The sequence below is a fragment of the Phacochoerus africanus genome, chromosome 9, assembly GCF_016906955.1.
Source record: "Phacochoerus africanus isolate WHEZ1 chromosome 9, ROS_Pafr_v1, whole genome shotgun sequence".
NCBI lineage: Eukaryota > Metazoa > Chordata > Mammalia > Artiodactyla > Suidae > Phacochoerus > Phacochoerus africanus.
This window is the reverse complement of record NC_062552.1, coordinates 36,354,040-36,641,744: the sequence shown is the minus strand read 5'-3', so window position 1 is coordinate 36,641,744 and position 287,705 is coordinate 36,354,040. Positions and strand designations below refer to the sequence as shown.

The 287,705-nt window shown below is 48.2% G+C and overlaps 2 protein-coding genes, 1 long non-coding RNA gene and 1 pseudogene across 8 annotated transcripts; 2 read left to right on the top strand and 2 right to left on the bottom strand.

Annotated features, from left to right (window-relative positions):
- Positions 1 to 54,967: 54,967 nt before the first annotated feature.
- LOC125136600 (60S ribosomal protein L36a-like) lies at positions 54,968 to 56,019 on the bottom strand (annotated as a pseudogene).
- A 33,660-nt stretch (positions 56,020 to 89,679) lies between these two features.
- MOCS1 (molybdenum cofactor synthesis 1) lies at positions 89,680 to 125,492 on the top strand. Of its 2 annotated transcripts, none has more exons than XM_047797066.1 (11): positions 89,680 to 89,885; positions 97,180 to 97,306; positions 98,684 to 98,851; positions 114,841 to 115,005; positions 117,124 to 117,185; positions 117,478 to 117,589; positions 118,029 to 118,141; positions 118,641 to 118,751; positions 121,413 to 121,533; positions 121,997 to 122,044; positions 123,949 to 125,492. In XM_047797066.1, the coding sequence occupies exons 1-11, from the start codon at positions 89,763 to 89,765 to the stop codon at positions 124,710 to 124,712; spliced, it is 1,914 nt and encodes a 637-aa protein (XP_047653022.1). In that variant the 5' UTR covers positions 89,680 to 89,762; the 3' UTR covers positions 124,713 to 125,492. The 2 variants fall into 2 exon arrangements, with proteins under 2 accessions (XP_047653022.1, XP_047653023.1); XM_047797067.1 differs by having other exon boundaries at positions 121,997 to 122,059; positions 123,949 to 124,088.
- Positions 125,493 to 126,124: 632 nt separating this feature from the next.
- DAAM2 (dishevelled associated activator of morphogenesis 2) lies at positions 126,125 to 253,291 on the bottom strand. Of its 5 annotated transcripts, none has more exons than XM_047797061.1 (26): positions 252,998 to 253,291; positions 177,561 to 177,786; positions 170,493 to 170,582; positions 166,173 to 166,247; positions 165,676 to 165,770; positions 162,232 to 162,565; positions 160,843 to 160,953; positions 159,026 to 159,129; positions 157,859 to 157,925; positions 155,902 to 156,019; positions 153,816 to 153,954; positions 149,854 to 149,912; positions 149,519 to 149,703; positions 148,486 to 148,785; positions 143,776 to 143,883; positions 141,286 to 141,312; positions 140,180 to 140,286; positions 138,934 to 139,018; positions 137,667 to 137,773; positions 137,460 to 137,548; positions 132,666 to 132,834; positions 132,379 to 132,486; positions 131,401 to 131,461; positions 130,179 to 130,310; positions 129,090 to 129,260; positions 126,125 to 128,954 (listed from the first exon to the last, which is right to left on the bottom strand). In XM_047797061.1, exons 2-26 carry the CDS (start codon positions 177,726 to 177,728, stop codon positions 128,733 to 128,735), a joined length of 3,231 nt encoding a protein of 1,076 aa, XP_047653017.1. In that variant the 5' UTR covers positions 177,729 to 177,786; positions 252,998 to 253,291; the 3' UTR covers positions 126,125 to 128,732. The 5 variants fall into 5 exon arrangements, with proteins under 5 accessions (XP_047653017.1, XP_047653018.1, XP_047653019.1 ...); XM_047797062.1 differs by lacking the exon at positions 252,998 to 253,291 and adding an exon at positions 252,309 to 252,586; XM_047797063.1 differs by lacking the exon at positions 252,998 to 253,291 and adding an exon at positions 193,986 to 194,169.
- Positions 253,292 to 280,426: 27,135 nt separating this feature from the next.
- LOC125135070 (uncharacterized) lies at positions 280,427 to 284,303 on the top strand. Its single transcript, XR_007136897.1, has 3 exons — positions 280,427 to 280,645; positions 281,093 to 281,223; positions 284,236 to 284,303. It is a non-coding gene; the product is annotated as an uncharacterized LOC125135070 (long non-coding RNA).
- The last annotated feature ends 3,402 nt before the right edge of the window (positions 284,304 to 287,705 follow it).

The window sequence follows — 287,705 nt, the reverse complement described above, 5'->3', positions numbered from 1 at the left end:
TCTGATCTTGCCACTTAGCCATTGTGACTTTGGTTAGAAAGCAGAATGAGTTTGCCTGGTTTTCATCTATAGAATAGGAATACTCCATCCTGAAATCCTGACTGACTGAGACTAATTAGACTAGTTAGAAAACCCGCCCCCGACCACCACCACCAAGTTCTTTTGCTATGACTCCCCCGACTCTGGACTCCTGCCTGGAGTCCTCTGCCTTTGCTCCTGCTCTGCACACAATAACTGCCACCACTTTGCCTCCTGCTGTCGGTGCTGCAGGTCAAGATCACTGACCTGCAGGTGATGAGTGGGTCTATCAAGAACAAGGATGCGAAAATAGCCTCTGACATTTGCTCCATCTGGAAGATCCTGAGACTTGTGCTTTCCTACCTCTATGGGGCAAGTAGCTGTAACTGGCAAGCATACAGTTCTCCTCTGGGATTCAAGATACCAAACTGGGGTGGGGGGGGCGTTCCTGTCGTGGCTCAGTGGTAACGAACCCGATTAGTATCCATGAGGATGCAGGATCGATCCCTGGCCTCGCTCAGGGGATTAAAGGATCCTGTATTGTTGTGTGCTGTGTTGTAGGCAGACATGGTGTGGATATGGAGTAGGCCAGCAGCTGCAGCTCTGGTTCAACCCCTAGCCTGGGAACTTCCATGTGCCGAGGGTGTGGCCCTAAAAAGCAACCCCAAAAAAGATAGGAGTGAGCTTAAGAGAGGTTCTTTGGCTGCCTGAGCCTGAGGGCAAGTCAATCTGCCAAATTTATCACCACGTTTCCAGGTCTGATGATGTCAAGTCTACTGGTGTTCTTCCTCAGAAGCAGCAGTGGGAGGGGCATTCCAGGGAGTTTCAGAACCCAGTAGAGAGATACCTGCAAGCCAGGGGCCTAGCTGGTATGTCTAGAATATAATATGCCTTAACTGAATTCTTGAATTGTGGGGATCTTACTCATTTTATTCTGGTGGATGCTGACCTAACATCGCTCCATGGCTTGAACTCCGATGGGTAGAACTGCAAAATGTCATCTTGGCACTAAGGGTGACATTCCATCCCTGGGGCTAGGGTGAGGGCTACAGAGAAAGGGGGGTGGGTGATAATGGTCTCTCCTAGTAGGAAATATTAGAACAACTAACTAAGGATGCAGGATAGGACCTTCAAAGGTGGATGGATAAAGTAAGAGACCAGATGAGAACTCTAGGTAGGATATAGTCCAGGAAGGATTTCTGTAGGTGAAGAATGTCAAGCAAGACTGAGAGAGAAGGATGGAACCAGGGAGAAAGGCATGCTGGCAGGAAGAGGATGGCAAAAGGTTTTATGAAGAAGCATTTCAGAACCTCAGGAAGACTTTGGAGAATGATTGGATGGTCAAATAAGGCATGTGGCTTTCAAATCAGTCTTGGGTTTGAATTTGACCCAACCACTCATGAGCAGAGAGAGCTAGGGCAATGTTCATGATTTCCACTCTAGTCATCAGTTTTTAAAAAAATATATAAAGTGGGAATTCGTAACTACCCCCCAAAGGGGTTTTGAAAGGATTATAGCGGCCAACATGGGTTGACTGTCCAGCATGGTGCCTGGTGCATTACAGATGATCAGGAAGTGGTGATCACTGCCATTATTGGTCTAAGTGTGACCTGAGGAAGATGGGTGAGTGTTTCTGCACAGCCCTGACAGTAGAAATTATAGGAAGGCAGACTAGTTTGGCTTTAGAAGGAATTCTCTGGCTTTCAGGGCTGTGTGAATAAAGAATGGGGGTTGGTGGTCCTCCTCCATTATTGGAGCAGCTGCAGGCTCACTCTTTGGCAGGCCTGCTGTCAGGGGTTTTGAGACTGCCTTGGATGGGTGGTCTGATGAGAAAACTGTGGTGACTCCAAACTGTGCATGAATCTTGATTTTTGGAGATGCTGAGGGGATCCTGTTCTAACCAAAAGCTCTGAAAACAATTTTGTTTCTAAATCTCTTCCTTTTTAAGCCTTGTATCTTACTGCCTGATCAAGGATTTTCATTAGAAGAAGTGAGGTAGATAATAGGTATGAAAAATGTTTTGACCTCCTTTAAGATAGTTGCTGGAATGTAATTTCATTTTATTACAAATTGAGATTCTGTGAGGTAGTCATGCCCAACCTAGACATGTTCTTGAACCTGAGCAAATTTAATCATTTAAATGCACTGGGAGAGAGCTTGCTGTTTAATTCACACTGGAGGATGATTCTTGTGGAAAAGGATTCATAGTAACATGGCTGGATTTGTATATACTGGACTTAAAGTGACTCGTGAACACCGTTTTCCAAATACGTATTGTAAAATGAAAGTTGTGTTCTTGTGAGGGTGAGGGGATCATTAGGAAAGGACATATAGCATGCCATGTAGATCCTGACATCTCCCTAAAAGGTCTTGCCTGTGCCTTCACTAGCTCATCCTCTGGGTTGTGCAAATCTAATGTGATACCAACTGAGGCAGAACCTGGGATTCCTCCCACTTCCCTTGGACCTTTAGAGTATCAGGACTGACTTCCAACTGTCCTATCAACATCTCTGTGCCTAAGAGCTTTTGCTGAAATTACAGGGCAATTGACATCCCTCAAGGAGTTCCTGTTGTGGCTCAGTGGTGATGAACCTGACTAGTATCCATGAGGACTCGGGTTTGATCCCCAGCCTCGCTCAGTGGGTTAAGGATACAGTGTTGCCATGGGCTGTGGGGTAGGTCACAGGCAAGGCTTGGACCCCTCATAGCTGTGGCTGTGGCTGTGGTTGGTGGCTGCAGCTCTGATTGGACCCTTAGCCTTAGAACTTCCATATGCTGCAGGAGCACAATCCTAAAAAGACAAAAAAAAAAATTACCTTAAGAGCTGCCCTCCAGCAGTGACTGAGAGGAGTGTAAATACCCCACCTCTCTCACAGACCACACTGAGTGGGATAATTCAGAGGCATTTATTTTGCATCATCACCCAGGGTCTCCAAGTGGAGTTAAATTCCAGTTTCCCTCTATGACTTCATTGGCTTCCTTCTTTTCCCTGTGTTACTTCCCCAGTCCCCTCTCCATTGCTATGCACCACTTAAATGACTCACACTGAATCCTTGCTTTGCTTTGGGCTGGTTTCTGGGAGAATGTAAACTAAGACATGGGCTTTATACATTTCTTACCACACATATATTAGACTACTATATATCAGGTCTCCATGTGTGTACACACCTGAGCACACAGTTTCTCCATCTCCAGAGTTCACGAGGAGGAGTGATGCCACAAGGCTGTTCTCCCATCCCAGCCTTCCAGTTGCCCATGCAGAGGTCACAAGAGCTGGATCAGACTGGAGTGTCTGGGGAGCTGCACTCAGAAAACAATCAGGGGTCTATTTGGCTGCTTGCAGGAGACATGATCTTAACTCTTTGTCACCCCACCCTGAAAAATACCGGTTAATCAGTCCCAGAAAGGTGTTAGGATTATTCTAGGTTCCTAAACTGAGTCTTTAGCATCTTGTGCCCTTGTGTAATCTGTTTGAGCAGGACTGCCCCTGCATCCTCCAGGAGAACTTTCTTCTGGTTTCCAGACATTCCTGCCTCTCCCTATGCCCAAAAATGCAGGGGTCAGGTGGGGGTGGGGAGGGGGCTTATTTTTGGTGGCTGAAATGTTGACTAAGTTATGCCTTGCCTTAAATATGTTGTTTCTCCCAAGGGAGCTCACAGACTATTGGGAAAAATTGAGGGAAAGTGAGGGAGCTGCATCTTTGCATGGAAATTCTTATCAAAATACTTCATTTTTACTGAGCTTTTCATATATAAGGCTCCCCACTTCTTGAGTCTACTCCCTTCTGCCATTCATAGTGATTCTACTCATGGCGGCCCTCTCTGTCAACGCAGTGAGTACTTAAACCTCTTGGTACGAAGTCAGGAAGCACATGCACTGACCCATCACAATGGAAGCCACCTCAGCCTGTAGCAAAGTCAGTTTCTTCTGCACAGGGGGTAAGGTGGCATTCAGGTAGAAGAGTCTGGGATACCTCACGGCACTTGGGCTGGGATTTCAATGTGTCAGTGGATTCTCCCTGCTTCCCCTGTCCCTCACACACCTGTCCACAGAGATGCTGCAGGTCACTTGGGGAATGTAGAATTCCTTTTTTTTTTTTTTTTTTTTTTTAGGAGGAGAAGCTGGTGGTCTCCTAGATGGTGTGTCTGGCTTCTCTTGCAAGCTCCTTCTCTCTGTGTGTATAACTGCTGGCATGGGGTTCAGTGACACAGCAATGACTGAGCCGATGAGGCGGAGTGGAGGAGAATCAAGTGACCTTCACGAGGGAAACTCAATTGTCCCCTTAACAATGGTGTCCAGTCCTTTACAAGCCATCATCACTTACAAATGATTTGGTGCCAGTGTATTAAGTGATATCTGATGACACCAGGTATATCAATCAATTCCTTGCTTTTCTGTTTTCTTCCTTTCACAGGTACTGGGACGTGCCCCTCTACCTTCCATACTTGGCATCTGGGGACCTCTGATAGGAAATGGCACTTCAGGTGGCAGTGTGGAAAGGAAGGGGACACAGTGAAGGAACATGGAGGATGCTGGGTGTCATAAGATCCCATAAGCTTAGAGTCCTTCAAGACCTCTGATTTCCCCACCTGGATAATCAGGATCCTGTGACTTTGGTTTTTGTAGGTTTGGGGGGAGCTTTTTAAATTCCTCTCAGGGAGTTTCCACTGTGGCTGACTAGTATCCATGGGGATGCGGGTTCGATCCCTGGCCTTACTCAGTGGGTTAAGGATCCGGTGTTGCCGTGAGCTGTGGTATAGGTCACAGACGTAGCTCAGATCCTGTGTTGCTGTGGCTGTATGTAGGCTGGCAGCTGCAGCTCCGATTGGACCCCAAGCCTGGGAACTTCCATGTGCCACAGGTGCAGCCCTAAAAAACAATAAACAAAAAAAAAAAGAAAAAAAAGACAAAGAAAAAAAGAAAAATTTTAAAATTAAATAAAAAAAGAAAAATTAAAAAGAAAAAAACTTCAGAGCAAGACTTTCTGTGCAGAGGGAGGGGAAAGTTCAGCTTTGCTAAGGGTATACCTCTCGGGACCTGAGGACAGATTGTGCAGAATGACAAGGACTTTACCATTTGCCCCTAGAAAGGCATATGGAGCAGATATATGTGATCAGGGTCACACGGTGAGTCTTTAGCAGCATTCCATGCCCTCGTGCAGTCCATGGGGTGGGGACCAGTAAAGCTGTGTGGACTTAGCCAGGGGTGACCAAATCATCCAGGACCAGGAAGCTGGACCACGTTGCAGACTTCAGTGTAAGACTATAAGCTTCCTCAAGGAAGGCAGGGCATCCTTATTCCCTGGTGACAAGCGAGATGTTTTGATAAATGTGATACATGTTTGTGCTCAGAAGATGCACATTTGAACAAGTAAAGGAACTCCTGGGGGCTGTCTGGGCTATTGGAGGTAAGCTCGGGGAGCTGGTCTCTGTAAATGTCAGGGTTCTTGGAGGAGAGAAGTAATTACAGCCTTGACATTTGGAGCATCCGGCAGGGCTCATGGACGTGCCTGGCTCAGTGAATTACTCTGGAAGCTTCTTGAGCAGCCAAGTTCAATGGTGAGGTGGGATGGGCTGCATCTTCTAGTTTATGCTCCTTTTTCTCCCCGTCTTCCCAGCCCTGGGTGTCCAACTCTTTGGTTTTCACAAGCCCAGAGCTGCCTCATCTGTCAAAGGAGCTTTCAGCTTAGAATGGCTTTGCAGGAGAGTTCCCATTGTGGCTCAGTGGTAATGAACCCAACTAGCATCCTTGAGGACTCAGGTTCGATCCCTGGCCTTACTCAGTGGGTTAAGGATCTAGTGTTGCCATGAGCTGTGGTGTAGATCACAGGCGCAGCTCGGATTTGACGTGGCTGTGGCTGTGGTGTAGACCAGCAGCTGCAGCTCTGACTCCACCCCTAGCCTGGGAACTTCCATATGTTGTGGCGGGTGTGGCCCTAAAGAGCCAAAAAAAAAAATGGCTTTGGGGTTCTCAGGGTCCCCCAGTTAGATCAGTGTGCTGGCATGTCCCTGCTCCCCATCCTTTTACATATCAAGGAACTCACAGAAATTATCATTGTACTGAGGCCACTGGCCAGGGCATTTTAGAGGCTCAGGCCCGTCAGGCCCCATCCAAGGGCTGAGGGAAGCCTGATCTGGCCCCCTGGTCACCCATTCCAGCCTCCATCAGAAAGCTGTAAACAGGCTTCATCTGCAGTGGCTCACCCAACGTCCCTGTTTCCTTGGAAAAAATCCAGGGAAGGCAACTGCTTCCCTAGGCCAGACCTTGATGAGATAACTTCAAAGCTCAGTCATTCAACAAATGTATTAGGCATCTTTGATAAGCAAGGTGCTGGGAAAGGCCTGGAGATTAACCAAAGAAGCAGCTGAAATATTCCTGGCCCTCACAACCAGTAAACCAGAAATCCCACTACACTGTGAAAGACCATGAAAAGGGAGCCTGTTTTTTCGGGGGGGGGGCACAGAGGGGGAGGGGTGTGGACAGTTTCAAGAGAAAGTCAGATATACACAGAAGAAAACCTCCTTCCTTGTGTTGGTTCTAACCCAGAGGTCAATGCATTTTTTTTTAAAGGGCCATACAACTGGTCTCTAACAAATATTCTCCATTGCCATTGTAGCTCAAATGCAGCTATAAATAATACACAGAAGAATGATTATGGCCATGTTCTCATAAAACTTTACAAAAACAGGTGGCAGCAGGGACGACATTCAGGCTGACAGCCATAGTTTGTCAGCTCCTGCTCCAAGCAAAGGAAACGTAAGTGCTCTGTCGATCCCTTTTGACTTAGAAACCGTGAGAGGGAACTTGGCTGGACAATTTTATCTAATCCAAGTTTGGAAAAATGAATTTTCCAGCTTCTGAAGATCACTGATCTAAGGGTGAAGACTGGCTGGCAGATGGTTCTGCTTAGGCAAGAGCATGAGTTCATCTCTTCTTTGAAATGACAGACTTGATGTCCGGAGTCTAGCCTTGGATGGAGAGTAATCATCCATTGACCTTCATCTAGAAGGAGAAGGAGAGGAGGATTCTTATGAGAGATGGTAGCAGATGGGGTCCAGGGAAAGTGAAGAAATTCCTGGGATGGAGCTGGCTGAGCATCGCAAGAAAGATTTTAACATTCATTTTGTTTCCAGCTTTGTAGGGGGTCATCCCTCATCCTGCACCCCCAGCTTTCCAGCCAAGGATAGATAATAGGTGACCTAGAGACAGCTGGTTTCCACCAGATAGCCCACGTGCTCCTCAGCACTCCCAGCCTTCCTTGCATGTATGTCGGGACTATTTCTGGCCAGTGGGATGGGTGGACATAATGTGTAAATTCCTGGAGTGAGGCAGTTAAGATGCTTTTCCTCCAACATTCTCTTCTTCCAGTGTCATCTTGAAGGTCAAGAGTTACAGGTGGTACAGCTGCAAGATTTAGAGTGATGATCCAAAGTACACCGCGCGTTGTATGAGCAACAGATAAGGTGTTCATGTATTGAGTGAGTGAACTCTCATTTGTCAGGTGTGACTGATACAAAAGGTTTGTGGTGCTCTAGGAAATGAAAGAATAGGCATGGAAAATTCCAGGTAGAGACAAAGGTAGCCATAGGAAGTAAGACATTGAGTCACTGATACCTAACTAGACTATTTGGAGTCTAATACTGTGTAGTAGTAGGCAGGATATGCTATGCTATGTTATGCTATGGTAACAAACATCTCTAAAAGCTCAGGGTCTTGAAACAAGAAAACTTTGGTTTTTTTGTTTATCTTTTTAGAACCCATGGCACATGGAAGTTCCCAGGCTAGGGGCTGAATTGGAGCTACAGCTGCTGGCCCACACCACAGCCACAGCAATGCGGGATCCAAGCCAAGTCTGCGACCTACACCACAGCTCACGGCAACGCCATATCCTTAATCCACTGAATGAGGCCAGGGATTGAACCCCTGTCCTCATGGATACTAGTCGGGCTCATTACAGCTGAGCCACACAGGAACGCCTCAAAAGTTTATTTTTCATCATGTAAAATCTACTCTGGGATGATCTTCCAGAGTAGCTCTCTTTTATGTGACATTATGTCTCCACATCAACACATGTTTCCACTAATACTGAGGTTGTAGGGGAACCAGAGAGGTGGTAAGTCAGCTGTGGGTACTTAACTGCTTCTACCCAGAAGTGATACACCACATTTCATTGGGCAAATTGTGTCCTGTGGGGTAGGAAAGTAGATGTGCCCTTAAGTCTGTCAGTGGTAATACCTGCTACACATTCCCTGCTGTGGAAGTTATTATACTTCCCAGAACTCTGAAAGACTTAAGTAAGACTTAAAAGATAGGGGGAAAAAAAAGATGGGAGGAAGAGGGAAAAGAGTTCTGTTTAAAAAAAAAATTTAGGGGTTCCAGTTGTGGCTCAATGGAAACAAACCCGACTAGTATCCAGGAGGACATGGGTTAGATCCCTGACCTCTCTCAGTGGGTTAAGAATCCTACATTCCTGTGGCTGTGGTGTAGGCCAGTAGCTGTAGCTCGGATTCGACACCTAGCCTGGGAACCTCCATATCCACAGGTGTGGCCCTAAAAAGCAAAAAAAAAAAAAAATTTAAAAAAATTGAAAAGTCTGCATGGAGTCAAGGAATAAAATACTCAGTGTGTGTGTGGGGGGGGGGGGGAAAGCAGCCTAGGACAGAGTAGGAATAGTCACTATACATTTACACGTGTGCAGGATATTTTAAGGCAAAACTCTCTTCTGGTGGAACTTATACTCACAGTGAGGGTTGGGATTGAAGGGTACTTTTGGTCATTTGTTCCACACTTTTTGAGTCCAGCTTGTCATGTGTGTCCATGTTGGCGCCTGCCACAGAAAAGATGGAGAGCCTAGCTTTAAAGTTCAGGGCACTCAAACCCCTAATTGCTGGCAAGGGTGATAATTGCCCAGCATTTTCCTCCAAGGTAGTATTAGATAAGGCACTAGGTCTCTGAGCTGACTGGACCCCTCTAAGGAGAGATCTAGAACCCTCAACACCCCTTCAGCAAGGGGCAGCTAGGGAGAGGTCTCTACTGTGACCTTATCACCACAGGGTAGGCAGGTCTTCTCATTGCCTGACCAGTTTTACCATAGGAAGGACTGGACCGAAGTTGTAGCAGCAGGAAACACATAACTGTAGACCTTCGTCTGATCTGGGCTCAGAAAATACAGGCTGCTTTTAAAATGAGGTAAAGTCTGACACCTTGAATTCCAATCCCATTATCAACCCAATCTCCTGATAATCTGATTATACTCAGAGGAGCCCTGAAATAATTTGTAGATAGGCTTCCATCTGAAATTAACGCAATCGAATATTCTAGATTTTGTAAGATCATCCTTCAGACTAAAGCAATGCTGACTTGGGAGCTTTTAACCAGAGCACCCCTTGTTTATGTATTTCCTCCCCACAATGCTGGTAGAACAAGTCATGCCATAGGACTTGTGAAAATTCACAAGAATTGACCTCTCTTGTGGGATGGTGCATTAAGGATCCGGCCTTGTCACTGCAGCGGCATGGGTTCAGTCCCTGGCCAGGAACTTCCACTTCCTGCAGGTCTGGAAAAAAAAAAAAAAAAGAAGAATAGAGTGAACACTTAGGACATGTCCACTGTAGTAGTTTATTAACCAGAACATTCTGGATATAAAACTTTAGTTCACAGGAACAACTGATAAGTCAGGCAATGGGGCACGGTCTGGGGTGTGAATGTGTGTACATGGGGGCAGGAAGGTGTTGGGGGGTCTTTTTCCCTCTGGACTCCCAGGTCCTGGAGGGTATGCACAGTCCTATTTATCATCCCCAGGGTCTGCCATTAGAAGAACTCCAATGATTGAGCAAACTCTTACAGCATCACTGATTTCGGGTTCTGCATAGAGTTGATCTGAACTGAACGAGCCACTGAAAGGGCTTTTCCTAACTGAACTTCCCTCTCCTTCACCTTTGCTGCTTTGGCCCACCTCATGCCAGTGACCCAAATCCCCTGGCTCTCACCTTGCCCACCTCGCTGAGGAGAAGACAGAGTTAGAGCTGTGACTAAGTCCACCAAAATACCATAGTCTATTAAAAGCATCGCTTCATCAAAGTCCATGATGTTAATTTGCCAGGAAAGAGTCCCACTGGATTAAATTTTTAATTGGTATGAAGTGCAGCTCAGAAAATGGGGGTCTTGGGGAAATTTTATTCTGCAGCCTGGCAGTAATTAAACAACCTCCTCCAGAGTTACTGCCCCCCAGGAGTATTGAAGTTGTTAAATTACCTGGAAGGGAGAAATTCTATTATCCAGAAGCCCAACCCTTACGTATTCTCAGGTCTCTCCTCCACCCCCACCCCTTGTCTTTCTCTGAAGGAAGTTGTAAAGGGGAGATTCAATGATCTGATCCAGAGCTTCAAAAGGCTCTCAGAGACCCTATAGAACTGTGCCACGCCAATCACCACCATCTTGGGCATTAAATCATCTGCAGCTTATTTTTAGGGGCAGAGACATGGGCATCTTTTAGACCTGGACATTCTAGGACTTCAACACTTTCCTGTGCCCTCTCTGTAAGTCAGGATGATGGAGCAGTGGTACAGTTATCCCTTAGTACCTGTGGGGAGATTAGTTCCAGGACCCCCTTGGATACCAACATCCAAGGATGCTCAGGTCTTTTAGATAAAGCAGATGAGGGAGTTCCCATCATGGCTCGTGATAACGAATCTGACTAGTATCCATGAGGACTTGGATTGGATCCTTGGCCTCGCTCACTGGTTTAAGAATATAGCATTGCCATGAGCTGCAGGGTAGGTCATAGACCCGGCTCAGATCTGGCATGGCTGTGGCTGTGGAACTAGGCTAGCAGCTGCAGATCCAATTGGACCCCTGGCCTGGGAACTTCCATAGGCCACAGGTGCAGCCCTAAAAAGACAATAAATAAATAAATTAATTAAATGGCATGGGGCGTTCCTGCTGTGATGCAGTGGGTTAAGGATCCAGCTTATCTCTGTGGAGGCACGGGTCAGATTAGGGATCTGGCTTTGCTGCAGGTATGGTGTAGGTCGCAGCTCCAGCTCAGATTCAATCCCTGGCCCAGGAATTTCCATATATCTTAGGTATGGCCAATAAAAACAAAAAAAAAACATGGCATGGTATTCGCATATAACCTAAGCACACCTTCCACTTTAAATCATCTCTAGATTACTTATAATACCTACCACAAGGCAAAGGCTATGCAAATGGTTGTAAATATTGTGTAAGTCTATGTAAGTGGTTGCCAGGACACAGCAAATGCAAGTTTCACTTTTTAGAACTTTCAGGGATTTTTTTTTTTTTCAAAAATTTTCATTCCAAAATTGGTTGAATCTGTGGATGCAAAACCCCACCTATGGAGGGCTGACTGGATAGTCACAGTCACGATAAAAATAATATAAATCAACAGGAGAAGGCAAACAGCAGCATTTTTCTCCATGATGAAATAAAAATGTACAAATTAACAAATATAAAAGTAAATATGAAATGGTCTGTGGACACATGAGACAATATGGGTGAATCTGAAAAGTATTAGGTTCAGTAGAAGAAGCCAGATACAAAAGAGAAAATTCATAATTCCATACTATGCAGTTCAAGGACAGGCAAAAACTAATGTGAAAGAAATTAGAGTGTGCCTATGAAAGGTGGGGATACAGGTTGACTACTAAAAGGGCGTGTGAGGGAACTTTCTTAGGTGATGGAAATGATTTATATTTTGAGTAGGTGTATACCGTTGTTAGAATTCACTGGGTTGTACACTTAAGATTTCATCTGATCAATAAAACAAAATAAGGCTTGAAGGGAAAAAATACACATACCCCTTTAACTTAGCAAATTCTACTCTTGTTTTTTTCTCTTACCCTCTTCTGATTTATTGGGAATTGATTTTTTTTTTTTTTTAGTGACCCAGTTATACATATATATACACATTCTTTTTCTCACATTATTCTCCATCACATTCCATCACAGGTGATTAGAAATAGTCCTGCAAATTCTACTCCTGAGAACTTATGTCATTAGGCGAGTGTACAAAGGCAGTCATTGTAATGCTTATAATAGGAAAAAAATGTTCAGAAATACAATTTAAATCCTTGGCAATGTGATTAAATTATGGTCGCTCTGTACAATAGAATGTTCTACTACCATGAAAAAATAATGTTGAGATGTGTTTTGACATATGAAAATACAAAATGTAATAAATTAAAAACAGTGCAACCTCAGTTTTGCAAATGTTAAACAGAACAGTGGCTTTAGGGCGTTGGTTTTATTACAGGCAACATTCATGCCTGAGTTCTATAGAGAATATGGCAGAGGATGTGTCTCAAATCCGTGTTCATTATTTTAAAAATATCTCTTTGTTGTGCATTTTTAATTAGACTTGGATGTCACCACTCCAATGCCTAGCATCTAGACAGCCAATGCTCAGAGACTATTTCTTTTTTTTTTTTTGTCTTTTTGTTATTTTAGGGCCATACCTGTGGCATGTGGAAGTTCCAAGGCTAGGGGTTCAATCGGAGCTGTAGCTGCCGGCCTACGCCACAGCCACAGCAACACCAGATTGGAGCTGTGTCTGTGACCTACACCACAGCTCATGACAACGCCAGATCCTTACCCCACCGAGTGAGGCCAGGGACCAAACCCATACTAGTCGGGTTCATTAACCACTGAGCCATGACGGGAACTCCTGTTTCTTTTTTTTAATTACACTTTTTATTAAAGTATAGTTGATCCACAATGTTGTGCCAATTTCTGCTGTACAGCACAGTGACTCAGTCATACATATATATACCCATTCCTTTGCTCATATCACCCTGTATCGTGGTCTATCCCAAGAGACTGGACACAGTTCCCTGTGTTGTACAGTAGGACCTCCTTGCTCATCCACTCTAAGTGGAATAGTTTGCATCTACCAACCCCCATCTCCCAGTCCATCCCTCTCCCTCCCCTCCTGCCAACCCCTACCCGCCCCCCCACCGCAGCCCCCAAAACCACAAGTCTGTTCTCTCTGTCTGTGAGTCTGTTTCTGTTTTGTATATTTCTTTTCCTTCCATCCAAGCTCTCAATCTTGTACTCTTCTGACTAGACCAACCCAGAGGTCTTGTATCCCCTTCTCACTAATACATGGCCCCAATTTTTCGTCCAGAAGCGAATGCCTTTGTACTTTCTTTAACGGAGTCTCTTCACAGATCTAGTCTGGGGCTATGCTCCCCGACCTATACATTCCATTTTTTTGTGAAGGTGAAAAGTTACCTGGTTGAGGTCTGTTTACCTTTGAGATGTGTTTTAAGGGCCATCTTGTTGGGGCCTGGCACCTGCTTGTAGGACCTTGCCAGGCAGGTTGCATGTGTGGTGCCCACCTGTTGGTTACACCCGGCTTCTTTTCCCTCCAACACTTTCTCTGGGGGTCACACCTTCTCTCTGCCTGCCTTCTATTGTAGGTTTTGTAGGGAGGCATTGTAGATCCTGAGCTTCTCAACTCAAGGTGCCTGTGTAGCTCCATGCGTTCTGCGAAGGGGCTCTGCCATAGATTGAATGATGCTCCCCAGGTAAATATGTAAAAGTCCCAACCCCCAGAGCCCATGGAGACCTTATTGGAAAATAGGGCCTTTGCAAAAGTGATTAAGAATCTTTAGATGAGATTATCCTGGATTTGGGGTGGGCCTAAAATCCCGTGACTGGTGTCAATATAAGAGAAACCAAGGCACATATGACACACAGACGATCATGTGAAGACAGAGGCAGAGAAGGGAGTGATGTGGCCACAAGTCAAGGAACACCTGGAGTCACCAGAAGCCAGAAGAAGCCAAAAAAAGACCCTCCCCTAGAGCCTTCAGAGGGAGTGTGGCCTGGCTGGCACCTTGGTTTTAGACCTCTGGCATCTAGAACTCTGAGAATAAAGGAATTTGTTATTTTAAGCCACCAGGTTGACAGTAACTTGTTACGATGGCCCCAGGAAACGCATGCACGTGGTCATTAGGAAACCTCCTGAATCAGTCCTCCTACCCCTCCCCCTGTGCTGCGGGAAGAAGGAATCCTGATGTCTTAGCTTCAAAGACACATGTCAGAGCCTAAAGCAAGGGCTTATGTATCAGCAATTCGGTTTGAGAAGTAAGTCCCAGAAATTGAGTGAAGAGTTCCCACTGTGGCTCTGCAGGTTAAGAACCCAACAGAGTGTCCTTGAGGATGTAGGTTTGATCCCTGGCCTCGCTCAGTGGGTTCAGGATCGGGCATTGCCACAAACTGTGGCATAGGTTGTAGACACAGCTTGGATCCCACGTTGCTGTGGCACAGGCTGGGAATTTCCATATGCTACAGGTGCTGCCAGAAAGAAAGAAGGAAGGAAGGAAGGAAGGAAGGAAGGAAGGAAGGAAGGAAGGAAGGAAGGAAGACAAGACGAAAGAAAGAAAGAAGAAAGAAAGTAAAGAAAAGCAAACGAAAGAAAGACAAGAACGAAGAAAGACAAGAAGAAAGAAAAGAAAGAAAGAAAAGGAAAAGAAGGAAGGAAAGAAAGGAAGGAGGAAGGAAAGAAGGAAAGGAAGAAAGGAAGGAAGGAGCAAGAAAGAAAGAAAGAAATTAACTGAGTGTAGAAACAGATTAAGTGAAGCAGGAAACAAAGGGATGCCCAGACAAGCACGTGCTACCCGTCAGGCTGGTCACAGCCACAGTGAAGGTGTGCTCTCCCCAAGACTCTAGGAAGCCATAGGAGGGCCCCCAGAATCTTCCATCCAAGGGACAGACTTGAGGAGCATGTACTTCCTGGATCCTTTCTTCCACTGCTCAACAGCTGTCCCTTTGGCCATGAACTGCTCAGTGGCCCTCCTTCCAGCTGTGCATGTGAGAGTTGGGAGTGAAAGGGACTTTGGAATATGACAGCAGTGGCTGGAGTGAGGGGTGGGCTGACCAGGTATGATGCAGGGGGTCTCATACATGGCAGGGAAAGGAGTGTCACAGACTTGGCTTGGAGGACCTACCAGCTCTAAGACTCTGGTGAAATGCCCCCAAACTCTCAGCCCATTTGATTTCTAACTGATGATCTGAACTTCCAGGTCTATGGAAGATTCATTTCAAAGTGAAAGTGAAAATTTTTGTTTTTTGAACTTTTTTTTTGTTGTTATTTTAAATTAGAGTGCAGTTGGTTTACAGGGTTGTGTCAATTTCTGCTGTACAGAAAAGTGACCCAGCCACACACACACACACACACACACACACACACACACACACCTTCCTTTTCTCTTATTATCTTCCATCATGTTCTATCCCAAGAGACTGGACATAGTTCCCTGTGCTGTACAGCAGGACCTCATTGCTTATCCATTCCAAATGGAATAGTTTGCATCTACCAACCCCAAACTCCGACCTGAACTTTAAAACACAAATATCAGCTAGTATTTCCCCAATCGTATGGTATCAACATGCAAGAACTTATCTTCCCATATCTTGTCCTCGGTCCTGCACCTGCCACACTCTTTCTCTGCTCCCTTCGTCTCTAGCACAGCCCTCTCCCTTCTCCAGCCCCTTTTCCTCACCATCACGACTCCCAGCATCTCCTGCAGTCAGTCTCGCACCCCAAGGCAGCTGTCGGCCTAGCTTGGGTGGGAGATTAAAGACTCTTGGAGGAGGCTGCCCTGTGGAAGGGAGTGGAAGGCAGAGTACCGGGTCCCCAGACACAGAATGAACGAGCTCTCAGAAGCAACTTTTTCTTTAAAATCTAATTGCATGTACCCTGCTGCTCCAGCAAATGAAGTTTAAATATTTAACAAGGATGTCAGTACCGTTTGGGTGGCTGTGGGTCTCCCACAGATGAGACCTCAGAGGGAAGGAAACTGCCTGTGGTCTGCACAGCCCTGGAATTGGTGAGAGCAGGCCTGGCCCTCACCCTTGCACGCTTCAGGGGACCATCTGGCCTGGGTGGGGCTGGGCGGCCGCTGGGGCTACCTCACCACACAGAGCCTGGGTGGGCTGGCTGCCCTCAGCTAGCCAGGCCTTGGGTGTCCGGCTTCTCCATCAAACCAGAGCCTGCACACCGTTCAGCCCTGAGCTTAGTGGGTTCTGGCGCAAGATGCTAACAGGTCTGCCTGTGCCCTGGGGTGGGAGTTTGCATCCCCGAAAGGGCCAAGCCTTTCCTCCTCTGTCTCTACTTTCTCGAACATGCCCTGTCTGATTGCCAGCCCCCTGATACGTTATTTTTCAGAAGAAATATTATATCAATGTAGTCATAAAATATTTAACTATGAAACTTAAGGAGTATATTTCTAATGACATTATATAAACTGTATTTATCAACATATTTTATAAAGTTATAAATATCAGTCAAGAGTCCAACTGAAACAAATGGCTCACATTAGGAGAACTTGCTTTAGGAGGAAGGTTGGTTTGTAAGGGGGCTCTTTGCAGGGAGAAGGCAAGCTAGAAGGGACCCGTAGAGGATAACGTGCTGCCCTGGTAATAACCACGGCACTGTTGGCACCCACCCCTTGGCCTGAAGGAATGAGGCCAGGAACCCTGAAAGGAGAGACCTGTCCTGCTGGCAGCCTAGGGAATGTCCTATGAGCAGACTTACAGAATGCTACCATGCCAGTTAGTGGCTCTAGGTTACTGTTGCCTCCTCTCCAGCCCTCCCCCCACTTCCTTCCTGGGGTGAGGGTGCTGGTGTCTCAAGCTAGGAAGATAGTCAGACGTGAAAAGACAGGTCTGTGCAAGATAAGTGTGAGCAGCCTTTGAGGGTCTAGAGATGGGAGATCACAGCCTCTCTCTAGTTCTTGGTTGTGCTCAGATGCATGAGTTCCCATCCCCGGTCCCCGCAGGGGTGATAACAGCCTCAAATGCCCTTCCTACTGATCCCTGCTCTGAGGCCTTCTCTCCCACATAGCATCTAGGAATCAGCCCCAGGGAAGGAAAAAATACCAATCCCTAATACTTCTCCAAAGTACCGGGTTACCTAATTACCTGTACATTTTTTTTTTACCACTCATATGGAATTATGAGCATCTTTTAACAAGGCAACATCTGATCGAATATCTATATTAAAGGGGAAGGTCATGAATCTATAGTGTCTGTTCTTCCTAGCGGTCCAGATGATTCTTTAAATTATTAAGAGGGAACCAGAGACTGACAAGCTTCGAAAGGGGGAGGGAGAAGAAAGGGGGGGAAAAAGTCTGGCTGTGGGATGCTGAAGTAGGTTTGTAGCTTGCGGGTTCTGGAGAGATAGGAAGCCTCGCGCAGTGGAAACTCATAGGCTTGAATTCCTTATCTAGTTACCTGCTTGGTTGTGTCTTGGTTTCATTCTTCTCAGGGTCGGGGTGGGGGCGGTAGTACAAGTACTCACTGGAAACCTGCCTGGGGCAGAGCCGATGGTCATTATTCTGTACTCCATTTAGCCTGCCTGGGAAATTTAATTGAAGATGACTAAGAAGAGGCATGATTTTGACAGCGGTTGGACATGGAAGGAGTGACGAATATGGTTCCCTGACAAGGCATGTGGTTCTTTACCTTGATGGTGAGCGAGAGCAAAGTTGAACAAGGGACGGGCAAGTGGACCAACCCAGACCTCGAGTGGGATGGCTTGACTGTGGAGATACCGCTGACCTTTGGGCTGGTCACTGAACCCTGTGAGCCTAAATTTCCCCATCTGAAGCTGTGTGGGGAATATCTGATCCCCCTCTCCCTGCTCCCCCCGACCCCAACACACACACACAAAATTTGGTAGGTACCGAGAGCCTTTGCAGCCAGGCTGAAGGCTAAGCCACCAGAGCTACCAAGGTGCTGAACCTGGCCAACTCTTTCCTCCAAGATTAATAAGATTAATACTGGAAATGCTAAAAAAGGAAAAACCAAAGGAAGAAGCTGAGAAAACCCTATGGTATAAGGATTTCCCAAGGATCAGTTGTCCGAATCCATTACATGAGGTGTTGGGTTGGATTTGGCTGGATGTAGCAGTTGTTGGACCTTCGGAAATCAAAGGAGGAGTTCCTGTTGTGGCTCAGCCAATTAAGAACCTGACTAGTATCATGAGGATGTTGGTTCAATTCCTGGCCTTGCTCAGTGGGTTAAGGACCTGGTGTTGCTGCAAGCTGCAGTGTAGGTCAGTGGTGCGGCTTGGATCTGGCATTGCTGTGGGTGTGGTGTAGGCCAGCAGCTGCAGCTCCGATTTGACCCCTAGCCTGGGAACTTCCATATGCTGCAGGTGTGGCCCTAAAAAGGAAAAAAAAAAAAGATCAAAGGACTTCTCACAAGTATTTTCCAAAAGCAAATGCTAGAATCCTATTCAAATGCATGTGTACATTATCACAGAGTAAAATAAACTGAAATTGGTTGCTGTATTTTATGCAATGCTTTCTGCAAAGGCTCATTTTTGGATATTAGTATTTGACATGGTTAATTCTTATTAATTTGTTGGAATTGCTTATTGTTATAAGGCAAATAGATAATTTTTAATTATCCATAAGGAGCACGTCACTGTTAATGGTTTGAAATGGGCTTATAAGCAAACCAATTTGAAATAAACTATGAACCTATGCCATTGTGTTATAACATTAAAACACTTTCTTGACAATTAAATAAAAAAATTTTTTGGTAGCATGTATTATATATGCTTATAGTATAGAAAGTAGCTGCTTTGGAGGGATAGAGAGTGGGGAGTGTGTGTGTGTGTGTGTGTTGTGAGTAAGCAGGAAAGCACAAGTAGGAAAAAAACTATTACCATCCTGATCGTGCATCTCTTGCCATTGTCTTGAAGCAAAGAATATGTGCTCCATGCTGAAGGTGCAGTGTCCTTATGACTAACACTGGGTTAGAGCCGAAGCCCTGTGCTTGTAAAAAGCTGCAGAAAAATAAGAGATTAACCAACCTCAGGCATTTGCTTCTGGCAGAATTCACTGTCCTAACTACCAGGGTTGGGGAATTAGAACCTCTTCATTCTGATGCTTTTCTCTGAGAATCAAAGGTTGACTGAGGTTTTCTGGTGCCTGGAGCCCTCCATATGCAAGCTTTTGGGGTCATCAAGGACACACCCACACCCCCCCACACACACCCCCCCACACACACACGGGTTACAAGTTTTATCAAAAGCATAAATGCTAGAAAAATAAACTGAAAAGATAGAGCTAGCATCTCAAATTAACCTAATAAATGTACTCAAAGAGATTAAGAGATTTCCCAGTTTGAAACAAGAGCAAAGTCCTAAATCTAATCAATTCCGTGATGGCTGAGAGAAGGGAGGAAGCTGCCGAAGCCTGAAGCTGGCAGAGGCTGGTTCGTGAAGTTTAAGGAAAGAAGTCAACTCCATGACAAAAGTGCAGGAGCAAGCAGCAAGTTATCTAGAAGATCTAGCTAAGAAAATAAATGAAGTGGCTACACTAAACCTGTTTTCAATGTAAAGGAAACAGGCTTCTGTTGGAAGATGATGCCATCTAGGACTTTCATAGCTAGGGAGGAGAGGTCAGGGCTTAGATTCAAAGGATAGACTGGCTTTCTTGTTAAGAGCGAATACAGACTTAAAGTTGAAGCTAATGCTCAGGTACCATTTCAAAAAATCCTAGGGCCCCTAAGAATGATGCTAAATCTATTCTACTTGTGCTCTGTAAATTGAACAACAAAGCCTAGATGGCAGCACATCTGTTTACAACACAGTTGACTGAATATTTTAAGCCCAGTATTGAGAACTACTGCTTGGAAAAAAATTCCTTTCAAAATATTACTCTTCATTGACAATGCACCGGATTACCTAAAAGTTCTGATGAGGATGTACAAAGAGATTAATGTTTTCATGCCCATTAACACAACATCTATCCTGTAGCCCATGGATCAAGGAATCATTTTGAGGAATTCCCATTGTGGCCCAGAGGAAAGAAATCCAACTAGTATCCATGAAGATGCAGGTTCAATTCCTGGGTCCACTCAGAAGGTTAAAGATCTGGCATTGTTGTAAGCTGTGGTGTAGGTTACAGATAAGGCTTGGATCTGGCATTGCTGGGGCCGTGGCATAGGCCGGCAGCTGTAGCTCCAATCCGACCCGTAGCCTGGGAACTTCCATATGCCACAGGTGTGACCCTAAAAACCAAAAAAAAAAAAAAAAAAAAAAAGATGATTTTGATTTTCAAGTCTTATTAGTTAAATAATTTTCATTAGGTGATAGCTGCCATAGATTGTGAGTCCTCTGATGGATATTGGCAAAATAAATGAAAATCTTCTAGAAAAGATTCACCATTCTAGATCCCATGAAGATTACTCATGGGGGAGTTCCCATCGTGGCGCAGTGGAAAAAATCCAACTAGGAACCATGAGGTTTCAGGTTCGATCTCCAGCCTTGCCCAGTGGGTTAAGGATCCGGCGTTGTCATGAACTGTGGTGTGGGTCAAAGATGCGGCTTGGATCTGGCATTGCTGTCGCTGTGGCGTAGGCCGGCGGCTGTAGCTCCGATTAGACTCCTAGCCTGGGAACCTCCATGTGCTGTGGGTGCGGCCCTAAAAAAAAAAAAAAAAAAAATTATGATTCATGGAGAGAGGAGGTCAAAGCATCAATATTAACAGAAGTTTGCAAGAAGTTGATTCCAACCCTCACAGATGACTTTGAGAAGTTCAAGACTTCAGTGGAGGATTGTAAGTGCAAATGTGGTGGATATAGGAAGAGAATAAAATTAAGTGGAGCCTGAAGAAGTGACTGAGTTGCTGCAATCTCACAAAAAATTTTAACAGTTGAGAAGTTGTTTCTTATGGAGGAGCAAAGAAAGTGGCTTCTTGAGATGAAATCCACTCCTGGTAAGGATGCTGTGAAATTGTTGAAATGACAGCAAAGAATTTAGAATATTACATAAACTTAGTTGCTGAAGCAGCAGCAGGTTTAGCAAGGATTGACTCCAATTTTGAAACAAGGTCTACTATGGGTAAAATGCTATCAAAAGGCACTGTATGCTACAGAGAAATTGTTCATGAAAGGAAGAGTAAATTGATGCAGCAGCAGACTTCATTGTGTCTTATTTTAAGAAATTGCCACAGCCATCCCCCTCTTCAGCAGCCAGCACCCTGATTAGTTAGCAACCACTGACATACAGGCAAGACCCTCCCCCTGTAAAAAGATCATGATTTGCTGAAGGCTCAGAGTATTTCATTAAGATGTGTACATTGTTTTTTAAGACAATGCTCTTGCACACTTAATATTCTATAGTATAGTGTAAACATAAATTTTATATACCCTGGGAAACCATAAATTTTGCATAACTCACTTTATTGCAATATTTGGTTTATTGCAGTGGTCTGCAATACAACCCTCAATATCTCCTTTCTCAGTTATGGAGTCAAGCCAAACAGAAAAAAAAAAAAATCAAGGCTATAAGTGAACAATGCCATTAACAAGGTTAAGCTAGTGGTCAATAATTAGACCAACTTCCAATAAAGATAATACTCATTTGTTTAACCATACAGGAAAATATTCAAAAGTCATCATATATACAAGTACATGAAATTTAGCATTTAATTAACATGATTTATAAAGATCATGGTCTCCGATCATACCTTTTCAAATGAGGAATGGTCAAAAAAATCAACAAGTAGACAAACCCAAAGAAATTAAAAACATGACTTAAATAACAGAAATGAATAAGATAGAAAACAAATCTTCAATAAGAGATGGAAACACAAAGTGAAATTGTTGAAATGAGTAACACATACACCTTACATGAGGATAGAGAGGAGGCGATAAAATGGGGACACAGCTACAGATAATGTTTTCTTTTTGTTTTTCTTTTGTAGTTTTATTTTCTTGTGTATTCTTGTGTTGTCTTCTTTTTGGTTTTTGTGAATCTATTGTGTAGTTTTGATGCGTGGTTACTCTGTTTTTCAAGTATGTTAAGCCCTTCCTATATCTACTCGATAGTCATATAGGCTCAAACACAGTCTTTTAAAAAAATCCCCTTGATGGAGTTTCCATCGTGGCGCAATGGTTAACGAATCCGACTAGGAACCATGAGGTTGCGGGTTCAATCCCTGCCCTTGCTCAGTGGGTTGAGGATCTGATGTTGCCATGAGCTGTGGTGTAGGTTGCAGACGTGGTTCTGATCCTGAGTTGCTGTGGCTCTGGTGTAGGACGGCAGCTACAGCTCCGGTTTAACCCCTAGCCTGGGAACCTCCATATGCCGCGGGAGCGGCCCAAGAAATGGCAAAAAGACAAAAAAAAATCCCCTTGAGGAGTTCCTGTCATAGCTCAGTGAAAATGAATCTGACTAATAACTACGAGGATGCAGTTTCAATCCCTGCTCAGTGGGGTTAAGGATCCAGTCTTGCCGTGAGCTGTGGTGTGGGTCTGGTGTGGGTCGCAGACATGGCTAGGAGCTGGCATTGCTGCAGCTGTGGCCTCGGCCATCAGCTACAGCTCCAATTTGACCCCTAGCCTGGGAACCTCCATATGTTGCAGGTGCAGCCCTGAAAAGACAAAAAAAAAAATCCTGTTGTGGTTTAGTGGGTTAAGAACCCGACTAGTATCTATGAGTATGTGTTTTCAATCCCTGGCCTCACTCAGTGGGTTAAGGACCCGGCATTTCCACAAGCTGCAGTGTAGGTCACAGATGTGCCTCAGATCTGGCATTGCTGTGGCTGTGATGTAGGCTGCCAGCTGCAGCTCTGATTCAGCCTCTGGTCTGGGAACTTCCATAAACTGTAGGTGCGGCCCTAAAAAGAAAAAAAAAATGTGCATTTTCTTACTCTCCTCCCCCACATTTATGATTTTGATGTCCTCTTTTACATTTTTATGTTCACCCTTTTTCTGTTCATTGTTATCATTGCTTTCACAATTTTTTTTTGAATTAAAAAAAAATATGTATCCTGGCTTATTTAGGTGATTTACTTTCCAATTGTGATTTTCTCTTTTCTATTGATTCTTGCTTCCTTTATGTTTAGAGAAGAGCTTTCAATATTTTAGGATAGGTTTAATATCGTTGTATTTTTTTAGTTTCTGCTTATCTGAGGAATTCTTTCTGTCTCTTTGTATTCTAAATGATAATCTTGCTGAGTAGAGTTTTCTAGGTTGCTGATGTTTCCCTTTTAGGACTTTGAATATATCTTGCCATTCCCTTCTGACCTGCAACATTTTTGTAGGGAAATCAACTGATAGCATTATGGGGAGCTCCCTTGTAATTAACTCTTTTTCTTTTGCTGCCTTTCAGATAGAGCTTTATTGTTATCTTTTGAGACTATCAATTATATGGCAACAATTTTGAAGACTTAGACAAAAATGGATAAATTTCTAGAAATATGACTGACGAGAATTGACTCAAGAAGAAATAAAAAGCTCAAATGGTCCTATTAAAGCAATTGAAACAATGGTGGACCGTATTTTTCCAAAGATCAAGCCTAGATGGTTTACAGATAAATTCTAGCTAATATTCAAGGCCCAGATCATTCTATTTTCTGTTAAAGCCAATATAAAATGAGTGAGTATCTCCCCAACTCATAAGAGGCCAGACTTTATGCCAAACCTAGTGACAGCATTATGGAATTAAAAAAAAAAAAAAAAGAATTACAAGCATATTACTCTTATAAACACAGATGTAAAAATACTAAATAAAATATTAATATAATAAATCCAAGAGTTCCCTGGTAGTGCATTGGGTTAAGGATCTGGCATTGTCACTGCTGTGGCTTGGGTTTGATCCCTGGCCTGGGGACTTCCACATGCCACAGGTGTGGCCAAAAATAAAAATAATTTTAAAAATCCAACAGCATATAAAGATAGTATGACATGTTCAAGTTGGATATATATGAAGACAGTTTAGTATTAGAAAATTATTAAGTATAATCTGCCACATCAGCAGGTTAACATAAAATATGGAGGCACAGTTCTCCATAGAGCTTATATTTATGCACATTTTGTGAGCAGAAGCTCCCATGATCTTTATTCGAGACTGATCTCTTCAAGACCATTGTGTAGAAAAATAGCCTTGAAAGATGCTGTCTTTCTGAAGCAGATGACAGGATTTTTACAGTTCAGTATAATAAAGAGAATGTCAGAGTTCCCATGGTGGCTCAAGCAGGTTCAATCCGTGGCCTCACTCTGAGTTAAGGATCCGGCATTGCCTTGAGCTGTGGTGTAGGTCACAGATGCAGCTCGGATCCCGTGTTGCTGTGGGTGTGGCATAGGTCAGCAGCTACAGCTCTGATTTGACCCCTAGCCTGGGAACCTCCATATGTCACAGGTGCAGCCCTGAAAAGAGAAAGAAAGGAAGGAAGGGAAGGGAGGGAAGGGAAGAAAGGGAGGAAAGAAAGAAAGTAAAGAAAGAAAAAGAAAGAAAGAAAAAGAAAGAAAGAAAGAAAGAAAGAAAGAAAGAAAGAAAGAAAGAAAGAAAGAAAGAAAGAGAGAAAGAGAGAAAAAGAAAGAAAGAAAGAGAGAAGAAAGAAAGAAAGAAAGAGGAAGGAAGGAAGAAAGAAAGAAAAAGGAAGGAAGGAAGGAAGGAAGTCTCATTCCAGGCCTAATGTTGAACAGATGTGCTTCTAGCCTATTTTAAAGGATTCAGGTTTTCTCAGCTGTGATGCAAATTCACTGCATGTGCAGAATCACCTGGGCTGCCCTGTGTTGTTCCCATAGGGCTTGAGGGGCAAGGGGAGCTGATGCGTGCATGAAGATGAAGCTTCCTGCTGCACCATCAGTAATAGTCCCTTATCTCTCACTCGAGAGTGAGTCATGTCTTTTGCCAGAGTCTATAAAACTACAGCAGGCTAATCTAGTAGCTTTGCATGGAGGACAAATTCCAGATCCTTCACAGTTCATGACAATTGTGAAAAGCTCATGATAAAATATGTAATAATGTTCTATAGCCACTTGTGATAGAAATTCTTAAATAGGGAATTATAAAAGCATTTGTTTTAAAGGTGGAAATGAATAAAGAATTTTCATTAATTTATTCAACATCGTATTGGCTGTTCTAGCCAGTATAACAAAACAAGAAAATTATAGACCTAAGGACTGGAAAAGAAGGTATAATACTGTCATTAGCTATAGAAGGTAAACTTGTAAATGGTTTCCTTTAAATTGAATTATCCTGGTGTATAGCACGGAACTATATCCAATTGCTTGTGATAGAACATGATGAGAGATAAATGAGAAAAAGAATAGGTATATGAGAAAAATGAGAAATTATTTTCTCATATTCTCATATAATACTAGAAAAAGAATATATATATAAATATATATATATATATATACACACACATACACACATACATACATGGCTGGGTCACTATGCTATACAGCAGAAATTGACACAACATTGTAAATCAACTATACTTTAATAAAAATTTTAAAAATTTAATTGAAACAACATGTGTTAAGAAGTCTAGTTATAAGAATAGTACATGTATTCAAATTTGGTTGCATTTCTAGATACCAGCAGCAAACAACTGGAAAATATTGTTGAAGAGAAGACATCATTTACAACACTGTCAAAGAATATTAAGGATTTAAGAATAAATCCAACAAAAAATATGTAACACCTCTGTAGGGAAAATAAACTTTAAAGTTTAAATGAATAAAAAAATTATAGCATGTATTCAGGTTGAAAAGTTAATGCTGAGCCTTTATAAAACTCAATAAGATGATTGCAAATTTTATATATGGAATGGTAAATGGCCAAGAATAATCTCTCCCCACCAAAAAAGAAGGAAGAGCTAATCTCTCTATATCAGATGTAATCACTAAATATGATGCTACATTAATTTTAAACTGGATGGTATTGAAAAAAATAAACAGATTGATAAATAAAATAGAATATGGAGCCCCAGAAACATACAATGACAGTGAGATGCCATATCAGACATGAGAGAACAATTTTTCAATAAGTATCCCTGCAGAGTTTTAGCCATTCTGGAGTAAAATCAAATTGGACTTTACCTAATAACAACTCTCAGACATATACACATCCAATAACTTTACATGAATTATAGAATTCACTTATTTCCTACTGAGAGTTTTAAAGGGTTTTTGTTTGTTTTGAAACTTGGAGTTTGGGGAGTTCCTGTTGTGGCTCAGCGGTAATGTACCTGACTAGCATCCACGAGGACACGGGATCAATTCCTTGCTCACTCAGTGGGTAAAGGATCCAGCGTTGCCATGAGCTGTGGTGTAGGTCGAAGATGAGTCTCAGAATTCTGCATTGCTGTGGTTGTGGTGTAAGCCGGCAGCTGCAGCTCTGATTCAATTCCTCGCCTTGGAACTTCCATATGCCACAGGTGAGGCCCTAAAAAGACCAAAACCAACCAAACAAACAAAACAAAAACTTGGAGTTTGAAAAGTTTTAAGACATGACAAGTATTAACTATGACAGAAAACTGATAAAACTGACCGTTAAAATTAAGAATTTTTCATCCATAAAGTTAAAAGACAGGTTACAAACTGAGATCACTGCAATCCACACTAATTACAAAAGACTAGTATTCAGAATATGGAAAATTCTACAAGTATATAAGGAGAAAATAAGCGAAGACATAAATGAGCATTTCACAGCAGACGAGACCTATATAACCAATAAAACAGGACAGTCATCAGAGATTAAAATGAAAATTAGGATCTTAGTGAGATATCATTTTATACCTCTTCAATTGGCAAAAATGTTCTTGAAGTGTGACAATACCCAGAATTGGAAAACCTGTGCATCTACAAAGTTTTTTTTCTTTTTCTTGCTTGCTTGCTTTTTTAGGGCTACATCTGTGGCATATGGAAGTTCCTAGGCTAGGGATCAAATCAGAGCTACAGCTGCAAGCCTATGCCACAGCCACAGCAATGACAGATCTGAGTCGTGTCTGTGACCTACACCACAGCTCATGGCAATGAAGGATCATTAACCCACTGTGCAAGGCCAGGGATCAAACCCGTATCCTCTTGGATCCTAGTCGGATTCATTTCTGCTGAGCCACAAAGGGAACTCCCCACAAATTTTCTTATCATGCAAGTGGAAGTGTAATTTAGTACAATCGCTTTGGAAGATAGCATTAATAAATAATGCAATATAGAAGTTCCTGTTGTGGCTCAGCAGTAACGAGCCCAACTAGTATCCATGAGGATTCAGGTTCAATCCTGAGTTCTCAGGATCCTGCGTTGCTGTGGCTGTGGTGTAGGCCGGCAGCTGAAGCTCCGATTTGATTACTAGCCTGGAAACTTCCATATGCTGCAGGTGTGGCCCTAAAAACTAAATAATAAATAAATAAACACATAAATAAATACCACAATGTGCAACGTTTGCAGTTGCTGGGTTGTAAAGTATTTGACAATTCTTTCTTTCTTTTTTTTTGTCTTTTGTCTTTTTTTGTTGTGGTTGTTGCTATTTCTTGGGCCGCTCCTGCGGCATATGGAGGTTCCCAGGCTAGGGGTTGAATCGGAGCTGTAGCCACCGGCCTACGCCAGAGCCACAGCAACGTGGGATCCGAGCCACGTCTGCAACCTCCACCACAGCTCACGGTAACGCCGGATCCTTAACCCACTGAGCAAGGGCAGGGACCGAACCCGCAACCTCATGGTTCCTAGTCGGATTCGTTAACCACTGCGCCACGACGGGAACTCCTGACAATTATTTCTTAAAGCTGACTATTCAAACTATTTTTGAATATATCTGGTTCTTCTCCTCTTCTGTGCAAATGAATATCCTGGCTCCTTGTGATTGGGTGGGTCCATAGCGAGTCTAGTTTTGGCCGGTGAGTGCTAAGTGGAAGTGAAATGTCACGTCCCTGCCCAAACACTGAAACTCTGATGATGGATTCTTCAGAGCTCCCCTTTTCTCTCCAGCACACCTACTGTCAACACTTGAAGAGGTGACTATTTTGTCAGCCTAGGTGACTGTAATAAGCAGAGCCTTCCTTCTTGACGGCAAAAGACATATAGCATGATTGATAAATAAACCTTTATAGTTTTAAGCCTGAGATTTTAAGGTTGGTCGTTACTGTAGCACATTATAGCTTATTCTGACTAATACATATACAACAGGAGACGTATAAAAGACTGTACATAGCTCCATTATTCTCAGTGGCCTTGGAAACCATCCAAGTGCCTGTCCCCTGAAGGAGAATGAATAAGTTATGGTGTATTTACTGTGGGAGATTTTTCAGCTGTAAGAACAAAATAACTGCAGTGACAATAAAACAATCGCCATGAACTTGAACGGAGCAAATAAAGTGAAAAAATAGATCCAAAGGATTATTTTTGTATATAGTACAGATAGTTATAGCAAGACACCTTTTTCATAAAATTAAAAACACTAAAATGCAAACAAATACTCTATACCTATAGCTATAATAAAATTATCTAAAGAGAAAAGCAGAAAAGTAATAAATACAGGGTTCGGGATGGTAGTTTCCTGAGACAGGAAGAGCAGGGGTGTGGGAAGGATGAAATTGCATCATTAGATCTTAATTGCGTCAAGATCTTAATTGCAGGGGCTGGGCAGTGGCGCATATAAGTATTCTTAAAAATAGCTAAATGTCAGGTTATTTGTGGATTCATGATGAATGCTTTATAAACCAGGATTATAGCTAATCCCTAACCTAATGCTATGTATATGAGATTTTAAAAAACATGATGATGGTGGATTTCCCACTGTGGCACAGTGGGTTAAGAATCCAACTGCAGCAGCTCAGTTTACTGCAGAGGCGTGGGTTCGATCCCCAGTCGGGAGCAGTGGGTTAAAGGATCTGGTGTAGGTTGCAACTGTGGCTCAGATTCAATCCCTGGCCCAGGAACTTCCATATGCCATGGGTGTGGCCATAAAATATATATAAATAAATAAATAAACATGAGGATGGGGGAGGGAGTGGGATGGACTGCGAGTTTGGGGTTAGTAGATGCAAACTGTTACATAAATGATATGGACAATGAGGTCCTACTATACAGCACAGGGACGTGTGTCCAATCTCTTGAGATAGAACATGATAGGGGATGATAAGAGAAAAAGAATGTATGTATATTATGACTGAGTCCCTTTGCTGTATGGCAGAAAATGACACGACATTATAAACCAACTATAATTTAAAAAAAAAAAAACCGAACAAACATTTTTTAAAAACATGATGGTGGAACTGGTTCTGTTGTAATTATCTTTGTGAAAATAGGGCCAGATATGTTGATAGCTTCTCAGCCATCCAGAGGTTGGGTTAAAATATGGATGTGCACAATCTACCAGCATTAAGCCCTGAGAGGAGGGTAACCTAAAGCCAGAGAATCATTCTAATAGAATGTCAATCAGCCTGAGGGTTCAGGTATCCTATTCTTTTCCCTGTAAGGTTCTTAATTGTCTACCACAGTTAGGGACTGAGCAGGAGATAATTTCTGCATGAAACAAACCAGTGAACAAACGTCACAGTTCCTCACCTGTTGACCATCCTGTTCCTTTGTCAGGTGTTGTTCCTGAGACTGCAAATAAGTTGGTACAAAAGAGTGCTGGAAGGTTGGGGAGTCTTAGTTTGCTGGCATATGTGGGCAAATAAACGGGTTCTATGAAATCTCAGGTCCCCAATCCAGGCTGTTGATGGATGAGAAGGTGCCATACAAGCTGGGACCTAAGGTACAAGCAGGATCTGTCCTGATAGAGGGCTGGGACTGTGTGGATTGGGGGTAGAAGATAAAGGAGAAAGAGTGCATGTTTCAGGCAGAAAGCAGTGCAGTGGCTCCTCTTTATCCACAGAGCTATGTTCCAAAACCCCAGTGGATGCCTAAAGCCACAGAGAGGGTATCAAACCTTATGTATACGCTGTTTTTTTTTTTTTTTTTCCTATAGAGACACACCTATGATAAAGGTTAATTTATAATTAGGCACAGTAAGAGATTAACAACAATAATAAAATAGGGCAGTGACACTACTGTACCGTAATAAAATTTATATGAATGAACATAGAGCACAGACTGTGGTGGCCAAGGGAGTGGGGGTGGGATGGACAGGGAGACTGGGGCTAGTAAATGAAAACTATTACATTTAGAATGGATAAGCAATGAGGTCCTACTGCATAGCACAGAGAACTATAGCCAGACTCTTGGGATAGACCATGATGGAAGATACTATAAGAAAGGGAATGTGCATATATGTATGCCTGGGTCACTTTGTTGTACAGAAAAAATCATGGAGTTCCTGTAGTGGCTCAGTGGTTGACAAATCCAACTAGGAACCATGAGGTTTCGGGTTCCATCCCTGGCCTTGCTCAGTGGGTTGGGGACCTGGCGTTGCTGTGAGCTGTGGTGTAGGCTGCAGACACGACTCGGATCCCGCGTTGCTGGCTCTGGCATAGGCCAGCAGCTACAGCTCCGATTAGACCCCTAGCCTGAGAACCTCCATATGCCGAGGGAGTAGCCCACGAAATGGCAAACAGCTCCCCCCCCAAAAAAAAGAAAGAAAAAAAAAGAAAAAATCAGCACAACATTGTAAATCAACTATATTTTTTTCAAAAGTTATATGAATACAGTTGTTCCCATAACTTAGATGGCTGCTAAGTGACTCACAGTTACGTTGTATAAACAGCATGAAGATGCTAGACAAGGAGATGATTCATGTGCCAAGCAGGACAGAGCAGGAAGATGGGAGCTTTCATCGCATGACTCAGAAGCGTTGCCATTTAAAACCTATGGATTCACTTTGTATGCGAATCTCTAGCTGCATCCATGTTGCTACCAGTAGTACTATTTCATTCTTTTTAATGGCTGAGTAGTATTCCATTGTGTATATGTACCGTATCTTCTTAATCCAGTCATCTATTGATGGACATTTAGGTTGTTTCCATGTCTTGGCTTTCATGGATAGTGCTGCTATGAACATAGTGCCTTATCTTTTTGTTTTTTGTTTGTTTGTTTTTGGTCTTTTTAGGGCCACACCCATGGCATATGGAAGTTCCCAGGCTAGGGGTCGAATGGAAGCTGTAGCTGCCATCCTATACCACAGCCACAGCAAGGCTGGATCCAAGCCGCTTCTGGTACCTACACCACAGTTCACAGCAACGCTGGATCCTTAACCCACTGAGTGAGGCCAAGGACCAAACCTGAGTCCTCACGGATGCTAGTCAGGTTCATTATTGCTGAGCCACAACAGGACCTCACATGTATCTTTTTGAATTTTTTTTTTCCCTGGATAGATGCCCAGGAGTGGGATTACTGGATCATATGGTAGTTCTATATTTAGTTTTCTCAGGAACTTCCATACTGTTTTCCATAGTGGTTGTACCAATCTCCTGGGATAGATCATGATGGAAAGTCATGTAAAAATATATATATGTATGTATGACTAAGTCACTGCTGTACAGCAGAAATTGGCACAACGTTGTAAATCAACTATAATTAAAAAAAACCTTACAGATTGTTTATAACCAGAACTTTTCACTTAATATATTTTTGGCCCACAGTTGACTACAGGTAACTGAAACCGTGGAAAGCAAAACCGTGGATGGGGGGTGGTGGCTGTTATGTGTAAACATTTAAAGGAAGCAGATTTTGGTCTGGTGGGAGTGAAAAGAGCAAGAGGGAAGATGACAAGAGGAAACATGAGAACAGATCACTGCAGGGTTTTGGAGGAGTTTGGACTTGAACCTGAGGCCAGCTAATCACAGTGGAGTGTGCCCACTGGGGGAGCAAGGCAGATTTGCATTTTAGAAAAGTGTCTCTGTGCTGCTGTGTGCAGAATGGACCATAGGGGCTGTCGCTGGGAGATCACTTAGAGGGTGTACCAGGCTTCCCACAGGAAACGTGACACACTTACAGAGTTTTATTGAGGAAGGGGTAGTGAAGGGCTGTTTGCAGAGGTGTGGCAGATTAAGACAGCCCAGAAAGGATGTACAGCACTGCAGCACTAGCTCCGGTGAGCCTTCACCGCATCAACAGCACAAGGTCAAGGGCCAGGGGGAGTTGGAGGCTTGGGAGAGGGGCCTTTTAATAGAAGCCACAACCACTGCCAAGATCATGACCTGCAGAGGGAAGGAAGAGGAAGGATCTTTGGGGTTCAGATCCAAGCCAGTTCTCCAATTAGCCACTACCAGCAATAAGGATTCTAACTCGATCTCTAATGGGCTGTCCCTGGTGATTACCCGGAAGTTGGTTCTGAGAACTTGGAAAAGGAGTTCCCCATTGCTGTAGGGTGTCCACGCAGGCTGTTGGGGTACCAGACACACAGGCTTCTGAATGACCCTGTCAGAAGTTCTCCACACAACCGGCAAATGTCCACTCCTGTCCTGCCAGGCAGGGAGACGTTTAGACTCCAGTCAGGCAGGAAATTTTTGCCCCCAAAGAGTCACAGTATTGAGACACCATCACTCGTGGTTGTCAATCATTTCATAAAGTACATTAAAGGGAAGTAAATTGTGTTCCAAATCATAGGGGTTTGTGGGAGCAAATTATGGATAGCTAAAACTGAGAACACAGCTGATGAAAACTCAGCCATTATATATTTTCTATGTGTAGGTGTATAAATAATCACTTATGTGTGCAAAGTTTACTTCTTGCCTGTATTCTGTGCTGTAACAGGGGCTCTAACACAGACCTGTATGGGATCTGGAATAGCATGGGCTCAGAGGAGGATCAGAAAATACAGCAACCCAGGTGGGAAACGGGAGGACCGACGGGATTCATGGATTTCCTAGTGCAAGGGATCAGCAGTGCTAGGTTCACGTCATGCATCTGTAGCTGGAAATAATGTTTGTAAACTCAGCTTAATCTAACAGCCTACCAGCCACTTTAAATTTATTCACGCCCACGTGTTCCCAACATGATTGAGTGACTGTGCGAATTATGAAATATTTGCAATTTGTCAAGCCATTCTCGTGTCTTTACATAAAGTCTAAAGTTCAAGAACCCCTTTGAGTATTAGAGACAATTAAAGGTGTTTTGTTCAGATATCTGAGCACTGAAACGTTCTCTGGAACTGAAGATAATGCTTATTTCTATCTGAGAGCATCACATTTAAATATTGCCAATGTAGCTGAGCTATAAACAGAGGGGATGAGTGACAAGAAGCAGGCGATGTTCAGTGTCTTTGTCTCAGCACCTGTTTGTGGAGGAACTCACACCACGGAGATTCCAGGGCACGTCGTTGATTTTGGATGTGGTCCCAGGAAACTCAGGCTGGGCATGGGGCAGTGAGACAAGGAAGGGGAGCAGCAGTAAAGGGTGTGGGCTCTGAGGCTTAATCGCATTGAGGGATTCTGGGAACCATTGCAGGGGACATGCCTCAGAGCTGACCCACCCAACAGGCAAGAACGTGCACATCCCCCCATCAGTCATTAGTTGAAGGCTTCCTGGATGTATTATTGTGTTTGACCACAGAACAAAAGGGCTTCGGGCAGGGAAGGGGGTGCTGGGAGGTGGAAGTCAGACCAGCATGCACTGAAACGGGGTGAGGAGGGGGCGAAGGAGTCTGGGCAGGGTACCAGCAACTTCTGCCCCACCCACCTTTTGTCCTCTCTACCATTATTATTACTTTTTCTGGCCGTGCCCATGGCATGTGGAATGGAACCCAAGCCACAGCAGTGACAATGCCAGATCCTTAACCCTAGGCCACCAGGCTACCATTGTTTAGAAAGCCTGAAAGGAATAGGTGTCCCAAATGACAGAGGTGGGCACTGGTGACGGTACCAGTGGGACCAGACCATCAGGGAAGTACTGCCCGTTGAGTTTCCTGATAGGATGGGTCCACCCTAGGGCCGTGACCAGAGCCGTTTACTGTAGAAAGCCACTGAGTGCTTCACTCATGTCCATCATGAGGACCCAGGATCGGATGCATCTTTCATTATAAAGAAGAAACAGGTTGCTTGTCTCCAGACACTCTGGTGTATGGTGTGGTCTTGTGGAAATAGAGTTCAGATCTGGCCTGTGTTTTCACAGGGGATTGCATGTGGTTGGAGGGACCTCCCCACTCTCTTGACAGCACCCCTATTTTTTTCCTAAGTAAATCTCTATAATAATTGCAAGGCATGGCCATTTGCCCCAATATTCTTCACCATCTCCCAATTTTCCAAAGAGAGAATCCAATTTGGAGGAGCTGTTCCTTCAGCTGGTCCCACTTTCCTAAATCCTAAGTGAGTACTGTTAGGTGCACAGCCAAGTTAGTAAAGCAAAAGAGATTTATTAAGGCATCAGAGGGGCACAGGCTGAGCTCAGGATGGTGCCAGCTCTGACTGTGAGGAGGTGTTAGGCTCTGTGGCAGGAATCTGTGCCTGCAGTTCATGGCGGGAACTTGTGGCAGGAATGATGAAGAAGGAGGGGAAGGTCAAGGGAGGGGTAGGGGGTTGAGTCCCATGACATAGGGCAGTTAATCCCTGTAGGGGGTTCATCTATGCAGGCAGTTTTTTTCTGCAGGCCATCTTTGTTTCTTGCTGTCCAACTTGAGCATCCACATTCGAGGAGAGGGGGTCCACAGCAGGCCTCAGGTCAACGGCCACGTTTGGGGATTGAGGGTCTGTCTCTGTCCTCCTGGGAACCTATCAGGTACCCAAGAATTACTATCTAAAGCAGTGCTTCTCCATCCTGGCTCTGAGAACCACAGCACCAACCACTGGAGGAGGTTGTTGGCTCCATCCTATACCCACTGAATCTGAGTCTGAGGGCAGGGTATCTGTACCTTTAAGAAGAAGCCCAGCTGATTCTAATGACCTAGATCTGTGGGTCTCAAATTTTGCTGCACACAAGAATCCCCTGGAGAGCATCTAACCCCGGCTACCACTATTCCCCGCCCACCTCCCACACTCCCAGTGCTCAGGCCACACCCAAGACCATTCAGCCAGAAATTCAGGAGTGCTATCCGGGCCTCATGATGGTTTAAAACCCCGCAGGTGATTCCCATGTGTGGCCAAGTTTGAGAACCAGTACCCTGACCTGAGGCTGATAGAGATGATACTATGAAGCAGTTGACTGAGAAACTAGAAGCTCCAGGAGTTCCCATAGTTGTAGCTCAGCAGTAACAAACCTGACATGGTGTCCATGAGGATGCGGGTTGGATCCCTGGCCTTGCTCAGTGGTTAAGGATCTGGCGTTGCTGCAAGCTGCAACATAGCTTGAAGATGCAGCTCGGATCCCTGAGTTGCTATGGCTGTGTAGGCTGGTAGATGCAGCTCTGATTCGACCCCTAGCCTGGGAACTTCTATATGCCACAGGTGCAGCCCTAAAAAGCAAAAATAATAATAATAATAAAAGAATTACATACAAAACTTTGCAGATACCCAAATAGTACAAGATTGAAGTACTTCTGACTTTTCACACACTTGCAAATGTTGAGATAAAACATTACAGACTGCCGTACTTGTGAATATGTCTATTACCGGAGCTTTCTACGTTTTCCGGCATATGGAAATAAAGTAACTTGTTTATGGTGCATTTAATTTTTGAGAGGCTCACCTGCAGTGGAGAAGCATAAGGCAAGTCCTCAAGAACTATTTTGTTTGCTTCCAAGATATTTTGCTTTGCAGGAAATTGCTAAAGTGAAATAACTTCAGTTCTTTCCTTTAACATCGGTGCGCCCCGCCCCCACCCCTTATTTGTAAATCAAAGCAGTCCCACTTCCCGGAAAGGATGAGACCAGCTCCTCCCAGGAACTCACACAGCCATCTAGTTCTCTAGATGTGCAAGATGACTGCATGAGAAACCTAACGAAATCAGTTTCATCCAGTCAAATGTGCCAAGGAACCATAAATGGCTTTTGGTCAGCCATAAAAAAGAGGGAAATAATGCTATTAACACCAACATGGATGCAACTAGAGCTCCTCATACTAACTGAAGTCAGAAAGAAAGACAAATACTGTATAATATTACTATATGCATCACTTATACAACACAAATGAACTTACCTATGAAACGGAAATAGACTCACAGGCTTACAGAACAGACTTTTGGTTGCCAAGTGGGAGAGGGAGAGGTGGGATAGGTGGGGAGTTTGGGGTTAGCAGATGCAAACTATTACATTTAGAATGGGTAAGCAATGAGGTCCTACTATACGGCATAGGGAATTGTACCCAATCTCTTGATATAGACCATGTTGGAAGATGAAAGGAATATATATATATACATGTATATATGTATATATATTTATATGTATATATATATATATATATAACTGGGTCTGCAGCAGCAGAAATTGGCACAACATTGTAAAGCAACTATAATAAAAAAAAATTTTAGGGGGGAGGGATGGGCTGGGGGTTTGGGATAGAAATGGTTTAAAATTGGGTTGTGATGATGGTTGTATAACTACAAATATAATCAAATTCATTGAGTCTTAAAAAAATCCCAAAAATTAAAAAAAATGAAATTAATAAGAAGGGGGAAATAATAAAACCATTTTTTAAAAGGAAAATTATAGTTTTCCTATAGGAGTATTAGCTATATTATAAAGGTAATTCAACTGCCTCTATAATAGTGAAATCAAAGTATGTTTAGTCTGATTTTACCTGGAGCCAAGAATCGTTTGCTTCATATCTTTCACATTCTCATTTTTTCTTCATGCTCCAAGACTCCCAGTGAAAAATATTAAATATTCAAGGTAATAGAGTCTGTATTCTTTCCATAGCTTAGATTTGGCCCAGCACGCAGAGCCAAGTGTCAACTGGGACTTGAAGTAACCCCTGAGCAGGCAGTGCTAAGGCATTTCTGAGAGTTCAGTTCTGCCCGAAGCGACTCCTTTCTGAAAACATGCCCCATTTCTGGCTCCCTCCCTCTCCCATGGGAGAGGGGTTCACCCCTACAACCTGGAGCAGCCCATCTTGGAGACTCAGGACTGGGAGTTCCAGCTCTGTGGCTTCTGTGTACCCCTGGTGACATCCAAAAGTTGCCCCAACTCTGTCATTTCATTCTAAAGTCTTAAGCTGCTGCGGTATTCTAAGAAATACTTTTGTCCCAGGTTCCCAGCACAGAATTCCTAAAACGCTTGGAATGTACTCACTTTTGTGTGCTAATAAGAGGATCACTAGGGATCACTAGGCGGCTTCCAGATAGGACTGGTTGTCACAAAAGCCAACCCTGTGATTAGAAAGTTAAAGATTTCAGAGTTCCCATTGTGGCTCAGCATGTTAAGAACCCAGATAGTTTCCATGAGGATGCAGGTTCGAGCCCTGCCCTCGCTCAGTGGGTTAAGGATCCAGCATTGCTGTGAGCTGCTGTGTAGGTTGAAGACACAGTTTGGATACTGCATGGCTGTGGCCATGGCTTTGGCTGTGGCTGGCAGCTACAGCTCCGATTCGACCCTTAGACTGGGAACTTCCATATGCCACAGATGCAGCCCTAAAAAGACCGGAAGAAAGAAAGGGAGGGAGGGAGGGAGGGAGGGAGGGAGGGAAGGAAGGAAGGAAGGAAGGAAGGAAGGAAGGAAGGAAGGAAGGAAGGAAGGAAGGAAGGAAAAAGTTAAAGATTTCAACCTCCAGGGAAGAGGAAGGAAGAAGGAGTGGAGACTGGCTTCCATCACCAATGGCCAAGGAATTAATAAATCACACCTACATAATGGAACGTTCAGAAAAGCCCCTAAGTGATGAGGTTCAACGATCTTCCCCAGCCAGTGAATACACTGAGGTGACCAGAGGAAGGCTGGAGAAAGCTACCCCCACCTGGAGGTGGACGCCCACCTCCATCCCTCGCCTTATGCGTCTCATCCATTCAGCTATTGGCGTTAGAATAGAATTAAGTGGGCGTTCCCGCTGTCGCACAACAGGATCATCAGCATCTTGGGAGCGCTGGAACATGGGTTTGATCCTCTGCCAGGAAAGTGGGTTAAGGATCTGGCGTGGTTTAAGTCTTAACTGCGGCTCAGATCTGATCCCTGGCCTGGGAACTCCATATGCTGCACGATGGCCAAAAAATGAGAGGAAAAAAAGGATGGAATTAAATTTTTAGGTGTTTTTCTTTTTGTTTTTTTAGGGCTGAACCCTTGGCATATGGAGGTTCCCAGGCTAGGGGTTGAGTCAGAGCTGTAGATGCCGGCCTCCACCACAGTCTCAGCAACGCCAGATCCAAGCACGTCTGTGACCTACCCCACAGCTCATGTCAACGCCGGATCCTTAGCCCAGTGATCGAGGGCAGGGATTGAACCTGCATCCTCACGGACACTAGTTGGGTTCGTTAACCACTAAGCCACGACGGGAACTCCATAATTAAATTTTTAGACACCAGACTGATGTCAGAATTGATCTGGAAAAATTAAAAAATCCCTATTCATTCTATTTTCCTCCTCTTCTGATTTTCTAGGTGATGGGCCTGTATTAATAAAAGCCAGTTAGGAAAACTGAAACTCCTCTAAGCATTTCAAAAGGAAGCATTTAACTCAGGGTGAGTGTCAGCTCTCTGCTTCTGGTGATTTAATCTAATTTGTCTCTGTCCATGAGGGACAGGGACCCACCACTGCCTGGGGCTGTGCAGCCTGGATTTTCTCATGCTATTAAACTCCTCCCCCTCAACGATCACACTCAGACAATCATGGCACATCAAGTGAGTAGTTCAGAGAATCTGAGAAAACAATCATCAGATTCGAGGGGTGCGGTGTCTGGCATACGTCTGGTTCAGGATCCTAAATGAGCTCAGATCGTTTCCTGGCCTCTATTGGAAATGTCTTTTCTCGGATCAGGGGAGACTCGTTCTGGGCATTAAATTGTGGAAGTGGCCGCACAGGTAATGAGTCTCCGCTGGGGAAGCCCGCTCCAAACGGAGAGGACCGGGCTCTTGCCTGGGCCAGAGCGAATGCAATTCAAAACAAGCCCTGGAGTTCCCGTCGTGGCTCAGTGGTTAACGAATCCAACTAGGAAGCATGATGTTGCAGGTTTGATCCCTGGCCTTGCTCAGTGGGTTAAGGATCTGGCATTGCTGTGAGCTGTGGTGTAGGTCACAGACGTGGCTTGGATCCCGAGTTGCTGTGGCTCTGGCGTAGACCAGCAGCTATAGCTCCGATTGGATCCCTAGCCTGGGAACCTCCATATGCCAAGGGAGCGGCCCTAGAAAAGACCAAAAAACCCAAAAAACAAAAAAAAACAAGCTCTTTAATCTTGGGCTGGGGGGGGGGGGGTTAGAATGGCTTTTGCTTTTTTCAACTCCTCCTCCCTCATGTCAAAAAATTCATTCTCAGCACTTCTTGGGAAGTTTTTTGCGTCTCTGGGGAAACTGATGCTATAGAAGAGAGGGATATCTGGTGCCACCTGTGGGGTAGTAAACTCAGCCAAGACCTGAGGACCAAAGGCTAAAGAAAGACTAGCATTAGCGAGTGTGGGACAGAGGGCTTGATGTATTTCTTTGGGTCTTTGAAGCGTAAGCTGGGGCCAGGTTCTGTAGTTCTTCAAGTGGGGCTTCTGCAAGGCTTGGTAAGAGGCAAGTGGTCAAGGTCATTGAGTTCACTAGGCGTCTCATGTTAAAAAGTCATTTGAGGAGTTCCCGTGTAGCCCAACAGAAAGGAACCCGACTGGTATCCATGAGGATGCCTGTTCAATCCCTGGCCTCACTCAGTGGGTTAAGGATCAGCCTTGCCTCAGGCTGTGGTGTAGGTCGCAGACATGGCTCAGATCCTGTGTTGCTGTGGCTGTGGCTGTGGTGTAGGCCAGCAGCTGTAGCTCCAGTTCAACCCCCAGCCTGGGAACTTCCACATGTGATGGGCGCAGCGCTAAAAAAAAAAAAAAAAAAAAAAAAAAAAAAAAAAAAAAGGTTGAACTTGGCAGGTTGCAACAGCAGAAGGAAAGAACCCTACAGAGAGTCTTACACCAGAGAGTAAATGCTCCTCCCCAGACAGACATGTGTCGTTTCCAGTCATTTCTATTCATGACTCAATGGCTAACACCCCCCTCTACCACAAGGAACCAGGAAATTAGTCCTTCCCCGTGCCTGGAATGGGGAAGACGGGTGAGTTTTTGGTGAACAGCGTTATTGACGACCGCACGGGCATCCAGTGAAGCTGAAACTCCATTTTCTCTTCTCGTTTCGCTTTCTTGTCTACCTTAATTCCCCCAGACAGCATTTCGTCTGTGTTAGCGTCGACAGCTGGCAGCAGCAATGTGGGCCTAGAGACTGCAATAAGCAGTGTGCTCTGGAAACGTCACTCTGGTTTAGGAAACGCTATTGTAACTAAATGGTATGGGTCTAGGGTTGGTGCTATGACATCCGTATGTCTTATTACCTTTTGGAACTTGGGGAAAGTGCAACAGATGAAACTTGAAGTTGGAATTAACGACAATGCAGGTGCTGAAATGATGCCATCCACGCTAGTGCAAGACATCCCAGAATCCTGCTGTTGGGAGACCCTGGCTGCCTGGTGCCAGGTATGTAAGTGTAAAGACAAGGGCACAGCAGGAAACAGGATGTCAGTGGCTCAGAGGAAGAGAACCTTATTAAAGGACAATCAGGAGTTCCTGTCGTGGCTCAGTGGTTAATGAATCCGACTAGGAGCCATGAGGCTTCGAGTTCAATCCCTGGACTTGCTCAGTGGGTTAAGGATCCGGCATTGCCGTGAGCTGTGGTGTAGGTTGCAGACACGGCTCAGATTCCACGTTGCTATGGCTCTGGCGTAGGCTGGTGGCTACAGCTCCGATTAGACCCCTAGTCTGGGAACCTCCATATGCCGCAGGAGCAGCCCTAGAAATGGCAAAAAGCCAAAAAGCCAAAAAAAAAAAAAAAAAAGGACAGTCAGAGGTCTGGACAGAATTAAGGGAATCAACAAGGTAGTTGAGTCCCCCAAGGTTGGCAACAGCAGAAACCTGGTCATACCCTTAAATAGAAAGGAAAGAGAGGAGTTCCCATTGTGACTCAGTAGTAATGAACCTGACTAGTATCCATGAGGATGCAGGTTCGATCCCTGGCCTTGCTCAGTGAGTTAAGGATCCAGCTTTGCCACGAGCTGTGGTGTGGGTCACAGATGCAGCTCCGATCTGCTGTTTCTGTGGCAAATGCCAGCAGCTGCAGCTCTGATTCGACCCCTAGCCTGGGAACCTCTGTATGCCTCGGGTGCAGCCAAGAAAGAAAGAAAGGAAAGAAAGAAGAAGAAAGGAGAGAGAAAAGTTAGCCCAGTGACAGCTAGAATTGGGGAGAAGGGGCTTCTGGACAGAATCTGTAGTTGTTCAAGTACACAGCCACTGCCAGAAATGTATCCCAAAGTCAGAAGAAAGCTGGAAGAAATACCCAACTTCTCTTTCCACCTACTGATCTCCTATTAATGGCTCTCATTTGCTGAACCTGCTAAGAAGCCAGAAAGCAAGGGTGCTCCAAAGATGCAGTGCCCAGGGACCAGCCTCCCAGGGCAGAGAGAAGGGCAGAAAAAGATCTGAGAAAGGTGAGGGGTGGGCGGAGGGAGGGCGTGCAGTAAAGTGAGAATTAACACAGTGAGGCTGTCTGTAGCTGGGACTGGATAAATTGGAAAATTACAGTGAGACTCTGGCCTCTAATTTCTCTGGGACTTTAATTTCCCCCAGGGAAGAGAGATTCTCCTTTCTCCATGGCAACAACAAAAGGGAAAGTTTGTTGCAGAACTTAAGCATCCCCAAGGGAATTTCATAAAGGGTGGGGCTTCATAGGGTTTCAATTTGGGGCAGTTTTTATATTGTGGCCATCGTAAGTGTGCTCCTTAGGTGGTTACTGCTGGAGTGAACCAGATTTTTCTTTAAGGCTCAGAATTATTTGGTTGGGAGATACAATAAGGGGGCCAACATTTGGTGGGTCTATGATCTAGGGCTAAATTTCAGTCTATTCATTTGAGAAGTTTCTGGAGTCAGCCACACAACTGCCCATTTCTCTGGTCCCAAGAGTGTATAAAAAATTTGCAATCAACTTTGGAGGGGGGAGTTCAGAGGTTTCCCTTGAAGACTCCTGGTCTCCCCCTAAAGGGGGTTGTCTCTTTCCTGGTTGACCATGGTCGGGAGTGAGGTCCATAACCTTGACCTTACTGGGCCAGCAGAACACAAAGTGGGTAAATGCAGAGGAAACACTTCCACCCATCAAGCCACTCCTTGCTAATCCTGCTCACCACCCAGGGAGGACTTGTAATCTACCCCGATTCCTGAGATGTTGACTGGATCTCATTTACTAGTTGGGATGGGATGGAGCTGGGCCTCCTAGGGAGTTCCTGGCTCAGTGCACTGATTCCATCCGTTGGAATGAGTGAGACCTTGAGGAAGCTTTAGAATCTTCCAAATCCTTCCTTCTTGCAGTCTGAAGCTCTGCTCTCCTTTCCTAAGCACGTGGATTACTGATCTGTGACTTTGGGTTGACAGGGGAGATACCAGGACCTGCTTAAACCTCAAACCCAAGCCTTGGGCGTAATTCAGGGCTCTGTTGGTGGGTTACATACATGTCCTTGCTCTGGGTAATAGTAGAAGCATTTTAGGTTTGATTTTTCTACTTTTGGTAAATGTGTTCTTTGGGTACCTGGGAACCTGAGGAATAGGCATCCCTTATTGCTTGCTTAGCATCCGTCCCTGCTCCCCCGATATCATTATCCCTTAGGGCGCTTTCCTTTTGAAGAATTCTCCTCCTCTCCTCCAATTATGCTGTTTTAGCAAGAGGTTGTCAATCTTAGGCTCTGTGGGCACATGACCCGGGACAGACCAATCAGAGCACCTGGTGCCCAGACAACAGGAATGATTGGCCCTGCTTTTGATCACATGCTCCTCTTCTGCAAATGTCATTCCGTCTTCTTATTGTTCAGCTAAGTCTTGGCTGAGAAGAGCCTTTTCCTTTCTGGTAGTGAAGTTGGCAAGAGATGAGTGGAGAAAGTCAGTCTCACATAGGAGAGAATGAATTTAACATTTAAGGCAACAGAGAAGAGCCCTGGGAATGCTCCAGAAGGATCATATGATTCCTACCTCCAGTCTTCCCCAGCTGCCCCTGCACCCTTCCTAAAGTCAGTAACATTTCCTTGTTTGGAGTTCCCCTTGTGGCTCAGCGGGTTAGGAACCTGACCTAGTGTCCCTGAGGATGCAAGTTCGATCCCTGGCCTCACTCAGAGGGTTAAGGAACCAGTGTTTCCATGAGCTGTAGTATAGATCACAGACATAGCTCAGATTAGACCCCTAGCCTGGGAACTTCCATATGCTGCAGGTGTGGCTATTAAAAAAAAAAAAGTAATATTTCCTTTTTGTCTAGGGTAGACTTCATCGGATTTCTGACACAACTAAGGGAGTCCTTACTGATCTAGTAGAGGGTTGTCAGGGGAGGATGTGTGAGCATTTCTGGGTCCCTGGCTGTCATACCACTTCCAATTTACATCCCCAACAGCATGGAGCAGGTAAAATAATGACACAGAGTCAGCAGTAATCAAATCCCCTAAATGGGTCAGGGGATGCTTCCGGAAAAGCACTTCAGGCACCGTTAATGCACAGATTTCTGAGGACGAAGCTCCTTCAACTCTGCCAGGTGCTGTTTAAGTAACATAGAGATGTAGTAAAAGAAAGGAAATCCTGCGACATTGAGAATATCTTACAAGCCAGGCTGCAGATAATGATCTTTCTCCCACAGGCCACGGGAAGCCTCAGTGTAGCTGCCTGTCTAAGGCCCCCGACCTTTCTACTCAAATCAAAGCAATTGTTCTGCTCACATTGGCCCTGCTTGTTTGGAGGGAGATTCGAGGTTAAAAATAACTTCTACAGGACTGGAAGCAGAACGTGCGGTCATTGCATTGTCCCTAGAAGTCTGAGACAAGGAGAATGGGACAGGGCTAGGCCTTGGTGTTCTTGGACCAAGTTGTCCTGCCTCCCTGATCCTTCATCTTCTCATCTGTAAAATGACATTTTCTACGGAGGCCATGCTGTTTCAAGAAACCTTTGCAGACTCAAGAGCTGACCGACACCGCCATCTAGTGGGAACCTTTGGAAATCCTCTTGCAGGATCACCCCCACCAACACCACCACCACCTCCCCCAGCTGCTTCTGAGCCTCATCAGCCTAAGAGACAGGGAGGCACACCCCATCCTCTCTGCCTGGTCCTTCAGTGATTGTTTATCTTTAAATTCTGTTTTTTTCCCCTAGTCTTCCTACATCCATGTGCATGAATACAATTCCATGTGCATGAATACTTGTGAATAGGACTCTATAACTTGCAAGCTATAGCTCCTTTACCAGCCTCTGGGGCCCTCATCATTAACAACATCCATAGACGTAGGATGGCAGTGACACTCCTCTGGGTCCCTCACTGGCTCTTTTGAATGCTCTCCAGCCCCATTCTATCCCTTCTCAACAATTCTGGGAATTGTCAGCTCCACTTGACAATTCCAGTCTTCTGGGTAACAGCAATGTCTGCCATATTTCCTTCCAAAAATAACCCAACAACTCTACTTAACTCACTGGGCTTCCAGGGTTGGGGCCACAACTGGCCTGGGAGGAGGGGGCTTTCATTTTTTGTTTTTTGGGGCCATACCTGTGGCAAATAGAAGTTCCCAGGCTAGGGGTTGAATTGCAGTTGCAGCTGCCGGCCACAGACACAGCAACATGGAATCTGAGCCATGTCTGCACCCTATACCACAGCTCATAGCAATGCCAGATCCTTAACCCATTGAGCGAGGCCAGCAACCTCATGGTTCCCATTCTGATTTGTTTCCGCTGAGCCACAGTGGGAACTCCCCAGAGGGCCTGCCTGTCAGCACGTCTCCTGCATGGCTGCGTATATGTTGAACACGGTTCAGCTCCATTCAGCAGGCTCTCATTGCGTGCCTGCTGTGTGCCAGGGCCTGTGTTGGGTGTAAAGAATCTACAACTTAGTGGCGAGTGTCATGGTTAAGAAAGGCCCAGGAGCAGTGTTTTTAGGGTTACTTGAGATGCTGCCTCCTAGGCCTGAAGTTCTAAGAATGTCCACAAAATAAAACATAACTCTCAACTTAAAAAAAAAAAATGTTTTAATTTTAATAAAAATTAAAGAGGTTCATATTGTGGATCAGTGGATTAAGAACCCGACTAGTATCCATGAGGATGCGGGTTTGATCCCTGGCCTCGCTCAGGAGCTTAAGGATCCTGCATTGTCATGATCTGTGCTGTAAGTTGCAGATGCAGCTCAGATCCAGGGTCGCTATGGCTGTGGTGTGGACAGGCAGCTGTAGCTCCAATTTGACCCCTAGCCTGGGAACTTCAGATGCAGCTCAGATTCAGGGTCGCTATGGCTGTGGTGTGGACAGGCAGCTGTAGCTCCATTTTGACCCCTAGCCTGGGAACTTCCATATGCCATAGGTGCGGCCCTAAAAATAAAGAAAAAGAAAAAAGAAAAAAATTTTAAATTTTTTAAAAAAGAAGAAATGCCTAGAAGATTAATCAGGATGCAAGATGCAAAACTCTAGGAGCAATGAAGGAAGAAGCTATTTAGTAGTGAGGGGCCAGTAGCCTGAAACAGCAGAACTTGGAAGGGCCGTTTCAGAAAGTCCCGTAGAGGCATTTAGAACTAGTGCATATCTGGAGTTCCCATCGTGGCACAGTGGTTAACGAATCTGACTAGGAACCATGAGGTTGTGGGTTCAGTCCCTGGCCTTGCTCAGGGGGGTTAAGGATCCAGCGTTGCTGTGAGCTGTGGTGTAGGTTGCAGATATGGCTTGGATCCCATGTTGCTGTGGCTGTGGTGTAGGCTGGTGGCTATAGTTCCGATTAGACCCCTGGCCTGGGAACCTCCATATGCCATGGGTGCAGCCCTGGAAAAGTCAAAAAGACAGAAAAAAAAAAAAAACCCAACTAGTACGTGTCTGACACGTTACAGTGTCAGAAACAGAGGAGAATTGGGGACACATCTGGCGGGATCTACTCACTGTGCCAGTGAGGTGGTGGAGTCTTGAATCTGCCACCGGGTTCTGGGCCAGAGCAGGCAAGTTTTTCTACCTCCAGCTCACAGGACCTGACTTGCAGTGTCCCAAGTTCCTGTAAGAAGGGAGGAACCCCTGTGACAGTGAACAGAAGGGATCATCCACCCTAAGATGTGAACAAGGCGTACGCGTGTGGTGTTCTCGTTGTGGCATCTCATGTGGCATTTGGAAGTCCGCACTGATTACAGGGCATTCAGGTCAGGCCTCCCTGCAGCCTGACTCCCCAGTCCTGCATCCCAGCCCCATCTCCTGCTGTACGCAAACTCCCACTTCCATAAGAGGAAGGTAAGCCTTCGAATACCAGTCCAAACATCACCACCTGGGATATTTGCCAGACCATCTCCTCCCAGAAAAAGCTCAGGCTCACTGGGTCCCAGAAAATGGTGGTCACGGCAGCTTTCAATACAGCAAATTTCCCCCCGTGACACGACTGTATATTCTTATCTCCATAAACTTAGAAAAGACAATTTGTACTGAAACAGATCCCCCCTGACCACAGAGGGCTTTCTCAGGTTTCCAAGTGCACAGCCTTACCTGGTGAGAATCCAAAGCCACATGCACCTGGCCTGGTGTCAGCTTTCCTGTGCTTCTCTCAGGGCTTCTCTCCCAGCAAATCCTGTTTTGGTTCTACAACCTGCCCTGGGCTTTTCATATTCCAAAACCAGTGACCACAAAACATGAACAAAACCCAGCTCTTTTGCCAAAATGCATAGTTCTCAGGAGTGTCAAACAGAGGACTTCTAATAGAAGTCTCAGAAGAACATGGAAAAACTGAAAATGAGACAAGAGGAAAGAAAATGAATAACACCCAAGAATATGCCTTTCAATTGAAAGATCCTGTCAAGCGTTAAGCAGAAAAAAACTCTAAAATACACACACCTAGGTGTATACCGGTGACATTTCTGTATCTCAAGGATAATGAGAAGATTTCAAAATATTTTTGTTTACAAAGAAGAGTAAGCGTTCCCTGGTGGCCTAGTGGTTAAGGATCTGGCATTATCACTGCTGTGGCACGGGGTCTAATCCCTGGCCTGGGAACTTCCGTATGCCATGGGCGTGGCCAAAAATGTAATCATGACTCTTAAACATGTGCCTACTCGGGAGTTTCCACTGTGGCTTAGCAGATTAAGGACCCAGCATTGTCTCTGTGAGGATGCGGGTTCAATGCCTGGCCTTACTCAGTGGGTTAAGGATCTGGCATTGCCTCAAGCTGTGCTGTAGATTGCAGATGCAGCTCAGATCTGGTGTTGCCATGACTACGGCATAGCCCTCAGCTGCAGCTCTGGGCACTTCCATATGTCATGGGTGTGGCCATGAAAAGAAAAAGAAAAAGATTATACCTCATCAGCAACTCTGGGTTCTAAGGGATAGCTGGTGCCAGAATATTTTTGGCTGGTGCCAAAAAATCAAACGTGAGGAGAAACAAAGATGTTGTCCAAGTTCCAGTCCTGAAATCAACATGCTAAGACAGAATTGTGTGTGAAAAGAAAGGTATTAGGGCAAACGTCTAAAGAGGCAAGAGGGTGGGTGAGCCCCCATCAGATCACAGTGCTGATCCAACTCCAGGTAAAGGGGAGGGGGAAGGAAGGAGGCGTGGGAGTGTCTTAGACGGCAACACAGTTTTAGGAACCTAGAGTTCAAAAAGAAATTTTGGGGGAGTTCCCATTGTGACTCAGCAGTAATGAACCTGACTAGTAGTCATGAGGACGTGGGATGCAGGTTCCATCCCTGGCCTCATTCAGTGGGTTAAGGATCTGGCATTGCCATGAGCTGGGGTGGAGGTCACAGTTGCAGCTCAGATCCCACGTTGCTGTGGCTGTGGTGTAGGCCGGCTGCTGTGGCTCTGATTGGACCCCTAGCCTGGGAACTTCAATATGCCGCGGGTACAGCCCTAAAAAGACAAAAACAAAAAACAACAACAAAAGAAGGCTTTCTGGAAGTCCTCCATCCCAGGTGGAGACCCCAATCTTCCTGCTCTTCATGGGCTGGAGGAACCCAGGGGAAGCCTCAGCGTGAGCTAATGGATCTTGGGGCAGCAGCGGGGACCTTGGGTCCATGACACTCTCTGCAGCCAGAGATCCGAGGGCCACACGCTCATGGCACCATGGGTATGTTCCAGAAAGTTGGCCACCCACTAATAAACATGTTAAAAGTGAAAGATACACTTCACAGAAAAGAATCCAAAAAAGATGTAGTGAAGTATGAGAAATGGTGGGAGCTGAGCACATCCCAGAATCAGCAGAAGAAGCTGAATAATGATGGCAAGAAAGTACCGGTAAACTCCAGTGCCTCGCCCAGTCCCCTTCCAGTGCCACCAATTATGTGTTGCACTTTCTTCTACAAGGATTCCATCATATCACTTGGGACGAAATAGTCACAGTCGTATACATAAGTTGACTGCGTTTCAGTTTTCAGAATCTATAGGATGAGTACCAGAGAAATCATTTTGTTATAAGAACAAAAATGTGGATCTTGACAAAGTGATAATCAAGTCAGAAGGACAAAGTGAAAGGGGAGGCCGAAAGAAGTGTAAGCTTGTTAATTTTCTCACCTTTTATAACACAAGTCTAAATGTGAGTAGTCAAGAATATCCTATTACTGGAGTTCCCGTGTGGCTCAGTGGTTAATGGAATCGACTAGGAACCATGAGGTTGCAGTTCAGTCCCTGGCCTTGCTCAGGGGGTTAAGGATCCAGGGTTGCTGTGAGGTGTGGTATAGGTTGTAGACGCGGCTCGGATCCCACCTTGCTGTGGCTACAGTTCCGATTAGACCCCTAGCCTGGGAACCTCCATGTGCTGTGGGAACAGCCCAAGAAAAGGCAAAAAGACAAAAAAAAATCCTATTACTTAAAATGGTATGTAGATAACTACCCGCAGTAAAGTCAGCAATGTAAGTGTTGGTTCTTGGAAAATAAGGCTGAAGGGAGTTCCGCGGTGGCTCAATGGTAATGAACCTGACTAGTATCGATGAGGACACGGGTTCAGTCAGTCCCTGGCCTTGCTCATGGGTTAAGGATCTGGTGTTGCCGCGAGCTCTGGCATAGGTTGCACACGCAGCTTGGATCTGGCATTGCTGTGGCTGTGTTGTAAGCCTGCAGCTGCAGCTCTGATTCAACCCCTAACCTGGGAACTTCCATATGCCATGCGTGCAGCCCTAAACAAACAGACAAACAAACAAACTACATCCCCCCCCCCAAAGAAAATAAGGCTGAGGAAGAGACTGTAATTTGTTTGGTGCTGCAGATCTTCAGTTTGAAACGGGGTTATGTCTTGATAAACCCATCGTAAATTGAAAATATCATCAAGTCAAAAATGCCTGTAATACATCTAACCTACCTTAAAGGGCTCAGAATGCTCCCATGAACCTAGGGTTAGGCAAAAAGCATTGGACACACAGCCTATTTTATAATACAGTGTTGAATAGGTCATACAGGTTATCGAATAATGTGCTGAAAGTGAGAAACAAAGGTTGTATGTTACAGAATGATTAAGTATATCAGTTGTTCACTCTGAAGGCAGCATGGGTGACTGGGAGCTGCAGCATCACGAGAGGGTATCATACCACAACTCCAGCCTCCCAAAAATGTCAAAATTCAAAATTTAAAGTTCAGTTTCTACAGAGTGCATGTCACTTTCATGCCATCATAAATTGTCACACCATCCTAACTCAGAAGGCCTATACTCTGCATTACTTGGGCTATGTCCATAGATTAATTTTTACAATTTGAAAATGTTAACCATATAAAAGACCTGCTAGGAATTTTTTAAAAATGTATTTAAGAGAAAGTGTAAAAATAGAACTTTAATCACTGAAAAATGAAACAATTCATCTATCCTTCTTAGGAAAAAAAAATGAAGTCACTCTTAACCTGGGTGCAGACATTATAGGCTAAGATAGAGATGGTCTCGTTAGTATCGCTAAGAATGGCATCGAAGAAACTTTTTTTTAATTTAATTTAATTTTTAAAATTTTATTTGTGTATTATTTCCCCAATACATTATTTTTTTTTCTACTGTACAGCATGGAGAAACATTTTTTTTTTGTCTGTACCTGTTAGCTTTTTGGGTTTGAAACTGAGCAGGGCCCTATGAGGCTTCTGGATATGGAAGCCTTTCTGTGTCCCCCATTTCTTATTTTTAGGAAATAGACCTCATTCAGTCTCCAGAACCTTCCCTGAGTTCCAAAGGGCCCGTTCAAACAGCTCATCAGGGAGGAGAGGGGATACAGAGACAAGGGAGGAGCAGTCAAGAAACAATAGTGTCGGCAGTGTCGTGTTGCCTGGGGGGCCAGGGTCCTGGTTCCCCCCTCGAGGAATATACCTAACGACATCTTTGAGTTCTTCTGCAGAACTAAACCCCCCAACAAATGAAGGATGTTATGAAGCATTCTTCATTCCAGGACCACCAGAACCAGTCTCTAAACTGAAGAAAAACACAAGCTCACATCTAATACCCTGATCCTTATCCGTGGCCTTATCCTTTTCCACTCCCAAACTATGAAACTTCCTCCTCATCTCTCCCCAAAGAGGGCATAGTCTGCAGGGGATTAGCCTGCTGTGGTCTCCTTTGTCTGGCAAAGCAATAAAGCTAAAACTCCTTCACCTAAAACTCTATCTCCACATCTCTATTCAGCACCGGTGGACAGAGGCTGAGTTTTGGCCACAGTTTCTGGGAATATTCAGCTTCAAATCTGGGATTTATGAAGCAAAAAGAAAACCCAGGAAACTCACTACTTTGTGGTCCCTAGCTATTCTGCCATCTTCTCTCTACCTTGCAGAGTTTGTCTGATACTGATCTTATATTTAATGTTTAGGGTTTTTAATTGTACTTTGAGTATAGAATAGGGAAAAAGCATATTTACTTCATCATCTACTCCATCAGAAGTCTAAATAATTAATTTAAAAGATGAAATTTAATTTAAAAGATATTTACATGCTTCTTTATATTTTTAACTTTTTCTTTCGGTTGATTTCATAAGTAGGTTTTTCTAGGACATTATCTACTTTAAGTCTCCAATTTTAATGGCATAAAATTGTTGACAGCGTTCTTTCAAGTTCATTTGTTTCTCTCTTTTTCTCCCCTCCTTCTCTTCCCTTCCCTTAACCCTCCATTAATGTCTGGCAAAGGTTTGTGATGGATGCCTTTTCAGAAGATCATATTTTAGGTTTGGCAATGCTTTATTATATATTTTCTGTTTCATGAATGAGTTAGCCCTTGCTGTAATTCTGCATAACAAACCAAAACTCAGCAATTAAGCAACAAGCATTTATTTCTTACCAAAGGCTGTGTGAGTCAGCTACATTAGCTGGGTTAGGCTGAAATCCAGGCTCTAGACTCCAAGCTGCAGGCTGTATTCAGATTTTATCCTCCTTGAATCAGCAGGCGTCTGAGACATGTTCTTCTCATTGGGCATGGCAAGCATGCAAGAAATAAACTAGAAGTTCCTGCTGTAGCGGTTAGGACCTTGAGCCTCTGCAGGGATGTGGGTTGATTCCCATGCAACACAATGCAGTTGGTTAAAGGATTTGGAATTACCACCCCAGTCGAGGCACAGCTGCCTCGGGAACTTCCATGTGCCTCGGTGCCCTGTGGCCCTAAAAAGAAAAAAAAGAAAGGAAAAAAAGAAATCAAAGTAAATTGCACAAATACATTTAAATCCCCTGTTCTGATCACATTTACTAACTTTCCATTAGGCAGACCCCTTTTCAATGAAGCAAAGGAAGTACATTCTGTCTGATAACTTGGCAGTATCCTCCCATTGTGGATAAAGGGTGTGGATGTATAATCCTATTGCAGGAGAATGAAGAATTGAAACCAATAATCCAATCTACCGAAATTAATTGCTGATGGTATCTTTATTATCCTCTATTTTATTACTTTGAACTCTGTTCTTTCTAGTTTCTTGAGTTGGATGATTAATTCATAAATGTTCAGACTTCGAGCATCTGAGGATGTAAATTTCTCTGAAGGTGATACTTTAGCTATATCCCGTGAGTTCTGATGTATAGAATTTCATTACTGCTCAGCTGAAATATTTTTTAATGTCCCTTACAATATTGTCTTTGACCCGAAAATTACTTACCAGCATGGTTTTTAAATTTCCAAATATATTTTTATGTTATCTTTGTTATTGCTTTGTTGCTTAATTGTATTAGAGTCAAATAATGTAATCTGTATGGTATTGATTCTTTTAGTAGAGATTTCATGTGTGGACTAATATGTAACTAATTTTCCTAAATGTTCCATTTACGTTTGAGTGAATTTTGCATTTCTTAACTTGAGGTATAAGGTTCAATATATGCACATTATATCACAACTGTTATGTCATTAATAGCTCCTAAACATTCATTCATTTTTCATTTGCTTGCTCTGTCAAAACTAAGATATATTTTTAAAAATCCCCTTCTATTGATTTGACATTTTTCCTTGTAGGTCTCTCAGTTTTTTGTATTATGTATTTTGAGGCTATTTTTTAGGTGTATAATATTTAGAAATGTCACGTCTTCCTTATGAATTGAAACTTTATCATTATGTCTTGTAGTTGATGAAATTCAGCAGCACAAAGTAAGATTTTAGAAATAAATGTGGATTGACCCTCCTTAAAGCAAACTAGAGAGAAACGTCTGTCCCGTTCTGAGTTAGCTATACCAGCTTTGTTTGGTCACTATCTGCCTACAGTTATCTTTTTCACTTCTTTTACATAGAACCTTTCTATTCTTTTATGTTTGAAGTATGTCTCTTACGAACAGCCTACAACTAATTTTTTTTTAAAAATATAAACTAATTAGATAGCCTGATCTTCTAAATGACTTTAGCCTCTTCATATTGTGATTATTAAATATTTACATTTATTTCTAAAATCTTACTTTGTACTGCTAAATTTCATCAACTACAAGACACACATTTCCCCCCACATTTTAACATCTTCGAAATTAGAATACTTCTATAATTGACGTTGTACTTAGCAGCCTTTTTCTTCCTGAAGTAGCAAAAGTGCAAAATGTAAGTGTATTTTACAAAGTGATGTCATCTTACATTCTATGAAATATGACATTTACCCTTTGTCTTAAATTCCCCTCTCCCTCATCCCTTTCCTATCTTTATTGACTTGATTAAGGTTTTCTTAATTTCCCCTTTTCACTTATATTTGTTTGGAAGTCACACATTCTATCTCTACCATTTTAGTAATTACTCTGAAAATCGTAACAAGCAATTTTAGTTTGTAATTAAACTAAAATTAAGATAATTTTATTCTCTTAATTAAAATTGTAATCTGTGAACTAAATTCCTTTTTTTTTTCCTTCAACCTACACCTACACCACAGCTCATGGCAACACCAGGATCCCCAATCCATTGATCGAGGCCAGGAATCGAACCCAAATCCTCATGGGTACTAGTTGGATTCATTTCTGCTGTGCCACAACGGGAACTCCTGTGAATTAAATTCCAAAACTAATCAGTGTCTTAGGTTGGATTCTCCCAAAAGCTGCCCTTAGGACCAGAACTTGGGTTTAGGTATTTGAGAAGTGACACCAGGGGGGAGCAAGGCAGGGCAAAGGGGAACGCCAATAAGAAGCTGCTCCTGGCAGATCATTGTTGTGCATAATGGGGCTCAAATCCTCTGAACAACCAAGGGGAACTTGTTCCAGGGTTGTCCCAAGGGCGATAAGGAGGTTAGGGCATTTATCTACTGAGTCCCCCATTGGTTGAAAGTTATCCATGGAAAGGTTAACTCCCCCTCATTTCTCCATTACACTCGCGAAAGTCAGAAAAAGGTCTGTGGTGCAGGAGAAGGACGTCGGGCATAGACAACAGACACCGGTGCTTGAGCAATAGCAGGCAGCCTGTTAGACTGTCTACCCCATTTATAAGTGTGCTTCTATGCAAAGAGAAAATATGGGTTAGGTATCATCTATAGGAGCTTCCTGGTGGCCTAGCAGTTGAGGATTCAGTGTTGTCACTGCTGTGATTCAGATTCCATCCCTGGCACGGGGAATTTCTTCATGCTGGGAGTGGGCGGGAAAAAAAAAAGTGTCCGCTACAATCAATATTCCTAAACTCCTCCTGCTCTTTGCCAAACCTTGAACTTATTCATTCCCATCACCTATCTGACTTTACATGTTCATCAGTATATATTTGATTTATATATTTTATTCCTCTAAAAATAGTTATTATTATTATTATCATCTTGCCATTTTAGGGCCTCACCTGCAGCATGTGGAAGCTCCCAGACAAGGGGCTCGATTGGAGTGGTAGCCACCAGCTTACGCCAAGACCTATGCTGCAGCTTGTGGCAAGAGCAACACTGGACTCTTAACCTACTGAACAAGGCCAGGGATCGAACCCACATCCTCATGGTAACTAGTCAGGTTCTTAACCCGCTGAGCCACAACAGGAACTCCTATGTTTTATTATTTTAAACAATGAATGATCACTTAGATTTATCTATATCTTTCTTTCCTTGCTCATCATTCCTTCTTGAGCCTCACTTCTTTCTTTTTGAATCAATTTCTTTCTTCCTTTAATATGTTTTTTTTCACCATCTGAAATTTTTTGTTTCCTAGATTCAGACAATCAATTTGGATATTGAGATTGAAAAGCACCATGTTATAAAAATCTAATTTGTTCCTGAATTTCAGACAGCAAATAGTAAGCATTTTCGCACAGAAGGATCTTTGTAGTTCAGCAAGGTTTTTTTTTTTTTTTCTTCAGTGTTTATTAATGAGTTTAGTCTTTGCCTTTCGGAAAGTGACTTTTATTTCCCCACTCCTGAATGATAGCTTGACTGGTTATAAAATTGTAGATTTATTATTTTCTCTCAGCACTTCAAAAATATCATTCAAGTGTTGTTGATTAAAAGGCTGCTATCTGTCTACTTATTGCTCCACTTTGGTGATATGTCATTTTTTCTGTCTTTCTTTTTATTTTAACCTCAAGATTTTGTTATCTTCAGGAGTTCCCATTGTGGCTCAATGGTAAAGAACCCAACTAGTATTGGATTCAATCCCTGACCCCACTCATTGGGTTAAGGATCCCCCATTGCCATGAGCTGTGTTGTAGGTTGAAGATGCAGTTCAGATCCAGCATTACTGTGGCTGTGATGTAGGCCGGCAGCTGTAGCTCCAATTCAACCCCTAGCCTGGGAACTTCCATGTGCATGTCTACGGCAACCCTCCCCCCAAAAAAATATTTGTTATGTTCATAACAGAGCAAAAGATGATGCTTAGAACTGGATTACTTGGACCATTCTCTTCTTAAATTCTCCCAGTTCAAAATGTTTGCATCACTTAATAGCCAGAATTCTTAGATCTGCAGCCTCAGCACAATCTTTTTTGTAGTTTTAGCTTTCCCCCAGAAAATCGGTTTAGTCTGCCTACTGTAGCCACTCAGCTTCCTATCATAATGCCACTTTCTCTGGGCATGTGGATAATCCTTTTCCCTCTTGTACTGTGCCATTTTGTGGGGTTGGTGCTTGCCACTCTCTTACAGAAAGTTCTGCAGGTTTTTGGAGCATTCCCCTTGTTTGCAGGAGCACTATGGGCACAAAAACTCTTTAAGATGTTCTCTCTTTGTCGTTCTTCTGTACTTCGCTGTGTCTCAGTCTGCATCTATTTTTATTTATGCCATTCAGGATTGTTGTAATCATAAAGCCAGTCCAAGAAAATAGATAAGCAAATTCTGCCTGCATTTCCCAGAAAACCTTGTGGCCCAAAGACATGGCGCAGGGAATGAAAATAGAGTTCAGCCAAACCGTAATGAGATGAGTGAAGCAAATCAGCTGCAATCTGGTTGGAGGTTGAAAAATTCAGATGATTGAATTAGGTCATCAAAATAGAAAGAGGTTACTGAAATTGTTGTGTGATTAATATAATTGGAAGAGGAGTTATCAACCCCACCTGAAGGCTATGCACTTGGGGGGCTCCTGTGATTTCGAGATTTTATTAAAACTGGACTCAGTATGTCAATCAGTGAGGCAGGAAGAACCACACCAGACGTAGGCAGTGTTAGGCTTGCCAAGGGAGGAACACACAAGGCCAAGTCAGAAAAGTGAGAGACATTTATTTATCTGAAATGGATGGGCTGAGCCTGAGATGGCATCAGCCATGACTGTGAGGAGTCATTCTCTTTATAAAGGGCTGGTGGTGGAAGGAACGTGATCAAACGATGTGCAGGGGAGGGATGTGACAGAGGAGTACGTGTCTCCTCTCCACATCTCATATCAGGATAAGTGTCGCACCTGCCCTTCCAAGGGCAGGGACTGGCATAAGCAGGCATGGTAGTCAATCTTTGGTCAGTCATGTCCCACAAGCAACCTTCCATATGTCCTTGTCAATGTGGCTCAACCTAAACAGCCACATCCACCATCCCCTAGGAACCTGTCAGGCAGCTACAGATCTAGCATCCCTGTACCAAATGCATCTGTTCAATAAGCAACTCCAGCTTGCCTCAGGGGACAATCATATTGTCATCATGAATTATCGGCTCAGGAATCTGAAGACACGGTAAAGCCCAGTGGGTCATGTCTCTTAACCCCAGAAAAACAAAATTATGAAGGATATCAAACCCATTACATTAATCGTTTTGTGATACAATCAAGATCATCACTGTGTTTGGTGCTTAACATACTTGTAAAATATAACTGAATTTGGCATATTCAAGTGTATGACAAATTGCCTGTGATTCCAAATTAAATGCTTGGTTCGAAGTTGAATGGTATAAGTGATTTAGTTTATAATCAGTGGTTTATAAGGAGTTGCAAAAAGAACCTGCATTAAAGAGTTGTTTAACAACACGGGAAGGATTAGTTTATTGGGTCATAAGTTTGGAGAGTTTAGACATTCCAAGGTCTTAAAGAAAATTAAATTATATTAAATGTATAAATATTATTTTAAGTATTTAGAGGTAATTTGTCTGTTCAATTCAAGTTTACTTAATGTTAATCAAAATTAAATTCCCTTCAGCAACCAGTCCAATTGATGATAAAATTTCTCTGAAATTGGCTTCTATTTTATACAAAATGTACTGGATTTAAAATAGTATAATAAAATTTATAAGATGAATTTAGGAGTTTAAGAAAAACTAGGTTTTTTGGTTTTTTCTTTTGTCTTTTTGCCTTTTTCTAGGGCCACTCCCGGGGCATATGGAGGTTCCCAGGCCAGGGGTCTAATCAGAGCTGTAGCCACCGGCCTACGCCAGAGCCACAGCAATGCGGGATCCGAGCCTCATCTGTAACCTATACCGCAGCTCACAGCAATGCCGGATCCTTAAGCCACTGAGCAAGGCCAGGGATCAAACCCGCAAGCTCATGGTTCCTAGTCGGTTCACGATGGGAACTCCAATAAAAACTAGGTTTTTAAATTTATAATTCCAGTAAGTAAATTTTTAAAAACCAAACCCAAATAAGTGAAAATAACCTCTGTGTACAAAAGCTTTCCTTGGACATTAAAAATATCAAAAATGCTTAGAAACTGAATCTAAGCATTCTTTTTTTTTTTTTTTTTTTTAATCAGTGTAACCTCTTATTCTCTGATCTCATCTTCTGAAAGTCCTATTGAGTATAAACTGGACCTTTTTACTTTCATGCCTCTCTCTTCTTTTGGTCTTTTTAGGGCTGCACCTGTGGCATATGGAAGTTCCCAGGCTAGGGGTCAAATCAGAGCTACAGCTGCCAGCCTACACCACAGCCAGAGTAACACCAGATCCAAGCCATGTCTGCAACCTACACCACAGCTCACGCAATGCTGGATCCTTAACCTGCTGAGTGAGGCCAGGGATCAAACCTGTGTCCTCATGGATACTAAGTCAGGTTTGTTGTCACTGAGCCACAACAGGAACTCCTCTTGCCTCTCTTTGTTTGTTTGTCTATCCAGAATGCAACACAGAGGTACCATTATATATTTTTTATTTTATTTTATTTTTTTCAGGCTGCACCAGCAGCATATGGAAGTTCCCAGGCTAAGGGTGGAATCAGAGCTGTAGCGAAGCTATGTCTGTGACCTATACCACAGCTCACGGCAATGCTGGATCCTTAACCCACTGAGTTGAGGCCAAGGACTGAACCTGCATCCTCATGGATACTAGTCGGATTCATTGCCACTGAGCCACAGCAGGAACTTCTAGAGGTATAATTTAAGTTATCCAATCCTCAGTTTTGTCTTCATCTGGATACAATATACTGTTTATGCACTGGGTACTTCTTAATTTCAATGACTCTACTTCTAATTTCACATCAGAATCTAACCTTGTTCACCTCCTCAGAGTCAAACTGCCTCCCTATTCTCCAAGTTCTTCCAGCTCAAGTGTGCAAGAACTCTGCTGCCTCTGCTGAGCTTCCAGGCTGGCTGGAGGCCTGGGATTGCCTTTCTTCACCTTCCACAGGCCAGGGTGTCTGCATCAAATTGCTCTTTTACTTCTAGACAGAGGATCTGGTTTCCTGGTGGCATCAAAGAATGAACAGTGCACCAAAGAACAATGCACTCTCTGGAGTAGAATGTGAGCAATGGGAAATGGGAAAGGGAGGAAGCTGGGCAGATAAATTCTTCCAATTAGAGGTGGCGTTTCTTTGCAAAAACTTTCCAGAAAAGCCCTGGATGCTAGGCAAAATACCTGTTAAGTGACCAGGTGTCCCTTCGTGGCTTCTCAAACAGTGGCCAGCACTGTAATGCATCTATCACCTTGCTTTACGTCTTTCTTTGCCCCACTTCCCCTTTTCTTCCTTCCCTTCATCTCAACGGGCTTGTCTCCAAATAAAGAATCAGCATCCTAATCCTTGCCTCAGGCTCTGCTTTCTAGAGCTTCTCAGATAGGAGAGTCTTTAAAACTTTTATTTGGTTCTTTGTGAGAATCTCAATCTTTCCTTGTGTTTTTAAAAATTCCATTATTTGTCATTATTAGTATATCTACCAGCCAGAGCATATAAACATGTTTACAATAACAGCCTTAAATTGTTGGAAAGCTAATTCTGCTCCTCATATTGCTAACGCTCACTCGTGGGGGGTTATTTCCTTGTTCTGGAATTTTGGATTGTGAGTTCATCTTCAGCAGGGCTATGTCGACGAGAACCCTGACTGAGCATCCTTAGCTGAGAGTGTGTCCCTCCAGAGAGGACTTGTATTCACTTTGTCACAGATATTATAAGCTTGGGACTCAGCCACAAAAGTGGTAGGAATGCCAAACTCTGCCTTCAGTGAGGGCAGGTGTCTTGGGGGACCTTTTCCCTTTATCCAGATATAAATGACAATGGACAAGCTTCCTTGATATTTCTCATTGCTATGGCTTGACTTGCAGTCCCCACCCTTTTTCTAAAATTCTTTGAAAATCCTCAGCTTTATGTTCAAAGGCTTCCTCCAGTTTCCTGGGGCCAGCTGCAAAGTGGACTCAATACTACTGCTCTGGTTTTTAGGTCCCTTTCTATTTTGCCCATAGGGTTTATATTTTTTATAAGCTCAGCTAGGTAGGTAGAAGATTATTTTCTATATTTCATCATATCTTATGGTATTTAATAATGGAAGGTTTGGGGATTATTTAACCTGCTATGACACTAGAAATGTAAGATCTGGTCTGTCTTTAATAGCTGAACTGGATTGAATTATCAGTATTTGTCAAGCTTGATTATAAGCACAGTCAACAAATTAACTCATTTATCCTTTCAATGACTCAGTGAGACAGAGGTACTATTATGATCCTCACTGTGTTAGTCCAGGCCCTCCACGAAGCAGATGCCAAGACCAGAATGAATGGAAGATGCCTGTGGGAGAGGAAATGCAGGGGAGCTGGTAAAGGCTGGGAGAGTCACTAGACCACAGCCCATGTCTAACCCCGAGTGAGGAAGAAAGGGAAGGAAGGGTAGTAGACATGTCTTGGATGGCAGGGCAGTCTAGGTGAAATTCAGCAAAGCTGGAGGAGGGGAGTGGGCCAAGGCTTTGAGCCAACGTCAGTTGGCAGAGTCTCATACCTTCCAGGAATGGTCTGCCGTAGTCTCCCTGCCGTATTCCATCATTGGTAGGGAGAAGCCCATGGGAGATGTGGCCCTCTCACAAATGCTGTGATGGGAGTTCCTGTTGTGCTTCAGAAACAAATCTGACTACAGAGTTCCCGTTATGGCTCAGTGGTTAACGAATCCGTCCAGAAACCATGAAGTTGCGGGTTTGATCCCTGGCCTTGCTCAGTGGGTTAAGGATTCGGTGTTGCTGTGAGCTGTGGTGTAGGTTGCAGACTCGGCTTGGATCCCGTGTTGCTGTGGCTCTGGCGCAAGTCAGTGGCTACAGTTCTGATTAGACCCCTGGCCTGGGAACCTCCACATGCCGAGGGAGCGGCCCTAGAAAAGGAAAAAAAAAAAAAAAAAAGAAAGAAACAAACAAACCTGACTAGTATCCATGTGGTTTGGTCCCTTGCCTCCCTCAGTGGGTTAAGGATCCAGCATTGCCATGAGCTGTGGTGTAGGTTGCAGATGCTGTTCGGATCCCACATTGCTGTGGCTGTGGTGTAGGCCAGCAGCTGCAGCTCTGATTCAACCCCTAGCCTGGGAACTTCCATATGCCAAGGATGCAGCCCTAAAAAGTAAAACAAAAACAAAAAATAACAAATGCTGTGATGGGTTCTGGAGTGCAGCATCTGGGGCCCTCAGCCAATCTGCTCCCTGAACTAGGAGGTCTGCCAAGGGCATTCTCATGGCCACCCCACCTGCTTTCCCAATGAGGAAACAAACACAACTTGTAACCTGCTCAAGGACATCCTACTGGTACATGTGGCACCAGATTCGAACTTAGGTAGTTTAGCAACAGGACACAGCTTCTTAACAAATACACTATGCTTTTTTTCTTAAAGTAAGATTTTATCGCATTGGTTCTTTGGGTAGAGAATATTGCTAAACAATTGTGCATATTCTTTCAGAGTTAAAAAATTCAATTTTTTTCTATTTATGTCCACGCCCGTGGCATATAGAAGTTCCCGGGATAGGGCTCAAATTAGAGCTGTAACTGCAGGCCTATGCCACAGCCACATTGATGTTGGATCCAAGCTGCAACTGCAGCCTATACTGCAGCTTTCAGCAATGCTGGATCCTTAACCCACTGAGCAGGGCCAGGGATCGAAAATTGCATCCTCATGGACCCTATGTTGGGTTCTTAACCCACTGAGCCACAATGGGAATTCAAAAAAAAAAAAAAAAAGAGTTCTACTTTTAACCCAATCTACAAGGGGTTCTGAAAGAGGGAGAAAAAACACACTTAAAAAGACCTTCAAAGTTTGGGACCCTCAAGGGCAGCAGCTTATGAAAGTGACCTTTAAAATATTACTGCTTTGGAGTTCCCATTGTGACTCAGTGGAAAGGAATCTGACCAGCATCCATGAGGACGCAGGTTCGGTCCCTAGCCTTGCTCAGTGGTTTAAGGATCTGGTATTGCTGTGAGCTGTGGTGTAGATTGCAGACCTGGCTTGGATCTTGCATTGCTGTTGCTGTGGCTGTGGTGTAGGCTGGCAACTACAGCTCTGATTCAACCTCTAGCCTGGGAACCTCCATATGCCTCAGGAACAACCCTAAAAAATAAAAAATAAATAAAATATGACTGTGTTACTATAAATTCAACGATGAATGAGGCATTGCGCCTCTCTCCTCAGTCTGGTTATTTACAAATTAATATTGTTTCTCACTGGACATCTTTATTTTTCCCCCTATTCCCTCCTATGACAGAAACATCTAGCTGCTTATTCAGCCTCCAGTCTTCCTTTATTACTAATGACCAGTTCCCCCGAACCAATACCAACAATAAGCCACCTATATATCCCTACCTTCCTTCATCAGGATGGCCATCTAACTTCTAACTATAAGTAAAAATAGTTGAGTGAACCTTTTAGGAAGTCTCAAAAGGGGCTGACTCAGCTAGCCTGAGACTTGCACCATACAGAGTCCTAGCAAGGAAACAAACAGATGCAACATTGAAGTTAGGATAACTTGGGGATGTTTTATATATAATATGACTATTGATAAAGGTGTGGGCAGAATGTATAGAAGTCATGAGGACTAGAAAAGGAGAACAGGATCAGGATCAGCAAGCTGTTATCACCACTATTTCTGAACGGTAAGGAGGAGCTCAGAGCAGGCTGCCTTGAGAACAGTGGGCTTCAGGTAGAGAGAGGCAGCCAGTCAGCTGTGACTTTGTAAAAAAGGATTCTGGGGGAAAAAACCCTAAGCTCTTTCTCTTCTCACATGCTAATCTCCTGCCATGGATACTACTGGCTGAACCCATCAGAATGCCAAGGGCAAGAAAGCCACTGATGTAACCCACACACTCCAGCCCACTAAAACAGAGCCCAGATGGAAAAGGAGAAGAGCAGAGAGTTGATACCAACCATTAGGATAAGAAAGAGATAGTAAGCACATGCACTATTGCTCTTCCCTCTGTTTTTTTTTCCTTCTGCTTTGATACATGGATGTGATGGCTGGAGCAGCACTGGCCATTTTGCTACCTTGAGGCAACCTTGTAAGGATGGCAGAGCAGACACATAGAAGAGGCCTGAGCATTAATGACATCATTGAACGGATACATCAGCCATTAAAAAATGCTTACTCAGACTTCTTTTATGTGAGAATTATATAAATGTTTCTCAGATTGCTTGTATTTTTAACTAAATGCAGTTCTCAATGATATAAATCCCCACTATCTGGATTTACGTCTTTATTTCCTGAACCCCCCACCCCAGACTATTGTCATTTCTTCTTAGTTCTCAAATGGCCTTTTGCTCCTCCCATTTCTTGAGCCTCTGCCTTGTTGCCAGAGTGATCTTTCTCAAGCAGTTCAAACATAGGGGGCCTTCAGCAGTGGTTCTCTTCCAGAGAGGAAACTTGGTGTCTGAAGCTCGGGGGGTTTGAGAGAGACTTATTTTTCACAGTATTCTCTGTTTGGATTTTGTATTGTGTATACATGTAACCTAGAGGAATTGAAAATGTAGTTCTCTGGGAAAAAAAAATTAAAAGACTAAGCAAAAATATTCCACTATGTTACTGTCTTTCCCAGGATTTTCAAAAGGGCATTTGGAGTCCAGCTTCTTCATGGAGATGTCTCCCAGTATAATATCTTATCAATTTGAAGGTGAGCATTTTTCACATTCTAATACCTTTGAAGTTGAAGTCCACAGATTCTTATAATTGCTATTATCCAGGTGGCAGCTGGGAAGTAATTTTTGCTGCCTGCCCATGTACAACTTTAGATGTTAGACTGTGTTCAGATTATCTTTCAATAGTCTGCTGACCAAATTGTAGAGGATTTAGAGCTGACCAATATGCCACTAGAAATATGAGTCCTGGTTGTGGTCTGCAAACATTCATTTGACATATTTTAGTAAGATCAATAAAGTGCCAGCATCAAAACTTATAGGATGAGCATCAGCAGCTTGGAAGAAAATCCCAGAGACAATATTGGAGCCCTCTCAAGAATATTACCAAAGCTGCAGATTCCCCAGAGGATAATAGAGCACAGAAAAATTCTGGCATCAACTCTCATTGAAAATAATTCAGAGGACTTGGATTCTATGGGGGGAAAAATAGGGATTCCTTAATCGATTTTTAAAATTTTAACTCAAATTAGGAGTTCTCGTTGCGGCTCTGTGAGTTGAGGACTCGGCATAGTGTCCATGAGGATGTGTGATCTTTGGCCTTGCTCAGTGGGTTAAGGATCTGGCATTGCCGTGACCTGTGATGTAGATTGCAGATGCAGCCCGGATCTGGTATTGCTGTGGCTGTGGCATAGGCCAACAACAGCAGCTCTGATTCAATCCCTAACCTGGGAACTTCCATATGCCATAGATGTGTCCCTAAAAAGAAAAAAAAAATTAAATTTATTGAGGTATAATTTACATATCATGCAATGCATTTTTTTTTGGTATACAGTTCTATCAATTGGTAAAAATGCCAATGTCATGTATGCACCCCTGATATCAAGAAATAGGATATTGGGAGTTCCCATCATGGCTCAGTGGTTGACGAATCCAACTAGGTACCAGGAGGTTTTGGGTTTGATCCCTGGCCTTGCTCAGTGGGTTGAGGATCTGGTGTTGCCATGAGCTATGGTGTAGGTCGCAGTCGTGGCTCGGATCCCATGTTGCTGTGTCTCTGGCCTAGGCCAGCGGCTACAGCTCCGATTTGACCCCTAGCCTGGGAAACTCCATATGCTATGGGAGCGGCCCTAAAAGGACAAAAGACCAAAAAAAAAAAAAAAAAAGTAGACTATTGGGAGTTCCCGTCCTGGCTCAGGGGAAACAAATCTGACTAGTATCCATGAGGATGTAGGTTCAATCCCTGGCCTCGATTCGTGGGTTAAGGATCCTGCATTGCCATGAGCTGTGGTGTAGGTCACAGATGCAGCTAGGATCTTGTGTTGCTGTGGCTGTCGTGTAGGCTGGTGACTACAGCTCTGATTCAGCCCCTAGCCTGGGAACTTCCATATGCCTTGGGTGTGGCCCTAAAAAGCAAAAAAAAAAAAAAAAAACAGACTATTCTGAAATTTCCTCATGGCCCTTTACATCCAGTCCTCAACCCACCCTTCCAGCCCTTGGCAACCACTGATCTGTTTTCTCTCTCCGTTGTTTAATTTTTTCTGTGATGTCGTGCAGCATTTTGTGTCTGGCTTCTTTCACTTAGCATTATGTTTTTGGCTTTAGCAGCAGTTCATTTCTTCTTATTGTGGACTAGTGTACCTTTGTGTGATTATACCATGGTTGGTTTATCTGTTCACAATAGAAGAACATGTGGGCTCTTTCTCGTTTTGAGCCATTATGATCAAAGCTATAAAGGTTTAGGTATAGGTTTTTGTAAGGATATACAGTTTTATATCTCAGGGGTAAAGACTTAAGAGTAGGACTGCTGGGTCATATGGAAAGTCTCTAACTTTATAGCAAATGGCTGAAATGTTTTCCACAGTTTCTGTACCATTTTACATTCCCACCGGCCCAGCCCACCGCAAGGCATGAACATTCTAGTGACTCGGCAGCCTCACCAGAGCTTGGCATGATCAGCTTTTTAAAAGTGTGGTCATTCTATTAGTTTGTAGTGGTCTCTCATTATGGTTTTCACTTGCCTCTTCCTAAAGACATTGGGTATCCCTTTGTGGCCCTATTTGCTCTCTATAGGTTACCTTTGAAGAAATGCTTGTTCAAATCAATTTTTTTCTTTTTTTGGATTATATTCTTACTGAGTTCTGAGGGTGCTTTATATACTCTGGGCATCCTTTTTCAAATGTGTTTTGCAAATATTGTCTCAGTCTGTGGCCTGTCTTTTCATTTTCTTGACAGTGTCTTTCCAAGATCAAAATATTTTGTTTTTATGAAGTCCAATTTGTTTGTTTTTCTCTTATGGCTCAGGCGTTTCGGCTCCTATTTAAGAAATCTTAGCCAAACTCAAGGCCACAAAAATTTTCTTCTGGGAGTTTTAGTGGCCGAATGGTTAAGGACTTGGTGTTGGCACGGCTGTGGCTCAGGTTTGATCCCTGGGCTGGGAACTTCCATATGCTGTGCGTGTGGGTAAAATAAAATAAAATAAATAAAATAGAAGCATATGGAATAATACTACCTGTTCTTCGAAAGTCCCTCCTGAACCTTTAAAATTTTTTTTTGTTCTGTTTTCTTGTAGAAGATACGGGTTTTAGGTTTTTCCCTAAGGGAGACATGAACTTTTTTTTATCCTGGACATCCAAGAAATGTGCCCTCAGCTCTGGAGGGAGACACTGTTTTTATTTTCCAGGGGCATCTGTGAAACTTCCATGAAAAGAGAGCCCATGGTTCTGTCAGTGCCTCTGCTTAAAAGACGAGACACAGAAAACGGTGTCTCATCAGGAACACAGTCTCAGTGGTCAACAGGGAGAGTAATTCTGACTAGAGAGCAATTTCTGTCACTCAGGTTGTCCCCAGCTGTCATTGTTTTCCTGTATGTTCAACAAAGTCATTTCTATTTAGTCTGGACCCACAGTTTAACTGTATGTCCCGCCCTCCTCTGCAGTTAAGTTTGGCCATATGCATTAATCAGCTGGCCAGGAGTTCCTGTTGTGGCTCAATGGGTTAAAAATGCAACTTGTATCCATGAGGATGTAGGTTCCATCCCCAGCCTCATTCAGTGGGTTAAGTATCTGGCATTGCCTCAAGTTGCAGCATGGGTCACAGTTGCTGCTGGGATTTGGCGTTGCTGTGGCTGTGGTGTAGGCTGGCAGCCGCAGCTGCGACTCAACTCCTAGCCTGGAGAACTCCCACATGCTGCAGGTATGGCTGTAAAAAGAAAAAAAAAAATACAAAAATACATGAACTAGTTGAACAATGAAATAAAGATGGAAGTGAAGTTGCCATCCTTAGGCATGAACCCCAAACCTGCCTACACAACCTCTATGCTCTCTCTTTCCCCTCCCTCCCCATTATATCTGGCCTGAGGCACGCCAGTTTCTTTTACTAAAGTAGCCCTCTATTAGATGGTGACAACAACGTAAGCATTCAACCCTGTTTGCTAAGAGCATAGTGTAATTTGTGTAATTTGGGGCCACCTATGATGACACCCTCCAGGAGTGCAGGGTTGTACTAGGCCCAGGGCAGGGGTGGGGGCTTGGCATCTGCAGGGCTGAGGGTCTTTCACATGGCAGAGCAGGCCTTAGTTATTAACAAAGCTAAGGTGGTTCCAGGGAGATGACCAAGGGAAAAATAGTGACTGTTGTATTTACTAGCATCTTTGAGACGTCCCCTGGGCCTCCCAGAAATATCTAGGTGAGAGTCTGGTTTAGACCACAATATCTCCATTCATGGCCAAACCTCCATCAAAGGGACCCAAGAAACAGGTTAATGTTCCTCTCATCACGCATTTTATACTCCGAGGAGTCAAATCCTGCCTGCTACCTGTTTTGTCTTATTCTATTTTTTATTCTATTTTATTCTTTTTGCGACTGTACCCACCACATATGGAGGTTCCCAGGCTAGGGCTCAAATTGCAGCTGCTGGCCTATGCCACAGCCACAGCCACAGCAACGCCAGATCCGAGCCTCGCCTGCAACCTATGTCCCAGCGTGCGGCAACACTGGATCCTTAACCCACTGAGCGAGGCCAGGGATCAGAACGCACATCCTCACTGACCCTATGTCAGTTGTTAACCCGCTGAGCCCCAACAGGAACTTGGTTTATTAAGGCTTTAATTTTCCAGAGCAGTTTTATGTTCATAGCAAACTTGAGGAGAAGGTACAGAGCTTCCCCATATACCTCCTGTGCCCACATGTGCCCAGCCTCCCCCACGATCGCCGGCTCTCATCAGAGCACTGCATGATACATTATAATTACTCAGAGTCCGTAGTTTACATCAGGGTGCACTCTCGGTGTACATTTTACGGGTTTGGACAGATGTATAATGACACGTACCCATCACTGTGGTATCACAGTATTTTCACTGCCCTAAAGATGTGCTGAGCTCTGTCTATTCATCCTTCCCCAACCCCTGGCAATGATCTTTTTACTGTCTCCATGGCTTTGCCTTTTCCATATACTTAGAATCATACAGTATAGTATGAGTTTGTTCTTCTTCTTTTACTTAGTAGCATGTATTTAGGGTTCTTCCGTGTCTTTCATGATTTGATACCTCATCTCTTTTTAGCGTTAAATAATATCCCATTGTATGATATGGATATACCACAGTTTATTTATTCCTTCACCTCGTGAAGGACATCTGGGTTGCTTCCAAGTTTTAATGATTATGAATACAACTGCTAGAGACATCTGTGTGCAGGTTTTGGTGGGGATCTAAGGTTTTGACTCCTCTGGGTAAATGCCAAGGAGCACGATTTCTAGATCGCATTTAGTTTTGTAAGAACCTGCCAAACTGTCTTCCAGAGTGGCTGTACCATTTTGTATTCCCACCATCAATGAATGAGAATTCCTGTTGCTCCACATTCTTGGCAGCATTTGGCGTTGTCAGTGTTTTGGACTTTGGCCATTCAAATATTTTCTCCCAACATGTGGCTTATCTTCTCATTCTCTTGCTGTTTTTCACGGGTCAGAATCTTTAATCTTAATGAAGTCTATTTCTTTTCATGGACTGTGTCTTTAGGCCTGTATCTGAGAAGTCATCACCATACCCAAGGCCATCTAGGCTTTCTCCTACACTATCTTCTGGAGTTTTACAGTTTTGTATTTTACAATTAGGTTTGTGACTGCCTGATTTTGTTTAAAAAAATGTCATATTGGGACACAGCCACATTTATTGGTTGACATATTGTCTGCGGCTGCTTTCATGCTACAGCAGCAGAGGTAGTCGATGTAACAGAGACTGGGCAGCCCACCCAACTTAAAATATTTACTCTCTGGCCCTTTGCAGAAGAAGTTTACTAACTCCTGGTAGAAAGCCATAATTAAGCTCATTGAGTATATATAGAAACTGAGGCTCTGTATATTTAAATAATTGGATTTAATTCACAGAGCACGTCAGTGGTCAAGCCAGTCAACTAGAACTTCAGTTTCCTTCTAAGTTTCCCTCTGCCTTCTCATTCTGTAGAAATTCTGTGCACATCTCCTTGGCCCAAAGTAAGTGATGAAAACATTTTAAAGTTTAGGAGTTCCCTGGTGGCTCAGTGGGTTAAGGATTTGCTGTCATAACTGGTGGCTCTGGTTACTGCCATGGTGCAGGTTTGATCCCTGGCCAGGAACTTCTGCATGCCATGGGTGCAGTCAAGAAAAAAAAAATTTTAGGTCAAAACATACAGTGTATCCTATTCCTAGCATCCTTCCTTTCCATTCTTTTCTGTCCTGAGAACCAAGGTGGCCTGTGCCACCTTGACAAAATAACAATAATCAGGATAACAAAATAACAATTCATAGGATACAATTAAAATAAAAATAAGATTAAAACAAGCTAACAAAATAATAATAAGACAAAAAATAACAAGAATAAGAGCCAAACAAAACAAAACCTTTTCAGGGCTCTGGCAAAAGGAAAATGGGGTGGTCTCAGAGTTCTATGGACTCAGTTTCAAAGACAAGGGAATGACCAGTAGCTCCAGTGGCCCTTCTGCGTGAAGAGCCCAGCTGGACTAGCATTTGGGGGACAACACCCCCAGGCAGATGAAACCTTGGTGACATGTCTCAGATTTCTGAGGCTGGTGGGAGTTTTCAGGTGTTACTGTGTTGCTCTTAAGCCCAGGATAATCCTGTGAATGTCTTCATTTAGAAGATAGAAACCAGGGAGCTCTCATTGTGGCTCAGTGGTAACGAACCCAACTAGTATCCATGAGGACGCAGGTTCAATCCCTGGCCTCATTCAGTGGGTTAAAGATCCTGATGTTGCCATGTATAGGTGGCAACCACGGCTCAGATCATGAGTGTCTGTGGCTGTGGCATAGGTGGGCAACTGTAGCCCAGATTCCACCCCTAGCCTGGGAACCTCCATATGCCATGGGTGCTGCCCTAAAAAGACAAAAAAAGAAAAAAAAAATAGAACCCAGGAAACCCCTTGCCATTGCTGACTCCCTCCGAATTTTAATTAATTAATTAATTAATTGGGGGGGAGGCTGCTCCTGTGGCATACGGAAGTTCCCAGGCCAGGAATCAAATCTGAGCCACAGCTGTGACTCCCCTACACCACGGAGGGGGCAGTGCTGGATCTTTAACCCATGGCGGGGCTGGGCATTGAACCTGGTGCCTCCGCAGCTACCCAAGCTGCTGCAGTCTGAGTCTTAACCCACCGCAGGACAGCAGGAACACCCATCACCTTTTTTTCCTCCCTCTGAATTTTAAATGCCAATATCTCACCCTCATCCTTTCTCACCAGCTTTCTCTCCAGCTACACTGCATCTCTCACGTGATCTCCTGTGGGCCCTGTCTCCTTTTCCTCCCAACCCAGACTTCTCTGAGTTCATCTAAGTGTTGAGTCCCGGAACCACTCCATTTTATCTTCGTCTCCCGGCTCCTTTCCAAATTCCCCGCTCCCCACCATCCATCACCTCAGGCACTCTATTACCCTCAGCTCACACTTTGCCCAGCTGTCCTCAAGGTACCTGGCAGACCTCCAAGTCTGGGTCAGTCTCCTTCACTTTCTCCCCTCCTACCACCAGCCTGCTGGGGACAATCATAAAGCCAAGAAGTACGAAGTCACGACAGATTTCTCCACTCCACACACCTCAGAACCCCACCACAGCACACCTGGAGGAATGTTTCAACAGTTGTTTCTCACATTTTCCTCAGAAATAAACTATGGTGGATACTTCTTGGTTGACATAGCATCGGTTCTGTTTCCTCCCACGTGAATCTAGATTTTCCTTTGAGGAAATGCCCCTCCCGCATTCTCCAGGCTGCTCTTTGGATGGGTTTGCCCTCATTCTCATTTCCAGGGGTGGATCCCGAAGGGCTTCAGCCAATCAGCTCTCCCATTTCTCTGGCCGCTGTGATTGGTTCCTCATAGATGAGCCCGTCATCCAATCTGGGCCAATCACACACCAGGAAACAGTTGCAGGGGCTTCTGGGAAATAAGCTTTCCCCTCTCTTCTGCCAGAGCAAAAGGGGGGGACCACATTTCTCTGGATGTTTCGGTGACGATAAGTTGTCTATAACTGTTGGAACTTGAGGCGCAGGCACTGGGCATGGGGAGGGGTGGGGTGGATGAACAAGAGAATGGAGGGCGTCCACCTGCAGTCAGGACAGTCTTTATACCGTCAAGCTGAGGAGTTCCCTGGTGATCTAGCGGTTAAGGATCCAGCATTGCCACTGCTATGGCTCAGGTCAGGCCGTGGCTGGGGTTTGATCCCTGGCCCTGGAACTTCCGCGTGCTGTAGGCGTGACCAAAAATAAATAAATAAAATAGACTGTCAGGCTGTTATCAGTCACTTCATCTCCTCCTTGTTTTCCTAAAGCAGGTTTGTGTTGTGCTGTCCACTGCTGCACCCTAACTCGTGCCTCATTCTCAAACTTTGCCTCTAGGCGCCAATGCACCATTTCACCCCGCCCCCAGCGAATGATCTCGCCTCCCGGTTCAAGGAGGAAACAGGCCAACTGGCAGAAATGCCGGCTGCAGATTTCCTCAGCACCTGCCGGTATTTCTGAATTGGAACCTTTCTTCCTCCTTTCTTCTTGTCTTCTGCCTCTTCCTGCCCAGAAACTTAGCTTTTCCCATATTTTTGCCCCCCCCCCTTTTTTTTTTAAACTAATTCTATTCATTCATCTTTCTTTTTGGCTAGAGGGCTTCCCAATATGGAGACAGCCATAACTTTTTCCAAGCCCACCTCCTCACATTCTTGCTTCTCTTCTGTCCTTCTCTGCCAAATTTCTTAAGGGGAAAATGCACCACCACAAAGTTGGGGGCCTGCTTAAATGAGGACCCGTGGAACTTTCAAGAGGTTCCATCCAGTATGCAGATGTGCATAGGAGGGTCTCAGCACAGAGGCCTGGGTGGGATGTGTAGATGGGGCTTCACTGGCATTTGTTGGAATGGAAGCCAGTGAAGTTGCCCCCAGCAAGTGTGAGGAGTGAGAACAGAAGAGGTTTAATTTGGAGTTCCCGTCATGGTGCAGTGGTTAACGAATCCGACTAGGAACCATGAGGTTGAGGGTTCGGTTCCTGCCCTTGCTCAGTGGGTTGACGATCTGGTGTTGCCATGAGCTGTGGTGTAGGTCACAGATGCGGCTCAGACCCCGCGTTGCTGTGGTTCTGGCGTAGGCCAGAGGCTACAGCTCCGATTTGACCCCTAGCCTGGGAACCTCCATATGCCTCAGGAGCGGCCCAAAGAAATGACAAAAAAAAAAAAAGAAGTGGGTTAATTTAATGTGGTGCTTTGGGGAATGTGGGAGATGGGGGAAAAGGGCAGCATCTTTGCAGGGTTTTTTTTTTTGTTTTTTGTTCTGTCTTTTTAGGGCCGCACCCACGGCATATGGAAGTTCCCAGGCTAGGGGTCAAATCAGAGCTGCAGCTGCAGCTGCAGGCCTATGCCACAGCCACAGCAATGTGGGATCTAAGCCATGTCTGCAACCTACCGCACAGCTCAGGGTAACATAGGGATCCTTAACCCACTGAGCGAGACTAGAGATGGAACCTGAGTCCTCATGGATACTCACCAGGTTCGTTACCACTGAGCCACGACAGGAACACCATATTTTTTGTTGTTGTTTTTCTTTCTGCTTTTTTGGCTGTGCCTAGGGCAGGTGGAAGTTTTCAGCCTGGGGATTGAACCCAAGCCACAGCAGTGACAATGCCAAATCCCTAACAGCTAGGCCACCAGGGAACTCCAAAAAAGGGCATTTTTGTTTTTTGGTCTTTTTGCCTTTTCTAGGGCCACTCCCACAACATGTGGAGACTCCCAGACTAGAGGGCTAATCAGAGCTGTAGCCGCCAACCTACACCAGAGCCACAGCAACTCAGGATCTGAGCCGCATCTGCGACCTACACCACAGTTCACAGCAACGCTGGATCCTTAACCCACAGGGCAAGGCCAGAGATCGAACCCACAACCTCATGGTTCCTAGTCAGATTTGTTAACCACTGAGCCACAATGGGAACTCCATAAAAGGGCATTTTTGAATGAGACCAGGACAGAAAGCTTGATGGCAAGAGGAAAATAGGAGAGAGAGCTGCCATGGGAGCCAAGAGGAGAGCGAGGTCCAAAGAGGAAATTGTTGGCGGGCAGCTGCTACCTGGCGGTCACATGTAATAGGTTGGAATCAGTGGGTTTGGCAAGATCTGGAGTTTTGAAGTGGCAGGGGCAGAGCCAGCTCTCAGTGGGGAGGGAGAGGAGATAAGAGGTAAGGAAGAGGAGGAGAGAACAACTGTAAGTGATACAGTTGTCCAGCTGTTTTAGTTTAGGCTTCTCCAAAAACAGACCCTGGACGAGGACTTGGGTACAGGTAGTCTGTTTGGGAGGTGAACCCTGAAAGCGCAGTGAAGTAGAGTAAAGGAAGCAGGAAGGGAGGAAAGGCAGAGCAAGAGGCACTACTGGGCAAGACAGCCCCTGCACAAGCAGGTTGCAGTCCTTCTGGGTCTCCCCTGGGGAACTGGGGAACAGGCCCGGAAATGGTTCCCCTGGCCCTGGGTCCACCACATCGCAGGCCTCGTGGGGTGAGGGGCACCTCTGGAGGCATCTTCCCCACCAACTCTCACCCTCACACTTGCCACGTGAGTTCCTCTGTCATAGGAGAAAACCCTCAGGCTCCAGGTGGGAAGAAATTGAAAACCACAACTGCCATGAACACTGGGGGGTCCAGGGGGTGTGCCCTGGGGCATCAGCCTGGTGTTTGCCACACCAACCCACCCACGACCTCCTTACCAGGTGCCATGGCTAAGGTGATAGAAGGGGGCCTTTGACTATTCGCAATAGCCAGGACATGGAAACAACCCAAATGTCCATTGACAGATGATTGGATTCGGAAGATGTGGTATATATGCACAATGGAATACTACTCAGCCATAAAAAAGAATGACATAATGCCATTTGCAGCAACTAGATGGAACTAGAGAATCTCATACTGAGTGAAATGAGCCAGAAAGACAAAGACAAATACCATATGATATCACTTATAACTGGAATCTAATATCCAGCACAAATGAACATCTCCTCAGAAAAGAAAATCATGGACTTGGAGAAGAGACTTGTGGCTGCCTGATGGGAAGGGGAGGGAGTGGGAGGGATCGGGAGCTTGGGCTTATCAGACACAATTTAGAATAGATTTACAAGGAGATCCTGCTGAATAGCATTGAGAACTTTGTCTAGATACTCATGTTGCAACAGAAGAAAGGGTGGGGGAAAAAATGTAATTGTAATGTATACATGTAAGGATAACCTGACCCCCTTGCTGTACAGTGGGAAAATAAAAAAAAATATAAAAAAAATAAATAAATAAATAAAAAGAAGGGGGGCTTTGGAAGTATAATTAAAGGCAGGCGTGAGATAGAGATTTTAGCATAATCAAGCAGATGAGAACTGCTGTGTGCCAGCAGGAGAGGAATCGTTTTGCAGAGGTAGGAGAGGGCCGATCTGAGTGGCACATAAGAACTTTTCTCAGCCTCACGTTCTCTTCTTGATATTGGGGCAGGATTAGGGAGAGGTGTGGATGCCATTGCAATGCTCTGCCCTTTGACCCTTTGCTACAGAAGCATGGGGGCGGGGCATGATCACCCCCATGCTCATTAGGTCATCTGCCTGCATTTTCCCTCTCCGACCAAGCTCTATATACTCTATTAAAATAGAGCCCAGTGGAGCTCCCCTCGTGGCTCAGTGGTTAACGAATCTGACTAGGAACCATGAGGTTGTGGGTTTGATCCCTTGCCTTGCTCAGTGGGTTGAGGATCTGGCATTGCTGTGAGCTGTGGTGTAGGTCACAGACCCAGCTCAGATCCCTCGTTGCTATGGCTATGGTGTAGATTGGCAGCAACAGCTCCGATTAGACCCCTAGCCTGGGAAACTCCATATGCCGCGGGAGTGGCCCTAGAAAAGGCAAAAAGACTAAAATAAAATAGAGCCCAATGGGAGTTCCCATTGTGGCTCATCAGGTTAAGAACCCGGCTAGTATTCATAAGGATGCAGGTTTGATCCCTGGACTCACTCAGTGAGTTAAGGACCCAGTGTGGCCATGAGCTGTGGTGTAGGCGGCAGACATGGCTTGGATCCTGTGTTGGTGGCTGTGGTGTAGGCTGGCAGCTGCAGTTCTGATTTGACCTCTAGCCTGGGAGCTTCCCTATGCCAAGGGTGTGGCCCTCAAAAAAAGCAAAATAAAAAAAAAATAGAGCCCGATAACTTGACCTTTCTTTTCTTGCCTGTGCCTGCATCATCATGGCTCATGCACCATGTGCTGGGAGTTGGGGAAAAAGTTTGCTGTAAAGGTGAACAGTGAACCAAGGAATGGCTGTGACAACACGGCATTGCAGCAGGCACGAATGTAAGATGAACCAGTAGGCAACGGCTCCTCTTCCCTCTCCACCCTCATCCTTTTCCCCAAAAATCAAGAGTAGAAGAAAAACAAGGTGTGATTGGGAAAGAGTGAAACTGGGAAGGCTGGAAGAGGATCTGACCCCAAGCAATGCTAAGAACTGAACTAAAGCTTGGTAGCCTTGAGTCCTGGGAACAGTCTTCAGTTGCCCAGAGTCAGGTCTCCCTTCTAGCGTGTTGTAGAGACAGAACTGTGAAGGCACATTCCATGCCTGCTGAATACACCTGCTCTAGGGGAGGGGAAACAGCCAAAGGATGAAAAGGCAGGCCACCAAGGGAAGAGTGATTCTTGTGATGGCCATTGGAATTGGATTGAACGACTGGACGCCTGCCGTCTTGGGTCTGCCCTGGATGACCTCACACTTGACGTCTTGACATTTGATCATCAGGCCCCACACACATTTCTGGGGGCCTTTTTGCTTCTCAAAAAATGGACCCAGGAGTTCCTGTCATGGTGCAGTGGAAACAAATCTGACTAGGAACCATGAGGTTTCAGGTTCAATCCCTGGCCTTGCTTAGTGGGTTAAGGATGCAGTTGTGAGCTGTGATGTAGGTCGCAGATGTGGCTTAGATCTGGCGTTGTTGTGGCTGTGGTGTAGGCTGGCAGCTGTGGCTCTGATTAGACCCCTAGCCTGGGAACCTCCATATGCTGTGGGTGCAGCCCTAAAAAAGCAAAGAAAAAAAAAAATGAACCTAGGGGTAAAAGCTTATTGGGGGAGGAGAAATGTACATATTTATAGTTTCAAGGGCCGAGAATCATCAACATTTAGGAGGAGTTAGCTGTGGACTTGTTTTAGAAGTGGAGTACAAGATTGGGCCAGGCCTAAAGGTGTGTGGTTAGATGATGTAGAGATAAACATTTTTCTCATTGTCAAACTCTCATCACGACTGCGATGGCACCTCTCACTGCTCAGGGGCTGGCTCCTTTCCTGTTCACCTTTCTTTCTCCAGGGAGCAGACAAGCCCCATTTGCCCAAGTGTCTCCTTTGCAGCTTTACTAGCCTCACTCTAGGCCTGCAATGTCTGTCCCCGCTGCTTCCCAAGCTCTCTGCTCACCTTCATGTAGAAACTCAAAGCACACTGGGGTTCCTGTCGTGGCACAGTAGAATTGAATCCAACTAGGAACCACGAGGTTGGAGATTTGATCCCTGGCCTTGATCAGTGGGTTAAGGATCCGGCATTGCCATGAGCTGTGCTGTAGGTCATAGACGCAGCTCAGATCTGGCATTGCTGTGGCTGTGGCATAGGCAGGCAGCTGTAGCTCCGATTGTACCCCAGCCTGGGAACCTACATATGCCTTGGGAGCGGCCCTAAAAAGCAAAAAGAAAAAAAGAAACTCAAAGCACAGCTCTGTGAACTTGCCCTTGATCAGCTGGCAAAATGAGCTAGCAATGTGAAAAGGTGTTGGGAAAAGAGCAAATTCATTGGCCTTTCTCTGCATTCATGACTCCTCAGAACTTAGAGGAGAGTTTTAGCTTCTCTGAGTTCATTTGAGGTCTCTGTATTATTTTTTATGCTTTCTCTGGTTTGTGCATTCTACATGGGAGATACCTGCTTTTATAACCATCAGGGATTGCAAGGCTCCTCACCTAGAGGCTGACTTGTCCTGCCTAGGTGCCCACTGGTGTTTCAGGATGTCGTAAGGGGTCTGGTGGTTCCTAAGAGGGATTGGATGGGTCCTATGGTTCCTAAGAGGGATGTGATGAAAGCCCAAAAGATAGGCAGCAGACAGGCAGAAGGATATCAGGGATAGATTGGAGTGACCGAGAGGTCACATTCAGATGCTCTTGGAGCAGAGAGAGAAGACAGTAGCTAGCACCATTCTAGATAGGTGGCAGTCCTGAGTGCTCCAAAGTGCTAGGCATGGCTCTAAGCCCAGCACTCCATACTGAGTCATCTGACCTTCACACACTCCAGGAAAGTTCATACTGTTGTCCCCTTGGATACTGTGGAGGCCCAGAGAGACTCCTAACATGTTCACACAGCTGCAAGTCGATTGGAACAGGATCTGACCCCAAGCATCTCTGTTCTGGGGCCCAAGTCCATAACCGTTGTATACACTGCCTTCCACCTTGGAAGGGTGGCAGTCTTTCTTGCCCGGAGTTAGGGGCCTCTCAGAACTTCCGGAAGAATAAATTGTTGCCTTCCAATGCCCAGCCTTGTAAAACACCTAGCCAGGTTAGCCCTTACACCCATGTAATCTGTGCACCTGCTGGAGACCTCCACCCCCCGCCAGGTGTGCCTGTCTTTCTGGGGATGATAACGTGTACAATGTGATAGCTGGGGACATGGCACAGATAGGCCACCATCCTTAGGCTCTGTGGCACCATGCAAGCTGGTTCGAGGACTGCTTTCATGCCTGCAGAGCTGTTGGAGCAGGATAAGGCGTGGTTTTCTCCCAGATGTCTCCAGACATCGTGGAGCTTTACCAACAAGCCTTTGAACCTTGGGCACTGTCAGGCCACTGCGCACCAGCCTCCAGTCCTTCCCCATTACAGAAAGGAATCGGATACATACCCTGCATGAGTCAGTTTATTCTCACTGAGAAAATTGCATTTATAATGAGTTTTCTGTAAAATTATTATTTCTTAATAAATGTTTTAAAAACATGAACTATCCAATTACCATTACATAAGTTTAACGGTGAGGCACGGATTGCTTCCATTGTTATCACTTTTTAATTAATCTTGGCTTTTGTCCCAATCAATGTCTTATCAGAACCAAGGAGGTACAAGTACATCGGGAGAGTTTAACAAAGTGACTTTTATTTTCTTTTCTGGCCACCCTGCGGCATATGGAGTTCCCACGCCAGGGATCAGATTCAAGACACAGTTTTGACAAATGTCGCAATTGTAGCGGTGCCAGATCCTTTAACCCACTGTGCGGGGCCGCGGATGGAACAGCGCTACAGAGATGCCGCTGTGATCCTGTTGGGCCAGAGGGGGAACTCCCAAAGTGACAGTTATCAAGGTGTGGACCAGGTGTAGGGAACCCCCAAGGGGAAGTGCAGTAGCCTGGAGCTGGTGGCTGTGTGTGTGTGTGTGTGTGTGTGTGTGTGTGTGTTCGCGCGCGGGCGCGTGCGTGCGTGTGAAGGAACAAGGAGCGGGAAGGAGACAACCAGCCCCAGGAAAGACAGAACTATAGAGGGAGGACACCTTGACAGAGGCTGTGACTGCAGTTGAAGGACACGGCTGTCCCCAGGGCGGCCACTCAGGGAAGGAGCTGAGGGACCAGCACTCAGGACCCCCTTTCCGCCCTCAATCTCCTGCCAGGATGCCCTGCTGGACAAGAACAGTCAGAAGGCAGAGGGCACAGGTCGCCCCTACCTTCCAAGGCCCAGAGCAAGGTGGAAAAGATGAGGAGGAGGTCTGCTGGGGTAACCAGAGCTATCTCCACCTGCTAAGAGCAAAAGCTGTTCTCTTCGTTGGAGTCAGTGTTTCGTAGCATCTAGACTGCCCTAGTCTACGGGAGCGCCAAGGGTAAAAAACCAATCTCTCTGTTCTTGATCTGGGAAGAGAACCATCTGCGTTCCTGAGGAAGTGACTACAACTGGAAATGGGAAGTGTGTACTCTTCTCTGATGAAAGTTTATTTATTTATTTATTTATTTATTTATTTATTTATTTATTTATTTATTTTTAGGGCCATACTTGCGGCATATGAAAGTTCCCAGGCTATGGGTTGAATCAGAGCTGCTGCTCCCAGCCCACGCCTTAGCCACAGCAACACTAGAGCCAAGCCGCATCTGTGACCTATGCTCCAGCTTGTGGCCATGCCAGATCTGTAACCCACTGAGCAAGGCCAGGGGTTGAACCCTCATCCTCATGGATACTAGTTGGGTTCTTAATCCACTGGGCCACAGTGGGAACTCCCAGACCAGGGTTTGAACCCGGGCCACAACCATGAAAGCTCTGAATCCTGACCACTAGACCACCAGGGAACTCCCACTGATGAAAGTTTATGAAGCTGTTACTCTTGGCCCGATTCTTTATTACCTCACATCCATGGTCCTTTATCTCTAATTCCAAAATCCAAACTACTTCTGAAAACTAAAGGTTTTCCATCCTTTATTCATTAACCAAAACGTGACCTACTGACATGAACTGATAACCATTATCTAGCCTATCATCTTGCAGAGAAGTTGATGACTGAAAGTTTCCTTAGACCCTGTGTTATGTAATATATTTATATACTTTTGTATACATTACAGTGTGTACAATATACTATATATGACTTTTACGACTTTTAAAAACTCTGGACCATTTCTAAATTCCAAAATCCCTCTGGCCCCTAGACCTTCAGATAAGAGATTTTGGACTTGTGTTTTCATTCACGTTAGCTTCATAATATGGAAAAGAGCTTGGGAAGCGTATGTTTTTCATTTATAATTATTAGAACTTTTTTACCTAGAATTTGGCTTTGATATTCAATATAATTTTTGTGTGTGTCTTTTTAAGGCCCCACCCGCAGCATACGGAAGTTCCCAGGCTAGGGGTCGAATCGGAGCTACAGCTGCTGGCCTGCACCACAGCCACAGCAATGCCAGATCTGAGCCTTGTCTGCAGACTACACCATAGCTCCTGGCTAAACCAGATCCTTAACCAGCTGAGCGTAGCCAGGGATCGAACCATGTCCTCATGGTTACTAGTTGGGTTCTTAACCTGCTGAGCCACAAGGGGAACTCATAAATATAAAACTCTTTTAACTCAAAATCAGTACCTCCCTGTCCCTTTTGAATCCTTTGTAAGTTTGTGAAAGACAGTAGGCCATAGTATAGAATTACAGCAGGAAAGTGATGAGAGGCGTTTCCGTTGTGGCTCAGCAGTAACGAACCTGACTAGTATGACTAGTATCCATGAGGATGCAGGTTCAATCCTTGGCCTCACTTGGTGGGTTAAGGATCCGGCGTTGCTGTAAGCTGTAGTATAGACCACAGACGAGGCTGGGATCTGGCATTGCTGTGGCTGTGGCGTAGGCCAGCGGCTACAGCTCAGATTCGACCCCTAGACTGAAACTTTCATATGCCATGTGTACGGCCTGTAAAGCAAAAGAAAAAAGAAAAAAAAATGAAGAAAAAAGGAAAGTGATGAGAGCTTTAGGGGGATACTCAAAATTAACTGAAGGGACTGTTTGAGGGGTGTGGTCAGGGTCAAGGCCATCAAGAGGACACAATGCTTAAGAGCATGGATTCTAGAAACTGACTTCAAATGCCAGCTTCACTGCTCACTATCCATGTGTTCCTGAACTTGTCCCGTAACCTCTTTGTGCCTCATCTTATATTTCCTCATGCAGCCAAATCCTACTTAATTTATTTTTTTACAACCACCATCCTGTAAAGTAAATAAGACAGGAAAGTTTCCTTTGGATACATGAGAAAACTTGAGGTTTTATGTGCCTAAGGTTAGGCAGTGACCTTGCAGCAAGTGAGGACTGGCAGCCAGATCTTCCTGCTGCCAAGCCAGGGCTCTTCCCGTTCTAACACCTGCCCTATCCTCAGAGGCCAGCCCCTCCCTGACTGCTCAAGGAAGGGAACATGTCACGCAGTGTTCTCTGCCCAGCCAAGCTCAGCCTTGTTCCAAAAGAGCAAGAAGACCATTTGAGCTGTTTCCAGAAATGTCAGCCTTTGATATTTCTTGTTTCATTTCTCCACCCCGATAATTACCCCAACTTAATAAACAATCACATAATTCAGAGAGTGGCACTTGATTTCACTGGCAGAGGAATCGGGCCTGATGAAGTGGATTTGATTGTCTTGGGGGGACCTAAAGGCTGTTTTCCTTTTCAAAGGAAGAACAAAGAGGGAGTTGCTTTTCTTTTAAATGCATGGACCTTACCGCGATGAACTCTCAACGTTGCAGGTAGGAGTAAAATAAAGTCACTGTGTAACACCTTCTCTTGCTCCCCTAGGCCGGTGGGAAGGAAATGAGAGTCCAGGGGTAGATGTCCACACCTCTCTCTCATCCTGCTCACTGCCCCCCTACCAGGGTTTTCAGTGGACAGAAACCAAACCGAAGCCTGAGGACAAGGGAGTCCATGGGACCAACCTCTTAGAGTGGAGAACAGGGAGGTGGAGCAAGAGAGGTGGGAAATGATCCTAGGTCAGGGTGGGACAGGTGGAGAACAAACAAGCCAGAATTCCACTACTAGAGATATCAAAGGGCATCCCTTTCCTGTGATGGGTCCAGGCTATATCTTTAAAGAAATAGTAACTCACAGGAGGAATTCACATACCTTATGCATTGCCATGTAACAAGTTATCCCAAATGTAGTGGCTTGAAACAAACATTTTCTCTTACAAGTTCTGAGGATCAGGAATCTGGTAGTGGCCAGAGGGGTGGTTCTGGCTTGAGTGTCCCATAAGATTGCAGTCAAGATATCCACAGGGGCTGCCGTCATTTGAAGCTTCAGCTGGGGGTGTGGAGGGTCCACATCCAAGATGCTCAGCCCCATGCTGTTGGCTGGAGACCCCAGTTCCTCACTGTGGGATGTTTCCATTCCTAGTCAGTGGGCCTCTCCCAGGAGCTGCTTGCAACATGGTAGCAAGGTTCACCCAGAGCCAGTGATTCAAGACAGAGCAAGGAGAAAGGCACTTGTCTTTTCTGAATTACTCTCCGAAGCCAAATACCATCACACTGGCCACATCCCATTTGTTAGCGTTCCTAAATTCAGCCCACATTGAAGGGGAGGGGAATGAGGTTCTTTTTGTTTGTTTGTTTGTTTTTTCTTTTTAGGGCCATATCTGCAGTTCCCAGGCTAGGGGCTGAATCGGAGTTGCAGCTACCAGCCCACACCACAGCCACAGCAACATAAGGTCCAAGCCTCATCTGCAACCTACGCCACAGCTTGTAGCAATGCCAGATCTTTAACCCACTGAGCGAGGCCAGAGATCGAACCGCATGGATACTAGTCAGGTTCTTAACCCACTGAGCCACAATGGGAACTCTGATTTTATTTTATTTTATATTATATATATATATATTTTTGATTTAGGGAAATGATGTGATCAGAGAGCAATTATAGAGCACTATTAAGTTACCCCTGGGGTCTGTAGAAGATGAAGGGATATATATAGTAAAGCAGCTCTCAAACTTTTTGTCAGGAAAACTTTACTCTCTTTAAGTATCAAAGATCCCATAGAATTTTTGCTTATGTGGTTTATGTCTATTAATACCTATTTACTATATCAATTTGTTTACTTTATCCTTATCAGATATTCAAACTGAGAAAGTTTAAAAAATATGTAACATTTAAAAATCACAAAGTCAATAACTATTATATATTAAGACTTTTAAACATTCTTATTTTTTTTTGTTTAAGTATAGCTGATTTACAGTGCAGTGCCAGTTTCTGCTGCACAGCAAAGTGACCCAGTCGTACATATAGATCTATTCCCCTTCCCATATTATATGAACACTTTTAAAATAACTGTATTTTCCAAGATAATGAGGGAGAAAAAGGTGGCACTGGGTTGCGTTTTTGCAAATCTCTTGGACAGGGGACTCAGCAAAAGGCAGCTAGATTCTCACATCTGCTTTTGCATTCAGTCTGTTTTGAAATCACCGTCAGATAGCCTGTGTAAAATTCTCTCATCCAGTCATAAGAGTGTGAGAGTAGAAAGGGCAGATAACCTCTTAGCAGTATTCTGAAAACAGCTGAATTAAAGACTTATTGCAAACTCTCTTCCTCCGGATTTTGCTGATGACAGGCAAGTGCACGCTGGAGTCAGCACTTTGTGGCTCTGGGACTCTGGTGACATGTGCAGACACGTAACGCCACCATGGCTGATTTCAGTCTGCAATGCAAGTGACAGGGATGAATAAAGGGAAGTGTTGTTCAGGGGAACAGGAAAGCCTGGATGATCCATTAAAGCACAAGGGCAAGTTTGTTCCCTTGTAAGATTTTTACTCTTCACTAATATCTGCTTCCCCTCTCTGCCAGAGGGCAAAGCTTCTCTTCCCTTTGAAGTTAGATGTGGCCACATGGCTTGCTTGGAGCAGAGTGGTGTGTGGCATTCCCAGGAAGATGCTCTGAGGGCCAGTTTTCTCTTTTGCACATCCCTCCCACTGATGTTCTGTGTGGATAGTAGCTGCCCCATCAGCCTGGGGCTCAGGATGTAATTGATGACAATTCCCAGCTAACTCTTGCTTGAACATGTAACATGAGTAAGAAACATTTGTGACTTTCAGCCATTGAGATGCTGGGATTATTTGTTATAGCAGCATAATCCAGCTCATGCTGAATGATAGAGCTGCCTCACTGGAAAGGCAAGACAAAGATACAGAATGCATAGAGTTCCCATCGTGGTGCAGCAGAAACGACTCTGACCAGGAACCGTGAGGTTGTGGGGTTCCATCCCTGGCCTCGCTCAGTGGGTTAAGGATCCAGTATTGCCATGAGCTGTGGTGTAGGTCACAGAAGCGGCTCGGATCTGGCATTGCTGTGGCTGTGGCAGGCAGCTACAGCTCTGATTAGACCCCTAGACTGGGAACCTCCATATGGTGCGGGTGCAGCCCTGAAAAGCAAAAAAAAAAATAAATAAAAAGATAGAGAATGCACCATTTAATGCACTTTTATTGGGAACTTAATGTGCATTCAATGCCATGCTAGGGACTGTGATTATAGGCAACCTAGATTTGGCACAAGGCCTCAAAAGGCTTATATTGTAGAAAAATAATTCAGCTATGTCACTCAGTTGTAATTACCACCATCAACAAGGGTGAATCTAGGGTTCTGTGGGAGGGAAAAGTCCTTGAATCCTTTATAAGTCATGGAACCAGCAAGAGACAGACCACACACTTAGGTGGCTTTTTTTGGGGGGTGGGGGGGCTGCACCCGTGGCATATAGAAGTTCCCAGTCCAGGGATTGAATCCAAGCTGCAGCTTTGACCTATGCCACAGCTGCAGCAATGCCCAATCCTTAACCCACTGTGCCACAGTGGGAACTCCCATATGTGGGATTTTTGAAGCAACCATTTTTGAGGTGTGGGCGGAGTTGGAGTGGCCAACAGAGATGTTGAGGAATCTGTGGCCATCAACCAAGGAAAGCCAACCACAGCCGGGCCTGAAGAGACATGGTTGGAAATGGTTCCTGGACTTGGTGCAAGCTGGACTGATGATAGTAGAGCCTTGTTACACCAGCTATGATAGAAACGCACAGTGCCAGACCACAGCAGAATAGGCAAGGGGAATAAATATTCTGATTTCTCTCTCCTTCTACTCTCTGATCTGCTGCCCCTGCCTCCTCCTGGCCAGCTCTACCTGGAAACCAGAGACAGGGGTGCTTGGGTGATGCCATCCAAGCCGTTGGTAGATATCACTGTCCTAGTCCTCAGAGCAGGTTAAGGAGGGTCAAGGCCCAAAAAAGGAGTTACTATAGGAATCATTGAAATAACATTTTCTAAAGCCTTTTTTTTTTTTTTTTTTTTTTTTAGGGCTGCACTACCTACAGCATATGGAAGTTCCCAGGCCAGGGTTCAAATTGGAGCTGCAGCTGCCAGCCTACACCACAGCCATAGGAACTTGGGGTCTGAGCTACATCTGAGACCTACACCACAACTCACCACAATGCCGGATCCCTAACCCGCTGAGAGAGGCCAGGGATCGAACCCACATCCTTATGGGTGCTTAAGCTGCTGAGCCATGATGGGAACTCCAATATTTTCTAAAACTTTTTAATTTCAAGGCTTAATTAAAATGTCTAAATCTGCAAGGAGCATCCTCAGCTACTGATGGGATGGGGAAGGATTTGAATGCATATAGAGGGCTAGATACTTGAGGCTTCTATTCTGAGAGGGAGGCCATGGGCATATGGCCAGAAATTCCCTCCTGGATTTTTTTTTTAAAATAAAGATCTTATTTTTTAGATAAATTCTGGGTTCACAGAAAAATGAAGGTACAGAGATTTCTCATATACTCTCTGTCCCCCATGATGCACCCCCCCCCCCGCCCTATGTGTAGCCTTTTCTACTATCAACATCCCCCACCCAGAGTGGCCCATTTGTTACAACTTATGAACCTGTTGACATGTCATAATCACCCAAAGTCCATAGTTTACAGTTGGGTTAATTCTTGGTGTGGTAGATTCTATGGGTTTGGACAAATATGTGACATGTACCATCATTATGGTATCAAAAATAGTTTCACTGCCCTAAAAATCCTCTGGGCTCTAACTGCTCATCCCAGCCCCCAAGTCCTGGCAAAAACTGATCTTTTTAGTGCCATAGTTTTGCCTTTTCCGAGATGTCATACAGTTGGAATTGTACAGAATGTAGCTTGTTCAGACTGGCTTCTTTCACTTAATATGCATTGAAGATTCCTCCATCTTTTCATGGCTCAATAGCTCATTTCTTTTTCAAACTGAAATAATATTTCATTGTCCGGAGGTACCATGGTTTATTAACCCATCTACCTACTGAAGGATATGTTGGTTGCTTCCATATTTTGCCCTAGATTCTTTTTGGGAGCTGGGAGGATGGAAGCCAAGTGGAGAGAGAATGGCTGGGAAGATAAGGAGAGCAGCATCTTCCAGCCAGTGAGAGACCAGACCATTAGAGGTAAATTATAAGGTGAAAGTTGCATCATAATTTTCTAACATGGCCTCAGAAGTCATGCAGCATCCCTTCTGCCATATTCTGTTAGTCATTCTTTTGATGGGTTACAAGCCAGTTACAAACCTACTCAGATGCAAGTGGAGGAGAATTCATTCCACTTCCTGATGGGGAAAGTAAGGATCTAGAGCAATGCTGAGCAAAACAGAAGCCACTAGCCAACGTGGCTGGTTACATTTAACTTAACTAAAGTGAGAGCTCTCGCTGTGGTTCAGTAGTTTAGGTATGGGTTTGATTCCCAGCCTGGCAAAGTGGGTTAAAGGATCTGGCACTGCCATGGCTATGGTGTAGGTTGAAGCTGTTGTTCTGATTCAGTCCCTGGCCTGGGAACTTCCATACACTGTGGGTGCAGCCATAAAATCAAACAAACAAATACACAAATATTAACTAAAATGAGAAATTCAATTCCTTGGTCACACTAGCCACATGTCAATTTCTCAATAAGCCACGTGAGGGCTTAGACCATTTCCATGAGGGCAGAAGTTTCTATTGGACAACACTGATGAAGAGAACATGAGACACAGGACATTTTGTGGCAACCATCTTTCAGACACACAATCTGCCATTGGGTCTCAGCCAAACCAAATTGTATTGGGCAAGATGGACGAGGCACAGCGAAGCATGTGACGTTGTGTACAAGAGTTGGCGATCCTTGCTGCTGTTAATAATCCCAAAGAGGAGAGGACTTGCCTTGAGACTCTCAACTGAAAGAGGGTAGATGCAGAGGCCCACGGGCTAAAAAATAGGGCCAATGGGAGGATATCACAGGAGGGTGATTTCTAGACCACTATTCACTGTCTTTCTTTAAGTATGCGATGAAAGCTACCTCAGGTTGCAGTTTACATGCTAAACTCAGTAAGTTGTAAGGTCTTGGCCAGTTTCCAGTTTCCATAAAAAGTTCTGCTAAGACCTGAGCATAGGAAAAATCTATGCATTGGACAAAGAGGGTAGAATCTAAAAAGACTTCCTGTAACTGGTAATATTTTATTTTATTGTGTTTTGTTTTGTTTTATTGTTTTATTTTATTTTATCTGCCATACCTGTGGCATGCAGAAGTTCCTGGACCAAGGATCGAACCTGTGCCATGGAATGGACCCAAGTCACTGCAATGACAACACCAGATCCTAAACTGCTAGGACACCAAGGAACTCCCAACTAGTGGTATTTTAGATGGGCTCAAAGAGTGGGGATGCTTTATGAGGGCACAAGATCGTCTTTAGGAGTTTGTGTAAAAGATTTAACATACTACAGTTTAATTACTTGCAGTGATCTGGTTTCTGACCAACTGGTGGATGCTTTTCTTCCTATCCTACCATCTTTCTCTCTCCACCTGTTTTTTGTCCCTCACCCCTTAGAAGGAGCCACAGTGAAACACTCACCTGGATTATGCAGGAGGTCTCTCAGTGCAGTGACAAGGGTCCTTATATGAAGGAGATAGAGGGAGATTTAAGACAGAAGAGACATGGATGGAAGCAGATGGAAGCAGAGTCACAAGAAAAAGACGCTCTGCTGCTGGCTTTGAAGACAGAGAAAAGGACCAGGAGCCAAAGAATGCAGTTCTGGATGCTGGAAAAGGCAAAGGAAACAGATTCTCTTCTAGAGCCTCTGGAGGGAGCGTGCCTGGCAACACCTTGATTTTAGCCCCCAATGACTCATTTCAGACTCTGGCTTCTAGAACTATAAGAGAATACATTTTACTGTTTGTGATCATTTATTATAGCAGTCATAAAGAACTAACAGAGATGGGGACAGAGCTGATTAAGACCAACACATAAAATCAGAGTCTGATTCCTCCAAGGTCAAGGGACTTACTAATGGATCAAGTTTATTATGTCCACATGGCTTCTTTCCTGAGGTTGGTCCTCTCCTGAAAGCTCTTCAGGCCTTATAGCTGCCAAAAAAATGGGTTTTGCTCTTTTCACCCCCACACGCAATTCCCCCTGACAAATTTAGACATCAAATTTAGACATCAAATGTAGCCACGGACAGAGCTTGGACCGTCCTCAGTGGGTCCTTGGGCCCTTTGCAAAAAGACTTCTGTCAGGCCGGTCCCACCATTTCAGATACTCAGACACACCCTAACCCCTGCAGTGTACTTTGAATTGAGGCATAACTAGCTGCCAAATGTATAGTAGGAAATGAGGATACAGCTTCTGGTCTTGAAGAATTGACAGACTCGTAGAAAGGAAAAAATAACTCACCATAACTGATTTATAGAAATGTAATGAGACTGTCAGAAAAGCTCAGGTGATTTTAGCTTTAGCCTCGGACTCAAGGTGAATTTCCAATGATATTGTTCAATGCTTAATTCTTGTGATTCCATGGTGATAGTTTTGGGTACAACAGCTAGGCCTATTTGAGCATAAAGATTCTTTTTTTTTTTTTGAGGGCCAAACCCACAGCATATCTAAGTTCCCAGGCTGGGGTCGAATTGGAGCTGCAGTTGCTGGCCTTTGCCACAGCCCCACAGCAACTCCAGATCTGGGCCACGTCTACGACCTACACCACAGCTCTCAGGAATGCTGGATCCTTACCCCACTGAGCGGGGCTGGTGTTCTCATGGATACTAGTCTAGTTCATTACTGCTGGGCCACCACGGGAGTTCCAGCATAAGGATTCTTAGTACATAGATTCTTTACTGAATGTGCATTCTAGGCAAACTCTTAAAGACTATAACTTTGTTTTTGAGAGAGAGAAAGGGACCCCTCTCATTCTTTTTTTTTAATTACTCAATGAATTTTATTACTTTATAGTTGTACAATGATCATCACAATCCAATTTTATAGCATTTCCATCCCAACCCCCTCATTCTTGATAACATCCCTGAATCTTGACTTTAAGGAATCAGATTGTCCTGGGTGTAAACCCCAGTTTTGCCATCTATCTACCATGTGACTTTTTTACCTAACCTCTCTAAGTCTCAGTTTCCTAAGTTGCAAAACTGGCATTCTATTTTTTTTATTTTTTATTTTGTCTTTTCAGGGCCACACCTGCAGCATATGGAGGTTCCCAGGCTAGGGGTCAAATCAGAGCTACAGCTGCTAGCCTACGCCACAGCCACAGCCATGCCAGATCCCAGCCGCATCTTTGACTTACACCACAGCTCATGGCAATGCTGGATCCTTAACCCACTGAGCAAGGCCAGGGATCAAACCTGCAACCTCATGGTTCCTAGTCGGATTCGTTTCTGCTGTGCCACAATGGGAACTCCAAAACTAACATTCTATTGTAGGATTATTATTATAAGTATTAAGTGATGTTTTGCATGGTGTTTGGTGTGCAGGAAGTATTCCAAAAACAACATTCCCTCATTCTACGACCTCTTGCTATGTAATTCTTTTTAAATTATTATTATTATTTTTTTAAGGCAGCATGTTTGGCATATGGAAATTCCTGGGCTATGGGTTGAATTGGAGCTGCAGCTGCTGGCCTATGCCACAGCCCACAGCCCTGCAGGGTTGCAGCTGCATCTGAGACCTACACCACAGCTTGCAGCAACAAAGCTGCAAAGCCCTGAGGCCAGGGATCAAACCTGTATCCTCATGGATACCAGTCAGGTTCTTAACCTGCTGAGTCACAACGGGAACTCCTAATCCTTTTTTAAATTGAGAGGCCAAGGAGTTCCCATAGTGGCTTAGTGTTTAATGAACCCAACTAGTAACCATGAGGTTTCGGGTTCAACCCCTGGCCTCACTCAGTGGGTTAAGGATCCGGTGTTGCCGTGAGCTGTGGTGTAGGTCGAAGATGGGCTCGGATCCCATGTTGCTGTGGCTGTGGTGTAGGCCGGCAGCTGTAGCTCCGATTGGATCCCTAGAGTGGGAACCTCCATATGCCATGGGTGCAGCCCTAAAAATAACAAAAGATAAATAAATAAATAAATAAATAAATAAATAGGCCAAAATTTTTAATGTCTTCGGGGCACAATTGGAGAAATGTATTTTGAAGAAAGGAAGCTGGTCATCCTATAACCAGGGGCTACACTACCATCAAGGGAGTGAGATATGTTGTAAACATGCAGGCTCAGATCTTGTTTTTATATAAAATACCGATACTTTGTTCATCACGGATTTTTTTTTTTACATTGATTCTAACTTTTTAAAATTGCATTAACATAGTATTTGTCTTCATAACTACTTTTTTGGCACCACCTTAGATTTCCTTCACCTGGCCCTACAGCACGTTACGTCGTGGTATGACTGGGACAAAGTCCAGAGCTGCCAGAGAAGTCAGAGTAAGAAAAGACCCAGGATCTCTGGTTGAGTTTGAATTTGTTCTTCCCAGGCGCTAGCACAATTAGCCCACCTTGGAAAGCAGCAGAGTGAGGGGACTACAACTCCCAGGAGGCTGCGCGGCACGCCACCCTCGTCGATTGGCTGAACGGGCCCCGCCCCCCCGTCCCGCCCCTGCCGTGATGACCCGGGGCGGCGAGTCCCTGGCTAACGTGCTCGGAGCCGGCTACCGAGTGGAGTTTCCCCCTAGCCCACAGGCTTCATGGCGGCACAGCCAATGTCCCGGGTTCTGCGGCGGGTCCTGACGTCCAGCGTCCGGAGCTGCAGCTCTGGGGCTCCGGTGACGCAGCCCCGCCCCGGGGAGCGCTCCCAACCTGCCCTGGAGGTAAGCTCGCCCGCATCCACACTTTCTTGGAGAGCGGGTGGCCTGGCGACTGCACCTTTCGCCCAGAAGCACCCCGGCGCGTTCGCGCCTGCCGAAGTGGGCCGCTTCTGGAGAGACCCCCTCCTCGCTTAATTAGCGCCAGGGAGAGGAGTAGAATAATGTTTTCTATTCTAGACTTCCCAGCCTCACCTGGTATCCCAACGAAGGGTGGCGGGGTGGGGGCTCTCCTCGGGGTCTGGCTTAAAAACCTCGCTGACCACTCAGCCACGCAACCCCCTTCCAGGTCTGAGGAAGCAGGCGGGTGGGACTCTGGGTCCAGTGAAATGTTATTAGCATCCCTCTTAGACCTGCCGCACCAAAAGCTGCTTCTTTAAACATTTTCCTCCCTCTCCCCCAGAGGAAGTTGTCTGTGTGTGACCAGGTGTGTTTGTGACACCCCACTTCATAGTGTGACACTGACAAAAATGTCACCTTGCCGCCAATAGTCAGTTGTCACTTTGTAGTCACAGGGCTGTGTGACCCGTCCTTCACTGACTGTTTCATCTTCATTTCCCTTAGGAGGGTTCAGCCTCATTCTAGAGCAGAATGGAACCAGGATCTGGGCTTTGGCAGGTTTAGGGATTCCACTCTCTCTTTAGGGTTGGGAGAACCCCCCTCAGTCCTTAAAAGCATTGCTCAGAGGGACTCAAGGCATAACAAGTTTTAAGTTTGTTTTGCCCATATGGTCAGGGAATCAACTGGGGAGAAGCATCTCTTGATTTGTTGAAACCTTTTCTAGTTTGATCTGACTGTTCTCTTCCCACCTCCTGGCACGAGGCTTCAAGTCCTGGAGATTCATCCGATGACACCCAGCTGTTGCTCAATCTGGGACAGGGCCCTAGCATAACTTGCTTTCCCCAAATCTGACCCCCCACCCCCACCCCCAGGATTCTCTGATAAGCAGATCCCCGTTGCTGGGAGGTGAAGTTTGTCGGTATCCCTCAACTCTGAACTTCAGGGGGGAAAATGGGAAAGCGGAGATGGTTGAGATCTTTAAATAATTCCAAAGGTAAGTTTCTTCTCCCTCCTGCCTCTAATTGACTTGATTCCTTTCGTCCTGTGCTAAGTGATTTCATTCATGGTCTCCGTCCTCACAACCATGTGAAGCGAGTAGAGTTTGTATTTTCAGCAGAGAAAGTTAACTCCCCACCTGTGAAGTGAGGGAGTGGGAGCTCAGACTCTAGCACCTGTGCTCATGCTTTTTCCCTGCTGGGAGCATGGGGGAAGCGGGTGGAGGGGCTGCTCCCGCCCTTGCCTTTACACTGCCATGGGAGGGTGTGATTAGCAGGTGAGAGCGTGGGCTCCAGCAGACTGCTTGGATTTGAATCCCAGCCCTACCACTTTCAGGTGGGTGAACTTCATGTTCCTTCACCTCTCAATGCTTCAGTCTTCTGTAAAATGGGAATAATAGTGTCTACCTCATAGGGTGATTACCCGGGTTAAAGTAGTTAATGTAGGAGTGCCCACTGTGGCTCAACGGGATTGGTGGTGTCTTGGGAGCCCAGGGACGAAGGTTCGATCTCCGGCCTGGCGCAGTGGGTTATGGTTAAGGATCCAGCGTTGCCACAACTGTGGCTCAGATCTGATCCCTGGCCCAGGAACTCCATATGTTTCACTGTTTGAAACAAAACTAGAGAGGGGTGCTTGTGCCAGAGCACTGGGCAGGGAGCCCCAGGTCCTCGCCCTTGCTCTACATCTAGTTTGACTTGGCTCCTAGGACTGTTGCTTCCCTTCTGTGCGTGTCTTTAAAACCAGAGGCATGTGTACACAGTGGGGGCGGGCACAGATGTCTTTGGGAGGATCTCAGAGGTGACACGAGTGTGGAGATGTGTACCGTCAGCTGGCAGGAGCTGGGGTGGAGGTATCTGGAACCCCTGTCCTCTCTTCCCTTCCTGCAGGGTGCCTTTCGCACACTTCACACGAGGCCCTGGAGATCAGGCTTGGGATGGGAGGTTCGTGGAGAGACTGCGAGGAAAGCCACTGGGTCTTGTCTTTGGGTGTCAGGGTGTGAGAGGTGTTGGGTGGGAGCTGGCGGTGTAGAAAGGGGGCCTTGAGCTCCATCCAGGGACAGATTGAGGAGCTTCTCTGGGTGGAAAGGGGAGGTAGCAGCCTGTGGGTATCTGGGGAGGCGGTGAGGGGAGCCAGTACCTAGGGCTCCCCCAGCCAGAAGCTCTGCAACCTTCTTCCTCTCAGGCTCTGCTGGGGCAGTGAGGGGACTCTCAGGTCCCCAGCCTGCTGCTTTGGGGCAGGGGCTGGGGAGAGGATGACTCTGTGCCAGGCTTCTAGGTGTTCAGGAGGCCAGAAAGGACAGATGTTGATGAGGTTTGTGTGGGAAGGGACTGCCTGGGTGAGGGGGGCGGCAGCCGGGCCTGGGTAGAGCATCACGCATAACAGAAAAGGAGACTTTTTTTTTTGCCCGGGGGGTAGTGGGTTGCTGCTTGACTTCCTACCTGCTCTGCTCCTCAAAATCTTTGCTTCAGTGAGTATGGCTGTCCTTGCGGGAGCCGCAGGTGTAAAGGCTTCACGCTTGGGGTGGAGGTGGAGGGAGAGGGCGGTCATGGGGCGGGCTTGGGGGTGGGCCCTTTGTCAGATCCCCTCATTTAAAAGAGATTCATTTTGGAGTTCCACAATTTTGGAGTCGCAGCAAACACAACTAGTGCCCTTGCATGAATACGTGATGAACGGATATTTGTGAGTCAGAGTTAGATTAAGAAAATGGGAGCAGTCACTTACTGCTATGTGCCAGGATTCTTAAAGTTTGGTAGGGTTATTGTGGAGGAAGCGAAGGCTTAAAGAACAGGTAGCAGGGCCAGGCTTGTAATTCAGGTTTACCTGCCCCCAAAGCCTATGCTCAGAACCACCACCCTGGATTAAAATGGCACTGGATCCTGGGGTTGCTGGGCCAGTAGTTCTCACCCTGGGCTGCAGAGTAGAGCAGGGACACTGCAGATAGGCAAAGCCAGCGCCCCTGCCTTGCCCCCAGCCCCAGGCAGTTGAGTGGGAATCTTTGGGTTGGGACTCTGGCATCAGTACTTTTTAGAAGTTCTTTGGGTGATTTTAATGTGTAACAAGAGTTGAAAATGGCTGTATGAGGCTAAACTTTGTGTTTTGTAATGGTTGCACCCGTGGCATATGGCAGTTCCTGAGCCAGGGATTGGATCTGTGCTGCAGCTGCGACCACACCAGATCCTTTAACCCACTGTGCTGGGCCAAGCATCAGACCCACGCCTCTGCAGCAACTGGAGCTGCTGCAGTTGGATTCTTAACCCACTGTGCCACAGCGGGAACTCCCAGGGCTAAACCATTTTGACAGTAGAGACCAGCTTAAAAGTGAAGGGCTACTCCAGTGTAAATGGGTTTTGCATATACTATCTTTCACTCCGGATTGGGAACCCGCTTGTTTGTTCTTGACACACCAGCTGCAACAGTGGGGCTCCAAATCAGGCAGGATGGCTTCCTGCCTAGGGGGATGCCCCCAGTCCAGGCTGGGGCCCCTGGGAATCTGAGCAGCTAAGAGTTCTGCTCAATCCCTCTGACATGTGCCGGCCCCTCCTGGGCTAGAGGCATCACTGTCTAATCTGCCCAGTAATTCCTTCTGGATTCCAGGCTCCTTTGACGTGGTATTTTTTTCCTTCAGGGGCTTTAAAGGAAAAGAAAAAAAATGGAAGAAGAAAGAAAGTAGGGCATGCAGTGTTGGAGGAGAGAGGAGGCAGGGGCGAGGCAAGTTAATATCCAAGTGATGGGTTTGCAGTCCTAGCAGGAGGAGAGGGCGAATGTGTGCGTGTGTGTGTGTGTGTGTGTGTGTGTTTGGGAGACTGGGTCCGGTACTGGTGGTACAGAGTCTGAATGAATCAAGAAAAGGTCACTTCTGGTCTCAGAGTGAAATCTGGCCTGCCCCTCCCTCGGCCAAAGTGGAGCGCCTCATTCCACCCTGGGTCACCCCATCTCACCACTCCCTCTCTGATTTCTGCTGAGTCATACTCCTTGGTCCTCTCCCTTGCTCCCTATTCCTGGGTTTATGTTGGCTCCTCCCTTACCCAGCCACCTCCCCCAGGACGTTAAGATTGGGGTGAAGAGGAGTTCCTGTCCTGGCTCAACTATAACAAACCCAGCTAGTATCCATGAGGATGTGGGTTCTATCCCTGGCCTTGCTCAGTGAGTTAAAGATCTTTTGTAGGTTGCAGATGCTGCTCGGATGCTGCTCAGATCCTGAGTTGCGGTGGGTGTGGTGTAGGCCGGCAGCTGCAGGTCTGATTCGACCCCTGGCCTGGGAACCTCCATATGCTGCAGGCACAGCCATAAAAAGCAAAAAAAAAAAAAAAAAAAGAGTGGGGTGAGGAGGGTATCTTGGCAAGTGAGGAGGTGGGGCCTGGGGTGACTCAAATCACTGGATTGTGGAGTTCCTGTCATAGCTCAGTGGGTTAAGAACCCGACTAGTATCCATGAGGATGTGAGTTTGATCCCTGGCCTTGTTCAGTGGATTAAGGATCCAGCGCTGCTGTGAGCTGTGCTGTAGGTCACAGATGCAGCTCAGATCCCACTTTGCTGTGGTCGTGATATAGGCAGGCCAACTGTGACTCCAGTTCAACCCCTTGCCTGGAAACGTCCATGTGCTGTGGGTGTGGCCCTAAAAAGAGACAAAAAATGACTGAATTGTGAACAGCTGTCAATCCCAGGTATCTGAGCTCCTGGACTCTGGTGGCCGATGGGGATGGGGCTCTTGGTTCTGAAGCACCCCCGCCCCACCCACCCCTAAGGGTCCCCGAGGCTGAAAGGGTGCGTAGGGAGGGGCGAACACTGTTGGGGTGATGTCAGACGGCGCTTCAGAGAAATGATGGCTGCTCCCTCGTCGAGGGACCGTGAGCGGGCTTTCTTGGAAGACGTGGTCCACAGATCTCGGGGTGGGCAGAGTGAGGTCAGTTTTATGGACCCTGGAAAATCATAAAGCACACCCTCCCTTTGCTCACACGTCCCTTCTACCTCCTGAGTCAAACAGTGGCCCTTGACCTTGACTGTGTATTCGAATCACCTGGAGAGATGAGACACCAAAGTGCCGTGAGATCTGAATGCAGTTGGTCTCCAGAGGAGGTGTTTTCTTCAGTTCCCAGATGGTTCTTACGTGCAGCCAGCGCTGAGGGGGTCACTGAAGTAAGGGTTTTTTCTTCTTGAACCTCAGGAGGCCCGGAGGCCTGCCTTCTTGGGTTACGAGGTCCTGGTAATCCTGTTTACCTGCCAGCTTCTTGACCAGCCCTCTCCTAAGACAACCTTAGCCCATACCTGCATCCTCCAGCTGGGAAAGCAGATCTGGGGGAGCTAGAGAACTTTCCCGGTGTGTCAGGCACACCTGGCCCGGAAGCCAGAGGTTCTTGCCCCCAATCCGGAGCCCTAGCCATAGACCCCACAGGTAACCACCGTGGTCACGGTTTCTTTGTTCTAAAGATTCTAGAGAGGAGTTCCCGTTGTGGCACAGTGGAAATGAATCCGACTAGGAACCATGAGGTTGCGGGTTCCATCCCTGGCCTCGCTCGGTGGGCTAAGGGTCCGGTGTTGCTGTGAGGTGTGGTATAGGTTGCAGATGTGGCTTGGACCCCAAGTTGTTGTGGCTGTGGTGTAGGCCAGCAGCTATAGCTCCGATTCAACCCCTAGCCTAGGAACTTCCATATGCTGTTGGTGTGGCCCTAAAAAGCAAATAAAGATTCTAGATATGATTTCTCCCCGAGGCTGTGTGTCATCTTGCACACGCACCTTAGACACGCCCTGTGCAAAGAGGGGAGAGAATTCAGAACTTGGGAGTCCGGAGTTCCCATCATGGCTCAGCGGTAATGAACCCAGCTAGGATCCAAGAGGATGCAGCTTCAATCCCTGGTCTCTCTCCTGGGTTAAGGATCCAGCGTTGCTGCGAGCTGTGTGCAGGTACTAGATGCAGCTTGGATCTTGCATTGCTGTGGCTATGTGCAGACCGGCAGCTGCAGCTCTGATTCTTCCCTTAGCCTGGGAACCTCCATATGTCATGGATGCGGCCTTAAAAGGCCAAAAACTAAATAAAAAGAACTTGGAGTCAGAAAACCCGGATTTGAATCCTGGTTCTGCCAGGGGTGTTCCTGACCCCACCCAAGCATTGGTTAGGATAATCCCTTACAGGTGTGGGGATGGAGTAGCGAACGTTCTTTGGAAACCTTAGGATGTCTTGCAAACATGACTTCTGTGGAGCAATTCTCTCGTCTGTCAGCACCCGTCAAGATCCAAGGCCGTGCCCTCAAGGGAGGGCCGAGCAGACTAGCCCAGACTTGGGAAGGGGTGAGGTTGGTAGCCTTCTTCTCTCCCCAGAATGAGTTTGGGCCTTGAGGGGAGCCCTCGGGCAGTCTCCTCCTCCTTAACCCCAAACAGTGGGTCCTCATCCTTCCAGCAATGAGTAGGTGAGGGCCAAGGACTGAAGTAGTCTGGGCAAGGATTAGTGGGGTGTCCGTCCTGGCACCTAAGTTCTTTGTTCCTGGGGGCCTCATTCCCTCTGCGGGTCACCCCCCAACCCCCATCCCATGGTGCTGCCCTTGCCCCCAAGGCCCCCTGTAGGAGGGGAGCCCTTCCTGTGGGTATACCCTCCTGGTGGCCTGGCCTGTTGGGTCCTCCTGGGCAGTGGGGAGGCCACAGAGAGCCCCTCCCCCACAGCAAGCGACTTTTGTCTTGAGCTCGGGGTATGGAGTGGGAGGCCTGGGTTGGACAAGCCGCTTCCATGGTCCAGGCCACCGTGCCTCTCAGTTACCTGCTGCCCCTGCCCTTTCTGGACGTGCTTGCCGCATGGCGTGGTTGCCAGGTGCCGAGGGGCGTGTGCCCTCCAGGTACTTGTCAGGTGGCCTGGTTGCCAGGTACTGAGGGGTACGTGCCCTCCAGGTGACCCTTCCAAGAGATGCTGGAGATGTTTGTTCCCGGTTGTGCTTCCTTTGAGGGAGGAGGGGCGGGAGGAGGTGGAGACTGGGTGGGGTAAGGCCCTTCCTTCTGTCTTGCTGTCCAGCTGGCAGAGGTCCTGCACCCCTGGGGGCTGAGTGTGGAGCCAGGGGTCAGGATAGGGGCCGGGGAGCTTCTTTTCAGGCCTGATTCCTATCTTGGGAATGAGAGAATTTCAGACCTGGGACTGTGGAGCCCACCTGGATGGAAAGGCTAGAAGTGTGTGTGTGTGTGTGGGGGGGGGTCACAGATGGGGGGGTGATGGGAGGCATCGTGCCCCCCCCCAAGTGAGCTCCCAACCCTGCCGCTGCAGGAGCCGTCCAGGCGGAGGCAGTTCCTGCGGGAGCACGCGGCCCCCTTCTCTGCCTTCCTCACCGACGGCTTTGGCCGGCAGCACAGTTACCTGCGGATCTCCCTCACTGAGAAGTGCAACCTCAGATGTGAGTCGCCCCCCTGGGCTCCTGTCCCTGTGCTGAAGCACCTCCTGAAATCGCCCCCTGTCCAGGAGCGCCTCCTTAGTCCTCCCCCTTCCTCCCAGGTGGGGTTCAGGGCAAGGTGTGGTCAAGGATGAATTTTATCGCCATGGAAGCTGGGTTCTGCTTGGGTTAGATTGTAGCACAGAATTGCTGTCGGGTGTAGGATGGAGGCTGGCCCGGGGTCTCTCGCTCCTCGAGGCTCTTCCTCCCTCCCTCCCTCCCTCCCTCCCATTTCCCTGCAGTCCCTGCAGATCAGGACAAGGCATGGAGGTGCCGATGCTATAACCGGATGAGATACGCAGCACCGCCAGCCGTAAAGACACCCCAGTCTCATGAAACGTTGTCTGGGGCCAGGCCGGCACAGAGTCCTCACTGTGCGACCCCATGCAGAGCATTCTGGGGTGTAGCCCCCGCTGGAGGGACATCCCAAGTTTGTCCATCCATCTTTCCCTCCTTAGCACGCCCCCCTTCTTCCATCCTCTCCCTGTAACTCACAATAAGAAATACATCTACTTCATGGCCCAATAAATACGTGTGTGTCGTGAATGTTTAACCAAACAAAGGTTTTCTATGTGCGGTGCTGACATTCTGATGTTCTCACCGAATCTCTTCTATCGTGAAAGACCCGTTCTGGCCCCTTCACTGCCTTGACTAAACAACCCTCTTGCAGTCCTGACTGCGGGTACTGATAAAGCGGTACCTCGGGAGCCGATGGGAGGTGGGGGTGCCCCACTCCCAGCTGGGGCTCGCCTCACTTTCCCCTCCCGCCACCTCGCCCCGAACAGGTAGTACCTCAGGCTTCCCACCTAGGAAATGGGACTGATGATGACCAGAAGGAGATAGTGTGGGTGGGAGAACGCTTGCAGTCCCAGAGGAGAGCCGCTTTGACCAGGCCGAGGGGTCCCTCGCAGGCTCCCTTACCTCAGGACACACAGAGAAGGGTCACTCTCAGACCAGATGAAATGAAGGAGGCTGAATGGTGGCAGAAGGAATGGGCCCAGGGCAGGTCTCGCCTCCGGGCAGACCCACCCCGCAGCCCCTGGCTGAGGGCATTGCGTCTGGGCCGGCCCTTACCCCAAGCCAGGGGTGCTGTCAGCCTCGTTTATCATCTCGGACCCACTGAAGGATGGTAAAGCCAGAAGGGGAAGGGGTGTAACATTTTACAGATGAGAAAGGTGAGGCCCAAAGAGAATCTGGCCTAGGTTTTGTGCCACCACAGACTTGGCAGGGTCTCCCCTCATGGCTGGGAGGGGGTTCAGGAGAAACCCAGTGGCCGGGTGGGGGCATCGCTGGCCTGATCACTGTCATTTCCTACCTACCCGTCCCCTCCCTTCCCCTCAGGTCAATACTGCATGCCAGAGGAGGGGGTGCCACTGACCCCCAGGGCTGACCTGCTGACCACAGAGGAGATCCTGACCCTGGCCCGGCTCTTCGTGAAAGAAGGTGTAGACAAGATCCGGCTCACGGGCGGAGAGCCGCTCATCCGGCCGGATGTGGTGGACATCGTGGGTGAGTTTTCCGCCACCTCCCCCAGCTCCTGCTTCATCCAGCTGGACTCCAGTGTTAATATCAGAAGCTAGTGTTCGTGTAGGGTGTTACGCTCACTTAGTCCCACCACCCTCTGAGACAGGTGCCACTATTACTCTCCTTTTGTTAAAAAGAAAGAAGGCACAGAGGAGTTCAGTAACCCGGCCAAGGTCACAAAGCTAGTCAGTGCCAGAGCCCAGTGGCTTGACGTCAGATTTAGACTGAAGTCGTCTCCAGGGCCTGGAGGCCTGTGTGATCTGGCTCCCGTCAACCTCAAAGACCTCTCCCCTGTTGCTTCCCTCCCTCCCTCCTCTCCTTCATTCATGCCACCGCCAGGCCTTTGCACATGCTGTTCCCTTTGCAGGGAGCACGGGGCTCCCTATCAGCCTCATTTAGGGCTCTGCTCCAATGGCCTCTTTTTGAGGAGGCTTCCTTGACCACTCTGCCTCCCAAGAGCTGGCACCCTACAGCCCACGGGCCAAAACTGGGCCACCACCTGTTTGTGGCCTGCAAGCTAAGGATAGTTTTTATATTTCTAATATATATATACCTAATATATTTCTAATATTTTTTGGGGAAAAATCACAGTGACATTTGTGGCACATGAAAATGATAGGAAATTTTAAATTTGCTGTCCCTTGATAAAGTTGTATTGGAACACAGCCACACCTACTCATTTCATATCCAGCAAAAACATTTACTCTGCTCCCCCCCCCTTTTGGTGACACTTGTGGCATGCAGACGTTCCCAGGCAAGGGATCTAACCTTCGCCATAGCTGTGATAATGCTGGATCCTTAAACCACTGAGCCACCAGGGAATTCCTCTTCAGCCTTTTAAAAGCAAAAGTATGGCAACCCTCCTCCCCCCCCCCATCATGCAGTTTGGGTTGTATTTTTTTCATTGTCCTCATTGACTAGCCTGAGAGCTCCCAGGTTGCTGGGGAGGTTTTGTTCACAGCCATCTTGAGCACCTAGGAAAGCGCCTGGCACACAGTTGGTGCCCACTGGTGTCTGCTGTACAAATGAAGATGGAAGTACGATCTCGGATGTATGACATACCCGTGTGTGAATCTCAGCTGCGCCTCATGCAGCAGTATACCTTTGGGCAACTTTTAAAGTCCATCCTAAGCCTTTAGACAGAGATAGTACCTACCTTATAGGGTGGACCTGGGAAGGAAATAGGAGGGAAATGTCTAGCATGTGGCGAGTGCTGTGCCCGGGGTGGCCTTTGCCATATGTTGGTTCTAAGCCCTGAGATCAGGCAGAGAGAGATCATGAGCATGTAAGTTTAGAAGATGAAATCAGAGGAAAATAAGGTTCTATGGTTTTTTGTTGTTGTTGTTGTTGTTTGGTGTTTTGTTTTTTGTTTTTTTAGGCCTGCACCTGCAGCATATGGAAGTTCCCAGGCTAGGGGTTGAATCAGAGCTACAGCTGCCAACCTATGCCACAGCCACAGCAATGCAGGATCTGAGCCACATCTGCATCCTACACCACAGCTTACAGAAACTTTGGATCCTTAACACACTGAGCAAGGCCAGGGATCAAACTCACATCCTCATGGACAGTAGTCAGGTTCATAACCCGTTGAGCCACAGTGGGAACTCCCGGGTCCATGTTCATGATTGTTGAGCAACCACCCCCACCCCCCTGCCCCAAGCCCTCATCTCTCTGCCTCATTTGCTGGTTCAGGAAGTTCTCTGGAGTGTTTTCTTATGTGTTGGTGTCAAAGGGGAGTGAGCCTCAGGCCCTGCTGTTGAGGCTCCTCAGCCTGTTGGCATAAGCAGCCCCTGGAACCAGCCATCTGTTGAGGAGCCCAGGTGCTGTGAGAGCTCTTTCCTCCTTCCTCCCTGTGACCAGCTCCTGCCAACCCCCACTGGTCACTTGGCCTGGAACCCTGCCCTCATTCCTGGGCTGGACGAGCTGGCCCCAGGAGAGCTGAGGCCTTGTTCTGGGCAGCTGCTCAGAGCCCGAAGGGCAGACTGGGTTCCAGGAAGGGCTGGATGCAGCTGGCTGTCCTGGGTCAGGCCACTTCATCTGCCCTCTGTCCGGGCCTGTGGGAGAGCAGAGGAGGCAGGGACCACGGCTGGCCAGAGAGGGGTGGTTCAGCTCAGGCTGAAGGATGCAGAGCTCTCCACGGAAGCCTGGGAGCTAGGAAAGGTGGCTGCTCCATCCCTGCTCTGACCCTGTGAACTTGTGCAGGTGCCTGCCCCACGCTGGGCCTCATCTTCCTGATCTGTGTGCTGGCGACCTCACAGGCTTTCCTGTTCCTGTAGTCCTGGGTTATTGGTCCCGACTGATCGCATGGAGTGGGCAAGGGTTGATCACCATTTAGATGTTAGTTAGGATAAGGACCAGCTGCAGTGACCTGCTTTGGAGGATTTACCTCTTGCTCCTAGGTTGTGGGTGGATGGGGAGTGGGGGAGGCAGGACCAGATCCCTCCCCCATCCCTCCCCCAGCCCTTGGAGACATATGGCAGCTGCTGTGCCTTGGATTCCTGCCATGCTGTGCCTCCTTAGACTTTGACATCTGAGAACAGTGCAGGCATCTGTGAGCCCCTCCACCAGCCCCCAGACTCCTCCATCCTGGCTTGCGTGAAAACAAGTTCTTCCCTTCTCTTTGGCTGATATGGGTTTAAGGCAGTGCTGCCCAACAGAACTTTCTGGGGTGATGTGAATGTTCTCTCTGTTGTCTCTTACGTAGCCTTGGGCTTCACATGCGGCTAGCGTGACCGAGGAACTGACTTTGTAACTTTATTACATTGTCGTTGATTTAAGCAGCCACGTGTGCTTACCAGCTGCCATGTTGGATGGTGAAGCTCGGGGATTTTCCAGAAGATCATACAGAAAAAGGGAAACTGTAGGCACCTCCCTTTATTGTGTTTCCTTTTCCTGTACTTCATAGACAGTGCATTTTTCACGAATTCAAGGTTTGTGGCAGCCTTGCTTCGAACGAGTCTGTTGGGGCCACTTTTTCCAACAGCGTTTGCTCACTTTGTTATCTCTCTCTCATCTTTTGGTAATTCTTGAAATATTTCCAATTCTTTCGTTCTAATTATTTTTGTTTTGGCGATCTGTGATCAGTGATCTTTGCTGTTACTTCTGCAACGTGCCTGGGGCCTCGTGATAGGTATTTTTAGCAATAAAGTAAATTAAGGTACGTACACGTGTATTTAGACTAAGGCTAGTGCACGCTTCATAGACTCTGTATAGTGTAAATATACCTTTTATCTGCACTGGGGAACCAAAAAATTCCTGTGACTTGAATTGTTGGGATCCTCGCTTTATTACAGAGCTCTGGAACCAAACCCACCGTTTCCCTGAGGTGTATTCCTGTAAACACACAAGTGCCACGATCGTGTTGGCAGTGTTTGCGGAGAATTTGCTTGGGATTCTCACTTTACCACTGACTTGTCACTGTCAGATGACAGCTTAGTCTGAGAATCACTGAGGCTAGCCTTTTCCTTTTTTGTTGTTTTGTACTCGGTTCCTCTCTTCCTTTCTTCCAATGTGTTGAAGAAATGAAGAAATATGGAGCATCTTGATCCCACAGCCGAAAGCCCATAAGAGACCTAAGGCAGTGGGGAGCCGGTAAAGTTTTTTGAAGTGGGGTGGTTTATTGGGTTTAATTTTTGATGGACTCAAGTTACATAGAATGAGATGAAATCGTAATCCTGGGTTCAGGAAATAATCTCATTATGGATCCGTGCATGGCCTTTTTTACTTTATTCATACAAATTTGTTTCTGTATTTGTTTGTTTTCCGGCCACACCTGAGGCATGTGAAGGTTCCTAGGCCAGGGGTCGAATGGGCTGCCGCCGCAGCCTTTGCCACAGCTGTGGCAAAGCTGGATCCTTCACCCGCTCGACTGGGGCAGGTGTTGAACCCACACCACTGCAGAGACAATACCAGATCCTTAACCCACAGCTCCACAGCAGGAACACCTGTTTTAATGCTATTTTGAATTCCTGTGGAAACTCACTACCTCATCAATTTGGGGGAAGAATCAGAACCCTGGCAAGAACCTTTAACCACCTCTCTGGACTTACCTACCCTGCACTTCCCCCTCCTAAGGAAACAATCCTAAACGTGTTTGTCATTCTCTTGTTTTTTTTTTTCTTTCTTTCTTTTTTTAATGAGATAGAGTTTTCGAACTTCCTAAGTATCATGCCCCGAGTGCGCAGTCTTTTAGGAATTATCCTTGACGCAGCTGAAATTCACGTACGTCATCCTGAATGGTGCTTCATTCCGTTTCTCTGCCATCACCTCTTCCATTGTGTGACTGTACCACCCTTCCTCCCGTTGGTGAGCATTTGGGTTGTTTGCTGTTTCCTGATCCTGTAAACAGTACTGCGTTCTCATTCACGTGTCTTGGTGTTTCTCTTGGAGTGGAATGGCTGGGTTATGAAATGTGTAAATGTTTAACAATTTGAAAACAATTCGGTGTTGTCTTAAAGTGGTTGTGCTACTTTATACTCTCACCAGCACTTCCTAAAGATCCTTGATCCTCCCCAACAGTCAGTATTATTCTGGACTTTTGCCAGTGGACTGGGCATAAAATGCAATTTTATTGTGGTCTTGATTTGTACTTCCTTGTTTAGAATGAGGTCAGGTCAGGCATATTGTCACATATCTATTATCCATGTATATTTATTGTTCTGTTTAATACCAGATCATTTACCTGTTTTTCTCTTTGCTTATTTATCCTCTCATACTGGTTTGGTCAGAGTACTTGCTGTGCGTCACAAAGGTCTTCTCCCAATTTGAAGAAAACAAGCCACCCTGTGTAATAATCTTTTGATCGACAGCAGTTTTTAAATTTATCTGTTCTGTATTTTCTGGTCAGTGCTTTTTGGACTTATTAACGAAGTACCTCCCCCAAGGTCAGAACAACTTGCCTGTGTTTCTACTAACAAATTTAAAGTTTCGGTTTTTTGCATTTTAAGTCCTTAGTTAATCTGTAGATAATCTCAGGGAATCTCATTTCATTTTTTTCCCATGTGGATAGTCATTTTTTTCTAGTTCCTTTTACTGAATAGTTTCCTCTTCCCCCATAAATTACCATGTGTGCATTAGTCCGTTTGGAGTTCTGTTTAGTTTGACCGTCTCTGTGCTGGTATCACACAGTCTTAATCTCTGAGGCTTCATAATAAGTCAGTTATCTGGTAAGACAAGTCTTTTTTCTTCTTCTTCATCAGTATTTTAGCTATATGATGCTTTGTCCATAGCAATTTAGAATCAGCCTGCCAAGTTCGTTGGAAAATTTTGTTGGGATATGTTTTCCCAACAAAATTTTAAATTGTGTTAAAAATACACATCACATAAAACTTTCTGTCTTAACGTGTGAACTGTGCAGCTCGGTGCTTTTGAGTATGTTCACTCTGTCAGGCAGCCATCACCACCAGCCGTCTCCATTCTCTTACGGGTCTGAAACTCTTCACCTGTTACGCTTCTCTTCCTCAGCCCCTGGCTATCTTTATGATTTTGGCTACTCTTAAGAACCTCAGGTAAGGGGGGTCATGCAGTATTTATCTTTTGTGATTGGCTTATTTCACTTTGCATAGTGTCCTCAAGGTTCATTTATATTGTAGCACATTGAAGAATTTCCTTTCTTTTTAATGGCTGAATTCTGTTTCTATTCTATGAATACGCTACGTTTTGGTAATTCATTCGTTGGTCAGCCCGGGTTGCTTCTGTGTTTTAGCTGTCGTGAGCAATGCTGCTATGACCATGGGTGTACCAATACCTCTTTGAGACCCTGCTGTCAGTTATTTTGGCTACAGACCCAGAAGCGGAATTGCTGCGTCCTATGGTAATTTTGCTTTTAATTTTGGGGGGAACTTGAATAGTGTTTTCCACAGAGGCTGTACCATTTTTACTTTCTTACCAACAGTGCACAAGTGTTCCAGTTTCTCCACATTCTCACCAGCACTTGTTCTCTGTTTCTTTTTTTGTTTTGTTTTTAGTAGTAGTCATCCTCTTAAGGGTGAAGTAGCATCGCCTTATAATTTTGATTGGCGTTTCCCTAGTGATTAGTGATGTTGAGCATCTTTTCATGTGCTTATTGGTCATTCAATATAATATGTCTTCTTTGGGAAAATGTCTATTCAAGTCCTTTGCCCATTTTTGAATTGGGTTGTTTTTATCACTGTTGAATTTTAGGAGTTCTCTTTTATTCTGGATATTAATCCCTTAACAGATGTATGTTTTTAAAATATTTCCCCTGTTCTGTGAATTGCCTTTTTAGTATCTTAATGTATAATTTTAAACATTTTTCATGAAGTCCAGTTTGACTGCTTTGTCTTGCTGTTGCCTGTGCCTTTGGTTTTGTTGGATTTAGCAATGATTTCTTGGATATGTCATGAAGGTTTTGTCCTATGATTTCTTCCAAGAGTTTTGTTTTAGCACTTAGATTTAGGTCCTTGTTCCATTTTTAGTTAATTTTTGTATATGGTATTAGGAAGAGATCCAACTTCATTCTTTTGCATGTGGATATCCAGTTTCCCCAACACCATTTGTTGAAGGCTGTCCATTGCCCATTGCATGGTCGTAGCACCCTTGTCAAAAATCATTTGACTTTATGTGGGAGGATTTATTTCCGGGCTCTCTGTTCTGTCCCATTGGTTTTTGTGTCTATCTTTGTGCACATATTGCACATTTTGATTATTGTAACTTTGGTAATAAATTTTGAAATCAGAAAATGTGAGTCCTCCAGTTTATTTTATGCTTTTTCAAGGTCATTTTTGCTATTTGAAGTCCCTTGAGATTCCATGTGAATTTAAGGATGAGTTTTTCTGTTTCTACAAAAAAAGATCATTGGGATTTTGTTAGGGATTGCATTGAATCTGTAGATTATTTGGGGTAATATTGACATTTTAATAATACTAAATGAACATGGGGTGTTTGCATTTATTTATGTCTTTTAAAATTTCTTTCAGCAATGTGTTGTAGTTTCATTATACAAGTCTTTCACCTCTTTGGTTAAGTTAAATCCTAAGTATTTTGTTCTTTTTTTTTTTTTCAGTATTCTTTTTGATGCGCTTGTCAATGGAATTGCTTTTGTAATCCCCTTTATAGATCATTGGGATTTTAATTGTGTTAAATCTGTGTATCACATTGACATTTTGTTGTTGTTGTTGTTCATACCTCCTCCTTCTTGCAGCTGTCTCCCTCCTTTGCCCTGTTCTCTGCTCTAGGTAGCTGACTCCTAGGGACTACATCACCCAGAGTCCCTCACTTATTGGGTTCCTAATGAGTTTGGCCAGTAAGGTAAGGTTATTATTACTGTTTTTACTGCATCATGCTCTGTTTCTACACTGGGTTGTGACAGTAGGTGAATTTCCTCCAAAGCTAAACCTCCCACAGGGCAGCCTCTCTTCCATGGTGATTTAATTGGACTCCTGCCTTAATTTCCTTTCCCCACGTCCTTTTGGCCCTAGGCGCCTATGGATATCCAGCATTGCTTGACTGGTGCTGTACTACTTGTTTCTGAGGCTATTAATTCTGTCCATGCTTTTGTGAGTAGTCCTTTCATTAAAGTCTTTATTTTAGCCATCTGAGATGAATTCTGTTTTATGCTAGGATCCTGACAGATACAGCATCATTTTAAAAATTATATTTTCTGGAGTTCCCATTGTGGCTCAGTGGAAACAAATCTGACTACTATCCATGAGGTTGCAGGTTCGATCTCTGGCCTTGCTCAGTGGGTTAAGGATCTTCTGTTGTCATGAGCTGTGGTGTAGATAATAGATACAGCTAGGATCTGGTGTTGGTGTTGCTGTGGCATAGGCCAGTGGCTACAGCTTAGATTTGATCCCTAGCTTGGGAACCTCCATATGCCATGGGTGTGGCCCCAAAAAAGAACAAATAAAAAAAATAGTAAAAATTATATTTTCTAATATTGTTGTTGATCTTATATTCTTACAACTCTCCTATTAATGTTGTAATATGACTGTTTAGATTCTTTGGAGTTCTCTCCACCAGCAACCACATCATCTGCAACTAAAGATAATTTTCCCCCTATCTTTATGCCTTTAATTTCTCTTTCTTGTCCTATTACAATATCTAGGGTCTCAAGTACAGTGTTGAATAGTGGTAGTAATAGGATAATACTCCTAATGTTCTCTCATTTAGAATGATGTTTCTTATAAGGTTTTTTTTTTTCACTAATAACTTTTATTAGATAATGAATTTCCCTTCCTAGTTTACTGCTTTTTAAAAAAGTGTATACTTTCTTAATGTATGTTAGGATGATTTGTGATTTTATTTCTTTGCTCTATTACTCTGAATGCCATTTATAGCTTTTCTGATATTGTACCTAAAATACAGCCCAGTCATGGTCTACTATGTTTTTATCGCCTATTAGGTTCAGTTTGTTAATATTTTGTTTAAGTTTTTGCGTTTATATCCATGAATGAAATGAGTGTGTAATTTTTTTTTAATTTTCATGCCTGTTTTAACTTTTTTTGGTATTAACTTTCAGAGAATGAGATAGATGTTGTATGAGTCTGATCAGGCTGCTATAACAAAATACCACAGATTGAGCAGCTTATAAACTGCACATGATTTCTCACAGTGCTGAAGGCTGGAAGTCCAAGGTCAAGGTGCCAGCATGACCAGGTGAAGGCTATCTTCTGGCCCCAGACTTCTCATTGTATCTTCACATGGCAGAAGGAGCTAGGGAGCTCTGTAGGATCTCTTTTATAGGAACACTAACCCCTCTACCCTTATGACCTAATCACCTCCTAAATCCTCCACCTTCTAACACATCACATTAGGCATTAGGATTCAACAAATAAATAGGGGCGGCACATTCAGATTATAGCAGATAATATTCCTTTTATTCTTTTATCTGCAAGAATTTGGGTTTTTTTTCTTGTTTGTTTTGTTTTGTTGTCTTTTGTCCCTTTAGGGCCGCACCAGCAGCATGTGGAGGTTCCCAGGCTAGGGGTCTAATCGGAGCTGTAGCTGCCGGCCTATGCCAGAGCCACAGCAACACCAGATCTGAGCTGCATCTGCAATCTACACCACAGCTCACGGCGACGCCAGATCCTTACCCCACTGAGTGAAGCCAGGGATCAAACCTGCAACCTCATGGTCCCTAGTCAGATTTGTTTCCATTGCACCATGACAGGAACTCCGTATCTGCAAGAATTTGTATTAATCACCCTAACTAACTGACTAGATGTAGATAGAGCTTACTTGTGAAATTGCCTGTGCCTGGGTATTTTTAATTGCTGCTTCAAGTTATTTAATAGTTACTGCACTATTCACATTACTTCTTTTGAAGTCAGTTTTGATAAATGTTTAAGAAATTCATCGTTATTTCAAATTTATTGTATGAAATTGTTGGAAATATTTTTATCTCAGTTTTACTTGCCATTTTGCCCTTTTTATTCTTAATAGTGGTTTATTTATGCCTCTTTTTGTTGTCTTACAAGAGTTTTGTCTATTGTGCTAGTCTTTAACAAACCAACTTTTGAATTTGTTAAACCTCTTCTTATATGTTTGTATTCTTTTCCATCATTTCTGTTTCTGTCCTGAAATAGCCTATTGTTTTCATAACATTTCATTCTAAGTATTAATTTTTATTCTGATTTTTTCTTTGATCTATGAGATATGGTGTTTTTAATTTCCAACTATGTAGTGTTTTTGGTTTCCAACTATGTAGGGTTTTTAATTTCTAACTATGAGGACTTTAATTTATGTTTTTTATTAAATTATAAATTATATGATGGTCAGAGAATCTTATCTGTATGAAACTTATCCTTTCAAATTTATTGAGGGTGGTTTTATGACCTAGTCTATTGGTGGTTTTTATAAATGTATTTATGTTCTTCAGAAGAGTGCTTATTCTTTAATTATTGAATGTAGAAGTCAATATTTGTTCATTGGATCCAGCTGGTTAATTGTATTGTCCAAATCTGGTTATGTCAATCTTTGCTGGCTTTCTCTCTGCTTGCCCTGCAAATGATAAATAAGTGGGTGAATTTGTTAGTTTCTCCCAGGGGTCTTATTGCTTTTTAGTTTATCTCTAGTTGAGGCGATTTCATTAGGTTCATATGTGATTAGAATTGTTATGTCTTCTTCATAAATTGGATCTTTTATCATCCCTATGTAGTAGGTCTCTCTTGGAAAAGATTCTTTTGGTCTTAAGGTCTATGTATTTTTATTTTACTAAAGCTGGATTAGCTTGCTTTTAGCGTTAGTAGGAGTGTTTTACCTGTTTTCATCTATCATTTTCAACTTTTTTGTGTTCTTATACTTTAAATGTATCTCTTACAACAGCACATAGATGTTACTTTGATCAAATTTGACAACCTGACTTTTAACTGGCAGGTTTATTCTCGTTTTCTTTATCATAATTATTGAAATAGTTGGACTTGTTTCCACAATTTTTAAAATCTGTCATACTTATTCTGTGTTCCTTTTTCCTTTTTGGTTTTAAATAAACAACCCCCCGCCTTTTTCTCTCCAACGAGGCAAAAACTTTAGCAACTCTTAAGCCCTTGATTTTTTTCAACCTTTCCCCATGCTTATCATTGATATTTTCTAGAATTTTACTTCCCGGTTATTATGAATAGTCTGCCGCTCTGTATGTCTTGTAAGCACACGCTCTGCCTTTTAATACAGCAACAATCTGTACCGAGATAGTTGATTGTCGGTAATTCCCATAATTCTTGGTGTGCTTCCTGATTTTTTTTCTCATTTATTTCCTCTAAAAGCTTTTCAGTGTGGGTCTAATAAAGACTCTAATTTTGATGGTGAATCTAATTAAATCTGGCACCCCAAGTAGTTTTTATAATGTTTTAAAGTATTAAATTAGTAGGTTTATAATGTTATTTGCATGTAGAACGGTGTGTTCAAGGTTCATTCATTCATTATGTGTGAAGAATTTCAGGACATTGTCTCAATGTGGCTGTTGGGAAACGTTTACTGTCAGTCTGGTTCTGGCTCTTGGCAATAGACTCTTCTCTGGAAATTATAGTAAAGTGTTTTCTTTGTATCTGATTTTCTTTTTCTTTTTTCTTTTTTTTTTGTCTTTTGTCTTTCTAGTGCCACACCCATGACACATGGAGGTTCCCAGGCTAGGGGTCGAATCGGAGCTGTAGCCACCGGTCTACACCACAGCAACGCAGAATCCGAGCCACGTCTGCGACCTACACCACAGCTCACGGCAGCACCGGATCCTTAATCTACTGAGCGAGGCCAGGGATTGAACCGCAACCTCATGGTTCCTAGTCAGATTCGTTTCCACTGCTCCACGATGGGAACTCCAGTATCTGATGTTCTTAAATTTTACTATAAGATGTCTGTCCTGTTGGAAGTCAGTGAAATTGTCCCTTCAGTACTAAGCCATTTTTGTACCTTTGGGGGAAATTTTCTCCATTATTTCTTCAGATACTTCCTTCTCTCCAGTTTAATTTTCTCCTGGGATCTCTGGTATCTGGATGTTGCCCCTTCTACTTAGAGTTGCCACAATTCTTAAATTATATTTTGGTTTCTTATTCTCCTCATTTGCCTGGGAGAGCCCTTTTTTACTCTTGTCTCCCAACTCATCAATTTCTCCTTTCTGCATCGACATGACCATTCATCTTATTTCTTGTTCTTCATTTCACGATAGTATTTTAAACAACTACTACTTCCTGATGTTCTTTTTTTTTTTTTTTTGCAATGAAAACTTTTGTCTCATGTTGTTGATATCTTTGTTTTTCTTTTGCTGTATTTATGTTTATCTTACATTCTTGGCCTGTTTGATCATTTTTCTTCAATTGGTATATAGAGAGGGTTGGTTTGGGTTTGTTTTGTTTTGTTTGGGTGGGGGGAGCACAGGTTGCACTTCTCAAGGGTCTTCTTAGCTTAGCCAGTAAATTTGTTGCCCTGAGGATATTAATACAGAGTACTGTAGGGCACTGCTTAATGGAAAAAGGTTTAAGGCCAGATCTTTGTCTTTGATAGTCTTGGTGAGCTCAGATTCCAGAATATCACAGTTACTCACTCGTGTTTGTAGTCTCCCCACCGGTGACCAGCCTTGCCCTGTAGGGCTGCTCAGGTTGTGTACTGCACAAATCCAATTTAGAGTACGATGAGGAGGGGATGTCCTGGAAGGATGTCACGTGGCGGTCCAGCGGGCCTTTACCTTCACACCCTCGGAGAGAAGCAGATTCGGAAGAAGGCAGTTATCCTCCATTTTTATCCACCAGTCCTGGGGCTTTGGAGGGGGAGATGGGAGGGATGGATGCCTGAGGCTGGATGGACCATACCTGTTGCCTTCAGCTCCCAGCAGGGCTTCAGCAGATTCCCAGAGCTGACCTCCAGTGGGGTCCTGGGCTCATTTTCTGGAGCTCTTATCATCAAATTCTTCAGTAAGGGGACTAGCGATGATTGTTCTGAGGCATCAGTGGATGAGGACAAGAAGTGGGTTTCAACCGCCTTGCTTTCCTAGAACTGTCTCCATTCTCTGCCTGTCCCCTTCAACCCCAGGCTACAAACCCCTCCCCCAGCCCAGCTCAGAAGGACTATCCATCTTTCTAGGAGTTGCTCAAGATTTTCTTAAGTTCCTGGATTCTGTGTTTCTCCAGGGTTGATTTGGTGGAGGGAGCCAACAGCTACTATTAATTAATTTTCCATATTGGCAGGGCCCAGGGTGAAGTTTTTTAATTTTCTTTTTTTCTTTTTAAGTCCACACCTATGGCATATGGAAGTTCCCACACTAGGGGTTGAATCAGGGCTACAGCTGCCAGCCTACCCCACAGCCACAGCAGTGTGGGATCTGTGACCTACACAGCAGCTCACTGCAGCGCCAGATCCTTAACCCACTGAGTGAGGCCAGGGATCGAACCTGCATCCTCCCTGACACTATGTCAGGTTCTTTACCTGCTGAGCTACAATGGGAACTCCCTCTTTGTTTGTAAAGCCACAGCTTTTATTTTTAAATGTTCGTTTTCCTATTACAAAAGTAGCACATGTTTATTTCAGATAAGCAAAAATAATATCACTACTGCCTGCTTGTAATTGCTGTCAACCTCTTGTTTTGGTGAACTTCCTTTTTCTTTGCATCTAGATTTCAACTCCTATTTTTAACCTGCCCTCTGGATTTAATGTAACGTGTATTTCCTGACATCCTAAGGTATTCTTTTACAGAGCCATTTTTAGTTGCATAATACTCCACTATCTAGACAAAGCATAATTTAGCCACTTTTCTTTTGTTGGCCATCTGCATGTTTTCCTATGTTCCTTAATCATGTATCGCCGTCTGATAAATAGCCTTGTAGGTAAATACTGTTCACACCTATGATTGTTATTGGGTTTGGTTTTCTTTTTTGGGTTTTGTTTTGGTTTCTTGGTTTTATTTAGATTCCACATATAAGTGAGATTATATAATATTTGTCTTTCTCTGTCTGACTTATTTAAGTTAGCATAATGCCTTCAAAGGTACCCACGTTGCTGCAGATGGTGAGATTTCCTTCTTTTATGGCTGAATAATATTCCATTGTGTGTGTGTGCTTGTGTGTACCACACTTGCTTTATTCATCCATTAATAGATGAGTCTTGGTTATTATAATTATGCTACAGTGACTTGAGGGGGGTGATACATCTTTTTGAGTTAATGTTTTCACTTTTGGGAGATAAATACCCAGAAATGGAATTGCCGATCATGTTTAGTTCCATTTGTTTTTTTTCTTTTAGGGAATCTGTGCTGTTTTCCATAGTGGCTGCTCCAGTTTACATTCCCCCCAACAATGTGCAAGAGTTCCCTTTTCTCCACATTCTTGCCAAAACTTGTTGTTATTTGTTTTTTTGATCATAGCCATTTTAACTAATGTGAAGTGATCTCATTGTGATTTAAACTTACATTTTAACCATGTCAATTCTACTAATCCATGAACAGAGAATATTTTTCCATGTATTTGCCTCATCTTCAGTTTTTCATCAGAGTGTTAGAGTTTTCAGTGCACAAATCTTTTGACCTCCTTGGGTGAATTGAGTCCTAGGTATTTTATTCTTGTTGATGCAATTGTAAATGGAATTATTTTCTTATTTTCTCTTTCTAATAATTTGTTATTAGCGTATGGAAACGTGATACATTTTGCATATTAATTTTGTATCCTGCAACTGTACTGAATTTGATTGGTTCTAAAGATTTTTTGGTGGCATCTTTGGAGTTTTCTCTGTGTATTATCATCTGCAAATAGTGACAGTTTTACCTCCTCCTTTATGATTTGGATGCCTTTTATGTCTTTTTTCTTTCCCAGTTGTTGTGACTCAGACTTCTGATACTATGTTGAATAATATAGTGGTCATCCTTGTCTTGTTCCTGATCTTAGAGGAAAAGCTCTTAGCTTTTCACTGTTGTGTAAAATATTAGCTGTGGGCTTGTCACATGTGGCCTTTATTATGCTGAGGAACATTCCTTCTGTACCCAATTTATTGAGAGTTTGTTTATTTATTTATTTATTTATTTATTTATTTTTTGTCTTTTTGCCATTTCTTGGGCCGCTCCTGTGGCATATGGAGGTTCCCAGGCTAGGGGTCCAATCGGAGCTGTAGCCGCCAGCCCACGCCAGAGCCACAGCAACGCGGGATCCGAGCCGAGTCTGCGACCTACACCACAGCTCATGGCAATGCCGGAGCCTTAACCTCCTGAGCAAGGCCAGGGGTCGAACCCGCAACCTCATGGTTCCTAGTACGGATTCATTAACCACTGAGCCATGACGGGAACTCCTATTGAGTTTTTTTAAATCACGAGTGGATGTTGAATTTTTTTCAAATGCTTTCTCTAGATCTATTGAGATGATCATATTTTTATTCTTTAACTTGTCAGTGTCGTGTATCACATTGATTTGTGGATATTGGGCCATCCTTGCATTCCTGGAATGGATCCCATGTGATCACGGTGTGTGATCCTTTTCACATGTTGTTGAATTTGGTTTCCGGTTTCCCAACAATATTTAGTTGCGGATTTTTGCATCTACGTCTATCTAACTCTGATTTTTAAAAAGAATCATCTTCTGTTTTCTCTGTGCCTTCTTCCTCTTTCACGCCTCTATTTGCGGAATTTATTCTTTTACACATGTTTCCCGATTCATGGCTGTATACTCGTCTCAGTGCCCAGGACTTCTTTTGGCCTGGCTGTCAGTGCTGTTTCTATTTATGCTGGTTGCCCTGAGTCTGTGGAGAAGGGAAGATCCTCTGTCTCCCGAGTATCTGCAGCCACTTAGAGCTGCCCCACCTCCTTCAGCTATAGCTTAAGGATTCTAGCCTTGGGATCAAAACTGCTGCCTTCCCCATTCACTGGGATGGAAGAGAGACCAATGTACCCCATTCATCTCTCTAGTTCCCCAGGCGGGAAATCTCCTTGGCAGGCCCAGGAACCCCCTTGCTACTTGTCTAGGCAACTGCTAAGCTTGGTGCAGGCTAGTTACCCTCCCACTTTGTACAGAACCTTCTCCTGTGTGCACGTTGGGCTCTGGTCTCCTTGATCCATCTGATCCCATCTACTCTAGCAGAGCGAGCACTTGGTGTTTGATCTTTTGGTTATTTGTTTGTATTTTTGTTTGTTTGTATGCTTTTTAGCCCCACACCCGTGGCATATGGAGGTTCCCAGGCTAGGGGTTGAATTGGAGCTATAGCTGCCGGCCTACGCCACAGCCACAGCAATGCGGGATCCAAGCCAAGTCTGCGACCTACACCGAAGCTCAAGGCCATGCCAGATCCTTAACCCACTGAGTGAGGCCAGAGATCAAACCCTTGTCCTCGCAGATACTAGTTGGATTCATTTCTGCTGCACCACAATGAAACTTCCTTTATCACTGTTTTTATTCTTGTGTTTCTTATTAGGCTAAGCCTGGTTAATAGAGGTCCACGGAGAACTCCCTTTCCATGCATCTAATTTGGCTCAGAGTTTCTGCTTCCAGCCCTTCTGGCTTCACCAGGAGCAGGCAGGCTGATACCCCTCTCTGTTCTCTCTCCAGCCCGGCTCCACCAGCTGGAAGGGCTGAGGACCATCGGCATCACCACCAATGGCATCAACCTAGCCCGGCTGCTGCCGCCGCTTCAGAAAGCAGGTCTCAGTGCCATCAACATCAGCCTGGACACGCTGGTGCCAGCCAAGTTTGAGTTCATTGTCCGCAGGAAAGGTGATCAGATGGTGTCCGTGGTGGAGGGGACCCCTCCCAGGGCCCACCCAGTCAGGCGCCGTGGCTGGTGAGGGTCCTGGTCTCTCCCTCTTGGTGTCTGGGCTGTAGATAAGCCTAGGCACTTACTCCTCACCCCTTGCCCTTGCCAAATGTCTCTGTAGCCACACCCTTGGGGACATTTTGGGATCTGGTGATAACGAGCTGTGGTGACCAGCCTCCCCCTACCCTGCCCCCAGTTTGGCCAGGACCGAGAGGGTTTCTGGAATGTGGGACATTGCATTTTAAAACCAAGACGGTCCCAGGCAAACTGGGATGGGCTGGTTACCCCATAGTGGGCTCTGAGGAAATGTGGGGCAGCCTGGGGTAGAAGTAGCTGCCTTGGGGGCCAGGGACAGGGCCAGCCCTCAGCAGCGGCCCCTTACCTCCGCCTTCTCCCCCTGCAGGAAGCACGCCCAGGACCTCCCCCTGCTGGGTTTCATCAGGGCTGGTGGGAGTGGAGAGGCATAGCGGTCTCCGAGCCCCAGTCTCAGGAGGCCAGCCCCACCCTCGTGGGCCCCAGGCTGGGACGGGAGGTTCTCCACAGGGTCCAGTGCCTTTGATTTGGGGAGGGAGGTTGTTACTGAGAGCTCTCCTCCGCCTTCTCTGGGAACAGCCCCCAGCTCTCAGCCCCACCTCCTCTCCCCACCCGCAGCACGTGACTTCCTGTTTATGCTGTCAGCTGCTGAGGAAGCCTGGCTGAGGGAGTCTTTTGCCTTCTCACATACCTGCCCCAGGCGCCTGGAAGGGGCAGACACACAGGGCGCCTCCCTGCCTTAGGGGCTGCAGAGGGCCCACAGCTGTGATGCCTCTGGACTGCCTTTGCTTGTCTTGTGGTGTCTGTTCAAGTGCTTCAGAGAAGAAGAGAGAACTCACTCCTAGCAGGGGGAGATCCAGGGGGCTTCAAGGAGAAGGCATTTATGCTGGGCCTTGAGGAATGGGGCATTCGGATCAAGGGAGCTTACCCTGAGGGGCATGTCAGTTGAGAACAACCCCCCCCCCCGCCCCGCCACCACAGTGGAAGGTGCACTGTGAGCTTTATCCGCATCCTCACCTGCTCCCCCGCGTCCTTTCCTGGAATGAGGATTGGGGACAGTAGATCCTAAGGTCAGATCAGCCTCCCCTTCATACCCCCATGTGTCCTATGCCTCCTTTTGAAGGGAGAGTGCTTTACAGGGGAGAGAACTTCTAGATTATCCTCACAGCATTTTGTACAAAAGCCACACGGTTCTTCCTTTGCCGTTTCTCACCTGCCGCCATCTAAAGATGCTGCCAAGGAAACCCTGGAGGCCTGCTGGGGTGGGGGAGGGGCCAGCACACAGTAGGCACTCAAACGTTTGGATGCACCAGTGAGCTGGTGGGAGGAGAAGGCAGCCTGGGCTCACATTTACTGCCTTAACCCCAGAGATGGGTGAGAACCACATGCATGGTGCTCACTTACCAGTCCTGGCACAGCACCCGTGCATAGTAGGTGCTCCAGGAGGCGTGAAGAGTCAGTGAACTGACTAGTGAGGAGAAAGCTTGCAGGGGGTCATCGGGAACCTACATTTTGAAGGATGGAGTGCAAGGCCCCCAGCTGGGCACTGCCTCTCTGGGCCTCAGTGTCCTCATCTGGACTATGAGAGGGTTCACGTAGATCAAGGGCCCCACACCATGGCCCACCAGCCAAGTCCAGCCCCTGCCTGTGGGGTTGTTTTTTTAAACAGCCCGCGCAAGCCAAGAATAGATTTTGCAGATAACATTTGCCCTGAATTTAATGATGGGGAATGTTAACAGTGAACCCCAAATAGGCAAAATATTACCGCTGCAAAGAATTCCACTCTTCCATTCTGTTTGCCAGAGCTGTGTTATCAAAGTTACACTCAGTTGTTATCATAGTCTGAATTTAGTCAATAGTCTTTATGTATTCACATAAGAGCCTCAGTTTGGTCTCTTGGCTTGCAAAGTCTAAAATATTTACTGTCTGGTGCCCAGACTCTGGCGGTCCCTGAGGCTCCTAATAACTCGGGCACTTCCCTGTGGGTGTGTGAGGGGCAGGGAGAGGAAGGCGGTGCCTGGACTCTTGTTCTCTGCCCCCCACAGGCTTCCACAAGGTCATGGAGGGCATCCACAAGGCCATCGAGCTGGGCTACAGCCCTGTGAAGGTGAGGTCTTCCTGGCCCCAGGACAGCCCCCAGCCCTGGCTGGCGCACCCACCATGAAACCCCTCGCCCTGTGTCCTTGCCAGCCCTGCCCGCACTCACTGCAAGGGAGGGGAGAAAGCCAGTGACCTCGTGGAATCCTGCAACCCTTGGAGAACTGGGGGGGAGACACCAGAAACGGGCCCTCGGTGGAGAGCCTGGGCAGGTGCTAGACATCCCCCCCCCGCCAAGGGTCACCCCTGGAAAAGAACGCAGCGGGGATAGCCCTTGCCATCCCGCTTTGTGCCCCATCCAGGTGAACTGTGTGGTGATGCGAGGCCTGAATGAGGATGAACTCCTGGACTTTGTGGCCTGGACCGAGGGACTCCCCCTGGACGTGCGCTTCATAGAGTACATGCCTTTCGACGGTCAGTGACTCAGGGCAGTGACACAGGCGAGGTGGGTGGGGGGAGAGGAGGTGGCTCGGCCTGTCGGCAGAGCTGGCCCAGGGCCCCGCTGAGAGCATGGTGGGAGGCAGGTACTGCTGGGGACCCTGGGAAGGGTGGCTGAGTGGGACAGACAAGGTCTGGTTGCCCCCTTGGGTGCTGCTGACCCCAGACCCCACTGTGTGTGTAGGAATTTCTCCAGGAATGGTGGGGTGGGGCCGGGGCAGGCACCCACCAGGACTGGGCCTGCGATGGGGATCAGAGTGCGTGTGGGTGAGACTTGATCCACTCATTTCAGGCGAGGACTTGCGCCCATCAGGCCCAGGGGTAGAGACTGATTTCTGGGCTGTTTGTTGGGGGTGGACTTGAAGCCCCTCGGCTCCCAGAGCATGCGACTCAGCAGCTCCCACCCCCAATCCAGGCAACAAGTGGAACTTCAAGAAGATGGTTAGCTACAAGGAGATGCTGGACACCATCCAGCAGCAGTGGCCAGAGCTGGAGAAGCTGCCCGAGGAGGAATCCAGCACAGCCAAGGTTGGAGGCAGGAGGGCAGGGCTGGGCTGGGTGGACCCCAGGACCACTGGAGGGCTGGGGGAGCTGTGCTGAGGGCAGAGTGCAGTGATGCAGGATGGCGCCACTGAAGCAGAATGACCACAGGGCCATCATAGCAGCCTCCCGGCTTCACTTATGAAGAAGCAGGCCCGGGGTTGAGTACTTTGTTGTAGGATGAGCGGTGGAGGTTGCCTGTCTAGCTCTTCCACGTGGCCTTCCCTGGCCGTGCTGCCCTTGGGTCCCCGTAGCTCTAGTAGCCTTCGTCAGGCAGGCCAGGTGATGACAGGCCAGGTGCAGGCAGAGGGCTGATGGCCATGGCCTTGCTTCATCTAGAGTGTTCTGTGGTCTGGGGGCCTTTGAGGCTGCTTTCTGCAGGGCTCCTGGGGAGAGGGTGGGGGAGTGAGGGCTCAGGGGTCAGGGAGTGAGAGCTGGCTCTCAGCCCAGTGCTCCTGCCCTCACCCCCTCCCCTGCTCCCCTGCAGGCCTTTAAGATCCCTGGCTTCCAAGGCCAGGTCAGCTTCATCACGTCCATGTCTGAGCATTTCTGTGGGACCTGCAACCGGCTGCGAATCACAGCTGATGGGAACCTCAAGGTGCGTCTCCCTTCCCCACGGAGCCCCCCTGCCACTTCTGTGCTCTGTGTGTCTCCCCACCTGCGCCCCCTGATAGGAGGTGATTGGAGGTGGAACTAGCAGGGTCCATGGGGTGATGGTGAAATAGTGTCAGGTTTTGGAGGGAATCATGGGAGCAGCAGATGAAGGTGACCTCATGACTCATGGAACCGTCACTCTGGTTCCTTCCTTCCTGGGGATCCTGAAGTAGCTTCCAGTTGATGGGGAGCTACTTTCCAGGACTCAGTGCTACGAGAGGGGAGGGGGCGGGGAGAAGGAACCATGTGCCCTTTGCCCCCGGCCCCCACCCTGATTGGCCCCTTCCACAGGCCAGGGGCTCATCCGGGAAACAGGCGTCTGTTACTCGCATGTAATCAGCCTGTACTGTGCATTCAGCCCTGTGCCGGGGCGGGGGGGTGGGGGGGATAAGAGCATCACACATGTGCCCACTGGGGGCACAGAGGCTCCTTGTGTGATCAGAGAACTAACGGGTGGTAGCACGTGATTCTTTGTCAATTGAATGGCCGTCTGGGCCTTGGCTGGTGGACCTGGGTGAGCCGTGGAGACTGGGGGTGGGAGAGGAAGCGGGTTCCAGGAAGATGCATACCTGGGGTTCATCCCAGGTCAGCGAGGGCAGATTATTACAGGGAGACCACATTGCAGAGGACTCAAGTGTCCCTGCAAAAGGTGTAGAGCGTGTCCTGCAGACAGTACGGCGCTGGGCAGTCTCTGTACCAGGAGGAGGCAGACCCCCCATTCACGACTTAGGGAGAATAACTCACAGGTGAATTTGGAAATAGGCAGATGGCCTTTCAGTGATGTCTCGAGTATGTAAGAATTAAGGCAAAGGTGGGAAGGAAGAGTGAGAGGACTTGGTGATGCAGGTGGGGGCGGGGAGGGCCCCCCCCGCCCCGGGGTATCCGGCAGGCTCTGGGACCTGTTGGGATTAGGGGTGGGGGTGCTGGTGGGCTGGATTTAGAGAGTCAAAGGACCTGTCTATCATGTTGTTCTAAAGTGGCGGGGGCGGGATTCTGGGCTGGAGAGGCAGGACTACCTCGGATGTAGGTGGTAACTGGGTAACTGTGCCAGCCAACTCCCCCTGCCCCGCCCCGGGCAGGAAGTGGAGTGGATTCTAAAGAGAATGTGAGGAAGAGGCTATTTACAGTGCAGGGTTAGGGGCCAGTAAAGGACGTTGAGGCCCTGGACCAGCAGCAACAAACCACTGTCCCACCCCTGCGGGGAGGTGGTGTCCCAGGGCCCAGTGGGAACTGGAGCCTGGCGGAGGGGCCACCTGGCTGGTGCTGTAGTTGTGGACAGAAGCAGCCACTGCTCGAGAAGAAGCGCCCCTCACCTCCCATCTACCGTTCGCCAAACCCAAGCAGAATCCAGCTGGAGGAGGGTGCTGGTTGCAGAAAAGGGCAAGAGAGTGGAACTGGGGACTGGTGGGGATCGAGGAAGGGGGTCTAAACCCCCACCCCCTGCTGGCAATATGGGTGAGCCTCCTGCTTAGATCTTGTTTGTAACTTCTCTGACGGGTCTCTGCCCTCGGGCTGGTCAGACACACTCTCTCCCTGTGTCCACAGCTCCCTGTACGGAGCTGGCACTTGGTTGGCTTTTTATAGGGTTTGGTGGAGGAAGCAGGTGTCCCACTTTCGGGGACTAGCCCAGAGCCCCAGGGGCTCCCAGCCTCTCGAAGAAGCAGGGAACATCAAGTCCAGTTTGAATGTTCTCAGGATGCCAACCCCCCAGCCTTCTGCTCTTCAGCCCCCAGTCAGGGACCACAGCTGGAGGAGGTGCTGGGGCAGGCAGGCGAGTCCGGGAATGAAGGGGCCTGGAGGGGAAACGGGATGTGCATGTCAGGTGACTGCCAGGGATTGGCTCCCACTGACTAGGTTCCATTCTCCTGGCAATGAAGAGCCCGTTCCATGGAACGTCTCCAAAGGTGTGGGTCCAGAGTTTGATGTGTTATCTCTGTTGGCAGTTATTTAATTTTTTAAAAAATTTTTAAAGTCTGTGGAGTCCTAATCGTGGCTCAGTGGTAACAAACCTGACTAGTATCCATGAGGATGCGGGTTCAATCCCTGGCCTCGTTCAGTGGGTTAAGGATCCAGCATTACCATGAGCTGTGGTATAGGTCACGCAGATGCGGCTTGCATCCGGCATTGCTGTGGTGTAGACCTGCAGCTGTAGCTCCAAATTGACCCCTAGCCTGGGAACGTCCATATGCCACAGGTGCGGCCCTAAAAAACAAAGCAAAAACAAAACTTTTTAAAAATTTTCTTGGCTATGAAAGTTCCCTGGGCCAGGGATCAAACCTGAGCCATAGCAGGGACAACATCGACTCTTTAACTGCCAGACCACCAGGGAACTCCCAGCAATTATTTAGTTTTTAACATTTCCCCTACACATTTCAGGAAGCTTGGCGGGAGGTTGCATGCAGGCCTCGGAATGTCTGGTTTGGCTCCTGTCCTGTCTGCCTTCCCTCTCTTGCACCTTCAGCCTCATTGCAGAAAGTCCTGCTTGAAAAGCGAGACCAGCCCTGGGAGGCCCCCAGGCCCAGCCCAGGGGGAACTCTGAGGATGGGGACCAAGGCTCAGGATGAGGTAGGCGAGTTGTCCTCACCCCAGGTGTGACCCCCTCCAGGTCTGCCTCTTCGGGAATTCAGAGGTGTCGCTACGGGATCACCTGCGGGCGGGGGCCTCCGAGGAGGAGGTGCTGCGCATCATCGGGGCGGCAGTTGGCAGGAAGAAGCGGCAGCACGCAGGTAAGGGGCGGGGAGGGCCAGGCCTTCTGGGAGGGGGCCATTGTCTGCAGGAAGGAGGTCCTTAGCCCCAGAGGGTGAGAGGATGACGGAAAGCCTGGCGGGAGCCAGCGGGACTTGGTGTGGCCCACACTCTCCATTACTCCCATTGGCCCTCTAGACTTGGGGTGCAGGGGTGTCTCTCCATCCCAGGAGAGGTTGGCACAGCAGATCCTGCCCAGGACAAGGGAACCCAGATTCTCTCAGGCTGTCTCACTGGGTGGGAGGGAAAGAGGGGTGTCCTTACCTCCCTTTCATCCCACGAGCTGTCTTCTGCCAGGGAGGCCTGGCATCCCAAACCTGTCCTGGGCGACCTTGCAATGTCCAGGGGGCACTTTTCCTCAGAATCCATGGGGCGATTGTTGCACGGGGTCCACTGTTCATGGCAGTGAACTCTCTTCCCCGCCCTCTTTCCCTCCCCCCCCAGGCATGTTCAATATTTCCCAGATGAAGAACCGGCCCATGATCCTCATCGGTGGGTGACCCATCAGTACGTAACCACGCCCCCTCGTCATGGGGGGGGGGGGGTCCCGGGGGTGGGGCCCCTGCCATAAGGCTCCTCCCCCGATCCTGCACTTCATCTGGATGTTCTCATCCTTCACCTTTTCTTACTCGTTCAAGCCTTTACTGCTGCTTTTCTTCTTTTCCACCCCCCCTAACCCACCCCGCTCCATGGCACAGAAATTGGGCTGGGGTCCTCCAGATTGATGGCCACTAGGCCCTGAAAATGGAGGTTCAGGTTAAGAGAGAGCCCTTGTCCTCAGCTCTAGAATCGCTCAGCTCAGGTGCAGTCACAGTGTCCTGCCCCTTCCGTCCTGTGGGCTAGTCCGTGTATATATCTGGACCATCAACTACCCACTGGTCCATGTGCTGTTGGGCTTCTGTGCCGGATGGTGCTTAGATGATAAGTGCTGCCACTCATCTTTTCAGGGAGAATGCAGCCAGGATCTCAGCTGCCTAATTCCTTAACTCTCGGGAACTTAAAGTGCCCGGTATGTCTCTTACGTGCCTAGGATGCTTCAGACCAAAACACCTGTTCATAGAGCTGTGTGTGTGGTCTCCAGCCCTGGGAAACCAGCTGGTCCATGAGGCGCTTCAGGGCTGCTGTTACCCCTCAGGCGCTGGAGCAGGGGAGGCCTTGCCCCCTTGGCCACAGCCAGATCTGGGTCCCCAAATTGTCCCCTAGGCAAGAGAAAGCAGTGGGAATAATGAGGGGACGGGATTGTGGTCCTTGGAGCAGAGTGAGCCGAGTGCCCTGAGGCAGGCAGGTCAGAGGGGCCAGATTCGGCTCAGGGAGCACAGCAGCCATGCAGGGAAGGAAGGCGGCTCACCAGAGCGTTCCCTCGGGATGAAAACGGTATCAGCCCTCTTCTGCCTTCACCCCTATGTCATCGTCCTCTGTGTTGGCCCTTGATCTGTGCTGACTGCCTCCATGGCAAGGAGAGGGGGTGCCTTTATAAACCTCCCCGGGGGAGCTTGTGCCTCTGACACTGACAAGGTAGGGGGTCAGAGCCTGATGCAAAAGCTGGATGTTGGGAGCCCTCGCTGCTTCCTAGGGAATGATGGTGCTCTCAAGGATGCAGAGTAACTATACCAGTCTGATTTCGGTAAAGCTGGGACGTGCCTAGCACTTTCAGTGCCTGTGAATTCCCCGGGGGGTGCTTGTTGTTTCAGAATCAGATTCAGGATGTCTGGGCTGACCCCCAACCACCCAAGGCTGATGCTGCTGGTCCCGGACCGCCCTTTGAGCAGCAGGACCCTTCTGGGTTCCCGAGGCCCCTGGGACCACTTGAATCAGCCTGTTGCTTCGTGTGTGCACTTCCTGCTGTACCTGAGGCGGGCTTGAGAGTCATTGTTTAAACAGACTAAGTATTTCCCTTGGTATCTTGTCTGTAAACTAACTGCTATTAACTCTTCCTGGAGAATGTGAAGATGAGTCATTAATAGATAATTCAGGCTGAGGCCTCACAGTAGTTTTGAGAGAATGAAGGGACAGGTCATCTGGTCCAGGCTTCAGTCTTCAGACCTTAGGGGTTTCGTAAGAGAACTTGGGCAACAAGAAAGTTGTTGAGGCGGGGAGGCTGGGTTACCCCACCCCTGACACACACCGGCACACCGCCACCTGCAGGACAGGCAGAAACTGGGCCCCTTGCCCTGAGTAACTCCCGCTGCGAAGGGCTGCGAACCTGTTTGCTGAGGATCCCCTCTCTGTGTATCTTCTTTTTCTCTCTCCTCGCTGTGCTTTTTGCTCTTCATTCCACTCTCTCCAGCGTGAAAGGGGGAACTCGGGGTGGGGTGGAGAGAGGGTTGGGGGGAGGGGGAAGAAAACTTCGCTTTTGGACTTAGTCTTTCTCTTCTTTGCTTCTCCCTTCCTTCCAGAGTTCTCCCTGATGCTCCAAGATTCCCCACCAGCCATTCCGAGTGTCTCCTTGAGGGGCTCCCTCCGTGTCCAGGGTCTGAGACACAGAGTGAGTTCCTCCAGCCAGATGGTGACTTTGTGGAAAGGATGCTGGGTCCCCCAGACCCCTCTCCTGGCCCAGCGGTGGCTGGGGTCTGGCTTCCCTCAGAGACATCTCAGTTCTCATCCAGACTCAGATGCCGACCCAAAAAAGTGCCTTAGCCCAGAGCCCCGGGCTCCTGCCACCCCCTCAGGACCTCTGCCGACCTCAGACCAGCTAACCCACGTGGACACGGAAGGCCAGGCTGCCATGGTAGATGTGGGAAGGAAGCCTGACACAGAGCGGGTGGCCATGGCCTCAGCCGTGGTCCTCCTGGGGCCTGTGGCCTTCAAGCTCGTCCAGGAGAACCAGCTGAAGAAGGGAGATGCCCTGGTGGTGGCCCAGCTGGCAGGCATCCAGGCGGCCAAGCTGACCAGCCAGCTGATTCCTCTGTGCCACCACGTGGCCCTGAGCCACGTCCAGGTGCGGCTGGAGCTGGACAGCACACGCCATGCCGTGGTGATCCAGGCATCCTGCCGGGCTCGGGGACCCACTGGGGTGGAGATGGAGGCCTTGACCTCGGCCGCTGTGGCCGCCCTCACCCTGTATGACATGTGCAAGGCTGTCAGCAGGGACATCGTGCTGGGTGAGATAAAACTCGACAGCAAGACCGGGGGTCAGCGGGGGGACTTCCAGCGGACCTAGAGCTCCTGCCCTGCGCACCCCAGGCCCAGCGAGGTCGAGAGATGGGATGCAGTTTCAGCTGAGGGAAAGACGTCAAGTTCCTTGAACCCCATCACCGTTACCCGTCAGCTGGTAGGAACCCCTACCGTCCACCCCTTTCCTGCTGGATGACCTCCTCTGACCTGCGAGGTCTCCTTTATTCGGAGAGGAAACCGGCGGGCCCTCCCCCTCCCAGGACCTAGGGGCTGGGAGGGGGCCGCAGCGAGCTGGGCTGGATCACCGGAAGCCCCCACCATGTGTTCTGTGGCCTCTCAGACACCCTCAGTTCCAGACGGTGGAGCCCGCAGCTTCCACTGTTCGCGTGGGTTTTCTCTTCTCCCACTTCCCCAGGGAGAACAAGGGCTCATGAAGCAGAGGGACTCACTCTACACGGGAAGGCGGCACCCGCACCGAGGATATATGGTGCCTGCCCTTCAGCAGCGGCGCTGCCGTCCTTCCTGTGTGTGTGCAGTCCCTCCCCCAGCTTTCTCTGAAAGAGCCAGGTGTCCCCTCCTGTCATCTGAATCCGTCCCACCCCATCAGATGTGCAGGCAGTTAGCTGCCCATCCTGCCACTTTCCACTCCTCGGGCCCCTCTCCTAAGTGGATCCACGGGGGCCACGCCGGGAAGCCGCCTACCCCAGCACATCTCACACCCACCACCCACACCCCTTCGTCCTGGGACCCATCGGGGAAGGAAGAACGTTGAAGATCACCTTCACCCTCACAGCGCACAAAATAAAGCCACTGTGCCAACCCTGGAGATGCAAGAATGAGGACTGTGTCTGTGCTGGGGTCGCCGAGCTGCTGTGATGGCAGGCCTGCCCCTCCACCCAAAGCCGGTGCCCCAGGGGAAGAGGAGCGGGAGAGACGCTGGAAAGGCCAAGGGACAGGTCCTCCTGTGTCCCAGCTTCCCTGGGAGAGAAGGTAGGCGGTAGGCGTGGAAGGTGTAGACGTGCAGCATCGCAGGACTGTCAGCTGGGGGCATCCGAGGCTCATCCTGTCGCCGGCTGGTAGGGATGGGGGGCCGGGTATGCAGTTAGAGGCTCCTGGTTTTCACATCCCCAGACACTGGGTGTGCTTGCTGGGTTCTCTTAACGTAGGTCTAGCCTCAGTGCCCATCCCTGCCTGCCTTGACCCAGGTGCACTGGCAAATGTTTAACCACCGGCTTTTGGGCAAGCACAGGTCCATGTCCATGGTCTAAGTCCGCCCACCTTGGCCAATTTCAAGCTACTGACTCATGTGATTGGGCTCGTGGAATTCCCAAGACTCTCACGAGGGGTGCTCCCAGAGCTGGTGGCATCAGGCCCCTACACAGTACCAGCCAGGCCAGCTCTCCCGCGCACCTCGAGGCCCCTTGGGGGAAGAAGGCACACATTTCAAGGCAGGCTAGGTGGGGGGTGGTGGTGGTACGGATTTAATATTTTTTAGTATTACAATATATTCTTATAAAAAAGGTGCAGGCAGAAAGGACGCTGCAGACTTTGTACATTAGTCTCACTTGTCATCTGAACCGGTAAGAACAGCCTTGGTGTGGAGGTGGCCGAGGTGGGGGAGATGGTCGTGGCGGCTCCCCCAGGGGGTAGAAGTGGGGTGGGGGTGGGGAGAGCCTGGACTGAACCCTCCCCCATCACGCCTTCCCTTCATCAAAGGGGAGGGGGGAGGGCGAGGGCGTGCTGCTGCTGGGGGACAGGGGGCATTGGGTTAACTGGACTTTACATTGGACACAAAATTAGCTAATTAACCCGAAGGTGGTGGGCGGGGAACGACCAAGGAGCAGATCGAAACAGGCGTAAACGCTGAGCATGTCAAGGGCCAACTCGGCCGTCTCCGAGGCAGCAGCCCTCCTTGCTAAGTCGGCTGTGATGGGCCACAGGCCAAGGCACTGTTGGGGATCTGGCTACAGTGGCACCTGCTGTCAGAGCCACGGGCCAGATCTAGAAAATAATAAATAGAGAAGGGAGAATCTTCAGGGGTGAGAAGCTTGAGCCCTGGAACAATATACGTGGCCTCTGTAAACAGTTAAACCGAACTGTGCTCTCCTGCGGATCCAACGTTGTCTTAAACGGCTTCCATAGTCCTTTCCTGGTGCGCATCCATCTTCCACGGTGGGTGGGAATGTGGGGATGTGGACGTGCCTATCGGGTAGAAGTGGCCCCCTTTCCCGCCCTAGTGGGTGAGGTTGACCTCCGCCTGGCCAGTTTGGGAGAGGACCTTAAGAGGTCCCCCCCCCCAATCGGCCCCACACTGGCTTCTTCCACTGGGGGCTGCTCTTCCTGGAAGCTTACACCTTTGCCCTCACCCACACCCCTGTAGGGGGGCCCCTTCACACCTGCCCTGGCCAGGCTCGCACTTACTCTGATCCCTCCCCCTCGAACCAGCACACATGCTGGGCTCACCGACCCTGTGTTTCTTCCCCCTGCAGCTACTACGGCCCCAATCCCAGGAGTCCGGCGTAGGGAAAAGCTAGGCAGCTGAAGAGTGGGCCCAGCCCATCAGTTTGTCCACTGGCAATAACCCTGAGCTGGAGGAGGAGGTCAGAAGGTGAGAAGCACGAACGGCAGGGAGCCAGCTGATGGGGGGCCAGGCAGGTTTCACAGACACAGCACAAGAGGTCCCCTCTTAGGGGCTGGAAATGTAGTGAACATAAGAAACTTGATAGAGTTGAACTCACCTCCCTCCTTTTACGAGAAAATTTGTCTAGATAACAGCCATCATCCTGCCTTCCAAGGACAGCTCGAGACCGAATGTGTGGAGGGGAAAGGGGACAGGAGAGCCAGAGCGGGCCCCTCGGAAGTCAGGTTGAAGACCCAGATCAGGTGCCAGAAATGGGGGGACCCCCCTCATCCTGTTGGCACCTCTGGGCCTCCCGTCTGAAGGCCTCCGAGGACACTCCCTTTAGAAGTGGCATGTGACTGCAGGGGGCAGCTCGGGCCTTTGGGACTCCCAGGAACCGATGCCCCAGGGCTGGCCTTAGTCAGATCACCACAGTTAGGAGTGGGGTCCCCTGCAAGGCTGGACAGAGCTGGGGGGTCGCTGTGCCTACCTTCCGCTTGGAGGCAGGTGGTGGAGTGTGGGGTCTGAGTACCATTAAGTGGCAGGTGGGGAGCTCGAGGGTGGCATGAGCTATTCACGTGCTGTCCTCTCAAACCCCAGCCAACATGTGAGGTCACCTTCTTGCTTCAACAAGATGGTGGTCTGGTTTACAAAGGGGGCAGGGGCAGAGGAGGGTTTCGTCCCCCGGTCCCTGTGCCCAGCCAACAACGTGGTGATGAACAGGTTTTCTTCCCAGGTTCATCAGGTGCCGGATAGTGAGCCACAACGGGGGGAACCCAAAGGTGAATGTTCCAGGATTCGGGATTAGTAGATAGGATGGAGCTTGCAGCGGGGAAGGGAGCGAGATTTAGGGCTGCAAGAGAGGGGCCTGAGGACTAGTGAGGGAGGAAATGGGCAATGACTTGGTCCTGCATCATCCTCCCAACATTTTTCTTTTCTGGAACACATCGAGCTAGAATTCATGCCTTCTCCACCCAGGAGAAAACTTTGCCCCAGCTGAATATTCCATTAAGCCTTCCCTTGAGAGGTGGGAGCCTCAGTGCCTCTGCCCTGGCCCACCCCCTCCTTCCTCCCCACGCAGGAGAAACCTGGACAAGGTTCATGGATCTCTCCAGCCTAGATGGAACAGCTCCGTGCCAACACGTGGGGGCGGGGAAGCAGGGACCCTTCAGCCCGGGCTGACCAGGGGTGTCCAGGTCAGCCTCAGAGAGTGACCCCTGGGGGCCAGGGTGCAGAAGGAGTAATGGGAGGAGGAGATGAGGGGAGCCCCTTCAGCTGGGGAGACACCTGGTCCTGCCACACACAGTCCTGACCCGGGGACCCAGCCCAGGGCTCTACACTGAGCACCAGATCCTGTAAGTATCGTGGCCCGACCACTCAGCCCCTCTGGGCCCCTCCCTGTCCCGGCCTCCCGCTGTGGCCAGTGCCCCCTGCCCACCTCCCAGGTCAATAATTTAGCCTGTTTATCGCCCGCTCCCGGGTGGCTTCCAGGGCCTGGCTCCCTGATCGTTTGCGGCTGCGTTTGAGTTTGCACAAGTCCTTGTCGAAAACTTCGCCAGAGCGCAGGGCCGACACCAGGTCATCGAACTCGCCGCCCTCCTCCAGCGAGCTGCCCGCCTGCGCCTTCCGCTGCCGCTGCCACCGCTCCCGCTCCCGCTGCTCCTTCAGCTGGGGGGGTGGGGGGGTGCGAGGGGGGAGCGTGAGAGGCCCCTGGGCTCCAGGTGACACACAGGCCCTCGGACCCGGGCTGGCCTACCACCCGCCCCCACTGTGCTCCTTCCCGGGATGCCTGCGCCCCCGCACCATGGCTTCCATGCGCGCCCGCCGCTCCTCCTCCTCCTTCCTCCTCCTCATGGTCTCCAGGTCCTGCCGCGCCTCTGAGAAGGCCTGCAGGAAGGTGTCAAAGATGCCGAAGAATTCGTCTGGCTGCATCTTGCTGTCATGCTCCCCGAAGTGCATCAGGGCCTTGGAGAACTGTTGGGGGGAGGGGGAGGGGCGTCACCCCTGAGCCCACTGGGCAGGTGGCTTCCAGCCAGGGCTGAGCTCATCGGAGGTGGGGTCCGTGGGCTTGGGGGGGCAGGGCTAGCGGTCGGGGAGAGGACAAAGCTGAAGGAAAGGCTTGAGGCTGCCCTCTGGGGAGGTGGCAGGTCCAGCTGGCTGCCAGGTCTGTTAGGTTGTAGGTTTGTGACCAGGAGCCACATATCTCGGGCGCACTTCCTAAGGTCAACAACTGCCTGGTCAGAACTTAAGGGGATGTCAGATCATCTGTCTCCTGGGCTGGTTATTTAACCCCTCTGCTCCTCCATTTCCTCATCTGCAAAATGGGGGTAACAGGACTTAACTTCACATTGCTGTGGGGGTTACATGAGCTGGGGGAGGTAGAGGTGTGCAGGTAAGGCACTTATACTGAGTGCTGCCATCTTTAATCCAATGCACTCCGGGGTCCTCTAAGAGAGCCCCCACCACCCTAAGTGCACGCCATGGACAGGCAGCATGGAGCCTGTTAGAAATGCTACATCTCAGGCCCCAGCTCTCCTGAATGAGGACCCACATCTTAATAAATAAGACTCCCACGGTTGGGGCCCAGAGGCGTGTCAGTGGGAGAGGCAGAGCAACCAGACCACAGCTGGGCTCCTGTATCAGGCTGCTAACCCAGCTGTCTGTCCAGCTGTGCAACCTTGGGCAAGTGACTTACCCTCTCTGATCTCAGTGCACATATCTGTCAAATGGGATAATAACATTTCAACAAGCTCAGGGAGGTGGTCCATGGCCCCAACCATTGCAACAGAGTTGCTTCTCTAGGAGTGAGGAGGGCACACAGCTCTGGGTCTGTCCTTTCTGCGCCATCTGTCACAGGACTGGTGAAGGTGGAGAGGTGTGGGATGCGCTTACCTTGGCCCTGGCTTCATTGAGCTGGTCCTCCAGCTCTGAGAAGCTGAAGCTGGAGACGGTGATAAAGTCACTCATGACCGGGACAAACTTGTCATTTGGCTCCCGCACCTGGCGCTTCTGATACTCCAGCTCCTGAGGAGGCAGAGCCAAGTGCTGGTCAGACGAGTGCCAGGGCGAGAGTCAGGAATTCCGGGTCACCATGTCCCCCGTCCTCTTGCCACTCACAGAACACTTAGCCCTTTTTTTTTTTTTGGAAGAGGGAACACCCCCGAGTCTCAAATTCTAAGGGTGGCAAAGATTGTGAGAGTCACCTGCCAGCCCATCCCGCCTTGATTGTCTTTCTCCAGAGCATGGTCTGGGACCAGCAGCAGCATCACCTGGGGAGTTTTAGGAAATAGACTCTTGGGCTCCCCCCAGAATTAGAATCTGCATTTTAACAAGATCCCTGGCTGATTCCTGTGCAGATTAAAATGTGAGATGCATCTCCGAATCTCCCGGTTGATGTGATGCTGCTGATCCGTGGACCACATTGTGGGTAGTGTGTTAAAGGGTATCAATTAGAAATCAGTAGCGGCAACAGAAGCTTTTTTCTTTAAGTCCATTATCTCCTTAGCCGCCTCCCTACTCCCAAACATACACAGAGAAGGTGAGAAGGATCACTAGTTCCAAGGTGTGGGGGACAATCCCCAGACCGAGCCAGCGATAGCATCATCGGAGAAGCCATTAGAGCAGGAACAGTAGAGACCAGAGGTCTGGGTCTCCAGCAAAAAGTATAGCCCCCAAGGCCTCTACTGGCCCAGAGAGGAGGTAAATAGATGTAAGGAAAGAACTTCTGGGGACAGTGGTCCCCAGTGTCACAGTAGAGGGGCTCCCTGCCCTGAGCCAGCTTCCAAGGCCTGTAGATCCTCTTTCCCATCCATGTGAATCACACTTGGGGTAGATTTATCCTGCATTCCTCTCCACCGTCCAATGACATGGCTACTGTCTCAGATGGGTGTCCCCTCTTCAAGAGGCTGGATTTAAGCCTTGGATACTTCAGCTATCCTTTCCTGAGGCCTCACTCTGCACTCGAGGCTGTAGTCACTGTACTAGCGGTTCTGTCACCCCAGCCACACAGAGATGTAGCAGACAGGGTCTGCAGGGGTGGAGGGGAGGACCCTTCTGGCCTAGTGCCAGGCAGCATGGGCAGCACCCCCACAAACGCAGGCACAGATGTACTCACCACCTCGACTGCTCTGAGGCCCCTCCTTAGGTTGCCCACCTCCTTCTCCAGCTCTGCCAGGCTGCAGGGGGACACAGAGGGAGGGAGTCAGTGGACCTGGGGTCCAGCCCTGAGTTGGCTACTAACCAAATCTTCCCCCCTCCATGTTCCATCTGTGCTTCCGTAAAATGATGAGTGGAGCTTCTGTTCTATAGATCCTTCCAGATCAGAAATGTCATGCTGTGTATTGCAAGGTTTCTAACACTGGCCTCTGGCTTGGATTTATTTTTATTAACTACCAGGTAGTGCTTACAAGCTCTTCACATAGGATCCGGCATGCAGTAAGCATTTGATGTGTATTAGCTATTTACCTCTGCCTTTTGGCCTCTATTGGAGATGCTTCTATCAGCCTCTGTATGTTCTGGTCTGACTTCCTGCCTGGAGCAGAGGCCTTTGCCCCCACCCCTACCCGGTAACCCCTGGACCATCCACCGTTGTGCGCAGCCCTGACTTCCAGCCAGTGAACACTTTTTATGGGGGCCAGACCCCCCTCTGCCTGGTGCCCTGGCCAGAGAGCCATCTTCCCACCCCAGAACTCCTCAGCCAGTGACTGACAGGAGACGGTAGATGATGTCCATCTCCCCCCACCACCACCACCTCTTTGGAGGGGCTAAGTGGAGTGAGCATCCCACACTGTCTCCTGGATGCCTCTGGTGGGATCAGGTTCTGATAGCTCACAGTGGGGATAGGCTAGTAATGCTGCTCCCGTTGGGCTGGCACTCTGCCCATTCCTGGCTCAGGTCCCCACTCCCTACTGTGTTTCCTGGGAGAACCTCTGAAATGAGGAACTGAGAGCAAATAGCGTCTTTTGTTTGGTTTTCCCAGACAAGCCCTGAGACGCAGTTCATTCCTAGTCATTGTGGCCCGAAGGATGAAATTTACATGAGAGTGGGCATTGATGACCGGGAGAAAGAAGGAAGCCCTAGAGGGACCCCTCACTTGACTTTGGCGGCCTCTGGAAGATGCTGCAGCTCGGAGGGCATGTTCAGGATGTCAGGGAAATGCTTCTCCAGGATCATGATCAGATAATGAAGCAGAGAGATGTTTCTGTGGGAAAAGGTCATGGATAAGGGGCCAAGGGAACTGGGAACGAGGGTCAAGTGGAAACCAGAGTGAGGTGCCAGGGGCAGGCTGGGACACACGTTGGGTTGGAAATGGAGGGAGGGGTAGGAGGGGAGAGGCCAGAGGGCAGGGAGGTGGAGGCTACAGAAGCCAGCAGGTCCCACCTGTCAATGCTGGACTTGGTGTCGGCGATCTTGTTGAGGCTGGCCACCCGGAACCCGTAGGCGCCCCCTCGCTGCCCTTTGTTCATGAAGTTGCCGATGGCCAGGATGACCTCTAGCATCCGTGCTAGACGCTTGCTGCGGATCAGCTCCCGGGAGGCCAGCAGGATGGCTGGGGGTGGGGGGTGTGGGGGGGAGAGCGGGGAGGAAGAGGTGAGAGCCCCGCATATGCTGGGTTCCCAGAGCCCTAGGCTGATGCCACCACAGAGTCCAGAAAAAGGGCTGTCAAGTGTCTATCAACTTCAGAAGGGCAGAAGCTCCGCTCCATCCCAGGAGGTGATCTTCCCCACCCCTGCCTGCCTCCAGAGGAACTCCAAAGCCAGTTCACCAAATTAACTTTCTCAAAACGTGCCACCTCTTCCTAAGACTGTATTTTAGAATGTATCTTTTCTTGCATATATTTAAAGAATGGTCATGTATTCTTTCTGTGGATATATGCAAGATTATAATGCTTTTACTTTTCTAAACCTAGTGATTAAACATTGAAACTGCAAGTAGATGCAAACTATTCTATGTCAAATGGATAAACAAGGTCCTACTGTATAGCTCAGGGAACTCTATTTGATATCCTGTGATTAAACCATAGTGGGAAAGAATATGAAAAAGAATATCTATATACGATGTATAATATATACATTATATATATGAATCACCTTTCTATACAGCAGAAATTCAATTTTTAAAAAATTAAAAAAATTAAGTTTTAGCATTTTACATACTATGGTACTGTTTCTGCCTCTTTTGAAGTGCTGAATTTTACTGACGTTTTCGGGGAAAATCCCTGTCAATTAAATTATAACATCATCAATTGCAATATTCTCACATTTTTGTTCTGTACGATAATGGTATGCTTTATGGTTGATGGTGTCTTAGATGTGAATAAATAGGTTACTTGATAGCCTGTTGAATATCGTTTAAAATTTTTCTCCCAAGCTTTAGGCATTTAAAAATTTCCCCCAGTGCTTGAAATAATACGCCTTTGGTGGAAATATAAACTAAGGCTGACAGTAACCAAGACTTCAGTATTTCGTTCTGAGGGGGGTGCTCGTGTTCTTCCTCAGCCAGGAGGTATTTATGGTGCATGGGCAGACTTGGGATACGAACCCTAGACCGAAAAACTGATTACTAGTTAGAGAGTATGATTGTTGATCATGAAATGTGGTGATAAGAAGACCAAACCATCGTATGGCTTCTGCCAAACTGAACATTCCTTAGGATGCTGTTATGAAGATAAAATGAAAACCATCTGACTAAAATTTGCTAAACTCTTCAGAAGCAGTTAAAATAAGTAACAGTAAAAAAAAAAAAAGCTGTAAAAGATGAGTAATAAGTAAGGTTTGTCAGTGGCTTCTAAAGCCAAACATATGCATATTCGCTGACCTAATTGTGGCATTAACTCTTGATGGGTAATTGAATGGTTCCTAGCGCACTTATTTTAAGAAAATTACATCTAGGATTTCCCATCATGGCTCAGTGGTAATGAACCCAGTTATCCATTAGGACATGGGTTCAATCCCTGGCCTCACTCAGTGGGTTAAGAAACTGACATGGGGAGTTCCCATCATGGCTCAGTGGCTAACAAATCTGACAAGGAACTCTGAGGTTGCAGGTTCAATCCCTGGTCTTGCTCAGTGGGTTAAGGATATGGCGTTGCCGTGAGCTGTGGTGTAGGTCACAGATGCGGCTCAGATCTGGCATAGCTGTGACTCTGGCGTAGGCTGGCAGCTGTAGCTCCAATGAGACCCCCTAGCCTGGGAATCTCCATATGCTGTGGGTGCAGCCGTAGAAAAGACAAAAAAAAAAAGAAACTGATGTTGCAGTGAGTGGTGGTGTAGGTTGCAGACTAGACTCTGATCCCGCGTTGCTGTGGCTGTGGTGTAGGCTGGCACCTATAGCTCTGATTCGACCCCTAGCCTGGAATTTCTGTATATCTCAGGTGCAGCCCTAAAAAGACCAAAAAAAAAAAAAATTACATCTAGATTGGTTAAGTACATTATGATACATTTGTACAATGGAATAACATTCCGCACCATGAATAAATACCCCACTGCTCCCATGATAATGGAGATAACGCAATCATGCTGCTGAACAGAAGACCAGTGTGAAATTATTTCTTCTGTTATTTCATATATAGAAAGTTCAAGACGAACAAAACCTTTGGAGCAGAGGGAAGGAGTAATCGTTGGTGGCGGGGGGGGGGGGGGGGGGGCGGGTGATAATCAAGAGGGAGACATAAAGGAGGGCCCGGGGGCCTGGAAATGTTCCATTTCCTGACCTGTGAGCTGACTTTAGGATAACTTATCGAGTAGGACTCTTGGGATTTGTGTTCTTTTTATGTGCACGTTTCAGTAACAATTTTTTTTTAAAGTAAACTATTTATAAAAGTTTCCAGCAACGTATCGTGGGTGGGGTAGTTTCTCTAAGGTCGATAATGCTATTTGAAAAATTTGCCAAGGAATCCTAAAAATGCTAAAATGTCGGCAAAACAGAAAATGACAAGAGTTCAAAGGGAATTTGTGTAAATGGGAAAACTCCCATCGGCATTGCAGCCATTTTTGATATATTTATAAGAAGAATATATTCATGAATATATTCATAGGAATAAGTTTACATGGGAAGTCACATTCATCTTGACTATATTCAGTGAATGTATTCATAGTGAGAGTCAGTAAATTCCGTATATTCAGCAGCGAACATATTCACGAGAATATATTCAAGAACATGTTCATGAATATATTCATAGGAGAATTGGTAAATTTGTCAGATTTGATGAATGACTGGCTTTTGGCAGAGTGACCCAGAGGCCCCACCTGAGGCTGGAGGGACGGGTGTCAACAGCTCATCAATGGCGGGGATGGGACAAAGCTTAAGCTCTGGAACTGCAGGAGGACCAGGTAGCCCGATCCTGCACGATCCTCTCGTCTCCACCCCAAGTCGAGCCCACTGATCCGATTCTGTAAAATACAAGGCAGCCAGCTCTTCCCAGCCCTGGGAGGGATGAGACCCCCAGACCATTCTAGGACAGGAGCCATTGCTGTCGCCAAGCGGCTCGGTGGGACTGACACGCCAGACCCGTCTCACTCTACTTTGCTCCATGTTAAAGGGAGGCTCTTTCCTGAGTGTCCCCAGAGTATCTGGCGGGGGGGGGGGGGTAGGAGTGGGCTCCTGGGATCAGACCCACCCGGTAGCTAAGCTACTCTGGTTTCCAGTTGCAGGCGATGGCAAGCGTTTGCTCCACTGACCCAAGACACACACATAGTTGAGCACACGTCTTGGGCTGAACCCCTTTACCTGTGCCTCAGGCCCCAGAGGCAGGTAGCAGCAAGACAGAAAGGTTGGGTGAAGTAAGGTGCATCCATTACCAGGGCAGGAAGTACCTCCAGACCTTAGACCAGCAGATCCACGGCCATCTCCCCCCGCCCCCACCCCAGACCCGTTATCTAAGACCACAGCCTGCAGTGCCCGTGTTCCCAGCCTGCATGTGTGTGTGTGTATCCAGATTACAGAAAACATCTGCCTCTAACATGTCATGCCCTGCCCTGCTGCCAGAGCCCCCCGGAAGCAGCTCAACCTCCAGGAAGGACCATTCTCTGGACTGGGCATCCCGGGGGGTGCTGGCCAACCTGATGTCCAGCAGAGGGGCCCATGCTCTGCTCTGTCTCCAGCCCGCCCCCCAGCACCCTGGCCACAGGCTCTCCTGTTCCTCTGCTGATCTGTTCTCACCACAAATGAGCCTCGCAGCCCCTCCTGCTTCTCCTTCCTGGGCCTTCATGGCTGCCCACCCTCCTGCCACCTGCCCTTTCCCCAGCTCCCTGTCCCTCCATCCTTGCCCTCTAGGAAGTACTGCCTGGAAGGAGTGAAGGGAGGGATTCTGGAAAACAACGGTCTACATTCCAATCCAGTACGGCCACTGACAGTCAGAAATGACAGAAAAGCCCCCACAGGGTTGTGAGGGACAAAGGAGACCATCCCCGTGGAATGTTCCACACAGCGCTTGGCGCATGGTTCTTGTTTAACGACAAAGTTCTCATCTGTAAAAGGCCACTGTAGAAGGCATTCCCCAACCCAGAAAATCAGATGCCTCTGGGGATCGCCTTGCTCTGTTTCATTCCGTCCTTCCTTCTTTCCTTTTTCTGCTTTTTGATGACCACACCCACGGCATATGGAGGATCCCAGGCCAGGGGTCGAATCGGAGCTATAGCCACTGGCCTACATCACAGCCACAGCCACAGCAGATCTGAGCCTCATCTGCGACCTACGCCACAGCTCACGGTAACGCTGGATCCTTAACCCACTGAGTGAGGCCAGGGACTCAACTGATGTCCTCATGGATACTAGTCGGGTTCTTAAGCGGCTGAGCCATAACAGCTGAGCCAATTTCCTACTTTCTGAGTAGCTCACACTTAAAATAATGCACCCAGAGGTCCTCTCTTAGTTCGGACCTCTCAGGCAGGGAAAGATTAAGGCGATCAATCTTTTTCAGCCTTTCTGTCCCACGCAGGGGCAGTTTCAACAGAGCCCCTGCCTGGGAGAGCCTGCACGCTGAGGCATGGAGAGTAGAAACACAAGCAAGCATCTGCAAAATCATAGACTTACATCTTGTGCTGGACTTTGGTTTTCGGGGGGGGAGAATCGACAACAAAGGAGTTTTCCTCTGCTCCTGACCTTTGACTCCCACCCCCAGACCTCCCCAGATGCTTCTCCACTCTGGGTCTCCTCCCCAGTCCCCAGCCGTACCTTCCACTTTGGGCTTGGCCTCAGCCAGCCGCTCCTGGAACTTCTTCTTGAAGAAGAGAGCCTGCAGCCGCTGCTGGTAGTGGTCGATCCTGTGGACAGGGCGAGCTACATTGTGAGGTAGCCCCCCTCCCCAACACCCCAGGGGCAGCTCCAGCCCCCTCCTTAGCCTGCCCTCCCCTCTCCAGCCACACCCACCCCCGCCCCCACCTGCTCATCTCATAGAGGAAGCGGTCCGCACGGGCCATCCGCTCAATCTCGTGCTTGTGCTCCTCCAGGAGGTCAATGTCACTCTTCTCCGGGACGAACTTGAGGAGCTACAAGGAGCAGGTGAAGATCAGAGAGGAAACTGGTGAAAGGCTGACATGGAGGTACAGCCCATGGAAGCCCAACACCGACCAGGCACCCCTTAAGAGACAGACACATCTTCATGTGGTGGTTTATGTTTCATCTGCCCCAAGGGGACACTGGGCACCCAACTCTACACTTCTTTCTACTTTTTTTTTTTTGGCTGTGCCCATGGCATGCAAAATTTCCCAGGCTAGAGATCAAACCTGAACTAGAGCAGCAACCTGAGCTAACAATTCCCAGTCCTTAACCCACTGAGCTACCAGGGAACTCCTACTGTGTTTCCCTGATGACTAATAATAGTATTGAACGATTTGGACATTCTCTCACCAAGTACCTATTTGTCTTCTTCTTACTTGTAAGTTGAGCTGTTTGTCATGTCCTCCCTGGTTTGTAAAGCCATTTGTTCTGAATATGAGATCTTTGTAATCTGTGCATAAAGCAAAGATCTTCTAAAATTTGGCTTGTCTTTTCACTCCAGTAATAGTGCCTTTTGATCAGCAGTGTTCTTCATTTAAAAAATTTGATTGATTGCCTTTTAAGGCTGCACCCGCAGTATATGGAAGTTCCCCGGGCTAAGGGTCCAATCAGAGCTATAGCTCCCAGCCTACACCACAGCCACAGCAATGCGGGATCCGAGCCACGTCTGCAACCTACACTGCAGCTCACGGCAGCACTGGATCCTTGACCCTCTGAGCCAGGCCAGGGATGGAACCCGCATCCCCTCATGGATACTAGTTGAGTTCGTTACCACCGAGCCATGACGGAACTCAGAGTTCTTCATTCTAATGTCCGATGGATGGTGGTTTGGGTTGGTGGGTTTCTCTTGAAAAACACAACAAACTGATGTGGAAGAGCCGTGGGGAAGATCCAGCTGGGGGTCACTGTCTTCGCCCTGAGACCCCTGGGGGATCACTCTTTATATTTCCTTCCTGGGGGCCTCCATCCCTTGAAAAGAGGCAGCCTTTCCCGGCCTCCCCTCAGAGGGGTTCACCCAGGGCAGTTTCTGTGAACCTCTTTCTCAGGCCTCTAGCCGGATTTCTCCTTGACCCAAGGGTCTCGGCCTCCCTGAGGGGCTGTCAGGAAGGGGTAGGGCGGCCCCCAGTTCAGCTCCTCCCCCTGGGCTCACCTGCTCCAGCATGTCCTTGGCGAGGTCCTCCTGCTCGTCCATCTTCAGGACGGCCTGCCGGATCTCCTCATTGGACAGCTTCAACCTGCGGCGAAACCCGCCCTTGAGCAGTGTGGCCTGGCCCCTCTGCTCAGAACAGACCCCAGACCTTCTCCTTTGGAAGCCAGAGCCCGGCCTTCTCTCCCTTCCTTCCATGAAGGTAGGAGTAGGTCTGACAGCACTCACACCCTCCTCCACAAAGCCCTCTCCGACTAGACCCGCGCGGGCCGCTCCATGACTCCATCCTGAGCTATTTGAGTCTCTAAAGAGACACGCGAGTCTCGAGTCTCTTGCATGAGTCCCCATCATGGCTGATAAGGACATTTGGGAGTAAGAGGGCCGTCTTCAGTGTAGATTGAGATGGGGTGGAAGTTTCCGATCCTTCTCCTCATGCCAAAAATATGCCCAGTGTCTCCATGGGAGGTGGGAATAGCCCCGGCCACTAAGGGGCCAGTTTCCTACTTCCCTTCAGACAGAATAGCTCTCAGTCTTCCGACAGCTGTTCCCATGCATCTTGTGGTTCAGGAGAGGGAGAAGCAACCCCCCATAGAGATAGACAGAAAGACAGACACACACACACACGCACACACAGCCCCTCCAGACATGCACCCGTTGGGAGCCCTGGGGAAGCAGAAGTCTCCCTGGCCGTCAAGGGGGAGAAATTGAGGCCTGGGGCCATGTGGCAGCAAAGGGGGGACAGCAGTTCTCGGGGGGGGGGGGCAGCGCTAAGAATAGTATGGGAGGTGGTGCCCCCTGACCCCGGCTCAGGCAGGGGACCCCACACAGAAGCTATGCTGTGAGCCCAGATACTGCCCTGTTTGTTCTACCGCCACGGGAAATGCTTGGGGGCTGAGATCATGCTGGTCTGTGGCCTAAGCCAAGGGGCCTCCGTGGGCTCAGAGCAACTCCACTGCCAGACGCTGACCAGGCTGGACAGGGGCAGCTTCCTGCCTGCGGAGCCCAGCACTGCTGCGCAGCGTGGGCTCCCAGGAGAGGGTTCTTGATCCGTGGGCTCCCTCCCAGCCCTGGGAGGTGGGGGGTGAGGCCAGAGACTGCTGTCCCCACACTCCCTGCCGTGTCCCCGCCCCCAGGCAGTTAGCTCCACTGCTGCGTCTTCTGCTCCCAGGCCTCTGCTTCCCGGGGCCCCGTTCCCTCCCACCTGGAACCTTGGTGGGGCCGGAGCCCAAGAGGCTGGGCGAGCACCTACTTGGACAGAAGGATGATGCAGTTCTGCGCCCTCCGGCCGTCAATGACCGACAGTTCTTTGACCTTGCGTGAGGCCAGGTAGATGTCCTCGGTGGAGCCCAGCTCTTTCTGCAACCGACAAGCCCAGTGGAAAGGATGAGGCGTGCGTCTCCCCCAGTTCTCTTCTCACCTGCACCCCCCCCCACCTCGTGCCAACCAGGGAATGAATGGTCCTGGTGTGAGAGCAAGAAAGGGAAAGAGTAAGACAGAAGAGAGGGGGATGGCTAATAACTGGCTGAAACAGGAGGCATCCAGGACTTTACCAGGGGCCAGAATGGGCTGGGGGTCATGAGGAGCCCCCTTTTAGAGAGATTAGGAGCTGTTTGGACAGAGGTGGAGGGACTGGTCTGAGCAATGGGATTTCATCTACTGCATCCCAGACAGTCAACCCCCGACTCCCACCCTCTCCCTGCCCAGAGAGCCTCTGTAAGCTTATGACGAGAGGCTGGTTCCCTGTTTCCATAGGCTGTAGTTCCTGGAGTCCTGGGGACTTCAGGCCCAATCCAGTGTGCCCAGGGTAGAGGGCATCCCCAAGATCAGAGGTGGGGAAACTGAGGCATACTTCTAGGCAAAAGTCTTTCCTCTGGGGTTCCAGCAGACAAACCCCAAGAAATGAAAGATTCCTCCTGCTTTCTCCCGGGCCCCTTGGGAGGCAGAAGGGAGGCTGGCTCTTATGGAGGTCCCTCCAAGCACACGCTCCATGTTGGACAACTCAGGGGGCTGCCACGGCCATCACTCTTTTTGTGAACTGTGCCCCCTGGAATTGCACAGTGCTCAGCCTGTGCAGCCTTACAGGACGGCCTCGGAGCTGCTGAGCAAGACAACAGACCTGGAAGCTTTCTCCTGACTCCAGGACACCTTCACCTGCATAGCTGGTGGGGGCCTGCTTGCATTACCTCCCTTCCCTATAGTGCTTTCTCTTTGGGGAGCCTTCCTGATACCAGCTGGTATAGACGGATCATAAGGCAGAAGGTAGAATGGACAAGCCCTCTCATCTGGGCCCAGAACGGGGCAGCAGCCCAGGACAGTGGTTAAAAGCCAGAGTGTCCAGAACCCTGAGTGACTCACCTGCTGGGAAGAATTAGTTATCAGCTCCTAGGCAGGTAGCAGCCGCAGCCAATGGAGAATTAAACATGCACAACGTTAGCCAAGAGGTTCAGGGACCGAGAATAGTAGGGAAGACGTGGGGACCCCTCAGCCTCTACTCTGTCTGCCCCACCCCAATGAGACCCCCATGGGCACTGATGGGAGCCGCTTCTAGCAGATGCAGTCACAGCGAAGCCAGACCAAGCGGGGAACAGGCAGCCTCTCCTGCATGCCCTGCATCCCTGGGACGACCACTCCCGAGTCAGCCCAGGCCCCCGAGCTGCCCCGCCCCAGGCCCTTCGCTCTCCTGTACCCTGGAATGACCTCATCTTTCAAAACAGGGGGGCAGACAGAACCACAAAGCAACTTGAGCAGGAAGCATGTGGAAGTCACATTCATGAGACATAGGAAAATGGGCGTCCTGAAACTTGCTCCCTGCCCTTGGCCCCTTGTCTGTCTGAGGGAGCTGAGGGGGACGGAGCTCACGCCTGGTTTTCCCTTCCTGACCCGGATGGGGTTGAAGACACTGACTTGGAACCTGCATGGGGCACAGAGAGAGGAGCACGGCAGCTCATAGGACCATCCCTGCCCCATAGACCCAGGACCCCGAGACCAGAGAAGGAGGCAACCAGGGCAACAGCCTCCGGGGCTCCCCAGCTCTGCTGCTGTGAATTCAACATGCCGGAGTCTGAGCCACCTGCAGAGTGACAGCAGTCTGGGTGAGCCCTGCCCTGACACAGAGTGCTGGATTTGGGGGGCTCAGAGTGGCGATGGGGGAGACAGAACAGGGGGCTGTCCCTCTTAACTCTTCTCTAGCCCCAGACCCAGCTTGACCACAACCCCAGAGTCCCTCTTTCCCCACGGGCCCCCTCCTAGAGCCCTGGAGACTGGGTGGGCCCAGCTGGACCCCTGGCCTGGAGGAAGACTCTCAGAATAGGGGGAGGGGGTGTGTGCTCGCCTGTGCCTCTACACCCCGGGCACACATCTCCAGCCACGGTGCCCACTTGGGACCACTGATCACAGGAGCCCAAGAGCTGAAGGAACACCTTCCTGCTCCAGCCTGGCCACAGCTTCTGCCTTTCCTGGAATTCAGGCTAACGAGTCAGACACCTGGAGTACTGACATCTAAATTAAACACACGACCATTCTGTTTTTCTAGAACCCTAGGCAGGGCCAGAGCTCCGCCCCCATGGCACCCCTTTGGCCAGTAACTCTGGAGCAGTCACAGTGCCCTCAAGAAGTGTCCCCCACAGCCCTGAGCTTAGTAGAAAGCCTAGGGGAACTGGTCACAATAGCCAGTGCCACCCAGGACCCAGGAGGGCACAGACCCCGCTCACAGAACCTGGGGAAGCCCTCAGGGCTGGAGCCCTGGGCTTAGCGGAGGAAGACACAGAAGAAAATAGAGCAACCTCGGAGCTGCAACTGTGGCGCAGTGGAAGTGCATCCAACTAGTAACCATGAGGTTGCAGGTTTGATCCCTGGCCTCGCTCAGTGGGTTAAGGATCCGGCATTGCCGTGAGCTGTGGTGTAGGTCGCACAAACAGCTTGGATCTGGTGTTGCTGTGGCTGTGGCATAGGTTGGCAACTGTAGCTCCAATTCAACCCCTAGCCTGGGAACCTCCATATGCCGCGGGTGTGGCCCCAGAAAGCTAAGAAAGAAAAATTAAATAGCACAACGGGGAGAAGAAATAACTCCTGGTGGGGGGGGAGAGAGAGAGAGAGAGAGAGAGAGAGAAAGCAAATGCTCTGAGGGCCTTGAGGCCAGTAATGCCCAAACTGGACCTGGGAGGAAGGCCCTTGGACGTGCAATGCAGATTCCTGGGCCCTTGCATTCATGGGGAATTGGCACTTTGGGCCATGTTGGCAGGTTCTGCCGCAGAAACGCCCTGCATCCTGCCACCAACCCCCCTCCCCATCCTACCATGGAAGAGCAGGCTTCCTGCTCAGCCTCTGTACACGGGCTCTGCAGAGCGAAGCCCAGGGCCTCTCCCAGCCTGTCCAGCCCCAGCCTCAACCCCCCAGCATGCCCTGGAGCAGCTCCACCTTCCTTGAAATACTAGCATCTTCTGCGTGACTCCCAGGGGTATTGGGTGATACGGCAGAAAAAGTGGTTGAAAAGTTACGATGCCTTCCTAGGTCCTGGGCCCAGAAGAAAAAAGCAAGGTCACCGGTGACCTGGCCCAGCATCTCCACCTCCAATGCTCCAGCGCCAGAGAGAGCAATGGACAAGACTCTGTTTCATCACATGTTATGTAAATATAAACTAATACAATGGGGTGTTCCCCTCCCCCGCACAGAACACCCCCCGATTTACTTCTGCGTCCCCAGCAAGAACACAGTAGCTGACAACGAATATATCACTCAGTACACATGACAGGGAGGGAGGAAGACTGGGAAGGCGGGGCTGAGGGTTGAGTTCCAGGGCTGAAGGTGAAGTCAAGTCTCCAGCTGCTTCTGGGGGCAGGGTCTTACCTGGTGCCTCTGATAAGCTGAGAACATTTTCTCAAAGTCCTCGAGGTCCAGAATCCGAAATACCTGCGTGTCATCAATCTCATTCCATACGGTGCCAGGAACGCGTTCCTAAAATTCAGGGAAGGGAGGCAAACCCCAGGGCTGAGTCCTCTCCTTCATTCTGGAGGCACCCGCTGCCCCCACTAAGCCCTCTGGTGTCCCAGCTGCACACATACCAGCGGCAGGGGGTCCTTTCCATGCCCTCAACCTCCACCCTCTCCAACGCGCTGCCCCGTGGTGGGGAGGCCAGAGACAAACTCCCCCTTCTCGCAAGGGACCACATGGAAGCATGTTCCAGAAATCTACAGGCGTGCTGGGGTGGCAGTCGGGCAAGTATGAAAGGGGGGGGGGAGTATGAAACCCCTTCCAGGAAAACCAACCCAAACCAGTGTTCGCTGGGGGCTTTCCCTGACGGTCAGGGCTGGCTGGAATCACCAGCGAAGGGCCCCCGCACAGCCTTGGGATCCTCGCATCCTCAGGGCTGACCGCATTTCCCGTATCCGAGATGGTCGTTTTCTCTCCCAGGGGTCTTCCTCCCACTCTCCCAGATTCCCAGGGGGTGGACGAGTGCCAAAGGCTGGGACATCCTGGCCCTTTAGCGACTGCTCAGGCCAGCAAGACTCTGCCACAAGTTCCCTCTGGTCAGACGGGGGAAGGTGTCCCATCCCTCATGGCGGGAAGGGCCCAGGGGTTGCCCTCCAAGGTCTCCCAGCTTAGGCACTGCCCACCCTCTGGGTGGGACCTTTACACTACACCCCCCTGGGGGGTGGTCTGGGGAAGAGCTGTGAGCACGCCAGGGACACCCTAGTGGTCTTGCAACACCCCGATGGCGGCTTAGAAGGCCCAGGGGAGAGTCCCCCCTCCCAGGTGCCCCACGGTGTCCACAGCTTTGCTGTCCTTTAGAATAGAACCCCTCTCCTCCCTCTCCTGGAGGGCGGCCAGGGGACCTTCCTAAGGCCTCTGCCTCCCTCTCGCGCCATCTCCCCCTCGGCACGGCTCAGAGAGAGAAACATACCTTTCACTCACTTTTATTTTCTTAAACTCTGGAAAGCGGAGGCTAGGCCAGAGCAGGGGGTGGGGACATTCCTGTGGCCTTCCTGAGGCCAGGGACCCTCTTCTGGAATGCCGGGCTGGGAAGTTCAGAGCAGCAAGGGATACAGGCAACTGGCCAAACCCAACACAGACGCATTCTTTTCATGGCAGAAACAACGTGTGTGTGTCTCTGTGTGTGTGTGTGTGTGTGTGTACACACAGGAGCACCCATGGGGAAGGGGACCCAGGGAGAGGAGCCAGGCTCCTGGGATGGGGTTCATGGGAGGCAGAGAGAAGACGGAAACACAATGGAATCCGGGAAGGCAGGGAGCTTGAACTTCTAACTGGTTCTTCCTCCAGGTCTAGGCTGGGGTGAAGGGGTGGAGGGCCGAGGTGGGGGGGCGGGCAGGGAGGGGTTGGGGGAAGCCCATCCATGTAAAGCTTCCCACCGCTCTTACTCTTGGTGAGGCCAGCAGGGAAGGGCAGGGATGACAGAATCAGATGCTCAGCATGGGGAAGAGTTTCCCATAAGACAACAGGCTGGGTGCCCAGCCCCCCTCTCCCTGCCCCATGTCCACCAGAAGGACTCAGGACTCCCCGTGGAGGTGGGCAGCCAGAGCGAGTACATCTCCTCCTGGCATCCTCCACATCCTAAAGGTCACCCAGTCACCCTGATGCGCTCACCACCTCACACGATCATTCTCGAACTTAATGTGGACGCCACACCAGCCAAGACCTCACTGCTTCCAGACTGGATTCGTGGGGCTTCTGCCCCTCTAGAGACATCTTTTCTCTGCCAGGGAAATCTTTCTCAAAAAAGACATTTCATCATGCATCTCTCCTAGAGCATGTGGGGTCAGAGAGCCCCTCAGTGGGGCTGCTGGCCAAAGGGGGGCACGTGTCTCCTCCCATGTCCCAGGAAAGGAAACTCTCAATCACGTTGACGTGAGGGAAGTGAGGATTCAGTGTGATGACACGCCTAGAGCACACCTGGCGGTCCCACTAAGGACAACTCATCCTTTATTATCATGTCGAAGGCGCGCCCTGCTGCCCTGCCTCAGTCACGGTTCCAAGTCCTGTGCATGTATTAAGTCAGTCCTCCCACCACCCTGGGATCTGGTTATCGGAATTACTTCCACTTGACAGCTTGAGAAACTGAAGCCCAAATGACGAAATAAGATGAATTTTGTCATGCATCTAAAAACTGGGATCTGGGATGGTAGGTTCATAAGTAGGACCCGAAGTCTCCCCACCCCCAACCTCCGCTGTCTACAAGTCCTGCGAGTGCTGCCCACTGCATGCCCATCAAACCTGTACTTTCCTGTCTAGGAAGGAGACCCTGGCCAGCTCCGAGTCCCTGAGGAATTGATATAGACTTTACTATTGCTGGACGCCAGAGAAAACCCTAAGCACAAAGCTCTTTCAGATGAAAGTCTTACAAAAATATTAGATGCCTTGTCTGTCTTCCTTAATTGTCGAGATGCCTAATCAGCCCTTCCTGGCATGTTTCAAAGCTTATATTGTAAGTTGTAAAGCCTGGGAGGCAAAACACAAAATTACTTCTCTTTTTAACCACAGTTTAAAAAAAAATTAGAAGAAAAAAAAATATATATATATAATTTTTGGAGTTCCCGCTGTGGCACAATGGGATCGGTGGCATCTCTGCAGTGCTGGGACACAGGTTCGATCACCGGCCTGGCACAGTGGGTTAAAGATCTGGAGTAGGTTACAACCGAGGCTCAGATCTGATCCCTGGCCCAGGAACTCCATATGCCGCAGGGTGGCCAAAAAAAGAAAAAAAGAAAAGAAAAAACCTTACTTCTGATTGCGGCCATGAACACTTCCACACAGCCTATGGCCTCTGGTTCGGCAGAGCTGTTTGTTTGGATGCAGCTGGCCTTTCTGGCTGGCCTCGTGACCATGGCGAAGCAGCCACAGGGCACAACTGTACAATGCAGTTGTCACAAACTTTAAGAAGGTCACTTCAAAATGCTGCTAACAGGTGGTCTGCAATTTGAAGAACAGACTGGAGATGTTAGCAGAGGCCCAGGAGACACCAAATAAGCTATCTTCATGCTTTGTCTTTCTACTGAGATTACAAAACTAGGGGTAGAAGGAACTGGAGAGGCTTTAACACACCAGCAAACAGGTACAGACAAAATGAGTGATTTTTGCAGATCACACGGTTAGAGCCAACCCTGATTTGGTTAGAGGTTAGAATTGCTCCTTCCATCCACCCCTGGGATCTCCACGTGTTTCCCTGGACACACTTCTTAACTTGCCAGATCCAAAGATCTTTCTGGACAATGTTATATCTCATCTTTCATGATTATTATCCATCACGGCCCCCAGCAGAAAACTTTACCCAGAGCAGATCTCAGACTGACGGGCTAGCTGGTCTACCATCAGGAGAGGGCACCGAACAAACAGCCATCTACTTAGCAATCCCACTTAAGTTTCCCACTTAAGTCTCTATCTGAGCTAATTTAAGTTCCCAAGGATGATACCTTATGAATGCTCTAACAGTCTGTCCACAGGCCCAGACAGCAAGGTCAGAGGGCACCCACTAGTCCCAGGCACATGCTGTTTTTGGAGCATGCGTGTGGGCCAGGATAACTGAAGCCAGTTCTTTTCCATCCATTTACCTCAAAGATGAAGACACTGGTCCTCATAAGAGGACAGAGCATAGAACCAGAGTAGGGCTAGGGTCAGGCTGGAACCGGCCTTCAATTACTAGGGGTCCCACCAGGGCACCACACCCTATACTCATGAGAATCCAACAGAGAAATCAACTTCCCACACGTGGGCCTGGGATCGGTGATTCTTCGTGGATAATATTCACGTGGGCCTCTCACTGCTATGCAGTCTAGAAGAATAGCCAGGGCATGCACCTTCCCCTGGGAGGATGCCAAACTCTTCATTGTCCTGTCACCCCGTCCCCCAATCACGCCTCATCATGTCAGTCCTATGCTCACACTGCCCCCATCTTTTCCATCTCTGGGCCACGGCGCAAGTTCTTCACCGCCACGTTCCACCCTTTTCCTTAAATCAACCCTATCCTTTTTTTTTTTTTTTTTAGGGCAGCACCCATGGCATATAGAAGTTCCCAGGCTAGGGGTCAAATCAGAGCTGCAGCTGCCGGCCTACACCACAGCCACAACAACATGGGATCCAAGCCGTGTCTGTGACCTACACCATAGCTCAAGGCAACATCAGATCCTTAACCCACTGAGCGAGGCCAGGGATCGAACCTGCATTCTCATGGACACCATGTTGGGTTCTTAACCCGCTGAGCCACAACAGGAACTCCAACCCTATCCTTAACATTCCACCCAAGCCCTTGTCTTATCTAGAAGGCACCCCTGCTTGGTCCGATATTATGCCAGTAACCCTCAGCACACATATTCCATTTGTAGGCGGCTTTGCCAATGTGGGCATCACACGTGCTGAGCCATCTCCCCGTGCCCTTCCCAATAGAGAGCCTGACATCGGCAATCTCATCTTCTGCCTCCACTGTGTCTCCTCTGACCCCCTCCAAAGAAAGCACCCCAGATGGGGGTTAGCAAACAGCGGGCTGTCCCTCTCTGGGGCTGCGGGCCACTGGCCATAGGGGCATGTGACCTCTTCCTTGTCACTCACCTCATTCAGCTTGACCCAGTTGAAGGACTTGAGTGGGTGTGAAGGCTGAGGGACACACTTCTTCCTGAGCGGGATATCGCTGCTGGGGAAGGGGTCTGGGGGGAGGGCCAGGCCCATGCTGAAGCAGGGTGGGGCACCTGGCGGAGTGGGAGGCCCGCCGGGTGGCAGGGGGGGCGGTGGCGGTGGGGGGCAGCAGGCGAAGGGAAGAGGGGGCGGGGGTGGAGGCAGGTCACTGGTTGTCATGGAGGAAGACAAGGTAAGTGGGCCACCGGGGGGAGGTGGGGAGGACACAGGTCCTGTCTGTGGGGAGACAGAGACATCACAAAGACAAAGCCATTATCAAGGATGCCTTTCAAGTCCCCATCACTCTGCCGTCTCTTCTTTTCCTGTTTTGGCTGCCCCTCAACATACAGAATTCCCAGGCCAGGGATCAGACCTGAGCCTCACTTGCCATCTGTGCCAGATCCTTAACCCACTGTGGCAGGCCAGGGATTGAACCTGTGTCCTGGCAGCTGCAGAGATGCCACTGATCCTGTTGTGCCCCAGCAGGATCTCCTGCCTTCTCTTACTCTTATTCTCCATCTAGACTAGATCCCCAAAGCCTGCTCTCACCTCCCAGACACAGCCCCGTTTTCTCCCTCTGCATCTGGAACATCCAACACACAGACACAGAGAGCAGAAAAGTCATACTCGTCACCTGCCACAGCGGGTGGATGCACACAGGCCTGGACAAGGGGATCTAGCCACAGGGGGACGGTGAGGGGAGGGGAGCCCAAACCCCACCTGCACTCTGCTCTCTGAGCTGTGCTTCTTAGGGCAGCGTCACCCCCCAAGGGAGGAACACTGATTTTTGTCTCACACAAAGGTGCCACCCTTGCAGCCTCAGGGGTCCCCTCTAGCCTGGCCTGAGGTCCCCCTCTCACTCCTCCCTCCTCCTGGAATCCTTGCCCCCCCCCCACAACACCACACCTGCTCTTCCCACCCTGGCCTGAAGGTCTCAATGGTGTAAAAGGAGAGGAGGGAGCCTACGTACGGAGATCTCACTGAGTTGGGCCACCAGCTCTGCCACTTGTCCCCGAGCCTGGCGCAGCTCCTGGGACTCCCGGGCCAGCTTGTCCTTCATCTTGTTCAGCGTCCGCATCATCTCCTCCTTTTCCAAGGTCTTCGTCTCGCACTCCCGCTCCTTCCTCTCCAGCCTGCTGACCAGCTCCGCGTGTTCTGTGGGGGATGGAGGTGGGACGGGAGGGGAAGTGGGAAGAGGGGCTGCGGAGGCGGGCCTGTCCTTTTCCGAGGAGGAGGCAGGGTCCTGGGCTGGGCAGGGGGTGGGTGCCTGTGGAGCACGGAGCCGGTTTAGGCAGGACCCCTCACCTTTCCGGAACTTCTCCGCCTGGTCTCGCCACTGTTTCACTTCGTTCTCGTTGATGAGCCTGGTGGGGAGAGGAGAGAAGGGTCTCTTGACCGTGGGCTCCCAACTTCCCCAAGACAGGTCATCTTCCTATTCCCCACACCGGTGCCTCATCTCCAAACTGTCCAGTCATGTCAAGGAGGCCAGGGTTTGTTTTGTTTTGTTTCTTCTTAGGGCCACACTCACAGTATATGGAAGTTCCCTGGCTATGAGTCGAATTGGGCTGCAGCTGCTGGCCTACACCACAGCCACACCTCGCCATGTTCTTAACCCACTGAGTGAGGCCAGGTATTGAACCTGCGTCCTCAGGGATACGAGTCGAGTTCGTGACCACTGAGCCACAACAGGAACTCCCAAGGAGGCTAGGATTTTGGCCCTGAAGATGTCTCTCTGGGTTCCCCCTGACCAGTTCTCATTCCGTGTCCCTCCACAGACCAAGAAGGCTGAAAGCATGTCTACAGTCCACTTTGTGATACAGCCAACAACCCTGAGACCAGCGAAGGAGAGGACAGCTAACTCCTGCTAAAACGAGGACTCAATCCCAGGCTTCTCTTAATTGTACAATGATTTGTACCACTTTGTAAAAATAGGTTCTTGCCCCTGAGAGAGGGCAAAATATCAGCCTTGAGTTCCCTGGTGGCTGAGGGGGTTAAGGATCTGGCATTGTCACTGCTGTGGCTTGGACTCGATCCCTGGCCTGGGAACGTTTACATGTCATTGAAAAAGGCCAAATATTGGCCTTACCATGGTCCAGGCTTCCAAACACCAATGTGTGAGAGCAAGAGAAATCGCCACCCCAGCAAGACAGTGTGAGTATGTGGAGGGTGAGAAGGGGATGTGTCTAAATCACAGTGAGTCCTCACTGATGCCAAACTCTTGTTACAAGGGGTGAAAAGGAGAAAAGGAGGTTTCACTGGACATCAAGGTATGAGTGGGGGACCTTCTGAGGTGAGATCCTTATAATCATTTCTTTTTTCTTTTTTTTTTGTCTTTTTGTCTTTTTTAGGGATATGCCCACGGCACATGGAGGTTCCCAGGCTAGGGGTCGAATCAGAGCTGCAGCTGCCGGCCTACACCACAGCCACAGCAACAAAGGATCCGAGCCACATCCGCAATGTACACCACAGCTCACAGCAACACCGGATCCTTAACCCACTGAGCGAGGCCAGGGATCAAACCTGCGTCCTCAGAAATACTAGTCAGATTTGTTTCTGCTGAGCCACGACAGGAACTCCCTCATAATCATTTCTTTGGTAAATCTGAAAACGCCAAAGAGTTAGGTCCATAACTGCACAACCAGACCAAGGATATAAAGAGGGGACAAAGTATGAAGGGGGAGAGAATTCATGATGAGATTTCTTTGGAAAGAGCTGTTGCTCTCCCCCCGAGGGGTCCTCCTTCACCACTGCCTAGTGACTTCTTTGTGCCCACTGAGTTTGCCCCGTCTTCCCTGATGCTGAGCAGAGGGCAGGATGGGCTGGGACCCACGTACTCCAAGATTTTGCTAGCATGACAGATTGCATGAGGGTTTCTCATGGGTCAGAGGTAAGCATCGTGGAGATAATTGGGCTGCAGCTATTTTAAGTGCCATCCAAAAGTCCATCCGGGAGAAAATGGGACACGTCAACAGCATAAGTCTGTGTGAATTTCACTGCCAGGGAATCAGGACCTGATGGAAGGGACGGTCCTAGGCAGGCCTGCGGGGGAAGACAGACAGACTTGCACGACTAGGGTTTTGTAGTGTGAGGCAGCCAGCAAGGGACTTCACAAGACCCCAGGATACAAGTCATATCTATCCACGTGCCAAACGCAGAGAGCAGGAAGCCTCGTTACTAAGCTACCTGATCAAGGAAGGCCTATTCCCTTTCTCCTTCCTGCCCCTATGTGGCCTCTGGTGGGGGCCAGAAAATGGCTGGCTAGAGGGAAAATTAGGGTAGAAGAAGCTAGAAGAGAAGGTAACCCCCCCCCCCACACACACACACACACTCTCTTATACACACACTTTTCCCGCTGTAGCCTCCAGCCCCAGCCCAGGCAGGAAAGAGATGTAAGGCTAAGTCAAAATCAAATCTATTTGTTTATTTTGTCTTTTTAGGGCTGTACCCGTGGCACGTGGACATTCCCAGGCTAGGAGTCCAATCAGAGCTGCAGCTGCCATCCTGCACCACAGCCACAGCAACTCGGGATCTGAGCCTTGTCTGTAACCTACACTGCAGCTCACAGCGATGCCAGATCTTTAACTCACTGAGCAAGGCCAGGGATCGAACCCGCATCCTTATGGATACCAGTCAGATTCATTACTGCTGAGCCACAGTGGGAACTCCAATGCTAAGTCGAGTCTAGAGGGTTGATTCACACCTGAGCCTAGTCCTTCTACCTTGGCGGCTGAAACTGAGTTTCCAATCCCATTGTCCAAAAAGCAGCAAAAACTTCATTGCACGGGAGAAGTTGTCACTCTCTGGCAGAGGAAAGATTTCCCTACTATGCAGTGTAAAGCATTAGGAGAAGAGAAAAAAATTAAAAAGCTGCATTTTGATTGCTTTACTGTTGTACTTGTCCACCATGGCGATTAGGATTTTTGCTACAACAACGCCCAGCTAAATAAATTTGTGCAAATGCAAACAGTGGCATGAATAGTTCAAAAATCATTTTCTACTGGGCTTTGCAATGCAATACGATGAATCACTGAGAGCCAATTTCTCTCCTTAAGGGCAACTGACTCAGACATACTGAAAGTAAAAGTGTAAAATTAAGAAAATTAGTGTGTTAACATGAGGCCCGATTAACTGATGTGACTTTGAACTCATTTCCTGGGGTTTCTCTCTACCCAGGGTCAGTCACAGATGATGAGCTAGAGATGCTAGGCTCTGACATGCTTGTCCCACAGCCTCATAATCTAACTGTCATGTTCTATTTTCAGCGGTTGGCCAACTTTCTCTAAAGGGCTAGATTAGCTGTTTTAGGTTTTATGGATCTGATACAGTCTCTGTCACATAGTCTTTGTTTGTTTCTAACAACTCCTTTGAAATATAAAACTCTTCTTAGCTCATGGATGGACTGTACAAAACAAGCGAGAGAGCAGTAACCTTGCACAGCACGTTAAGGATCGGGTGTTGTCGCTGCAGTGGCTCAGGTCCCTGCACTGCTGTGGTTCATGTTTGCTCCCTGGCCCGGGAAATTCCAGATGCCGTCGGTGCAACAGAAAACAAAACATAAGAAACTGAAACAAAACAAAACGAGCAAACTGGAGGACTGGGTTTACCCCTAGCCATTGTTTGCTGACTCTTCCTCCATGTAAATATGTTTAATTCCAGAGTTTCCACTGTGGCGCAGCAGAAATGAATCTGACTACTATCCGTGAGAACGCAGGTTTGATCCCTGGCCTCACTCAGTGGGTTAAGGATCCAGCATTGCCATGTGCTGTGGTGTAGGTTGCAGACACAGCTCAGGTCTGGTGCTGCTATGGCTGTGGCATAGGTTGGCAGCTGTAGCTCCAATACGACAACTAGCCTGGGAACCTGCATATGCTGTGGGTGTGGCCCTAAAAGGACAAAAAAGAAAGAATATGTTTAATTCCTCCTCTATCCGCTCCACGCAGTGGATCACTGGGAACTGAGACTGCTCCCTGTAAACCTGTACTATCCAATATGATGGTGGCAGCCATACATGTGTCACGTGGCTACTTGAGTTTAATTAAAATGAAATAAAATTTAAAGTTCGGTCCTCGGTCACACTAGCCACCCTTGGCCAGAGCCGATATGGAACAGGTCCATGATCTCAGAGTCCTATTGGACGATGTTGCTCAAGGCCCCTCCAGAGGGGTCTGGGTGGGAGAGAGGGAGCTGAGGTTTGGCTGCTGAGACCCCCAAGGAGGAGAGAGACGGGGAAGGAAGAGGAAGACAGGTAAGGGGTGGCCACTGCTCACATGTTGACGATGTTCTTGACATTGAAGTTCTCCAAGGGAGCCAGGTCAGGGTCCACGCCCCTCTCATCCTGGAGGACAATCTGCTGCAGGATGCGGTCCAGGAGCTGCCACTGCTGGAAGTAGCCACCGTTCCGCTTGTCTGCGGGACGACAGGCCTCATATAGCTACGGAGCCCTGGAGCCCCCCGGGGCCCTGCCCTAGAGTCACTGCCTGGGCGCAGGCCGGTGAGGCGTGCCCTTCACCTCCCTTGACAAGCTCCCAGTCTGACGGGGGAGGCGATGTAATTACTGCTCATGAAGACTCAGAAATCCTATCATTTTTGGATGATGTGCAGCTGACCTTTTACGGATGCGTCAACCTCTAGACATATTTCTCTCCTCTCTGGCTGCCTTCCTCCCTGTCGGTACCCTGAGTATCTTGGGCCTTGGGAATGCAAATTTGCCTTTTGCAATTATCTTATAAAAGCACACTTAAGAAGTCAATTGGCTCCAAAACATTACATGCTGAGTAATGGACTCTCCAGGGAAATTAAAAAAAAAAAAAGGTTTTAGAATTATTGGTGCTATTGTTCTACAGAGAAAGATGAATGGAAATTACAGTCATGCAATGACAGGGGGTGAGAACGGGCTGGAGAAGTGGTCGTGGAATCCAGGCAGATTTTGTGGTCAAGGTGACCTTGAACTGTGCAGGCAAAAGCCTTGAGTATTGTGTCCGATCTCACAGAGCCCCATTCTCATCCCATCTAACTGTAGTCTGGCTGGACACAGACTCTGCCTTTCACGTCATCTCCGTAAGCTCCTCTTCCTTGGCTCCTGATCCAAGTTCTTTGTTTCTACTGACCACCAAGGGAGGTCAACCAGCAGGATCTTGACCTCAAAGGCCAACCGTAATGCCTGCCAGGTGGAAGGTCGTGTCTGCACAGCCCCGTGCTGAGGCAGAACAGAGGGACCCATTCACACTGCCTATGAGGCACTGAACACCAGGACTCATGGCAGCAGAAGTCAGGCTTCCCACGTCTTCCATGAAGACTTTCTAGACTGTTTTGGAGAACTGGCAGCTTCCTGGTCCAGGTCACTGTGTCTGTCTCCCTCTCCATCCCTCCACTGACACAAGCCTTGCGAAGTTGTGTAGTTTTCCATGGACCTGCCATCCAGGAAAACAGGGTAAAGCCAGGTCCCTGGCTCACAGAAGTAGGATGTGTTTCAGCTAAAGCCCCGACCCCAAAGAAACGAAATTCCGTCATATGTAAAGACTCGCTGAGCCTCAAGCTCATCCACTCTAAGCTGGAGGTAATAACGCACACTCCTTAAGCCGTCTTGAGGCTGAGAGACACTATATTCACGGACCTCCCATCCCACCCAGCCAGTGATAAACTGTCATTATCACCATCACCTCCATTTACCTGCACCAACATCACCACCACATAAGAGAGTCTGCCTAGGTTGACCGTTCTGTTGGGCCCTGCTCGTTTCCAAGTATTCTATTTTGTGAAGAGCTGAAGTACCAAATGGTGCGATTAAAGCTCATTTCAAGTGGCGCCCTGAGGCCGTCATTTGTAACCACGTCTCATGTATTCAGTCCCTGTGCAAACCTGGATCTTAAGAGCTTAGCATCTGCTCTGAATAGATACTGACACGTGGAATTTGTAAAGTGAGTCAGGAACAAGGGCGTTAGGGTGGGAGCCAGGAAGGACTAGACAGAGGAATTGATAAAACCTTAAAAAAAAAAGACACGCTCATTCCACATCTGTGCGACTCTCCCAGGCGCAAGGCTCCTTTCTGGAAACATCCCTGAGAAGACTGATCACAGTCCTGTCTGCCATGAGCTGTGATCAGTCAGTGCAGGGTCAAGCTCCCGACTGTCGGGACAGGATGTTGGCACTGCTCAAGGCCGAGTCCCCAGCTCCTGTGCTGGGGGACAGTGGATGTCCTGCCCCCAAGCAGGAAGGAAGAGAAGAGCAGGGGCCTGAGTCCTCTGGCTGGGCCTCCTGGGGGTGGGGGCAGAGGGAGACACAGTGGGACTCCCCAACCCTGGGAGCTCCCAGCACCTCATCTCAGGCTGCCTGGGGCCGGTGGGGGCTACTCACAGGGCATCTGCAGGCAGTGGTGCAGGACAGACAGCAGGCAGGGGTAGGCCTCCGTGTGCTTCAGCTTCTTGTGGATCAGCTCAAACATCTGGGAAGCACTCTTGGTGTCGATGTGGACCTGGGGGAGCGGAGGGCATGGTGACGGGGAGGCAACAGAGGAAGAGGACGTGGGGGAGGGGGAGAGACCCTGCTTCCACCCACTAAGCCCCGTCACGCAGGAGACTGCACCTTCCCCGCCTCTGGTCCAGGGTTTAAAAAGGGCAGGGATGAGGAGGCGGGAGCCATGCCCCATGTACAAAGCAGGGTCTCCGGACCTCCTCACCCCAGCAGCTTGGCCTCGGTAATTCCGTGTTGCGGAGCTGTCCTGTCTGTTGCAGGGTGTCAGGAGGCACCCTCGCCCTCTATCTCCCCAACCCCAGCAGCACCCTCCTCCCACCAGCTGTGACAACTAAGAATGTCTCTAGACATTGCAAATGTCCCCCCGGGGAAATTCAAATCGCCCCTGGTTGAGAACAAGCCATTCAGACCAAGGGAAGGAAGCAGGGCCATGATGCGTCAAGGAGCATGTGGCCCAGGTCCATGACCCGGGTGCAAAGCCCAGACGGACGCTTTAGCTGTGGGATGGCAGGCAAGCTGCTTATCCTCACTACCTCAGCTTCCTTCGCTCACTCCCTTTTTTGGGGCCCCGCCACGGGGAGGGAGTATTCTCTCCCCCAGCCCTGGCATGTTTTATGGATCCATTCACCAGCTGATGGACACTGGGACTACTTCCAGTTCGGGGGCCACTAGGAGCTATGCGGTTAGGAACAGTCTCACCTGCATGTCTTTGCGTGGATACATCTTTTTATTTCTCTTGGGTTTGTTTCTAGAAAAGGAATTTCTGCGTCTAGTGGTAAATTTATATTTAAGTTTCTAAGAAACATCCAAATTGTTTTCCAAAGGGCGGTATCATTTAACATTACCATCAGCAATGTGTGAAAAGGTCAGTCTCTCCACAGCCTCGCCATCACTTACTGGGGTCTGTCTGCTCGCCTGTAGCCACTCTAGTAGGTATACAGGGTCTCGCGTTGTGATTTCTTTCTTTTTCTTTTGCTGGGCCAGTGGCCAGGGATCAAACCCATGCCACAGCAGTGACAAGGCCCGATCCTTAACCCCTGGGCCACCAGGGGACTCCCTTTTTTCTTTCTCTCTCCCCCTTTATCCTCTTCTTTTTAAATTCAAGGCTTTTATTCAGGATGTAAAGAGAGGGTGCTTGGCTACTGAATCGCCATCCAAAAGTAGGTCTCCATTTGAATGGGGATATTATAACACCACAGTTAGGCCGCACAGATGTGCGCGTGTTCAAGGTTCTCAGGGATAAAACGGAAATGACCTTGTTTGCTGAGCATGATCAGGTTAGTGATGGGGAGGGTGACTCAGGAAATTACTGGAAGGCAGGTGGGAGGTCAGCCCAGGAGAGGCATTTGAGAGAAATAATGTAGAAAAGTCATTTCTTGGAGTTCCCATCATGGTGCAGCAGACTTGACTAGCATCCATGAGGATGAGGGTTCCATCCCTGGCCTTACTCATAGGTTAGGGATCCAGTGTTGCCATGAGCTGTGGTATAGGTTGCAGGTGCAGCTCGGATTCCGAGTTTCTGTGGCTGCGGCATAGGCCAGCAGCGGCAGCTCCGATTCGACCCCTGGCCTGGGGACTTCCATATGCCACAGGTGCGGCCCTAAAAAAGGCAAAGGAAAAAAAAAAAAAAGAATCATCTCTTTCCTTTGGGGCGTGCAGTCTCCTACAGGGCGGATAGTTGACCTGGTTGAGGCCTGCTAGGTGAGGCTCAGCAGAGCTGCCACAAGGCCAGGGTGGCATAAGCAGACGGCACCCACCAGGGAGGCCCACCAGCACTAGACCTACCACAGCACAGGGTCTAGGACCCGCAGCAGCCACCCCTGCCCTGCAGGCGCCTCACCATGTCAAACCTCCTGGCCAGCTCCAGATCATCCTCATTCCGGACCATCTCGAAGAAGTCCAAATGCCTAGACAGGAGGTGGGGGGAGAGCAGATATCACCAGCAGGTCACCCCAGGGTGAGGGGAACAGTCCCTTCAAGCCTCCACAGTGACGAAGTCTGAGGGCTTCATCCAGGTGAGGCCAGGGCAACAGCAGAAAGAAGCCAGCTGCCTGCATGTCAACACTCTCCTCCTTAGAGAAGCCCGTGCCATCCCTCGGACAGCAGGAGGCCACACCAGGGTCCTGCCACCTTAGCTCAGGCTTTTCATAGTGCCAGCACTGTTGACACTGGGGCTGGATCATCCTGGCCTGTGGGAGGCAGGTCTAGGAGCTGTGCACCAGCATCTCTGACCTTCGCCCACCAGAGGCCCACAGCATCCCCCACTTCGAGCGATGACAACCAAAAAGGTCTCTGGGCATTGACGGTTGTCCCCTAGGGGGTAAAATCACCTGCAGGCAAGGACCACTGCCCTACATCGACCTTCCCCAGTGTTCTTAGACTGTCCCATGTCCCCACTCAGGGCCAAGCTCTCATTGTCCGCCGCCATCCACTCCTCCCTCCGCTCTACTGCAAAGGGGCCTCCTTTCTCCCTTGGGACCTAGTGGGACAGAACAGCCTGTAGGAACAGGGCGGAGCCAGAGGGCCTCGCTGGTGCTGCACAGGGAATTTACTGTGCCCTTTAGTCACTAAAGGTCTTGATGGCTTGCACCTCTGGGGCGGGCATCTCTTTGCTGAGAAGGAGGGCACTGCGGGCCATTTAGCATTCCTAGTGCCCTGTGACCAATCCCAGTATGGCCCCCGCTAGCAGCCAGGTTGAGAACCACCCCCACATGTTTCCCAATTCCCCCCCAAGGGGCCGTGGTGGAGGATTCCTGGGTCCACCTGCCTGTAATGTTGGAGATGAGATGGGAGGTCAGCAAAGAGGACCAGCAGGGTCACAGGGGACGTGAGACAAGGGAATGGGATGGTTGTCCACCTCTCCCCAGCCCCAGAGCTGCTTCTGAATCGATGCTGTTGTGGCAGGTGGTCTCCAGTGGAAGGGCAGCCTCCACAAAGGTCCTGACCAACCCCCCGCGGAGGCACCGTCCCTATAGGTTTGCAGTGGGATGGGTGGCTCAGCCCTTACTTGTCCAGGATGGCATTCTCGTGCTGCCGGAGCTTGTCAATCACAGGCTGTATCCCCAGCATCAGGAACTCGTACCGTAGATGCAGTCGGAACTCCAGGTTATCCTGGGGGCCACCAAGGAAGGACCAGACTCACTGGCTGGTCTCGATTTCCACAAGAGTCCCCAGTGGACCCCTCACCGCCACTCTAGTCATTGTCCCACCACATGCCCCGTCGAAAAGTCATTGGAACGGCTTCAATGACGTTTCCAGAGTTTCCAGAAAGGGTTGGGGGAGACATCCTTTGACCTTGTTATTTACCCCCTTTAGGTCTCCTGCTTCGCTTCCTTTAAATCCTTTACCAGCTTTTCTTTTTTTAAATAAAAGGATAGTTGGTTTACAATGGTCTGTCAGTTTCTGCTATACAGCATAGTGACCCAGCTATACATATACATACATTTTTTTCATAGTATCTTCCATCATGTTATAAGAGACTGGACACAGTTCTCTGTGGGTAGAGTAAGACCTCATTGCCCATCCATTCGAAATGTAACAGTTTGCATCTACTCACTCCAGACTCCCCGTCTATCCCCCACTGCCTCCTCCTCCCCCCTCGGCAACCACAAGTCTGTTCTCCATGTCTGTGAGTCTGTTTCTGTTCTGTAGATAGGTTCGTTTGTGCCACATTTTAGATTCCACATATAAGTGATATCATATGGTGTTTGTTTCTGACTTACTTCACTCGGTATGAGAATCTAGTTGCATCCATATTGCTGCCAACGGCATTATTTTGTTCTGTTTTATGGCTGAGTAGTATTCTGTTTTCTCTTAGTGTTTGGCATCAAAGAGCAGTGATGAAGAGTGATACAGAGCACATGCTCTGGAATTAGGCAGATCTTGCTTCAAATCCCTGCTCTGTCACTTACTAGTTTTGTGACTCTGCAAAAGTCTTAGTTTCCCCATCAGTAAACGGGCACTGTATTACTTCCCTACAGAAGTGATATTCATAAAAATTACCTGATGAGGTATGGTTAGTAACTAAGCAGAACAGATGTCAGCATCAGTAGCTGGTGCTGATCAAAGTGAGGTCAGCATCTCAGGGACAGGTAATTTCCCCAACCTAACTCCCCTAACTCAGGTCATCAGGATGGGATGCAAAAAAAAAAAAAAAAAAAAGGCTGGCAAAAAAAAAGAGGAAAAAGCAGAGGGCATTAAATTGCCCCTTTTCACCATTAACAAGCTGACCTTGACTGAGGCATATGATTGCCTTAGAATCTGGGGAGTTCACCTGCTCTTCAAATTCATCTTCTTGATTCTTGCTATTTTTATAACCTAGGGATTTCCCATTCTTTTCCCAAAGGAAGGGGAATCAGAAGTCACCCCTCCTAACAGAAGGTGCTAGAAGAGCATGACCAGCCAACCCAGAAACCAGTCCAGAAGCAGGTCTTTAGAAAGCTCTAGAAAGAAGGGCCAACACTTGCCCTCCTCCCATAAACGACCCCACCACCACCTTAAGCTATCACCAGCCAGCCAAGCTTGGGGCTGGTCCATGACACACAAGGTGCAGGATGTCTCCTCTGCAGATGCTCCCTAGGAACCCCTTGTGACAGTGAGGTTCATGACAAGCTAGTCTTTCTTGGCCCCAAGTGAAGAAGGCAAGAGGTGATAAAGGTAAACTGAAGACGATGATGTAGTGGCAGCCGCACCAACCAGGTGTCCTGGCCCCTTCCCTCTGCCACTGCCCCCAAGAGCTCTCGCACACTGCCCCTCTCCCCCACTACTCCCCATTCCGGGGTCAGAAAGGCAGGGCACGGTCAGAGCACAGAGAAGATGCCTCACCTCTCCTGCGCCAGCATTGAGGACAGCATTGATAAAGGACATGATGGCTGTTTTCAGATTCACTTCATCCCGGTATCGGCCCAGGCTTCGGTCCAGCTCGTTCAGCAGCGTCTGGGTGGAAAGGCAGAGTGGAAGAAGAGAGGAGGGCTCGGGATCCTGCAGCCCAGCCTCTGTGCCTTTGCACCTGCCGTTCCAACTACCCAGAATGCCCCGCCAGTTCTCCCTACCCTACCCCATCTATCCAACTCATCTCAGACCATCCCTAAAGGTCCTGCCTTATTTCCTCTCCACTCAGCCTTGGGGACTTGGTTTATTTTGCTGGGCAGTGCTGAAATGCCGCTTCTGCATGTGACAGCTGTTTACAGCTCGTCAGCCCTCCATATCTTCGGGTCCCGTATGTGCAGATTCAACTGACCCCAGGGTTGACAGAAACATATATATTTTTGAAATTTCAGAAATTTCTGAAAAGCAAAATTTGAGTCTGCTGCACACTGGGGAACTGTTTACATAGCATTTATATTGTACTTAGCTATTTACAAAACATTTACATTATATTAGGTGTTATAAGTAATCTAGAGGAAGAGGCGCATAGGTTATATGCAAATACTACACCGTGTTATATAAGGGATGTGAGCATCCACAGATTTGGGTACCTGTGGGGGTCCTGGAACCAGTTCCCCGAGGACATGAAGAGTAACTGTATTCCTTGCCTAGCTCCTGGGTAGCATGGATGCTACCTTTTATCTCCTTTGCATCTTCTACAAAGGGCCAGGGGTCACTTTCCAATCAAAGCAGCTGTTTAAAAATGTTTGGTGATAGAATAAACATATACTCTATACAGGTGGATAAACCATAAGGTCTGTGACAACAGTTCACGTGCATAGAGACTTACTCCGTACCCATACAGTTTGTTGTCTCTTTCTGTGAGGAGAAAAGACAACAGCATGACCTGAGCTCCCAGGACTGGTCCCAATGGCTGCATAGCAGGCACTGGCCCAGGCATAGGGCCTAAAATATTTTTTTTTCTTTTCTGACCTCCTACACATGGAAGTTCCTGGGCCAGGGACTGAATCTGAGCCGGAGCTGCGACCTACGTACATCACAGCTGCAGCAACGCCTGATCCTTTAACCCACTGGGCCAGGCTAGGGATCGAACCAGCACCTCTGCAGAGACAAGCCAGATCATTACACCACTGCACCACAGTAGGAACTCCAAGGCCTAAAATCTTGATCCCAGCAAATGCATTCAATTTAATAATTTGTGACGGAGCCCCTACACGAGCCAGGTGCTGGGCTCAGAGATGTAAAGCCACAAAAATGAAGCAGACTAATATCCTAGCCTACAGGGACCCATGGTCTAGTGAGGAGGCTGTGTCCCCAGCCCCTCACCTGGAAGCGCGTCCGCTCGGCTGCGTACACCTGGTAGTGTAGCATGGCCTGCAGCACCTTCTTGTGGCCGCCGGGCACCAGGCACACGGCGCCCAGAATCTCCAGCACGGCCACCTTAGTCTTGCTGTTCTCCGTGCGCAGGCTCTGTGCGATGGTGCTGATGGCCTCGGGCTGCGCCAGCACATGTGCCCGCCCCTGGGAGTTGTTCATCAGAGCCTTGATGCAGCCGATGAGGGAAGTGTGGATGCGGCTTTCACAGGTGGCGTGGTCCATGCTCCGGAGGAAGTTCAGCAGACAGGTCAAGCCCTCCAGCTCAATGAAGCGGGTCACAAACCTGCCCAGACCAGAGCCATCAGCAAACCAGGTATCCTGACTGGCATATTATTCTGTACATATTTTGCAAAGAGCTATCCCATTACCTGGGTACAACTGTGTCCCACCTAGAGTAGCCACTTGGCTCATTTTTAAACTTTAATCTAAAGCACTAAAATCCTGGGAGTTCCCTGGTGGTGTAGTAGTTAAGGACTTTGTATTGTGGCTCAGGGTCTTGCTGTGGCTTGGGTTTGATCCCTGGCCTGGGAACTTCTACATGCCCCAGGGGGAAGAAAGGAAGGGAGGGAGGAAGGACTTAAATCCTATCACCTCGCAAGGGACTTATGTCTTATTTGCATTTTTTTTTTTTTTTATGGCCTCACTGGTAGCACATGGAAGTTCCGGGGCCAGGGACTGAATCCAAGTCACAGCTTCGACCTATGCTGCAGCTATGGCAACACTAGATCCTTTAGCCCACTGCAACTCCACAGCAACCTGAGCCACTGTAGTCAGATTCTTAACCCACTGAACCACAGCAGGAACTCCTTAGTTGCATTTTAAATACCAGGCATTTGCATATCTTTGACTTTTAAGTTACACAGCTATAAAGGAACATGAAAAAAGGATGATCGTGAAATTTATTAGGATAATTATTATGGCTGTTAAGCTGGAAGACTCATCACCCATGAGGATGGGAATTAAGAGAATTATAGTCAGACAACAAGAAGGACTTCCAGACAGGGGACTCAAGGCTGGAGAAAGTACTCTGCAAGGGATCTCTAAGAAAACATCCACGTTATCATGAATGTTAGCAGAAAACATTGAAAACCCTTAAGTTCAGAGGTTTTTAACCTGGAATCTATGTTCCCCTAAGGGTCTATGACGAATATTCAGGGGTCTATGAACTCGGGTGGGAAAAGAAAATTACACTTTTACTTTGTGTAACCTCGACCTGAAATGTAGCCTTTCCTTCGGTGATGGGTGTAGGCAATAAACTCCAGTGGTATCAGCAGAATCTGTGACTTTGTCACCCAAAGAAATCACAGCTATTTTCATCTCAAATTACAGTTGTTGCAGATGTCTCAGAATATCACTTCCACTTATCAGCACTTCAAAATTGTAATGGTTGCTAGTGCTGGTGATTTAAGGCATAAAGAAGTACATTTATTGCTATCTCACTAATGTTTAATATCTGGTAACTATATTTTAATTTAATTGGCTCACTTTTTAATCTTATCTATTTCTATTTTATTTTGTTATTTAAAAACATCGGGAGTTCCCGTCGTGGCGCAGTGGTTAATGAATCCGACTGGGAACCATGAGGTTGCGGATTCGGTCCCTGCCCTTGCTCAGTGGGTTAATGATCCGGCGTTGCCATGAGCTGTGGTGTAGGTTACAGACGCGGCTCGGATCCTGCGTTGCTGTGGCTCTGGCGTAGGCCGGCAGCTACAGCTCCGATTAGACCCCTAGCCTGGGAACCTCCATATGCCACGGGAGCGGCCCAAGAAATGACCAAAAAAAATAATAATAAAAAAATAAATAATAAAATAAAATAAAAACATCATTCTGATAAACAGTCAGTGGGTCTCACCTGGGTGCCAAATTTATCTGTGGCGAGTGTGTGCACACACACTCGTCGGCTTAAAACCCTTGATTTAGTAGAGAAATAATGAATGACCTAAGGAAGCGTCATAAGTGAAGCTGATGGACCACTGCCTATAATTAATACATTGGCTTCTAAGTGCATGTGCATGTATTTCTACATTATTATACAGATATGGCGAGAATTCAACTTAACTCTTGAATTGTTAAAAATAGATGCTTTTTTTTTCTATTATACACTTTTATGTATTCCACAAACTTTCCATCATGCTGATGTGTAACTTTTCTAATCAGAATTTTATTAAAGGGAAAGAGAAATAAATTGAAGTGGGAGATGAACTGGCAACTTCCCCTCAACCCTCCTACCTCCTGACTTGTTCATCCTTCCTGCATCCCCCTTCTCACACCAGGCTTCCATCCCACTTGCATCCCCTTCCCACACCAGACCCCCACCCCACCCGAGCAATAAGCAGGGTTTAGGGGCTCTCATTCTCCTTGAGGCTCTGTTTCCAGGCTCCTAGGGGCAGAGAGTTGAGCACGCACACGCGCACACACACACACACACCAGCATGTTGATAAACTTTTAACTACAAGCTCTCTGAAGAAAGAAAAGAAAAAAGGCCTGACAGTGGTGTTTGCCAATTTCCATGGTATAAATACTCCCAGCAGAGCTGATTTCAACTATCAATGTGATATCATTGACGTGGAGCTGGGAAATGCTGCACCGTGTATATATTCCCACCAGGCACATACAATGAGTGGTGTGAACACAATGAGCCCACAAAACAGTCAAGAGTATACCTAACAGCACAGGGTCGTCAAGTCATTAGGTAATTAAGGAGTGATACGTTGCAAGTACTTAATCACTCTGGGTTTTGCTATCGTGCATTTAATCATGAGTTTATATAATCTACATTTCAAACATAGTTATGTTTAACAACCAGCTTGCAAAAGCTGCTGAGAATTTAGCAGTTGGCTCCCACGAGCCGGTTGCCAGACACAGAGGAGCCTGTGGCTCTTGGCCCTTTTGGACCCTTACATGACGTGGCCTGGGAAGCAGGGAGAGGCGCCTTTCAGCCCTTGAGCCATCCATCCCCTCTTCCCCGCCTGCGCGGCTGCCACACTAGATGAAGGAAATCTCAGCCACAGACATCACATCGCCCCCCAGTGGCTGGAGTATCTCCCTCCCACACGCACCCTCCGCTGGGCCCTTTGTGCTCAGAGCTTTTTCTTGCTCACCTGTGCAGGTGCCCACTCTCCCTCCTGTTCTGTCTTCTCAGTAAAATAGGCACCTGCCTTCAGAGTTTTTTCAGATAGCCCTTGAGGACCTGGTACCCCATCTTCCCGTGTTCACCTACCCTCCCCCCCCACCTGTGCAGCCTCTGGCAGCTGGGATGTGAATTCTGAGCAGTGCTGGAGAGTGGAGTCGGCCAAGGGGCGGGATGGGAGCAGAGCTCTGCGGGAAGCTTAAGGAAGTCGAGGGACCCCTGGGTGGAAGGAGGCGAGGGAAGGGCACGCGCCGTGAGTCACCTCATGGGCTGTGTCCGGAGGGCAGTCTTCAGGTCTTCCACCACTTGGTTTCTCATCTCCGTCTCCTCCTCATCAAAGGCGTACAGACTCTGCATCTGAGGTCGGGAGAAGGGTGCACAGGTCACGCTGGGCTGCCCATCTCCCCGCTCCCTGAACCCCTGGCCTGGATGTGACCCAGGGGCCACTGGCGCCTCCGGGAACAGTTTACTAAGACAGCGTGTCAGGCTCTGAAAAGGCCTGGGTTCCAGGTCCGGACTTCGCTTTGCTCATCTGTAAAGTGGAGAGAATGATGAGCCCAGCCTGTGTGATGGACACTTGGCTAAGAAGTGTTTACACGGTAAGGGGGGCTTTAACATCACACAGGGGAGGCAGGGATCCTGATAAAATCTTAGAGAATCCGTGGAAAGCTGCTGATCGCCAGCGAGCAGGGTAGACAAGGACCACTCTCCCTATGGCCTTTCCAGATGGGGCCGGGCCAGGAGAGGCGTGGGGCTCACCGCAGCCATGGAGTTGATGCGGTCGATGTAATAGTCAGGCCAGCTGGTCGCCAGCTTGTTGGGGTCCTCCTGCTCCTGGAACAAGAAGAAGAAGGGGTGTATGGACCACCTGGCCAGACAGGCCCACGGTCATGACCCTGAGTTTCATCTCCTGTCAGCAGACAGATTCATCTCCCTGCCAGCCTTGACAGGGTGACTTTGAAGAAGTTAAAAAATGTCCCCAGGGTTCTGCTTCTTCCTGGGTAGGACGCAGATCACAAACAAACATCGAAACTCAGGACCAGCCGATGACCATGGGCAGGAACCATGGAGGTATAAACTTTTTTTTTTTCTTTGTTAGGGCTGCACCTGCAGCACATGGAAGTTCCTAGGCTAGGAGTCAAATTGGAGCTGCAGCTGCCGGCCTACACCACAGCAACTCCGGAGGATCCTTAATCCACTGAGCGAGACCACGGATCAAATCTGCAACCTCACGGATACTAGTCAGGTTACCTGCTGAGCAACAATGGGAACTCCCAGTACTTTCAAGGAACAACACGTACAATTAATTTGTTTTTCCCTGTTATATTTGTTTTAATAAAATATAATTTTGTGTCTGTTGAATCTAATGATAATTGTGCTTATATTCTGTATATCTGCTTTATCAAATTTCATTTTTCCGACAATATCATTCTCATTGTATTTTACACAATTATTGGTCTGTGATAGTTTGGATATTTGAAAACTTGGTCTTTCAGACAGTTTGAGAAGCACTGGTTGATAGAAGCATTTGGGGCAGCGCCTGACGCATGGTAGGTGCTCAATAAATTGTAACTTTGCCAAAAAGAGGGAAAGGGACATTCCCCAGGCCCTGGGTTTAGGAAGGAGGAGGGGTCTGAGCAGCTGGGAGGTGGAGCCCAGATCAGGGCTGGCCCTCAGTTCCCAAGAGAAAGCCTCAGCTCTGCCCCAGGCGCAGGCAGGAGGATGGGAGCTGGCTAAGCACTGACTCTTTTTTTTTTTTTTTTGTCTTTTTGCCATTCCTTGGCCACTCCCGCAGCATATGGAGGTTCCCAGGCTAGGGGTCTAATCGGAGCTGTAGCTGCCAGCCTAGGCCAGAGCCACAGCAATGTGGGATCCGAGCCGCGTCTGCAACCTACACCACAGCTCACGGCAACGCCGGATCATTAACCCACTGAGCAAGGGCAGGGATCGAACCCGCAACCTCATGGTTCCTAGTCGGATTCGTTAACCACTGCGCCATGACAGGAACTCCTAAGCACTGATTCTGATTGAAGATCCAGCCTTTCCTCCAGCCAATGGATCTGCTTCTGGGCCTTTCGCACACATTGCTCCTTCCGGGCCCTGGCCCTGGCCCATGTGGATGCTCCCCTCATCTACTTTCTGCCAATTTCCTGCTTTGAATTGGCATGAAAGTCTACCTCCTGATAAACCCATCTGCCAGCCAGCTGGCCTGGACTTGGCCCTGCATCCCTCAAGCCCATCCACTGTGGCTTCCTGATTTTGTTGCAAAAATATCCAAATTTTAGGGAGTTCCCATCATGGCTCAGTGGTTAACAAACCCAACTAGGATCCCTGAGGATGCGTGTTCGATCCCCGGCCTCACTCAGTGGGTTAAGGATCTGGTATTGCCGTGAGCTATGGTGAGCTGTGGTGTGGGTCGCAGATGCGGCTCGGATCCTGCGTTGCTGTGGCTGTGGTGTAGGCCAGCAGCTAAAGCTCCAATTCAACCCCTAGCCTGGGAACCTCCATATGCCATGGATGTGGCCCTAAAAAGACAAAAGACAAAAAAAATCCAAATTTTAGATGAGTGAGAAATGTGCCTCGATTGGGTCTTTGAGATTTCACGTGGCTACATATGTTATGTCTGCATGGCCAACGCCCCCACGTGCTAGAGGATCACAGAAGAAAAACCCAATATATCATAAAACACATACTTTCTTGCCTTCACTGGCTCCCCAGTGAGCCGGTCCATGTGCATTTAATGAGCACCTATCACGTCAGTCACTGAGCCCTGAAAGCACTGAGCAAAAAGCCTTCGTGTCTGCTTGCCACGCAACAGGCTGATGCCAGAGCAGGGTGCCCAGTGCCAGGACTGTCGGCTGTGGATCCTAGCAATCTGGGGTGGGGGACAGCTAACACAGATGGCTCATGGGGTGGTGTCTGAGAGGACCAGGCCACCTCTCAGGGTGCCTGAGGCCAAGACGGGGGAGGGGGTCACAGACAGAAGTGGTACCACGTGGAAAGAGAAGGCTGAGTGAGGGTGAGTTGAGGGAGGACACACAGTTTAGTCTGGAAGGTGGAGAAGTCTGGCCATTTCAACCCTTTCCTCATTTTGGCTGCATAAGGGATTAAGTTTGGGGCCCTCGCGTGGAAATCAGCTTAGAAAGCAGAGAATCACGAGATTCGGTGAATTGTTCCCGACATCAATGTTCGCCTCCCTCCCTTCCGTTCATGACTGGAGCTTTATTTGAGACCTGCTTTCTCACAATGAGACTCCTGGACACAGAGCACCGTATTTCACAGGCGCTCAATAAATGCAGGGTGTGTATACTAGACAGTGGCTTGCAGTGTGTGAAGCCCTTGCATCTCTTCGGGGTTCTCGGCCTCTGGCAGGCCTGTGTTCCAGCGTCAGTGGACGCCCTTGTCATAACGGGCTGGTGGTGTTGCCTCTGCAGGCCTTCCTGGCTTCCAAATGTGGGATAAAGGACTGCACTTGGCCTCTAGCATAGTGTCTCACTCCAATCTCCCACTTCTCTAAGGTGGGTCTGGCCCTGTATGGAGCCAGGGCTGGAACAAAGACCCTGAGTGAGAAGAGTAGGAAAAGAAGCCAAGAATGGACTGTGGGCAGCGTGAAGGACAAACAGCCCCAAACCGTCCCAGACCCGCCTGCCTCCTCCCAGGAGGGCGGCGTCTGAGCCTCAGGTGTGGGAATAGCCAGGTCCTAACTCCCAGACGCCTGGACTCTGAGCTCAAGAGAACAAACTGCAAGCCTGAAAAATGGGAGGGTGGAAGGGTGAGGGGGGAAGTGGGCCAAGAAAGAAAAAGGGAGTGAAGGAAATGGGCTAAAATTGAAGGGAGGCAAGAGAGACACAGGGAGAGAGAGATGAAGGGAAGAGACCCAGAGATGGAGGAAGAGAGTAGGCACAGCCGCTGTGAAAGCAGAGGGGAGGAGACAAAAAGTAAGCCCTGACTGCAGCTGGGCGCACCCTGCTGTGGAGGACCAATGCACAGGGTATGCGTAGGGAGCATTTATTAAGCACCTACAGGATACTCTACTCTGACATCTTTTTTCTTTCTTTTTTTTTTTGTCTTTTTAGCGCCACACCCGCAGCATATGGAAGTTCTCGGGCTAGGGACTGAACAGGAGCTGCAGCTGCTGGGCCTACACCATAGCCACAGCAAGGCCAGATCTGAGCCACATCTCCGACCCACAACACAACTCACTGCAACGCTGGATCCTTAACCCCCTGAGCGAGGCCAGGGATTGAACCCTCGTCCTCATGGATACTAGTTGGGTTCTTTACTGCTGAGCCGCCACAGGAACTCCCACATGCTCTGACATCTTTTAACGAAGGTGAGCTGGAGGGAAGGGTGGGCAAAGCAGAGACTAACATGTGACCCTGACATGCAGGCTGCCCAGTGAGGCTGAGCCTGAGGGGTGGGTAAAGACCAGAAGGGACCACTCACTTCCCCCAAACCGAGTCCTCACAACAGAGCTGCCCCCACGTAAGCCAGGGTGGCACACCCTCCACGCACCAGCACGGACACAAGAAGGGAAACAGGACTTGCCCTCTTGCACCTCTTCTGCAACCCAGGGGACACCTGCTCACAGGATTGGGGGAAAAAAGGAATCCTATTTCCCTGAATGTAAGCTCCATGAGAGCAGGGATTAATTCTGCCCCCAGGTGGTCACAATCATTCCCACAACACCTAGAGCAGCGCAGGTGTATAAGAAATACTCATTTGCATCTATTAACCCCAAATTAACAGACGCAAACTATTGCCTTTGGAATAGATAAGCAATGAGATCCTGCTGTATAGCACTAGGAACTATATCTAGTCACTTATGATGGAGCATGATAATATGGGAAAAAAGAACGTATACATGTATGTGTGACTGGGTCACCCTGCTGTACAGCAGAAAACTGACAGGACACTGTAAACCAGCTATAATGGAAAAAATAAAAATCATTTTAAAAGGTAATAAAAATAAAGCAACCTAAAAAAACCAAAAAAAACTTGTTAAACGAATGAGGGAGCACTGAAGCTGCCCAGTGCAGCAGACCCTGAGGTGGCAGCAGAAGGGGAGAGAGAGGGCACCTTCTTCTTGCTGCAGTAGATCTGCCATTTCTTCTCGGGGGGCAGTGCAAACACAGCCTCCCGGTTCTTGTCGGTGAGATCCAATTCATCCTGCAAAGACAAGAAGAAGTACCTCTGAAACCCAGAGATGGTCGACAGTGGACTATTCAGCCATACAGGAAATTACAATTCCCCCAAATTCCCTCCCTAAGAGTCTCAAAGGTATGATAGGGACTTTTTATCGATACACAGCTCCATGCCCCGCCCCCTTGCATCAACCCCAAACCCATGGGTGGGGCTTCCAGCCAACCTTCCCTCATCTCCCGTCCCCGCCCCCGGCCCCTCCTCCTCCAGCCGGGACCCCCTCTGTTCCCTGCCCATCTCCTTCTTTGCTCTGCAGCTTTTAACTCTCTCGCCCAGAGTTTCTTTCTCCCCTCGTTCTCCTGAAGCGTATCAACGCCATCAATCGAGATCTGACCGAGAAAGAAGTCAGTCGAGAGAGACCCGTTAGGTCTTTGCTCCCATCCTTCAAGGCTCTGTGCCCTTCGAGTCTCTCCCCGAGAGAGTCCCTGGCTCCCCCAGCCTCAGCATGGGTCCTGAGGAGACCGGGTCATGATGAGGAGCTGGGCATCTCAAGGAGAGCACACCATGCCACGGAAGGCACTGGTCTGCTTCCCACGGAGGTGTGCCTGCCAAGAGGCAGCCCTCCACCCACACCACCACCGAGCTAAGGCTGTGTACACACAAGCCTGGGTGCCAGCAGCAGTGCATGCTCCCCCAGGAGTAGGACTGGGGGTTTCTGACATCATCAAAATTAGGGTAACTCTATAGGTAGTTTGGGATGATTTTATAGGTTTGACTGGGCTGAACGGCCCCTCAAAAGCTCTCTTATTGAAAATTCTTCATCCATGATTCATGGGGCTCATCGAAAAAGAAAACCATTAATGAGAAATGCGAACATAATGTACTTTCAACTCAATTCTTATAAAGCTTTTTTAATAAAAGCAAAACTTAAAGACCAAAAAAAGCATATTACTAATCTTTATATTTTCAAAAATGATAAATAATGAAAGTAATATCTAAGAAATTGTAAGGGTCTTAAATATCAATATTCTTCCCTTTATTCAGTGAGAACATTTAAGCCTTTCCTTCACATAGATCAGAACTGTCCAGTGGAAATCTAATGTGAGCCACATGTATTTTTTAAAAATTTCCAGTCACATTAAAAAGTTAAGAAGAGATGGAGTTCCCGTCATGGCTCAGCAGTTAAGGAACCTGAGGACGTGGGTTCGATCCCTGGCTTTGCTCAGTGAGTTAAGGATCCAGTGTTGCTGTGGCTGTGGTGTAGGCCAGCGACTACTGCTCCGATTGGACCCTTAGCCTGGGAACCTCTATATGCTTCAGGTACGGCCCTAAAAAGACAAAAAAAAAATTAAGAAGAGGGGTTCTCTTGGTTCCTACTATTGTGCAGGTTCGATCCCTGGCCTGGGAACTTCGACATGCTGCAGGTGCACACCCCCCCCAAAAAATAAACATTTTTAAATAAAATAAAAAATTAAGAACTAGTTGAACATAATTTTAATGATACACTCATTTAATTCCAAATATCTAAAATATGGACATTTCAACATGTAATCAACATGTAAAAAAATGATCAATGAGCTATTTTACATTCTTTTTTTCAAATAAAGTCATGTCAGCGAAATCTGGTGTGGATTTCCCATCACAGCCATGTTTCAAGTGTCAGCAATGTGACCAGTGGCTGCCACCCTGGAAAGGACACACAAGAAGAATTTGAAACAATGTCCATTGGTTCACCTGCCTTTGGAATGAAAGACTCCTGCAGATCTAATGCTAAAGAAAGGTTTTCCCTAGAACCATTCTCTCTGTATCCCAGGAATGTCCTTAGTCAAGATTCCCAGACTCTGCTTGAAGTTTCTGAAGTCTTTCCTTTCCGGGGTCAGAATCAGAAATAAAAGAAAAAAAGAGTTACGTGCATCTGCCGCTTCCCAGCAGAGACTGAATCTCTTCTACTTTTGCTTACACAGTGGGTTCCGGCTCCCTGGCCTGCCCTCGCCATGGACCTGGATCTAATTCCCAAGCCCAAAGCTGGCCTCCACCGGCAAGCCTTCCCCAGCCCCTCCCAGGTAAGAAGACCTCTCCCTTCCCGAACTCCAGAGCAATTATGTTCACCCCGTGTTCTGCTTCTTTCCTCACCAGTGCTCTCTATCACTAATCAAAAGACATGTCCTGGTGATTTGGTTCTGCCCAGGCAGCCTATGACTATGCAGAACTTTTTTTTTTTTTTTTTTGGTTTTTGGTCACCCTGAAGCATATGGAATTCCTGGGGCCAGGGATCAGATCTGAGCCACAGCTGCAATGCTGCAACTGCAGCAATGCTGGATCCTTTAACCCCCTGTGCTGGGCTGGGGATCGAATCTGCTTCCTGGCACTGCAGAAACACCACTGGTCCCATTGTGCCACAGTGGAAACTCCTCACTTTTTTTTTTGGTCTTTTCTAGGGCCACACCCAAGGTACATGGAAGTGCCCAGGCTAGGGGTCAAATTGGAGCTGCAGCTGATGGCCTACACCACAGTCACAGCAATGCAGGATCCAAGCTGAGTCTGACCTACACCCACAGCTCACAGCAACACAGGATCCTTAACCCACTGAGCAGGGCCAGGGATCACATTCCCTCTTTACTGAGTCTCTCTTCCTTTTCCTGGACAACTACACTCTCAGACGGTCCCTCCTGCTTTGCTCTGTTCCTCTTGGGATGCCTTGGCTTCTCCTCCCTTCTCCTACCATCAGATGCTGAGATCCCATCCTGGGTCCTCTTCTCTCCTCCCTCCATGTGTCCCCAGGTGAAGCCCTCGGCCATTCCCAAGGACTCAGTGATTATCCTAAGCTCTCAAACCTGTACCTCCAGCCCACCAGGCTCCCGGCGCCCAACTACCTCCCGTACCGATCGACTTAACATTCTCCAGGTAACTCCCGCAGGTACGGAGTGTCACTCTGTACCTGGCACTGTTCTAAGTGCTTCATGTTCACTCGTTAAACTTGCTACAGCCCATCTTACAGGTGAGAAAAGTGATGTACAGAGAAAACATGCAAACTGAGCTCATCATTCCTGTCCCCTGAGCCTGGGTCTCCGCTGGCATATCCCATCCTGGGGCCCCAACATCCACCCACTTCCTCATGTAACAAACCCAGTGGCCCCTGATTCCTTCTCATTCATCAATCCCAACAAATCCTATGGTACTTCCTCCTCAACAGTTCTTGATTCTGTCTACTTCTCCCCATCCTCACTGCCAACACTTTAGTCTAAGCCACCACTCTCTCTCGCCTGGGTTGCTCCAAGAACCCCCTGAGGGTCTACACAGGACTTTTCTCCAATTCAGAGTACCCTGAATTCAGAAAGTAGATTGGACCACCTCATACCCCTTCTTAACCTCCTCAGTGGCTTCCCATCACCCCTAGGATCACATCCAGACTCCCTGGTTATCTCATGGCGATGGCATCCCCCGCCACCAACCCCAAGGACCCAGCTCTTTCCCAAGGAGACTTTCACACATGCTGCTTCTTCTGAGAGTGTGTGTGGGGGGGAACTCCATGGCATTACTCACTCATCCAGCCATCACTCTGCTTTCAGATCTTGGTAGAAGTTTCACTGTTTCAGAGGAGCCACCATGACCCCCAGGCTAAAATAAAGCTCCCTCCTAGACATTCCCACAGCCCCTCAAACACTCACCCCACTTGGCACTACTGTTCAAGATTGGTTTTCCCATTAGAGTTTCCCATTTGGGGCCAGGGATGGGGGGGCAGATGGTACCTGCTGGTGACTCACTAAATCCCCTGGCAGCCCCCCGGGGCCCAGCACACAGCAATCTCTCAAGAAATACTTTTCATTTGTTCGATCAATACCTCATGCTAGTGTCCTAGCAAGACGACTTGTCTGACTCATCCTTGCTTTTGCCAAAGTATCTTGTAAACAAACAAACAAACCAAACCCAAAACAAAACCCCTGCCCACTTGAAATGCTCAAGAAATGCTTATAGACTAAAAAGGCCAAAGGAAGGAACGTCTGGTCATGTCCTTCTTTCCAAACTCATGCATCCCACTCAACAAATCCTGCCTGTGATAACGTAAGAAATATATATGTATTCATGTGTTTGTGTGCATATATTTTGTTTTTAAGGCTGTACCTGCAGCATATGGAATTCCCAGGCCAGGGGTTGAATTGGAGCTGCAACTGCCAGTCTTTGCCACAAGCACAGCAATGCCGTATCCCAGCCACATCTATGAGCTGCACCCACAGCTCCTGGCAATGCCAGATCTTAACCCACTGAGTGAGGCCAGGGATTGAACCCCACATCCTCATGGACACTAGGTTGGGTTTGTAACCCACCGAGCCCCAGTGGGAACTCCAGTAGAGAGATAGGTTTTTTTGATCCTTGTTCCCAGTTCCTATCATAGCGCCCCTGCATCCCTGGGAATATCGTAAAGGATCGAAGTGATAGGACTATCTTTTGTTCCCGACACAGAGCTCCTACATCCTTAATACCCTGGAATTTTCTTCCAGTGAATTTCCTTCTAGCAAAGTGACTGTTGCTGGACCCTAGATGGCTTCAAGGTGGAGACTGGTTACCAGAAGGATAAAGCCTTGATTAGAAGCCTAGAACTTTCAGCCCCACATCCCAAACCCTGGGGAGAGGAGAGGGGCTGGAGATGCAGTTAAAAATCTATCATGCCAAAACCACTTTTTTTTCTTTCTTTTAATGGCTGCACCTGCAGCATAGGGGTCGAATTGAAGCTGCAGCTGCCGGCCTACACCATGGCCCTGGCAAAGACAGATCAGAGCTGCATCTGCAACCTATGCTACAGCTCACGACGATGCCAGATCCTCAAGCCACTGAGTGAGGTCAGGGATTGAACCCTCATCCTTAGGGACACTACGTTTGGTTCTTAGCCTGCTGAGCCACAACAGGAACTCTAGAAACCACCTTAAAAGCCCCGAAATGGCAAGGCTCAGGGAGCTTCCTGGTGGGTGAATGTATCTAAATGCTGGGAGGGTGCTGCACCCCAACCTCCACAGGGACAGATGCGTCTGTGCTGGGTACAGGAGTCTTACCCTTTGGGGCCCTCCCCAAGCAGGTCTTTGTCTGGCTGTTCACTTGTGCTCTTTATGTCCTTCACGATAAACTGATTATAGTACATAAAGTGTATCCCTGGGTTCGGTGAGCTAGCCGAGCAAATCATCAAACCCAAGGAGCGGAATCCCAGGAACCCCTGATTTGCAGCGACATGGGACAGAAGTGTGGGTGACCTGGAACCTGCTCCCTGTGATGGGCATCTGAAGCAGGGGGCAGTCTAGTGCACCTGTGGGGTCTGCACTAGTTTGGGGCAGTAAGGGTCAGAATTGAGTTAAATCATAGGACACCCGGTTGGTATCCATAGAAAACTGGAGACTTGCTTGGTACAGAAAACCCATGGATTTGGTGTCAGCAGTATTCTGAGTGAAAAACAGACCTTAGCAGGCCTAACAGAGATCAGGTCCCAATATTGCTCTACACAAGCAAACACTTTATTCTCTCCCACCCTGGCCCCCAACCTGAGGAAGGGTCTAAATCAGGACAATGAGGAGTTCCCATCATGGCTCAGTGGTTAACATATCTGACTAGGAACCATGAGGTTGCGGGTTCCATCCCTGGCCTTGCTCAGTGGGTTAAGGATCCGGTGTTGCTGTGAGCTGTGGTGTAGGTCGCAGATGCAGCTCGGATCCTGCATGGCTGTGGATCCGAGCTGTAGGCTGACAGCTAAAGCGCCGATTCAACCCTAGCCTGGGAACCTCCATATGCCTCGGGTGTGACCCTAGAAAAAGACAAAAAGGAAAAAAGTAAAAAAATAAAAGTAACTCAGGACAATGAGTTTTCCTGAACTTGAGGTGATGAGAAAGGTGGGTCAGGTCACTTTTTCACTTAACGAGCATGGCCTCATCTTACACTGGTCCTGTTTGAAGAGCTGGGTCTCCTTAATCAGATGCATCCATTACCGAATCCAGGACTGAAACCGCATCCCCCAGCACACTGCCTTGTTTCTCTACGTGTCAACTATGAGAGTGAGGGGCCAAGAGCTAGTAGCAGATGACCTTGGGCTTATGGCTCTATGCCCCAGGGTTCAGGTCCTACAGCCCAGGTTGGGGACTTCTTTGGTCTGCAGGCTTTGTCTCAGCATCAGACCTCCAAAGGCAGCAATCACGTGTCCTCCCCATCCTGTCTCTTTGTGGTCAGAGTGTGACGCTTCTCACACAAGGGTCCCCACAAAGGCCTAGGGCGGCTGGTCGGGTCTGAATGGGCACCAGAATCAGGGGGAGCTGCTGCCTGGGTCAACAGCAGCGCTGCCATCTGCCCAGGCTATAGTTGCAGGAAGTCACCATCCCAGACCCAAGCCAGCACACAGGCATCTCTAGCTCCTTATTTCTTGTCATTTGGTGCCTGTTCTGGGTACCCAGCATCTACCTACAGAATACCCCCCACCCCCCGGTCTCCTCTTCCTGTATCTGAGATCAAAGGATCCAGGGACAGTCCAGTCAGTGAGCAGGAGAAAAAAAAGGCATGAAATGCTCTGATGTTCTCAGCGGCTCCTCACGGCCTTGTTTCGCAAAAGCCTAGACCTGCTCCTTTCATTAGGATGACCATGAAAATTCTCAGATTAATATCAGTCATCACCCTGGGGCCACAGGCATGAACCGGCACTATCTCAGGAAAGTGGGAACTCACGTTTTCCCTACATACCAAAAAGCTGAAAAAGAATAAGGCCATAGCCTGGCCAGCATAAGACAGAAAGAAAAAGGAGGGATGAGGAGAAAGGGGATCCACTGCTGCCCCGTGAGGCCTAGAATCGGGTGGAAATGGGAGGTAGGTCCACTCCTCTGGGGACGTGTTTCATGGAGTCCACCCCAGCAAGCAACCCTGCTTCTCCCACCCCGGCCCCCGGCACGGGTCCCCCTGGCCTCTGCCTCGCTCTGCCTGCTCCAGGCATCCCCTTCCCCCCTTGTCCCCGCCCTCCCTCCCCTGCCCCTCACTCACCACCAGCTCTGCGAAGCGGACGTTAAGCTCCTCCGGGTTCGGGATGGGACCGGAGAACTCCATGTACTGCAGAGGGTGGGTGTCCCGGAGGTTGATCTCGGGGAGGTCGCTGCCCCCAAAGCAGCACAGGAAGCCCAGGCCATGGCGGCTCCTCTTGCGGGGGGCCATGGTCACTGCAGGCCAGGGGGACGGGCCGCCGGCAGATGCCCTAGGTCCTCATGGTGACCTGGGTAGGACAGAGAGCAGGGGGTGGTCAGGCACGGCAGCCAGGTAGCCAGGGATGTGGTCCCTCTGCCACCGCAGCTTCTTGGCTCGACTGTCAGAAGCCCTCAACCCAACAGCCAAGACCTCTTTCCTCTCCCACAGATATTTCCAGAATCTCCTTCGGGCCCCGAGAGGAAAGAAGAGGGCTGGGACTTCTCGGAGGCCAGAGCTGGTCCTCGTGCCACCCTCTCGATGCCTGGACAGATGGGAGTCCTAGTCCCTGTCCTCTTGCAGGCAGGTTTCCAGCAGGGCTCAAGTTCTCCCTTGGTTCATTCCAGGGTCTGGGGACACCGGTTTAGAGGTGTCATCCCATGGGAGGGAAGGGGTGAAGTAGGCCGGCAGGGGAGACGTGGAGCTAGTTACACAGCCTGCCTCCGGGAGTGGGAGCCTCTGTGGGAGCCAAGGATGGAAGGCTGGCAGTGTTCTCCCAGGAGCAGCTGGATGGATGTAAACTATCAATAGGGCCAGGGTGACCTGCCTTTCTAGACAGAGGGAGTCACTAGCGTGGACTCTGGGTCAGGAAATGGGACTGGTTCTTGGGATGCAGCTCAACCAGGAGAGTGAAGGAGACCTGGTCAAATGTGCTTTCCGTCCTGACCAAGAACAGAGGACACCACCATGGCCAGAGGCCAGAACTGAGAGACGCCCCCACAACAGTTGGGTGGGCACTGGAACAGAAAGGGTTAAAGCTTTGGTTTGCCACTGGAAGAGCCTAGTTCTATGGTGACGAGCAGGAGGAAGAACACTGGCCCTTGTCATTGACGCCATGTGGCTTCCAGGTAGATTCAGCCCCAGTTATCCGCACACAGGCTTCCTGAAAGGGCCAAACCATCCCTGACCAATGGTTCCTGCACATGTTTTCAGATCTGGGCTGGCTCAGCAGCAAGGCCATTGCTTATCCATCACGCTGTTGCCCAGCCATCTTCTCCTCACACTTGTATATCTTAATTTTTTGGACATAAGATTTTGCCTTTATCCCTATTGCATATGACATCACAGGTTTGGGGGTCAAGTTTTTTTTTTTTTTTTTTTATGGCCGCACACACAGCCTGCAGAAGTTCCCAGGATTGAACCTGAGCGGCAACAGTGACCTATGTGGCAGCTGCGGCTACACAGGATCCTTTAACCCACTGCCCTGGGCTGGGGATCAAACCTATGCCTCCTCAGCCACCTGATCCGCTGCAGTCAGATTCTTAACCCACTGCACCACAGCAGGAACTCCACGAATGTTTTTAATTGTAGTAAGATTCCTATAACATAAAACTTACCATTTTACCATTTTTATGTGTATAGTTCAGTGGCATTAAATATATTCACATTATTGTGCAACTATCACCACCATCCATTTCCAGAATTCTTCAGTCTTGCAAAACAGAAACTCTGCCCCCATTAAACAGTAACTTGCCATTTCTCTCTCTCCCAGCCCCTGGCCACCACCACTCTACTTTCTGTCTCTATGCATCTAAGGTATCTCACATGAGTGGAATCAGATGGCACATGTCCTTTTGGGTCTGGCTCATTTCACTTAGCCTACTGTTCCAGAGGTTCATACAGGTTGTAGCAGAATTTCCCTCCGTTTTAGGTGGATTACTACGCCATCGCATGGATACACCACTTTGGGTTTATCCACTCATCTGCGGGCACACACTTGGGGTCTTCTTCCTTGTGGCTACCGTGAAAAATGCTGCTGCTGTGAACATGTACAAATATGTACCCGCTTTCAGTGCTTTGGGGTCTATACCCAAAGGGGTCAAGGTATTTTTTGAGTCTTGACTCTTAGCTGTTTCTCCTAGAAGTGGGTCACTAACAGAATGATCAGAATGTCTCCAGGGTCTTGACTTACATCATTGCTAAAAACGTTCACCACAGCAAGGACACAGACAGGCCCGGAGGACATAGCTACCTCGCCTGGGAACACCAAACAACTGGTCACTAACAGTCTCCGGGGACGGCCCTTTGACCAGCTCTGAACTCATGAACCCATGCAGTTATCTAGCCCTCTTTTCTTAAAGTTACCACAGGAGAGTGTTTCCTGAGTCCTTGTGGATCTCCAAATATGCCAAGTCCAAGGTCTTCCTTATTTAAAAAAAAAAAAAAAAAAAAAAAAGATAAAAATGTGGGAGGTCCCATCTTGGCTTAGCAGTAACCAGCCCGACTAGTATCCATCAGGACCTGGGTTCGATCCCTGGCCTCACTCAATGGGTTAAGGATCTAGCACTGCCATGAGCTAAGGTTTAGGTTGCAGACGTGGCTCAGATCTGGCGCTGCTGTGGCTGTGGTACAGGCTGGCAGCTGCAGTTCTGATTCAACCCCTAGCCTATGCTGCGGGTGGGGAACTTTCCTATGCCTCGGGTGGGGCCCTAAAGAGACAAAAAAAAAAAAAAAAAAAGAGATAAATGTGGCATAACTTGTTCCTAGTGAACCCAAGGAGAGCACTGCTTTAGTTCCTAAGTGCTAACAATCCAGCTAATCACTTAGACACCTGAACTGGTCTCTCATAGAGGTCATGATGCATTTAATCATCATTCAAGAGTATTTTACAGGCTCCACTTAATCTTTCCTTTTTTTTCCCCCCAGCCACATCTGCAGCATGTGAAAGTTCCCGGGCCAAGGATCGAACCCACACCACAGCAGTAACCAGAGTCACAGCAGTAACAAAGTCAGATCTTTAACTGGATAAGCCACAAGGGCATTCTAAGCTTTATGACAAACTGTTTAACTGACCCAGGAGCACCTCAAATAACACACTATCTGAGATTGCCTTGTATTATTGGCCATTGTATGTAAATACTGGCTCTCCATAGCTACAGTGAAGCTTGAGGGCAGGGGCCCTGCCTCCTGCTTCTTTGACACCCCCCCCCCCCATTTTTATGGCTAATAAGATGGCTTTTGCTTAGTAGGTGCTCAATATTTCTTGGTCAATTTGGAAACAACCTGTACTCATGGAAAAGGAAAAGAGGGGTCTTTAACAATCAGTCAAGAGATCTTGGTTGAAACCTGATTCCTAGCAGTTAAGCCATCAGGAACCCTTGCAGGGAACAAGGGGACAGTCTCAAGGCTGGGGGTGGAGGAAACAGCCTGTAGGCTGATGCAGAAGCCTCGTTTATGCTGGAAAGACCCGAAATAGGCAGCGGCTGAGGAACTCAAGGGAGCAAGGGAGGTGCTGAGGCTTTCCAGGGCACGCAATGACCAACGGCCAAGCAGGGGACAAAGCCCTGGCCCCTGATTGTCAGGCTCAGTAAAACACTAATTCTGCAGGCAGATAGGGGACGACCCTGGGTCCCCTGCCCGTTGTCAGTTTGGACTGAGGATACAGAGTCCAGACCAGGTCCCCTTTGTTTCATCAGCCTCCTAGATATGGCTGGAGGGCAAGGCTGCTTGGTTCCGGGCACAAAGCACAGGAAGGCAGATCCTAGAGGCACTGGCGAGGCTGGGTGGACGGGATTCTAGGGAGGGATGGGCTGCCTTCACTTCCTCGACCTGTGGCTTCTTCACTCCCTCCTCTCCCTTCTGTCCTTCGTCGCCCTTCGGCTCCTGAGCCCGGCTTTCCGGGGCGGGGGTGGGGAGGGGGGGAGTCTGGGGTGGGAGCAGGGCTGGCATACAGCTGGCGCACCCTGTTAGTCTTACCCCAGCTGTTCACAGCTGTGACTGCTCTGATTGGCTGGCGCCCTGCCATACCTGTCCTTAAATCTTTCTTAAATCTTTCCAAAGTCTCCCCTGAGTTCAGGGAGTGAGGCAGAGCGGCAGCAGGAGGGGGAGGAAGGAGGAAGCAGACCCAGACCCTCCACACAGGAAGTGCCGTCCAGTCCCTGCAGAGCAGGGCCCGGTGGAGCGCTGCATATTTGCCCTTTTAAGGGCGGTCGGCTCGACAGCTCCTGGGCATGTTTATGTTCCTGAGGATGCCCTGCTCCCCAGGACCCCCTCTTAACTCTGTTCTTTCCTCCCCTTCTCAGGGCCCTTCTGCACATCCAAGACTAAAACCACAGACCCATGGAGTTCACGTCATGGTTCAGTGGTCACGAACCTGACTAGTATTCATGAGGTTGCAGGTTCAATCCCTGGCCCTGCTCAGTGGGTTAAGGATCTGGTGTTGCAATGAGCTGTGGTGTAGGTCGCAGACGTGGCTCAGATCTGGAGTTGTTGTGGCTCTGATGTAGGCCGGTGGCTACAACTCTGATTTGACCTCTAGCCTGGGAACCTTCATATGCCATGAGTGTGGCCCTGAAAAGACAAACAACAACAAACACAGGCTCTCAGCTGGAAAGCATCTAGCTTCGAGGCAGAGATCAGAAAATTGAAGTCCAAGGAAGAAAATGTCGTATCTGAGATCACATGGCTACAGGGACAGAGCTGGGATTGAAAGCCAGGACTCCAGCGTTTAGGCTGTGGTCTGGTCACTGCCTCACCAGAGCCCGTCTTCATACATCAATGCCCCCTCCCAATCTGCCCCAGCCCCCCAGCAGCCTTCCTCCGTTAGCGAGGACCAGGCTCTAGAGCTCAGTTTAGAATGTGTACCAATCTCTAAGTTCCCCTCGAGATCAGGAGAGGGTCTGGGAACCCCCAAAGGCAGCCTGCTTCTCCTCCACCAGGAGAAGGAACTGCTTCCATCTCTCACGGCCCCAGTTTCTCTAGGACCAGGCTCTAGAGCTCAGTTTAGAATGTGTACCAATCTCTAAGTTCCCCTCGAGATCAGGAGAGGGTCTGGGAACCCCCAAAGGCAGCCTGCTTCTCCTCCACCAGGAGAAGGAACTGCTTCCATCTCTCACGGCCCCAGTTTCTCTCCCATCTCTGCTCTAGCACCTCCTTCCCTCCAGCAGAGACTGTGAAGTCAGACAGAAGGCTTTGCCTTCCTATCTGGGGGACCCTGAGCCTGAGGTCTTAACCTCTGAGAACCTCAGGTTCCTCCTCTGGGACGCCAAGGTCATAACAGCATCTTCCACATTCCTTACCGGGTGTCAGCGAAGAGCAAACGGTCTGATGTCAGCAAGCAGCCTAGAGCACCCTGGGCATTCACTCAAGAAGGCCAGCACTGCCGCTCTGGCTTCCCTGCCATGATCACCGGCAGGATGAGAACTGCCCTGCGCAGGCCCTGAGCGGTGAGCCTTCTCTGGGCGCAGATGGGGCTGCCGAGGTCTGGCGTTGTCGGAACTTGCTCAGCCAGATTTACGAAGCCACCTATCTTTGCCTTTGGCAACTGGGAAGTCTGGGCCAGAGGAGCAGAGCTTCTCCTCAGGCTCTGAGCTGCCTCTAGTTGGAAAGGTAAACCCGGGCCACTGAGCCTGGGCAGGGAGTGGAAAGGTGGAGGTGGCCAGAGTGATTCATTTCTGCAAAACCCCTTTACGAAGAGAAGCAATGGAGGATCCCTGCCCCCCGCCCCCCCATCAGAGGAGAACCGAGAAGTAATATGGAAAGACAGGAAGCAATGACAGAACAAAGCCCAGCGGACTTGAACTTGGGCCCAGAAATTGAACCTGCCCACTTTCCCCAACATTTCTCTCCAAGGAAACATCCCAACACCAGCACCTCCGTGCCCTCCATTCCCTGGCTGCCCCCCACCCCTTCACCCTGGGGGGACGAGGACTGCCAGTCCCTAAACACAGACCAACTGGCTTATGACACCAAGCCACCAGGTCACCACCAATCAGCCCTGCTTTGACACCCCCCCCCAGGGTCTTCCCCCAGGGCTCTGGGTGCAGTCAAACTTCACTGTCACAGCCTCCCGCGTGACACATCCTTAACCTTAACCAGGGGCTAAGTCATGGGGCAGCTGAGGGTTGGGGGCCACAAGACCATCCTTTCCGGGCCTTAGTTTCCTCCCTATGCCATGTCAGGGTTCGTTTCGACGGAAGACCTCCTCGGACCCCTTCAGCCCTGCCCGTCCACACTGCCTGGCTCAATCTCCTTCCCAAGAACCTGGCAGGGGCTCTTCTCGGTCTGCACTGGGCTCTCTCCCACCAGCCTCCACATCTCACCCCAAGCCTGGAAGCACTTCCTAGCACTTGAGTTCAGAACTCCTATCTGGTCTGTAAAGATGAAAACCCTGACCCTTGATCCTCAACCCCGACCCCTACACCCCCCTCGACACACCAGTTTTTATACTAATTAAAACTTGAGCAGCCCGGTATCATTAGTGCTTACTCCTGCCTCTTAAGTAAAAGCAGAGCAGCATTAGTACTTGAGACTTTGGTACTTGCCAGACACCAGGCTATAGCTGCCTCTCAGTCCCATAAGAACACTCTAAGATGGAAGGCATCACTTTAAAGAAGTTATTTGAAAAAAAAAAAAAAAAAACAAGAAAAACCCTGAAGTTCCCGCTATGGCTCAGCAGGTTAAGGACCCGACATTGTCTCTGAGGAAGCAAGTTTGATCCCTGGCCTTGCTCAGTGGGTTATGGATCCAGTGTTGCCTCAAGCTGTGGCAAAATTCGCAGATGTGGCTTGGATCTGGTGTTGCCCTGGCTATGGTGTAGGCCAGTAGCTATAGCTCCAATTTGACCCCTAGTCTGGGAACTTCCACATGCCACACAGGTGTGGCGGTAAAAAGAAAAAGAAGAAGAAAAACCAAAATCAAAACCAAAACCCTATGGTTCAGAGACGTTAAGTAACTTGCCTAGAGTCACACAGCTAGTGATTGGACAGCTAGGATTCAAACACATGACTTTTGTAGGTCGGCAGCTATAGCTCTGATTCGACCCCTAGCCTGGGAACTTCCATATGCCATGGGTGTGGCCCTAAAAAGAAAAAAAAAATCATGATTGAGCATTTCCTATGGGCTGGGCCACCTATTTTCACAGCTCTGTAATCTCATGTCAGCGTCACAGTGACCTTGCCAGGCGGTTATTACTACCATCCCCCCTTACAGATGATGAGACTGGGGCTTTAAAGCTGTAACACGGCTGATCATGTGAAGGTGCTAAGAGACACAGCCTCCAAGTTCATGGTTCTTGTCGCAGCATCAAAGCTCTTGGAACCAATGCTGTGACTTTGGGATGTTCAAGTTCCTTCTCTTGGAGCTCCATGCATGGGGGTGACAGGGCAGGGATGTGCTATGGCATCTCTCCTTGGCCACCTTCCAAGTGCCAACAAGGAGCTGGGCACTGTGCTGACAGCTTTTTCTTTTATTCTTTTTAGGGCTGCACCTGTGGCAAATGGAAGTTCCCAGGCTAGGGGTCGAATTGGAGCTGCAGCTGCCAGCCTACACCACAGCAACACCAGATCCAAGCCACATCTGTGACCTATGTAGCAGCTCACGGCAACACCAGATTCTTAACCCACTGAGCGAGGCCAGGGATTGAACCTGTATCCTCATGGACGCTAGGTCGTGTTCTTAACCCACCGAGCCACAATGGGAACTCCCGTGCTGACAGTTTTGTGTTTTAGCTCACGTATTGCCCCCAGCCCTCCAACAGCACGACCAGCCCTTCTACCTGATGATTGCTTTAAGTCTCTGAAAGGTCAGGCCACTTGCCCAGCAACCACATCCTGGGGGTGAGGGGCTGGGTTCTGAGGACAGTGGTGGTGCCCTTGAACACACGTGCTTTTAACCAGCTTCTCGCCCATGTGCTGGACACTGACGCACGTGATGAAGACTCGGGAGTAAACAAGGCATGGTCTCTGTCGAGGGGGAGAGCCGGGGTCGGGGCAAGGGAGTCAAGGAAGTGACGACACAGAGGGTGGGGTGAGAGAGACTGAGAGAGGGGACCTGGTCCAGCCTGGGGGGAGGGGAAGAGGAAGTCAGGACAGGCTTCCAAGAGAAGGCAGCATTGAGCTAGTCTTGAAAGAGGTGAGAGACTTAAGGAAGGGTGCGGGAGGTGGGGAAAGGCATTCCGAGCAAGGGAACAGCGGAAGCAAAGGCACGGAGCCAGATATGGCTGAGCGTGCATGAGGCCAGGGTCCTGAACCGCGTTGTGGCTACACTAACAGACAAAGAAAGGGAGTCGACGGGGAGTCGACTGGATGGCAGAGCCCAGGCATCCTGGGGAGCCTGCTCCTTTGCTCTCCTCTCCCCACCAGGTCCAGTGGGTGGGTGGATGGGACCCAGAGTTCCCCAGAGCTGCTGCCTGAGCCATAGGGAAGGTAAACGATGTCCTGTTTCCCAGGAAGGAGCGGCCTTCCCTACATACCGCCCCTTCCTGGGCCACTGGGCGGCACCTGTGAAATGGCCCCAGGCCCTGCTTTCCCAGGACTTGGTTTCCCAAGGAAGGGTCTATGCTTTTCCATCCCAAGCTATACTTTCCGTCTCCCTGTGTCCACCTACACCATGCCTGATCCCTCTTCAAGCCCCTGAAAACCCTCTCCTCATGCCTGGAGGAGAGCAAACAGGCCTGGGACCCCCACAACACTCTCTACCCTGCTTCCGCCCTGAAGCTGCCCGAGTTGCCGATATCCAACCCTACCCCACAAACTTGGCTGGGTTCTGTTCCACTGCCAGCCTCTCTGTGTGACTTCAGACACATTACTTAGCCTCTCTGAGCCTCAGTTTCCTTATCCATAAAATGGGGGAGATAACAATAGGACATACTTTGTAGGGTTGTCAGGTGGATTAAATTAGTTAATATTTGTAAAGTACCTAGAACAGTGTCAAGGACTAGCCAACATTATCAATAGCTATATAGATAAACAACCCTTATAATTACGAAGAAACCTGAATGTGGACTGTCAGCTCTCTATGTGAGTGACTCTTAAATATTATTACAGGGGCTGGCAAATATCACAGGCGTCACATCCAGCCAGCAGCCTGTGTTTGTAAATACACTCTGATTAAGGCACAGCTAGACCTACCCATTCATCATCTATGGCTGCTTCACGTGACAGGGACCCTAGAGCCACAAAGCCAAGAATATTTCCTACCTGGCCCTTTATAGAAAGTTGATGGATTGCTGTGTTATTAGGTCAAATCATCTGTAGCTGACGCTGTTCAATTCTTTTTAATCTACAAAGTCATCAGGTTCTTACAGTTCAACTCAGCAGAGCATGCTGGTTCATCACGCGTCCTGTCTTACATACTGAAACGGGAGTACCATGCTCTAGAAGCTAGGGATTCTAATCATAATAAAGTTATGGTGGTTGTTTTTTGAGCACCTAGCATGTTCAAAAGTTTATCTCAAACTTCCACCACACTCCTGCAGGGTAAATACACTCACTGCCCTGCTCACCCCCTTTACAGATGGGGAAATGTGAGGCCCAGAAAGATGGAAAGTGTGAGAGTTCCTGCTGTGATGCAGTGGGGCTCTTTGGCGTCTCTGCAGCACCAGGACGCAGGTTCAATCCCCAGCCCGGCGCAGTGGGTTAAAGGATCCAGTGTTGCCACAGCTGCAGTGTAGGTGGAGAACTGCAGCTCCGATCTGATCCCTGGCTCAGGAACTCCAGATGCCAGGAGGCGGCCAAAAAAGGAGAAAGAAAAAAAAAAAAAAAAGATGTAAGATGTGAGCCTGACTCCAATCGGACCTCCAGACCCCACCTCTACCATTGCGCTCCCGCTGGGTGCTAGGAAGCTGCTGGGAGTGAGAGCCGGCTCTGATTAGGACAAAGAACGGAGAGCAGGAAGCCCCCCATGTCCCCACCTCTCTGCGGGCCCAACTCCCAGATGGCCATGTGGTGGCCAGCCCAGTCGTGACTTCCCTGTGGGCCTCAGGATGGTACTCAGAACAATCTGACTTGTGTCCCCAGCCGCGGGCAGTGCTGGGGAGGGGGAGGGGGCACTTTCGAAAATAAGCAAGCTCTCTTTCCAGGACTAGGGGAGCTATTTTTAGCAGCTGCCTAAATGATGGTTTCCCCCTCTGCTCTGGGAAACGCAAGAAAGCAAAAGTCAACTCTCGCAGCCCCAGAGTCCCCCCAGTGCAGGCCGTGGGGTGGGAGAAGAAGGAAAAGGGGTGTCATGCTGGGAAATGGAAACTGAAAAAAGTCCCCCAAGTGACATTTCTCTGACTTGGGGGCGAGTGTGGAAGTTGTGGATTTTCCCATCAGTGTTCTCATTCGGGGAAATGATAAAGAGAATATAGGTTTCTTTGTCTCACGAGGACAGAAAACAAGCAGATAGTAGCTCTCCAGAGTCACTGTCAAGTGTGCATTCATTTGCTCGCTATTCATTCACTCATTCATTTACCCTCCATTCATCCCCCAAGTGGTTTTAAATGAGCCAAACTTTAAATCCTATCCTCAGAGTTCCCTTGTGGCTCAGTGGGTTAAGGATCTGGTGTTGTCGACTGCTGTGGTGTGGGTTTGATCCCTGGCCCGGGAACTTTTGCATGCCATGGGCACAGCCGAAAAAAAAAAAAAGCAAAACATCCTCTCATCACCGAGTTGACTGTGTTGTTAGGGAGGCGAGTGTCTGACCCAGCAAATGCAAGGGAGGGAGGTGAAGCTCAGGCCCTGGGACTGCAGAGAGTGGGGAGCGGCCGCTGGCCAGCTGGGGTGACCTGGAACATTCACCAGAGAACATGGCATCCAAGCTGGGTCTCAGAGGAAAGAGGCTGACCCGTGCCAGAGAGAGGGTCCAAGAAACCTACTCATGACAGCGGTGTGCCAGAGTGAGGACCTGGCATCAAGGTGAGTGCGGGGCTAAGGGCAGTGGTTTTAGGCTGGAAGCAGGGCTCAGAGGGCTGTGGGAAACAAGATGGGGACGAGATAAAGGCAGCCCTTGAAAAGCCGGGGGGGGGGGGTAGGGAGATTACAAGGAGGAGGTGGAGGTGGCAGCTTAAGGATGGGTGGTTCATGTTCCCGTCGGGGCGCAGTGGTTAACAAACCCGACTGGGAACCATGAGGTTGCCGGTTCCATCCCTGGCCTCGCTCAGTGGGTTAAGGATCCGGGGTTTCCGTGGTTGTATGTCTGTAGCTACAGCTCGTATTAGACCCCTGGGAACCTCCATATGCCCCGGGTGTGGCCCTAGAAAAGACCAAAAAAAAAAAAAAAAAAAGGATGGGTGGTTCATTGGCTGAGCAGTTGATTGGCTAATAGTAAAGATTTGGTGAATGCTAGTGGCTAGTGGCGGCACCGTGTCGGGGCAACAGGAGAGACAGACCGGAAGCAGCTCTGTCTGCGGAGGAGCTAAAGAGAACCTGAGCTGCCAGAAGAAGAGGAGGGGACAGAGGGCAGGGACGTCACGAGGGGTGTGCGCACCTGCACGCGTGTAAGTGGACCAGGGAGCTTTGGCAGGACACGGGCTGGGCAGAGAGCAGGGGCTTGGGCTGAGGATGGGAGGCGGTGCCGGGGGTGGGGGCTCTCTGGGCAACAGCTGTGAAGTGAAGGAGAAGAAGGAATTTCAACACCCAAACCTCTGCCGCCCATTAGAGCCAGAGGTCTGGGGCTCCGGGCCAAAGGGAAACCACCCTGCTTGTGACAACCTGTTGCCCCACCCCCTTCTGCTTCCGGGAAGCCAGCCACGCCCCTGCCCCGCCCCCCAGACCACACTAATGGGTGTAGGGCTGCAGGGGAAACAGCGCCCCCTTCCTCCTGCCCGGTCTCCCACCCAAGGGTCCCCAGAGCTGAGAAGTCACATTACCCCAGCCGTCCAGGGCTAGGAGAAGCACCACCCTCTTCACCAGGCTTCCTGGGGTCCCAGACAAAGGCATCTGTCCCTCAGGAAGGCCAGACCTTGAGGTCCTGCCATGGCAACCTGGCCTGGGACCCCCCCGCTGGTCCTTTGCCCCACTCTGGACCCTGGGCCCAGTCTTCCCCAGACATGGTGCCCTCCTCAAAGTCTTGCAAGCCCCTCTGAGCATCTTGCACCCACACCAGAAAAGGCCCTGTGTGTACCTTGGGGCCTGGCAGGACATAAACCCTGGTCCGCAGGTACATTCCGGAGGGCAGGGGCTGGGGGAGGGGGAGCTGAGCTGACTCCCATAAGACAGGTGTTTGCAAAGGGTGACCCAGGGTGAGCCCTCACCTACCCCTCACTCTTGTTCATACAATTCCATCCATCCATCCGTCCATTCATTCTAACAAATATTTGTTGAGCAACTAAGCACCTTGCTAAGAGCTGGAAAAAATACAATGATAAACAAGAGTTCAACTTGGTGGGAAGGGCGGTGGCCCATCAAATAGACCTAATACAGTGTGGCTATAAGGTACAGATACTTGGATCCGGGGATGTCTGCAGAACTACCCAGTTCGGGTCCCATTCTACCCTGAGTTCTCTGCGCATACAAAGTGTTTAAAGGGAGCATCATATAGCGGAATGAGCGCTGGGAGGTAATCAGAGATGCTATCAAAGATTTAGAGCCGGATACCCATCCAAGGTTTACTAATACTATAACAGACTGAAAACAGCCAAGATATTAAATCATAAGGATTAGATAGATAATAGATATAGTAATATATCTACACACACATACACACGAATGACAGCTTGAAGTAATTATCTTTGGGTTGCTAGAGTTTAGGGTTATTTTTCTTATCCTTTCCAGGATTTTTCCAAATTTTCCAAACAATGACCATGTATTATTTTCATCAGAAACAATAATGTTATTTTTAAAAGAAGAAGATAAACCCTAGGCTAAAAATACGGAGGCTCGAGGCTGAGTCCCAACTCTGGTCCAGCAGGCTACCTGGACGAGACCGGGCGAGAGGGTGTCATTGCTCTGAGCCTTGTCTGTAGATGAGGAGGTCAAATCCTGTGCTCTCCAGAGCTGCCTCCACACTGAACACTGGGCTCCGTGCCACAGAATACACGAGATGCTAAATGGTGCTGGTTGAATGGAATCCTATCCCCTGGGCTCCCATTAGTTCATCCTTCAATCCTCCATTCAATTGTTCATTCCTTCCACCTCCCCTGTTTTCAGCGCACTGTCTATGCCTGGCAGGCTCGCAGGGCTGGGGATTGCAGGGCAAACTACACAGACGCAGCTCCTGCCCTCAGGGAGCGAGAGTCTGCCAAGCGAGGAACCCCTTCCCTTGTTCCTTTTCTTCCCTCTGGAATAGGCTGTCCTGTTAACGCTTCTTGCCACCATGGTCCCCAAATGTCTCGAGTGCATGTGTTTCAAACACCAAGCTCCACACCTGCTCTGGCCCCACAGGATCTCAGGTGGAGACCAGTGCTAACCTCTCGTGTTCCCCTCTCCCCCCTCCACCATTCTGCAGACAGCCCTTCAGGTAACGATTCTAGGGGCACCTGATGCTGCGTTCCTAGGTTCAGCGTCCCTCAGCGTGCCCAGGCCACCCGCTCCAATTTCTAGGTCTGGCCACTTGGGGGGGCCCCCAAACCCCACACCAACCAAGTGCAGAAATCAGACGTACCCCCTACGTGCCAATGAGGACATGGCAGAACCGGAACGCTCCTGCACCGCTGGCGGGAGTGCAAAATGGCTCAGCCACCAGGGAAACCAGGTGGGCTGTTTCTTAAAAAGTTAAACTTAGAGCTCCCTATGATCCCGTCATTCCACTCCTGGGTATTTACCCCAAACAAAGACAGCATCTGCCCACACAAGGTCTTATTCCTGAATGTTCAGAGCAGCTTTGTTTGTGATAGCCGTAAACTGGAAGCAATGCCGTGTAAACAAACTGTACAGTGTCCCCATGGAAGAGAATACTACTCAGCAATGAAAAGGAGTGAACTATTGATATATGCCACACATAGACAGAGCTCAAAATAATTGTGCTAGATACAAGGAAGCAGAGGATAAAAGGGTGCATAATGCATAATTTCACTTACCTAAAATTTGAGAAAATGCAAACTAATCTATAGTGCTGGAAACTGGGGGTGGGAGTGATTGCCTATGAAGGGGGTAGAGGTGGGCAGAGGCGGGTGGATTATAAAAGGGCACAAAGGAACTTTGGGAGATGATGGGCAAGCATGATCTTGGTGGTGATGGATTCAAAGGTATATGCCTATACTAAAATGTATCAAATTATGTACTTTAATTATGTAAAGCTTATAGTATGCCAATGATACCTCAATAAAGTTCTTAAACAAAATAGGAGTTCTTGCTGTGGCTCGAGGGGGTTAAGAACCTGACTGGTATCCATGAGGATGCCAGTGCCATCCTTGGCCTCACTCAGTGGGTTAAGGATTTGGCGTTGCCCTGAGCTATGGTATAGGTCACAGACTCGGCTTGGATCTGGCATTGCTGTGGCTGTGGCCCCTAGCCTGGGAACTTCTATATGACGAGGGTGTGGCCCTATAAAAGAAACAAAACAAAATGGGTCCATTCATAGCCTCACAATATCCAACCACGAAGGACTCTGGCCACTGCAACTGGCAACCCTCTGGAAGATTGCTAATATCATCAGCTACTCTATAGGTTCTAAGAAAGATCTCTGAACTCAGGGGACTGGGGGACGGGCAATCTGGAACTCCCTCCAGGCCCAAAGTCTCTGCTGATCTGGTCTGGTCTTCCAGAAGATGGGCGGTCACATTAAGCCTGTGACTGTTATTTAGAGCCTGTGAGCCTCCTTCCCCTGTGGGCACACGGACCACAAAGCTCACCCCCCAGAGCTACTTGAGCAGCAAACAAAGAGCACGGATCACAGCACTGGGCACATCACAAGCCATCAGCCCGCGTTCCCTTCCCTTCTCCTGGCCCCTGGCTCCTCACAGTGGGGCTCTGCCCACAGAAGCAGGAGAGAAAGCGAGAGGCCTCCAGGCGCTGAGGAAAGAACCAACCTGGTGGCACCTGGATGTCTCTGGGGGCAGAGCTGAAATGGCAACAGCCCTGAGCTTCTGGGTGGGTAAAAACTGGGCCCCCCGCATCCTCAGTTACAGTCCTGAAATTTGTTAGAGGTAGACACGGTGGCAAAGCAGACTGAGAACGGTGGCCATGACTTGGAGTTTTCAGGACAAGACACCAAGAGGGATGTGAGTTTGGGGTGGGGGGACCCCAACCCTTGCACACTGGACAAGGAAGAATAGGAGATGCTCAAAAAGGACCAAAGCAGGAAGGGAGGGAAGACGTGGACACTTGCTGGCGTATGAGAGGGTTTGACGCTATGGTGCAGGGCTCGGGGGGAGGGGGGCGTGGTGTGTAAGCACATGTTGATAGAGTGATGTGTGCAGAGTGTGTGTTTCTGTGTGTACGTGGTGTGGTACAGGTGTGCAGCTGTTGCATGTTATGTATGGTGTGTGGATACGTATGTTCATCCCCAGGAAACAAATACACAAGATTCTAATTTACCAAGTCTCTGCACAGAGAAGACCCAGACGCCCCCCTGGAAGTATATGAGCAGAGGAAAGAGTAATATCACTGATCATCAGCTCCCAGACCCATAGAAAATCAGTCCGAGCTGCTCAGTGTATAAGGAGCTGCCCAAGCATAATGTTCAGGAGATGTGACTGCGGGGCAGGCAACGTCTTGTCTTCCCTTTCCCATGGGAGGCTGGGAGCAGAGACCCACCAAAAGATGCTGGTACCTGCCGTGGACCAGAGATTGGTTGTTCCCATTCATCATCTCATTGAATCTCAAGACAACCCAGGAAAGGCAGTATTTTTAACTGATAAGGATGCAGGTTCAAAACCAGGAGATGACACCCAAACCAGGGCCCTTTGCTGTAATACACCATCTCATTCCAACACGGTTTTGATTCTGTTCTGGAGCATGTGTGTAAACATGCACGTGTGGCTGTGTGTGTTCCTCTGTGTGTGTGTGTGCACTAGATGTACTGCGTTTCCCTTGGTGTATGTTATAATGGAGGGTACACCCCTTCTGCCTCTGCTCTTTGAAATTTTGGCGTTCTATTTTAGCCATGTCCCCAATAACAAAGGGATGGGAAAAAAACACAAACTGCTGGTAAAAATGTATCCCCAAAGTATTCCAAGCTCCGCATTTTACAAGCTAGATATTCAGCACATTTTTCAAGAGAAGGATGCTAACATTTACTAAGAGCGAGGCTGGGCTCAAACGTTCACATCTACTATTTCACGTCATCATCCCCACCTCCTGCAAAGACGACGGTGACACATGGTTACGTACAGGGAAATTAAAGCCTAGTGAAGGTAAGCCGCTCGCCTGAGTGAGCAGAGTTCATAAAACATGTGAACCTCAGTCTAGTTGATTCTAAGACTCAGCAGCGCCTTCCCACCACACAGGGTAAACAGTGTCCCCCCATCCCCAACAGCTTCCTGTGTGCCCCATCCCTGCCCCATCGCATCTCTCAGGGAAGAACTCAGCACTTGAGTGCAGAGAGGCCCTGTCCCCCAGCCGCAGCCAGCAACCGGCCCCATCATCTTACCGCACACACTGAGTCACGAAAGGTCCAGACCGTCCCATCTTCTGGGCCAGCCTCTTGGGTGTGCGAGTGGGCACCCTCAGAAGGGCCCCCCTGCTGGGTTCAAGGCTCTGCTGTCACCGTCTTGAAATCTTTAATACCTTGTGAACAAGGGGCCTTGCGTGTCCATTTTGCACTGGGCGCCGCAAACCATGCAGCTGGTCCTGCCCATCTTCCGAGGCAGCCAGCACGGGCAGCCTCTCCCAGGAAGAGCAGCCCAGCCAGCCACGCCCTGTGTGTTTCCAAAAATGGTACCCGCAGTCCCTGAATGGTCAGGACGGAACAGGGACAAGTTACTTTAATCTGGGGTGGCTTCCTGCCCGAACGGCCTTGATGGGCAACTCCGTAACTGCTGGGCTGCTCCCCGCCCTGATCTTTCCTCCTCGTCCCACCTCACGCTCCGCCGCCCGCTCCCTGGTCACTCCTCCCTGAACGCACCATTGCTCAAGGGATTAAAATTCCTAGAGGGCACCGGACACTTCCGCTTTATCTCGGACTCCCCGCCACGGGGCTCTTTCCGCACCCACAGCAGGAACTTGCTAAGAGCAGATGGATTAAATACACTGCAGTATTTCCTGAATTCTTGACCTTATCACTTCGAAGACCTATCAGCAAAGTGATGACTTTCCAGTACTCACACACAGAGTGTGTGTCCTTCGGCATTAAAAGCAACAGAATACATTAGCTTTGACATAGAGATTTAAAAAAAAAAGTTCTATGAAGTTCCCTCAGCGGGTTAAGGATCCCACAGCTGTCACTGCTACAGCGCGGGTTTGATCCCTGGCCCAGGACTTCCGCATGCCTCTGGAGCCACCAAAAAAATGGTTCTCCTTGTTCTACATGTTCACAATATTCTCCCCGACCCCATCCTCATGGCCACCCCTGCTTCCTCCTCCTCTCCATCCCCTCTGCAGACCCCACCGCCTCAGGCAGCTTTCCTAACCACACTCGTCTACCTGAATTCTCCCCAATAAACCCATAGCCCTTGCTGTCTACTCTGTTAATGGGACCCTTCATCATGTACCACTTTGTGGCACTTCATATTTGATGTCTTCTATTAGTGGATATTTTATACCAATATAAGATATCTCCCCTCATCTAAGCTCTGAACCCCCCAAGAACATGACTCAATGCCATGTGTACAGCAGGTCCTCTTCCTGAATGACAGTCACCTGATGGCAGGGAGGTGGGAGGGGAGAGAAAGAGGAGAAAGGCAGTAACCCCCCTGAAAGAAATCTGCACGGCAGACCCAGTGAACTCAGGCCCTTCAACCTCTTCTCTTCTCAGAGCCCACGGGAGGTCAAAGGCATCCAGACCTTGGCCAGACACCATCAAGAGGCGTCTCAAGTGCACTGCGCCAGAGGCAAAGGCGCGCACCTTTGAAAACCGGCATGACTCAGTGAGATCTTGGCATTCCCAGACAAAACGCTGGATATTTTCATTTCTGTTTGGTTCCACCTCTCTGCTCCCTCCCAGCAAACAAAGGGCATCTCATGCGGATAAAGCCCAAGAGGTATTTTTCCTCTCTGTGCTTCCAGGAATGGGATGGTTCATCCAAGGGAAATGAGACTTTGGCTGCAGGCCTTCAGGCTACAGGAGCCGGGGTTTCCTCCTGAAACTTAGACCATCCCCTCCACAGCCCCCCTTGCCCAGGGGGCAGTCTCTCTGCCTGGCCTCCCCCATGCCTAGATCACCTCTCTTTGAACCGGACATCCCTGCAAGCTGTGCCTTGTTTCTCTCCACCCAGAGCAAGTAGGTAGAAGGCTTTATTTACCCAGCAGGGGGCCCCATCTTCTTCCCCACCTCCCTCCTCAGGCCCCACCTCCCCTGGAAACCGCACTTCTGCACATCAGCGTCACCTCCTTCCATCCTGTCCCCAACCCCCAGAGGCCCAGCGCCCAGTTCCCTCGTTGTCGTCGTGGTGTTTCAAGACAATGTGAAATCCCACCTGCCTGTCCCCACACTCCAGGCTCTCTGGCCTCTGTGATTTCAACCAGCTGCTTGGCCTCGCCTGGCACACCCCCTCCGCAGCCCTCCCCACAGCCCTGGCCACTCACCTGGCATACCTGCTCCCTCCAACCCTCCTTGACATCCTGTGTTCCTTCCATCAGCCGTCAGACAGAGCCACTTTCCCGAATTACTGTCACTCTCACTGGGCGGTGACCTCCTTGAGGTCAGGGACAGGGTGGCACAGTCTCTCAAGAACCCCGTGCCCAGCACAGAGCCAGGCCTACAGTAGATGCGCTTGGGCTTTGCCGAGGTTCACAGCCCAGGTCTCTGTCTTCCTCCCAGACCCTCTCTCCCTCCCAATAACCCTTCCATCCACACTGATTTCAGAGGAATTCAGCAGTGGTCACTCCCCAGCCCTCTGTGCCTCGGTCTCTGGCTCCTTATTTCCAACTGCCCACATTTCCCTTCAGAGGCGCTGGCACGGTGCCCACCAACTTCCTCTCAAACCGCCTTCGTCTCCTCCCCGCTTCGGACCACCCCGGCTTTTCTCTGTGAATAATGCCACAGTCCTGAGGTTCAAACCACAGAACCATTGTTAACTCTTCCCCTGTCTCGAGAACCGCTACAGGCCAGACATTCACATGCACTCTCTCATTTAATCCTCATCAAACCCTGAGAGGTGGGTATTAGCACCCTGAGTGTACAGACGAGGAAACGGAGGCTTGGAGAGGTCAGGTGCCCTACGCAAGGTCACAAGCATGTAACTGACCAAGCTGGGATGAGAGGCAGGTTTTGACAGGCTGTCCTACAGTCCCAAGCCCATGTACGTACATATGCAATGTATGTACACACACACCAGCACGCACACACATGCACAGGCCCGTTTTTTTTTTTTTTTTTTTTTTGTCTTTTTAGGGCCGTACCCACAGCATATGGAGGGTCCCAGACTAGGAGTCAAACTGGAGCTGCAACTGCTGGCCTATGCCACAGCCACTGCAATGTGGGACCCGAGCTGCATCTATGATCTACACCACAGCTCATGGCAACGCCGGATCCTTAATCCACTGAGCAAAGCCAGGAATCAAACCTGTGTCCTCATGGATGCTAGTTGGGTCTGTTAACCACTGAGCCACGATAGGAACTCCCCACTGTTCCCTCCTTTATGTTATAAATTACCCCATCAGTCTCCAAGCCCAGTTGACTGCACTGAGAATGCATCCCATTTGGGCCCTTTGCTCCTCCGTGTGGATGCTCAGGCCGCACTCAGACACACAGGGCAGGGAGGTGTGCTCACAGAGTGGGGGATGGGGGCCACGGGTCCTGCAGCACTGACCGCCCCTCAGGCTCATTCAGTGAGCTGGCACGCTCTCAGCCCAGAACCATTTCTTCAAGGCACCCTCCTTCCTTATCGGTTTGGCTGACCAGGCTGGGGCCGACCCTCTCCTGCTGGACTCTGCCTGCACTGCGCTCTCTGCTCCTCTTGGCCTCAGGCCAAAAGCCATCAACAAGCCACCCACCTGGAACACAGCCTGGGTCCTCAGCTCTCCTCCCTCAATTTAGCTCTTGGATTCCCCACTTTCGGCAGAAGATCTCCAAGGACAGTGCCTCCTAAGGGGCTTCTCACCGATGCAGATCCCAGTGCCCTGCTCTTGGAGCTTCTGAGTCCTCAGATCTCAGGTGAGGACCCAGGAATCTGCATTTTTAACACATTCCCCCAAGGGACGGGGATGTAGATGGTTTCAGTCACCCTCCATTCCCTTCCCTTCTCTTTCTCCATCATTTAAAAAATTTTTAAATTATTATTATTGTTCTTTTTTCTTTTTAGGGCTGCACCCGCAGCATATAGAAATTCCCAGGCGAGGGGTCAAATTGGAGCTACAGCCGCCAGCCTACACCACAGCCACGCCAGATCTGAGCGAACTACACCACAGCTCGTGGCAACATTGGATCCTTAACCCACTGGGCAAGGCCAGGGATCAAACCCACAACCTCATGGTTCCTGGTCGGATTTGTTTCTGCTGTGCCACAACAGGAACTCTTCTTTCTCTCCTATATCATTGTACCAACCTCTTTTCACAGTTTTGTGATCAAATCTCTCAAGTTTTCATCCCTGGCTGCACAGTGGAATAATGGGGGCATTTTGAAAAATGTCTGTGCCTGGATCCCAACCAGAACCAGTAGAAATGGAACCCCTGGGTGTATGGCAGGGAGCCACTGGGGTGAGCAGGTCATCCTGCTTTACCTACAGGTATCCCAGTGTTAATACTTAAAGTCCCACATCCCAGGGAACCTCTCAGTCCTGTGGAAATGGGGTCAGATGTTCACGCTACAGGGCTCTCTCCAGGTGATTCTAATTTGCAGCCAAGCTTGCCAAACGCTGGACTCCACTGGGGACAGGAGATGCCTCTCCTCTCGGCCAACTACCCCCACCCCACCCGGCTGCAGTCCCTCAAGCCAGTGCTCACCTGCCTTTTGTTTTCACTCATTGCAAAATACGTTCCTAGACCAGCAGCATCAGTGTCACCCGTGAACTTTTTTAAAACAAAAAAAAAAAGTGCAGCCAATTCTAAGTAAGTTGCTCTTCTCTCCACTATAGAGAGATCCTTTGTGGATCCCTACCCAGACCTTGACATTTACTGATCTGACTGAAGTGGGAACTAAAGAGTTAACTGGCAGTGGAGGTTTGAGGCTGGAGAGTCAGTCTGCTGAGTTGTCCCCCACCGCCCTGAGCAGAGGGGGCTGGGTTTTGATTCAGTTGCAACAAACCTTTAGGACCATTAACTAACTAGCTGGCTTGTTTATGCCAACTTGCTAAATTCCCCCTCACCACTGTCCAGTCTATGGTGCCGGGCTTCTCCTCTTCTAGCTCAAGTTCAGGGCCAGTTAAGAAATAGATACATGAAGCAAACAGAGGGAGGTCCAGCATCAGCTACACTGCTGATAACGCTGTGGGAGTATATCTCTGGCCAAATAGGTTTCCCAATATTTCACCCATGAATGAGGTCAGCTGACATGTCCAGTCAATGGCATAAGAAGGTGACTGTGGACCTTCCATAGGAGCAGAGTCCTGACCTCACCGCCCAGAGCTGACCTGCAGGTGGTAGGTGGAACCCAGGGGAGGGAGGGAGAGAGTGCAGGCAGGCCCAGCTCATCACCTCCCAGAGTCATTGCTTAGAGATGCCTCGCCTCTTCCCTTGGGGAAGTGATGGGGAGGGAGAGGCCAAGGTCCTCCACCCTCGTGTACAGAGCTACTTATGCCCCGATCCCACCCTGAGATACTGGCCTGATTTAGGGAGGGAACCAGGCGCTGATAGTGTGTAAAATTTCCCCAAGTGATGCAAAGAGGCCATCAGCATTGCGTAACCACTCTTGGGAGACCCTCTCCTGGAAACAAGGAGCTAGGGAAGCTCCTCTTTTTTTTTTTTTTTTTTGCTTTTTAGGGCCGCACCCATGGCATATGGAGGTTCCCAGGCTAGGGGTCCAATTGGAGCTATAGCTGCTGGCCTGCATCACAGCCACAGCAAGGCAGGATCCGAGCTCTATCTGCAACCTACACCACAGCTCACGGCAACACTAGATCTTTAACTCACTGAGTGAGGCCAGGGATCAAACCCGCAACCTCATGGTTCCCAGTCAGACTCATTTCCGCTGTGCCACGACAGGAACTCTGGACACTCCTCTCTAAGGAATGGGGGGCTCCTATTTCACAACCGGGGAAAGGAGGTCTGGGGACGTTGAGCATCTTGCCCTCAGGCCAGAGTTAGTAAACAGAATCCTAAGGATGAGTAATGGCTGGGAATGAATCAGCTTTCTCCAAATCTTGGGTGGACATGACCAATCTCTCTGAGGCTCAGTTTCTTCATCAAAGACCGATCACAGGAATAATGACCTCATGTGCTTCTGGAGAGTGGAACCAGGTCACACAAAGCACTTAGCGCGGTGCAGGGTATGGAGCAGGCATGGAGAGCAATTGGAGATGCTGATTCGTAACATCGTCTACATTATTAATATAATAATATATTAGCATTATTTGTAGAGGTGGTTGTTATTCAGAGATGGCTACTTTGAAAAGACGGGGAGGTTTGGGATGCAGGCAGGAACACCAAGAGGCAGAACACCAAGGAGAACAAGAGCCAAGTCTTAAAGGATGCAGGAGGGGAGCCAGAAACAGAGCAAAAGCCAGGGCACAGAAGGGACAAGTGAATCATGTGCAGGGGGCGGGGGGCTGCTGCAGATCTGGCCCGGAGAGAGGCTGGGATGCAAAGTCACCCAAAATAGAACTCCCTCCTCTCCAAGCTCCTGATCCACTTCCCTCTCCCCACTCCCTATCTCTCTGGGCCATACTCCACATGCCTCTGTCCAGACTCATTTGTTAGACCTGCCCCTCCATAGCCCCCACCCCTTCCCTGCCCTAGGGACTCAAAGAATCTTAGCAATGTGTTCAGTTCTAAGTGCTGGAGGGAAAGAAGCAGAATAAAAAGGGGAAAAACCCTCTCTCTAGGCGTGTGTCTTTACATGACTTCCCACAGCCCCCCAAGTCTTCCTCTCCCCCAACAGCTGGCCATGCTGAGACAGCATCTGGTTAGAAGTATCCAAACCAACGGAGGCACTAATGACCGATGGCCTGCCCCACTTCACCCACCCACAAAGCCCTCTCTGCCAACCCATGCAGAGAGGGGTTCTCCTTCTTTCATAACTAGACGCAAAGGCTCATCTCCCTGAAGCCTTCCCTGATGAACTTCACCTGATGGCAAGAGTCTCTTCCTCTGTGTGTCATCCATCCATCCACCCATCCATCCCATCAATGTTTACTGGGCATCTGCTCTTGTAACAGGAGACCAAGCCTGACTCCATACTCGATCTATTCCTTTAGCACTAACCCTTGTGCTCTGTTGCCTGTGCTTAATCATGCCGGCTCTGCACCTTGTAAAAGAATGTTGCCTAGAGCCTGAAACATACATGACAGCTCATTCTCAAGATTCTGACCCTTATAACACCTTCTCATTCATACAGAGATTAAGAGTTGCAGAACAGAAAATAACAGTCTCTCTGGATGTTTATAGAAACATGGTAACCAGACCTACTGGGACAGACGCAAAACAAAGGATTCCTGCACCAAGAACTTTGGATTCTGGTATGAAAAAGACACAGCCGCTACCCTCCTGCAGCCTGAGGAAGACAGCTCTAGGCTTGGCGCTCACTCAGTCGTAAGGCGCTAACTGGGTCCCCTTGTCATGTTCTTCAAGTTCATGCTCATGACCTCCTGGCCCTGGGTGAGAGGGGCCAAATCTTCCCCCTCTTTGTCCTGCACACGCAAACCACACCTAAAAAACCAGCACACTCATATCAGACAGGTGACGCTTCATGGTTTCATGTTGCTTTCTGTCCTGTAGACTTTAGAAATTTGTCTGAGCCTCAGCGTGACCGAGCAGGACCCTACGGGGCCTTCCTGGGGCAGACCCTTCCCCCACATCCTCTGCTTTAGCTCCTCTCCGAAGTCTAAGGAGTCCTGTGGGAAGTTTACACACCATCATGACCTGCCCTCTGTGGACAAGGATATAAGAACAAAGGATTTCTGCACCAAGACGTTTGCAACCATCAACCAAGCCCCACTCTCACCTTGCCTTTAAACATGCTTTGCAATTTTGGTTCAGGGAGTTCAGGCTATTTGGGGGGGCACGAGCCAGCCGTCTCCTTGTGTGGCCCTGAAATAAACCTTCCTCTGCTCCTGGTAGGCCTCCTTGGGCATCAGGCACGTGGATGTGCGCTAAGATCAGGGCACGTCATCCTCAGGAACTGACTCAGCCCCTGAACCTGGTATCTTAAGGACCATCTCAACCACCATTTATCGACTTGCTTGGGTGCACCAGGCACTGGAGGTAGGAGATGAGTAAGATGTTCCTGAGCACCTAGAGATGACGACCTAGTGGGAGACGCAGGAACATCGACAGATAGGCATGACTCAGAGTGGAACGCACACTATGGAGAGAAGCATCTGGTATAGCCTGGTTGTGGACCAGGAGGACACCGGGGGGGCTTCCTGGAGGAAGCAATTTAGAAAAGCAGTAAGCCTGAAACGGAGCCTATGCAGGGGCTTGGCTCCTACCATTTCGGGTTATCTTAATCATGTCTCGCCGAGCCCACTTCCTTCCCTTCCTGACCCTCCAATCTCCGAATGCCCTGGGCGTGGGCTTTAGGGAGACGAATCCATGTGTATGTGGTATGCCTGTGGGTGGATTTCTTCCCCCGTCCTTTTATTGAAAGTTAATGTTATAACACCAAGAACTGATTATGTAATGAAAGCTAAATCTATAAAGCAAAAGGCTCTTTCCCCTGGCTATTTTTAGGCAATGCCCAGTTGCCAGGCTTGGCCTTCAGCTCCAGTGCAACTGGAGGCCAGAGCTGAATTTTCAAACGTTGCACGGTGGCCCTTCGGGGCTGGAAAACAGCTCCTGGCAGAGAGGAAAGGGCAGGGCTTCGGCTGACTTGAGGGCTGAGTCAGGGCTGTACCAGGCTCCACACAAAGGAGCTGCAGCTGCGAGGAAAAAGGCCTCTTTAGCGAGGGAAGCCGAGGGGGGAGGAGGCTGTCATGGGCACTTCTTGCCAAGCGCCACCATCCCAACAGGTAGGGAATGTCACCACGGGGTCAGGACTGCATGAGAACAGAAGGATGAAAGGTTTCACCTGCGCGGGAAGGGGACAGAATCTGAACACCAACAGCCCTTGCTTACATGCAATGAGACTTCCTATGACCTGAGGGGTTTGCCCTGACCTTGACCCTGGGTTGAGTCCCCCTGAAGCCCACCCCCTTTCTCTGGGGACGATATAAGTTATGCAAGGGGTGACATTTTATTCCACTGAGCACTTAAGAGCTTTGACCCCAAGGCTCCTTTCTGAGAAGCAAAAGCCTCAGGAATAGGATGGGGTTGAGAACCTAGAGTTTTACCTTCTGAACTTGGCTCTGCCACTACCTAGTTCTAAGACCTTGAGACGGCTTGCTTCCTAAGCCTCAGCTGCTTCATCTGTGACCAAAGAGAACACAATAGGACATACCCCACTGTGCAGTCCCGCAGAGTAACTGAAATTCAGGTATAATACCGCATGCCTGATCAGAGTATTTTACCAGAAAACAATTGAAAATATTTCCCATGATATTTTTGCCTTGAGTGTTTTCATTTTTTTTTTTCCTTCCCTTCCCTTCCTCCTCCACTCTTTTAATATCAGCACTAAGCCACAGCCTTATTTTCTCTGGTCAAAGACGACTTATAGGAGTTCCCATCGTGGCGCAGTGGTTAATGAATCCGACTAGGAACCATGAGGTTGCAGGTTCGATCCCTGCCCTTGCTCAGTGGGTTAATGATCCGGCGTTGCCGTGAGCTGTGGTGTAGGTTGCAGACGCGGCTCGGATCCAGCGTTGCTGTGGCTCTGGCATAGGCTGGTGGCTACAGCTCCGGTTAGACCCCTAGCCTGGGAACCTCCATATGCCGGGGGAGAGCGGCCCAAGAAAAGGCAAAAAGACCAAAAAAAAAAAAAAGACGACTTATAAACCCCGAAACAAACAGGTCAATACCCGGGAGGAGTCACTAAAAGGTCACATTATTCTCTACACAGAAGGGGAAACAGAAAATCTTCAGTAAATGGCCAGGATTTCACTCCCTTCCACACCTGGGGTGGGGTGGGGACACCATCAGAAAGGACCCAGCAACTTGGAGAACCCGGAGGAGGGACACACGTGGGGAAACGGCCCGCCCCTTGGAGAAGCCCCATCTTCGGCAGGGCTCAGAGTTGCAGGGAAGGTGAGCAAGGACTGGAGGCTACTCTCCGACCCACCCACCCAGAGACCTCGCACCCAGGCAACAGCTGGACACTCAGGACCTCCAGGGGCAGGCGGGTGTCCCTGGAGAGCCAGAGGGTGTGCGCAGGGGATAAGATCAGACCTGGCCCCTTCCACGGATTTCAGCGCAGGGGCCCAAGGAGTAGAAGGAACACTGAGCACGTCCCTGGACGTCAGCAGGGACCCTGTGGCCTTGAGGAAACTGGAGCTTCCCCAGCCAGCAGATCACAGTGGGGAGGGGCCCAGGAAGATGCTGCACAGGGACCCCAAATCCTGACTTCACTGGACTATGAGCTCCTGCCTCACATGAGAAGAGACCGAAATACCTTTATGCACTGAGCTGAGACATTTTTATTGTGAATTATCAATTACAGCAAATAATTACTTTTTCCTGCACATCTGAGATGTAATGTATACATGTTCCCCAGCCATTTCAGTAAGTCTTCAATAAATATGAGCTGCCATCATCATCATCACACGAAACAGGTTATTCTGATGGACATGGACAGAGGGCAGATGAGGACAAGAGCAAGAAACAGTTGTATTTGTCTCAGATCTGAGTCCTAGGAGAGCTGAAGGAGCCTGCAGGGACCGAAGGGGAGGGGAGAAGAGGAAGAGGGAGGAGGGGAGGGGGTGGGGGAGAGGAGGGAGGAGGGAGAAAGGAAGGGGAGGGAGAAAGGGAGGGGAGGGGACAGTTGCAGCCTCTGGGCCTCAGGCCCTCACCTGAAGTTTCCGCCCTCACCTATTATCCTCTGCAACCCCCATTTTTCACCGAGCTTTAACTCTAGGATTCTGCCTCATTGCTCTGCCCTTTCCTCACCAAGAAGGCTGTGGGGGCAGGGACCAGGGCACTTGTCCCCCTTGGCACCTGCCAGGCCCAATGGATAGGTCCAGCAGGACAGCTCACCTGCCCAGCCACTTACTGCCTGCGTGGCCTCAGTAGTTACCAGGCAGCACTCAGGAGTTAGGCTGCCTGCGTGCAGAACCCAGCACCATTTATCTGCTGTGTTACCTTCAGCAAGTTACTTCACCTCCCTGTGCTTCTGTTTCTCCATCTGAAAATGTAATAATACTTTGCCTCCTACTGTCATCGTATAGATTAAGTTAGGGTGATGGGGCCGTGTTGGGCCCGGCCCCCAGCAAGCACTGTGTGGTAGCAATAACTGCACCCCTTCCTCATAAGGCTACTTCAAATAGCCCCTCCTCCGGCACCGTCGACTCCCTGCTCCCTCATTTTCCACATAGACCTGGCGCCGTGTAAGATGCTACGCACTTTACTCATCTCTGAGACATTTCTGCCCATCATTCACTGTGTATCCACAGTGCCCAGAATTCCTGCCAAGCACACAGCAGCGCCTGTGCTGAAGGATGAATACAGGAAACCTTTTTTGTTAATGATATAAACTTAGGCAGATTATGTAACTCCACCTGCCTCCGTTCATTCCTTAGGAAAATGGGGTTGATATGAGGATGAAATGAGACAATGTTTGCAAAGATGCCCACTCCTGCCCTTGGTACATGGGGGATGGATACTGGCTGATCTGGGAGGACCAGTCACCGCTCGACTCAGGCAGGGCCTGCAATGGTTAATCCCTGAATCTCTTCCCCAATGCGAGGCGAGGCTGGACTGCAGAGCCCCTGGCAGCTGTCCAGGTGGGGGATAAATGTCAGAGGTGGGTGCCTGTGGAGCTGCCCTGGTCCTCATGTGGGGTCTCGACCCCAGGCAGCTGGAGGCTCCCCCCACCCCCCCTCCTGCTGGGGGATGCTGCCTGGGCCTGGAGCATTTCGGCTGCAGGAGCTGAGCGGTGGGAACCTCCGCCTGCCTGGGTCCCACGCCACATCCTGGCCTTGGGGGAGGTGGGCCTGGCCTGGGGGAGGACAAGCCTGGCCCTGCTTCCCAAGCATTCCCAGGAGGCCTGTTCTCCCGTAGGCCCAGCTGGGCTGACCGAACCAGAGGGCTTGCAGGGGCAGGTCCGTCCCTCAGCACTGCCTGTCCCCACCCACGAGGGGGAAGACTCAGGGTCTCAGCACAAGGAGCTCTGTTGGCCCTGAACCCTCCCAACCTTCCCCGCCTTGGGAGGTGAAGAAGCTCACCCTCAAAGGCAGATGAGCCTCTTGCAGCTCAGCCGCAGAGGGAACACAAAGAAGCGGACCCCACCTGGGCTCTTCTTTCATCTCTCCAGTTTCTCACAATTCGCTGGCATTGCAGCAATTGGGATTTCCCCAAGAGTCCATCCCTCTCCAAGACTGACCCAGAAAAGAGATGAAAACAGATGCATGAGCCTAACCGGTGGATGGGGAAGGTGAATCAGTGAAACTCAGCCTTTATCCTGCGGTCCATTCATTCCACAGTCACAGGTGGAAGCCCCCCTCTGCCCAGGCACCGCACACGGCAGGGATGTGGCCGCAAAGGAAATAAGAGTCCTGGTCATCAAATAATGCTCTCAGTCCAGGAAGGGAGGACCGGGGGTCAGCAGGCTGGGGAGGGGGCAGAGCTGCAAAGGGCAGGGCGGGAATATAGGCGAAGGGTCTCTAACACGGAGAGCCAGGAATCTGGAAGGGTGACAGGATACCGAGGTGCTTCTGACAGGTGACGTCTTGGGAAGAAAACAGGAGCTAGTGAGTGGAGACAGAATGTCCCTCACCGAGGCACCAGCTCAGCATCTCTCTGGGGGCAGGGGGAGCGACCCAGGCTTCAGCTCCCATGCTCTCCATCTTCAGGGACTTTCACTAGAAGGTAAGCCCCCCAAGGGAAGGGACAAGGTTGGGCTCTACCCCCAGAGCTCAAAGAGCAGTGGATACACTTGGGAGGCATTCAACAAATGGACCTGAGCACAGTGGCAGGTAACTCCCTGAAATTAAACTCACGACTGGCCCCCAGGAACTCCTGCTCTCAGAGCCTAGCGTTCCTGAAAGCTGACATCGCCCAGTTTCTTTTTTATTTTTAATTGATTTAAACAATTTTTATTAAGGTATAGTTGGTTTACAATGTTCTGTCAGTTTCTGCTGTGCAGCAAAGTGACCCAGTCTTACGTATACATACATTCCTTTTCTTATATTAGTCCATCATGGTCTATCCCAAGAGAAAGGAGAGAGTTCCCGTGCGGTACAGCAGGACCTCACTGCTTATCCATTTTAAATGTCATGGTCTGCATCTACTGACCCCAAACTCCCGTCCACCCCACTCCCCTCCCCCTCAGCAACCACAAGCCTGTTCTCTATGTCTGTGAGTCTGTTTCTATTCTCTAGTTTCATCTGTGCCACATTTTAGATTCCACAGAGAAGGGCTATCATATGGTATTCGTCTTTCTCTGACTTCGCTTAGTATGAGAATCTCCAGTTGCATCCATGTTGCTGCCAATGGCATTATTTTGCTCTTTTTTTATGGCTGAGTAGTATTCCATTGTGTATCTATACCACATATTCTTAATCCATTCATCTGTTGGTGGACATTGAGGCTGTTTCCATGCCTTAGCTATTGTGCCAGTTTCCTCTTGATAAGCATAGAAAGCTTCACACGCTATAACTCTCTAACTGGTGCCAAACAAGGCAACTCCCCGACCTCCAGGGTGGGCGTTCTTCACAGACACAGACACTGGGTTCTCCCAAAGTGCTGCAAGAATCACAGGCCACTGGGGACAAAGGCCAGAATGAGCAGGCAGTTGGCGCCTGTGTCTGTACCTTGGTCTCTCCAGAACAGCATGGCACTGCCACTCACAGCCCGCCCTGGGCTCCCTGCAGACCCAAGCAGATGCTCCCCAGCCTCTGGCTGGAAGGGATACAGGAAGGAGGTGATGACTCAAGCCCTCTCTTGAGACCCCACCATGAAGCTGGGCCCCAGGAAATGACCCAAACACCAGCCGCTCTTGCCTGCTTCCTTCTCAGTGGAGAGTTGCAAGAAGAGGTTCCCCTTGCTTGGCCAATATTTAACAGAGAGCTGCTATGTGCTAGACCCTGTCAGCAGGGCTACAGAAGCAGAGTTGAACCTGTCAGAATCCTTGCAGTCTGGAAGCTCATGGTTTAGTGCGAGCCGGGCAGGACACGGCTGTCAAGCACGACGCCAAGTTCTCCATGAAGGGCAGAGATGAGGGAAAATTCCACCTCCCTGAAGCTGGGAGGAGGCGGGGTTGGAGACCTTGCAGAAGTGATGCCGTCTGAACTGAGCCTTGAAGCATGGCTGCACCCTTCACCGGGTACCAAGCTTCAGGCAGAGGGAAGGGCAAGAGTTAAGGTGCAGATGGCGAGAGGTGGGATGGACGTGCAGAGCTGGGCTTGTCGAGACCTGAGAAATAGCCCAGGGCTCGGTCAGGAGGGGGGCCACCCACCTTGGATTCTGAAGCTGGGTTTGGGATTTTCAAGCTCCCCTTTGGTCCACGAAGAGAATCCAGGCTCAGACCAAGAAGGTCAAGGGGAAACAGACTGCATGCAGAGCCAGAGGCCCTGAACACCAGCCCAGACCCTAGCCCCACATCCCATCAGGCACAGGGATGTCCCCGTGGACCCCTGCTGAGAGCCAAGGCGTGAGGGCCGCTGTAACTCTGGAGCGAGCAAGTGCCACTCCACAAGCTTGGGTGCCAAAATCTGACCCTGGCCAAGACCGCCTCACTCGTCTGATGGCTCTGCCTCCCCGCTGCCCACGATGCACGTGAGGAGCTCAACTTTCTCTGACTGCCCTGCAGGGGGCTCCCTTAAGGCTGCTGAAAGGCACAGGATGCTGAGAGTAGGGGTGACCGTCCTTGTCAGGACCACCCTACAGAGGGGAAACCTGAGGCCTGAGAAGCAAGGCCGCTTTGGCCCAGGACCCTCAGCAGACTCATGATAGCCCACGTCTAGAACCCACTCCTCAAACTGCAGCCCCGAACTCTTCTCCCCCACAGGGAACAGCGGCAGACAAACCCTGGTTTGTTCTTCGGGTCTTGGTTTCCCCTGAGTGGTTTCTACGGAAAACAGTGTATATAGTAAAAATAGCAACTACAAAAATATAGTCCCAAAACTCCACAAACCTTCACCAAGATTTCTCAGTGACTATTTCCCTAAAGACAGTAAGTCATGCGAGGGCCAAGCTACACTGCCTCTCTCGCTGGACGTTCCGTAATAGTCTAGAAACACGATGTCTCCCGGTCTTTACCTCAACTTTTTTCCTTTGAACCATGGAGAATATTTAGAAACTCTTTAAGGGAACCCTTCTACACTGCTGGTGGGAATGCATATTGGTACAACCACTATCAAAAAACAGCATGGAGGTTGCTCGGAAAACTAAATATAGAACTGCCATATAATCCAGCAATCCCACTCCTGGGCATATATCTGGACAAAACTCTAATTCAAAAAGATCCATGCACCCCTAAGTTCACAGCAGCACTATTCACAATAGTCAAGACATGGAAGCAACCCAAATGTCCATCAATAGATGAATGGATTAAGAAGATGTAGTACAGATGCACAATGGAATACTACTCAGCCATAAAAAAGAACCAAATAATACCATTGGCAGCAACATGGATGCAACTAGAGATCCTCATACTAAGTGCAGTAAGTCAGAAAGAGAAAGACAAATATTATATGGTATCACTTATACATGGAATCTAAAATATGGCCCAAATAAATCCATCTACAAAACAGAAACAGACTCAAAGACATGGAGAACAGACTTGTAGTTGCCAAGGGGAGAGGAGGGAGGGAGTGGGATGGAGTGGGAATTTGGGATTAGTAGATGCAAACTACTATATTTATTTACAAACTATTACATTTACATGGATAAACAAGGCCCTACTGTACAGCCCTATCCGGTCTCTTGGGATGGAACATGCTGGAAGATGATATGACAAAGAGAATGTATATATATATGTATGACTGGGTCAGTTTGCTGAACAGCAGAAACTGGCACAACACTGTGAGTCAACCATACTTTAATTCAAAAAAAGAAAAGAAAAAGAAACCCCTTAAAAAAGAAGTCTTCCCAACAGCCAGCCCAAAAGATTCTAATCTGCCGAGTCAGCGTCCTAGGAACCCATGATTTCAGACGCGATTATCATTGTCTGTCTACCATGAGGATGCTTTCTCGTATCCACACCTGATTTTATGTACATTTTCCTTAATTTCTGCATGCGAACCATCCTAAGGTGGAGGAAGGAAAATCAGCAGCAGCCGTCGAAAGCACATAAACCCAACCTGGTGTCCTGGGATGTGGAAATTTGGGGAGAATCAGGTGGTATTTTGGATGTTTTCCAGGAAAGAAGAGCTACTGGCCATGCCAGCTACACACCTAAGGACTGTGCTGGGAAAGCAGGGGGTGGTGGGGGGGGGGGAGAGAAAGAAGAAGAAAAAGAGAGATCTGAAACTCCCCCAAATCCTAAATAGACTTCTCTCCTGCTTTAGAGTGCCACAAGGATACTACCTTTTTTTTGGGGGGGGGGCTTTTTATGGCTCCACCTGTGGCATATGGAGGTTCCTGGGTTAGGGGTCAAATTGGAACTGCAGCTGCTGGCCTACACCACAGCCACAGCAAGGCAGGATCAAAGCCGAGTCTGCGACCTACACCACAGCTCACAGCAATGCCAGATCCTTAATCCACTGAGAGAGGCCAGGGATCGAACCCGCGTCCTCATGGTTACTAGTCGGAGTCATTACTGCTGAGCCACAATGGGAACTCCAAGGATACTACCTTTTGAGAGAATTTCTTTTCCAAAATGACCCCAACCTGCTTGCAGAATGTGGCCTTGCCCTGTGAGTGATGAAGCGCAGACTTGTGGAAGAAAAGGAGCCCCGAGATTCCCCGGGGGATAAAGAGAAGGCGCTCACAAGTCAAAAAATATCTGCCACGAACTGCTGGATCTGGTATAACAGTTACACCAAATTCTGAGAGCTGATCCTCCCTAGGCCTCCCCTCCCCCAGCTGAGCAGAAGTCAATCATGTTTTTGTTATTTCTCACCAGTATCTTTTAAGGGAGCCAGATAACCTGGCCCACAGGCAGAATGGACCAAGATAGACATCCAACGGGGGGAAGAAGCCAGGTTCCTGAAGCCAGGCCTGGCACACACAGGCCTTGCCCAGTATTTACCAACACACCTATACCTTCTGCACTCACACTACACGGGTGCCTCATCCCCACTGCCCATTAGAAACGAGGTTCGCAAAGGCCAGATAACTTGCCCTGGACCCTTGTTGTAGCAGTAGAGCAGGACTGGGTCTCTGTCCTGCTGCACTCTGCCCGAGATGCCCAGCACCACTGCATGAAAGGTCCAGGCTGAGAACTGCCAGAAGAGACTCCACTTCCAAGGGGCAGGCTACGCGGGGGAGAAGGCTCAGGCTGGCCCCTGGGCACCAACACCCGGTGCAGCTGTGCTCCTGCGCCTCCCAGAGGCCCAGGTCCCACCTGCCACTGTGTCAAGGGTGGTGCTGGTAGAGGCCCAGCATCTTTCCTGGGTACCACGGAGAGAGCATGGCCAAGGAGAAGGTAGACTGGGCTGCTTCTCCAGCAATCTGTTCAATTGCATTCCCTGGAAGGAAAGACAGCCTTTTAAAATTTACTCCAAGGCTCTGTGTGGCTGAGCAGCAGCCTGGTCTGGGGCTCCGCCTTGGCAGGTCAGCTCCCTGGGCCCAGCTGAAGCCATCCCCAGGTCACCTCTCACCACTATCCTCCGCTGGCCAGGCAGCTGGCATAACCTGGTTCTGGAGAAGACGACTAGCAGATTCCAGGCTCTTGACTCCTTCTCTGCTATTCTTGCCCAGCCGTCCCTGCTCTGTATTCCATTCATTCAGAAAACCCCCTGGTAGGGGCCGGTGAGAGGAAACTCACCCTCTGGGCCCTGCCTGGAGCTGGCTGTCCCTGCGCCAATTCCTGCAGCATCTCCTCTTGCAGGAAGGACTGGCGGGTGGCACCTCTCTGGCTCACCCTGCCTGCAGGAGCTGGGAGGTCTCCCTTGCATGCAGACACGAACCTTCCATTCTAAATCTGCAGAACCCTTGCTGTCAGGGACTTGGGGTTTGTTTTCTTAATTAACTGAAAATGCTAACACAGGAGCCCAGGAGCTGGCAGGGGCCTGGCCTTCAGCGGCTACAAGAGAAAATTCTTGCTTTGAAATCTGGAGCTCTCCTGTCCCCACTCATGCCCCTCACGGGATGTCAAAACAAACAGGGACACCCGATCACTGATCACCAGGCGCAGGGAATGGGCAAGCTCAGGTTACAGGGCCGAAGATGGATTTTCCTCCAGGATGCTTCAGGTCCTGACATGGACGGGTTCTTGATTTCCCCAAATGGCTCAGCTAGAACCCCCAAAAGCCACCAGTTATGGTGGGGCTCTGGGGGGAGGGAAGAGGTCACGAGTCTGTGCAACACTGCTTCCTGCTCACCTACTGCCTGGTGGCCATGGAGCTGGGATGGGGGAGGCAGAGGAGAGAGCCCCATCCTATTAATTCCTGCCCTTGAGGAGATATAGTTAGAACAAATTACTAAAGTGCAGCATAGGAACAGTCACTCCGGAAGCAAGTACGAAGTGCCAGAACCACAGAGGAGAGGCAGAAGTCACTGTGTCGGGGAGGGTTCAGAGGTGTGGTGTCAGGGCAGGATGCAAAGAAGGAGCATCTGACCTGAGCAACTACCATATGATCCAGCAGTCCCACTCCTGGGCATACATCTGGACAAAACTTTCATGCAAGAAGATACATGTACCCCTATGTCCACCGAAGCACTATTCACAAGAGCCAAGACATGGAAGCAACCTAAATGTCCACTGACAGATGAATGGATTAAAATGTGGTACACATACACAATGGAATACTACTCAGCCATAAAAAAGAACCAAATAACGCCACTGGCAGCAATATGGATGCAACTAGAGATTCTCATACTAAGTAAGCCAGAAAGAGAAAGACAAATAACCATATGATGTCACTTACATGTGGCATCTAAAATATGGCACACCATGATCCTATCTACAGAACAGAAACAAACCCATGGACATAGAGGACAAACTTGTGGTTGCCAAGCAGGGAGGGAGTGGGATGGACTAGAGTTTAGGGTTAGTGGATGCAAACTATTATATTTAGAATGAACAAGCAATGTGCTACTGTATAGCACAGAGAACTATAGGCAATCACTTGTGATAGACCATGATAGAAGATAATATGAGAAAAAGAATGTGTATATATGAATAACTGATCACTTGGCTGTACAGCAGAAAGTGACAAAACACTGTAAATCAACTGCAATAAAAAAAATTTTCTTTAAAAAGGAGTCAGGAGAGTTCCCATCATGGCTCAGTGGTTAATGAACCTGACTGGCATTCATGAAGATGCAGGTCAGTCCCTGACCTTGCTCAGTGGGTTAAGGATCTGGCGTTGCCGTGAGCTGTGGTGTAGGTTGCAGATGCGGCTCGGATCCTGCGTTGCCATGGTTGTGGTGTAGGCTGGCGGCTACAGCCCAGATTGGACCCCTAGCCTGGGAACTTCCATACGCCGCAGGTGTGGCCCTAAAAAGGGGAGAAAGAAAAAAAAAAAAAAAAAAGGGAGTCAAAACTTTATGTGTCCTAAGGAGCTGGACTCTCTAAGCAGAGAGGCCCCCAAAGGAAAGGGCTCAGAGGCAGGAATGAGAAGAGTTAAGTTCAAGGAAGGCAGGCAAGGCAGGGCAGCTGGAGAGCTGGGCTCCTGGAGGCAGAAGGAGGACCCGGAGCAGAAGTGGCTGCGCCATTGTGTTAATGCATGAAGCAGGCTCGGGGGAACAAGCTTATGCTGTTCAGCACAGGTTCACTCCATCTGGATCAGGGGTTGCCAAAGCTAGCCCACCACCTCCTAGTTTTTGTCAATACACTTTTATTGGGACATAGCCACACCCACTCATTTGCATATTGCTGTGGGCTCTGGCACTTGAGTCAAGTAAGTGCCGTGGAGACTGCAGTGTGGTCCCCAGGGCCAGATTCTCCGCTCTTAGGACGTCACAGCTTGGCGGCTCTAACGTAGAAGATGGACGGGGCCAGGGAGAGGTCTGTAGAAAGGCAGCCCAGGATGAGCCCTGGCAATCGGGGCAGAGATGGTAACCAGAGGGTAAATAAAGCTACACGGGAACATTACTCCAAAGATAGTATGACCATGTGACCTCGTGGCGAGACCCAAAACCTCAACAGGAGGAGGAGGCAGGGATGGACAAGGAAGAAGGGGAGGTCTGCATCCTGGGTCTCTTGTCTCTGGTCACCTGCGCCAGTGGGTTATCTGAGCCCCACCCAAGGCCAAGAGTGCCAGGCCAGCATCATGTGCCTTCTCTGCTCGTCCTTGTCCTCGGGGTGGCGAGGCCTGAGTCACACGCATGGCTCCCTCCATTAGGGATCCTGCTATGGCCTTCGCACCCAGCAGCAGAACCCTGGGAAAGGTCCGAAGCTCTGGGGCAGCTGGCAAACACCCCTCCTTGATGGGAAATTGCAGTGTTCCCGGGAGGCCCCACAACTTCCCTCCCCAGCCTTAGCACAAGCTACCCTGTCTGGAAGGGCTGAGTTACAAGCATTCACTTGTTAGAGGTCAGAGATGCTGTGTGGGAAATGGGGGTCCTTGCCCATAATTTGGGGACTTTGCTCTTTCCTGACTAGCATGTCCCTGAGTCTCTGGCCTGGGTTCCCCCAATCCTGGAGACAAAGAGGCTGAAAGATCAGAACCCCCACGCTGCTTCAGCCCGGCTGAGTCCCCAAGACATTGAACCTTCTCCTCTTGGGACACCCGTCCTGCACCTCCCCCTCCCTGCAGCAAAATCAGTGTAGCCTTTCTTCATCTTTGGGGGCCTTCCGAGCATACAATGTAGGAATCGGTTTAAGAAACAAAGCATTAAAAGATAAACACTATCATTTTAGGAAACCACTTGGTGCCAATTTGCACAGAAACAGAAACTCGGGGACTAAAATCTCAGGCCGGTAGTGGGCTCTTCAGATGATTCAGAATGAATGCATTTAGCTTTAGATTATTATTCAAGTGAGAACAAAATGAGACATTTCTTAAGGACAAGAACATTCTGAAGCAGAGTTCTCAATACACTCCTCCCAAGAAGGGTCTCCGGCTCGTCCTAAAGGCTTTGCCTGGGCTCGAGGACCCAGGCTGTGGAGTTAGGCTGGCCAGGCCTTCCCCAGTCAAACAGCCTGCCATGTCTTCAGCGCCCTTCAGAATGGCTGGCACGGGCCATTAGCTCAACATTTTTTTTTTTTTTTTTTTTAAGAGCCACATCTGTGGTATATGGAAGTTCCTGGGTTACAGGTCAAATGGAGCTGCAGCTGCCAGCCTACGCCACAGCCACAGCAATGCTGCTGAGCCACGATGGAAACTCCTCCTCAACATGGTTGAACTAACACTTGGATGAATAACTGAATGAATGAAGTTCAAATCTTGGTTCCACAATCAGCTCTGTGTCCTCAGGCGAGGTCCTTCCCTCTTTGAGCCTTAGTTTCTTCATTGGTAAAATCTCAAAAATTATTCATGACTCAAAAGCATTACCACGAAAATTAAATGAAATGGTACCTATAATGCCTTAGCACATTCAAGGTACAGGATAAATGGTAAGTACTATTGTTCCTTGTCAAAGACAGCTTTAACCCCATTTCCAAAACATCTTTCCAGATCGTCATACCCTCCCAATCTCATCAGGGCATTTTTTTTTTTTTTTTTCCCTTGGTAAACTCCTAGCCAGAGCCTGGCACAAGACGGCACAGAGGAAAGAGGTTTTTTTTTTTTCCTTCTTCTTTTTTTCTTTTCAGGACTGCAAGTGCAGCACATGGAAGTTCTCAGGCAAGGGGTTGAATCAGTCACGGCTGCTGGCCTACGCCACAACCATGGCAACACAGAATCTGAGCCACATCTGCCACCTATGCCATAGCTTGGGGCAAGTCTGGATCCTTAACTCACTGAGTGAGATCGAGAGTTGAACCTGCATCCTCATGTACACTATGTTTTTAACCTGCTGAGCCATAATGGGAACTCCAGGAAAGAGCTCTCAAAACAGAATTTAACAGAGGACATCTCTGCTCTAGGTCCAGGGCTTGCTTGGGGTAGGCCAGGGGCTGAGGCTGCTGGTATATCCTGCCTCCTCTGCGGGAGGGTACCTCTTGGGCACAGACCCCAGCCTTCCAAACTGTACCTGCGCATTCAAAGCCAGGGAACTCACCTGTGCCCAAGCCACAGGAAACAGAGGTGGGGGGGGCTTGCTCTGCAGAGGGTAGTGGTGCCAGCTCACCCCCTTCTGCCTGCTGCAGGGACCCCTCCCCCCATTTCCTTCTCAGACTGAGCTGGGCCGTGTAGGCCTCCCCCTAAGGCGTGTTCCCAGGCTTCAGAACAACAGGCCCTCCATTCTTCCCAAGCCTTGGCAGACTTGCCTCCTCCTCCTCCTCCAGCTCTGCCCGCCGCTGCTCCCAGGCAGCTACCCCCATCCAAGGGGCCCGGAAGAACAAGCCCAGAGCCTAGCCTGTCCCCTCACCCCAGCGTCCCCCACTAAGACAGAATCACAGTGTCACTCATTTCATTTAGCCCCAGGCATCTTCACAAACAGCCCTCACTGACCACACTTTGTTTTCTTCAAATGAGAGGGATCTGACATCTGCCCCTCTCTGAGCTTCACTCCCGGGGCCAGGCTCCCTATCTGTCCGGATGTCAGCCCCAGGCCTCAAGGGTGACAAGCACTGGGAGGTGGGTGGGGGGTGATCCCCAAGTCCAAGGCTCGCTACCCACTGGGAATCCCTGCCCCCCGCGCTCTGTCTCCTGGCCTCCTTTGCCTATCAAATTCCATCCAGCAGGAATCACCAGACTCGAGCCTAAATCTGCAATCCACCATCCGGGGAGGATGCGGTGTGGGTTTCTTTCCCTTCCCAAGTTTATCCAGTTATTTTCCAGTTTCCTTTTTAGGCATCCTGAGCTCAGTCCTTAAGAATGATCCCTATGTGTCCCAAAGCCAGACTGAGGGGTGGGAGCCCGGGGCACTGTGAGGGGCTATGGCCTGGGAGCCCTTCCTTGGCCATGGATTCCTGGAGGGTGTGCGCTTGATTTGAAGCAGCCTCCCTCCGCTGAAGTGTCCAGCACACAAATGCAGCCCAGGAGACACACAGCAGGGGAGGCAAGGCCATGGTGAAACAGCAGAGGCTTTCTTAAAGGGACAGCCTGCCTGGAGAGCCCTTGGGGAAAAAACTACACAGGAAGGAACTAGTGGGGGATGAGCCAGCCTCCTCCAGAGAGAAGCAAGGAACAGGCACCAGGACCCTGGCTTGTTCACAAGTCTAATAGCCTTGATCCCGCTCCTGCTGTTAGGACAGCGGGGCAGAAAGACGGTTCTCCTAGGAAAAGCTGTCCACCTGCAGCTCCTCCCTCGGGGATGGACTCCCCCAAGAGGACACAACAATCACCACTAACAGGTGTCAGTCCCTACTGTGTGCAAGGCCCCTTCCTAGGTGCTTTGCACAGAAGAGCTTATTCACTCTCCCCATTTCAGTGTGGAGACCCTGTTGGCTTTGCAGTTCCCATTTTACAGATGAGGAAATGGAGACCCAGAGGGAGGAAATTGCCCAAGGTCTTGCATTTAATGAATGGGAACGTAGGTGAATCTACTCAACCACAAAGCTTTCCCTCCAGGAGTCTAGGGGAACCTCACTATATCAGTCAGCAATGTGCTAGGGAGGGAGTAGGATAGTGACACAGGTAGTTGCCCGAGTCCCAGCAGGGGACCACAGATGAGACAGGGGAACCTGGGGAGACCACTGTAGGTTAATCATGGCTCCAAAAAGCCATCAGAAGGAAGCCACAGGACGAAGCAGGCTTGCTTCACTATAAAGCCGTAAGTAAAAGCAGGAGATATGCCTCCGGTCATTAAGTGAAGGATAAAATGAGGCCTGCATTCAAGTTCAGCAAGAGAATGACCCTTAGGACCAAGGACAGGAATTTAAGGGAAGGATGACTTTCCAAAGTAGGAGACCCTCGTAATATGGAAACCTGAGATGATTCAATGTACTTTAGCAGATGGTACCACCCTTCTGCCGATTTGAAGAAGCGCCGTGACAGACCTAGTTTGACCCCATAGGGTCAAACACTCTTACCCAAGGGAGGAGCTAGTGAAGTAAGCCTGACAGCTACTGGAGGAAGAAGGCAGTCTTTTCTCCCTCCTGCTTTCCTTCGATTATGGAAATGTAGCCACCTAATCCTCAGGGCAGAGCCTCCTTACCTGCCCCTTTGTATCTCTCACAAGCATCCTAGCTTAATAAATCTATTTCTCGCCTATCATTTTGTCTCTCACTGAATTCCTTCTGCACTGAGACATAAAGAAGCTGAGTCTCAATAAGTTCAGACACCAGCTGAGTGATTCTAAATAAATAAAAAAACAAAACTTGGGTTTAGGTTGGGTTCCAGTAAGAAGTGTTTTGGTTTCAAATGCACATGAAGCCCCTCCAGGGTCAGGTTCCTGCTTATAAAAGGCCACAGGCAAAACAGTAGTTGGGTGTCCGCCCTCAACTACTCACTGAAAGCAATTCCCCAAAAGGTAGCACCAAACTTGTTTGAAGGGGGAAATTACTTAGGGATTTTTTTTTTCCCATCTTTACCTTTTTCACACTTTTTAAAATTAGCAGTTATTCCTTTTTATAAAAAGAAAAAAAATATTCTGCCTCCCATCCAATATTTCAAACGACCACAACTAGAGCAGGAAGCTTTATATGTTCAACATGGAAGTTCTAAGAGGAAGGAGAGAAGCAAAATGAATAGGACAGGGCAGCAATGCTATGATGCAATCTATATAAGTTCTGCCTGTCATAAATCTCTAGGCAGGTTTTCAATAAAATTAAAGCAAGAGCTTTTCCTTTTGGCCAAACCAAAATTTAAAAGTTTTCCTTTCACATATATCCCCCCCTTTTATTTTTTTTGGAGGGTGTGGGGAGGGATGGATTGAGAGTTTGGGATTAGCAGATGCAGACTACTATACCCAGACGAGATAAACAACAAAGTCCTACAAAGCCCCGAGCACAGGGAACTATACTCAATATCCTGAAATAAACCACAATGGAAAAAAAATATGAAAAATAATATATATGTAAAAACAATTCACTTTGCTTTATACCAGAAACACAACATTGTAAATCAACTCGTCTCCAATACATTTTTTTTAAAGTTAAAAAGTTTTCCCAGACCGGGTAATTTAAAAAACTCGGTTAAGACCCAACTCCTCGCAGGTTATTTCCGACCGTCCCAGCTCCCCCGCCACCCGCTCCCGCCAATCCCCACCAACCTCCGTGCAGCTTCCCCTCGCTCTGTTCCACCCACTCCACAGCAGCCAGGCCAGGCTTCCAGAGGTTGCCCTGAGCCTAGCCAGCACTCTGACATTTGCTCACGCAGTGCCGTCTGCTTCGGATGCCTTTTTCTTCTTTCTGTGAAGACCTGGACATGAAGACTCGGCCTAACTGTCACTGCTCCTGTGGAGGCTTCTACCCTAACAAGCAGAATTGACTGCTTTCTTCTCTGAGCTCCCACAAGCTTTGCCCTCCCAGGGCATGCTGGTAGAGCTGGCATTACACTGTACTCTAATTGAGGGTCTTTGTTCGCTTTTATGTCCCAAGCACCAAAACATCTATGGAATAAGGCAGCACATGATAATAAGAATAAAATATAATTATTATATAATAATAATATAACATAATATATCATTATTATATAATACAATTATTGTATATTATTATGTAACAATTATAGAAATATAATTATTATAAGCAGAATAATATATATTATATACTTATAATATTTATATAACATATAATATGTATTATATAAAATTATGTTATAATTATGCATTTACATAATATAATAATTATTATATTATAAATATTACTATTGGAAGAGAATGTATAGTTTTCCAGGTACTTCCTCTAACATTATCTCATTTACACTACAAAACAACTGGTTGGGGGGGTATTCAAGTGTCATCTATGAATAGTGAGGAAGCAAGTAGTCCTCGAGGTCCTTGAAACTCTGCCCTTTGGGGGGTTAGGTTAGCCCACGTGACCATGAAGGGCAGGCTGGCCCTCAGCCCTTACTTCCAGGTAAGACAGGTGGTTCCCGTCTCCCGCCCCTGCCTTCTGCATGCTCTCGGGAGCTCCATCTCAACACATCCTTGCTCTGGGCTTCCCCGCCATTCTCCAGGTGCTTCCCAGCTGGTCTGGAGAATGGATTCCCTCTGGGCTTATGAACACAGCGTGGTCAGGGCACTAATGAGGCCACAGCCTCAAGTGAGAACCCTGAATGATGCTGCCAGTTTCGTGGAGAAAATTCTTCCCTGCAGCCCTCAGCTGTACCCAACCAGGCAGCCAGTCCACAAACCCTGGCTTTGGGAGTCACCAGAAGAGGGTGTGGACCAAAGGTGCACAGAACGTCAGAGCCTGATGGAAACTTAGGGATCCCACTGCTCAATGCCCCTCTAGACAGCTGGGGAAACCGGGCCCAGACTGCAGAGGGACTCGTCAGAAGCACAGAGTGAGCTGGTGGCAAAGTGAGGGCTGGCACCTGGGCCTTTTCTGATCCAAGCAAGCAAGACACAACCTGAAGGCTTTGTACTAAAAGAAAGTCACAAAGGCAAAGGCCATGTTATTTTTCAGGGCATTCTTTAAGGACACAATACACAAAGGAGTCTTGAATGCAACACCCCACACAGAAAACACGCAATAAAGAAAAGAATAAAAGGAGTTCCCATTGCGGCTCAGCGGTAACAAACCCAACTAGGATCCATGAGGATGTGGGTTCGATGCCTGGCCTCGCTCAGTGGGTTAAGAATCAGGCGTTGCTGTGAGCTGTGGTATAGGTCACAGATGTGACTCGGATCTGGTGTGGCTGTGGCTGTGGTATAGGCCAGCAGCTGTAGCTCCAATTCAAGCCCTAGCCTGTGAACTTCCATATGCCACAGCCCTGAAAAGCAAAAAATAAAAAAATAAACAGTAAAGAAAAAGGAGGACATATTCAGTAACAGTCTTAAATCCAGAAACCTTGGTGGCCAGGCCATGTCCTAACCCACCCCCCTCCCTAACCTCTTCTATGAGCAAAAAGGGCATGTGGGTTGACATCTAAAACCATTTCCACATCAACTTTGAAGAATGCTCTGGAAGGGGACCAAGATGAACCAAGGCTTCCTTCATCCTCTGCTAACACTATTCACAGTTGTGATAGTTATGGGTGCCTCGGCAGAGATCACTGGTCTCCAGTCCTCATCCAGGGACACAACAGGTGATCCTTTCTGGACACCTGTGTCTGAGTGGGGCCATGTGACCAATTCTGGCCCCTGGGCTGAGAGGAGAAGTGGAGTGTTGTGATGGTTAATTCTACGTGTCAGCTTGGTGAGGCCAGGATCCCAGAGTTTTGGTGGAGCTAGATGTCAGTGTGAAGGTGTTTTTCAGATGAGGTAAACATTTAAATCAGTATCCTCCTGAGAAAAGCAGGTTACTCTCCGTCGTGTGGGTGGGCCTTAAAGACAAGACTGACATCCCCCCAGGGGAGGGGAGTTTTCCTCCAGACTGTCTTTGGATGTGAGCTGCAACATCACCTCTTCCCTGGGTTTCCAGCTTGCAGGGCTGCCCTGCAGATTTCAGAGTTACCAGTCCCCACAATCAAGTGGGTCAACTCCTTAAAAGAAAGACAAGACAGATGGGTGGGTAAGATGGGAGAGAAAGAGGAAGGAGGGAGGCAGGGAAGGATAGATATATATACAGCCTATTGGTTCTGTCTCTCTGGAAAACTCTAATACAAGTATAATCAGTGGTCTAGAGCAATTAATTGGCAGAATCAGAATCTTTCTTCCTTTGGCACAGCTATTGTCTACACTTGAGGAGTTGCCTGTTCTGCCAACCTGAGTTCCTGAGTGACTCAAATGAGTACAGGTCCTGTGTGGACTCACTACAAACAGGAAGCATGAGTAAGAAACCACTGCTGTTTTAAGTCACTGAAATTCAGGGACTAGGTATTACAATAGCAGAACCTAACTTATCCTGACCGAAGCCCTGATGCATTTCAAATCATCTTAGATTTAAGATACTAGGGTGTAAGGAGAAAAAAAAAACCTAAAAAGAAATGGACCCATAAGAGGACTGTGATCACAGCCTCCCACTGAGTCCCAGAAACACGGCTCTTCCTCCGGCTTCCCTTGTCTTCCTCCTGGGGGTCCAGGGATGTCTTAACGCAGAATCCAACCACCACTGTGTAAATGCATCAAAGGTACAATCTCACTGGTGAAAGAAGCTTCCCTAGAAAATGTTCAGAGTTCTGCTGAGGAATCTGACCCTGGGCCTGGAATGGGAAACTCTCCAAAGAACAAAAGTTTCCACTACGGCAACAAGAATGTTAAACACGATAGAGGAAAAAAAAAAAAAAAAAAATCCTCAGTAAGAAAAATGAGACCAGGAGTATTTATAAGCCAAAACCCAAAGGCCATTCCTGGTTCCTGTGAGGTTCCTGCTGTATGGAGGGAATCGAGTGGACGAGAGAAGGTACTGGAAAGGGAGCAGCATGTCCTTGGCTCAAATGCAGATGGGTTAAGTGCACAGCCCTTGAGAAAATGCAGTTGCAAAGTGTTGATGAGTCTCCTTAGGAGTCAGCGGTGACCCAGAGGCACCATAAACACACGATGGAGATAACCCCTGGGACAGACTAAGAGGTAATGGATTTAAACTGTTCAGGAAGATTTCACTTAGACCAGTGGTTCACAAATGGGGGGCAGTTCTGGGGACATCTGGCCATGTCTGGAGATAGTCTGGGTTGTCACGCCAGAGCACGCTACTAGTATCCAATGGGTAAGAGGCCAGAGATGCTGATCAACATCCTCTAATGCACAGACCAGCACTGCCGCTCCCCAAAAAAGGATGATCCAGGCTAGTACTGAGGCAGAATAATCAATCAGGAGCGTGGGCTTCAACGCCTTCTTTGATATGGCCACTGATTAACATTTGTGGCTTGGAGTTCCCGTCGTGGCGTTGCCGTGAGCTGTGGTGTGGGTTGCAGACTCGGCTCGGATCCGGCATTGCTGTGACTACAGCTCTGATTAGACCCCTGGCCTGGGAACCTCCATATGCCACGGGAGTGGCTCAAGAAAAGGCAAAAAGACCCCCCCCCCAAAAAAAAAAATGTGGCTTAAGGGCTCCAGGGTGTAACATCCCCACAGGCTTTGTTTACTCTAGGGAGTGTACCTACGCCCAGAGGGACATGAATCTCTAACGCCCTGTGACTCAGTTTGGACATTTCTACCCCTAAGACCCCTATTGGACAAGGACTGATACAGGTAACTGGGCAAGGCCAATGGGAGAAAACCACATCTTTCTAGACCCTGCGTTGGTACCCCCCATCTTGAAGGGATAAAAAACCCTATAAGACAATAGAGAAGGGGGCTCTTCTCCCCTTTCCCAGCCGTCCTGGGAGCTATTTGCTTTCCTGAAATAAAGCCTTTGCTTGCTTGCTGCCTGTGTGCTCTCGAAGTTCATTCTTCGGCCGTGTGAACAAGAGCCGGGACTGCAGTAACATCTTTCCAGTATCAGTACCAAGGTAGGAAAACTCTAGCTGAGACTTAATCAATGTAATCCCTGGTTGTAAGGGTGTGAAGGTTTACAACAAAGAGCAGGAAAACCATTGATGGAGAAACATGTTCCAACAGGGAAAAAAAGATATAGCTATGCAGATCCACATAAATATTCATATACTTTAAGAGAGAAACCAAAGTTGTCTGTGCCACTAAAGCAGCCTGAGAGGGAGCCTCTCTTTACGGGAAGAGAAATTCATTTCACTGCAGCCCCCGTCTCCCTGATGAGGGAGAAAGCTGACGTAAGAATCAGATTAGAGGATCCGTTATTTAGAGGTTGTCTTCGGCTTAGCAAGGGAGATAAAAAGCAAAGTCTAGGAGTGGAGCTGGAGAATGAAAGTAGCTGGACCACTGGGCCTGAGAAAGAGGGGTCAGTTGAGTAGCTGGTGAGAACCAAGAAGAGAGCAAGGAGGAAGGCCAGACCATAGGACTTCTGGCCAAGCAATGAGCCTCTTTTAGAACAAGACTGTCCAATCTTCAATTTCAATTGTTTGCATTTTTGTAGCATAAACACCATTGGTTTTCTCAAACCTCCTGAAAGTTTACCACGTTCACAAAGCCCTTGTGTAAATGGCGTGTGTGTCTAAGAATGCAATTTCATATTACAAAAGAGAGTCTACTGCATGAAATCAGTAGTAAGAGGGAACATTTACTGCAGGCCTACTATGTGCCACACCCTTGACCTGCCCAGCTCACCAAAGGCTCACAGCTGCCCTGGGGGGGGGGGGCGTATCATCGTTAAATTAGGGATAAGAGAGTTGAAACAGAAGGAATTCAAGCCACTCAGAAGGGGCCACAGCTGGTGAAGGTGAAGGAAAATTCAAAGCCAAGTGGTTTAGCTCCAGAGCCCACGTTCTCAGTGTCATGGCCACCTCACTGTGCTCGTGACCAGTGGTAATTCATAATCTTAACCAATTGGATGGAAATAGAAACTCAAGAGCTGGAGGTGACAGAAAAAAACAGAAGCCATCACCTCTTACTTGGGAACCTCTAGACCAGTGGTTCTCAGACATTAGTAAGACCAGACTCATCCCCACAACCGCTGCTCCCCCAGCACTGGATGCGGAGGGTCTGGGGTAGGACCCAAGGATTTGCATTTCTAACAAGTTCCATGGGCTACTGATTCCATTGGTCCAGAACCACTCATTGAGAACCCCCTTGGGGGAGATGTGGAGCTTTCTGTGCTTGTGGGGGATGGATTCAGCTAATTTTTTTCTTTAGGGCCGCACCCATGGTATAAGGAAGTTCCTAGGCTAGCTATGTCAGAGCTACAGCTGATGGCCTACACCACAGCCACAGCAACGCCAAATCTGAGCAGCACCTGCAACCCACACCACAACTCACAGCAACGTCAGATCCTTAACCCACTGAGCAAGGCCAGGGATCAAACCCCTATCATTCACGGACACTAGTCGGGTTCATTTCCGCTGAGCCACAACAGGAACTCCCAGTTAATTTATTTTGGATCTCAAAGATAGGGCTCCTCAAGCAACATCTGGTCACAACATCACCTACTGAGCAGCTGGAAATTAGACAAGGATAATAATAATAATACAATAATTATAATAAGAGAATGGAGGAAGGGAGGGATGAATGTCAATTGGACTGCAACCTGGAAGACTTCCTGGAGGAAGAGCCTAGCGGTGAGACATGATGACACTGGGATTACTGATTTGATGCGCACTCCAGATAACAGGGTCGAGGCTTTCGAGTTTTGTCCTGAAAAAACCAGGTAGTCCAGGTTACCTGCCCTCCCTGGAAGGCCTGGAGGATGGCCCCTCATTCTTCGGTGAGTTCATCCAGAAAGTGGAGCAAGAAACATATAACCAGGAAACGCCCTCTATCGTGGATGGGAAGCCATTCGGGACAGCGGTTAGAGGAGAGAGAAACAAAGTCAGGAGTTCCCTTTGTGGTTCAGTGCTTAAGGAACCCGACTAGGATCCATGAGGATGTGGGTTCAATCCCTGACCTCGCTCAGTGGATTAAGGATTTTGCGTTGCCATGAGCCATGGTGTAGGTCGTCAGCTGTAGCTCCGATTTCACCCCTAGCCTGGGAAAATTCCATATACTGAGGGTGCGGCCCTAAAAAGCGGAAAAGGAAAGGAAAGGAAAGTCAAATCCTAGCTCCACTGCTGTGGAACTGTGCTTGCTAAGGTTCTTAACAGTTCTAAGACTTAGTTTCCATATCTGTCAAGTGGAGCAACCAGCAACCTCAAACTCAGAGTTGTAAAAACTAATTGCACCTGACAGGCTCATTACAGTGGCTGCCCTATATAAGCTCCAGTAATAGCATCAGAGCTATATCCTTGGCCAGGGACACCCCAAGCCTTGGTCAAAGGCAGGGACTTGCTTTGTTCCTGCTCACAGCCCAGGCAGGAGCCCAGAAACTGAACTTGAAGCTCTTCCATCGCAGTGGGTACCCTCCTCCAGGGTTTCGGGCCTTTCCTCCAGTTCTGAGATTTCTCTCTACCACACCAGGCTTCAAACTGCTCTCACCGACAAACTTGGTAATGCTCAGGGGAGGGGACAAAATCAAACCAGAAAACAGTCTAACATCTGCTCAAACAATACGTATTCAACCTTGCTTTAACACCTGCAGCAACATGGATGGACCTAGACTGTAGGTGAAGTTAGACTCAGTGAAAGACAAATAGCATATGATATCACTTATATGCGGAATCTAAGAAAGGATACAAACGAACTTATTTGCAGAACAGAAACTGACTCACAGACTTTGAAAAACTTGTGGTGACCAAAGGGGACAAGTTGCGGGTGGGGCGGGGATGGATTGGGGGTGTGAGATTGGCACGCTGAGGTATGTGGAGTGATTGGCCCATGGGACCCGCTGTCTAGCACAGGGAGCTCTACCCAGCATTCTGTGACAATCTATGTGCCAGAAGGAATCTCAGTGAGAATAGACATGTGTGTATGTGTGTGACTGAATCACGTCATTGTACAGCAGAAATTATCACAACCTTGTAAACAAACTACACATCAATAAAACTTAAAAAAAAAAAGTGTACACATGGGACACTGGAATGTGAGTGACCAAATGTTCACCAGCCTGGGGAGGCAAGTGCTCTGAAGCTGTTTGTGGGTGGCAGGGCTGTTTTTTGGGCGGGGGGGGGCAGGCATGGAGACACAGAAAGGTCTAAACCCCTTTCGACCCTCCAGGGATGGGTTTATAGGCTAATTTTATTTTTGTCTTTTTGCTTCTCTGTTCTTTTCTACGTTTTCTATAATAAACCTGTATTTCTTTTCCAATCGAGGAGCGACAGTTGTTGATTTTGGTGTGTTTTACCTTCCTATCTTTCCAAAGCTTTTCCCCATCATCACCCACAGCACAGCCGCTCTGCCCTCTGCTCACGCGCTGCCTCTCGTCCTCTGTCTCTAGCCTGTGAATTGGCAGCCGCGAGAGGATCCTTTCTCGAAGCTCTTGAGCATGACCCCTCCGCACTGACCTGGGCGGCTCTGCTGGGCGGAGCCGCCCCCGAAGCAGGAGGAGGTGAGACGCTGAAATCATCACTTGCCATTCTGTATCCTGCCATCCTTAAAAACTCACTGGAATGTTCTTCATGAGGTGAGTGTCTCAGGCCAAGAGGAATTGCACAGAAAGACCTACCTGCAGGTGGGGAGAACTACACCCCCCCCCCCAATCTGCCTCTTCCTTCCTCTGTATCCAGAGCGAAACAGTCGGGCTCTCGGTGCCCTCAGATGAACCGGGAAGGCAAACTCCCCAGTTGTGGTTTGTGAAGGGGTGAGCAGCAGGGAGATGGGGTGTCTGGGAGGACCAATCCACTTCCATCTGGCTCTGAAATCCACAGTTATTTTCTTGCACTGGTCCCGGATCTCATTTCCCAACGCGAGGAATCTCGCTTTCTCAGTGACACACACTTTCCCCAAGAATGCTTGACTTTTCAAGGAGGAATTCTGGTATATTTGGGATTCTTGGAAACAGGACAAAGACTAACGAATTGCTGGCTCTCCTCTAGGTTTGGAAACCCTCTGGAACTCACAGGAGTGGGGAGAGGGGGAGGCAGGATTGAGATGCAGAGCCTGAGGGTCAAGCCAAGGGCTCTCCTGAAGCCACCCCCAGAGCAGAGGTCACCTCCCACTCTCCCAAAGCCACCCCTAGATCAGAAGTCACCTTCCACTCTGCTGAGGCCACCTCCAGACCACAAGTCACCCCCCACCCACTTTCCTGAGGCCACTCTCAGACCAGAAGTCACTTTCAACTCTCCCAAAGCCACCCCCAGACCAAAGTCACCTCCAACTCTCCTGAAGCCACCCACAGACCAAAGTCACCTCCAGCTTGCCTGAAGCCACCCCCAGACCAGAAATCACCTCCCAGTCTGTGATTAGCAGGCCACCACAAGCACGCTGGGTAAGTGGGGATATGGAATAATGCCTGGTGATGCCAGAGAGACACAGCACAGTGGAAGCCAGGTGGCTGGTTACTGAGCTTGTTGAAAAAGGAGATGGTTCTGAGGTGTCGGGGTGCTGCACGGAGAGCGTGGGTATGGGAGTGGGGCACTCTGGGCCTCTACCTATCTGTGTGACTTCAGGCAAGGGGCCTGAACTCAGAACCTCATTTTTCTCTTCTGTAAAATGGGACCACGCCCGCTTTGCAGGTCTATGCTGAGAATGAGGTGTGTTGAAGTGTGCCGGTCTCAGTGCAGGGCTTGGCACACAGTAGGCCTACAGTAGATGGTAGATACTGTTTGGCAAATTGGAAGAGTAGGTGTTTATAAAGCTCTCTATGCTGTGGGCCTGAAAGCCCTGGGGACGGCCAGGCAGTGAGAAGACCCAGCTCCGGAAGTCACATCAGCTAAGCTTATCAAGCACCTTGGGCCACATGCCCCCCCACCCCCAGGCATGTTCTGACAGGTTTAGGCCAGGCTGCCCACCCCAAGGCCACAGCACAGACCCTCTGTTGCCCCAGCTACTTAAATCCAAACTGTGGGAGTTCCCACGTGGGTCAGCGGTAACAAACCCGACCTGTATCCATGAGGATGCAGGTTTGATCCATGGCCTTGCTCAGTGGGTTAAGGATCAGGCGTTGCCGTGAGCTGTGGTGTAGGTCACAGATGAGGCTCAGATCCCGAGTTGCTGTGGCTATGGCGTAGGCCAGCAGCTGCAGCTACGATTCAACCCCTAGCTTGGGAATTTCTATACGCTGTGGGTGTAGCCCTAAAAAAGACAAAAATCCAGACTGTAGACGTGTGGATTCCAGGTCACTGGAAATGTATGGTGGACGGTCCACAGGGGTCCTGGTCCCTTGGCCTCCCCAGCTTGAAAAGGTCAGGAAGTGCACTGGCCTCTGGGTAAAGGTCAATAAACACCCCAACCTTGCTGTCTGGAGAAGCCCAGGAGTTCTGAATCCATCTGGAGAAAGCAGGGGCCTGAGAATTTGCCCCGCCCACCCTATCTCCCCACGCAGCGCCTGCCAAGAGCTCCAACAACCAGGGTAAGCAGACCAGGCCCCCTGGGTGTTTTCCATCTAACCAAGAGGGCCAAACACAGACAGAAAAGGCTTAAGAATACAGAAAAACAAGGGGGAAAGAAAACAATTGTCTTTGCAAGGAGCCCATGTATGCAGAGGGCTCCGGAGGTGACCTGAGGGAGCCACATTCCCCAGGGTTAATCTGGGGAGCCCTTCTAGAGAGAGCCATGATGGGTGGGGCTGCCACTTAAGTGTCCCTCGCAAGCTCTCCCTCAAAGTCCCCTCTGGGGCCCTGCGGCCTGACTGGAGAAGAGCAGGCGCTTTTGCCTGAAACAGTCAATTTACATAACCTCGCTGTAGTTGCTGTGATGCTCTGTGCGGCTCTAGTTACAACAACAAGGGTTTAAGAACTGGAGAGTCTGCAATGGTAGAGGCAGGGGGGGGGGGAAACAAAACAAAATCCACATGAGGTTTTAATTTTCTTTAGCCACGTGAGAATGGCCCTGTAGATCCAGCTATAAATACCCTGCTGCCATTGCCACAAGATGGAAAATTGAGAGCGCGCGCAAGCGTGCACACACACCCACCCACCCCCTTTCAAACAGTCTGGGGGCTTAAGAATGCAAATCAGTGTTTCTAAGAATACCAGGCTTAAGATCACCATGCTAGGTTCTGCTTGCTAAGTGTCTTACACAGAATCCTCCCCAAACACATGGAACAGAACTTGAAAAAAGCTGGTCCCCAGCCCCCATAATCAGGGTTGAAGACAGAGCTGTCTCCAGAGTACTCAGGCCAAGTCCAAGCTGACCAGTGCTGAGGGACCAGCTTTTATACCAAATCCCTTAGGAGGAAATGAACACCCCCACCCCACCTCGCGCTGTCACCCGGGACACCTGAGGATCTAGGTACCCAGAAGCAGAGCCTGTCAGAGATATGCACACATGTGAGGTATTGAGGCCATGCTCTCGGGAGAAACCAGGAAGGGACCAAGGGAAAGAGGAGAGAGCAGGGCTAGGCTCAGACAACAAAGTGATTTTAGGAGAGGTCGAGCTGGTCGAGCTTCAGCCCCATACTGTGGGGCGCTCTGGGGAAGGAAGCGCCCGGCTGTGTTTGCCCTCCTTGGGGCAAGGAAGTGGGCCCTTTGAACCTTTCCCCAGTTAGTCCTTGGCCACAGGATGCAGGGGAAGGTGGGGGAAGTGTAAGGTGATTTCCTGGCAGCTCGGGGTGACGGGGTTCAGTCACCTAGGGGCAGTCCACACAGGTGTGAGCCATTAGCTGGAACCCCCCTGTGGCTATGAGACAGGCCAGATGCCAACGGCATCCTCCCAGGAGTCTGTGAGCCCAGTGCCTTGTTGCCTAGCCTTGGTATTTTCTATTGATTACAAAGAGTGGTTGATTTCTTTGCTTGCTTTTATTTCTTTTGCATGGGTTGCTCTTAGAATCAACCAGCTGAAGAAAAAAGCAAAGATTTGCTCAAGCAGTGATGTGAATTACCCATCTAATATGAATCCCCTCCTTCCATACTAAGAGGTCCCTGTTTGCATTTGAGGCAGCCAAAGGCCCATTTAAAAAGTTTTCAGCTTCCCCTTAGATTCCCCCTTGCAGTTTGGAGTCTCTCCTTAACACAGTTTTGACCAGCTTCTAGAAGGGGCTTTCAGAAAACCTTGTTAAAGAGATTGGAATTAGTTGGCATGTAGTTTTTGTGCTTTGTTTTTCTCTTTCTCCTGGCCTGGAATGCAGATGTGAAGCTAGAGGTGGTGTAGCCATTTTGTAACCACGAGACAATGAGCACGAAGACAAAAATTTCATTCTAAGGAAGGCTGAAGTAGAGAGACAGAGGAAGCCTGGTTTCCTCGTGGCACTGTGGTGTCACTCTGCCAACTAGGGCTGCATCTGCTGTCCTGAGAAATGAGAAAAGTGAAGAATCCAGTTGATAGAGCTGATAGGGATGGAATAGGCACAGGTAGTTGTAGAAGTCCTAGTAAGGGACCACAGATAGAGAGGGAAACCTAGGGAACTTTGGGCGATCACTGTAAGTTAATAATGGCTTAAGAAAGCCATCAGAACAAAGCAGGCTTGCTAGACTAGTGGAGGCTCCGCATTTGCCTCAGGTCATTGGGTGGGGGATGGGATGGGGCCTGCATTCAGATTCAGGAATTTAAGGACCACCCTTCTGCTGATTTGAATACTAGATACCAAAGAGGAGCCTCTACTCCCAGAAAGGAAGAGGCAGTCTTTTCTGACCCCCACTCCCCTTGGATGATAAAACTGTAGGCTCCCTAATCCTCAAGGCAGAGCCTCCTTGCATCTCTCACAAGCATCCTATCCTAATAAATCTATTTCTTGCCTATCACTTTGTCTCTTTCTGAATTCCTTCTGTGCAGAGACATGAAGAACCTGAACCTCAGTGAGTCCAGACACCGGGTGAGTGATTCTCATTTAAAACTGTGGGTTTAAGTCCCAGTCTGGGCTTAAGCTGGGTTCAGGCCATTAGTGCTGTCAGTTTCAGAGCCATTCTGGTTGGGCTTCTATTCCATGTAGCTGATATGGGCCTGAAAATGCGAGTTCTGTGGGGTGTCCCATGGAAAAAGTCCTCTTTAGATAAAGAGAGAGAATACTAGTTTAAACAATATGAAACCAGTTTTGACTGCAGTTTCTGAGCGTTGTGGCTCCATGAGGGTGGGAAGAGTGAAGATAGAAGTGCTGCTTAAATTTCTGTAACCACAGAACTTTCTTCCCAGGGCCGCTGTGGGAACCCAGGGGGTTATCAAACATGGTTTGGGAAATGCTAGACAAGATGACCTCTTCCGACTTCTCCTCCCCACCTAGAGGGGACAAGCAGACGTCCCCCACAAGCACCCATGCCACTCTTGATGGGACACGAGTGGGAGTCCAAGAATGGAGGCCCCTGGGGCTGGCTGGGAGAGGTTATAAACTAGGTCAATTAAAAGACTCAAGAAGGCCAAGTCTTCTGGAGTCTTGGAGACTTTCCTCCTCCTTCCAGAAGCGGATTGGCTTTATCTCTAGGAATAAAAATGATGTTGCTAACAGCCAACATGTATTGAACATTTATCAAGCACTTATCATGTGCAAGGCCCTGTGTTTCTTGTGCAGGTTTCCATGTAAGCCTTACCACTGCCTCATGAGAAAGAGAACATGTAGTTTGCCCATTTTACAGATGAGGAAACTGAGGCCTACTGAGAGATGTCAAATGTTTAGCCAAGGTCACAGGGCTACTACTCTCTCTGCTCCAAAGCCCACCAACTACAACAGCTCTATTCCCTCACCCTCCTTTTCCAAGCACATGTTTGGTTTGTATGTTGAGAATAGTCTCTTGATGTGTTGCTGTACAGGTGTCTCTTGCCTTTGGTGTGTACGACCCGATTCATCTATGAGACTGGGAATTCTCAAGGGCAGTCCCTATATGTTATCAGATATGTTATCTTCTCCTTCCTCCAAACCTTGCCATGGTGTTTAGAGCCCATGCCTCCACAATGAGGGGCATTCGATCAAGGTTGCCTCTCCAACGCTTATCATGGCCTTCACAGGTGAGATGTGCTCAGGTGAGCCTCAGGGTGAGGATAACGAGTGATGTGGAGGAGAGCAGAGCCAGGAAGGAAACTCTGGGAAGATCAGCACTAAGAGCATCCTCAGCCTCACATGTCTGTCCTTCAGGGCACTCAAGACCGACGTAGCATGTGTCACCTGGACTGGGCTCAGAACAGGTCCCAAGGCCACAGCCTGCCTCTTGAGACCACCAAGCTCAGTCATTTTAAGGTAGGATAAATACCCGGAGCATGCTAAATAGCCAATCACCGAGTCTCATCCAGATCATGTTCCTTTTCAAAGCACAGAACAGAGTATAGGATCCAAACCAGAAGTGTCAGTTTGTTTCCCTCTCAGACTTCCTTCCCGGCTTATCCCTCTAAGCCAGGGGCCAACCAGTCTGAAAAAATGTAGCCCAAATTGCCCCAGTGCTACGGCAGGTGGAAAAACAAGAGACTCCTCCTTACACCTGGTCTTTCTAGTTTCATGGGGACCACATACAGAAATATACGAGGTACAGCACAGGGATCTCCAATCTCTTAGGATAGAACATAATAGAAGATGGGATGGGAAAAAGAAGGTATCTAAAGGTATGACTGGTCACTGTGCTGTACAGCAGCAATTGACACGACACTGTAAATCAACTCTACTCTAAATTAATTTTTAAGAAGAAATATACAAGGTGCAGACTCTTCCCGGCTTGACCGTCTGCCTCCATTCCCTGCCTTTCTCTGCCGTGCCCCTGACCAGGGCAGGCTGGCCTCTGCAGAATGCATCACCCAGATTCCTGGGCATCTGGTACCCAATGGGGAAGAAGAGCAGGTGACAGGCAGGTGGAAGGAGAGGGATCTTGGGGAGTTTCTCCCCCATTCTCTCTGCTAAGCCCTGGGTCTGGCAGGGGCTGTGTTGCTCTAGGGCATCCAGAGCCCTCCGCCCAGGCTTGAGCTGACTCGGGGCTCTGACAGCACCCCTCCTCCCGTCGCCCTTTCAGGCAGAGGAGTATTGAGAGCTTCCCGCCGCCACTGGCCCTTGGGCGCCTCACGATCTCCTCCAGCCCTTTCTCTCTCTGCAAATAGTCCTCTACCTTCTTATCAGTTCAACCCTCTTGGGAGTGCCCACTGTTTCCTACCCAGGGCCTGATAAGGCTACAGTGTCCCTTCTCAGAGCAACCATGCAACCTAAGCTTTGCTCCTGAAGGTCTCTGTTGTATGTGACTTGCTCCTGTTTAATGCAGATGAACCATGATAGATCAAATAAGCAGAAGGCAGAGGTGAAATCCACCCCCAGCTTCAGTCCCCAGCTCAAGCACCGTACGGAACCAAGCGCTATGGTTCACAGGCTCAGTCAAGGACAGAGGCTGCACAATACAAGACAGGGCACTCAAGGCCAGCACAGCCTGGGTTACTTGGATGGGGCTTGGACCAAGATCCAAGGGAGAACCTGCCGCAAAAAAGAGGAAGGCATGGCAAAGAGATGAATCAACTGCACTTCAATGAGCGCCCAGAGAAGTCAGCACAGCTTCATTGTCAAGTAGAAGCAAGTGAAGCAGTTCCCAGTGGGAGGTGCTTTCCCACTGCAGAGGTAAAGAGCTGCGGCTTTTTTTTTTTTTTCTTTTTCTTTCCAGGGGCGTACCCGCAGCATATGGAGGTTCCCAGTCTAGGGGTCAAACTGGAGCTGCATCTGCTGATCCACACCACAGCCACAGCAATGCAGGATCCTTAACCCAATGAGAGAGGCCAGGGATCAAACCTGCGTCCTCATGGATGCTAGTCAAATTCGTTAACCACTGAGCCACGATGGGAACTCCCAGAGCTATGGCTTATTAATGAAAGTCAGAAGGGATATAGAATGTCATGGAAACCAGGCAGTTATGCTGAGGAGAGGATTCTCCTTCCAATGCCTCCCCCTCCCCCAACCCCAGGCCAATGAGAAATACTCAATAATGTTGGCCCCGAGTCCTTAACCAAAGGATGGCAGGATGGTGGCTGTGTTCACTCGCCAGCACTAGCAAGGAAGACCAGAAAGTCCCAAGGAAGAGATGGGATGAGAGAAGCCTCTATCAACTCGCTAGATGGAGAATGAACCAGAGAGTTGCTCTTTGATTTCTATTGCCACAGCCCTACCTTGTATCTCCACCAACATGTCAAAATATGATCCCAAAAAACCCACAGTCAGAAAAGAGTAAGTCAAGCTTTTTAGTTCAAAAAACAGTGATTGCCCAGTGGAATACTACTCAGCCATCAAAAAGAACAAAATAATGTCCTTTGCAGCAACATGGATGGAACTGGAGACTCTCATACTAAGTCAGAAAGAGAAAGACAAATACCATATGATATCACTTATATCTGGAATCTAATATATAGCACAAATTAACCTTTCCACAGAAAAGAAGCAAACTTATGGACATGGAGAATAGACATGTGGTTGCTAAGGAGGTAGGGGAGGGAGTGGGATGGACTGGAAGTTTGGGGTTAGTAGATGCAAACTATTACATTTGGAGTGGATAAGCAATGAGATCCTGCTGTAGAGCACAGGGAACTATATCTAGTCACCTGCAATGGAACATGATGGACGATAATATGAGAAAAGAATATATATATACTGACAGAACATTGTAAATCAATTATAACAGAAAAAAATAAAAATCTTAAAAAAACCGCACAATGACTGCCATGTGCTTACGGGGTCCCGTACAAACGTAGGGAGAACATCCTGTTTGAAGATAGTCACACACATCTACCTAAAATTCCCTGTATGAACCTGGAACAGTTGGAGAGGAATGTCACAGTCCCTCTACCGCATGCCCACTTGCATGGCAATAGGCAGAGGAGGTGGAGGAGGAGTTTGTGCCCCTTTGGGGGGGGGGAGGGGCGGAGCACACCAGAGGCACATGGAGGTTCCCAGGCTAGGGGTTGAATAAGCTGTAGCCCCCGGCCTATGCCACAGCCACAGCAATGTAGGATCCAAGCCACATCTGTGACCCACACCACAGCTCACAGCAACTCCGGATCCTTAACCCACGGAGCGAGGCCAGGGAATCCGCATCCTCATGGATACAGTCTGGTTAATTACCACTGAGTCACCATGAGAACTCCTGTGCCCGTTTTTTACGGTTACCTCGTTATAAATTAGAAAATATTTAATCTACAAGATATAGACAATAAAATAAACATTTGTGCAGCCACCACTGGATCCAAGAACCAAGATATTGCAGCTAAAGGGAGGCCTTGTGTACCCACCCTGGTCTTCCTTCCCACCTTCCCTAGAGGGAGCCACTTCTCTGAATTTGGAATATTATTCCAAAATAATGGTTTTTACCCCCTTATTATGTGGGTAAATGTGTGTAAATAAAAGTATTATTTTGCATGATTTAAACTTAACGGCAATATTCTCCTTCTGCCACTTGCTTTCTCCACTTCCCATTGTTTCTGAGATTATACCCTCACAATACAATCTATTCCCTTTTTCTCTATATTCCATAGTATTCTACTGTATATACATATCGAAATTTGTAACCAGTCTCCTGGTTGATGATAGACATTTGGATAGTTTCCTAGCTCTTAAAAAATGCTATGGTACTATCATTAATAAGTTTAAAAATAACAAATGCTGGAGAGGACCTGGAGAAAAGGGAACCCTCCTACACTGTTGGTGGGAAGGTAAATTGGTACAACCATTAGGGAAAACAGTATGGAGGTTCCTTAGAAAACTAAATATAGAACTACCACATGATCCAGCAATCCCACTCCTGGGCATCTATCCAGACAAAACTTTCATTCAAAAACATACATGCACCCCTATGTTCACTGCAGCACTATTCACAGTAGTGAGACATGGAAACAACCTAAATGTCCATTGACAGATGACTGGATTAAGAAGATGTGGAACATATACACAATGGAATACTACTCAGCCATAAAAAAGAACCAAAGAATGCAATTGGCAACAATATGGATGCAACCAGAGATTCTCTTACTAAGTGAAGTAAGTCAGAAAGACAAACACCATATGATATCACTTATACGTGGAATCTCTCCACAGAACAGAAACAGACTCACAGCCATAGAGAACAGACTTCTGGTTGCCAAGGGGGAGGGATGGACTGACAGTTTGGGGTTAGTAAATGCAAACTGTTAAATTTAGAATGGGTAAGCAATGAGGTCCTGCTGTGCAGCACAGGGAACTATATCCAATCGGGATCGAATATGATGGAAGATAATATGAGAAAAAAAATGTGTATATATGTATAACTGGCTCACTTTGCTATGCAGCAGAAAGTGACAGATCATTATAAATCAACTATAATAAAATTTTTTTCAAGGTTTAAAAAAATGCCATAATGAACATTCCTGAACAAATCTTTTCACGTGTATCAAATCTGAACTGACTTAGGAATGAAATCACTAGGTCATGGGTAAGCACATCCTCAGTTTTACTGGCTAGTACCAGAATGCTCTCCAAAGCAATCCCATACCAATTTCATTCCCACCATTAGTGAATGGGAGCTATCTTTGGCTCTACATACAATGGGATGAGTATAATTTGGGGGGACCAATCTGATGAGTGTGAAATTGACCTCCCCCTAAGACTTCCATGTGTGGTATTTCCTTGATTCCAAGTCTGGGTGAACATTCTTTCCACATACTTATTGTTCTACAGTATCACTGGAGCATTAAGATGGCATGTGCACGCTTTGAAAAGCCAAAAGCCTTTTCCTTTTCATTTATAAAAGCTTGAACAAGTTGGGTAGTATTTCATCACTTCTTCACGAGGAAACTTGGAGAGGGAGGAAGAGCTGTGGCCGGAGAGAGGAAAGACTTCCTTGGCAAACTGGCTTTGAGATGGAGTTTTTTTTAATGAGTCACAACAGTGGAGATGAAGCCTGTGAAGCAGAAATTCCAACAATCCCCGGGCAACGTGAGAAAGGCACTTCTGTGGACCTCGTCAACACTGTTCAGGGAAAGTTCAGAAGGTTTTCATTGTTCCCTTTAAGGCCCAACTACGTGGACATCACAGACACGCTCAAGGAACCCCAGGAACCATCTGTCCCTCCTCCTGCTGCTGACGCGCCATGGCTTTACCGGCCCAGCAGATGAAACTGCACCTCTAATCACAACAGGAACTGGGAAGGAGATGCCACAGCTTCCTCACATTCCCAAACACTCTTAAATGGAATCTAATTTTTTCAACTCTGAGCATCTCCCCCTCATGGCACAGATGACGCAGAAGAGTATCCTTCTAGGTCCTTCCTCAACAACACTCTGAGCAACATCCCCTGTCCCAACACAAGGATGGATGAGCCAGCCTGGAAGTGCATGGGGGCAGGGAACATGCCTTACTCAGCTCCAAAGTTCCAGCAGGCATTTAACTTATGTTTCTTAAGGGAAGGAATTTCTTCCATGTGAAATTGTCTTTTCCAAGCTTTAAGAACAGAGTAGTCATGGACACAAACATGCTCCGGGTATAAAAGTCGTCCACCTGGAGGATGCTTCTTTTCCGCCTTCCCTGACAACCCTCATTGCAAAACACTCTTCCCTCCTCCATATACGGACCAGCACGACATTGTACCTCATATTCCAATGGAAAATAAAGCATGCGGCCGATAATACAACCTAGATTTATGAAGTAGATACTGTGTTTCTAGGCACTGCTCTAAGTATTTTTATAAGTTTTATTTTTTGTCCTCACTTGGGGTGGGGGGTAGGTACTATTATTGTCACCATTTTATAGATGAGGAAATTGAGTCTCAGGAGAATGAATTCTTGCCCAAGGCTGCAATTCTAACAACAGGTAGAATTTGAATTTGGATCCCAGTAGTCTGACCCCGGAATGTGTACAAGAAGCCACCACGCTATACCAAAGATACAGCGGGACACCCACAAGCCCCTAAATATTTCCTGCTGTTGTTCTGGTGCAAATGCAGCTGTGGGCTTAATGAGAAATTAATTAGCCTTTGCACCTTTATCTTTGACACCCACATCGAATCCCTAAGACCTCCAAGAATTTGCTGATTCCTCCCTTGCTTATTAATAAAAACTCCCAGTCACATGGGTTGCCATAGACACACTGATGTCTCACTTTAAGAGAGTGGAGGCAGGGGAGTCAACTTTGCTCACGGATTCATCCCACAGGACCTGCCCCAGCACATGGCACCTCCCACCGGTGCTTCACAAATAGTTGTCAAACCACCACAACCATCGACAACTAGGAATTACATAGCACTTCACGGCATATTGAACATGGTTCGTGCACCCTGCATCACAGACTCACTCTACTCCTGTACCCTGGGCATCACTGTCACTTCGACTCCACACATGGTTAATATGAGGCTCAGAAATGCTAAGTTGCTACATCGCTTACCTAAGCCCGTTCAGCTCATTAGTGGATGGTTGAAATTCAAACCTAGATCCTGACATCAAATTCCATGATGTGCTGGCTATTCATTAAGTTGATCCCTTTTATCCTCTGTTCTTTGTGCACCTGCACCCCCGCCAACCAAGCACACAACTGATTCTCTTTCTGGACCAGTGGACCAGTGGAATAGGAGTCAGAGCTAAAAAAGAGGATAGAATCTAATCTCTTACTCTATGAACTATGAGTGAGTGAATGAATGAAGCACATGGATAAATGACATACAGTCAGCAAGTGTTCCAGGAGTGCTAACTCTGTGCCCATCACCAGGTTAAGTGCCATAAATACCAGCCCCAGTCTGGCACAGCCCCATACTTCTAGAAGTTTCTCACCTGTTGGCATACGCATCTCAATGGGAACGGGGTCTGTTCAAAGCAACTCACTTTGTCAGAGGCCCATTTGAGCAGGGAATGGTGTGCAGAGGGGAAGAAGAAAACCAGGCTGTGTGGTATAAAGAGAGGAGACTAGAAGCGCATTGCATCAGGGCAAAGTCCGGACAGACCGCATACTGAAAGGGCTCAAAAGTGCCTCTGCAGTCCCACTGACCAGGAGAGCGAGGAAGCGATGTCCAGTCAGACTTCCAGGCAGTGAGTGAAGCTGGACCGTCCCCATTTACGCCTGCTTCCCCAGCGTCTCACCCAGTTAGCACCCCTTTCACTTTTGAAAGAGTCCTGGTTTAGACAGTAAATTACATGGTCACCCTTGCCTTCCAGGAAACTGATGACTTTCTCCAGCAGTGCCTGGGCAGGAAAAAAACAATCTGACCTCCCGAGGTCATCGGGTTGCTGTATTTCTGCTCCCTCTTATAGACCTCTTCCCAGAGCCACTAGCCCTAGCGGGCCCAGGTTCTAGGGGCCGGCCCCCAACATCTGTGTCTGTGTTTCTCTCCGGTGTTAGCACTGGAGTCAAAATGACTGACGACCAGATCCTGAAATGCACAAGGGTTCGATGCAGGCACATCTGTTTCACATCCTGACTCTGCCATGTGAACTTAGGCATGTTATTCGACTGTGCTGAGCCTCGGTTTCCCCATCTGCAAGAGGGCGTGAGGGCACTCATCTCATGGAATGGTTGTGAGGATTTGGTGAAGGAGTGGAAGTGAAACACTTGGCACAGTGCCTGGACCATCCCTCGGCAGGCTTTCGAGAGCACTCGGATACCAAGAGCATGGAGGGTACACACAGTTCAGGAATCCCAGGCCTCCAGCCCCTACCCTACACCAGGTTGGAACAGCTTCTTCATCTTTACAGAAAACCACTTCATAAGACTCTTCGGCACTGTCTCCCAAAGCTGAACATACGCATTCCCTGTGACCGGGGTGTTCCGCTCCCAGGAACACACCGACAGAAAAGCACTCGTATCTCTGCCTGAGAACAAGTGCACGAGTGTTCACAGCAAGGCTACTGACAACAGCCCCAGACCTGGAGACCACCCACATGCTCACCTGCAGAAGAGTGGATGAGGAGCGGATGGTCCCGTGATGGAATACTACCTCCACAACAGTGATCTACACGACGCTATGCTGAGCAAAAGCAGACACACACAAATGAGGACACACTATATGATTCCATTTACACAAAGGCCACGCACAGGCGAAATTCATCTTTGGGCTTAAAGTCAGGATTATGGAAAGGGAGTAACCAGAAGGGGGCGAAAGGGACTTCTCAGAGCAGGGGAGGTGGGGACTTTGGAATACTATGTTTCTTCAACTGGATGCTGGTTACACAGGTGTGTTTGATGTGTGAAAACCCATTGAACTATATGCTTATAAACTGTATTTTCTGAATCATGTTGAAGTTTAATGACTTTTTTTTTTTTTTTTGCTTTTTAGGGCCACACCTGCAGCACATGGAGATTCCCAGGCTAGGGGTCTAATTGGAGCTACAACTGCAAGGCGAGATCTGAGCCGCATCTGTGACCCACACCACAGCCCATGGCAATGCTAGATCCTCAACCCACTGAGTGAGGCCAGGAATTGAACCCGCAACCCCATGGTTCCCGGTTGGATTCTCTTCCACTGCGCCATGACCAGGAACTCCTAAAATATAATTTTACATAATTTTTTTAGTATAAGAGCGTTGAACAGACTAAGTAGGCAGCAGAGTTAGCAAAGGCAGGGGCATATTTTACTTGATAAACGTTGGTTGGGCCCCAGCTCTGTGCCAAGCATTGAGCAGGATGCGGGGCCGAGAGAGAGCCTGTGAGACTTAGCCCCTGTTCTCTAGCCCCATCTCCATCACCGTCATCTCAGTCCTCAACATCAACCCCATCATCAATCAGCATCCCCATCATCACTAGCGCTTCCTAGTGCTCAGTACATGACAGCCATGGTTTCAAGCATTATTTTTTTTCTCTTTACTGAATCGTGCATTAACATTATACCCCATTTAACAGACCAGAAAATTAAAGCAGAGAGAGAAGTAACTTATGCAAGGCCACACAGCTGGCAGGAAGTGGAGGCAGAATCTGAAGCCAGGGCCTGTGCTCTGACCCCCAGCTTGATAGGCAGAAATCGGGTCTGTTTATCAGCTCTCAGCCCCGCCATCCACAGACATCAATAACATCCCGCCTGTTCAGGGTGGCGGTGACGGTAAACTAGCGACTGAATGTCTTGGAAAGGCAGAGGCAATTCCTAACTCTCTCTCTGGGCAGCTGCCAGCCCGGTGTCTCATGATCAGGCACAGACTAATAAATATACTGAAGGAAATTTTTATAAAAGAAAAGAAGAGTTAAAATGGCTTGGCCTTTGCTGTACAGCATAGGAACCCCTAAACAAAACGCGAAGACAACCCATAGAATGGGAGAAAATATTTGCAAATAAAGTGACTAACAAGGGATTAATCTCCAAAAAACACATGAAAAGATGCTCCACATCACTCATTATTAGAGCAATGCAAATCAAAACCACGATGAGGTACCACCTTACACTGGCCAGAACGGCCATCATCAAAAAAAGCTACAGACAATAAATGCTGGAGAGGGTGTGGAGAAAAGGGAACCCTATTACACTGTTGGTGGGGATGTAAACTGGTGTGACCACTGTGGAAGACAGTATGGAGATTCCTCAGAAAACTAAAAATAGAACCACCATTTGATCCAGCAATCCCACTCCTGGGCATCTGTCCAGAGAAAACCATGACTTGAAAAGATGTATGTGCTCCAGTGTTCATGCAGCACTCTCTGCAATAGCCAAGGCATGGAAACAACCTAAATGTCCATCGACAGGGGAGTGGATAAAGAAGATGTGGCACATATACGCAATGGATTATTACTCAGCCATAAAAAGGAAAGAAATCATGGCATTTGCAGAAACATGGGTGTACCTAGAAATTATCGTGCTAAGTGAAGTGAGTCAAGGAGTGAGACACCAATGTCACATGCTATCACTTACATGTGGAATCTAAAAAAAGGACACGATGAACTTCTTTGCAGAACAGATACTGACTCACAGACTTTGAAAAATGTATGGTTTCCAAAGGAGACAGGCTGGGGGTTAGGGGGGATGAGCTGGGGGTTTGGGATGGAAATGCTATAAAATTTGGTTGTGGTGATTGTTGTACAACCATAACTATAATAAAAATGAGTTAAAAAAGTGAAAAAACAAAGATAAAATAAAATGGCTTGGCCTTTCCACCGCCCAAATTCCATGGGAACTCTGAATTTCCTTCAAATGAACTTCACCACTGCCTCTGGCACCATGGGAATACTAATGGATCTTCCCCCATGGCCCAGGACTCCTCCCTTCCCTCGCTGCCAGATTAGGGAACCCGAAGGCTGGGGGGCCGTGGTGTCTCAGAGGAAGTGAGGGAGGGAGCGAGTGTTGACACTGACCCCCTGGAATGTGGTCAGATGTTAGTGGTCAGTTTTGGGTCCCCGGGTCTGGCACACTGAGAATCCATCATGCAGGCAGGCTTTGCTCTGGCACTTGGGCACAAATCAGTGTATATAGCCTAGAAGGCGGAATGTTTGATACATATCACCCAATAATACTTCCTTTGCTTGGGACAAAGCAGTAAGAAACAAACTCCCTGTAAGAAGGAATGCAATCTGGCAGAGAGACGCCAGGCAGGCATGATGTGAACACAACACAGAAGGATGGTGGCTCCCAGGGGATCATGCTTCCAAGCAGATACACCCACTCCCCTCAGCCTGGCACTTGGGCTTGGGGTGGGGAGAAGAGGCCCATGCAAACTTGGCAATAAAGTCAAAACACTGGCTCAGCCTTCCCAGTTAGGGCACCGCTCTATTGGGAGAGAAATCAATTGGGTCTCGCCTAGAAAACACACACAAGAAGTTTCCATTGTGGCTCAGCAGTAATGAACATCACTAGTATCCATGAGGACAAGGGTTCGATCCCTGGCCTCACTCAGTGGGTTAAGGATCCGGCATTGCCACGAGCTATGGTATAGGTCACAGATGCTGTTTGGATCTGGCATTGCTATGGCTGTGCGGCAGGTCGGCAGCTGTAGCTCCAATTCAACCCCTAGCCTGGGAACCTCCATATGCCATGGGTACGGCCCTAAAAAGACAAAAAAAAAAAAAAGAAACAAAGAAACAAACAAAGAAAACACAAGAGAGCACAAGAAAAAAAAAATGCCCTTTTTCATATTCTGACATAGCCACCAACATTCTCTGGAAAATAACAAGCTCCTGCAAATCAATTTCAGGCAAAATGAGTAAAACGATTGGGGCAGGCAGGGGGTTATCAGAAGGGTTCTTGGAGTCAACCTCCCATGGGAAGGAGGTCCAGGCAGGAGACAGCACTGGCCAGAGGGAGAAGCAAGCTGCCACGCAGCCTCCATAAAGGCGTCAGCCCAGCACAGGGGAGCCCTGAAGCTGGGATGCCCTTTAGGATTTCCCCTCCTGGGGACAGAGGGGCCCCCCTGGTCACTGGATGCAGGCAGACCTGGAAGGAGAGACAGCAGGTGGGGCAACTGTCCTCAGCTGAGACAATTCCAAAGAGGGTTGTCCACTACCAGCCCTGCCTGCTGCTGAGCTTCAGTCCTGCAGGCGGCCTGGGTGGACCCCAGTCAGCCGATATGAGTGTAGGGTGCACACATCTGACTACTAGCCTGCTTTGCCTCATCTGAACTGTTCTCCCAATGCATCAGTCCTGGATGCTTCCTCTGCTCTTCCTGCATATTCAGTGACCAAGGAGACCCAGGGAGGGAAGACTGAATCTGATGAGAAGGAGGGCGCAGCCCTGGACCTGACTCACAACAGCTCACAACAGGAGACAATCAAGGACCACACCCAGCATGTAACCAGAGCCAGGATGTCACAGGCTGGGTACATCAATCACTCAGCTTTCCTAGGTGATGGATGCTTGTTGGGTCAGATTCAGCAACCCAAACTGGTGATCATCTGGGATGAAACCACATTTAATAACTGATTTAAAAAAAAAAAAAACAAACCTGGTCACAAGAATGGCATGATCTCAAACACTGAGAGCTGTGGGTATCCAGGTGCAAAGCAATCAGACAAATAGAGTCCCATCCCTTGTGGGGATGACCTTGACAAACGGTCAAAGGGAAGAGAAGGATGCTGCAGAGTAATTCCATTTCAGTGAAAAACCCACGCTCAGAAAACAAGCCGCTGATATACCTGTATACACACCTGTTATATTTGTGTGAACAAAGAAAAAGATAGGGCAGGATTCAGTCTAGGCAATAACATGAATTCCCAGGGTGTGGGGGAGGGGTGAAGATGCTCTTGATTTTCAGCTTGTCATTGTATCTCTGCAGGATATGGATTCACTTATATAAGCAAGAGAGAATTACTTCCATAATTTTGAAAAATCAAATAAAAAGTACATTTTAAAAAATTATCTGCCTGGGGCCATGTGCCTAGAGGGGACCTATATAAAAATACTATTTCATTCCTGCTCTTCCTACCCCTCTTAGAAATCAGCTCCTGATTGTCCATTTGGGGTTACTCGAAAGGAATGTTTCATTTCAGGCCGAGATTCTTCTGTGCCCTCTCTTTAATCACTGGGAAAAAAAACATTTTAATATTACTCCACAGATATTATATACTTGCCACCAATGTAAGTCGGCCTTGAAAATCTATAAAAAATTATCTAGCACATTCCATAGGCAAATGGCAATGCTGTGAATTACCTGCTGTTTGCTATTATCCGTGACCATGCCTCTCTCTGTTTCTGTGCTAATAAGAGCCAACCCTCCCAAGCCAAGTCCCAATTATCTTGGCACATATATGTGAAAAGCCCAGAGAAGCCAAAACCCAACTTTTCACCACATCTGCTGACAAGAAGTCAACCAGTTGGTTTTAAGTTTCTTCCATTTTCCCTGTCCCCGGCTACCCCTTAGGAGAGGTGTTCCAGAGGGCAGGGACCACAGCAGCGCAGAGGGATGAGGACAGCAAAAAATCCCCAGAGTCTATAAACTGGATCACCGCCTCTATCTGGTGGGCTCTGGGGATTTCCTCCAGCAATCCCATCAGCACCTGGGCAAGCCCACTCATTCCTCAAGGATTAACCATCGAGTTGTCAAAATCATTGGGTTGAATCAAAGATCTTATCCTTGATCCAAAACAATCAAAGTATTCAAAATAATATTCACAGCTATGAATAAAATTCAGAAGATTCAATTTGGCATCAAATTCAATTTGGCATAAAATTTTCAATATAAGAATCAATCAAGGAGTTCCCGTCGTGGCGCAGTGGTTAACGAATCCGACTAGGAACCATGAGGTTGAGGGTTCGGTCCCTGCCCTTCCTCAGTGGGTTAATGATCCAGCGTTGCCGTGAGCTGTGGTGTAGGTTGCAGACGCGGCTCAGATCCCGCGTTGCTGTGGCTCTGGCGTACGCCAGTGGCTACAGCTCCGATTCAACCCCTAGCCTGGGAACCTCCATATGCCGCGGGAGCAGCCCAAGAAATCGCAGCAACAACAACAACAACAACAAAAAAAGAGACAAAAAGACAAAGAAAAAAAAAGAATCAATCAAGAGTTAATTTTTGAGTTCTCCAAATTGTTCCACTGAATCAAGGGTCTGATCAACACTGTGTGGCTACCAGGTGTGGCTTCTACAATGCAATTTGACTTTGATGAGCTCCAAACATATAGAAAGCCGGCGAGAGACTCAGTCCTTCCTTGACTGCAATGCAACGTGTTAGGTCAGGGTAACATGGAGGAAGGAGTGGCCGAAGGGACCTTGGGCAAGAAGGGGCTGCCTGAGCAAGCCTGGCAGGACAAGGAGCCCAGGAAGAGGAGGACTGGGGAAGGATTTTTTTTTTTCTTTTTCCTCTTTTTCGGGCCACAGGTGCTGCGTATGGAAGTTTCCAGGCTAGGGATCAAACTGGAACTACAGCTGCCGGCCTACACCTCAGCCTTAGCAACGCCAGATCCAAGCTGCATCTGCGACCTACCCCACAGCTCATGTCAACACCAGATCCTTAACCCATTGAGCAAGGCCAGGGATCAAACCCACATCCTCATAGATACTAGTCTGCTAAGCCACAACAGGAACTCCCTGGGGAAGGGCCTTTTAGGGAGAGGGTATGCAAACAAGAGGCACAGAGGTGGCGCATGCTTGGGGCGAGATCTAGCACAGTAAGAACTAAGTAAACCCTGAGAGATGACGGAGGTTGCCGCAGACACAGCAGTCAGCCCCATAGCAGCAGGACTTGCACTCAGGGGCCTGACCTGTGCAATCTCCTATCTCAAAAGGACGCCTTTTACCTCTGAAACCTCACATCAGTCTCTCTTCCTCAATCAGCTTACAATTTTCTTTTTCCCTACCACATTCCTCATTCTGTTCAGTGATCCCGGATTTAGACTTTTAGCTTTCCTTCCAAGTGGTTAATTGCCAGCAACTACAACCGCCACCATCATAGGAGTTGCTAACGTTTGCTGAATGCTTACTCCAGGCCAGGGGCTGGCGATCTTCACAACTGTTGGAAATTATAATAATTCTGGCTCGGGTCGTCAGTGTCAGAAAGTGAGACACGTGGACAAAGAGAAATCTCGACAAGGCTCCTCACTTCTGCAGAAGGGCGTGGGCACTCCACAAAGTGTGCATGCTAAGAAAAGGACCCTCCCCTATTTATCCCTAACGCAGGTGATGTACCTGTCCCCTTCCCATCAGTCAGGTCAGGAGGCACACTCTTACCGGTTGGCTAATTTGAAACAAATTGTTACTGGGAGAAGAGGGAAAGGGGAGGGGTGGGGGTCGCAGGAAGGCGAAACCGGAGCAAAATGGAGTAACCACGATTTCCCTTGTTAGAAAAGACGTTGTTACTTTCCACACAACCATCCTTCAAGGGCCGTGTGATTTATCATCATCCCCATTTTTCAGATGAAAAAAAAACTGAGGCTCAAGAGAGGTGAAATAATGTACAAGAGGCAAGTGATGGAGCCAGGATTCCAACATTGGTCCGTCTGATTCGAGAACCCATATTCTTGACTGCCACGCAGTAAGGACCCTCCCCCTAAGCCACACTTGCTCTGTTCACTCTGAGAGCCAGGGCAGGAGCCATCAAACCCGTTCTGTGAAAGGGCCAGACAATAAATATTTTCACCTCTGCGAACCACGCAGCCGCTATTACAACACTCAACTCTGCCATTTTCGCATGAAAGCAGCCACAGACCACACATAAACAAATGGCACGGCTGTGCCCCCATAAAACTTTACTCACACAAGAAGGTGACTGGCTGAATTTGGCTGCTGAAATTGTTGGCTCCTAATCCATAGTAGTTTGTTCACTCATTTGGCCATTGTTTACTGAGGGTTCCAGGCTCTGGGTTGACTGAGATGCACACTGGTCTCCACCTCCCGGAGCTTAAATCCTAGCAGGGGGCTGGGCGCTTGTTTCGCCTCTGGCTGATCCCCTGATTGCTAACCTTGGTCCTCTCCACACTTCTCTTACACCCATGGCTCTCTGTCCACTTACACCTCAGATCACCTGGGGAACTGGCAGAACGGTCAGTGCCTGGGCCCCTTCTCGCCCAAACAGCCTGCCTTCTACATGTTTGGCGCTCATCAAATTCAAATTGCATCGTAGAAGCCTCACCTGGTAGTCAATCAGACCCTCAATTCAACTCAGATATGCTAACTCAAAGAGTCTGGAGCAGAGCTCAGGAACTGATCCTTCTACAGCCTCCCCAGGTGAGGGGTCGTGACCACTGCTTGGGGGGCCATTCGCCTCCCGTTTCTTTCACATGCTGTGTGAGATATGGGAAGCCCTTGAGCCCCTCTGTCTGTGCTGTACCATGTGGATGATACCAATCTCACATGATTGTCACGAGGATGAAATAAGGGCACCTGCTTTTCCAACTGTTGGCTGTTACGCAAACATCAGGTACTATCGTCATGGCACCATTATTATTCTGTTTTAGGGATAGGTCCTGCCTTGGTGATTTCCCTCCCAACTTTCAACCTTGATTCTCTGGACCAAGGCAGTGTTTGGGATTTCTACAAGGAGCTCTGTGGGTAGCTGACTAAGAGCGCAGGTTCATGGGTGAATGAGCTGGTGGTCCTTCCTTTATGCCAATAGAGCATCGCATGGGGGTGCCACTGGTCTGGCATGGAGAGCACTGATCTGTGCCCACTTTTATATTGAAGGTCTCCATTGCCAGGCCGAGATAGTTGACTCGTGAGCACTGTCATGAAGACGTGAAAAAGTGGCATATTTACTGTGACTCTGGGTCAAATGTCCAAAGCCATGTACTTTCATGAGCTCGGAACCGGAAAGGGAAGGACATTACTGTTTTGCCAAGCACTTACCAGTGTGCTAGTCCCTTCCCGTGCAGGATTTCATCTTCAGAACAAGCCTGGGGAGTGAGAATACCTCTTATTCTCATTTGACAGAGGAGGAGACCCAGAGTGGTGGAACAGCTTGAGACCTGAAGGTTCCAGAACTCAAACCTGGGTCTCCTTGATTCTGGAGCCCTTTGTATGGACCCACGGGACATCCTACAAAGAAGACGGCTCCTCTTCAGTCAGGATTCAAAGGGCCACCACGCTGCCAAAAGCTTTTCTTTTCTTTTTTTGGAGGGGAAGACCCAGAAAGAGCCCCACAACACCTGCTAGTGCCATAGTCAGATAAGCCTCACGCAGCCCTGGCCTGAGGATACACAGGTCCAAAGAATAGGCATTTCCTCCCTGCACAGTGTTTTTATGGTGCCATTTTATAACTTCATAATGAAACAAACAAACAAAAAACAAACCAGAAAAATGTGAGGAGAGAGTTCAGAGAAAAAGACACTGCCAGCACTGAGGAATTCACTGACCCCCTTGAGATCTGGGCCATCTCAAAAGAAGTTGGCCACTGGCTGAGCCTCTTAAAAGCCGAAAAGTCATCCCAGGCCATGGTTAAAGAGAGAGCTTGAACAAAACAGAAACAAATGTGATCTTCAAAGTCTTAAATGTCAACTTGAAGGATAACTTAGAAGCTCTGAGATGGGCCAGGAGAACCTGCAGCTGCTTTCTCCACGTCAGACACTCCTTCTGTCCTTTGGATCAGCCACATCAGGCCACCAGACCAGGGAGGGGCCGCCTCCCCGGCCCTTACCCACCAAGGCGCTCATGGAGGGCTGAAGCTTCCTTTTTTTTTTTTTTCTTTTACAGCCCAGCAGACTATCCCCGCTCACTCTGACCTGAGCACCCCGGAGAAGCAGTGATGGCCTAACCAGCCTTTGACCCCAGGCTCCTCCATCCTTGGGTCCTTGATCTTTTGGCGCCAGCCCCACTCCACCCCCCAACTCCCACCACACACATTCAACCGGCTCTGCTGGCCTCCTCCTCCTCCCCAAGAACTCAAACACGTGAATGGCTTCCAGGCCAGATACTCAGGATATGCCTAACGCCCCCTCCCACCCCTCAGGACAACGGGCCAGGCCTGCTCCTGGACAATCCCCAGGGGCCACCATTTCTAAGGGGAGGAAGAAGTAGGATGACCTGGGCCCTAGAAATTCCACCCACTGGCCTTCAGTCACGGGAAACACGGAGCCAGCTTTGGGGAGAGGTCCTTTGCACACCATGTGGGCGCCTAATGGCTGAAAAACTTGGAAACAAAATTAGGGAGATTCCCTTTAGGAAGGGTCTACAACATTGGAAGTTCCGTTTTCATCCCTTTGCATAACCTCATTTTTGAGACCACGAGGCAAAGATCATCGTCGTGTGACAGGTGAGGAAGCTTCACCTCGGAACAAGTCACGAATCCCCGGTTACTGTCTCCCAGGGCACACCCCTCCGATGTCCACACTCTTCCCCTTGCACCTGGCTGCATCTGACGTCCAGAGCTGAAGGACACAGGGTCCCTGAGCACAGAGGCTCTGGCTGTGGAGATGTAGAAAGTCATCTGCTGCCAAAGCCACGGACACCCTCCAAGAGGGTCTTTCTGCCAAGTGCCTCCGCCCCTTCTGGGGAGCCTGAAGATGCCCCCTCTCTAAGTACCCTGACCTTAGAGGTGACCACAGAGCCAGCCTGAAGCTTGAGCTCATAGAAGGGCCAGTGAGGAGGCTTCCATATCAGCCCCAGTGGCCTGAGAACCCAGCCCAGTCCTGAAGTTGGCGACATGGCCCCCAGAGCAAACTCAAAAGGGTCAGGATTCCACTGACCCTCCAGAGAGGGTGATGAAAGAGGTGAAAGCCTAGTTCTCAGCCTTAGTTGTCCCCAGGAGGTCCTGTGCCAGAACAAGAGGCCACCCTAGACTCCCAGATGGGTCCCCTCCAGCCCTGGGTCGTCAGCCTTTTACTGTAAAAGGTGGGAATGCTTGGCAAAGTTTAAATTGCTACTTTCATGGGCTCCATGGTAACAAAGGATCCAGCCTCTCCGGTGATCTCTGCACTCCCCAACCACCCACACCACCCTCTTCATCTCTGGATCCAAAGCCCTTCAATAATGGGGAAAGTTTAATTTGTTTTGTGCCCCCCCCCCCCGCCAAAAAAAAACCTTTGAGGGCAGGGGCTTGAGAAAGAAGAATGGGGAGAGGACATGGTTCCGTAGAAAGCTGTAGGCTATAGTCTTTAAACCTCTCCACACCCACCAAAGCCAACCCCCCGCCCCCACAGGCTTCCGACTGGTCCCGCCCTCACTGCCTCCCCAGTCTTAAATCTCCCCGACTCTCCAATGCCCAGGAGAAGTTTCTCTCCTCTTTTCGTCCTGATGGGGAAACGAGCATTCCCTCCGCATCTGAGGATCTAGAGGAAGAGCTCTGGAAACTCAGCTAGGAGTTCGGCACCAGCGCATCCAACCACCAGGGAGCAGGACAATAATAGCACAGTTTTGTTTTTGTTTTTTAATTAAAAACAAAAAAGGAGAAATGGGGTTGAGGCAGCTCCCAGAGTAACTGAGAAATGGCCCTTTATGCTTCCATGCCTGAGGCCACGATTCCCCTACCCCAGTCTCTAAGGCAGAACCAGGCGCCTCCACGTGCATCTCACGCATCATTGCAACACAGCTCGTGGGTACCCAGCTGCCCCTGTTCACACCCACTTTGGTTTACACGCAGCCCCGGAGCCAGAGTTCTTCCTTCTTCACTGCGCTCAAGTGGAAGGCAGACTCCTGAAGTTAAAGGAGCCCATGGCTGACACTGCTCAAGTCTTTTACAGCTCTTCCCTTGGGGTCACTTTGTATAATTTCTAAAATCCTTCCCAAATCTTGAACTTCCTGTGGGGCCGTTTTTCTATCCAGATTTCCTCCCCGTCCCTTTCTTTTATTCTCCCATTTTTCTAGGACGCAGGGAGAGCCCAGTGATCTTCCTCCCACCCAAACACTGTAGGTGGGTTCTATTGCAAAATACAAAAGCAGAGACCCAGCTAGGATGAAGCTGACAAGGGCTCTCTTTGTGGCCACCACTGGTTTGTGGAGCAACTATTGACACCCAGTGCGTGCACTAGGAACTGGGCAATCCTGGGCTGGTGGAGTCATGCTGCCCGCCTCCCCCCCCCCAGTCCAGCACAATTCCCCCTCCAAGTCCAAGGGAAAATCCGTTCCCTTTTCCAGCCAACTTTTCAAAGAAATCCAAGACTCTGACACCAAACTCAGAAGGGTGGGGGGAGGGGGGGGACAAACACAAAACTTGAAACTATTTAAAGATTGGATATTGCTCTCTCTCCCTTGAGGCTTCAAGAAAATCCTCCAGGGACTCTTTCCTGGAGAGAGGTGTGAGTTTTCCTTCCCACCTTCCCAGGAACTTTGCAAATCCACCTACAGGGCTGTGGAAAAGTGGCCAAGGCAGAGAGAGAAGAGTTAAATCAAGCCCAGACCTCAACAATCTGTGTTCAATTTTGATAAAAATCTCTCTCCCTCTCCCCCACCACCCCCCTTCCTCCACCCCACCGCTCAGACATGTCTCTTTATGTTATGAGCTTGCATCTTGTTTGGGGCACAGAGGCGCCCCAGAAAACCCACCAGGGGCCCCACCATGGGCACATGTGGCAAACACATCCATCCCACGCTCCCTCCTGCAGGGTTGGACACAGAGCCTCAGCGTCCTGGCCACCACCGCAGCCTCCTCCTCCCCCTTACAATTACCTGCCTCCAGACCAGATCCTTCTTTCCCGGTTAAGTCAAAGCCACAGTACCTGGCGCTGTCAGGGCCCCAGCCAGGCAGACGGATGGGCAGCAGCCGCAGGTGCTAAGATCCCCACTCAGGACTCCTTTCCTAGGATGCTCGTTCCAAGATCCCACTGGCTTTGAGAGCAAGAACCTCCGCGCTCCCTCTACCCTGCGTGCTGGCCAGGGGCCCAGCTTGCAAGTGGGAGCTGGGGGCTTGTAAAGAGTTAAACCAACCGAAGGAAGGCACAAGCTGAACCGGCAAAAGCCGCCACCAAAAAGTTGTCAGTTTGAAGCGGGGAGAGGGAGGCCCCCGCACCGGCTCTGTTTGTCCGCTTGTGACAACAAGGAATCAGATTTCAAAGCCACAAACAAACATTTTTCCAAAAGTTTTCCAAAGATATTTCCTGTGTCCAGATGTGCCCGTCCAGTAGACACACACACGCAAATCACACCCATCCGCACAGACACGCACGCAGGCCCCCGGGAGCCCCACTCAAGTGCCCTCGGCAGCTCCCGCAAGCGCTTTGCAGAAACAAAACAGGCAGCCCGCGGGGCCGCTGCCTTTCCCATCCCCGTTCGCCGCCGTAGGAAAGAAAGTAGAGAAGTGGGAAAGTGCCCCGGGAAGCTACCCGCGGTCCCCCCCACCCCCACCCCGACCCAACTCCCCCATGCCCTCGACGCGAAGCGGGGAGGAGAGCCAGGCAGCCGCACTTACTCTGGAGACCCCATGGTGCATCCGCCGCTCCCGCAGCCCCGAGCCGGCTGCGCCCCGCTCCTCGCCCGCCGAGCTCGCCGTATTCCGACCAGAGCCTCGCTGCTTCCCCTGGGCCGGCCTCGCGCCCTCCCGCCCCGCTCTGACGTCAGGCGTCTTGGAGCAGGGATATTTATGGCAAGGATACTCTGAATTTTCCCTAGGTAGAGTTCTGATTGCAGTTCCTTGGGATTTGTAATTTTCACACTTTCAGACAGAAAGCAGGGGCGGGAGGAAGGCAGAGCGCAGCCGGCCGGGCGAGGCAGACAATGAGGGTAGCTGTTTCCAGCTCTGGCAAGGAGCCTTCTCAGGGTTCCCTCTGTTTTGGAAACATGGAAGGGTCAAGCGGCAGAAGTGGTGACCCAGGCGGTGGGTTTCCTCGCTCCTCCCCTGGTCTGAGCCGGCTGGGAGGGCGGGTGCTGGGGTGGGGGAGCCCTCTCCTGCGACCAAGTCCCTGCATGGGACACGATGTCCCAGGAAGGTGCTAGGGCAAGAAAGGAGATAAATCTGGCAGAACTGAACAGCTAATTAGAAGCCCTGGTCTGCACCCTAACAGCTTTGCCATTTCTTCTTTGGGAGTGGGTGAGTTTAAAAACAAACAAACAAACAAACAAAAAACCCCAGTTTCTTTTTATTAAATTATGTTCCACACTCCCTGCCTCTGTATAGCTTTTCCAACTCAGTACCAGTCAATTCATCTTACTTCATTGCTTACGTAGAGTTTGGGCCATTTACAATAGCTCTTATTCATACTTTTAAAATTGCTTTTAATTTTTTCTTCCCCTTAAATGTGATTGTGCTCCATCTCCCTGTCTGGACTGGAAATTGCTAGTCAAGAGCAACCGTCTCCTCCGTGACTGGCACGGTCCTCAGTGTGAGTATGGATCTTTGTCTCTCTTCCCCCGCCCGCCCAGGAGTGAGCAAGCAGATGGCACCCACTGGGTGATGACCCTGTCGAATTTTCTAGGTATTCAGGTCTGGATTCTTATGGTCATCTGTTTCTCCATCTAGCTGAAGATGAAGATGCTTTGGGAAAGGACTTGGTTTAAGGTTCATTCTTCCAGAACTGAGAATCCATCCTTCCCAAGGATTGGAGAATGAACTGAAACATCATATTCATAAGATGCAAATCACCTGTGCAGTTAGAGAACATAAGCCTGGGGGTATTCAACTCCCCGTCAAGGAGAAGGAGCACGGAAAACCTCACATCATCACCAACACAACTCTAGTGAGCTCCCCGTTAGCCCCGATGGGGTAAAGGTATGGGTGTGACTTAAGCATAGTTACAGGGCAGCAAGGGACCCAAGGACTTGGAATGTGTTTACCCCTTTGGCAGCAGCTGGTTAGTGCTGATTGCCAGAAGGAGCCAAGTCTTGAGGCTGGGCCTCTTGGTGGGAGACAAGCCAAGATGTTTTGGTTCAAGCCACAGAAGGCTCAGAGCCCTGCTGTTTGGTCACCGTCAAGGTGCCCCCCCCCAAGCATTGTACCCCACTGAACTGCCACATCCCTCCACCCCCTTCCTCATAGCAAGGTTCCATCGATAAGGGGAGCTCTGCTCTGCAGTGGACACTGCACACTGGCTTCCAAAAGCCATTGGCAAACCCCTTCTCCCTTCCTCAACTAAAGAAACAAAGTCGGGAGTTCCCGTCGTGGCGCAGTGGTTAACGAATCCGACTAGGAACCATGAGGTTGCGGGTTCAGTCCCTGCCCTTGCTCAGTGGGTTAACGATCCGGCGTTGCCGTGAGCTGTGGTGTAGGTTGCAGACGCGGCTTGGATCCCACGTTGCTGTGGCTCTGGCGTAGGCCGGTGGCTACAGCTCCGATTCAACCCCTAGCCTGGGAACCTCCATATGCCGCGGGAGCGGCCCAAGAAATAGCAATAACAACAACAATAACAACAAAAACAAAAATAAAAAATAAAAATAAATAAATAAATAAAAAGAAAAAGAAACAAAGTCGACATTATTCACCATCCCAGACTGGGTAGCTAGAGGTAGCTGTGAAACCCAGTTCTGGCCGGCGTGATTGGAATGGAGAAGGCAGGGGTCACCCTTCACAAAGACTGTTTAAGGAAAAGCATCAGATGGCATGTCCCTTCAACCCTTTAACATCCCCGATTCCTCTTTCCCTCTCTCTTAGGACATAGATAGGAAGCCTGGAGATACAGCAGCCATCTTGCAACCTTGAGAACCAAAGCCACTCACTTAAGGAGGGTGGAGCTGAAGCCCTAGATGACATCCATAAGTGGTGGAACTTTCCTCAGACTTCTGTGTTTAATTCCTCAGTGAATTTTATTACATTTATAGTTGTACAATGATCATCACAACCCAATTGTATAGCATTTCCATCCCAAACCCCTGGCGCTTCCCCCATCCCCAACCTGTCTCCTTTGGAAACCGTAAGTTTTTCAAAGTCTGTGTCAGTATCTGTTCCGCAAAGAAGTTCATTGTGTCCTTTTTTTAGATTCCATGTGTAATTGATAGTGTATGATATTGGTGTCTCACTGTCTGACTGACTTCACTTAGCATGATAATTTCTATGTCCATCCATATTGCTGCAAATGCCATTATTTCTTTCCTTTTAATGGCTGAGTAATATTCCCTGTGTATATGTACCACATCTTCTTTATCCACTCCTCTGTCCATGGACATTTAGGTTGTTTCCATGTCTTGGCTATTTTTCCTCCAACTTCTCGTCAGGTGAGAAAAATAAATTCTTACGTGTTCAAGTTGTAACAGGTGAGTCTTGTGGTTTTTACAGCCTGCTATAATCTTACCTGATGTACTTCCATCAATTCACCAAAACATAATATTGGGACAGTTCCTGAGCATTAACTTACAAGTAGGACAATTCTTTTTAACCTGGTACTGACATCATTCTTTATAGTTTTCAAAGTCTATTCACATATATCTCCTCTGAACCTTACAATTTGGGCAAGTATCACAATAACCTCCATTTTTTAATATAAGAAGGCAGATTTGATGAATATCCTGCCCAAGATTATGCAGTCAACAAAGGGACCTTTGGACCCTAATCTAGTTCTTCTGCCTCCAATTCTGTCTATTTTCTACAACACCTTTAATAACAAAGCAACAACAAAGTCCAGTGAAGAATCCTTATTCCTCTTAAGCTGGCATCAATTCTGTTTCATTCAACCAAGAGGAAAGGGATTGAAAGTAAACTCTGCAACTAGAGACTGCCACAGCTCCTTTGGGGAATTAAGTCCAGCCTGTTGTCTCCCCTTCACCTTCCAGCTATCCTTTGCCATCCTACCCTGAATTCCCCAAGTTGATCTTTCGAAGGTCACATGGCTTGTATTTGACTCTGGCCTTGGCCCTCTTTATTGCCACATCCTTAGAAATGCTTAGAATAGCCCTGTCTTGAGACACTGCCCTCTTTCAGGAATGTCTCCCCTTGTGCAGCTTCTCTTCCTGGTCCTTCTTTCACCTGGATGTTGGTGTTCCCCAGGGATCTGTGGGCCTCCATCCTTCTCCGGCCCATTCCTTACTTTCCCGCGATTTCCTCCTTATGAATTCCACCCCGGGCTCCGCGACTATCTGGGAAAGTCACTCATTGTCTCTACGCCCAAATCGACATTCCCAGCACCATTTTCCCTGCAGATGTACTCCTGCTTTTCCAACTCTTTTTGGCTATACTGCCCAGCATATGGCAAGCAGTACATAAATGGTATCTATTGTTTCGGCCGCACCCATGGCATGCTTAAGTTCCCAAGGCCAGGGATCAAACCTGAGCCAAAGGATTGATGACAATGAATGCTTAACCACTAGGCCACCAGGGAACTATAACAGTATCTATTTTTAATTATTATTGTAAAAAATATATGCAGGAAAGTGACTGAAGCCTAAGAGTGTTTGGGGATTGACTCATTTCTAGGATCATAAGCCCTGATGTGACCATCCTTCCCTGGAAGTCACGCCACAGACCAGTCTGCTTGTCCACAGTCATAAGGAAACCGAGTGCGATCAATGGCTGTTAACAGGAACTGACCAGATAGAAACGAACTGGTAGAGCTAATGAGAAACAGAATATCCTCGGTAACTCCTCTTAGAATTTAGCATATCCTCGTTAACTTATTCCAGGCAAAGTGAGAGAAAGAAAGGGATTAAAGATGAGGTGAATAGGGCCAGAGACTTAGAGGTGGTGGGTGGGGAACACGAGGCAGACTGAACAGGGGAGATGAGGCCGTGCACCAGGATATTCCAGGTCTGGGAGAAGGGCCTTTCCTCCCTCCCCAGGTGAACTTACTCAAGTTCTGTTGGGAAGAGCAGCAGGTGAAGCTTATACAGACTGTGGCTCTCAATGCTAAAGAGGTTGTTTTTGAGGTAGGTGAACCCTAGAGGGTCCATAAAATGGAAGGACCCTCTTTATGAGATGGGTTCCCTTCCAAGATCACCTGGTTCACCCCTACCCCCAACGGCGTCACTCGCAGCACCGTAACGTAGCAGGTGATAGTCTGCCAGTCTCAAGGCCACAGGCTGGGTGGGGCTCCATCTTTCTTCCCTGTCCGTCACCTGCATATCCCAGGAATGTTCCCTGAACACACACTGCTCATCCAGAAAATTCTACCTGCTCACTGAGGGAGCCTCAAATAGTTCAGCAAGCCTGTCCCAGCTTCCAAAGCCAACCACGCACTTCCAAGACCCATCCAACTTGTAGGAGAAATAGGCTTCACAGAGGTCCCTCCTTGCTCACTTCCCAGAGCTCCTAGTCTAAACTGCACAGACCACTCAGCGAAGACCTTGTGAAGGAGGATGAGAATCCCATGGGCAGGTCATCCAACCAGGGTGATGATTAACATACCCCTTGCCCCTCATTTACTGACACAGGCTAAAGATGATGAAGAGAATCAGGTGTTAGAATCTGAGACCCTGGTTAATACCCAGCCTTACCTCTCACTGCTGTGTGCCCTCAGTACAGCAGGTAACCTTCTGAAGCTTAGTGTTGGTGATGATTAATTTTATGTGTCAACTCGCTGGGCCACGGTGCCCAGATATTTGATCAAACATTATTGGGACTTTTTATCTCCACTAGACAAAATGCATTAAAAAGTAAAACTCAAGGAGTTCCTTGAATCATGGCTCAGTGGTTAACGAATCTGACTAGCATCCACGAGGATGCAGGTTCGATCCCTGGCCTTGCTCAGTGGGTTAGGGATCCAGTATTGCTATGTGCTGTGGTGTAGGTTGCACAGGCGGCTTGGACCTTGCATTGCTGTGGCTGTGGTATAGGCCAGCAGCCATAGCTCCAGTTCAACCCCTAGCCTGGGAACTTCCATATCCTGTGGGTGCAGCCTTAAAAAGCAAATAAATAAAACTCAAAAAAGCCCATTATTTGGGATGTTTCCGTGAAGGTGTTTTTTGGATGAGATTAACATTTAAATTGGGGAACTTCTATTATGTGGTGGGTCTCATTCAATCAGTTGAAGGCTGTACTATCACAAAGGCTGACCTTCAGGATTCGGCCAGCAGATGACCACCAGACTCAAATTGCAATTCTTCCCTGGATTTCCAGCCTATCTCCTCAGATTTGGGGTTCACCAAGCCTCCACAATTACATGAGCCTATTCCTTAAAATCTATCTATTCATCTATCCATCCATCAACACACACACATCCTATTGGTTCTGTTTATTTGATGAGTCTTGACTAATACAGTTTATCAATAACATGAAGAAGAACATTCCACCCCAAAGGATTGTTGACGAGTTTCAAGGAGGCAAATGGATTGGAAGTCCCTACTTCGGCGAGTTCCTCAGAGACTGGGGAGGAAGAGGAACCCTCAGAATTGCAAAGTCTCTCATCCCACCACTGAGACTGTTGGAATCCACCTGCTGACCCCCAGGTTCTGCTCAGGGAAGGGCCACACACTGTATCAAGGGAGCCGGTCGTGCCTAGAGGGCAGAAGAAGCTTGTTCTAAACTGGGCCCAGTTCAGCACAGACACATGACTCATCAGGTGTTTTGATTGCGGGCTCTCACTTACAATAAGGGATGTAATTGCCATGGATTAGAACAGGGCTCCCAGCCTCTCACTATCTGACAGCGACTTCTAAGGACACAACTAAAGAAAGAAGATCAGAGGTACCACAACTTCTTCCTGACAAGGACCTGTCAATAGGCCATGAACTGCTTGAAGATATTTCAGGTTCTCATGGAGGTGTGGGGTTGTAGGAAGCCTTCAGAACATGGCATCAGAAAAGTCTGGTTTCTAATCCCAGCTCTGGCTCTTGCAGCTGAGTAAGAGCATCATTTAACTTCTCTGGAAAAAAAATATGGAGTAATAGGAAGACCAACCCACAGTGCCAGAGTGAGGACTGAACTACAGAATGTTTGTAATTGTGGATGGTCATTATTCGTCCATGCCTCTTCCTCTCCTTGCCCTTCTCCACTCTTACCCCACAACTGCTCTTCTGTTAGTTAATACCCAGAATGCACTTAACATTAATGTACAATTCACCAGGTTCCTGGGATCCAGCTCTCTGCAGACATCTTTCCCCGCAGTGAATAAACCTCCCCTGTCTCAGACATGACCACACCAAATAGGCAGTGATTGGAAAATTGCCCCCATAAAGCCAGTCTCCTTCTGAGGCACAGGACTGCATTTTTGAGAAGCCTTCTCAGGTTGTCTGCAGCGGCTTTGAGGGTCAGCTCTGCTGCCATCCCTACGTCAAAACCCTGAGTGTTTAACCACAAGACATACAATCCTGGGGCGTGATGGTGCTGCCTGCCCTCCACCCCCCACAGTGAGGGTGGCCACACGTGTGTCTAATCTGGTATGTGCCCCCATCTTGGCAGAGGCCAGTAAGGCACTGCACCTGGCCAGATGTGGGACAGAGTATTGCATGGTGTGCAGGGTTCTTGAGTGGGTGGGAAAGGGGGTGGAATTCCCAGCCCACATAAACAGTGTGTGATCAGAGCCCAGGGTCGCCAGGCTGGGGAAAGCCATGCCCACTAGTAGCCACAGCTGCTTATGTTATTCTTGGAGGCAGAGACCTTGCAGTCAGGGCTGAATACCAACTGCCATGATAGTCCCATTTTCAGTTGCCCAAAACCCTTTGAAAAATAATGCTCAGGGCTAAGTGTTCCACTCAACTTCAAGGTGAAATTGTATTTTGAAATGTATTTTGAGAGAAAGAAATCTTCCCAATTGATCTACACTGAAAACTGAGTCATACACACACACACACTCATTTTTCTTTGTTGAAAAATAATTTGAGATGGCTTACAATCTTCAGGTCTATGCAACTTCAGGCTGGCATATATATGTATTTGCCACTGAGCAGGGATTGCAGGAAGACTAAGGGACATCAGGAGAAGCATGACACGTTTCATCAGTTGGTGGTTTTGTCTTTTAAAGGAAAATATCTTACAAATGGTAAAGTGATGATGTTAAGAATGTGTTTTTAATTACCACTCAGTAACTTGGCAATCTGTTTTACCCCATTCATTTCTTTTGGAAAGTTCTCTGCAACTCATCCCTTCAGCTGTGTGTACACAATCGCGCACACAGAAATAAAGAGAAAACCCACCCCGGCTGCCCTTGGAAAGAACAAGGACATTAGCACATCTAATGAATCCTCCTGCAGATATTCATGAGCACAGATTTTCAGACACTGGGGAGTTTCATAAACACCAAATAGGCTTGTTTGATTGATGCATAGATGTGGTTTGGGACTCTAGCACAGGGACTTTTTCTTACTTTCTTTAAAAAAAAGGAGTAGCAGAAGCAGCAGCAAAGAAATCCTTCTCAAATGCTACTTATTCACTCAGCCTGCTGAGTCTCAGGCACATTGGTGGTAGGCCCTAGAGTTGCAAAGGTGCATTTGATGAGTGTGTCCATCAAAAATTATTCAATTTAGTGGCAGGACCATGCAAGAAATTTCAACTACCTGCAGGTTAAAAAAAAAAAAAAAAAAACCCCGTGAAACGTCCAGAATCGCTATGGTCAGGAAGAGGTAAAGGACAATCATATGCTGCCCGCCTTTGGATAAAGAAGAAAATACCTTCCATCTCCACCAGTACCTTCCAGGCAATGTTTCCAAAATGTGTTCTATAAAATGCTAATCCCTTTAAATGTCTGGCCAAAAAGGCTGGGGGGAGTGTTCCTCAGGGTCAAATAAGTTTGAGAAAACTATATATTCCACCCCCCACCCACCCCGGAACGTCACAATGCCGATGAACAGAGTGAAAGTTCTGGGAAGGCCCACAGCAAAAGAGAGCTGCCTAACTTTGTTCAGCATAGTACTACCCAAAGCTATTTCCTCCCAGGACCCATTTTTCACATAACATCTATGAACATCCCGTAACTTTCAGAAACATTGTTTAGTCTGAAGGGGACCAGAAGAAGTCTCTAAAAATAAACACAAGTGTAATGGGATGCTGAATTGGAATTTTTAATGAGGCAGCAAGATACAACAGATAAGAAATTCTAAAATAACGTTTCAGAGTGAGAAGCCAGTTTTCAAAAGGAAATATCTGGGAACTGGTTTCACATCTCCAAAAACTCCTTTCTGTAAGAACTGGAAGTGTGGAAGTTGAGAAAGAATGCAGTAGGAAGATTTCTCTGAGATGCCTGCACCAGAATTCCTTCTCTTCATCCCCACAGTGAGAATGGCTTTAAGGGGATGACTCAAGGACCTCACTAAGTGCTTCCTAAAGTTGGGGACTGTGGTGTCGGACTCCAGCCTGGAAATCTAGATGGCAGGAGACAGATGGTAAATTGACTTGGTGGTGGATCAAAGGAGAGTAGTTTCTTTATTGGGAAGGCTGGCACTCTCTGCACTTGCAAGGACAAGAATTAATATGTGTTTCCTGAAAACCATATGTGGGCCACATGGGAGAGAAAGGGAGCCAGGATATTTAGATCTTATCAAAGAGGACTACCTGGAAGAATTATGGAACCAGAGTATCAACAGTGGCCACTGGAAAATGGTAGTACAGAGTGGCTACTGGAAAATCAACTAAATGGGAGAATATTAACTGAAAGAAGAAAATGCACAGCCTATAACATAGGAGTTGCAGTTGGAGGGACCCAATTCAATAGTCTCTGAAAAACCCACCAAATGCCTCATAGGGAAAAAAGTCTGATATTTGCAAACCATTTTGCAACCACAGTAGCCATGTAAAAGTGTCTCTGTGGAAAGGAGCACTTCCAACTATGGCTGAGTAAGGAGATGAGCAAAACTTATCCCTCCAAAGCAACTGTAAGTCTGGATTAAATGAACAAAAACAACCACTTCAGCACTATAGAGATCAACTAGAGGCATAAGACAATTCGAGAAGTGTTTATACTTTACAAATTGATGGACTTTGGGTAATATTGGGAATACTTGGTGCTCTGGCTTGAGGTTGTGTGAAATCATCGACTGATTAGGAAGATACAAAAGTGATCTTTAGGAAACCAAGATTATAAATCAAAGTGAGAATATCAAAACAAAACTGAGCTGAGACATCACTATCCATATACTGCAGGTTTCACAGATTTAGCCAAGGCAAGTTACAAAACAAATGAAAAAGCAACACAAGCTTCACGATTCAAAATTGCTACAAAAGATTATCTAAAATGCCCAATTTCAACAAAAAATCACAAGACAAAGAAACAGCAATGTGCAACCCATATGCAAAAAAAAAAAAAAAAAAGCAGTCAAAGTATATGGGTATCCTCAAATACTGGGTTTAGCAAGCACAAGACTTAAAAGCAGCTACTATAAATATGTTTTAAGAACTGAAGAAAGCAATGTTCAAAGAATTAAAGGAAAGAGTGACAACAATGAATGGACTAGAAATTCTCAGGACACATGTATTATATCTTTAAAAAAATGAAGATTCTTTTATTGAAAAACACTCCTAAAATGAAAAAATTCAATTGTGGGGCTCAGTAGAAGAGTCAAGATGGTTAAGAATCAGTGAACTAGAGGATAAATCAGTATAAATTACCAGTATGAAGAACAGAAAGAAAAAAATGAGTGGCACCTCAGAGACCTTTGGAACAACATAAAGTGCACCAATTTTCATATAATGGGTGCTGTAGGAGAGAATAGAAATGGACACACACACACAAAATTTTGAAGATATGGTGGAATAAACTTTCCAAAATTTGATGAAAACCTGCTGATCTACTTAATCTACTGATCCAAGAAGCTCAAAAATCTGATCAGAATAAACATAAAGAAATTCATACCTAGATATATGATAGCCAAACACTTAAAAGCCAAGACAAAGAGAAACTCTTGAAAGAAAGGAGAATAAAAACTCATTACATATAAGAAATACTGACATGATAGTAGCTGACTTATCTGAAACAGTGGAATGACATATTCAAAGTGCTAAAAGAAAAATATTCCAATAAATTCTACATCCAGAAAAACCATTTGTCAAAAATTTAGACAAAATAACCCCAAAGCATAGTTAAAATGAACAGAAATTAAAAGGATACTTCTTTAAAACATATTTAACACACAAAAAGCAGTCAAGAAGGAACAGAAAACATACATAAAAATAGCAGGATGGTAATATAAATCCAACCATAAGTAAACTAAGTGAGAATGAACATATAGAATCAACTACATGCAATCTGAAAGAAAAACACCATAGATTCAGACATCAATGGGTTGAAAGCAAAAGGTTGGAAAAACAATATACTGTGCAAAAAAGCATTCCACAAAAAATCTGGAGTGGCTATTAATATCAAACAACAGACTTCAAAACGAGAAATAGTATTAAAGAAGGATATTTCATAAATATTACATGGTCAAATTATCAGAAAGATAATTGACAGAATTGAAAGGAGAAATAGAAAGTTCAACAACAATAGCTGAAGGTCTCAATATTCCACTTTCAAGAACTGATCAAATCACTAGACAGTAAATCAGCAAAGTTATAGAAGTTTTGAGCAACTCTATCAACCAACTTGACATAACTAACATTTTGTATGCATGTGTGTGTGTCTATCTTAAAGTTTCTTTTGTCTGATACAATAATTTCCTTGTGGTCAAACACCATACTCTGTATGACCTCAATCTTTTTTAATGTTTTGAGATTTGTTTTAAGGCCTAGTATATGGTCTTTGCTGGAGAATGTCTCAAGTGTGCTTGATAATCTGCAGTCATTGAGTAACAATTTTATCATTAGGAAATATCTTCCTGGTATCAAATTCCTTTTCTAATGTAGCACGATTGGTATCTTCTCTAGGAAAGATCATATACTGGGCAATAAAACAAGTTTCAATAAATTTTAAAGGACCAAATCACACAAAATGGCATCTAACCACAGATCATGTATTGATTCAATGCTTTCCTATCAAAATTTCAGTAGGGTCTGTCTTTGGCAAAAAAAAATATATATATATATATATATATATATAAAAGCTTATCTTTAAGTTTATATAGAGGAGCTCCCATTGTGGCTCAGCAGAAACGAATCTGACCAGTATCCATGAGGACACAGCTTCGATCCCTGGTCTCACTCAGTGGGTTAAAGCTCTGTCATTGCTGTGGCATTGCTGGCAGCTATAGCTCCGATTTGACCCCTAGCCTGGGAACCTCTATATGGTGTGGGAGCAGCCATGGGGGCGGGGGGGAGACAAAAAAGTTTATATAGAAATGCAAAGGAACTAGAAGAAAAAAATTTGAAAGTGAAGAATTTGTAGTATATATGCTACCCAATTTCAAAACTCTACGGTAATCAAGACAATGTGGTGCTGACATAGAATGGCCATATAAAATCTACATGTGATCTATATTATAGATCAATGGGATAGAATTAAAAGCCCAGAAATAAGATGTTACATTTCTGTACAAGGGACTCTCAACAGTCCAATGGGGAAAGGATAATTTTTTTCAATAAATGGTGCTGAGCAATTGGAGATTCATATGAAAAAAATTAACTTGAATCATAAATAGACTTAAATGAAAGAACTAAGACTATAAAACTTATTTGAATACAAATAGGAGAAAATGTTTGTGACCTTGTGTTTAGCAAAGAGACCTTAAATATGACACTAAAAGCATAATCTGTAACAGAAAAAGATGATCAACTGGACCTCGTCAACTTTTTAAAGTGTTACATTTCAAAAGACACCACGGAAATGAAAAGAAAATGAAAAGCCAAGCCATATATGGAGAAAAATACATGCAAATCATATATCTGATAAAAGAAATATCCAAAAATATAAAGAAAACTTATGGCTCAATAAGATCACAGGAGTTCCCGTCATCGCTCAGGAGTTAACGAACCCGACTAGTATCCATGAGAATGCAGGTTCGATCCCTGGTCTTGCTCAATGGATTAAGAATCTGGCGTTTGCTGTGAGCTGTGGTGTAGGCCAGCAGCTATGGCTCTGATTCAGCCCCTAGCCTGGGAACCTCCATATACCATGGTTGTGGCCCTAAATAGACAAAGACAAAAAAAAAAAAAAAAAGATGAACAACCCAACTTTTAAATGAGTAAAATATTGAATAGACATTTTATAATAAGAGATAAACAGATGGTTAGTAAGTATGTGAAGAGATACTCAATATCATTTGTCATCAAGGAAATGAGAATTAAAACCACAATGAGAGGGAGTTCATCATCTTCTCACTAGTGGTCAAGGCTCTGTTGTCACTGATGTGACATGGGTTTGATTCCTGGCCCAGGAACTTCTGCAGGCCACTGACCCAGCCAAAAACAAATCACAAGGAGATACCTCTATACATCTACTAGAGTGGCTATAATTGAGAAGACAGACCACAATAAGTGATGGTAAGCTGGGAGAAACTGAAATTTTCATACATTGCCCCTTTGGAAAACAGTTTGGATGTTTCTTGAAAAATTTACCATTAGACTCAGAAATTCCTTTTCTAGAAGCAAACCTAAAAGAAATAAAAAAGATGTATCCACACAAAGACATGTATGAGAATGTTCGTAACAGCATTGCTCATAGTAGCCCCCAAACTGGAACTAATCCAAATGTCCATCAACTGGTAAATGGATAAATAAAACATGATATACCCATATAGTGGAATACTTTTCAACCAATAAAAAGGAACAGATTTTTAATTCATGCCACAATATGATGACCATCAAAAATTTGATGCTAAGTGAAAGAATCCAGAGTATCGTACCGAGTGTATGTTTCCATTGACAGGAGATATCCAGAAAAGACAAATTATTTATAAAGACGGAAATCAGATCCCTGGTTGCCATGGGCTAGGGGAAGGAATGAGCATTACCTACAAACGAGCTTGGGAGAATTTTGGGAGGTAATGAAAATGTTCCAACGAGAGTTAAAATTATGATGGTTGCACAACTATAAATCTACTAAAAATCAGTGAATTATACGCCTAAAATAGATAAATTCTACAGTATATAAGTTATGGTATGCAAAACCATTTTTAGAAAAAAAAACAAAATAACTTTCCTGCCTCTTCTACTTCCTCCCAACTCCACTCCTGGGGAGGATGGGAGATTAGAAAGAGAGGAGAATGTTAACCTGGGAAGGAGGTGAGTGTACGGGGTCAGGAAAGAAAGGAGTCTTTCTCTAAATAAATTGAAATACTAATTAATACACTGGATTGACTATTTTAAACCCCGTCTATAATTTTACCTTCTACCATATTTGTAGAACCTTCTATTGCCTCCTAATGAACAGAAAAGTCACTTGGCCTGAGATTTTACCCAGTAGCAGGGAAGAGACATCCACCACATTGCAGGAACAGAAGTTCAGCATCAGCAGGAGACAAAGGTAAGGTTGATTTTATAATCAACCCCCCATGAAAACGAACTTTTTAGCCTCTGGTAACACAAGGATCAGAAACAGAGCAACAGGGACACAAATTCAGCAGTATGACAAGGTAGATTCAGTGTTTGGGGAACAGAAGAATGTTGAACTCAGAATCTGTTAGTCCTCACTTTGAGTCCTGGCTTGGCTGTTTAATAGCTCTGTGATGTTGGCAATGTCACTTAACTGCTCTGATTTCAAACACTTATCTTCAAATTTATGAGAGTAATATCTACCTCCAGGAGTTTCCCTAAGGATTATGGTATTTCGAATATGGAAGGATTTTGAGAAAGGACTTACCAGTCTAGGTGTATCAGTCAGGGAAGATGACCCACACTGAATGACAGAGAGTGGGGATTTATTATAGGGATGAGACCTAGTATGGTGGGTGGTGATGCAACCTCTGTAAGGCTATCACCTCTGCATCTTGTGTTGGGCCCAAAGTCAGAAGACCTGGAAGTTGTGAAGGGAAGGTGCATGTGAAGTGGGGAGACGAAGGTTTAGCTAGAACATGGAAGGGCAGACTAGGACTATATCTGTATCTTACCACCTCTACTCTGATGACCCAAGTGGCCTGCAGGATAAGCTTCACATGTACCTGACCAGGATGCAGAGAAGGAAGGAGGATATCAGATGGGAGCTGGTAGAGCTGTGTGCCCAGCTTCTACCCCTCGCCAACAAGGTGAGCTGGCAAATTAGTCACGATATGCATGAATTACAACAGTGCTTGCCCTACAACAACCTTTGGAGCATTATAGATGACCATAGCTTCATTTCTGACTTTCAAATCTTAAACCAATTTCTTTTGTGAATAGGCTTAACCTGGAACCGTGCAGAGAAGTTAGTTCAGGGAAACAGTTTCAGCTTAGCTAAATTGACATGATACAAAGCCACCACCATCCACCCCATGACAACTTGGCATCTGTACATATTTCTTTTCATCATATTTAATGCCCAAATAAAGACAACAAGATCATGCTTTGCCTTGTATGATGCAACTATCTCATGTACCACCCAAAACACAATACCCTTCTCCATAAAAGAGGATACAAAGTTCTCTTATCTATCTTTGAGAGATGTTCATTCCTCTTGCAGCTGAGTCATAGTCATCTGGAGATATTTGATAACATAAATACTAAGATAAAAAGTGAAATACTATTAACACCTCTTATGTTAGATGGTAAAGAATTGGGATAGGTGAAGAAAAACAGGTTAATATATTTGTAGTAAAATAAGGAAGAAATATTCACAACCACCATATTACTCATTTCTGCAATTGGCTATATGGCCCGTAGCTGGTGTTCATAACTACCTCCTTCTACTATCCAGTCAATATTACCTTTGCGTTCACTAAGCATCTTCAGGTGATCAAAGTTTCTTACCTGAAGGAGTGACCCAATCTTTATTCCCAAAGGTCTAGAACACTACTGCTGGGGTCTCTACTAGGTTGCTGTTGTTTACCATTCATCTTTATCACAGGACATTGGAGAACCAAGAGATGTTCCAGAAGATCTCCTGCATCCCAGATGTACCAGAGTCCTCCTTACCCCTAATGTATAGTATCACCAATTCCCCCTTGATAAGATCAATCACCTATGCTTGCAAAGTAGTCTCCCTTCTTTTCCCATCAATTCCCTAGCATGAAGAACCCAAAGAGGTCAGAAGGCATTCACAACTTCCAGTTTAATGGAATCACTGCTGTGGTGGACATATTTCTTCCTCAGAAATGAAGCCCTCTAGACAAGAAGAGCCCAAAGATGCAGAAGCAAAACTCAAAAGTTTCACTAGAGGTAATAGCCCATTCCCATTTCCATTCTTTAAGAACCCATGAACCCCAACTATAAGAGAAAGAGCATTGTATCTTGGTCACTCATTTAGAGCAGATGCCTTCTCCTGTAGGACACTGCCCCAGCTCTGTAAGCATGGACATCCAGTTGGTACCATGGCTAGACAGATCTGCAAAAGGCCATTCTATAATTCTATTAGTGAGCTGCTTCAGAGTGATAGGGAACATGGTAAGATCAGAAAAATCCATGAGCAAGATCCCATTACTGTACTTCCTTGGCTGTAAAAATGAGTTCCTTGGTCAGAAGCAATACTGTCTTGAATACCATGAGAGTGTATAAAGTATTCTGTAAGTCCACATATAGTGGTTTTGACAAAAGCACTACAAGCAGGAAAGACAAGTCTATATCCAAAGAAAGTATCTACTCCAGTAAGAACAAAGTGCTGTCTCTCCATTGTAACCAACCTGCCACCAGATGGTTGGCTGATTTCTCCCCAAGAAAAGGTGTACTATGAAGGTCTCTGCTCTTGGTATGTTGGGGACTGAGCAGTGGCTATAGTCTGACGAGCCTTGTTGAGTGGAAATCCATGTTGCTGAGCCCAAGTGTAACAACCATTCTTGTCATCATGGCCTCTTTGTTCACAAGCCAAGTGGTAAAGGAAGAGTGGCTGGGGAGAGAGATTGTCTGCCCTGCAGAATGAGTCATCTTGTCTACCAAGCTAACAAGCTCTTCCTCTGCTGAGGTCATTCTTTGGTGATCGAAGATACAAATTTCTTTATATTAGGTGCCCCTTCAAAGAATCTAACCATATAACTCTTCCCTAGGCCTTCTTGTCACCAGTTTTCCAAGTCTTTGACCACCCAGCCAAACCATTATCCACTATGCATGAATCAGAGTAGATCCCAACCTTTGGCTATTTCTTCTTCCAGGCGAGGGAAAACTCTGTCCACCATTCCCCATTGTCCTTCAGGAACAGCTCACCAAAGAAAAATCACTCTGTAGCCATCTATCTTCAGGAAGTGTCACTATCTTGCAGAGAATCCCATCTAAACCAAGCTCCAATTTTTCTTCTTAAGTCAATTGGCCATAGGAAAGTCCCCATGCAGCATGGAGACAGAGAGGGGAAAGCAAGGGGGCAGCTACATAATTTGTGGAGCTCAGAGCAAGATGAAAATGAAAGGCCCATTGCTCAAAAATTATGGATTTCAAGACAGTGACAAGAGAATATTAAACCAAATGTGGTCTGAACATGGGCCCTGTGAGAATGCCCAGGACCTTCAGCAGGAGTATGAGCCTCAGTATCTGGGCTCATGCAACTTCCTTGTGTTTTAGGACCTGTTTGAGCCCAATTTCATGTATACCACTTACATTAGAGGATGAAGTGGTCCATGCATGCCCAACTTTTTGGTTTAACGTGTCAGAAACCTGACACCTAATTCATGATGGGCCACTCAAGTCATACAGTAATTTGGTGGCCTGTGGTCAGGTATTTTCAGCCTCTACTAGGACCCGGGAGCAAGACAGAATAGTGATCCACATAGAATGGCATATCTGCTCAAAATTCTGATCATCTGTGTGGTATTCACCTACTAAGTTCTGCTGAATATTCATAAAAGCATCCCAATCCACCACACACATGTAAAACATCACGGGATGTGCTGGATCACACAGTCCAAGAGGCAAAACAGCTTGCACAGCAGCTGGGATCTATTGAAATGCCCTCTCTTGTCCTGGGTCCCATTCAAAACTAGACAAGCAGGAGTTGAGGATTTATACAAGCTCCATCCATTAAACATGGGCCACAGACATGGCCACAAAGCAGAGCAGACCCGAAGCCATGAATAGATCTATGTGACTCCAACATCACCAAAGAAAAAATCACTACTCCAGGGATGTGGTCTATTGAGGTTTGGTGAGTAGTACTAGATTCCTTCAAAAGTTAGATGTTTTTCAAGTCTAGAAAGCCATGCAGTACACTGGTGAGGGCTGGGGCCTCTGGAGTCAGACTGTAAGAATCTCTGAGCCCAAATCTAAGCCCCATCACTTTCAAGCTGTGTGAGTTTGGGCAAGTCATTGACAAACCTCTCTGAGCCTCAGAGGGGATAATAATAATTACCTATCGCATATAACTATTAAGAGTTACAGTGGCTCTCTAAGAACTACATCAACTTTATAAGGTTGTTATAAGGATCAAATGCATAACTTGTATGAAGCACAAGACTGGGGCACTGAGTGAGGACTCACCAATAGATTAGCTTTTCTTACAGATGGAATATAGAAACCACTGGATTTGGGTAGGAAGAAATCACAGGTGTGGCTCGTGGGAGGACTGCCCATTAACTATGGAAGTCAGACTCTATATGGCTCTGAGTTGAGGATGAAAGTAGAGAGGTGAACGGAGATGTGTTCGAGTTAATGTTCTGCTCTTCTGAACTGTGAGACCACAGGCAAGTTTTTCCCCATCTCTGCACCTCTGTTATCTCAGGTGGAAAATGACAGGGCTGGCCTTTATGATTTCCTGGTCTCAAGCATCTCTGACAGTCTATGACTACGGGGTGACTCCTAACGTCTAGGGAAGGTGGGATCTTCTCTCCCTGCAGCCCTGAGATCCCACCCAGGGCCACAGCAGAGAGTGCTTTTAGTCGGGTCCCTGCAGCTTTTTTCCCTAAAAGCAGGTCTGGCAAAGTCCAAGGAGAGGTTTTCAGTATGTATTAAAGCTCTGGCAGTGGTTCCCATGTATACAACTGAACTATTTTCAGCCCCAGCTATTTTCTTTTCCTTTTGAAGAGTGGGTGGATTTTTAAGACAAACAGACTAATTAGGTATATGTTAGCATTGCCACAAAAGCAAAACAGTCAGATTTCCCAACACAACACTGAGCTGGGGCTTGGAATTCGGAGAATCAGGAGGGAAGCCCGGTGCTGGTTCCATTACTCACACCCAGAGGTCTTCTCTTTCGACCAACTGGCCTCTCACTGGGCCAAGGTGAGGGGAGCTTCTGGGAGGGTCTCTGCCCTGGGGGTGTGGGGTGGGGACCACCACATTCCCTCCTTCCACTCCCCAGACCCCCATGTTAAGAGCAAAGACACCACAAACACTTAAGCAATTAGAGAATAATTTAAAACAAATGTGCCCTGGAGTCCTTATGGAGCAAAGTAGGCTCAGCTTAACAGGCAGTGTGGCAAGATAGTGCTTTATTTTTCACTGGGGAAAAAGAGGCTCCTCCCTGCACCAAACACACCAAGGATTCTGGTGAAATGTTCCCCCCGCTTTCTCCACACCCCCCACCAACACACACAGGCCCTTCGTCACTTGGCTGTCCTAGAGCAGCCTCTAGCCCAGTGGAGCTGCCCTTGAACATAAATTCCCTGGCAAATCAACTGAATAAGTTTTGGCCACATATGGCAGAAAGTCCAAAATAACAGTAGCATTAATGAAATAGGAGGTGGTTTCTTAAGCCCAGAGGTAGGGAGTCCAAAGCTGGCCCGGGGGTAGGGGGCGTGGAACAGAGGATGTACCCAGGGATAACCAGGAAGGAGGCTACTGCCCTCTCAGACCTGCCACGGATGTGATTCTGACCTTGAGATTTTATCAGGACCGAAAGGAGGAGGGCAGTGGCCCCATGCCTCCTATTGGGCACGTATGTATTAATTTTCATTCATTCATCCTATATTTACTGAACCATCATTATGTGCCAGGTACTATGTTAAGTTCTAGGTCATAGAGTGACTAAGGCAACTATGTGAAATTCACCATCAACAGTGGAGAAGACAGATAAGAAGACATAAACTGGAGTTCCCTGGTGGAGCATCTGGTTAAGGATCTGGCATTGTCACTGTAGCAGCTCAGGTCGCTGCTGCAGTATGGGTTCAATCCCTGGCCTGGGAACCTCCATATGCTGTGGGCACAGCCAAAAAAAGAAAAAAAAAAGAAGATGTAAACCAATAAAATGAAATCTCTGGCTAAGTGGCGTACAGGAAAGAGTCAGAATTCTGTAATAGAGAATAGCGGGGTAGACTGACTTAACACAGGGTGGGGCGGGGCGCAGTGAGAAGTCTGCAGAAGCGGTGGGAGGAAGACACCCAGGGAGAAGGTTGTCAGGCCAGCCAGCACTCTCAAGCAGCAGATGGAAAGGAGGGCAGATCTTCTCCACTGCGAAGGGACACAAACAGACGTGGCAGAACATGTGGTGTCCTTTAACCATGGGCCAGGCCCAGGCCAGCCCTGCACAGTTTGGTTAAACCTACGTGGTCAAGGTGATGCGGACCATCGACTGCAACCAAAACATGCTCAGGGCAGCTGTTCTGACCAGTCCTGCTTCCTTGAACAGAGAGAGAGAAGCAGAGCTGCAACTTGAACTCCAGTCCTTGGAATCCAGGTCCAGGCCCTTTGCACCCACAGTGATTCAACCCGAAGAGGAGACTGAGGTATTTCAGAGCATCCGTTTGGGCTGGGGAGGGTAGGATACTGGCTGCTGCCCACTGAGAACTAGCAGGCCAGACCGACAAGGACACAAAGGCCAGCCGGCCTGAAGCATCACATGACGCTCCCCAGACCTAACTGCTTTACAGACGAAACAGCAGCACACTTTTGGGTCCACCCTGGGATAATGATGTCTCCTTGTCCAGTTCTGCTCCATTCCAAGGGATTCCAGCATTTTCCTTGGAGACATTAGACAGAGTCCCGCAAGGCCGAGGCTCTCTGGGCTCAAAGGCCACCATTGTGAAGGAGCCCAAGGAGGGGCCGGTCGGGAGGAAGAGGAACGAAGTACCCAGGCAGGAGGGATGGGGCCACCCCAGATAAATCTCACCAGCACTCATCTGGAGAGGACAGGAGGACACAGAGGTCAACCAGAAAGCCGGCAAAGTAACTGCCTCGTGCTCCTTTCAAGATTTTAAGTCATCAAATAACTCAAACCCAGGTAGACAGGCTTAATCCCCAGGAAGAGCTGGCTTTATAAATCATCCACAGAAAACGGTTTCTCTTTCTTTCCCCCAAGTCTCCGTTTTTTAGTAGAAAGACATTATTTCTAGATTAAAAATAAGCCTTTCAAACAAGCCAGATTATCTTTCTGTGTCACTGCTTTAAAATATATAAACCTGAACTTCATAGAGTCCGCCCGCTTTGTTAGAGTGTCATCTTCATCCCTTTCTAGGCCATGCCTTTTATTTATAACCAGAAGGCCAAATCTGATGAATGCCACGACCTCACGTGCAGGGATGTCAGCTTGAGACTTCTCATCATTCTTACGCGAGGGTGCATGCAAAGTACGTGTGTGAGCGCAAAGTCACTGTCAGCAGGCTTCCCTGTTCTCTCTATGCCTCTCATTCCCGCCTCCCCCAACCTTCGTTGGAAGCTAAGGAAAATTCATATAGATCGGATAAAACTGGGGGAGACTCAATAAGGGTATATAGGTTGAAGCCAAGTGAGTATCATATTTATCTGCCCACAGAGTTTCATCAGTGGTGCAGTGATCTGGGCTTCTTGGAAGGTCAGGCATGCCATTACCATCAGCCTTATGATGAGGCCAGATCACAGTCAGAGGACCAGGGCTCTGTCCCCTTGATGCCTATTTCTAAGTGTCCCTTGGATGCCTTCTCACTTTGTTCCTGAACTAGCAAGTCCATAATTCTGCTGGTTTGGTTTGCCAAACTTCTTGGCTTTTCCATAAGTCTGCAACAGCACCCAAGATCAGACAGCAGTAACGTGGGAGGTGGCCAGACCTGAATTTGAATCTATTTACTAGGCCTTGGTAGCTGTGTAGTTATAATCAAGTGACCTAACCTCTCTGTGCTTTGATTGTCTTTTCTGTCAAGTGGGAAAAACAGGAGTAATACTAACCTAATGTATGAGAGATATAGGGCGGGGCGCACAAAGTACTAGTTACTGTTGTTATAGTAATATGATCAAAATTATGATTATTTTTATCCACATGAACAACACTGGAAAGGACAGGACTGATGTATGCTTCCTAAAGAAAATGGATTTCTTCTTTGGACAAAATCACACACACATAAATAATAATAATAATTATATTATTTTCTAACTCTTCATCTGATACATCTAGAAATAAATCAAGCACCAAAATGAAAAACCCTACAAACATCCCATCCCTAGAAGGCCATGCCTTTTATTAATAACTAGAAGGCCGAATTTGATGAATGCCATGACCTCACGTGCAGAGATGTCCTACAAACAGGACAATGGAAAGGTACAGTGGTGTGGACAATCCTAACTGACAGACAATTGGTCTGTGCAAGACCTGCAGTGTAGACAGACACAGAGCATTCCTTGCTGGTCTCTACAGTAGGATTAAGGATATGGATCCCAAGAACAAGGCAATCATGAACATGGGCTGCCCTCTACCACTCTTGCCTTCTGCCTCATCAGCACCTTGGACCCTGACTCAAAAACAGGATCTTCAAGTCACAGCATGAGTGGCTGGTTCCAAACCAGAGACTCAGGGTCTGGCCAAGTCAGAGCAAAGAATCCATGAAAGGATGCTGAGTGGTGGCAGAGAGTGTTGATGCTTCCAGATGGTCCCCTGAAATGTCTTTTTACCATCTCTCTGCTCATTCCCTACTTTGCTTCCATGAGATTTCAATCCCCCACACCTGCAACTCATCTTTGCCAGCCTCTCTTCTGGACACTAGAACCACTTAGACCCTCACACAGAGAGCTTATGACCCTCTCTTTTAATGCATGACCCTGGGGCGGGAGCATTAAGGTTCAGGTCATTTGCCTTGAGTCACCACCAGGTAGCAGCAGGACCTCCAGTGCCGAGGCTCCTTGCAGAATCGGGCTGAATATTCCCCCGACTAAGCTCCTGCCCCAGGTGGCCCCTTTGCTCATCTTCCTCCCAGTCCAACCTTTCCACTTCCCGATGGGCTTCCCCTGCAGCAATATCTTAATAAATTACTGCCACATAAGTCACTGTCTCCGGTCCCATCTAAGCCATGACTTAAGACAACAGCCTAGTGTATGGGAAGCTGCTGAACTCGCCCCTAAAACTCCCTTTCTTCCAGCCAGATGCTCAATCTGCGTTTCACTCTCTTTGTCTTTTGGGATTTGATCCCTTTCAGAGGAGCCAAGCCTCTGAGTCTGCAGCATTCTAGTCCTTGGTTCTAATTCTTTCCTGTCTTCAAACTCACAGCACATAACAGTGACACATGAGGCTAAGCGAGCCCCTAGCAAGGGGTCAGACAGGCCTCTGGGTTCCAGGACAGTGGGTGGAGACTTTGCAGGGTAAGACAGTGGTTTCCAATCTCACCATCAAGTCCCCTTTTATCACTCTTTCCCTGATGGGTGGTTCAGTCTTGGCTGTCATTCTGCATCCATATTTTAGCCTGATCCAATAATGGACAAGATCCCTCTAGGCACTGGGGGTTCTTGATTGGCCCCCCACTTGTCCCCCTACTCTAAACTCCTCCTAAGGAGGCCACTGGAAGAGGAAGCTTTGTTGGGTTCCCCAGCAATGCCTTGCTGAGGAGACCTTGAGAGAAGACAAGGGAAAAGACCAGAAAAGTTCTTCTCCTGTGCTCTCTCTCGTCTCAGTCATGTGGAGGGTGGTAAACGAGGAACCCCAGCTTGGGAAAGGTAGCATGATGCAGGAGCAAAGCGGGTGTCGCACGTCTCGGAATCCTAAGCAAACAGTGAGCAATTGGGTAGGATGCACATTGGGAGAAAAGAAAACAGCGCGTGGCTCTGACAACCAGATCTGATGCCCTAAACTTGTCCCAGCAAATCCTAAGGTGCCCTCAATAGCCAATCAACACTCATGAGCAGGACGTAAGGACATTGTGACATTCTGAGTTAATATAAGGTAAGCAGTAAGTGAAAAACCCTATTCTTTAACATGTGCAGTCTTATTACCAAAGAAGATTTTCTTTACTTTTTTCTTTCCTTTTCTTTTTTCAAGCTTCTTGAAATATTGAAAACAACTATAACTCTAGGTATTTTCACAAGCTTCTTTACTGTAAACATGTTTGCCACAAATGTTTTTACCACATAACTAACTGGCCATAAGGCAATTTCGCCGTAAAAGATAAAATATGAAAAATAAAAGAGGGACATTAAAAAGGACATACTGAGACATGAGAAATAAATTTCAAAAATTAAAAAAGACTTCAGTAGCAGGTAAGTTATTTGAATACTTTTTTTTTTTGTCTTTTTGCCATTTCTAGGGCCGCTCCCACGGCACATGGAGGTTCCCGGGCTAGGGGTCTAATCGGAGCTGGAGCCACCAGCACACCAGAGCCACAGCAACGTAGGATCTGAGCCGTGCCTGCAACCTATACCACAGCTCGCGGCAACGCCAGATCCTTAACCCACTGAGCAAGGCCAGGGATCGAACCTGCAACCTCATGGTTCCTAGTTGGATTCGTTAACCACTGAGCCACGATGGGAACTCCCTTGAATATATTTTACATGTAGATTCATGCCAATCTGTGCAAATAACCGATTTTTATTTTGTGGGTTGTACCTAAGCCCTTGTCTTCCAAGTCTGTCAGAGCCTCTTAAACTTGATTGTTGATTTGTCTCCTTGTTTGGCATTATATTATTTCTCTTTTGCTAACTTTTCTTTCTTCACTGAGAGGCATAAACTGGGAAACTGCCCAGCACTAGGATGCGTGTTTGTAACTGAGCCTCACTGAGCTGTGAAAGCCTTCATGCTGCTGTTTGTTCTCAGCACGCTGTTACATATCTTGTGATGGATGCTCCAAAGTTCTATGGGAAGTGTGGGTTCAACTCTGTGCCCTGGAGGCCTCTTTCTCTGTCATTGTAGTGTGTTTGGAAAGAAGAAATCAACTCTTGGGTGCAAATCCTCATCACTGTTCATGACTTTTGTATTGTATGTGTCCAAACTGTCAACCAGTTATTCTCTCTTTTACGACACAATTGCTTTACAGCCAATTACTTATGCCGTCAAATGTTTGGGGCAAAAAAATGTTTGTGGCGAAGAAACTTACTGTGAAAACGCTGGTCACTACTGAAAACAACTCGTCACTACTGACGGATCCCCTAGAGCCTGGAAACCCTAGAGTGGAGGCGTGAAGATAGACCTTTTCAAGGCGTTTGGCGTCATTGGCAATGTCCCCAGTGGAGAGCTTAGGGGAAGGTCAAAACGGACAGAGCTGGCTGCACTAATTTTCCCTGACTCTCCCCTACAAAATAGGGGTGACTGTGAGGGTGATGGGAATGCCTAGAGTTGGTCTTAGGGGATCAGGGCCAGTCAAGGTGGCTAAAGCTATTCATGGTTTCCAGTGGCTCAGAGGGGCAGCAGGGTGAAATGTGCCAGCTTCAGAAATAACTCAGAAAATATAAAATTTTAAAAGTTAAATAAATTTAAAAAAGAGAGTTCCTGTCGTGGCTCACTGGAAACGAATCTGACTAGCATCCATGAGGATGTAGGTGTGATCCCTGGCCTTGCTCAGCGCATTAAGGATCCAGCGTTGCCACGCACTGTGGTTTAGGTCACAGACGTGGCTTGGATCCCGTGCTGCTGTGGCGTAGGCCAGCAGCTGCAGCTCCGATTCCACCCCTAGCCTGGGAACCTCCATAAGCCGTGGATATGGCCCTAAAAAGACAAAAAGAGAGAGAGAGAACTCAGTCTCCCCTGTGACTCTGGCCTCACCCAGCGGGACTGAGCCCTCTCCACTGCCCCAGTGTCTGTCCGCTTTGGCATTTTTCCCTTCAAAAAGCAGACAAACCTGGGCAGAGCTACCTTGTGGGCAAGCTAAGAAGCTCACTCTGAAAATAATTACAGGGAGGAGCAACAGGTAGGGGCCTTTCCTCGTGTCCATGGATGGTACTTCTGTAGACCCTGAATCTGCTGCATTCCAGACATCGGGATCCCCAGACAGCAGATTCCGCCTGGGTAATTTGGGGCGGGGTATTCGGCCACGGCACAAATGGCTTCACTCCACTGCACACCACTTGTTTTATTCCCGCCCCTAACTTTTTAATGGGAACCTGCCTGGAAAGGCCAAAGGTGTAGTGCCAGCAAGCACACAGTGTATCCATAGGGAAATGATTATTCTTGTGTGTTTGAAGCGTGTATTTGAACAGTCTTTAAATTACTTCTCTGGAAACTGGGTCTGGCTTAAATGTGTTTATCTCTCTGCCTTTGTGAGTCCTTGTTTGCCTTCGCTGGGCATTGGTAACAGAGGAGCAGAGTCAGCGTAAGGTATTTAGCCTTTGAGGCAGTGTAGCGGCTTCCACATTTCTTGCCGAGATAAAATCAACAAGAACTGGGAAAGGATGCAATGGCCAGATGCCAAGGGAGGGGAAAGTCAAGTTTGACTGGGGAGAAAGAACTATGGAGAAGCTAGAGAGAGCTCTGTAGAACTGTGTCTGTGCAAGTGTGTGTGTACATACACACATTCCCCTTCTTTCTTTCTGAAATAGATATTGCAGAAATCCCAAATCAGACGGTAACAAGGGCCTAATGAGGGAGGAACTATGTCCAGAGATATAAAAGCAGCGTGGGAGTTCCTGTTGTGGTTCGATGGGTTAAAAACCCGACAGCATGTCCTGAGGATGTGGGTTCAGTTCCTGGCCTCACTCAGTGGGTTAAGGATCTGGTGTTATTGTGGCTGTGGTGCAGGCCAGCAGCTGCAGCTCCGATTTGACCCTTAGCCTAAGAAGGTCCATGTGCTGCAGGTGTGGCCATTAAAAAGGAAAAAAAAAAAAAAAAGGCAGTGCAGAAGTTCTACGCTGGGCCTCCTCTGGTCTCTTATGCGATTCTGAATAAATCACTTCCCTCTCTGAACCGTGGAAAACTTGGACCAGAGCCGAGAGCCCTCCCAATTTTGCTTTTCCAGGGTTTTTAAAATACAGAAGAATTAGTGGTGAAGAAGACCCCTAGGTGCCCAGGCATGGGGACTCTCCCTAACACAGAAGGTGCATCGTGAGGGGTAGGCAACTCAGGTGGGGTGGCATTGTAGTCAATCGGGTGGGTTCTGGAGCCCCACAGCACACGTTGGAGTCCAGGCTCTGCTACTTCCTAGCTATGCAACCTTGAGCCGGTTCTCAACTTCTCGGCACCTTTATCTCCTCATTTTTAAATTGAGGCTAAGACTAGCAGCTACCTCAGAGGGCTTGAGGGAGGAATAAATAATGTGTAAACAGCATTTGGAATGTACTCACTCACCTAGAAAGTGCTCAGTAGGTACTTTTTTTTTTTTCTTTTTATGGCCACACCTGTGGCTTAAGGAAGTTCCCAGGCTAGGGATTGAAACGGAGCTGCAGCTACCAGCCTATACCACAGCCATACCGGATCCGAGCTGCATCTGTGACCTACACTGCAGCTTGCGCCATCACTGGATCCTTAGCCTACGGAGCCAGGCCACGGATCAAACATGCGTCCTCACAGAGACAATGTTGGCTCCTTAAACTGCTGAACCACAATGGGAACTCTCTCAGTAGGTACTTTTCATTATAAACACATCCGTGTGTGTGTGTGTGTGTGTGTGTGTGTTTACATATACACATACTTCACTCCAGGGGGGCTGGAAGGTCTATCAGTGAGTGTGGCAGAGGCCGCCAGATGCCTCCCAATAGCTTTCCACCCTTGGGAAAAAAATCCTCATGCAAATGCCAGGATTCTAATCCCAGCCAGCTGGTTCCAAAGCCTAGACTACAGGTTGGGAAGTTCACTTGGAGGTTGGAGTGTGAGGGGCCGAGGAGCCTTATCTGTGTCCTGCAGACAGCCAGGAAGCATCTAGAGCTGCAGAGCAGGGGTGTGGCTGGATGGAGAGATCTGAGAAGGGCCCTCTGGGACAGGGGGGAGGGTGGATTCAACGACAGGCAGAGGCTGTGGCAGGGGAGCCAATGGCAAGTGGCTATAATCCTCCACTGAGTTGAGGGAGACCTGAGCTAAGACAAGGGCCAAGGACCGGGTCTGAGCATCTGAGGGCTCAGAGAATTCCAAATTCTCCTGCTGGGGAAAACTGGGAAGAAGAGTGCCAATGACCAATGCGGGACTCAAACGGGAGCATTTCTGAAGAGGAGAAAATGGTCACCTAGGTTTGGGATGTCACACGAAAGGTGCCTGTGGGGCGGTACATCCAGGGATTGTCAGAATAGGAGTCTGTTGCTTAGAAGAGTGGTCCAAGCTGAGCATAGGCATCTGGGGGATGGGGGTTGCCGGGGGGGGGGGGGGGGGGGGCAGGTGAAGAGGGAAGCCCGGGAAGGGAGGTAAGAGCTCAGGTGGGCCTGACGGAGCAGGAGGAGAGAGCACAGCAGGAGCCCAATTTGCATGGGCTCTGCTTCCCCCCGCCCCCCCGAGCGTCAGATGCCAACACTGGGAAGCCGGCCAGCTCCCAGATCTTCCCAGTGGCCTGGTACCCTCTGTGGCTTCCTCTGAACCAAGCCTAGGGCCTGCCATCCAGTGCCTTGGCTCCCTTTCAAAGCCTGGCTAGCTCTGGACCGGAATACTGTTACCAACCACTGACCAGGCCTCCCATCCCTCCCTCTGATCTCCGTCCATGGCAGGCTGCCTCCCTTGTCTGAGTTCACGTTCCCAGCCTGAGGCTCCTTCTGAAGAGACCAGACTTGGGGGAGACTCAGCTTTGATCTTCGAACCACACGAGAGGCTCCATCAACCCACTCGCAGGCTCAGCCAGGTATGTCTAATGGTATCTGGAGTCCTGGGCAGGAGAGGCGGCCTCCGTCATTCTCCCAGCCTCCTGTGCTCCTAGCAGCTTGATCTCCACAAGGACATTTTTCAGCAAAGAAGTTGGCACTTGATATTTGTATCCAATTCAGTTCCTCCTAATCTTTGATTCTGATCTCTTTCCCTATGCATTTTCTTTTTTAAAGTAGTTGATTTATAATGGCCTTCAGTTTCTGTTATACAGCAAAGTGACCCAGTCATACATATACATATTTTTTTAATTAATTTTTTTTTTATAGCTGCACCTGTGGCATATGGAAGGTCCCAGGCTCGAGGTCGAATCAGAGCTGTAGCTGCCAGCCTACACCACAGCTACAGCAATGCCAGATCCTTAACCCACCGAGCAAGGCCAGGGATCAAACTCACATCTTCATGGATACTACCTGGGTTCTTATTCTGCTGAGCCACAATGGGACAGGAACTCCCTTTCCCCCCACCCCGTACTATTTTCCATCATTTTCTAAACCAAGAGATTGGACACAGCCATGGATCCTACTGTACAACTATGTCCTTCACTTTGAGTTCAAGGATGGTAGGGACTAAGCTGGGCGTGGAAAGAGCATAGAGGTGGAAAAGAGATTGCTAAGAGAACTGAAGATTTATTCCAAGGTGGACTTTTAGTTGGGAGAGGCCAGGAAAGGTGAAAGCCTGTACTGAGCTCCTACAGAGGAGATGGGTTTCCTCTGGCTGCTCTGCTGTCAGTTCTAAGAGGATGAGTTCCCCCCCTCCACAGAGGGGACAGGCTGGTGAGCAGCTATGTCACAGTCCACAAGGTAGTTTTATGCTAAGCAGCTTGCTCTCTCCAGAGCATAGCAAAAGAGAGGGCTCCAAAGTATAGCAAGAAATATTTGGGTTGGCAGTTCCCATCGTGGCTCAACAGAAATTAATCTGACTAGTATCCATGAGGACGCAGGTTCAAACCCTGGCCTCGCTCAGTGGCTTTGCCGTGAGCTGCGGTGTAGGTTGCAGACATGGCTCGGATCTGGCCTTGCTGTGGCTGTGGTGTAGGACGGCAGCTGGAGATCTGATTAGACCCCTAGCCTAGAAACCTCCATATGCCATGGGTGCGGCCTTAAAAAGACAACAAAAAGGGGGAAGGAAGAAAAAAAAAGAAAAAAAGAAAATGTCAAAGGGAAAAAAAAAGTGGGGTTGGACAAAAGAACTTCCAGGCAGTGAAAACGGTTAGGAGAAAGTTCTAGAAAGAGTATGAATCTGAAGTTGTTGGGACGGAGTTTTATCGTACGGCAAAAGAATGGATGAAGCAAGACTCTTCTTCCAGCCCCAGCAATGCGTGCCAGAGCCAGAGAAAGGGAGCTATCCCTAAATTCCAGGGAAAACTTGGTTGGTGTGGAAGAGTGGTGCAAGGGCAGATGCCTCGGGTTTGGAGCCAGATGCACATAATGTTTTCTCCAACGTCAACACTGTCAGCTGGGTGGCCCTCCCCAAGTGAGAATAATGAGCCTTGATTTTCTCATCTCTAAACCAGGGATAGATAATAGGGATCTGAAGAAACGGGCAGGATTGTTTTTACTTACTTGAGAAAATATAGGAAAAGCCATCCACACATAGTGGGGACTCTTTCAATTTTTTAAAAATTGGATTGGGTTTTCCATTTACTTGTGTGGTGGTGTTTTGGTTTTTTTTTTTTTTTTTTTTTTTTTTTTTGTGTGTGTGTGTGTGTGCACTAAGCTCCCAAGCCCTTAGCTCTGGTTTCTATTATAGCCGAAAATGCATTCAGCTCTTGCCTGGGAGCGAGTGCAGATTCTCAGGGTGAAAAACAAACTCCATTGTCTGCTTGTTTATAATTAGTGACGTCTAGGACTGGCTGTGACTGGTGAGGGAGACAAGGGCCCTGTGAAGTGTCCAGTGTGAGCTCTGGTTTAAGCTGCAGAGTTTTTATGACACCACCATCTATTGCCTATTGTCATGGAAGCAGAGTTCAGGTCCCTGGAAAATACTCAACACCCAAAGGATCCCTGGGGAGCGTAAATGAGGGCAAATATCACTTCAAAGTAGCGTGAAAGCCAATCCTTCATCTTTTCATCCTGTCTCCAGTGTCACCAAATTCCTTCTCTAAAGCACAGCCTCAAATCCTTCTCTTGGACCAGCAGCCGATTTTTTTTTTCTTTTTAGGGCCACATCTGTGGCATTTGGAAGTTCCTGGGCCAAGGGCTGAATCGGAGCTTCAGCTCAGGCCTGTGCCACAGCCACAGCCAAGTCAGGTCCGAGCTGCATCTGTGATCTACACCAAGGCTTGTGGCTACGCAGGATCCTTAATCCCCTGAGTGAGTCCAGCGATCCAATCCACATCCTCAGGGACACCATGTCGGGTTCTTAACCTGCTGAGCCACAACAGGAAATTCCAGAAGCTGATTTTTAAAACTCTATACTGGGAGCCTTTCAAAGCCAAGGCAGTGATGCTGTTGTGTTTGTGAACTCAGGTGAACAAGGGCAGCAGGACAGCATCTCATGATTAAGAGTATTTAGCCAATGAAAAATACCCACCACCTGCAAGCCTTTCACTGGCAGCGTGGATCCAATTACACCATCTCTCCTGGCCCATAGGGGGAACTCTGCATGTGAGACAGCTGCAGGACTGGGGTCCTTCATGCTCATGAGAGATGGGAATGCGCCTATACAGGAATCAGATCCTTCAGCCTTACACTCCATGCAGCAACCTGCCTAGCCGACCTTGGTACATAGGCATCCAAGTAGCAGAGGTCTTGGGAATATTTTGAGGCACCAGACTTTGTCATGTCTTTCTGATTTTTGTGCTCATCCTAATCCAGAAGGACCTCAGACACCCAGGGGAAAAGAGCAGCAGAATTCTCTCAGGTCACAGACCCCACACATAAAATCTCCATCAGTGTAAAGACTCCCCCATCAGTTAATATGTGCTGGGCTTATATGGGACATGTAGCTTAGGTACACTGATGAAATGCATTACACTTTGTATTTTAAGAACAGGTCATGACCGGAGTTAATATGCAAAATATATAAACAGCTCATACAACTCAACATCAAAAAAACAAACAACTTGATAAAAAATGGGCAGAAGACCTGAATAGACATTTTTCCAAAGAAGACATTCAGATGGCCCGCAGGCACAGTAAAAGATGCTCGACATCGTTAATCACCAGAGAAAAGCAAATTAAAACCACAATGAGATTATCACTTCACACCTGTCAGAATGGCTATCGTTGGAAAGACCACAAATAAATGTTGGCAAGGATGTGGAGAAAACCCTTGTATGCTGTTGGTGGGAATGGGGATTGGTGTAACCACTGTGGAAAGCAGTATGGAGATTCTCCAAAAACTAAAATTAGAACTATCATATGATCTAGCAATTCCACCCCTGGATATACATCCAAAAAAAAGAAAAAGAAAACACTAATTTGAAAAGATACATACACCCCAATGTCCACAGCAGCATTATTTACAATAGCCAAGGTGTGGAAGTTACCTAAGTGTCCACCAACAGGTGAATGGATAAAGAAGATATCACACACACACACACACACACACACACGATGGAATACTACTCAGTCATAAAAAATGAAATTTTGCTTTTTGCAACAACATGGATGGACTTAGAGGGTATTATGCTAAGTAAAATAAGTCAGACAGAAAAAATACTGTATGCTGTTACTTATATGTGGAATCTGAAAAATAAAACTAGTGAATAAAACAGACTCACAGCAATAGAGAACAAACCAGTGGTTACCGACAGGGAGAAGGGTAAGAGAAGGGTAGAGGATTAAGAGGTACAAACTATTATGTATAAAATAAAGAAGCTACAAGGATATATTGTACAACACAGGGAATATGGCCAATGTCTTATAATCATTAAAGGTAGACTATAACCTGCAAAAATTGTGAATCCCTAAGGTGTACACCTGAAACATATAATGTTGTATGCTATACATCCATAAAAGTGCAAACATCAAAGGGAAAAAACCATCAAACAAAAGGGGGAAGAACATATAATATTGTACATTAATTATAGCTCAATAAAAAATGCAAACATCAAACAATAGGGGAGGAGAAAGTCATGACCACTTAGCAAATATATGTGGATGAGTCTCTCTGGGGTTTTAAACAGAGCCGGGCATGTTAGTCACAGTCTGGACAGGAAAGCAGCAGCCATTCACAGGGGCAACTGAAAAGAGCCTAACGAGAGATGGACCACCGACGTGGTGGGGGCAGAATTAAGGGGACAAAAGGGGGGGAATGCAGCACCCAAAGACAAGCAACAATGGAGAGCCCTCACCACTTCTTCATCTACTGCTGCCACAACAAATTACAGAAAATTCAGTGTCTTAAAATGACACCTATTTATCACCTCACAGTTAGGTTGATCTGAAGTCTGGTTCCAGGACAACTCAGCTGGGTCCTCTGCTTAGGCCCACAGGCTGGCGTCAGGGTGTCCAGAGGCTGGTGTTCCATTCTGGCGGCTCTGGGGAGGAACCTGCCTCCAAGTTCTGCAGGTGGTTGGCAGAACCCAGTTCCTTTGCGGGTGTTGGACTGAGATCTGTCTCCTTACTGTCCAAGGGGGGCTAGAGCCTCCCCTCTGGCCCCTTCATCTCAGAACCAACGCGGAATCCTTCTCACTCTCTAAACGTCTCTGGTTTATTCTAGGGCGGCATCTAGCGTCCTCCAGCTGGAGAAAGTTCTCTGATTTTCAGGCTCATGTGATTAGATTGGGCCCACCTGGATGGGCTCCTTTCCCTGTCTTAAAGGGGCCATGACCTTAAAGACATCAGCAAGGTCCCTCTTGCCTTGCAATGTAACAAATTCACAGGTTCTGGGGATTAGGGTGTGGTCGTCTTTGGGGGCGCAATTATGCCTCCCACCAATCCCTAGGACTAAAAGGACTAAGGGAGGGGGGGGGGAAACACCCTTACCAGAATGCAGGAAAAGCCATGGCCCTGGTGAGCGTGACTTGTAGGACCTGTGACTATATGTCGAGGAAACAACTATTAACAAAGTGCAGCCCAGCTGGGCAGGGGCGGGCAGTAAACACCCCGAAATCTCTCTCTGCTCACCCTCTGCGCACTGCCTTCCATTGCCTGAGCCCAAGTGGCACTGGGAGGGCAAAGGAGCCCAGTGATGGAGTCCGTAGAATTTAGCGTCCCCAAGCACAGAGAGGTTGCTGATAAGGGGACAGGGTGGGTCTCTAGGGGCAAAAGTAGCCGAGCCAGCAGATGAGGATGTTAAGTGAATCTAAGCTGCATCCCCTTAGGAGCCAGACATTTCTAGGCAGGTCTGGACGAATAAATAACATGGCAGCCCAACAGGGCACTGTTTACATGAGAAACCTGACTCTGAGAGAGAACACTTCCCAGGGGAAAGGGGGTGGGGAAGTTAGTTTAAGGACAGGAGGCTGGTTAACCAAAGGGCTGCCTGATTCTAAGATCAATGCACTATCTGTCGCTCAGACTAAACTCTGACCCATTCCACTGGGCTCAGGCCCAAGTCCTCAGCAAGCAAAGATAAAGAGTATCACTTCCATGGGACACTGAGTGGGTGAGGGGCAGAGCATGGCAGGGGCAGCCAGGGTTGGGGATGGAAGCTCCAGTTTGGAAGCTATAGTCTTGGGGTTCCCGTTGTGGCTCAGCAGAAATGAACCTATTATCCATGAGGATATGAGTTCGATCCCTGGCCTCACTCAGTGGGTTAAGGATCCAGCATTGCAGCAAGCTGAGGTATAGGCTGCAGATGCAGCTTGGATCTGGTGTTGCCATGGCTGCAGAAAACTACAGTCTTAACAGAAGGGGTGCTTTCAGTGTCCACACCAGCGACCTTGGTGCCGACACTCTGCAGCAGCTGAACGAAGAAAGCCATCAGGGGCAAAGCTGGCACTGCTGCCCTTTAAGATGGTGAGAGTTGTCAGCATTCTGAGCTGGAGCAAGAGGGGAGGAAGGCTGTGCCTCTAAGGCGTCAAATAAGGGGACCTCTGGTGCGGGCCACAAGGACCTGCAGGTTGTGTAGGGACCATGGGGGCAGGGGAACTAGAGGAATACTCCTGTGTCTGTTATTATTGTCCCATTCCTACCTGGGACACATGGAGTCACACACACACATGGAGCTTGTGTGTTCATCGGAGTTCCTGCAGGAAATAGGCCATCATAGGCATCATGCTGGGTCACTCAAGGGCAGCTTAACAAAGGGACTACTTGCAAGGGTCTGAATGGGAGAGAGCATCGTCAAAAAGTATTACAACCTGGGGCTAGTCGTAGCCCGGAGCCAGACACGCCTGGGCCTGCAAGGATGAAGGGAAAATGTGGTTAACCAGGTGAGGCCTTCTACCTAATGTACTAGATGAACTCAGTAGGGTCTGGTCTGTTATATACCGCACTCCACTGGTCTTGGGAAATGTGCCAGGAAGAACCCCATGCACCGTGATATAGCTGCCGAAATTTGGCTGAATTG

Bases quoted from the DNA above. Each gene is read 5' to 3' on its own strand.
- MOCS1 (XM_047797066.1), top strand. From the start codon at position 89,763: ATGGCGGCACAGCCAATGTCCCGGGTTCTGCGGCGGGTCCTGACGTCC. The intron at 118,142-118,640 runs GTTGGAGGCAGG...GCTCCCCTGCAG, and splicing joins AGGAATCCAGCACAGCCAAG to GCCTTTAAGATCCCTGGCTT. The intron at 122,045-123,948 runs GTGGGTGACCCA...CCTTCCTTCCAG, and splicing joins CCGGCCCATGATCCTCATCG to AGTTCTCCCTGATGCTCCAA.
- DAAM2 (XM_047797061.1), bottom strand. From the start codon at position 177,728: ATGGCCCCCCGCAAGAGGAGCCGCCATGGCCTGGGCTTCCTGTGCTGC. The intron at 137,774-138,933 runs GTGAGCCCAGGG...TGCTCCTTGTAG, and splicing joins CCAAGGACATGCTGGAGCAG to CTCCTCAAGTTCGTCCCGGA. The intron at 132,487-132,665 runs GTGGGACCTGCT...CTTTTCCCACAG, and splicing joins ACCAAGTCCAGCATTGACAG to AAACATCTCTCTGCTTCATT.